Below are 288358 nucleotides of genomic sequence, written 5' to 3'. Positions count from 1 at the left end.
CAGCCTTCTGCTCTGACGGGATCCATTAATTTTAATGCAACTAACAACTGTTTTCATGATCAATGAATCTGTAAATGATTTTCTCAATTGATCAATTGTTGGGGTCATAAAATGTCAGATAATAATAATAAAAAGTTTCCCAGAGCCCGAGATGACATAAACAGATTGCTTCTTTCGTCTGACCAGCAATTCAAAATCCAGAGGTTTTTAGTTTAATGTCATAGAAGACAAAGAAAACCAGCAACTAGACAGCTACCAACCCGTCAACATCAGGTGTTTTTGCAAAAGAAAAGGCTCAAAATAGTGTAAATTTTCTGTTAATGGATTAATTGACTTATCGCTTGACCAATAAATCAGATTTTAACAGTTAATCACAGTGTTGGAATCAAAACTGTGCTTTCAAAACGGCCTACAGTCATCATCCAAAACTTTTAACTATTGTGTGCAGTAATATTTTTATGGATTCAATTCATGAGATGTTAAACATAACATCAATGCAAACTTACTAAGAAACAACAAGAATTTTAGAAAAACCTTCAACCATGAAGCTCAGGCACATATTGAATACACTACTGTTACTCTGTCTTTCATAACATCACCTGTGATTATAATTTGTATTTCTGTGTATTTATCATATGCAGCAATGTACAGAAAGAAGGCACGACGGTGCTTCACCATGAAAACATGAAATATAATATCACAGACTCTGTCTTCAACACCCGCATGATTTCATTCACATCGCTCGCGCTGCACTGGCTGATGGCGCCTTTAATCAGCGAACCACTTTGTCAATCACGTCCGTCACGGCGCTCGGGCCACGCCCCCTTTCTGAAGCCCGTACCACCTCGTTCAGGGTGACGTCATCCCGTTTATTAGCCAGCGCGAGAGGAGGAGAAATCCTTGATGGTTCTCCGTCCTGTAAGTGATGCTCTGGACCTCCCTCCCTCTCCTCCTCCTCCTCCTCCTCCTCCTCCTCCGATCAAAACACCCTCGTCCACATCTTCTTTGTTCCACCGAGAGCTGCCTGACGTCCAAGGTGCGCGTCCACCTGCGTGTGCTCGCGCTTTCTGTGCAGGAATGCGCGTTCACAGCTGACCATTGCAAAAATATTACTCCAATGTGACTGGATTCATGCTGTGTTTATGGTGCTTTTCATTGCTGATTTGACATCTCATTATTTTATTGTATCCTAGTGTGTATTCTTTGTTTTGGTAAGTACATTTCTTGCATTGTAGTTACTCCCTGCTAAAAACACACCTCTTAAACAGCGTGTCTTGCCTGCGCGCCTGCCTGTGCTCATCACAGTGTTCACCATCAGCAGGCTGACAGACGTGCTCTCTAAAAAGGTTGGACGTTACTGTTCAGCTGTGTTCACTGACACACATTCAAACAGGCAGATTGGTACGACACACACGCTCATTTACAGCAGCAGCAGTCTGGAGCCTGTACTGTACAGGATTACAGGAGATAGTGGGTCCACGCGTGCACGCATTGTGATGTGATGGGTTTTGTTCCCTTCACATCAAAGAGAATACCTGATGCAGCAGTTTGGCTCCTGCAGAGAACTATAGAGTTAACTGCTCACTGAACAGAGAGAGGTTAGGGTGTCTGAGTGTGTGTGTGTGTGTGTGTGTGTGTGTGTGTGTGTGTGTGTGTGTGTGTGTGTGTGCAGAAATACTGCATGTAGCCAACTGTGTCAAACAGAGATTTCATCTTTAATGACATCATGCTGAACCTTTGGAATAACTGAATTCAGTCAAGTCTTGGTACGTGTAAACGACAGAGGAGGATTTTTTAAGTATGATTTTGTGTGAATATTTGCTGTTTCTCTGATGGTGATCATCGACATTTGTTTCCTCTTTAACCCACTGTTAGAGGACCTGCAAAGGAAAGGAAACTGTTTCTTTAAATTACCTCATGACCATGAAACTAATAAGAGCTTTTTAAAGAAATACATTTCCAAATAGCTTCTGCCTGTGCACATTGTGCAGCCTGAAGTGTGTACTTTGGTTTCTCTCTGCACATTTCAACCCATTTTCTTCAAGAGCACCAGCATTTGCTTATTGAATGCATCCTAAGATTTACCCTTTTTTTGTTGTTGTTGTTGTTTAGGACTTTGGACGTTTCTATGTTTGTTTGTATGGACCACAACACTTACTCTCATTTGTTTTTTCATCTGGCTACAGATATGCATCTGCACAGCTGAAATAGTAGTATTGGTTTTTTTCCCCCCAATAGTCATAAAAAGGTTAATTAAACATGTTTTGATCTCTGTCAAGTGGAACAAAATGATGTCAGATGTGCCCCTGTGATACCCTGCAGCAGTATATCTGGAATTTGATCAATTTCTTCTTCACCAAGATAAACCAGCACTACCTTAAATGCCTCTTTGAGGCCCACAGTGTTGCTCAAAGGCCCTTTCATGCAGCTGTGCTCTCTCACAACTTGAGTTCACCCATGTTTACCAGACCCTCTCACATCAAATTCTCACAACCTTATGAATCTACATGCAGTTTCCATTTTTGTTCCTGCTTCAACTGAGAAAAAGACAAAAGGTGAACTGTTCTCCACCTTCCCTCCATCAGCATGGGGCATGAGGACTGTGGTGTAGAGAGGGTGGAGACTACGACCACCCTCTTAAGCCAGCGTGAATCATCCAATTAAGACAATCGCTAAGCAAGGCGACCATCTCTGTTTGTGTCTGATGTTTTCCCCCAAACAACACACTGCTCTGATTGGATTAGGGGCCTTGGCGTAGGGCATGATTGATTTTTCTTTAATTGAGAGTTATGGTGGGACACACTTGGGGCCCCGCGACCATCTCAAGCACTTTTTAATGGTACACGTCATGCACATGCATCCGTGCACACACCCACACAACTGCGCACACACACAGACCAGCCATCGAGGCATTAGTGTCGCCTGAATCTAACGTTTTCTGTGGTGTTTTTGTGTCGTGACACTGGCTGCTTGGACGCTGCATCTTACATAACGCTCTCAGTATGGATACTGTAGGTGCTGCTCACTGTTCTGACTGTAGTTGTCAGGGTGGGCTGGTCCAGCCTGGAGTGGTGCACCAGGATGACCTCATCCTTACATGGACGCAATAACAAACCTTGCTGCGATTGGTTGCCCTCTGCTGCCACCTACAGGCATTTAGGATGAAGTTCCAAAACACCACACAGTCACAAATCTGTCTGCTCCTTAATTGTATCTGACAAACATGAAGAGTGTTCATAGTATGTCTCCCAAAAATTTGAGTTTTCATTATCCTTTAAACTGTATTACAGCATTTTTTAAAGAGAAGTCTTTGGAGCGATGATCCTAAAAAATAGATAAAAGTGATACCTTAACAAATTTTGCCACATAAAACATTCTTGCATATTTTTTGTCCATTTCATAAAAAAAAACATTGACATGCATTGACAATAAAACAGAAGAAGCTCTTCAGGTGCAAAGGAATGAAGTCTGTGTGCAAAAAGTGACAAAAAGTGACAAAAACTGTCACTTTTTTCACATTTGAACATAAACTAAATTGATTCTTTTTGCACCTGAAGAACTTTATTCCAATTTTATAACGTTTTTTTTTGTTGTTGCAAGATTTGATCATGCATGTTCATGAAAAGTCCAGATTCAAGAGTGCAAACCCCCTTCACAATTATTCATCTCCATATTTTTATTATGTTGAATTTTTTATTACAGTTTCATAAAATACATGCATTAATGTCGCGCACTCAGACTGATGCTGTTTCATACAAGGAGGAACGTCTCAAGAATATTTTACCCATTTCACAACTGGCCACTAGAGGGCAGCAGCCAACTACTCTGAGGGACACTCGGCCCCCTTCATCTCTGTGAAGTGAGCCCCTGTTTGCCTTGTGGCTCACTCACGTTGGAGGGGTGTCCTTGTTCTTTAACATTAATAGCCCACAAGGGGGAGAGAGCACACCTCACAGAGGAGACAGTGAAACAAAGGTGACGGGAAGTCAGATCCAAATCCAACAGGTATCCAGTTTTGCAAACTTGTATATTTACTGTGGATATCAGGTCTTTCTTGGATATACTGACTGCAAACTGTGCTTTATTCCCAAAATAGACCAGATCTTTTCTATTTCTGCTAAGTAAGGACATATGCAGTGTCAGTGGTTAGTGAGGTATTGTGTTGTTTGGTATGTGCTTATCACACAGTCAGCAGTGGATGTTAAGTGTTCAGGTGCTTCTTGCTGTGACTGCGGTCTCCCTCCATCCAGTACGCCTCCGTCTGCATCTCCGTCAGTCTGGACACGGTCCTCTGGAAGGCAAAGATCTCCTCCTCGGCCGTGAACAGAGTCAGGTGCTCTGCTGCCTCCTGAAGAGAGGGGCCGACAGCAGGGTTAGCGGCTGATAGGAGGGGAAAGGCTCGAGAGACAGAAATAAAACCAGAGGGTTGTCTGTCTGATTCCTGGACTTGCCCCTTTGTAATTCACAAACTAATAACAACCCATTTGTTTTTAACCTGAGGGGGAACTGTCACTTTAAGAGAAATCAATGATGCGATTTTTACAAATTTTAGGATTTTGGGAACATTCGGCATCCGTTCATCACGGTCACATTCAGGTGTAGCAGATGTGTGTTTTCTACCCCGCTGAGGCCGAGGTCATCCAGCAGTTGTCGGTCCCTCTCATCTTCCCCTCCAGTGTGGACGAACAGCCGGTCTAAAGGAGCTTCTGCCAGCAGCACCACTCTCACCTGCGAGGGGGAAAAAAGAGGGGTCAGACACGGGAATGTCCGGTTTATTTATGGAAGTTACTTCCTATATCATTAATGATTAAGTGTGTGTTTCCTGTAATCAATACTAAATGAGAGCGGTTAACCATTCATTCAATTGCTTCCTAAAAACGATGGTCAATTTGAAGCATTTTAATGCATCTCTGAGAGGATTTAAGTGCATATTGACTTAAAAAAACAAAACAGAATCACATTTCCTCCTCAATACAATAAAGAACTGATAAATACAGCTCAAAGGAAGTGAGCTAGTATGAGGTTGGCACTCAGATATTGAATGCAGTGCAATGCAGTGGATATGCTATAGCGATATTACTCTTTGCAGTATCAAATATTGTATTTACAATTTCAGTTTCAGTGGTAATATTTCAGCCACCAATAGTCATCAAGCACTCTATTTTTTCTTATTTTCTGGGGGTATTTTAAACCTTTATTATATTCTCAACAGTAAAGAGATGGCAGGAAATGAGGGCAGAGCGAGATGGTGAGTGACGTGCAACAAAAGCCCCCAGCTGAATGCAGACCGGACACATTATGGTTAATGGCCAGCGCTTTTACCCCCTGACCACTGGGGCACATTGTGCGCTTTCCATAGTCCAACCGTGCTTCCAAAAAAGTTGGGGCGCTGTGTAAAACGTAAATAAAAACAGAATGCAATCATTTGCAAACAAACTGTGTTTAAAAACGGTTTTACGAAGTGTTCATGTAGTAATCTCCTTTATCCAATCATGTGTTCACACAGTGGTGAACCTCGCTCCATCCTCGCTTGTGAACGACTGAGCCTTTCCAGGATGCACCTTTCATACCCAATCATGATACGATCACCTGTTACCAATGAACCTGTTTACCTGTGGAATGTTCCAAACAGGTGTTTTTGGAGCCTGAACGTCATGCACATTAAATATCAGTGCATCCATCCCGACTAACACAGCACAGAGAGCTGCTGCTTCACTGCTGGTACAACAGCAAGCCCAACATTTGCTTGTCAAATACTGTGGATACCTTGTTGTCGTAGAAGTTGTCTATGAGGGTGGTGAAGCGCCTGGCCTGGTCCTTCAGGGTCAGCGTCAGCATGGGAACATGGCGGATGAACACGGTGTCAAAGAGCTGCGCCATTTCCAGGTAGTCGCTGGCACCCAGAGCCTGGAGAACAACCGAGCAGCTTTACATGCTGGAGGAAAGTCAGACTTGAGCTTCTAATCAACAGCAGGACGTCACAGAGCAGCACCTGTGCACAGCTTCCTGAGCACAGATAGATTTTGCTCTCTGAATGTCAAAGTCTGTATGTTCGACTCAGGCTGATGTCATTTCGATCCCCGTCCTTGGTTCTTTGCCATTCAGAGCGACTGCTCTCAAAATCAATGTGGACTTGCCAACATATGTCGGATGGGAGAAGAAGCCTTGAAGCTAGCATGCCTGCAAAAGCTCACCCCTGTCCATCAGGCTTCAGACTTTACACACACACACACACACACACTGCAGATTACTGTACCGCACTGCTTTATTTGAGGCACAACGGGCTCAACTATTCACAAAATTGTCAATAGACTTGCTTTTTGACATTGAGCAGAAAATAGGACTGAGATGGAGGAAAGAAACAGAATGCAGAGGCAATAAAGAGAAGTGCTTTGAATTTGAGCAGTTTTGATTAGTGGTGAGTGGATTTTGTGTGTGTGTGCATGTGTGTGTGTGTGTGTGTGTGTGTGAGTGAGTCAGAAAGAGATTGGGGTCGTTCTAGTGCTCAGGTGGTCTAAGATGCATACTAACTGGGAACTGTAACTGGATATCTGTCGTTTGAGTCAGGCCATAAGTCATAGCCGATGCTTCCTGCCTCTCTCCTTTATTAAACTGTCCAAATAAAAGCAAAATGCCCCAAAAATAACCTCAAAATGGGAGAGGCCGTGCTCCATTCCTGTGCTGTAACAATCAATGTGGAAGAAAAAACAGTTACCTTTTTGCTATAATGTCCTTTCATATACAACGAGTATCTTTGTCAAGAATTTGCCTTATTGTGCAACTCCTGAAACAACAAAACTGCTGTGAGAAAACACTCACTCGGCCACACAGCTCATCAAAAGTACAGTCAGCGATGGAGCCACAGGTCTTTTCCAGAGTCACGTCTCTGCCCAGCACCGTGAGCACCCGAGGGCCTGTAGCTATGGAAACACACATCCAACAATATCACTGACCTTCGCTTTTTACCGTCGTATTTACAGATGAATCGTTACGTTAAAAACAAATAATGAACGAATGAAAGTTTAAAAACATAGATTTCTATTCAGTGTGTCTAAACAAGAGTCAAGCTGGCAAAACCAGAAACCTCAGCGAAATTTTTAACACCTCCAAAACTGAATTTAAGATCAAGTTTTCCAAGCTTTGGGATGCCTTAGCTGTAGTTTAGCTCTGAAGCTAATTGATGCGTGACCTAGAATATGATACAACAGGGCTGCTGTAAGTACAGACAGAGCACAGACTCCCCAGTGAACGCATTGGGTGGGGCAGTCCGACAGCATTCAGAGATGGATTTGTTTAGGAAAATATTGCAGTTTGCCATTCTTGTCCTTTAATGTGTGGATCAAAACAATCTCAGCACAGTGGGTGAGCACGCTGTTGCACATCAGCTTTATTGCAAAGCTACTTATGTTCCACTTAAACATTAAAAAGGCTTTAACTTCCACTCTTACCACTCTTTTGTCTTAAGGCCAGCTCCTCAAACAGTGCATCCAAGAAGGCCTCTGCGCCAGGCTCCCCTGTGCTGAACAAGACACACACACACACACACACACACACACACACACACACACACACACACACACACACACACGCGCATGCACACGGGCAATGAAGCAGACAGGGGGAAAAAATAGCATATGAAATTAATAATGGTGAAGTGGCCACATCAAACGGTGGCAGCAAGGAGTGCACGGTGGGGGGTGGGGGCGGAGGGGTACTTAGCTTTTCACTCCATCGGTAAAAAACAGGATGTTAGGCTCTAAACACAAGCATTAGCCTGTGAATGCACGTCAAAATGAGATTGTAAAGTGTGTGCGCCTGTGTCTGTATGTGTGCTTGTGTTTTAACTCCAGGTAAAAGGGTGTGAGGCGCTCTATTTACATACAGTGAAAAGACGAAAGCACTTGAAAGCTCCAATAGAGTGATGAGCAGCAGCGGTGTCATTCATACCTTGTTTGTCCGCGTGTTTGTGTGTTCCCAACAGCGTATATGTAATGAGGAAAATAGAAAACTAGCTTTTAAAGCTCTACCATTTTCTCATTTTCTATTGATTCCTCTTTCACTCTTTTCATGGATCTCTCAAGGTAATGCAGGTCTTTATAAATCTCCAAGTCTGCTTCTCCCCATTTATCCATCTGTTTGCCTTCTCTTTCTGCCCGTTAAAAAAAAAAAAAAAAAATCTACCACCATGATTTGCACAAACATTTCCCGTGTGTATGTTGTGTATGTTGTGCATCTGAGCTGAGCTGAGCTGGACTGTAAATACAGGAGCAAATGTAAACAGTAGTGGTGTGTGTGTGTGTGTCTTACAGGTAGTAGAGCTTCCCTGCAGCAGCCTTGCTCAGCCTCCTGTAGTCAATCCCAGAGTCTAGGCAGATTGTGTGGCAGTACTCCTGCACACATATGCACACAAACACACACACACACACACACACACACAACAAACAGAGGGACAAATGAAAAGTCGCTCACAGGTCAAATATTAAAAGTTTGACTGTCTATGTCTCAAAGCAAAGATGGAAGAAAAAAATATTTAAGTTCTAATTTTCCTAATTAGATGTCTCGTCTGTGATACTCAGCCCTAAACCCACTGACTCCCACTAAAGAAAAAGGCTACATAATTTCCTAAAACAGCTGGGTGCTGTAGTTTTTAACCAAATGTTAGGGACTATTTTCAGCTGCGGATTTATTCCGCTAGTGAGTATTTACAGCAGCAAGGTGGTGCATGTGGGATTAAATCAGGTAAAGAGCAGTGTGTGTGTGTGTGTGTGTGTGTGTGTGTGCGCACTCACAGTAATGAAGGAAAATGTCACCCAGTAATAGGACACGTCACAGAAACAATACTCGTCAGTAGGTTCGATTCATTGTTTTGGCCTTTTCATGGAATCAGCTGATAATCGCGGAAAATAGCAGCAGACTTGTCCTTTAAGCAGTTCATGTTATTGATTTAACAGTGTGGCATCAAACGTGGCTGATCTGAGCGTCACACCAACGCTGCTTGTGGCACAAAGAAGCAATGAAAACATGAATATACTGAAAATGTGCATCATGTAAACGGAACAAACCCGTGGAAGCGATCAGACAGTAGATGCACGTTTCATGTGAATCTTTGACGTGAGGTTGCGCCGGGGAGTCTGCTTTTGTTGCTGTTGTGAATTAAATTCTACACAATGCATCGATTCCCAGCATGAAACGCTTTCGCACTTGCAAATAAGGAGCGGGCGAACAAACTGAGCGACGCAGAAGGCAGCAGACATCTTCCTCGTCTCTGACAGCGCTGGGATTTTGTGTCAGCACTTCATGGTTTATTGAGCTGATCTATTGTTCCCGCAGCTATTCAAGTGCGCTGCAGCAGGGGTGAACTTGTGATGCAGAGTTCAAACTTTTCCAGATAGTGTAAAACGTCAACAGGATTCATGTCAGGGAGTACGGCGCAAACTATAATCATCATCTCCACCATTCTATCAAAGAAAAGAAAGGAATTGCATATCATCCCATCCAAGCCATCGCCGGCTGACTGAGTATTCGACGACAGCTCCAGTAAATTATGAAATCAGTGAATTTCTGCCACTGGCCCCCTTAAGCTGCAGGATAATTAGTAATCATCACAAAGCAAGGGGACGGAAATACTCTATTCTTCTCCGCTGTCAACTTTTTATCTCCGAGTCCGCTCACACAAACGGGGTTCCCACTCTGAGCCAATTGGCTGAATCAGGCTTAATAACAACCTGACAAACTCGCCCTCCCCCACGCACAAAAGGGAGGTGTCATTTCATCAACCTACTGTGACCCCACCAACGGGTAAATAGTCCCTCCAAAACGGGAAAAAAAGGAAGAAAAAAAAAAACTTGTCACTATCGCAGCCACATCATTAGAACCTCAGTTTGTCTTTTCTCCTGCCATCTTCTGCTCCCTCCCTTTATGAAGCGTCTCCTGCAGCCGGCTGATGCGTTTCTTAACGGAGGAGCGAGGTACAAAGAAGGAGGAATGGAAACACAATCAGTGATGATGATTCCATTGGTTATTTATAATCAGATGAGGCTGAGGCCTTGCGGGTCATTACTTGATTATCCATCTTGAGAGGATTGTCAAGTTCTCACTCCTCCAAGATTTCATCCGCCTACACATTGTGGTCTTGTCCCCCTCCTCCTCCTCCTCCTCCTCCTCCTCCTCCTCCTCCACCACGCTGCTCACTCCAATCCTCGTCAGTGTTACTTTGCAACTTACAGTCTCATCTCAAACTGTCCCTTTAGCTTGTTCTGTGCATCTTTGCTCACAACAATCTGAATTATATACTCTTAGAATCAGTCGCTATGAGCAAAGGTGATAAAAGTTTGCCTCGTCCAGCTTCTCAGATGTGACAATTTGCTGCATTTCTCTCTTTTATGTCCTTGTAAACTGATAAAATTTTTGGGTTTTGCACCGTTTAGACAAAACAAGCGTCATTTTAGGCTTTGGGATTTAAAAAATATATTTTATAGGCTTATCATTGATCAATTAATCAAGAAATTACAGAAAAAATGAATTCATAACGAAAATAATCATTCCAGACACAATACTGGGAATTATATGAGGCATTAATTACTTAACATAAGTTTCTTTATAATATTAAATTATAATATTTAAATGCTCAAATTTCCAATTCCAGTTTCCTCAACCTGTGACAGCATCTCTGTCCTTCCTTTGCAGGTTTTTCTGTCTCCCTGATGGCTCAAAAGAAATAATTAGCAAATTGGACTGAAGTCCAACAATCTGAGTGTCGATTGGAGAATTAATTAATGAGCCAACGAGTCAACTAACCGTCATTTATCAAGCAGAAATGCAATGAAACGGCTCCTGGAATCATGGAAAAGTGTGGTGGAAGCTGGCTAATTACTGCTTTCAGCTGCTCAAACGTGAGGATTTGCTGCTTTTGTTTGTTTTATGTGAGTGTCAACTGAGTATATTTGGATTTTGAACTGCTGGTTGGACCAAACAAGACATCTGAAGGCGTCACTGTGGGAAAATCTGAGCGTTCATTATTGTCTGACATTTAAAAGGCTTAACTCTTAATCAGAAAAATAAGTGACTGAAAGTGTTGAGCCATTCGTCGCAGCCCTAGTTTTACCATCATCGCGAGCTTTTTGTGCTTGTAAAAACTAAATCCAGTGTGTGGCAGCAAATTAAGAGTTTCACCGGTTGCACGGCTGCATTCACAAACTCACAGACACAAGAGGGGAGGGGGAGGCCGAGGAGGGCTGACGGACATGAGAATCAGAGTCTCTTTAGAAGAAAGTCATCCAAACACATGTAGCTCCAATCATGTCATTGTCCAAGCTGTCCACTGCTCTCTCTGGACAGCCGTTTAGCATAAAAACAGAGTGGCTTTTTTTTTTTTTTTTAGCGGCTGCCTCTGCTCCCCTCTGCGCCCGCTCCCTCTACGCCATATCTTTCTCTATCCTTTACTCCTCAAAAAGTTGCTTTTGAGTTTTTCAAAGAGCGCGGTGCCATTGAGCTGCAACAAAAGCCAAGGATAGCTGACTATTGGGCCCTGATGAGGTCCACTCCCTCATTACCCAGCAGCAGAAAACATTTGATGCTTTTTTGTTTGGCCCGGAGAATTGACCAGGCCTCAAAGAAATGCGGGGTGGGAAGGCTGAAAAAGAGACGAAGGGGGGAGAGAGAGCGGGGGGGAGAGGGGGGGAGGGGAGGAGGGGAAAGGTTGTCGTTCATTCAACCATGTGTGTCTTACAGCCTTGTGTGGAGGGACAGAAGAAAAGAGGGAGGGAGGGATGGAGGGGTCGAGAGAGAGAGAGAGACGGGGGAGAAAAGAGAGAAAGCTTAAAACACTGCCTTTATGCTGGCAAGTTCTGGACGACTCTTCTGACATCAAAGTGTTTTCACTAACTGGGGAGCTGCTGTGTGTGTGTGTGAGTGTGTGAGTGTGTGTGTGTGTGTGTGTGTGTGTGTGTGCGTGAGTGAGTGAGTGGGGTGTGTATCTGGTGATTTTATTCATTCTTGGGAAGTCGGGGGGGTACATGACAATGTGAACACCCTAATTACACCTAATGATCTATTCCCTTAAAGTGTGACCGCCTTGGGCCAGCCATGGTTTGTTCTGAGAGGTCGTTCTCACAACCTCCCCCTGCCTCGGCTGCTCCTCTTGGGGAAACATCTTTTGAGCCGGAGGCCCCACCTTTCGTGATCCAGGACCCCACTGGACCCCCCACCCTCAACCCCTCTCGAGCTCTGCTGAGGCCCAAAACCGAACCGCTCCAAAACTCGGCGGAGTGTGTGCTGCCTGCACCTGGCCAACAGAGGCTCCACGCGTTGGTGGCGACACAGACTTAGAGACGGGCTGCATGCAGGCGAGCGCATCGTGTAGGTGCTGAAAGCTCTGCACTGGCTTCAACGCTATAAGAGGAGAGATTTTTAAAATACTACTTAATAAATCACAAATGATCTTCCGGGGGTAAAATCGACTCACGCCATCTTTAAAAGGACGCTTCTTTGTCGGAGTTACGACAGACATCTTTGAAAAAATAAAGGATAGAAATCGCTGCAGCAGACCCAGAGATGTCGTCTCCTTTATTATCTTATCAAAACCAGGTGCATACATTACCCACAATGCATCCTGACCGCTTTGGTCATTCAGGTGTGTCATGCTAGTAGCCACTAACGTAGCTTTGAGCTGCAAGCCTGACGCAGAGATGAGAAGCAGGCAGCAGGGGTCTGGTTAGCGCCCTCTTTTCTAACTCCACACCCCTTTTTTTTTTCTCATTTCCAAACTTCTCATCTTCAGGCGATCTGACTCGAGCGGCGTCACTCCAGGCAATTTATCAGATTTCATGCAGCTCCCTCTGAAGCCACATATAGCAACAGGCGCTAAGACTCAACACTGACACTGGTCTGAGTCCACATACGGGGAAGCTATAATTAGCTGCTGTATGTTGCAGGGCTGGGTTGAGCTGTATCTAAAGTATCGACACCATGGATTGTACTAATTCTTGTTTTGAGTATCGATACTTGTGTCAACAGGATCAATACTCTCTCATTAGATCACATTCTGGCCTCGTGAACACTCATTAGTGGTGCACTCTCAGTTTCTCTGCCGCTGCTGCTGCTGCTGCGGTTGTTGGCATCAATGCCGACGTTATTTCAAAGATTTCACACAATAAACCTTTTGTTATTCACCACTGAATCCTGTCTTGCGTTTTAACATATGTAATTAAGTAATTAACAGAGAATAGTAGAAAGAAACGCCTTATTCTTGGCAAATGGCTCTTTGATGATGTAAATTCACAAGCCTGTTAATGATGCATTAAACTCATAACACGTCAGTACATTAACTGCTTTTAATAATAAAACCGTGATTATGGCCTTTGTTTGGGACCTGAACCAAATTTGGCCTCCAGAGCTGCACTACGAACCTGATGCTAGTTTGTATTTTATCTCATTTTTGATTGAATGTGTTTCATTCTGGCATGTTAGTCATGATGTGAAGCACTTTCCCTGCATAGTCAAGTCCTGCCTTATGTGAACACTAACAGCATCAACAATCTATTACAGAGGTATAAAAACCTGTTTGTGCTCAGGTAAACAAGTTAGTAACCTCCATATCTTCATAAAGAGGCCGTCCGAGAATCTATTTCAATTCATACAACATCTAAAAACCGGCCGTCTATTCAGCGTCATGACGGTAGAAATGTGAAAAGAAGGCAGAACATCAAGAGGCGAGCGGGCTGATCAGAAGTGTAACAGAGGCAGAGAGCATGACGCGTGCAGAGAAAGGGTTTTAAACGCGCATGTAGGTGAAGTTAGAAGTGAGAAAGACATTTCTGAATTAAGTGTTGCCTTCAGGTTGCAGGTGGTCTGCTGAACAGATGAATACATACAGTAGAGTAGAAAGCACCTGTGTGTGTGTGTGTGTGTGTGTGTGCGTGTGTGTGTGTGCGTGCGCGTACGCTTGATCAAACACGCCTGACGCGAGCGCACACTCCGAATGAAACACTGGGAAACATCAGTTAGGCGGCAGGAAATAACAAGCCAAGGCGACTACATCAATTAAAAAGAAGGCGGTAAATACAGAGCCAGAATTCATTCCTTGTGTTCAAAAGGAGCAAAATCGATTCGTCCTTTATCAGTTGTTCAGTTTTGTGGAAGCGAGACACTGATATGAAAGAAGTGAGGTGCGCCCTCGAGGCACACAGCCAGTGGCACTGCCCTGCCATTAAAGGCTCTGGAAAGACAATGACAGTCATCAAACATCAACATCCATTTGATTTGAACTGGCAGAATGCCGCCTCTTCACAGGCAGTCCTTCTCACCAAGGTCTTCACTGGAGGACCACGTCCCTCTCATTCCTCATTTTTTTCTTTCTCTATCATCCTGTTTTTATTTATATATTTCTTTTTCCCTCATCACCAACTGCAGAGCACACAGCAAATTATTAACAATGACACACACACACACACAAAGAGAAGGAGAGCGGATCAAAAGAAGGGTTAAAAACAGCAGGGAACCCAGAGATACTCAAAGTTGCCTCAGGGTTGTCGTCATGTTTCCTCCCCTCGGCAGCATTGTGCGCAACCGCAATCAAACAAGCGGAGGGAAAATAAAGTCACTATTCTGCTACCAAAATACAGGGACCTGACCTTGGGTGAGTAAAGCCAGCGAGCAGAACAGGATAGCAAGAGAATAAAGAGCGGGGATAGAGGGGTAGAGAGAGGATGGGTGATGAAAAGTGGAGTGGAGAGGGAGGACAGTTTGTGAGAGAGAAAGAGTGTCTTAGTTACAATACTGGCAGTGTCCATTAAAAAAAAAAAAAAAAAAAAGCCCTTAAACCCTGTATTTTACAAAACCACGAGCTTTGCCATGGCTGCAAAGAAAAGGAAGCCTAAACAACTGAGTGGATTCTCTGATGGAGTCTACGGAGATGCTAAAAAGGACAAGAAATTAGAAATGACTGAGTGAATGAAAAAACTAGTAAACAAACCAAAAAGTGAAAAGCAGTCAGGGACTTTTCGGTTCGGTGAGAGTTGTACGCTTTCCCCGTCTTTCAAGCGTATCTGCTGTTTGTGCCGCTGCTGATTTCTTATTTTTACCATCAGGAAAGTGGATGATTTGGGGGGGTGCTGAGGAAAAAGGGGGTCCCAGCTAATCAGAAGTCAATGGTTAAATAAAGACGTCAACCCCGGGCGGGCAGAGGCGGTGGATTAACCTCTACCACTCCAGCTCAGGTGATAGGGAGGAGAGGTCAGGGGCTATTTTTTTTTTTTTTTTTTTTAACACCCTCATTCACTCCCTCACTCGCCATAGAAGCGCACTCCGTCACGCACATGCTGGAGCGAGCTCCATCAGGGAGGAGGACCCGCACCGCCGGTCCCCGCGAGCATTAATTCAATCTATTAAGGGTCAGCTAGTTAGCAGCGTGACCCCGTTAAAACACGCTTTAACTTTACAGAACAGGCCGCTATAGAGAAAGCCTCGCACCCCCCAAAAAAACCCCCGACCCCAAAAACCAGATGGCCTCACAAAGGGGAACATGGGACCCTGAAAGAGAGGAGGTAGTGCGGGGCAGAGAGGGACAACAGGCATTCAGGACCTTGATGAGGGTGGATTAGAGAGGGCAAGGGTGCTGCTGGGAGAGTGGGTGGGGAGCAGGGTGACTCCAAGGCCTCCCCGGTTGTAGTGCGTTAAAACCTGTGTGTTTGTGCCAGTGTTTGTGTGTGTTTGAAGATGCAGCGGGGCTCTGATGACCCTGAAACTGTCTGCAGCCTGAACGCTGCACATCAGCCACGATGCTCCTGTTGAAGCCCCAGCGGTTTATGATGCGGCAGGTAACAGGTGCACGTAATGGGATCATGATAACCTCAAAACAACACAGTGATTATCATAGATCAAGCGATCATATCTCAGTAATGGAGTTTAGAGGCCAACCAGGCAAACAGTGATATCAGCTCATGTTATTCAGAGCTGAAACATTATTCTTAACAGACGTACCTAAATCAGATGTGATCTTTCTGCTGAACATCTGTGTTAACATGATGCTTTCTAAATTCCCTTTGCACAGATGCATTGCTTATTTTTGTACAATTTTAGAGGGCAAAAAGCAAAGGAGCCCCAGACCAGACAAAAGTTTGGGCGCCTCGAGAGATGTGAGCTCTCAGTAACTTTTATCAAGGTCTCAGAGCTTAATTAGCTTGTTAGGGCTATGGCTTCACAATCACCGTTAGGAAAGGTCAACTGATGTGAATCTAAGAGCTTTATAAATGCTGGGACTCCTCAAACCTTGTCCCAACAATCAGCAGCCTTGGGCTCCTCTAAGCAGCTGCCTAGCATTCTGAAAATTAAAATAACTGACGCCCACAGAGCAGGAGAAGGCTGTAAGAAGAGCAAAACAAAGCGTTTTCAGGTCGCCGTTTGTAATGTCATGAAGAAATGAGCAGGACCAGTGGAGGTCAAGCTGAGGTCTGGAAGACCCAGATAAGAACTGATCGTAGGATTGCTAGAAAGACAAATCAACCCCCCCGTTTGACTGCGAAAGACTGTTATAGGGGTGGTGCCATGTTCTACTGAGCTTCATGGAAGAGTCGTCAGAAGAAAACCTTTCCTGTGTTCTCGTCACAACATCAGCATCAGACGTTTGCAAAGCAACATCTAGATATGTCTCATGCATTTTGGAGAAGTCCTGTGTGCACCTACTCATACGTTAATAGTAAAAATCCATTAAGTATATCACCTATTGGTTATTGTGCTTCATAGATGTTTCTGTTGGCTGCTGTTTGCCTCTACATCGTTTCTTATGAATATGGAAGCTTAAGCAGTACATTTGTGGCCGAATACACTGCGGTTACATGTTGCTTGCCTTTAATATTTGGACTAAATACCAATAAAAAGTGCAAGAATGCTGCCCTCGTCTGTTGCAAAATGCATGACAACAAATTATTATGCAATTATTTATGATCATGATCACTCCAAACACATCAATGATCATCTGAGAGGATGAGGCAGGATAATGGCGCTACCTGCTTAAATTGCAAAGTAGATGTTTCGCTGGAAATGCTAACCACTGCATTACTCCTCTCCCCCCCCCCACCACCACCACTCCCCCCTTACTTTTGAAATGCAAGCAGTCCGGGTCAGTCACTCAGCTCGTCCGCCCATCTCTCATCCACATTACCTGTACTCGCGCTCACGCTCTTTCCATCTCTCGCTACCTTTCTCTGCCAGTCTTTTAACTGTGGCCTGGTATGATCAAAGACAGCTTTGTGACACTGTGCGAGGCATCCAGGAAGCAGGAAACATCAAAACACTAAAGAGCAACTTGCAAAAAGACAGACACAGAGGGACAGAGGCGCACATGCAAGTGTGCGCATGTGTGTGTGTGTGTGTGTGTGTGTGTGTGTAAACAAATGAATAAATTAACAAGACAAGAGAGAGAGGTGACTTTGTCTCTACCTTCAGCACGTCGATGAAAGGTAGGAAGGTGTCCCTCTGAAGTCCGTTTTTGTACAGATCTGAAAGAGGAGGGGAGGGCCTGTATTAGAGCTGCTGTTTAGCCTTCCTAATAATGTCATTCCCTCGCCGCAGATTGGCAGATAAAGTGGCTATTGATGAACTGAAGGATGGGTGGGGAGGCACGACAAAAGGACTGGGACCAGGAGAGAAAAATGGATTTCTCTACCGGCAGCGGCAGCAATATAAAATTCATTACATTCCCAAACAATGGTGGCGGGAGAAAGGACTGTCGCCTTTTCAGCGCGGACAATGTCCACAGCAGCTCGCTGAATAGAGGTTTCAATTAGCTCGGCTGGAACAAATTACATCTGAAGTAGCATCCCTGATAGACAGATAAAACAGATAGGGATGCACACACAAACACGAACAAAGACGCACACGCACAGACACACATCGAGGCTTAAGCTCACTCCAGCTGCAAACAAGTGGTCGTTGTTGATGTTTGGGCTTAAGCTCGCTCCAGTAGGACCTGACACACAAATAACACTCGCTTGACAACTCCTATACTGTAATGGACTGTGCGGTGTATGGGACACGACTACTGCCGAGGTTAAAGGAATAGTTCAATATTTTGGGACATACGCTCGTTGGATTTCTTGCCGCTTTTTCGGGAGATCGACACCACTCTGATATCGGCACAGTAACTATGAAGCTGGGAACAGGAGGCAGTTAGCTTAGCTTAGCTTAGCTTAGCACAGAGACTGGAAAAACATGAACACAGCTAGCCTGAGCAGCCTGACTCTGTCCCACACTTACCAACACCTCTAAAGTTCTCTATTTAACAAATGATATCTGATTTAATCCATATCTAACATATTGCCTTTTGACAGACTATTTTCCAGACTATTTTTTGGCCAGGAGCCATAAAAAACCTGAAAATTCACCATATAAATCCACCATAAAACCACATTGTGTTGATTCTACATCTTGTTTTTTGTACAGATTAAATAAAGGTTTATTTTTAGGGCTGATTTGTCGCCTTTGGAGGAGCAATGCTAGCAGGTTCCCTGTTTCAAGTCTGTGTGCTAAACTAAGCTAACTTGCTGATAATGGTACCTTCATATTTCAGATTTGAGAGGATCAGCTATCAGCTCATCGAACTAACAGCAAAAAGCGAATGAGCATATTCCCAAAAATGTCAAAGTACTCCTTTCAGACAGCTAAGTGCCTACTTTTCATTTCGTAAGACCATTTCTCATGGCACTGCACTGTTGGCGGCTATCTGTAGCTGTAACAGATGCCTCATTCAAGGAAGCATCTCACTGGAACTTAATTAAGTCAATCAAAGCAAGACGTACATCCATTAATGTAAACTGCGTGTGAGATCCAGTGCAGCCGAGGGTGTTCCACTCCAAAAAGACACCATTTACACCCCTAACCCTCCTCAATATCATTAAACTCCATCAGCGTATTAAGACAACAAAACACTGCTTTAGCCGTTCTAACGAAAACCAATCTCTAAACTCCCCCTCCAAACACATCTAGGGCTTTTTGATAGCAGCATCTCCACATCAATAAAGATGGAAAATGTATGCCTTTCATGTCCAGTTGTCTCTTATGGCTTTCAGTGTTCCATTAACCATGTAATTAATACCAAGTAGGCTCTCTATCAAGTTTGCATGGTTTGGCGCTTTGTTCTTAATAGCTAGTACATATGAGAGACGCGCGTCTTTGTCTCCGAGAGCCATCTTGCTGCCATCCACTCCGTGCCCACTCAAGACTTTGAGACATCAACATCTTCCCCGAGAAAGAAAGACGTCACATAGCTCATCACGCATTATCTCCACCATGATCACCGCCTTGCTCATCCTTTCTCCAGCCTTGCTCCGCTGGCACTAAATGCAACATCAAAGCCTGTTTAAAGGTTGCATCATGTCCTGGTCCTCGTCATTTCCTCAGGTTAATCGCTGTAAAAGTGTGGTCTTGTAAGGCTCAGGTGAAGTGAGCCTGATGTTCCAGGAATGCTACTTGTCATTTTAGCTGCCGGTGGAGGGTGTTCTGTTTGCTCACAAGCTATATGGACCTCCAGAGCTTCAGGCATGTTGATATTTGTTTGGCATTTTACTGTTAGCCTTTAGCATCTCTCTGTCCTTCTGACCCAGGCTTTCCATATAAGCTAGACTTCCTTGCATTCTTACAAGCGCTAAAAGCTGACAATTCTTGACAGTCAGTAGTTCCTAATTTTGACTATGCGCTCACGTCAGGGTGCAGATCAGCACGAGCTTCAGTAACCATTCGTCAAACACGCTGTGAAACTCCTCTCCAACATAAGACCCCCCAATTACTATGACTTATTAATCACATTATTAACTGTAAATGAAGAAACTGGAGACGACTCAACGGCTAATCAATCGTCTCTCCTTCAGTGCTGGAGCTAAAAGTTTGTCGGCTTGATTTTCTGAGACGGATCATCCTGATGAAAAAACTCAAATCGTTAAAGGTTCCTTGTTGGTGGCACATTGGAGATCACCCAGGTGTGACTAGTCCCTGTCTTCATGTTCAGTCTGTCTTTTTTTAAGTGAAGCACTTGTTGCCTGAGATTTCTTTGTTGTAAAGCCCTTTGAGCTGCAGTTCTTGTATGAAAGGGGCTATACAAATAAAGTTTATCATTATTATTATTATAATTAATACTTGGTCTAACTTGAGAGCGTGCACACTAAGCACAGGGGAAAGTTTCCCACTGTTCCAACAAACCCTTTGTGTTCTTCCATTGTCTCTTTCTTATGAAGGATTTGTCGACATTACGAAAGCAAACAGCTTTTTGTGATGATCAATCGTGCTACAGTCCAAAAGTTATCAATAGAGTGAGTGTTCAGGTAGTTTTGAACTGCTTTCTACTTGTTTGTAACAGTAAGAAAGACAATTTTCAAATAGTATGTTGTGATGTAGCTATTCAAAATTCTGCACCATTATGTAAAATTATTGTATATTCCTGCAAAATCAGTAGCATATTTGTTGTTGCGTCTATTAATGCAGTGCAAGTTCTAATGTTATCAAAATGTTCCTTCATTATTTATAATGTCATTACCAGTTGACGTCATTAGTGTGTGGAGCGGGAAACGATACTAGATCTACAACTTTAGCATTAATAATAAACCTTTAAGATTAAGTTAATGAGCCTCAGACTCATTGTTTTACATTGACTTGGTGCATAGTGGTACTACAGACCTACAGCTGGCTGCAAATTCACACTAAACCATCCTGCCTATTTACTGAACTGTGTGTTTAGTAACAACAATATAATTAATAAAGAATGGTTAAAAAAACAGTATGTATGCGCTCAGACGCTGGTCATCGTACCATCAGGCGGTCTGTTGGAGGTGGCCACCACCACCACTCCGGTCTTGAACAGCGTCTCGAACAGCTGCTTCAGGATCACGGCATCAGCAATGTCGGTCACCTGACAGAGCAGAACCAGAGAAGAAGAGACATTTATTCATGCACTGTATAATTTACCTTTTCTCGCCGCGACGCGCGTGTGTGTGTGTGTGTGTGTGTGTGCGCCTGAGGTCAAACCATGCCGTCAACACTCCATGTTGATTAGTGTCATTCAGGTGTGCTCATTCAGTCCTTTGTGTCTGGTCATGGCCATTCACACTCCATGCGTGCACACACACACAAACACACACTCACACACCTAAACCACTTGAACTGACTGCAAATGGTCACGAAGCAGTTTTCTGCTGAGGACAAGTAGCTGAGGCAAGGCAGCGCTAATCAACGGAGCAGAGGCGACAATGACTGAACGCCGGCGAGAAAACAAGAAAAGAATAATGAAAACTTTACCCCCGACCAGGACCGACAGATGAAACTACTACCACCACCACGAGCCCCTTGGCTAATTCTGGCATATTCACAGTAATGTTTATCAATGCACACTCTCTCCAAGAAATAAACTGAATGAATCCAGACTGGGGTCACGACGGCAGACAAAGCTTCAATCCAAGATGGCCACGTAAAAGGCACATAAAGGTGCGCGCGTGTTGCATGATGTACACACAAGGCTTCGAGGTTATAATACACGGTAAATCCAGTCGAATTGTTTGCTGCCTTTTTCATCTCCATCATTTCCACGAGTCCACAATAAACAAAGGTCAATGACGACACTGAAGCAAGGACGTTTGAGAAGAGCTCTGACCTTTCTATTGGTAATCCAGTGCTCTCACTTTTGTTCTTATTCTCTCATCTCTCTCTCTCTCACCTCTGTTGTTCTTTTGAACAATCATGAAGGGAGACATCGTGGTACCCTGTGATGCACAGTCGTCAAAGCAGCATGTGTACAACACACCTGATGAAAGCATGACGACTGATGCGAGCAAAGACACTGAATTATTTCAGGCTTTCAGGCAAGTCAGCAGCCTCGTGCTAAATGTTATTTGCATTCACTAAATAAATTAAGTTTTCCTCCAATATGACAAAATATCCCAGTGCATCGGTCACATTTCAAATATTATAATATACATTTCAAGTTACTGACGATCATCCTAAAGAAAGAACATGAAACCTTTTTAAGAGCTAGGACGTCTTGAATGAAAGAAAGACCTCTGTCCCACCCTCTCCTCTTACTCTCTCTTACCTACTTTCCTGTCTATAACAGGCACTTCTGATGGCCATACCCACAGCATATGCCTCCTTTCATACTCTGGAGAGTCTTCTGCTTTTGCATATTAGCCCCACTGCCCTTGCCAATACTTGATTAACATTTGTGTTAAAGCCTTGATTTCGCTAAGGAGAGGTGGCTAGGGGCATCAAATTAGTGTGTGTGTGTGCGTGTGTGTGTGAGTGATTGTGTGTGCGCGTAATGAGAATCAACAGAAAGCCAAGGCTCTGTGTCTCTCTGAAGGGGCCCCCATTTCCTCCGACCGCAGGATTTTATTTTCATTTCAAAAGAATCATTTAAAAATGACCTTTTATACAACCTGGATTTGTTTATTCATGTGCCCTCAACATGGGCATAGTATGAGGGGCAATATTGATTGCTGAATGAGTCGGGGGAGAGGGAAAGAGAATGGGTACCCACAGAATGAGAAAGGTGGAGGGGGACTGATGTAGCACTTGTGGAACACAAAAATAATGGTGCAATCTCCGTCAGCCAATGCCGATATTTAAATGAGCATCCAATTACTCAAGCGGCTGTCAGTTTACAGCGAGGCACACGGGTGCCAAATTAAACCTCTTTTGATGTTACACCTCTTTATGTACACAACCTATGAGCAATTTCACAGAGGCTGCACAGTGACTGAGGCCCTGAGACAATGACGCTCAAGCGTTTTCTTCTCACTCTCCTTCTTCCTTTCTCGCTCTCTACCCATCTTTCCATCTCGGACCTCTCAATGGCGAGTATTCATTAGGGGAGCCGTGTGGGGGCCGTAAAAGGAGGGAGGGGGGCTACAAATTACTGATAATGGCACGGCGCTAATGAAGAGAATGGAGAAATGTCATTAGCATTTAAGAGGATAAGATCCATCTGACCCGCCGCCGCCAGTTGCTTTCTAGCTCCACTCACTTAAGGAAGCAGGAGAGTGCGACTGATACCCAGAGCCTCATTTGCATGGCTGAGTGGAGGAGGATGCTGATTGGTATAGACCCCCCCCCCCCCCCTTCTCCATCCCTCCATCCCCAACTCTCCCAACCTCGCAACCTCTTGTTTATGCATCACAAACAACGCGCACATGTCTGCTTGTTTCCCCTCCATTCACCGGTAGCAACAGTCGACAAGCAAAAACAGCAAAGCTGGCGACAGCAAACAAAACAAATCAATGAGAATGCACAAACAGCGCCGCAGTTTAAAATGTGAAAGACGGGCGGATGAAAGGAGCAGCTCTTGATCCTCGCAGATGCACAGAGAGTGATTAGAGGGAGCAAGCGCACCTTCTGTGACCTTTGACCCGCCGGCATTAACTGTAATGATATCAGTAAGAGGAGCAACATTGTGCTGCTAACAGATGTGTTTGGCTGGCTGATGGTAAAGACAAAGCACACGTCTTTCTCTCCTGCAGTGAATGACTAACTACCTTACAGAGAATACAGAGAGCTTCGCTAGTGGCTCTCTCCTTTGATAGCAGAGGGTAAAATAATGAGAAGTTCTGCAGCACTAATGGCTAAAGGTGCCTTTTAGTTGTGTAAATGCAGTGTGTAACAACTAAGCATGGTTGTAATGGTTTGGGAGCGAATTAACTGTGTGAGAGCATAAACAGGCATCAGGAGCAGATCGCTGCCTCCCTGCACCATCAAGGTAATGAAATGTTACGGCTTGATACACGGGAGATTACACATGTATTTACTTTTGCTGTGCCAGTACATTACTGCATACTAAGGAGAGAAAATGTTTCACTGCTACTGGAAGTCATTGTACAAGCATGCTATATTCAAAAAAGGCCACTAGGTGTCCCCAGTCCTGTTTTTGTGGGGATATCAAGATCAGAAGCATCCAGTTGTCCAGTCAGGAAAGACAGTGGCACTAACTGTGATCACAGATTGAACACTGAACTCAGAATACACAGAGCGCAACAGTTAACACCTTTTTAACCGTTCCTGCTTTTTCAAGAACGACGGCTAAACCATAAATCAATTCTTAATCTCCCAAAAGAAAAAAAAAGTGTTTGTTTCTGTTTACTTTTAAGATCTCTGAGTTACTGTGTTTGTCAAAGTCTTTTCACTGACTCTGTCTTTAACTTCTTAACATTTGCTGTCAGCTTGCTGTTTCTTTTTATTCTAGTTTTATTTACATCTCTTATTATTTATTTTTTATTTTCTCTATTTATCTGCATGTATCGCTGTCAACAACAAAAATTCCCTGCTGACGCTCAATCAAGGTTTATCTTAACTTTTCATCTTATCTTAATATGCCAGAAGCATACAACACATATAAGAAATGTGTGCAGCATGTGTCAGAATAATTCACAAATAATTAGTTCGAGATGATCGCCCTTTGTCAGACCTCTGCTGTTTGTTCATCGACTGTAGGTCAGATCGACTTTTGTCTAAGAATTAGTTTTATCTGGAGCAGTACTTCACATACTAGGTTTTAAACATGAGAGGTGTACAGCATCCTGTTTTTTCTCTTTGCAAACTTAGACATGATATTTATACTACGTACAAAATATGCCCTAAAAGACATATTTACTTAAAATCTTTGACATATTTTAAGGACTTTATGGGTATTTATATAATCCCCTCAACCATCGGGTTTATTTTTTACAATAACCCACCTAAGTATCAGTGTGCCATTATTATATAGAGTAGTACTAGCAGTATATGTATCTAGCAGTGTTAAAGTACCACTGTTTGAAGTAAATGTATGCAGTTGATATTTGGAGTATTAAAACAGTATTCACAGTTCTTATTGTCTACTTTTCTACATGTGGCAAATGTTCGAGCAGGTTTTAAGAACAGACAAACACACACACACCCCGCCTCTAACACACTCGCTCACCTGAAACTCGTCAAAACACAGGAGGCAGGTTTCATTGCTGATCTCCATGGCAACCGGTGATATTGGGTCATAGGTGAACATTTTCCCTAGCCTTCGTTTTGGCAGGCTTTGTTTCCTCCGATGGATCCCTGTAAGCAGTACACAAACGTCAGGCACATCTTAAAACGCACCTGCGTCGGCAAACCCGGACCCAACGACGGCGCTGAATAAAGCTGTAATTTCACCTGTATGCATAATGGTAGACAATTAGCAGGAGGGCTTCAGGACAAACAGGGAGATAAATATAGGATCTTCAGCGCATCAGGAGTCAGAAAACTTCTACGAAGTCGTGCAAGCCCACCCTCCAGCAGTTAGTGCCCTGGAGTGGAAGGATAATACTAACTTTTGTGGACGTCCAACATGAAGCCGTTGAAGTGGACTCTCTTTTTACGAGCGTTTTCCACACGGGAGTGAAACAGATCCATGAGCATGGTCTTCCCTGTGCCTGAAAGAGAGAGGGATTCCAGAAAAAGCTATTATTCTAACTCCTGTCCTGATCTCAGACATCTTGTAGAGATGCCACAGTGACACACATTGTCTATATATGAGCTTACCAACATCTCCATAGATATAGAAGCCTTTGGGTGGTGCTGGAGGGGATTCCTCCTATGGGAGGAAAAGGGGAAAAAAAATGAGGAAATGACTATAGTATGTTTATTTTTCATTAAGTCTTTTAACAGCCGCGTCTCTTCATAAACAATAACGCACGACAGTTGACCATAAATCAACAGGGTTATTCAAAATGAACGCATAGATGAATTCGTTATTAAAAATCGCAAAACGCTACGGCTGGTGACCTAAATAAACTTCGTTATATTCATTACCATATAAGACTGAATCATCGTTTAATAATAAAAAAAAAAAAAGTATGCTGAGGCATTAAGCCACCACTACAGTGTGAGGTTTCACATTCTCCAGACTAGCCCACTGCAGGGGAGGAAGACAAAGGGGATCTAATCAACAAGACAAGCCAGGGTTCCCACGAAAGAAAAGCATCATCAGAGGAACAATGGGGGGATTTGTCAGACAAAACGGAGAGGACTGGATGAGGCTCCATACGAGATGGAGTGGACTTGTCTGTGCAGCCTGTTTAGCGCTGCTAATTGTGATACGGTACTGTTGCATTGAGGTGCTGCTGGAAGTCATTGTGCTGCCTGCCTCCTATCATCAAAAGGTCCTTGCTTCAAAAAAACGTCTTCTGTGTGACCAAGCTGAGAATATCGAGTAAAGCCAAGTATCTGTGAAGAGAGACCGAGCCATGCAAACGCACGTCATCAGTTTCATTTTGACATGTGATGATGACTTGGAACATATTTATGTATACAGGGGGGCACGTGATAGACGTTTTATATGAAGTTTAAGAATACTGTGGTTGACGATTGTCCATCTCTGTAACCAGGCAACGGCAAACAGCTTTGTAATTAACTCAGGACTAAATAGGAAGGTTTGTCCTCTCAAAATTTAATTTAGCAACTATTTCATGAGACGGTACTCAGTGTCCGCTGCACTTGGTGCCCAGCACACAAGGAGCACTTGACTCTGGTAAATGCAGACAATGGCCAATTGAAAAGTAAATGAAAAAACAAACTTGTTACCCATCCTCTCTCCCGTCCCTCTCCCCGCTCCTCCCCTGTACCCCCTTCATCCCTCCATCGCTGCCTGCCCTGTGCTGGAGTGAAATACTGGGAAGAGCAACAAGCCTTTCCTGTCTGCTCTGGCATAACAGTGTGTGACTTCTCCCTGACTTCCCAAGCTGCCCTCTGGCATGGTGGGGTAATTGTCAGTGGTGGCTGGAAGCCATTCTGCCACGGCAGAGTGGAGATGGACAAGGCTGTCCCTCAGCCACTCTGTCTAGCTGAGCTTTGTGGCCTTGTCTCACCTCCTGGTTGAGGATATAGACTAGCACATGAGTGGAAAGTTCACATGCAGGACATGGCCACTTTGGCTTTGACTTCAGGAAAACCTGCTTTTGAACATATTTACCTACAGCCAGAGACATCATGTCTCTCACTGACAGGGCTAATGGATTGATTGCGGGGGACTCGGTTTTGTTTAACTGGTACAACTGTCCTGCTGGAGACCTACAATGTACAGGAGGTCTGACTTGAAGAGGGTGGCTCCCTTTAAACAATGGCCCATTGTTAGCCGACCATCCGCAAAACCACGCCACATTGGGTCAATATTAAGTCAAGTGTACTCTCCTCACAGACTTGGTCAGTTAGTGAGGACAATGGCGGCACTTTCACAGAGAGAACAGACACCGAAAGGACAGTGGTATGACCTGATTCAAACCAGAATAATTGCATAAGTACTCCAGTCAGTGTGTATGTGTGTGTGAGAGACAGGGCAAGAAATAAGGTGCAAAAGGAGAGGGGGGCGGCGGTGTTGATAGCCTAACACCAAAGTATTTGTCAGAGCCCCGAATCAAAAGCAAAAAGGACAAGAATGGCCCAGACAATGGGGATCCCCTCATTACTGCATGGGGATGGTGAGAGAGTGAGAGGGGTGCCGGGACGGGCCCAGCGGGAGGTCTGCCCTGCTGCCTTCCAAAATCTCTGCCTAACCCTATGTGTCTGTGCCAGCCAACCAACAAAAAAAAAATACTCCCACCACCAAATACTAGACAGTCAGCTCCCCTGACCTAAAAACAACAACAGCCCCCTACACTGCGCCGTTCCAAAACTCACATGCACAATACACTTCCCAGACCCCTACCCTCCCTTTGACCTGAGCCCCATGGCCACCATCAGTGATACAACTGGAGGACAGCGCAGCGGGCGCTGTGAAGTCCCTCCATATGTTAGACGTCAATGGGGCTTATGAACAGACTGAGCGTCCAGATGCTGCACTGTAAAAGGCTTTAAACAAACCCAACGCTGCCATTTAAACCACATCCAAATCACTATTTTCTACCTATTGATGCATTTTTAGTGAATTCTCTGAAGTGGATGCACATTTTTAGTCCTCAAAAAGTCCCCACAGAGGAAAGAAAAAGCTAGTGTCTGCAGCATTTACACCATAACCCTTTTCTGAAGGCCCAAACAATGCAACCCCTCCCCCAGTCAGTTTGAAATCTCCGCTGACTGCTCACTACTGATTGTTTATTAAGCAGGGAGCAGTGAACGAGGCAGTGATTTCACACCATTCGTCTTGAGCATGAAGGTTCTTGAACTGAAAGTTGCTGCTCGGTCTTCTTCGGGGGATGGACTTTGCTCAGTTGCAGTGCAGTAGCCCCTATGATATCATCCATAGGACTCCACACTGAGCAAACTCCACCCACCCAAGTAACAGTCTGGGCATGCATTCAGCGGAGCAGTCTACAAACTGAACATGCAAAAACTCCCTCTCCTGCATGAACTACTACCGAGCAATGAAAAGGGAGGGAGTTTATTGAGTCAACAGAGTTTACGCTTTGTGTTAGTGACGAGTCATGGAGAAATCGTACCGCTTTTGCTTAGGAAGAGCTTCTTGTTTATGAGCGCGCTTCATTCTGCTCCTTGAAGCCAATGAAATGTGGTTAAATCAGAGCAACGCATCAGGAAACTGGTTACTTTTGCTGCCACTGTGGTTAATGTGGTGTGGTCCTGTTGTCTTTAATTTCTATGCAGACTAGTTACAAGTCAAAGATCAATGGATAGGGAATCATTTAGATCACGACAATTGTAGACAGACTCAAAATCTTTGATAATGCACTGTTTAGTGAGAATCATGCATGACTTTCATAGCATATTTCTAAATAATGTTCATTGTATTTTTGGGATATCACTGGTTGGTATAAGTATTCTCTTGAAGAGTGTTTGGGTTTTGATTTTCAGACTGGCATTATTGTGTCATATCAATAAAATCAGACCTTTACCTCAGCAGCGGATCCACCACCTGATGGAACTTGGGGATCTTTATCATTTGGAAGCTGACTGTTGTCATCTGTTGAGTTCAGCCTCTGTGGAGGTGGGTTCAAGTACACGCTGTTAGTGTAGTTCTTCAGTGTGTGCTGCAGCTGAGACAGCCGCTGGAGGACTTCTCTCTGCTGAGCATCCTCCCTCAGGGAGCCACACTGAACGAGGCGGTCATAGTGTCCAGTAGATTCACTGGAGGCACAAATATCTGCCGCAGGAGACTCAGAGGAGCAGGATGGTGCAGATGTACTGCATGTCCTCCAACTCGTGTAACCTTGAAGCATTACAACAAAAGAAATCTGTGTTAACAGTTAACAAACGCTTGCAGAAATACGTGGATTCCAGTAAATGCAACGAAACCGGGATTAGAAAGAGAAGAAGCGACAGTCATGTGCGATGCAGCCAGCAAAGTTACTAGACGTGTTATTACCTAAGAGGACAGGTTTTACCACACTAAATCTCACACAAGCTGAATACCTTTAACTACAACACGACGGGAAGGCGCTTACCTTTTCCAGCGTAACTTCCTGACCGACAGAAAGTTTTCTTTGAGGTCAGAACAATGTCTTTGAGCAAAAATGTCACTGAGCATCTGACAGCAGCAGGAACCGTGTAAGCCGCCATGATGTTTCAAAACGCCAAAACTTTATTGCGATCTATTTGACACGTTTAAGCCGCATGGCAAATGCGTGGAAGGGAATTAATTGTGGCAAGTCCTGAAAAAAATCATCAGATAAAACAAATGTGTTGATTATTTCTTTACGTTTAATGTTTGTAAACAACGGAAACAAACTGCTGCAAATTTATAACCGATAGAAATCCCGGTTGTTTATATGACTGGATGATTTAACTGATTATTAATAAGATGATGTATTCCGCTTGTCCCTTTCTACGTTTTTTTTATAATTAATATTATTATTACCATTAAATTCTGAGCACTTCAAGAATGCTGAACGTTTAAATTTTAGCAGCAATTACTTTACACAGCCATGTGCCATTGGATTATACAAATACAATAATCAAAACCACGTATGTCGTTAAAAGACGTGATTACGGACAAGGTGGCCGCTGGCGTTGTTGTAAACAAATCGAGCAGCAGGTGGCCGAGCAGTGTCAGCTGAACCTCAGCTGATCGGAAGTGCAGCGCGCTGGCCTTTGAAGTTAGCGATAGTGGGAGACAGAGAAACGCCGGAACTTGGGTAGGTTACCTTCAACATAAAAGTTGCCATTACACTCTTTAGGTTTGTAAAGCAGAAAGTCTCGTGGAAAAGTATGACTATGAATATGTAGCATTAATAAATACTGACATACACCCAAAGCGGTAATCATTTTACTTGACTTGTATTACATGGACACAACATTCATTCGGCATTTTATTTTGAAGGTTATCAAAGCAACATACGTGTTTGTACTCTAGCTAACTTAACACTATCACTAGCTGCTAGAAGGACAGGAAAGAAATGGATGATACCATAGCTGACACAAGAAGGCTCTTCACTAAGCCTCAGAATTTAAATGACGCTTATGGACCCCCGAGTAATTTTCTAGAGATTGATGTGAGCAACCCCGAGACCATCGGGGTTGGCAGGGGCAGATACACTACGTATGAAGTCAAACTGAAGGTGAGCCTGCAGTAAGAAGTGCTAATGACGTTAGCTTTTAAGCTAGCTAGACCCAAGCTACGAAACGTCTTTCCTGTAGTTAAAGAAAGTTATGACTACTTGACATCACGATTGTCATTGTCAGAAAGACGCGTGTACAATCGCCGATTCGATATTTAAATGCGTGAATGATTATCTAAGAAGAGCAAGGCCTTGTTTGCGAAACGAGTTAGCTAGCCAACGCTAGCTAGCAGCCTAGTAACACTCGTCAAAGTGGCTAGCACTGGTTAGCTATGTGACATTAACGTTAGCGAGTTAGCGCTTGTTATCGGTGTTAGCAGTGAGCCGAAGTTATTTGACCACACAGTAGTTTCTAAGTAATCGAGAGATTTTGAGGACAATGCTAACAATGACAGTGAATGTGTAATTTTTGCATTAACGGTAAGTGTTAACGGCTAACTGTTGTTGCTTTGCTAGCGAGGGGAATTTGTTTACATTAGCCTCAAGTGTTTTTTTTCCACTGTTGCGTTTCCACTGCTGTTTTACCATTTCACACGAGTCATAGACTTGCAAATACATTTAGTCACATAGCCTCTGTAGTAAGCTGAATATCAAACAACGTTAACTCTTTCGAAAAGTTGAAGCTTTCCTGAACAGTTCAATGTTTATTTCCAGCCACACCCCATTTTTTGACTGCAAAGAGTAGATAACGGCATTGGTCACACTTAATGACCAAACCTAACATGACGGAAGCCCTGTATGACCAAATGCTCAGCTCACCCCTTCCATATACACATTATGTTACAATATTATATAATATTAGGGAGATATTGGTTGGTTTAAGAACACTTTAGTTTGTAGCTGTCCTGATTTGTGTGATTACTCATCAAAATCCATTCAAAGTAATCTACAACTACAAGGCCAAAGAGGCCAAAGAGGAACACAGCAAGTCAGCTTCTCTGGAACTGTAGACAGGATGCACCATGCTGCCTGATCCTCTCCAGTCTCGCCCACTACCCCCCCCCCCCCCCCCCAACACATTTCCTTCCTCCTACTGTATTGAAGAACTTGTAGAGGAGAAGAAATCCTATTCATGTTGGACAAGTTACTGAACTGAACTAGTTGGTGTAAATGCTTGTGTAAAGGAACTGATTGTTATCGAAATGCTTGCTAAATGTAACATCTTAGACTACTGGCCGAAAATTTGGCATTATTGAGCAATCCATTAGGAAAGTCACGGTTAGACAATCACAGTATTGCAAAACAGAGATTCTGTAAAATTTGCATTTTTCTCTGTCACAGACGCCCTCAAATTGAAAGTAATCCAGTTGAACCAGCTTAAAAATGACTTTAGACCACGTTTCAACAACACTAGTACTGGACTTCAATGAGTGAAAACATAGCAGATGATCATATTAGATTAGTGGTGAAATACTCCACAGTTCACTCAATGTTCAGTCACAATGTGATCAGGTATAATTCTTTATCCAGTATGAAACTAACACAAATGTGAGAGAAAGTTCTATTATTTTTCTTTACAATGGCATAACTTTTTTTTCCAAGGACATTTTTGTATTTCATTTTTTTTATCATATCATTATCACTTACAATTCTGCATAACTGGACTCTTTTCAATGTGCAGGCTATATTGAGAGAAATTGTCAGGCAGTCACTAGACTCATGTAATTGCCTCATCTCTTGTCTTTAAATTGTCATTTCATTTGACTGACACCCCTGTAGTTAGTGGCCTGGAGTATCTAGATTGGTGAGCAGTCTTAAAGTATTTATAGTTTCCTTTTACCTTAAAGAAATGGGTTGAGGCAAGAGAAGCCGTCTCCAGGCATTAGCCTTGAATATAAGGCTACTGTACTTGATTAGCGTGTAATAATTAGCATATGCGTGTAATCAGCATTATTGTGCACCTCATAGCCCTGTGTGACCCTGCTTTGCATAAGACCACAGAATAAGTGGCGCATCCCTCACTTCTCAACAAACGTGGTGTCAACTTTGCTTTGCTTCTCTCCTTCTCCTTTCTTCAGCTTTCTTTAGAAGCATTTTACTCCATCTCCAGCATGTTAAGAGCGTTAGCCTCAATGCCTCAGCCTGGAATGCATAGCCTATGCTTTGCTCTTTTTGTTTCTGCCATACTCATACTGTTTAGAACTATTTGAATTTTATCTAATTATGCTATACAGTTTCTGTTTTGAACTCATTCGCTTGTCTCCTGTTCTCACTGCTGTCCCACTATCCATCCGAAATCGAGAGAGCCCTTGTGGCCGCACTGAGAGAGTCTGCCTAATCCCCTCATTGAGAGTAGAGAAGAATGAAACAGGCCAGGGTGTGGGGGAGCTGGAGCGTTTATTCCCCATCCTTACCCCCCACACCACCCACTCATGGGAGGGCAGAAAGCCACCCCCTCACCAGCCTTCACACCATTGCCCACTTATCCCATTTCACTCCCAGCTGTGTGCAGTCAGTTGCCTGCTTCATAGCGTGGTTATTGAAGTACCTCTGATAACTCTATATGGTTCTCCATAAAGTGGAAACACCAGAGCGAGGGCTTATTCTTTTTGGCAAATTGACCCTTTATAAATGAATGCCAACATATGCGTTTGTCTTGTGACTCATTGGTAGTGTCTGAATGTTCGTGAAGTTCGTGAAACAAAAGATTAGATTATCATTTGAACAGCCAACCGGTCGTAGTGGCTGCAAGGCAGGTTACACAGTCACTTGTTCACGTCCAGGCATGCATTTTGTCTTTAAAATCAATGGGATCAATCTGCTTCTTTGAGTCAGGTTTTTAAGGAGGTGGAAGCTCAGTTCATACTGAAAGGAGACGGATCTCATTTTGCCTGAGCAGACTTGTAATGTCCAGGGTCGTGTTGAAACAATGGATTTTTGTTCTCACCTAAATCCCTTCATTTTAAGTGTAGTTTCTTTAATGGCTTATAGACCCCAGGAAGCTGATAGGTTTGGTGTTTTTCCTCTTCCTGCCTCTGTGCATGTTTTCCATGTTGCTAATGGATGGACTTATTCTACAAAGTCTTATCATATCACCTTAATGCTTTTTTTTTTTTTTTTTTTTTTTTGAGAGGACCCCCCTCAAGCACCATAGTGTATTTGTTTGGACCCTCAGCAAACATGGGGTGGAGTTGGTGTGTGTGTGAGTGAGAGAGAGAGAGAGAGAGAGAAGGGGGTGGGTGGGGGGGTGTATTATCAAAATTTCTTGTCTTTAGTTGGTTCCCATCTCATCCAGAAAGCACATTCAGAGGAGCGAACTTTGGGATCTCACTTTGTTTATGGATAGGAGTACATAAAAGGCCTCTTATAGCTCTGTTGCTCACTCTCACTCAGTCTTCTACCCCTCCTCTTCTCTACTCCCATAGCTTCTCCCTCTCTCTTTCTTTCTCTTTTCCATTTGGGCATTGGGGTGGGGGCCTTTGGTCATTAATAAAATGGGGAGAGATGGGGAGTGGGTGGGTGCGTGTGTGTGTGTGTGAAGGGGGGGGGTGGTTGGGGGGGGGGGGGCTTGTCAGGCACAGTCAAGTGTAATCCAAAGTCTACAGCATCCTCTTCGACAACTATTTTAATGGAAATAGGGAACATATTGTATCAAGGCTACCATATCCTACTTGAAATGACAGTATCAAAAGTGGGAGTTGATACTATGGCAACAAAGCAGCTTTTTGCCAGCTAGGCGAGTCGGAGAGAGGGTAGGCTGTCAGGCCGCAGGGGCCGGCAAGCGAGAGAACGAGTGTGAGAGTACATGGAGAGGCGAGAGCAAAAGACCTATAGCCCCACCGCTTTTGTTCCCCCTCTTTTTTCCCCCCATTTTGGAATATGATGCAATGAGATGGTATTATGTTGCCATTTTTTATGCTATTATTCTGAAAGGAGAGCATATGGGAGGGGTAAGAAGGGAGCACGGGGGAGGTTTAGGATGCGCACTCTCAAACTTGACTTAATCCATCCTGCTAAAAGCTAATGCATGGTGGCCTTGAACTATTCTCTCAGGAGATGAGTGAGCTTTGTCCCCTCTCTCTCTCGTTCTCTTTCTGGCTGTTTTTAAGGGTTCTGCCTCTTTTCAACCCATTTTCAATGAGCCTAAGGTATTGTGTCCCAGACATTATGAATCACATGCTCTTCCTATGGAGCGTAGATTGCACCTTGCACACTCATAATGGAAAGTGAAGCTAGGAGGTCCACTTTGAAGGAGGTACTACATGTAGCTTTTTGCTCCTTCTTTTTAAAGATACAGCGTTTTCTCTTTTGCACCAGCTTTTAATACCATTAATTCCTTATTCATGCATTTATTTGGCTTTCTCTAAGTTTGGAGATTTTATATTTGTCCTTTTTGCTAACTTTAGTTTCTTTCACTCTCCTGTCCCTCTGCTCTCATCTTTTATTCCATTCTTTAAAAGGTGAGAAAGGCAAAGTGTGCCTTTTTAGACAATTAATGAAATGCTAAGACCCGGCTGGGTTTGGGCTGGTCCCATGTCCCAATCACTGCAGGGGCCAGTAAGTTGAGACACCCCAGGTCCTAACCTCTAACCAGCCGTGAAGAGAACAGAGGCCAGGGAAACCTGATCTTTGACTTGTAGAGCTCTCACGCACCTCCTCTTTCTGTGTGTGTATGTGTTTGTGTGTGTGTGTGTGTGTGTGTGAGAGAGAGAGAAGTGAGTGAGACCTCTCATTTTTCAGTTCTGTCGTTTTCGTTCCTCCCCTTGTCCTGCAAGGCCAATCTCTTAATCACAGGGTTTGAGAGGGTGAGAGTATTGAAAGGCCAGGTGACTTTCTTTCCTTACACTCTCACTGCTAGCTTCATTGTGTGAAGATGAGTGGTCTTGGTTCGACTGTGTGTGTACAAACGGGCTTGAATGCTTTGGACTATTATATTTACATTGTCAACTGCGTGACCGGTCAGATCTGTGTACTTAACACCTGTGCATGCATGCTTCATGTACGTCAGTGTGTGCTTGCACGTGGTTAAGTGTTTTCTGTGTGCACATGATGGGATTAGAGTCACGGCGGTGGCAGATTACCTGTAACTGTGATCTGTTGTGGTGGGGGATTAACTTTGCGGCGCTCCATGCTGTGAGGTAACATGACGCAGCAGGGACAGACCACGGTGAGGGCAGATTGGAGTTAATGCTAGAGCACAGGGGTGATAAAGCTAAGATAATCCACTTCTCCTGTGACCTGAGAAAGAGGAGGAGTGAGGGTGTCACTGACAACTTCACCTGGAGAGAACTTGAGTGAGAAAAGGAAGTTTTCAGGGCTGGTGAGTCACATAGAAATGCAGTGGGAAAGAGGTAGTGCAGTGGGTTTACAGGCACCCATTTGATTAGAACTAGAGTGAGGAAATACTTCTGTTAGTGCAACTGTCATCTTTAACACGTTGTTGGTTAAGGCTTTAATCACAGGGAAGGTGACCTCATTAAAATGACCTGTGGTAGTCAGCAGTCTGATTTGTTCATTCTTTTTGCATGTCTACAGCGAAGTCTGCTTTCTGTTTGTGCTTTGATTCTGTGTGTACGCCACAAAGGTCACAGAAAGAACTGGACACAAAATGGTTTGTTTGTTTAGAAAAAGGCCAGCGAGGCTCATGGTGGTGAAAAAACAGAAGTTGAATCAGTGTGGTGAGAGTGAAACAGCTTTCAAGTCACAGCTAACGCCGAAGCTGGGGCCTAATTAAATAACACATTTTGACATCAGGTGGTATCACGCACAAGGATAGCATAATGATCAGCTGTTAAGTCACAAAGCACAAGAAAAGGTAATAAGAAAATAGATGTTAGATACAGGATAATGACATCTTTCTAGTGCAAACTGTGCTTCATTTACAGTATTGAATGTTTCCTTTACACACATCTCTCTCTTTGTGTGTCTCTGACACACAGACACTTGTATGAATGCACTTTGTACTTTCTGTCTCACCTTTAGGGTTTCTCTGTGTCTTTGTTTACTTAAGCAGTTAAATATATATTGCTGTCTAAGCAGTTGTGGTTGCAGTTTCAACCGCCTTTCTGCTGCAGATGTCATTCAAACTTGTGCGCCACTCCAGCCTCTTGGTGTCCATTTAGAGAAGTCCTCTCCGTGTCTCCTCATCGTACATTTTGTCAGTTGCACGTCCACTCTGTTCCTCCCATAAAGCAGTGATGTTAGATAAAGATAATCACGAGTATCAAACGGACTTTAGAGTTATTAGGATGTCCCTGGTCCTGTCTGGAAGCAGTTAACGTTATCTATAACCTAATTTCTACCTGCTTTCTCCTTGGCTCGTCACGTTTAAAACATAAACACAGCGATGAACACGACACATAATATAGTCTTACCTGTAAACCACTGACGTTACCAGATATTCTGTTTCAAACTTTGGCAGCGACCAAGGACAAATCAGACCCTCCACTCATTTTCAGGTTAATTGGCCCCAAAGGCTTGGAATCTGAGCCTAGCTTAATACTGCTTTATATTTCACCACGATCACCAAAAATCACCAAAAATGTCCCTCAGTTTTTCATATTATTTATCTACTAATGGACTGTAGGCTATCAAGTCAGTTAAAATAATTGTATGAAATAGTTGCCAGTTTATTAGGTACACCTAGCTAACACTAATGCAGTCTAATACAACGGTCCTGCAATAAATCCTTCGTGACTGTTACAATGTTCAGTTTTAGAGAGGTGATTCAACTGTATGAACATTTGGGGAGTGGGTGGATGTCGTTTGGGCAGAGAGGTGTTTGTGTTATTTAGCCTACCCTCACTGATCTAATGGGGTGGACAAAATGATAGAAACACCTGTCACAACACAATCCAGTTCAACAGCACCACGAATCCTCCAAAATAACCGTACTGTTAAAGCAGCACCTATGTTGTCTTCAGGATTCTCTTAATTAAGCAATAATTTCCCGAGGTGACATTTGTTTTATAGTGAAACATGAAAACAGTCATGTTTGGTTGACAGGCAGCAAGAATTTTATTTTATTTCATTTTTTTTTACATCAAATTAGTTCGCTCTTTCCCACCAAATCTGGGCAGGATCCATAATTTTGAAGACCGAGGAGAGCAGAGAGCAAAGAGAGAAGAAAAGAATGCCTGTGTTTTCCCCATTCAAACACCATAAGAGGAGTCTCAAGGGCAGAAAATCTGACTTATTATCGCAGAGCAAGGGAAATAAAGAGGAAAAAGACTGAAAGCGAGAGACCATGAGAGCGAAAAGACCACTCCTGCTCTCCCTCCTCCTCAATTAGTCCTGCACAGACCAGATGAAGCTCCCAACCTCTCCAGTTTTTCTGCTCTTCCTTTATGACCACATACACCCACTCCTTTCTCTTTTGTTCAGCCATTTACTCAGCCTTCTAGTTAACTCTGCATCCTCCCCGCCGCTGCACACAGTCACAGTCGTCTGCTCATCGATCAGTCTGCTGCTCACACCGTATTCATGCTGCATCTACTTGCTCAATTGCTTTGCTCTTGTGATTTCTTCTTCCATGAATTCTGACCTTCTGTGAATGTGGCCTGCCAATGAAATGCTCATTCACTCCCTCCTTGTCTGTACATTGTCATGGGATGGCCATGTGCTGTCAGGACTAGTGAAGAGGTTTGGCATTGTGCCGTAATGTGCTGTTTGCTCAATGTTCTCTGTCAATGTTGAAGCATCTCCCCTTTTTAATATGAAATTCACTCTCAAGTGCTTGTCAACAGCAACTTAGAAGTACACATTATGCATTGGCATACACAGACACACACAAAAATGGCAATAGATAAATGCGATAGACCTTGGTGAGCAAAACATAAGTGAACTTTTTTTTTTTTTTTTTTTGCCTGGAGGCCAGTTTCAATTTTTCTATTCAGTTTGGTTCATTTTGAAGGGGTCTTTGTTTTTTTGTTCTTTCTCCTCCTCTTTTCCTTCAATAAAGTCAGAGTAGATAACACAAGGCTATTCCCAAAACCACTGCGATAAAACCTTCCACTCTGTCTTTTTCTGAAGTTGGCACGGTCCCTCTCTGCTGCTTTCTAGTGATATTTTGCTATTTATACCACTCCCACAGGAAGCGCAACCCCTTACTGGCTGGTAATTAGCTGTTAAAAGTCTATATTTTGACATTTCAAAAGTGGTTTTCAATCAGTTTTCATCAGTGCATCGTTTTTTTTAATGAACTCTTTATATGTACAGAGGGACGTCTTCTATGGAGGCCACCATGTTGCACTGCCATGTTTCTACAGAAGCCCACAACAGACAAACCAAACCTTGGCACCTTTCATATTGGCCGCCGTGAGAGAGGGGCTTTCAGTTGGTTGTAATATGCAACCACACCACTAGATGCCACTAAATCCTACACACTGGACTTATTTGGGTTTTAGTCTGTCGGTGAGACAGAATAAGCAAATCAGGCACTGGTTAAGTGCGGGTTCACAGAAATGAAGACGATCTCAGTCATTTCATGATTTTTCTTCTTTCTCCTCAATTTGTGTAGCAACTGCAACGGTTTAAGGAAATTTCCTCAGTGAAACAAGGCAATATGTAAAAGTGACACCTGTAACAGCTTTGCTCATTGTGTATATATATGTGTGTGTGTGTGTGTGTGTGTGTCTCCTCAGACCAACCTGCCCATCTTCAAGCTGAAGGAGTCTTGCGTACGGAGGCGGTACAGTGACTTTGAGTGGCTCAGAGCGGAGCTGGAGAGGGAGAGCAAGGTGAGCCGTTGAGGTGAACTCAGTGAAAAGGCTCCTGAGCACTTGACTCCTCCAAACACATGTGCAGTGTTTTCTGTGTGAGAGACAGTCGTTACAAGAATTACCCCAACATTAAAATGCTTTGAGCGGATCAAACAGTTTAGTCACTACAGGATCATAGTTTTGTCTTTGTAAAAATGTTTTACTTTGTTAATTCTAAGCACTTAAGTGCTCATTAGTGACTCATTTATGTGTGTTCACCTGCTGCCGTGTGGTATCCTGTGGCTGCTCTTTTCTCAGGTGGTCGTCCCACCTCTCCCAGGAAAAGCTCTTATCCGGCAGTTTCCGTTTCGAGGGGACGATGGGATATTTGAGGACTCTTTCATCGAGGAGCGGAGACAGGGCCTGGAGCAGTTTCTCAACAAGTAAGTCTTTTCACTATCTTCCCCATCTTTCTTCCACTGCTCTGCCATGGGGTTAAAACAATTTATTCTTTACAATTTCTTCTTTGTATTCCCAGTCATTTGCAGCTTCTGCCTTGGCGTGCTATCATTTTAACTCTCAGGAACAATGAAACACTTTGTGGAATAAAGTAGATTCAACTTTTTCACTTCTCTTCATATTGTTAACAAAGTGAACCCACAGAGATAGACAGGTCTTTTTCTCACTATCCTTCTTAATCCTCAGTTGTAATTACCTCGCAAAGGACAAGAACAACCAAAGAGGACTCAAGTGCGCACTCCCACAACATAATTTTTCCCACATTTGTTTTATTGTTGATGTGTAATTTATGATAATTGCAGCTCAAATTACAGCGCGTGGTTCTGCGGGATGGTGTGTGCACCTCTGCTTATTTTTGATCCAGCGTGTCCCCGTTTTCAGCTGCCGAACAATAAAAGTTACAGTGTGATTGTAATTATTTGCTTTGATTGCAGACTTGGCCATTATCTTTGTTTCATGTGCAAATGCATCAATGTTTCCTGTTGGAATATTAAGTGCACAAAGACAGTCGAGCAAATTAAAATCCATAAATATGTTTTTTAAAGGAGATGAGAATGTGTTAGTAATTAAGACCCCCCCCCCCCCCCCCTCTTTTGCTTCCCATGAAGAAACACTGCTGTTGATCATATCATTGTTCAGACTTAACACTGGCCAATGTGGCTGGCAGCATTGTTTGATCTGTGATTGAGAGCATTGTGAAGAGGAAATGTTTCGGAGTGGTAAACATGATTGTCGCTGTGAAGCAAGTGAGAAGGAGGAGTGGAGATAAGCATCACTTTTTGATTAGGCTAGTCAAACATAATTCGTGCTTCAGGTGAAAAAGAAGGGCTTACGTCCCCACTTCACAAAACAAGCGAGGCCTTGAGATTTGAACATGGTTCCACTGCACCTTGTCCTCAATGTCAACATTTCCAAAAACCTATTAAAAAGAGTTCGTTGAGACAAGCTTGATCTCTCCAGAGACTGCCCTGATAGTTGACATGTGAATGTCTCTCTCTCGGGAGGCTTAATTTGTCCAAAATATTTCCCAGGAGAGGTTAAGATGCATGCATGCAGTATGTATGATGTCATCATGTCGGTCTGGTCTGAGAAGTGTATTGGATGTTTTAGGGCCTCAGGTGCGCTGGCTCATTCTCGTTAAGCTCCTTTGCGTCATCTGATAGGCGTTCGGGGAAGCCTGATGTCAAAGTGGCTTTCACAGAGGAAAACACAGTCCCAGATACACATTGATTTAAGCATCTCATGCCAGGATATCAGAATAATGTTAGGGGAAAAACACATCCATCCGAGCCCCGGAAGAATCTCATTCACCTTTATTAGTTTCCTTTTAACTTTGAACTTCCTCAACCTGCTCCCCCGAACGGTGCTGCTCTTGCATTGTCGCAGAGTTAGGCGAGACATGTCATCTTTAGCTAATTCACTGGCTGTTGAAGCTCTTCCAGAGGGTGCTTGTGTGTCTTTTATTCCGGGTTGATGAGCTTTAATTGACACTTCTACCTTTTTTTGGAAAGCTTGGAGGTGAGAGATAAAAATCGATCATTATGGCTGTAAAGTAATAAGAGCTTGTGGCCACTGCCGCACATCCACCTCCATAAACCAGTGTGTGTGAAAGGTCTATTAAATACACAGTCGTTATGTGGTTGGTGTACTGCTGGTCAATATATATGGTCAAAATGTCAGTGAGCCTCTTTATCAGTCAATGTGACTCAGACCATCATGCAGGCAGAGTTTCATCTTTATCACCATTAACTTATTTAATTGCAACATCTTCTGTCCACCTGGCGATCTAACCGGTTTTGAGACAATGTTTATAGTGTCTTCTTTTGATGATGATTCTGTTACATGATGGTACGATTCCTGAACGTATTTGCCCACGAATGCTAACTCTTTCCCAGATTTCTTCCCTTAAAGTCAGCCGGTCTGTGTCCGCTCGTCGTTCCAGTCGCCCAGCTTTCAAACCTGCCTTTGGCTCTTGTGTGTTTCAGAGTGGCCGGCCACCCTCTAGCTCAGAACGAACGATGCCTGCACATGTTTCTACAGGATGAGTCCGTGGACAAGAGCTACACCCCATCCAAAATCAGACAAGCCTGAAAGGAAAGGTGGCTCCGCTTGGCTCGGCCCAGCTCGGCCTGACATCCCAAAGCTCTCTTCACTGCTCCAGGTTTCTCTCAGACAATAAACATTTCAATGAAAACTTCCCTTCCCTGCCCCCCCCAAAGTAATATTGTTCACCACCTCTTTTAGTTTAATTAGTGACCCTGATCGGTGTTTGTTTTCACTTTCTAATTGGAGTCAAGAATGTTCGACACATAACTGTGGTTGACAGTAATTTATAGTAATTTCTCTTTATGTCTGGAAATGCCACTAACATGGATATATTATGTATTTATCATTTAGCTATGTCTTGAATATATTCATTTATATAGTAACATTGAATGAGCGTTCTATGTATGCAAAGCTCTCGTAAAGACCCACAGTGTTTCCCATCATATATATATATCCAATACTGGCATGTTGCTCACCATAACTAGCAACTAACACACACACGCACACACGCACATGTATTACACGGGCCTTGACTTTCAGATCTCACTCTCAAAAGGAAGCATGTGTGTGTGTATATCAACCAGCACCTGCCCAGTTATCACAATGATTTTCTAGCAAGAAAGAAGTAATTTACACAGAGGGAACTGCAGTATTTCTACTGGCTATATGCATTTTGAGATTTGTATACTGCTGTGCCATTTTTGTTTATTTTGAAGATTTTCCAATAAAATAGGTGAAATGTCTCCACGAATAATTACATTTGTTGATTTGGACTGTTCTCCACACTCCGAGCTGCTATCCTGTATATCCAATACTATTCCATTTATTATTCAATATTTACATAATGTATCATCTTCATGACAATAACCTTTAAGGCCTATTAGAGAGTTGATTAAATCGGCCCTGAGTTTTTATTTAGAACAGAGTGGGTTACTTCTAAAGGGACATCTGTAACGCTTTATTAATTAGGGTCCAAAACACATTAAGTAAAGCATAACTAACATGTGACTCGAGCGCAGTTAATGTGTGAAATGATACAGGAAGTGTCGTGATGATCAAGTCACTGTGAGTTAATGTGATCAGTTAATGCTTCATAGGTTATCAGTCAAGAATTGCTGATTCACACTTGGCTCCTGCATTAATTTACATGCCACCAAATGACCTCGAGTCCAGTTACATATAAATATCATTTCAGATCTATGCATTTGATTCGCCTCTCGGTGCGTCTTTGTGCTCATACTTTCAGCACGTTTACATTAACGAATGTACTTTACCTGAACGGACACGTGTCAACCAGGCAACATGTAAGAAATTTCTGTGTGAGGCGATGACAAACACTTAAAGTGTCGCTTTATTTGCGAGGCCTGCGGGCCTGTGCCTTCATATTTCTATGAATACAGGTGCTTTTAGAGAGGCTGATCAAATGAATCTGATTCCAGCTAATTTAGTGGCACATAAATTACCGTACTGGGTCATTTTAAATGAACAACCATTCACATTAACGCATATCGACTGTATGATCTGTTAATGGTGAGCAGCAGGAGTTCATGATCTATCCAATCATCATGAGTCTTACATCAGTTTTTAATTACTTAAGCCTTTGTTTTCTGCCCTTATTTTAAATGAAAATGAACTTTATACTCATAATAAACCATTATGTACAATGTGTTATAAACAAGTTGCGAAGCCACAGCTGGTAGTTTTGTATCTGGGTTATTTACAGACAAGTTAATTCAGCATCTTTTATTCTCTTGGTTACAACTCTAAATAGTTATAACTCCAAATATTTACAACAGAATAAAATCATCACAAGGCCACAAAAACATTTCCAAGTGCTGAATATTATTTTATCCAGTGTTAGTGTCTAACTTCACAAAGCCGACCTAAACATTTTTAATGCTGCGCCTCGAACAGGACACACCAACACAAACAGGACAGTAACCACTTAAATACAAACACCGTCTTCAGATGAATGTAGTTGTACAGTCAGGAGGCAATGCGAGCATATCCTTTAAAAGTCTTAGAAGTCCCCCCCCCCCCTCTGATTCCTCATGGAGTTGGCACCTCGTCTTCGTTGCCCCGTGCGTTTGGTTTCAGCACCGGATCGAGGGACAGCGATTCACATCCCCCATTACGCATGCGTCATCTTTTTTGGTTTCCTCCGTTGGGATTGAACACAGCAATAAAAGACTGAATTGGTCATCAAGCTCATTGGTCTCACTGACACTCGAAAAACTTCTTAATATATAACATTTCTTTGTCAGACAAACTTGGCGGGTGCTCTACAGAGTCTTCAGGCGATATTTAAACACTGGGCTACCTGTGCCCACACCAGAGATTGCAGTTTTTACAGGTAATTCTATAATGCAAGTTACAGGCTAATCCTCAACTAGAGCGACTGTTAACAGGCTACTTGGTGAATTCTGGCTGTGTTGCAGTCTTTGTTTCAATGGAGCCATAGGCCTAAACAGGCTATTTAAAGACGGCCTAAGAGATTTTGTGTTCAGCAAAAATTGAACCAATGGTTACACCTGCTATGATTTGACATTCTGTCGACTGCTGGGTGGATCTCTGGGCCTTCGGCTCAAGTCTTTTCCGTACACCTGGACGGATGGCGGGAATTCATATATCGCTGGACTTGTACATGTCGGAGAGGAGCCTGGTGATGGGCACGTTGCCGATGGTCTTCTTGAAGAACACCTCTTCTATGGTGGATGGGCCGACCGAGCGGAGCGCCGGAAGGAGCAGGAGCAGCTTCCCGAAGCGACAGGGCTGAGTCGGGTACCTGAAAGACATGACAGGGAGGTCAGAAACAGCCGCTCTCTCCGGCTACATGTGCAGATGATCCGACTCGGCCTATAATGCACACCTGTGACAAATAGCTGCAAATTAAAATTTAATTAAACTGTTGCACCTGTGCACAATTACAGGAGACTACAGGGGCTTATTGCCTCGTGAAGTTCATAATGAATCTGGCTGCTGATAGTTATGTACCTGCAGCAGATGGTGCAGCATGCAGCTGATAGACTGACCAATCGATCGACTGCTGAGTTGAATCTTACCTGGTGTGTATGTAACTGTTCAGAGTGAGCTGTGCCTCGTCTTGTAGTGCAGCGATGGCACTGGCATTGCGGAAACTTCTTAACTCAGTGCTGCCATGCGTAGGAACTGTAAGACAGGCAGGATTTTAACAGTTAAAAAAGACGTTAGCAAACATTAGCTGAGCTGATAAAATAACTTATTCCCCTTCCGTCTCCAAAATAGGGTTCAGGCTGCAAAGAAGCACATTTAAAGTAGAAACAATGGCTTCCGGGAAAGGACTTTGAACCTTGTTGGGTTAAATGAGAATACAGTAAAATACCCTGTGACATAAAAGCACTCACCAGCTTTGAATGTCACGATGCATTTCAAACAGGCGAACTCTGTGGCATCAAGGCGCATCTGTCTGAATCTGGTGACCACCTCCTGAAGTGCTTGTATCTCAGACATGATCTTATTCATCCGCTGAGACTCTGTGTTTTCAGTGTTCATTCCTGCGAAGGAAGAAAATGTCATTATGCAGGAAAGCGCTCCAGCCGTCCACAGGAGTCACTGGCTGTGCTGACACCTTGACATCTGCAGCTCCTGAGGCCTGTCAGTGGCCTGTTACATACCAGAAACAGCGAGGAGAGTGGTGGAGTCCACAGGAATGGCCCACTGCGCGATGCCCAGAACAAATAATTCCCTCCAAGCGTCCTCCAGCAGAATCAGCTGCAGAGAGACATTGTTTCAGTGTTAACCTGCACCAGTGAAGCAATGGTTTACTCTATTTAAGCCTTTCTGAATCCCATTAAATACCAGTACAATAATAGCTCCTGCAAACATGATGGCAGCTTCTAATACCATAATACCATTTCAATATTGCATGAAGTAAAATATCTTAGACTCATCAGTAATGAACCTGACAGCTGACAGACATGACTTTTCACATAAAAAAAAAAGGCCCTGCAGGATAATATCTGGACTCTGCTTGAAACTTCCCCCTCAGCCCATCGACGTGAAGCCTACCTGATCAGATAATGGCAGGGTGGAGAATGCGGGGACACTTTTCGCCCACTTGATGCTCATGAAAAGGAGGCGCGCCGCTGACTCGCACACAGACTCCGTCGCCACCTCGTACAGATACATGGGGGTGCCGCTGACCTCATGCGGATACTGGAGGACGTGAAAGAGGTCAAAACCGTCAGTGCATCAGTTTGTGTTGTGACGAAACACAGTTCAGAGAACGGTGAACAACAAAGGTCAAATTCCAAGCCTCGGCACCTGGTTTTATAATCATTAGCGTTGCTTGTGGTTGATTTACAGTGAGAAATCTAATAGGCGGATTTGTGGCTCTTACAGGCTGCTAAATCGGGACAAGAATGTCAACTTCTAACCCTTACGAAAAAAAAACTGTAATCCTATAATAACATTTGGGAAGGCTATAATACAAATATCCAGGGAATATCATGAACTATTAAAGGAATTGTTTGTTCTGATTATTCTAGATTTTTAAAATGACATTAAATGCTAGAAATGGTCAGAAAATGACTTATACACCAAGTAGAACCTACAGCTATTAGACTTAAATCCTTGGAGATAAAGAAATAATTTCAAAATTTGTTTAAAAAGACCCCCCCCAAAATGTACCTTCGGGGTGGGCTGTGCCAGACCCACGATGGCTTGTCTCTCCGGTGTGGTTGCCACTGCGCTCATCTCCAGGTTGTGAGGCTCCAGTTGCGTGACCGTGGTGAAGAAGGGAGGGCCGGGCAGAGAGGATCCCGGGAAATGGGTCGACGATCCGTTTACCTCTTTGTGGCCCCGGAAATATAGGGCGACCTGTTTGCGGATGGTGGACGTCCGGGGCCCCCTCTCGTGTTGAACGGCTGTGAAACGGGACAGCGGGGAGACAGAGTGAAGGAATGATCCCTGCAGGGGCGAGTGGCTTATTTATCTCGTCTGTTTATTGCTCTTTCCTCAGTGATTACAGTCACCAGTTTATTTTGTTGAACTGAACTGTAGCTGTTCCTAAAATTAAGGACTCAGAGTGCACATTTTGATTGCTTGAAAGAAAAAAAAATATTGGCTGTAACGAGCTGTAATCTATGAATGCTCCCACAGAGCGTGCTGCTGTTTTAAATAAGTGCAGAGTAGCTGCTATCAACTTGTTTCTTCTTTTGAGCCTCGACTAACAGTCTTAATACACGTTTCCATCCGAGTTGCCCACCTCGAACACAAACGCCACGGCGTGGCCTGTCTGTGGCCAAAGTGATAATTCAATTAAGCCCATTTACCGTCTTTATTCATGTTCACTTCCAGACACTTTTTCAAACGGCACGCTCTGCACTGGTTTCTGTGCGTTTTGTCGACGGGACAGCCGCCCTGCACAGAGAGACAGACAGGGAGGGAAAGACAGTTACAGCCTTCGGTTGAGTTTCTCTCAGCTTACACGTCAGGAGGCTTCTTGCTGTTATCGTCCTGGGCGGCCATTCTCCAGGTGAAAGATCGTGCTATTATAGTGTAGTTGTCGACCTGCTCCCCCGCGGCTCCAGTGCGGCCTCATCCCGGAGGATAAGTACTCTATCCCGCCCTCTGCTGCCTAAATCCTCGCCCAGGAGTCATCACATTAGATTGGATTACACCTGCTATATTATAGCAGCGCGGTGTTTAGCCCAGTACTTAATGGTAGAGGCATGGCACAATTAGGCTCATCATGGGAGACTTAACGCAGTGCCAGAAAAGAAAAGCAAGTAGAAGCTGCGCGTAAAATGCGCACTTTGTGCGTAAAGCTGGGAATGGTTTTTGGATGAGGACCAGGGACGTCCTGTCACTTCCAGTAAATACTGTTTCTAATATCACCTATAATGTTAATCTCCCTTGGGGCATCTTGAGTGACCGCAGTAGGTTACTAGGCGCAAATCACCTTGAATGGAAAATCCCCCCATTAAATTTCCTGTGATTGTTTGTGTCTCGAAAAACCATGCAAAACGACATGATTTTAAAGTGTATAAACTTGTACTGCTCCTTAGCCAGTTCAGGTATTTGTGAAAATTAGCATAAAAGGAGTCTATAAGATTTAAATGAAAATATGTACGGAAAAAGGAGGAGGCCTTCACCTGAGAGCCAGATTTACAGACGTAAGTCCTGTTTCTGCGGATGCTCCTCTTGAAGAATCCCGAGCAGCCGTCACAGGCGTAAACACCGTAGTGTTTCCCTGAGCTGCGGTCGCCGCACACTTTGCATGGGATGTCCAGAATCCGACCTGAGGAAGGCCCACACTTCGATTAGATACCAGTCACTGAAATATCAAGCAGCGGGAGGCACTCGGCTCAGTCCCAAAAGAATAAAATGCCATGGCAAGTTGTGCGAGTTATATTATCGTGGATATTGAAGATCTGGATATGCTGCAAGAACAATTTCCCAAGTTGATGCAAAACTTCAGAAAATCGTTGCTTCAGTGTTTTTTTCAGAGTTCTGCAGTTTAGTTCTGTAATTCAGTGAAGTGAGTTCCAGGTTAGCTGCTTGAGTTTGTACTGTGGACATACAGTAAACGCCAGAAATGAGCTCGTTTTGGACGTTTTACACCGTGGAACTATGGACAAATCGTCCTACAAATTACTTGTTTTTGTCCGACGACCCCACAACACACACACACACACACACACACACACACTGGACAGGGACAGCGCCCCGCTCATCGACCGACCATGGGAATTCGCGGCGCACATTTCGAGAATAAAGTCCGGTGGGAAGCGTCATATCTGAGCTCTCTAAAACAATGCCCCAAGGGCGCACAATGGAGACATTAGGGGAAAGTGTTAACTTAATGATTTTCCCCCATTGAACCTCGTCTGACTGCCTGGATCTCGACAAGCTGCCAACTCCCCTTCATAATGGGACTCGACAGCTGCTTTATCCCGCAGGTCTATAGGCCCCAGGATTAGGGAGTGACACTGCACCATGAGAATAATGCGCACCAACTCGTTTCACCAACTCAAATGAAGTGTATGTAAATCGACCCCGGTGTAGATAAAAAAAATTTGATTTTTTTTTTTATGTTAAGATTTTGTATTCAGATCTATAGAAGTATTTGTATGCATATGAGGGAGTCTTTTTTTTTATTCTGGAGGGAAAAGCCGTCTATGTAATTACACTGACGTTTTGCCACCTGCTCATTGATTCGCCAGTGACCCGTCAAAAAGGGTAGCATGGGAATAACCACTGAGCAGCAAAAACAATGACTTCAGGAGAGAGTTATAGGCCCTCAATTGCCAGATTATTAAGAATCAGAAGGCCATGGGGGCTATTTAACTGCTGGTCACAGCCGTGTAATTGCCACAAAATAGAGAGAACCACCTTTGTATGTAGCGTTTATGTCTGCTAAGAGTTTCTGTGAAGAAAGACTTGGCCTGTTGAAAGTCATCTTTTCATCACGGGAGAGATTTTAAAAAAATCATCCTGCTGTATAATAAATTACATCCCCATCCAAAGCTGCATAGGCCAGGTAGAATCTAGATTTTCTTTTCCTAATAATTAAAATGTTGACTGTGCTCCCTGGAGTCATTTACCAACTAACATATTTAATAAACCAAAGTTAGGCTAATAAAACGCATGTGCGCAATCCTAAAATAAAAGTTTAAAGCGTGCTTAAATTAAAGATGAACGAAAGTGCGCAAAATTTCAACAAGGCGAGCTCAAACAAAAAATAAAACAGTGGATTGCTGAGAGTCAATTAAATAAAATGACACACAATTTTTGTTGTGAAGGGGGGAAATGTATTTAACTTCCCGCTGTGGGGGTCCAATTCGTCTCCATTGTGTGCAGTAATTGCTTGAAGATATATGGCATATTCTATTAACGTAATCACCATCAAGGCGAAAACCTGCTAAAAGAACTGGAAATTAAGTTTTACCGAGCGCTGGAAACGTCTCCGCTGGCCACCCATAACGCGGGTATGAACATGAATGACAGTATAATGTTGTCGTGTGTCTTGTTTTATTCTAATTTAAAAGACACTGCTTGTCTGCAGCAATGTGAACACATTCGGGCACCTGATGATAAAACGTAAGCAACAGAATCACACACATTTGGAAATAGGTTAACGATAGTGAGAGAAACACGCCGGCGCATGTGAATTGATCAGAAATGGCTCTTCTTTTGAAACAGAACAATAACCTACTTTATGCTAATATTATAATCTAAGCGTGATTTCATGATGAATTCATTATGAGGCCTAACAGTGGGATAATTGCTCAAAGGTTCAGATGAAAAGACACCCATTCCGAATTAATCCAAAACCTTAAACCACGTCAAAAAAAATCAATACCACAAGAAAAATGCTCCAAAATGTAATTTAAAACCGCTGAACACGTTCATAATGAATTACATAAATGAATGTTTTTACAGTTACAGGCCTGTGGAAACGCGCGCACGCAGACACACAGAGGCAGATAAACGCTGTTTATGAATATGTCTGAAAGAGTAAACTAGCAGCACAGCCAGACAATAATCTCTTAAACAAGCCTTAAATCCTATTATCATAGATTGAATACGTATATAAATATGTATAATATTGTGTTATTTCTCCTGTAAAGATGCTGAAACTGACTCTGCAGGCAACAAGTGGCACCGAGTGGGACGCGAGAGGAATATTCGGGAGGTGGACCCAGATCATTGTTTCTTTACCTTTCAATTTAACAAAAATATGTTACTTGAGGTGTCTTTCCAATAAGGCTGAGGGCGCTTTGGTCACTAGCTGTGGACTCGAAGTTTACGCAGACAACTCTGCCTGTGTGTGTGTGTGTGTGTGTGTGTGTGTGTGTGTGTGTGTGTGTGTGTGTGTGTGTGTGTGTGCGTGTGCTCAGAAACAGACGCAGCTATTCCTCTCAGATCTCCACTCACATTTTTTGTAAGCCCATGAGGAACCAACTGACTTAATTGTGGTAGTGAACATGAAGTCATGTAAGTAGGCGTCCAACAGTTTATGTTTCACTCTCCGCGGCAGAGAAAGGCCTGTTGGAGACGAGCACTCCGGGCTACTCAATATTCCCCAGAAGAATCGGGCAAGAGAAAAGCGACACTTACTTGATTTGACATTCAGAATATCCAGACAGCCACTTGTTGAGCCGGCGGGTTTGCTCATCATGGATACTCGACTCGATAATAAAGTTCAGGATGAAAAAATGTCCTGTTTCGCCTCTTATTCTGCCTGACAAAAACAATAAAAAGCGTGAAGCCGCAGCACTTTCCTTGACGTCTTTACCAGCAGCGATGAGATCGGCAAGTCAGTGTCCCGAGTTGCCCAACTTGACAGATCTCCAGTCGGCGACCCCAAATTAAGACGCACGGCTGGACATTGCTTCAGGCAGTCTGCGCCTCCGAAACACACAGGGTCGGAGAACCAGACCGCAGCCTCCTAGAAGGCGACCGGTTAACGGCGACAGCAGCCCTCCAGCCGGCGCATAAAGTTGGAGTTGAAAAAACGTTGGCCGGAGCGCATCCGACGGTGCCAAACCGGTGGGAAAGAAGAAAAATCAATTTCGGCTTCTTCTGACAGGTGAAAGCTTGTTAAAACCGGGACACGATGTGACTTTGTGGTGCGCGTTCCTCAAATAAGCCTCGGTAATATTTATGAGAAGTGTCAGGGGGGAGGCTGGAGGGTGGAGATCTCCACTTCCTTCATCCACTTGGCTTTCTACTCCAAACTCCAGCCTGACGTCACTGGCGTGTGAGGGAGTGTGTGTGTGTGTGTGTGTGTGTGTGTGACTGCATGTGTGTGTGTGTGTGCAAGTGATGTGAAGTGCCTTGCTCATGGATCAAGAGGCATTGCAAACAGAAAAACACGTGTTGCATGCATGTTTTCTGCAACATTTCAGACGCAGACTTACAGGAGTCGCATGATAAACGTTATCTAAGAGCACGACTCCAAAATACAACGATAGAACATATTCGAAATTAATGTGCAACAATGCCATAATTTCTCCACTGGGCTGCAGAAAACGTGTGAACAATATCAGGAATGTTGAAGTATGTTGTTGGACCACTCAGAGGTTATATGCGTGGGGTCGGGGGTGGGACGGGGGGGAGGGTTAGAAGGGGGGTTCAGACATAAAACAGTGTCATGCTCCTCATTTTCCTACACACACAAGCACAAAAACAATTGTGTGTGGTTACACATGCAGTCCTTACGATTGAAGGAGAGGTGCTTGGGGCCACTGTGGACACTGATCAGTCAGTGGAGCAGCTGAGGGAGGCGTTGCATTGATTTTCTGATACACTGAAGATGCTCTGCGTCTTTGTTCTGTTATCTCAGACTGGAGATGCCAAAGACAAGCATTCAGACTCACTGTGATATTGTAGAAATATTGTTTGTTGCACCCAAGTTAGTTATTTTTCCTCATTTTAAAGTCATTTTGAGCCACATTGATCACAGCGTTTATCAGCCTGTTGCATGTATTGTATCTGTCCATTCAAAGGATTTTCCATGGATTGATTGATGCGGTCAGTCTGAAGCTGGAGCTCGTTAGCTGCTCAGGAATATCCAGACAGAGCCTTGGCATCAACTGTGAGGCCAAAGACAGCTAAAATAATAATAATAATAATAATAACAATAAAAATCTTGGCTAATTTTGATCAATGTTGTAAATAAAAATCAGTTTGTCAACAGAAAATGTGAAATCCCTTCTGCAATGTAAACTTTGTAGCTTATAATAAAGCGCGTTAGTCTGTAATATTTAAATACATTAAAATATCTAAGTGCCTTTAAAAGTGGCGATAACAACCATAATCACTTTTTACGTCGCTCTTACTGCAGCCTTCTTTTTTATTTCCTGTTTTGTCTCACACAGGTTCATACAAACATCAACTCTGCACTCTGATTTAAAATATTTTAATCTTAACTTTTCTAACAATTTTGTGCTTTTTTTCCCCTAAAGTTCAGCACTTCTTCTTCTTTCTTGACTTCAATCTTGCTTTTACTGTACTGTAAAAAAACAAACAAACAAACAAAAAACCTGTTGTTCCCCTCGTGCTCTTCACTCCTCTTTTCCACCGAACAGTTTATAAAACTGCACAATTGCATCACATCTTGTCCAGAAAACTCACTTTAATGATAAACAATAATAACAATAAAGTGATGCGATTTATATTTTACTCTCTTACGCCTTCAAATGAATGAATTAAGTTAATTTACTATGTTGAACTAGTGGGTAAACTGGTTTAAGGCTGGGTTTACCCTCCACACCTCCCATCAGCCCCCGCAGTGATCGCAGTTTGGACACCGGGGGCGCAAACCGTGCCCGGCTGTCCGGAGGGCCGGGGTCGGCCTGCGGGCCCCACTCACTGACACCCTGACCTTGACAGCTTGCTGCGCTTTCGCCTGGTAACTCCAGAAATCCATATTCTGTTTTTAATTGTGTTCATTCCCACGGTACACTGGAGGCCATATGGACTCACAAAGTGTCGATTTAAGCGGACAGGGGCGAGGCGGAGAGGCGTAGTTAATTGCAATCAGCCATTGTTGTGTCTTTCAACCTGCCCTTTAGCTGAACAGCCGAGGCTGGAGACTAACAAGCCCGAGGAGAAATCACCATAATATTCCTTTGATTTCCCTGCAGGGACACACAGAAAGCCTCTGCTCCTCAATAGGAAGTTTATATCCACATAGCTATTGTGTTTTTTTTATTTCATGTGAATGCTCCACCTAATAAAGGCCACAATACACCTTTATAATGTGGTCCATTTTCCGACTATTTTTTTTTAAAGGGTTACGAAGTCTTTGTCATAGGTGGCGACCACTTGTCCGGCTGGCGATTAATTTACCAAATGAAGCCTGTTAACGCCGAATTAAGGCGTCTGCTGGAAATCACTTTGCCTTTCTCACAGATCAATAACATTTTCACTTATTTCTAAGTGCGTGCGCGCGCGCGCGTGTGTGTGGTGCGTGTGTGCGCATGTGTGTGTGTGTGTGTGGGTGGGTGGCTGCCGGGGTGGGTGAATGGTGAATGTGTGACATAATCTCCTTAACTCGTCCTAATCCTCGTCATTCACTGATAGCCTTTACACAAATATAACCAACATCATGGTTGCCGGGGTTGCCTTCTTTCGCTTTTTTGTATGAGTGACTCTCTCCTCCAACAGTCAATGAAATGACGCTGACAAAGGGGCCAGTGGATTGTGTATCTGTTTTTGTGGGAGCTCAGCATCAGTATGCCCATACTTGACGTACTATAGGATCGACTTTAACAACGAGAAACGAGTGAGAGTCCAGCAGAAGTCACCGCAGAAACAATGCAGAGAGAGCGTCGGTGTGTGTGAGTGTCCTGACGTCCCCTGTGATCCTTTGTAACGAGAAAACGGTGAAAACAGAAGTCAGGTGTGTTTGGGGTTGTGGTCATACTCGGTGCACACACCTGTTGATTTTTTTTTTTTTTTTTTTTCCAGCTCAGGCTGACATTTTCGTAATATGAACATTAGAATAACAACAGCACTCACCCAACACAATATTTAAAGATGCAAAAAAAACAAAACAAAAAACAAAACAAAACAAAATAACTGCTTTTGCCATTTACAATTCATTTTTCTGATCGTTATTCCTACAGACAGTCGCCGGCTGGAGGCCACCGTTAAGCCATCTTTTTACGCACTGCTATCACTGTGCAGGCCCCTAACCGACCAGGCGTAAACCAATTGGCTTTAGGGAGAAGTCACAAAGCTCCAGAGAGCAAATAATGAGGAGAATTCAAGCCGACCAAAGACCCACGCAGCCGTGCATCTTCTAAAACTGACCGCGGAGATCATAGTCAGTCATCTTCGGTCCCACTGCTGGTGATTGTCTTAACGCCATTCTCTCAGCTGTGTTTTCACGACAGATGCAGTCATTAAAATGTGATTTAATGTCGTGAAACGTTTGTTCAACCAAGCTACGAAAACCAGCAGGAAGAGAGATCTTCGTTGTGTTAATACATGACAGCCTTAAATATGATTGAACTTTGCTAATAAGTGGAAAATATGCAGCTGGATTTCAGCACCACGGACAGTTCTACAACAGGAGTCACCAAACAGATGTAGGTTACCTGTCCGCGTGCCCATACTCCAAATATAAAAGGGTCTTGAACGTCCAGATTTATGGGTAATCAAAGATATTTCATGAAGATTCAGTTCAAGTTTTATCATTTTTTTAGGAGGTTAAAATGTTAGTGTAAATGTATTTTCATTAATCCATCTGTGCTCCGGAGTCAGAATTAAGTGGGTGTGATCGTGTCTGAGTCCCCTAATCCAGTAATTACTGTGATCCCGACAGATCAGCCAATCAGGATCCAGTATTGTGACTGTTCTCCCATGAGGACCACCAAGCATGTAACTCTATATAGAAACAGTCCAAACTTTAAGACACCAGCGTCTCACCCTCAGCCTTTGGGCCTTTATTTAGGGCCTTTTATTTTGAAATCTTAGTCATGTCAAGGTAAGGACTCAGACTAAATTACAGGCTTTTAATCTTTACACTCAGACTTAAGTGGATACAGTTACTTTATTTCACCCAGCAAACCCATTTAAAGACATTTGAATCTGAACATACTGGATACACAGTCACAGGACTAAACACTGCAGCTGTATCCAGGTTCATTGTTCAGGAGCAACAGTCTGACCTGCTGGTAACATACAGGAATTAGAGTACTTTACTCACTTAAGTATAGATTTGAGGTACTTGTATTTGTGTATTCCCATTTCATTCCACTTTCTGCTTCTACTTTACTCCACTCCAATTATTTGGCTGCTTTAGTTACTTTTCAATTTTTTTGCATAAAAATCATGTGAAGTCCTTATAAAACATGTTGTTTTGTAAACTGCTTCCCCTTTTAATGATTTTGATAATTAAAAGCAATAATAATTTTGAGATTTGTACTATTGGTTGGACAAAACAATGCTCTGTGAAGATCTCACTTTGGGCTCTGGGTGATTGTGATGACATTTCTCAATAGTTTCTGAATTTTTTTTGTTTTTTTTACAAAAAAAAAATAAAAAATCAAGAAGATAATCAGCAGGTTAAAACATAATTAAAATAATCATTAGCTGCAGTCCCATACAAAAGAGTTAAAAATGGGCTCCACCTCAACCAACCACAGCAGTAAAAGGCAGCTTTTCCATAAGTAATATAATAATAGTATAATAATAATATATAATAGTTGAACAGACATGGGACATTTTTCTGATAATTCTTAGATACCTTTACTTAAGTAAAGGACCTGAATACCTCCTCCATCACTGCTGGTGGCCCTGTGGGTGTTGGATGTGTCCCTCTGGCAGACCCGATGCCTTTCAAGAGTTTATTCATCAAGGAACACAAGAGTCAGAGTTTTCTGTCTGCAGTTACAGTGAAGCCACAACACTTTCCTGAGGTGAGATCCCTCAGGACTAAACCACACCAGTGACCCCATGCAGTCCCACCATCTCCTCCACCCCTGCATGCACGCATGCAAACTCGTGCACGCTTTACACATTTACGCACAATCCGAGGCCTCACCATGGAAGAGTCCCCTCAAAAAAAAAAAAAACCCAGACCCAGAACCCAAACCCAGAAACCCACAAAGTCGGTGCGGTGCAGTTGGACGCTCTGACAAATCTATTTGGGGCAAATTGTCAGTGAGAAACTTCCGCTCGAACTGCCTTGGACAAAACTGGCTGTTGGGGAGAGCAAATCCCGCTGCATGAGGGTGGGGGACAATGGGGGGCGAATGTGTTGATGTGCGGCCGGTGGCTGGGGAGGGACAATGGACGGATTAGTCAGTCCTCTGGCTGACTGATTTGAGATGGCTCCTCTCAGCCTCTCACCGTGGGGAGTCCCATTGTCCCGCTTCTGATTCCCACTTCTCACAAACTCCAAACAAAAGTCAATCTCTTTCTCAAGGGAGGGGGGGAAATATCGACCCGTGTTTCAGCTGGGGAAAGTGACTCAAAAACTTATTTGCAAGAGATGGCTGACTCTCTAACTCCCCTTCCACTCTTTTTATGTCTTTTTTCCCTCCTCTTTGCCTTCATCCTCCTCATTTGCAGTCTTTATTGCCCGGTGGTGGTGGCGGTGGATAGTGGGATGTTGAATGATCCCGGTTTTTCAGACTCGAGTGGGGCTGGGGCACCTGTTGGAGGCTTAGAGGCGGCTTTGCGGCCGGGGTCATTAATATTAAAATATACAGAGATGCCATCACGGGCTGGTCTGAAATCGGTCTGATGTCGCCCCTGGGTTCCCTCTCTGGATGGACCTCTGCTTTCAGTCACTCGTGAAGAGCCTTCTTTTCTTTATTTCTGTCTTCTCTTTTTCTTTTTTCCCTCCCTGAAAAGACTCGTTAACAAATTATGACAGCTGAGTAGAGGGGCTTAGTCTGTTCACACTGCAAAGACAAACATGTGAGAGCCAAGGAGCCCGCGATGTGATCAATGTATCTACAGTTCATTTGATATTCAGTCTGCTGCATGTGGTGTGTGTGTGTGTGTGTGTGTGTGTGTGTGTGTGTGTGTGTGTGTGTGTGTGTGTGTGTGTGTGAAAGTGCCAGGGTTTGACTATGTTGACCCGATCTGTGGGTGAAATGTGTGCTTTTATTTTATAACTTCCTGTAAAATCATGAAATATGAAGTTGACAAAAATAAGATTTGCTTGCAGGTTATGGATGAAGGTGACAGGTAATTCAAGACGTTTTTACTTCAGCTGTTCATCTGTTTTTGTTGTGTTCTGCCTATAAGGCCATTGTTTAATTTCATGCTGTATATTTTATATATTTCATGTTTTTTCACATTTTGTGACCATGTTGGAAATAATTCTTCTTCTTCGTAAAACATATTTTATAGTTGTTATGTTGCTTCAGTCAAAATTGTAATGATATTCTGTGTCGGCATGCACGTTATGATACACGATATATGATTTATACATGTTGAGTAGAAGATTTACACTCATTCATTTTAGTTTGCGCTGGAATAACTGCTAATCTCTAATCTGATATCAAACCATCTGATCTTACAGAAACAGGCCAGTTCGACAAAGATTAAGATCCTAAATAACCTACATTTATCCAATTTTATTTATCGTTTAAAGGGCTGCCAAGCAGTTTTAAGTCAATTTCTCTCCTCTATTTTGGCTTCCTCAGCTTGATGTGAAATTAGTTTGTTATATTTAATATATTTTTGTGTTGTTTATTATGTTTACATGTCAGAATGTTTGGTTTGTTGCTGATTAATGTGTCTGTGTAAATGATCAGACACATATATTCATTCATGTGTCCATAAAATTAATGCCTGCAAAATGAAACAACATCATTTAAAGACCCCTTCAGACGTGTATCAACACTGCTTTGCTTTGAATAATATTTTGTGTCTGATGCTGTTTTTTTCCACAAAAAAAGTTAATTCACTTTTTTTAAACGTTTGCTCCTCCCTCAGTAAAAATCCTGAATCTATGAACATACATTTTTTTTTATAATATCAATATCTGTCTGATCTTAAACTCTTCAACTTTCCCTCTTCAGTGGATGAAAGTGTCAAATTCTGCACATTCATCTTTCTGCACACTGAAGCTCAAACACACAAGAAGAGAAACAATAACCAAAACACAATAATCAAAACAGATCGCTGCATCAGTGCACTATCACAGCAAAAAGAGAGTTTCACACGCGCAGCCTTTAAATGAGTGTCTTCAAAAAGCAGAGGCAGCGTGAAGAGCGGTCGCGGCCGCCACACTGATTAACCGCAGAATGGCTGCCATCAGCTGCGGCTCACCTGGAGTCACTCTGACAGTCGTTCTGCCGCTGATCCCGCTCTGTTCGGCAGTCAGTCTTGCTTCTCCTGATGTTATCCTGCCGGCTCTCACGGGTCAGGTTCAACGGTCATGGTCTTGGGGTCACAGTTTCCACTCGTCATTAACCCTCAGGGACCCTGCGGCACAGGAGCTGTCATCAGGAGCCTCACACTCACCTCACAGGTCTTAATACACACCCAAACACACGGGGGGCTGGTGATTCGTTGATGGAATCAGGGCATGTGACCTTCCCTGTATTCAGGCTGGGGTGTAATCCATGTGATGATGAGCAGTTTATGAGTGTTTGTCAGGTGACTGAGAATATTGATTAGCATATGTGGCATTTTTGGGTAATTTTGTACCTACCTTATGTAGACCTGTAAGATATACGGTAATTTTAGTTAAACCTGAAAATCTAGGTCAAAATTGCTGTTACTTTGCGACATGATATTTTGTGTCAAGCAAACACAGACTAATACTATGACGCCTTCATTTATTATGAGAATAGGTCTGATAGGCAGGTGCTTGTGGTATCTGCTAGCAAAATCTGGTGGAAGCAACACTGATTTGTTAAAGTGCAAAAGCTAAACTAAGTGTTATCTAATGCACATGCAGACAACTGTGCCGTAAAATGCTGTTTAATTCCTGCACACTGTCTGCCCTGAGCTTATTAGTGGCGCCACATTTTGGTCAGACACAAAGGTTTAAAGGCCCGTATCATCATGGCTGCATGATGAACAATAAGACCGTTGCTTACCGGCTGTACCCGAGTCGTCCTCAGGGTCAAACAATCAGTCGCAAAGACAAGTGAAAGAGAGGAAGCTTCAGTCACACATGAGAAAGTTTTGGCTTCCTCATTACACCTGTAACCACTCCATGAACCTGTAACCACTTTTTTCTGTCACAGTTTCTTTATTTTTAGTCCATTTTAATCTTTTATCTTTTTTTCTGGTCCTTTATTTATTTGTCATATATTGGCACTACGTAACACACAGTATATATGCTTAAATTACTGTTCCCTCTCACTGAACGGCCATGCGAGTAATGAGTAAGCCAGACGTTGCTGCTAAAACTCTCACATGTGCTTCAAAGTTACACTTACACAGAATTTATTAGTGAATACTCTGAGGCTTTGCTGCAAAATGTCCTCATGCTTTAAAGACTACCATTTAACATGCGGAAGAGACCAGTGATCAGTTCTTTGCATCCTTCATGCACAGAAAAAGCGACCATCGCATCTCACATATCTATCATTTATTATCAAATCTGTAACAAACCAATCAGATTTAAGATAAAGTAGGTGTATGTTGTTCTCAGGATAAATATCTGCTGTACATTTTTGATTGCACCAGTAAAAATATTAACGTTGTGCTTAAAGCTGCAACAAATAAAATATTTAATTTATAGTCAAATATATTTAGAGTGAAATATAACAGCACCGGCTCTGTCTGCGTCCAGTTTAGAGTCGTGAAATGGACGTGGCAGTAACAGACTGCATGTTCTGTGGAGGCCTTTCATATGTAGTTTTATTTAACTTTGAAAAATGAAGATGAGGAGTGATGAAAGCAGCTGGGAGACATGGGGTCCTTTAGAAACACCCAAACAATGATGAGGGCAAAGAGGCACTTGTTTTTTTTTTTTGGTTTTTTTTTTTTCATATCCACCACATTTTCTCAATCATCCACCACACCACCCAGCAGCTCACTGCTTTCCCATCCTCAAATTCCCTCAAAGTTTCTGATGCTCACAATTCCACAATGCCCAGATGCTGTCCTTTGGCCCTTTACCCCCCTCAACCCAGAGCTATCATTCATAACCTTTCTGTGGAGCTGGGAGTGAAAGAGGTGGGATAAGGGAGAAAGAGGGGGAGCGGAGAGCAACATGGCAGCTTATTTAGAAGACTTCCTTTATTGGAACATGTGCAAGCAGTTCACTCACAAAGGACTTAAATAGGATATTTTCTGTTCCCTATAGTTGCTTTCCCCTTTTAAGTGCCGAGGCAAAAAAAGTAAGTTTACAACTCCCTCCTCAATGGGGGCTCTTCACTCTCAGGTTGCGGGGACCTGAGTGACCTAGGAAAGTTAATTAGGAGGCGAACAAAGAGCGAGCTGGAGCAGAATGCCTAGCCTCTCCTCCAGCCAAAGATGTCATCCATTAATTAGGAAAATCTTTAAGGTGGCCTTATTGAATTTACAGAAAGCCCTGTGGTTGGCGGGCAACAGTTTTTTGATCAAGCCCTGACTCAAACAATGCCTTTCTGGGGGTTAAAAAAGAAGAAGAAGGGAGGAGATTGGTGGTAGAAGAAGAGAGGGAAAAGGGGGGGAGAAAGAGAAACGTATGGGTTTGCGGCGCAGTACAGTTTAATGGGGGGTGGGGGGGTGGCTGCCGATTGTGACAGCTCAGATTCACATGGGTATGGGGGGCATAGTTTGGGGATGATGTCATGCAAAGGCAACCTGGGGGCTTGGGAAGTAAGAAGGAGGGGGTACTGAGCTTGAGCCACAGGGGCCACTCAAAGTTAACATCGCTGCCTGCATCTGGGCCAAATCCTTTTCTTCTGGCCCAGGAGAGGCTTTCCTGAACGCCGAGCCCTCCACCACTCCTCCCACTCCCTCGTTCACAAATCAGGGCTTGCTTTAAAGCTAACCCCTTGCTAACTGACTAGCTAACTGCCTTTTCTTTCCAGTCTAACTGCCTATTCATGCCTGGCCCACTATGAATAATATAGGTGGATAACACGGAGTTGTAGTGCAGCTCCTCTGCTTTTACAAATGTTGTCTAGTTAATCCGCTTTCACTTCGCGTCAACAATAGTTCACATTTAAAACTTTATTCACATCGCCTTATTTCTGGATAACCAAATTGTTTTCCACATTAAATCACACAGCCTGGTTCAAGCATTCCAGTGAGGAAAAGATTTATGCGACTTGAGCATTATTTTACATTATATAGGCCTAATTTTGGCAAGCGTGACCACAGCATTGAACTGCTCCACTTTTGCTTTTAAGTTTTTCCCTCAACTATTTTTTTTGCAAGAAACTGTAATTAAAAGAAGGTACATTTACATATAATTTAAATGGATTTGGCTGCCAATCACTGTTAAAGATTTTGTGCAGATTTTGCCCAGTGGTGGCGCTGCAGAGCAACGTTTTCGTGTCTTGTTTATCTCACATGTAAGCACATTCACGCCAAGAGCACAGAGGTGACATGATGCACATTTCTAGTGACCACAGATGGAGATGATGCACTTCAACAGGTGGTTAAGATGCATTAAAGGCAGCAGTGCATCCACGAAAGATGAGTCTCAAACCATAAAATAAATAATGAAATGTTTTATGGAGTAAAAAATGTTTGTTCAGTCTTGACACAAGCGATACAAGAGTATGTTGAGGAATATCATTAACAAATTAACTAAATAGAAAAGTAAATATTGCAGCCAATATTAAAGCCAATGCTTTAAAGTGAAATTGTCATCTTGGTGGCCTTGATGAGGTGGTTCAGCAAAAGTCTCAGCGAGTCATTTAGTCTCAAAAATACAGTTTTTAAAGGTCCATTTACTTTCAGAAAAAAAGGGAGAATGTGTTGCTGATTCTACTCTGACGTCTCAGATAATGTCACTTAACAGGAAAAGGTCAAACAAAAGTTAATTCCAGCAACGGGAGTCATTTAAGGTGGACCTTAATAAATCAGCTTGGCTTTGTTCGCAGAGGTTGTTGTTTCTCTATCAAATCACTGCAACCAGTAAAGAGCAACGAAAGGACCCCAGCAGGTCTGGATGAGCTGCTGACAGTCACGTGCACGTTCATGCTATATGCTGGCATGCCGTCCTGTCCGTGCGTCTCCTGGGACGTGAACCCCTCACCCCACCCCCTCCTGAGGGACTAATTTGAGGGGAGGGACGATGTGTTTTGTTGCTTGTCAGAAACAATCACTCCCGGCCCATTACATTTACAGCACGTCGTGCTCTCATTGCTGTAACATGCTGCTCTCTGAGAGGGGGGAAGGTGGCTCTGAGAAAAATCACAAATTTACTCATCAGGGACGTAAACAGTCGACAAACATCTGTGAAAGAGGGCCAAAACAGTCAAAATGCAAATGTTGCACAGATCCTCTTCTGGAACAGGGCAAATCAGGTTTCACCTAAAGTTGCTTTCATGTGCCCCCCCCCATGAAAGATGTAAGATTAAAGTGAATAACAACTTTATTTAGAGTGCCCTATGCCGCCCCCACCCCTCTCTTGTCCTCTGTCCCGGCCCACCCGTCCTCTCCCTGTTCTGTTTGGGCACTGGAGGTTGTCAGTCGGGGTTTATGTCCAGTTCACTGGAGCTGAAAGAAGTCAGTTTCATGTCTTGTTATGGAACAAGACGTCTCTGCCTCTCAGGAGTGATGAGAAGTGGTCTGGGTGAGCAGGGTGAGCAGGGAGCGGGACCATCCCCTGGAGGCGACCAGCAGTGAGGAAGTCAAAGCGGCTTTTGTGTCGCTGCTGTCGGCTGCGTGTTTGGTAATTATCCCCCCTCAATATGAGCACAGACCGGGCCTTCCAGGAGAGATCCCAACCCAACCGGCCCACGGAAGAGTGCACAACACACCGTCAACAAAGATTAACTTCTCACAGCGCCACAGAGATGCCTGATTGGGGGAGACACAGCACATACATGAAACCCTCTCTTGTGCGAAGTGCTTGTGATGAGCAGATCTGCACAATCAGACTGTTTCAAACTGTCGCAGTGATCGGACAGTGACACCTGTGGATCTGAGTTTTTACTCTTATCCAGCGGTGGAGGAAATACCAACACCATGATGTCAAATAAAAAGGTGCTGAATTAAAAAAAAAAAAAAGGAAGTAAAAGTACTTTATCTGCAGAAAATCATCTGTGTGTGTGATGTAGTATTTTATATATATGACATCATTAGATTTCTGATACTGAGGCATCATTGTGTAAGCAGCATTTTACAAACTGTTAGTTTAGTGTTTTAGTCCGGTGGGACGACCTACAGGTCAGGCCCCCTCTGAAGGGACACAAGCTAAATCTGAGGTGTTGTGAGGTGAATAATGGAGAAGGACAGAAACAAGGTTTTACAACACACATTTGTGTACATTGTTTTTTAGATTTATTCATTAAACATCAATACTAATGTACAAAATCTTCAAAATATACTGCATCCACTCTGTCTGTTTGATCTGATAAACCACATACTGCATGTGCATGAAGTAACTCACACGTTGCCACATTGCTGTTAATGTCTGTGTGTTTAACTTCAACATTATGTCTTAAAACTGTTTGTAAGCACATTGACATCTACTGGAAAACCAGAGTTAAACTCCTCCCATGTGTAAACATAGTATAGCATCATCTTCCTCATTGTTCATCATCATCATCATCATTATCAGCATTTTTCCCTTGTCATTCAGTTTTTTTTCCCTCATCCTCACCATCAGCATCACTCCTGCCATCACCATACATATCATTGTCATCATCATCTTCATCAACACCTTTATACTTACCCTCATCCTTGTCATCATCATCATCATCATCATCATCATCATCATCACTCTAATCATAAAAACAGATCATAGTCATCATCATGCCATCATTGTCCATTTATCACCCTTAACATCACCATCAGCAGCAGCTTCATCAGGTTGTCTCACCTCACTCTAACCATCCTCATCCTCACCCTCGTGCAGTCTGTAGGTCTGTGTCGCCTACAGTGGTCTGTATAAGATGGAAACAGCCGAACCTTTATTATCACCTCAAAGCTGTTAGAAAAGCACGCAGTTAATTTGTGGGAAGCAAACCGAGGAGCATCCGTTTCTTCCATCAAAACTCCCTCATTTTAACCCGACTCCTTTTCAAAGGCGCAGAATGGGCCTGCCTTGATCTGCATCAATTGTCATCCCGGGGCTCAGGGGCACTTCGGCGGCCAGCATATAGCGGGCGAAGTCAGGGCTAATCCCTGGAAAAGGGGAGAATCACGGGAGAGGAGAAAAGCAACAATAACCAAGTCAAGCGTACAAAATGAAAGCGAAATCTCTATTATCACTCCCCGCAATTCCCAGCAAAGTGGTGAAAATCAGGGTTAGTTTGTGATTCGAGTCAGACGCGGAGGGAAGAATATGGGGGTCCCTGCGGGTTGGGAGACTCACACGACGAAAAGGGCAATATTCTGGAGAAAAGGGGAAGAAGAAAGCCCCTCTCCCATCCCGACATAACCATTAAATGCAGTCTGACTTTATGTTGTATAGAGAGGGGGGAACAAGAAAGGAGGCACAGTTCTCCGATGAAAGAATGAGGTTTTTGGCGGATTAGGGACGGCCCGAAGGATGAAGAATAACTTCTGCATAACTTTACAGCTATTTTCTCTCCCCACGCCAAGAGCCAAGTTTACTGAACCGGTTTGAGTTAACCCCTTTTGTGATTGTCCAGTTAGAGACTTTCTCAAGGAGGGAGAGGACTCCTGTCACAGGCACATTTTCTTTAGGTGACATGACAGGTGCACAGCTAAGAAAGTCACGATTTATAGGTTTGAAAATGCTCTTTCATTTTCATGCAACGACCCTGTAAAATAAGTTAGAACATCTATGGAAGTGGTGTCCTTAAATACACAACAGAGCTCCCTTTAATGCTATGAAGATTTCCATTTTACGCAACTTTAACGTAACGTCCCCACTGCATTTCACAGGGAAATATAGTAGTTTTTACTGCATTGCATTCATGTAGAAGCCATAAAGATTTTCATTTAAAAAAAACACGTGCTCATAAAATCAGCTGGGGCCCTTTGGCATGTTTCGTTGTTAGCAGTTCCACCAAATAAACTTTACAAATGCTTTCTTTAAACAACCAAAAGAAAAGAAAAGTATATCAATTCAAAAATTCATTAAAATTAATGCACGTGCACCACTGATCATCGCACGACCCCTCAGATTTGTCTCGTGTCCCTTAAGAGGGGCTCCGACCCCTGTGTTGGAAACCACTGGACTAGACCTCCACCAGCTACAACGGACAGATTCTACACTGATGCATCACTATTTTATATATTATCACTCACAGGGAGCATTTTTCTGCAGAATTTTATTTTTTGTGAGCTGATCATACGTACCTGCATTTACTTATAGAATTCTGAATGCATGTATTAAAACTATTATTTTTACTATTATTTTTGGGGCTCAAAGGAGCCCTACAGCTTTGGTAAGTGGTCTCTCTTCCCATATTATCAATAGGTCAAGACCAGGCAGACCTGTACCTTCTTTGACCAGTTTCCTCATTACATGCTTATGCTCGTGCGCCAAATCACGAGGAGCTTCTTGGACCGAGCCTTGCCATCGGCCCCTGAAGGGCTCTCATCATCACCATCATCTAATTTATGGGCTTAATTAGTGATTTTTGTCCTCTTGGTTTCTCTTATCTATCACATGCTAATGAAGGCATTTTCTGCCATCTGACAATAACGGTCATCTGAAATAGTAATGATATGCCGATTGTACATGGTGCTCTGCTGATTAGCGGATTAGAGGAAAGACATCCAAAACTTAATGAATAATGTGATCAGTGCAGGCTGAGACCACATAAGCCCATACATTTTACTGATGCATTAGCGCCTAATAATAATAATAATAATAACAATAATAATAATAATGGTATATGAAAGACGTGCGTTTTTTTTGTCTCTATTTGTGAAACATTTTCAAAAGTTAAGGTGTAACCACGTGGACATCCTGCACAGAAACACACACACACACACAAAAAGCGGGATCATAAAGGGTTTCGGTTGTAATCACGTCTTCTTTCTGAGAGCCACACTAGAGAATAATAAAGGAATGGGGAACATCTGAACAATTAGGTGAACTCTGGTCAGGAGAAGAAGAGTTAATGAGCTGCCGGTGCCATGTGCAGTGAGAGGAGCATTAGAGGCCAGAATCCATATTTACCGCCGGGGTTGTGCGCGGCCATCAGAATAGGCCGCTAATGCTGCGCGCGTTCTCTCCCCCCTTATTTTCATTAGGCTCTGATGACTGCGGAATTGATGCGGCCTGCAAGTTATCAAGAGCCACTAATTTCACATTAACGACCATTGACTGCGGTTGCTTGATTCGAGGGGGTTTTTGACAATTATCACAATCAGGATTGGAGCCCAGATCGTTTACCTTGACTCCGTAATTATTTGCTCCGAGCCGAGCGCACATTGCAAAATTGTATGGTGTCAAAAACCCGTAAATAACGAGGAGACCAGGAGGACCGGCTATCTCTTTCCAACACGCACGCGCACGCACGCACGCTCACACCTCCCCCGTTACACAAACTGTAGGCAGTGACCTACATGACAGTGCAAATGGCACGAACTGTTCCTGGTCTTTTGTGACGAACTGGTGGATAGATAGGTAGATAGATAGATAGATAGATAGATAGATAGATAGATAGATAGATATTTCCTCTTTACATATCAATAATTGAATGGATCCTGATTTTTTTTTTTTTTTTTTTTTTTTTTACACCAGGAGGGACTTTATGTAGCCTATTGATCAAATTATTTATTTCCTCGATCTGATTTCAATATTAGGATTAATGTAGTTTCTGGTATAATTATTATTTTTATTCTTACATACCACTAGAAAGTGCATTTCCCCCAGTAAAAGTGGCAAAAGTACTGTAAATAGCAGCCTTTGTGAGGAAAAAAATGTACAGATATATTGTAAAAGCATACAAGTAGTCAGATGACTGTAAACCAATAAAGAGTAAGATAAGATAAGATAAAATAAGAACTCATCTGCTACTGTCATGTACTGTCTTTGGTGTTCTAAAATGGACAATAAAAATAAACTCAAAAAATTATACTTCAGTATACTAATAAAGTACACAATAAGTCCAAGCTTCAAAACTTAGATTGTGTACTTCAAATGTGCCAAAAGTTACGCTTTAATATGACATTAATACTCGGTGAGGGTGTGAAACGAGAAGTTACTGTGGTACTGAGCTGATACCGGACTCTCGCGAGAATCTCGCACAGGCGGTCACATGATCAGGCTGGGAGAGAACCAGGAAATCATGGGTTGTTTGGAGTGAGAGAAGACGAGCAGATGCATTCATCGACCATGTCTCTCTACAGAAACAGTTGGTTTTTGGTTTCCTTAGTATTTCATATTTATGCTCTCGTGTCTGGCGACGGATTAAACCTCAGCGTTTCAGATTCAGCCGACAAACTGAAAGAAATCCCGTCTTTGAGCCCTGCTGCTGCTGCTGCTGTGGTTAGCTCGCCTGTGTTTAAACCTGGTGTGGATTCCATCTTCTCCCTTAATCTGCTGTCTTCCTTCCCCGAAGACCTGGAGATCAGTGACTACTGCAGCGACCTGCTTCACATATTTGGACAGCGGTACGTCGCCTATGTGAACTGCCTGGTGCCCGCTGCCCGACCGGTTAAAGTTTGCCAGAAGTGTTTCTCAAGTTATGGCAGTCTCATAGACACCTATAAGAACATCTCCTCAGACCAGGTACGTGACGAATACGAAGTCATTTTCTGTGTTTCAGTTTGCATCAAACGGTCTGCTTTCCGAAAGAGGACGGGCCTCGTTGATGCGCAGTTGTCTCGTGATCACGAGTCTTGTGATGTGACTGACTGCTGTTGACAAATGTGAGGAAACACCGATTCATCTGCTTGACTTGCTATCAATAGCAAGACAAGGAGCACCACTTTTTAAAAGCTGATCTGACCTTTGACATCTGTATAGACAGAGGGTACGGAGGCCTTGAGGGTCCAAACACAACAACCTTTCCGAAAACATGTCAGAAAACACAACATCCCTTTTGTGTTCTCTGCAATGTTCTGTTTTGACCCTCAAGGCCACCGTAAGAAGGAAACTCTGCATAACTAAGTGCACCTGTGTGTCCTCAGATGGGTCCGGGTAATATAAGCTGCAAGGACAGCCTTCTGCGCAGCGATCGGCTGATGCTGGTTTATCTGCTGTACAGCAACCTGGAGGACATTTGGAGCAGATCAGACTGTGACAGTAAGTTCTCTGCAGGAATCTTGAATCCCTCAAAGCTTCCCGAACCAGACGTGTCTCAATTATTGGGATTGTTTCTGTGGGAATCTGCTTTTTTTCCACACACACGTTTGACCACAGAGGGCAGAGAGCAACGTTCAATGGAGGAGAGGTGGACACTGGATGTTGCAGAGGTCAAACATGTGACTTTTAGTTTTATTGGCTGGACTCTGCAGCCATCAGGGTCCCCACTATGACTCATAGCAGCTTGTAATTTAATTGCATGAGATTAGGTAGACCCCCACACTGTGTGGGAGAATGTGAGTATCTGGTTTGTGTGGAGCTGCAGCATTATCAGAGTGTAGTCTATGTCTGAAAAATGCCTGCAAATTTACTGAAAACCCAAGGTGATGTGACCAACACTCCAAAATGCAAAGATATTCAGTTTACTGTCACATAAGACACAGAAATGCAACAAATCCTCACAGCTGACAAGGTGGATTTCTGAAATCTTTGGCATTTTTTGCTGAAAAATGCCTTAAACCAATAATATTTTAATTTCCTGTCAATCAACTAAAGAGTCCACCTACCAGCTGTCCCAAAGCTTAAAGCATCTGCAAATGCTGATTTCATTTGTTTACGTTCATTGACGGGTATTTTAATTTCCTGCTGTGCAGAGTGTATCACTGAAGACTTCCAGAGTCTGACCAATGACACGCTGTACTTCATGGCCTCCCTCAACCAAACGCTCGCCTGCTTTGAGAAGTATCAACAGGTACGCCGTAAACGAGGTGATCACATCCGTCTGTCTGTCACGGGTTTATGTTGAGAAGACGACTCAGATGTCTGCTGTCCTTTCGTCCTCCTGTCCTCACAGGGGAACCACACAGAGCTGTGCAAGAACTGCAAGAGTACGTACAGGGACCTGAATGTGCTGTACGGCAGCATGGAGAAGAATCACACCATGTGTATCGACATAGAGGACGCGGTACGTATGTGAGGAGCAGAGATTAATCCAACTCCTCTGATGAGATGGGCAGAGAGAAAGCTGCACCCCCCCCCCCCCACAGTAATCTGTAGCCACTAAGGGACAATTACAGGTGTCTTCACCCACTTTCGGCTGGTGATGTTCAGGAAGTGCTTGTTTTGTGTGCTAAAGTGTTACCACAAATATTATTATTTATATTTTAGCCTTGATTATCTTGATTATCAGATTAGATGTTTTCTTTACATAATTTAGTTGTCGGTCTAAGTGGTTTCTGAAAAATGGAAATGGAAAATGGAAAATTGAGCTTTAATTCAGACATGTGAGAAACTAGAAAAAGCTCAAAATGAATTACAGATTAAAAATGAATGAAATATCCTCTTCTAGCTGTGTCTCTGCACCAAAATAGCCCTGAATACTCAGTTATTTAAGTTCAGAAACCTAACTGTTGAATTAACTGTAACGCTGTCCTGTGATTGCGGTCAGCTGAAGTTTTTCTTGCGTTTGGCGCTGTGGTTTCAGATGAATATGACCCGCGGGCTGTGGAGTAAGAAATTCAATTGTTCCGTCCCCCGTGAGGAGACGGTGCCTGTCATCGCTGTGTCCAGCTTCATGCTCTTTCTGCCCATCATCTTCTACTTGAGCAGCTTCCTTCACTCTGAACAAAAGAAACGCAAGCTCATACACCGTGAGTAACCAGCTTAATTCGCCCATTGTCACACAGAGAGATTTTTTGACGGGGTTTTGAGGGGTTTGGGGTCTTTGTGGGCAGGAGGGGGGCAGTGGGGGGCTTGACTGACTGTGATACTGGGGTTTGGCTGGGATGGAGGAAGGAGGGTGGGTGTTCGAGGTTGCTCTAAAGCATAGTGGGGTTCGCCTCCTGGAAACCTCTGGATCATAGATGAGGCTGGAGGTTTGTTTTCTGTGTGTGTGTTAGTGGATGATGGTGGCCTTAAAGGACCAGAGGGTGTTTCCCTGGACTGAGGAGGATAGGAACTTTCATTTTTGAGGGCCTGTGATGGTCAGGGACACGTTTAGCCTCGAACAAGAACCACTCGTACGGGGTGATTTGTGCTTTAGTGAGTGATATTTCCAGTCTGTTCAGACCCGTCGTATGAGTCACACACAGATCATCTGCCTTCTTATCTGACTTGACGCCTAATGTGAATGACTTTAGAAGCAAAGTGTGCTCCAGAAACAAGTGAAATAAAGATAAAAAAAACTCAAATAAAATATACGTTGTGTCTCATTTGCATTAGGCTGATGTAATATTAAATTAAGACTGGCCTACAGACCAAATCTGTCGAGTTGGACTCGTACGAGCTGATTCACAGTAAGAAGAGACTGACAGCGCTCTTGAATGAGGCCCATCGATGGTTATTAATGTACTTATTAAAACTATTTAGCCAACATCTTCTACTGTAATCCCCAGAGTAACTCAAAATGAGACAGCAGATTAACTCCTCAAACGGTACTTGATGAGACTAATATGGAATTCTGTGTGCTTACAGCCAAACGTGCGAAGTCATACACCAGCCTGATGAACATCCAGGACAAACTGAGCTGAAGAGGAGACAGGTGATGACTAACATGGACGACGGCGTTCTTTTATTTGACGTTACTGCCCGGGAGAAGGTTTGACTCCTCAGCACCGTCTCCCTTCTCTTGCACCTGAGGTTTGACTGAACTCTAGGACTCAAAAGCAATATTTTTTTTGTTTCTTCTGGGAGGCTGTGACACAAATCAGTATTCAGAGGACTTCAAGGATCTAGATAAATGAGAGTGAAAGTGCATTTAACGTTTACTTTCATGTCCCTGAAGCCTTCTTCTCGCAGTGTAAAAATACATAGAGTTTGCACACAGACTGAATCTTCCTCTCACTGCCATAAGATCGGATTGATTTGGTGACATCTGTTAAACGGGACCTCAGTACTTTAACTTTCTAAACTACTAATCAGAAGCTTCTTTGTGTTGTTGCACGGTACGCTCGTTCCTGGCCTCTCCCTCTGTCCAACTCGTTAACAATCTTCAGGTTGTTTGCTGTCACTAGACAGAGGCTTCACTGCTGTGTGTGTGTGTGTGTGTGTGTGTGTGTGTGTGTGTGTGTGTGCGCGCGCATGTGTGCAAGCCAGCTCGTGTGTGTATGTGCTCTATTTATGGGTTGAGAAATGGGTTTTCTGTCTCTAATGTATGTCCCAAAAAGAGCTGCAAAAAGGAAGCACTTGATGTCCATTAGTGGTGACATGTATCTGCTGTAAGAAGAGGGGGTGCACATCAGTGGGGTGGGGGGTGGGGGCGAGTAAATAAAGACATAACACGCATAATGCAAGAGTACTCCAAAGTACCACACTGTGATGTTACCTGTTTTCCAGTCAGTGTTTTTTTGTGGTTGCGTAAAGCTTTTAATGCGCTTTGTTGTCGTTTTCCACTGATGTTTAACTTAATTTGTTAAGGGTTTCTGACTGCTCACGACGGCCAAGTCTCCCTTATGAGCTGTTGAATTGATTAATTTTGATGATTAGAAATGCGTTTGCTGTGAAGTAATGTAAACTTTAATCAGGAAGGCGTAAGCCCAAATAAATATTTGTACGCCAGAAACAACCTGCAGGTGCGAGTGCTGTAATTTAACCAATCATTTAGTAGTATTTCTATCTTATGTTCTGTGTACTTTTACTGAGCTACATTTCAATGGGAGTACTGTGCTTTGTACTTACGGATGATCTTGTAAAATATGATGCAACCCTAATGATTAAACTGCCCAACAATATGTGAACTAGTTAAAATTGTCCCTAATCGACCAGCTTCAACTTTAACAGGCTGCTTACATGTTCAGGTTCCTGCAATGATGATAATAACAATAATGATGATAAGAAATATTCTGTAATAATACAACACTGTCAGAGGCTTATTTTGATACTTAAAGTACATTTAGAAAATAATACCTCTCTGCTTTGAAGGCATAAATTTAACTTGGAGTCTTTCATACCGTTGTATTGGTACTTAGCGGTGGGGGAATGTAACTAAGTAAATTTACTTTTGCTTTACTTTTGATGCTTTAAGTACATTTTGCAGATATAATGTAAATTTTTCAATGCACGCCTTTTACTTATAGTGGAGTATTTTCACAGTGTGCTAATTAGTACTTTTTCTGAAGCAAAGGGTCTGAATCCTCCATCCATCTCAGGGACCAAGTGTCCAAATCCACGAGCAGCAACACTGCGACTGCAGTTTCATGAAGCCTAATGAGTCCACGTTGAGTTTAAATCTGTTTCTTCACACAGGAATGGCTCCTTGTTCTCTCAGGTTACGTGGCCTTGAGTTTGAGGCTTTTCTCTCCGTCATTAGCGGCTAATCTAAATGTGGGATAAAGATACTTGGCCGAATAATCGCAGCAACACATCCGTTAAACTCCTTTGGCTTTTTGGTCTTGTGGAGCGCAGCCACTGCTGGCCATCAGCAGGTCTAAGAGCATTACGGATATGCCGAGTCATATGATCCGGTTGCGGCCGGCAGAGTCGCTAAAAACACGGGCTTTTGCCATCGGCGCTCCCGCACAGTGAGGTGTGCGGCGCGGCCCGGAGCTCAAGAATGACGGCTTTGATTCCCGCTAAGCCTGCGGCGCTTTTCTGAGGCGCACCGGGTCTCTAAGCGGGGCTGAAAGTCACGACAAACCCCCGGCAAGATGGACCGGAGGTCGCCACGTGAATGAGGGAACCGGTGGAAAAGCTGCGGTCGCCCCGTGATTCAGTGCTGGAAGAAGTATTCAGACCCGTTCCTTCAATAAACGTAGTAATACCACAACTTAGAAGTATTGTATTACAAGTCAAAGCATTCAGAAGTGAAAGTATTGGCAGCAAAATGAACTTAAAAGCCTCCAAAGTAGTCCTCGTTATGGAGAACATGCTCCATTCACTGCACATTATTAGTGTTATATTATTGGATTATTATAATGATTATAATAGAGGTGGAGCTCGTTTTGCATTCTCCTTCTCTTGGATGTTTGAGCTTCACTGTGCAGAATGATGTGTGTGCAGTTTGACACCAGAAGCCTCCTTTCACATCCATTTTTTATGCTGCTGCACTTACAAGAATGATTTTGTGACACTGCAACTGGTTTTGATGCCAGTATGAAAGTACAGAAGAGGGATGTGGGAAGTTGATATGAGGAAGCAGGAGACATTTTGTGCCCAGTAGTTACACTTTAAAATGAACAATTTTGGATGTGTCAATGAGAAGGAGTAGATTTAATTTTAAGATTATTGAACTTAGTAATTGAATGTTTTGTTGGATGCAAATATTACTGTGCTCATTTACTTCCTGCTCATCTTGTTCTGTATGAGCTGATTATCTTTTATGTGTTAGATATGAATCTTCAAAGTCACCAGTAACCACAGCTGTCAAATAAATAGCGGAGTAAAAAGTAAATTTCCCTCTGAAATGTGATGGAGCACAAGTTAAAAGTAGTATCAAACAGAGTTCAAGTACCCCCAAACTGTAGCTAAATACAATACTGGATAAATGTATTTAGTTACTTCTCATCACTGTTTGTTGTCAAACTCCTCATCTTAACCTTACATCACGTTGTGCTACATAATAACTTTGGATCATTATGTCGCTTGAACATGAGTTAATAAAGACATTTTTTAAGGTTTGGGTCCAGAACAGGAGCTCCAGTCGAGCAGTCTGTGGCTGCAAAGTACCAGGTGAGTAATCTGTGATGTTTAGTTTTTACCAGATGTATAAGTGACTTCTAATCTTTGTTCACCAGACTTCACCTGTAGAGTCAGAGGTGGCTTTGGTTATGGGCTTCATTGAGTCTTCATTGTTACTGTGTGAAAGAGAGAGAGTGCAGGTGGTGAGCTTTTAGTTCATTTTAACTGATTTCTACACATATGATCCACAAAACTACATTTACAGTTTCCTTCAGGCGAGGCTATGTGTGTTTTTTGAAATGTTTGTGATACAGTGCAGTGACGGAGGCAGCTGATTTACCTTCTCATTAACTGCAGTGCAACAAATGCAATCCACCAGTAATCATGGCCTAATGCCATGCATAATTATTGCACACCTAATCCCCTCACAAAGAGCTTTGATAAGAAAAAATGACTCTGAGAATAATTCTACTGTAAGTGTGATGGTTTATGTGGAAGAAACTAATATGATTTTCTAAACTGACTCGTATGCCGAGCTCGGCTGCTTGCTCTAGTTCTGTGCTGGATTAACGTGCTGTAGAAAAGTGAAAATCTCAGGTGATGTAGAATGACTTTGCACCAAAGACAGAATGGACAGTTTATACACACAAAAAAAATAAATGATTGCTGCAGATTAATTTACATTCAAAACGGTCCGAAATGTGTCCGTGCAGCACCTTGCACAGCTTCATTTTCATGCCACGTCCACTAATCCATTACCTTCAGTATATCAGCAGTGCTCAGGGACGCAACCAACCTATAATAACTGTAATCTTGTAGTAATTGCATGTTGATTTTTAACTAAAAGAAACGTGCAATAAAAGATCTCAACGCTAGATTCTAACAGTGTTCATAAATGTAACGTTTAATTAATTCACTGCTAGAAAAAAAAGAGTTAATGAGTCAGTCACCATCTAAAAACCTCTTCACATAGAGTAGTTGTTTGATGAAATCACTGTATGTACGGTCTTAAATAATCAGTTATGCGTAACATTTTTTTACCCAAATGAAAAAAGACACCTCCGCACGCTCACCGAACGTTAAATTGTGCGGCCGTTCTTTCCTTTCTCTTGAGCTCTCAGCTTTTGTAACGTGTGAGCTGTGCAGTTGACTTCTTTAAAGCTGCGGAGGGGCCGAGGCAGGGACGTTGGAGCATGACGGCTGAAGTTGAACTGACCATTGTCGATGTTTGAGCGGCTGAGTGATGACACAAACCTTTGACAACAAGAGACTGGCAAGTGCACCTCCGCTGCACAGACCTTGAGATCATTTTATTTTCCACAACAATTATCCAGACAACATGTGAATAGATTCTTACTTTTTTCCTCTGGAGTGACCTTTTTATCTCTCTGTATATCTGCATCTGTATGTCGTGCCCCTCACTCTCTCTTAATATTTAAAGGTTTTGAGGGAACAGGGTGATGTTGAGGGGGACTGTGTGCCTGTTTGCAATATGCTCAAACAGATGGCAAAAACATACTTCGCTTTGCACAAGTTACCTTGACACAAGGCCGTTTCATATTTGATAGAAGAGCAGGGGATGCTCTTCATGTTGTTTCTGAATTTGGCCTTCGGTTTCCGTTTATTAAATACAATTTTTGTTAAATGACGGTTTTGTTCTTTGACAAGGTCACAGCCTCCTCTAGACTAAATGCCTTTGAATTTTCTGCTGTCCCCTACAATCACCCTCCGCTCCTCTGTCGTCTGCACGGTGCATCCCGTGTTTCAAAGCAGCGAATTTCTCCTTCGTTATGGCAATATTAAGAAACTGTTAGTCAGGACTTAAGTCGTTATGCAACCCCCACCACCAACACTCTAAGCTGTCAGTTAGTTAACTGACTGAAGGTCAGTCTTAGATTATGCACCTCTCAACCCCTGAGCAATGAATATGATGCTTTGTTGAACAAGGAGTAAACATATGCCCCTGGGGGCAGGAATTAGCGGACGCACACACATGCACCCTCTCTCACAGTGCATATGCAGAGTGAATGGGGCTTATTATACACCTGTGAGTGGGGTCAAAGTCTGTCAATCCCAAGCTTATGGTATTATGATAGATTATAGAATCACTCTCTAATGGCAGTCATTCAGTTTGTAATCTCAGCAGCTTGATGCAAAAGCACTCAGCGTTCCAGCTAAGGGTCTGTTGAAAATAAGGCCTTCTCCTCATTCATCCCTTCCTTCCCCCCTTTCACAAAGGTCTTATGACAAGTCAGCTGTTGGTGACATCACAGATGCTGGATCATATGTCAGAAACCTTCGCTGGCTGACTTACATCCATTGTGGCTCAGCAGAAACTGAGGCCACTTGAGGCCAAAAGAGCGGCTAGGTGCCCCCGGGGGCGAGAGGGCAAGCTGCCAACAGGCAGGAAGCGTGGAGGGGGGCGCTCCTCAGGGCAGGAACATCTGACCCATGTGTGGGTTTGTTTGTGTGGACAACCAGAGAGTGCCCATCTTGCCATCAGCTTGAGAAGACATTAATCATTTGTGTGTAGAGTGTGTGGGTGAATTAGAAAGTCTGGGTTCTGTGCATGTGAGTCACTGGATTTTTTGTTTTTCAACAGCACACATGAGACAGAGAGCCGTGGCTGCTGTTTAAACCATGCCGCTCATCATTTCAAGGATATTACCTTTTGTAACCTGAGAGGGATTTCGATCACAAGACAGTAGCGCCACCTAAAGTCAGCTTCTGAACGTAACACTGAAAGTATTCACATTGCTTTGCCTGGAAAGTAAGTGACTGATTTGTTTTTTTTAATATTAAAGCCCTTATAGGCAGCTGTGTTTGCTGTTTAATGCAACCCTTTCAGTCTATATTGAGCCATTTTTACTGCATGCAAATGAACACAGTTTATTAACAAATTTGTCATGCATCTGTTTGAATGCTCTTTCTTTTTTATCTGTATTTGGGATAATTTCTCAAGATTTCTGCACACAGTAAGTTCCCCTTGAAACACTACATTTGCTTTGCATTATTTGACAGATGCATTTGTTTTTGTCAGAGGCTCTGTCATCTCACATTGATCAAAAATCTCACATGTTATCTTTAAAAGTAGCCTGGGAGACCTCATTTGTACCTGCCAACTGCAACTGATCTTCAGCCTAATATGAAACATTGAAACATAATGTGGTTTTGTAATTGTGATAAAATTGCTTTAAGTCGTTTCCCATTCATCTCGACAAATAACACTTACAGTATAACAACTACTCTGAAGTTTGGAAACAGGATGCTGCCACTAGATGGCAGCACCGAGCCATGCATGATTTTATCAACGACTCCAGAGTGTCCGCCTGTCCCTGTTTTACTGTCTCTGCTTCTAATGCACTGTCTCTCAACTGCAAATCCTGTGCGACAAATGCACTTTCGTATCAGCCCACATATTAAAGTTGAACCCATGTGCACGTGATGCAGGTCCCCAACAACAGTAGAAGAGTTTTGTAGGCATAAACTGCCTTTACACTGTATTAAAACGTAACATAAAAGGAACACAACATCTAATTATATATCGGTCCTTTTAGTCGTGTCATAAAAACATTTTTCATTTTTTTCATGTCTTGAAGTTTCGATCTTACGAGGGGCACTTGAAGGCAGCACTCGTCTCTCACGTGGTTCCGTCGCCATAACAACGTTCATTAAACAGACCACCGATAGTCAAGTCCTGCTGGATTTTGCTAATTTCACCTCTTCAGTATTTCACACTTTTTGTCAGTAACCTTTACACAGTATATCCTGGAGATGGAAGAAGTTGATAAGGAGCCAGAAGAGGCGTCTGAACCTTCTGTGTTGCCCGAAAGTCAGGAGGCTAAGAACGGGTAACTGGGCTAGCTAACGTTAGCTAACTTTAGCTTTACCATACTGTTGCTACATACTGTGGAAAAGTCTGTTAGCATGCCTACTACTAGTAACTAATAACTAAACGGCTAACTGGTAAATAGTTAACCCAATGTATTTTTCAACCTGCATTGACTGCGAGAACTTTGTGTTTTTTATGTAATAATAAAATTAACAATAATATTAATGTGCAAAGTTTTATCGTGATTAATTTAGTTTTCATTTGAATACAACTGCTTAACATAGTGTACTGCACCTTTAGGGTCTCGTCACAGGTCAGTGTGGAGGTCAATGAGGAGTTCAAGGAGAGACGCCCTCAAGAGGAGGAGGACATGGAGGACAGTGAAAAGGTTTGTTTAGTTTTTAAGGTCCAAAGTCCTTTTCCCATTTTTAATCAATGTGTGACTACAGATTCATAATGTTTCAGTAATTAATAATAACCAAATAATAATAATTAATCTGAAATCACTCATCTCAAGGATTCGTTTTAGTTCTGTTTATTTCATTTAACAATGAGGATGATCAAATCTGGGTGATGTTAAGCATTGCATCAGTCAATAATAGCACCTCAATTTCCTGACCTGTGTTCACACACAGATAAAATCTAATTTCACTTGCAATGCCATAACTTGAATAGAAAGTGTCCTCTTTTATGTTAGCTGATCACTTCTCAGAGGATAATCAACCTGCAGAGAGATTTGCAGACGTCAGTGACCAACATCCAAACTGCAGCTGACGCCAAAGAGTCGATGCGAAGGAGAGAGTTGGAGGAAGCTCGGAGCCTTCGGTGATCTTTTGCAATTATATCCTTTACCACTACCTCACTGTTGTACTAAACCAACCCCTACCACATAGGTTACATGCTTTTAAACAACCCTTGGGGACAGTTTTACTTGCCACATCCTCCACACATCGTTAACCTTTTCCTTCTACCTTCCTGTTTGCCACCATGTTTGTCCGTCTTGGTCCAGATTGGAGAGGCTGCAGAATGATGTTAAATCCAGCCAGGAAAAATTTGAGGAGATCACCAGAGGGTGGTCGATAGCTAAGCAGAAAGTGATCCCTCAGGAGCTGCAGGAGGCCCTGAACCACCAACAGCAGTTATGTGCAGCTCTAATAGAAGACAAGAAAAAACTCATAAATGACCTGCAGCAGGTAAAGAAATCAATTGATTGATTTGTATTTTATTTTTAATAACGTCACCAACTAAATCCACACATATAAAAATATGTTTTTTGCCATTCTCCATTCGTTTGATCACTTCCTGCGTGTTGTCTGAACAGGAGCTAAAAGTTGGAGATGACCGCTATGTGAAGGACTTGAGGAGACAGGCAGAGGAGCTGGACCTGATGATGGAGAGGATGGAGGACCAGATCAAAACCCTGACAAAGGCCTACAGGGAGGAGCTGGCCCAGATGGAGGTACAACTTGTAAACATTATGCGTGCTAAACATCAGCTAGCTAGGTACCTCAAAGCACTGCTGATTCTCGGGGTCCACCCCAAGCTTCTTAAAATACATCCATGTTCCTTGCATCTTGGTCCCTCCATGGGTGATGCATGAGGCACGTAAGGAAACCATCAGGGAGAGAAGAAACAAGGAAATTTGTTTTCAGAGAACTGAGATGTCAGTAGTGTCAGTAAAGCCATCAAATAAGAGACTTGGGATATATCCTGAGTTCAGCCTCACTTCAGTCTTGTTTATGCGATTATTGTCATTCTCACTAATTGTTGCACTTGTGTTGTTGGTAGAGAGTTTATCAGCAGGAAAGTGAAGTCCTACTTACAAGAGACATGACCGAATGGGAACAATACATGAAGGAACTTATGGACAGAGAGGTCAGGACACACGCACACACACAACCTCCTGTCTTCTCTTAAATCATGTTTTATACCTTACATACATCAACTCTGTATCTAATGATACCTAATGTGTGTCTAGCTGGAGTGGCTGACACAGAGGAAGAAGAAGGTGGAGGAGTATGAAGCGACAATTCACAATCTGATGTTGGAGACTATCGAGAAGTACAGCATCGACCAGAGAGAACACAATGCAAAGTTTCAGGTTTGCACAAATATCAAGATGCGTCCCTGTAGCTTTTGTTCTGTGAGCTCCATTTAATCAATCAGTGCTCCTGATGAGCTCAGCATCATCCTCTGATGTTAACTGAAAAGGGAATGTTAGAGAGCGGTCTCACTAATACAGTACATCATGGTAGTGATTGTGATTATGTTGCCCAGAATAAAATGAAAATTCTTGTCAATGAAACGAAAGTGCTGAAAGACCTGAAGTCCCATTCTCGCCTCTGCAGGCTCTGGAGAGAGAGACTCAACAGTTAAAAGGCACCAGGATAATCACGGCGCTAAGACGAATAAAACTAGAGGATGAGAGAGGATTTCACCGCTTCAGCCTGGCCCACATGAAGAGCAGGATCAGCAGGTGGTACAGACTCTCTCTCTCTCTCACACACACACACACACACACACACACACTGTTATATTTAATTCACTCTGTTTCTTGGGATGGCTTTGTGTTTCAGTCTACAGAGAGAGATGAAAAACCTGATGGTTAAGTACACCAGTCAGGAGAAAGAGTTTACGAAGAGGAGCCGGTATTTGTCTGAGGACTACAAACGCAACGTCCACCAATATGAACACATGCAGAAGAAAATCAAGTGAGTCATACTCATCCCATGAGTTTAAAGTGACACTGGCATACTGTACGGTTGCTAAGTTCTTATACCTGAATCTTTTCGTATCCTCTCTTCTTTACACCTCTGCCCCTCCTTCACTTCACGCAGGCACTTCGCAGCCGCTGACATCAGAAAGTTCGAGGAGATGTGGCTCATGCTTGAAGCAGAGGTGAAGCAGCTGGTGGAGAGGGCTTTGGTCATTGACTCGCTGATCTGCAAGCAGCACCTTGGTTTAGCCTGGGAGCGACCTCCTATGCCGTTCATGGAGCTCTCTGGTCCCATCCAGCCTAAGACACAGGCCGTCTCCCAGTCCTTTCAAAGTGGGCGGGCCTTACGGCGTAGTCCGACGATGGTGGATGCCTCAGCTGGGCCAAGGCTGGAGACTGACACCGAGAGCATGGATATGGAAATGTACAAAGATGGGACAGCGGTGCAGAGTGAGAGCGGCGCAGAGGTGGAGGAGGGGAAGCTGTCGACTGAGACACTGAAGAAAGTGATGGAGCTGCTGTGCGATGAGACGGTGAGAAACAAGTTCAAGATTCATGTTGATTACAGAAGGGGAGGATTTATCACAATTTTTTGACAGTCAAAAACATATAAATGGTAACTAGCATAGACAGATGGAGTCATAACACGAGGAAGTATATGTGTCAGTATGAATACAGCATATTAAAGGAATAGTTGTTTAGCTGTTTCCAGTCCTCATGCTACTGTAAGATAAGCTAACTGGCTGCTGGCTCCAGCTTCATATTAGAGTGTTGAAGCCTCATGTTAGCTTCAGATCAACATTGGAACATAATTTTTCCCCTCATACATTGGAAGCACCTCATGAGGATATCTTTTAATGGCCAGTATTACAGCAAGCATACCCTTTAAGTTGAACATGTTTGCCTTTATACACCAAATCTGGTTGTTTCTTTGCTGCGTGTGAGCTTCAGTTTTCCAGATAGCTTTTAATGCGCCCCAGACTGCTGCGGTGAGGCTTGTAGATGAGCCGTAGGTTAATTGAAAGACACACTCAGCAGGCTGGAAGTTGTTTGTGTGTGTTGTGGAAGTGTTACAGATGTGTGTGTGTGTGTGCAGAGTCAGTAAGTAAATGAGTTTTATCTGTGCAATGAAGCTTTCCTCATTGAACAGTCTAATGTTATGGTGTGAAGTTATTGGCTACTAGTCAGCAAGAAAACCCAATACTATGAAATTACGTGACAGGCACCTTCCCCTGCCCTCCTGTCGTCCTATCTCAGGGCTTCCTGATGGAGGATAAGCTCCTGAACCTGCTGGCTCCCCTGGAGAAAGAAGAACAGACCGTCGTGAAGCTGGGCTCTCTCCTCTCTGTGAGCTCATGTCATGTAATCCATCAGCGTATCGTTGGACCGTGTGGGACAAATCCTGAACAACTGGCCATGTTTCATTTCTCTTCCAGTCTTTAGGCATTGAAGAGGAGGACGTGCCCAAGTTGGCTCATTTCTTAATGAAGCACAAACATCAGCAGAGAGAGCAGAGTGAGGTGAGGAGGGACAGAGATGCAGTGGATGGACGGATGCTTCATCAAAGACATTTCCTCATGGACAAAACACAGCCTGGCATCTGAGACGAGGTGATTAGTATTTCTGCATCTTCAGTGTTTTGTCTGCTGGCAGGATGTTTGCTTTGAGTCGGCTGAATCCAGCGATAAGGCAGAGGACGTGGAGACCAACTCTGTGACTGATCTGACGTCTGAACTCATTGATCCGAACCACATTGTGCCCGCTCTAAAAAGTTTCCTCCAGCGGCTGACGAGGTCCAGGTAAGACCACGTTATCTTATGTTTGTGCATTGGATTACTCTCCATTATGCATCAAAGGCTGTCTGTACGATTTGAACATGAAATCATGTGATACGAGGGTGAAGGTATCTTTCTCTATTAATATGTGATGCTACTGTGTTCCTGGTGCTTTCCAAGGGAGAGCTCAGCCCGCCAACATCCCAGTCTTCAGCATATAGAAGCCCGGGACTCTTCAGAGGATGAAGCCTACTGGGAAAGCATGGGCAACATAATCCCTGAGGACAAACTGAAACTCTGGGATGCAGCGGAGAACACTCTGAAGCAGTACCAGTGAGTAGCAACCACACACACACACACACACACACACACACACACACACACACACACACAAAGCAAGAATTCCTCTGTATTCAGATGGGTTTTTTCTTTTCTCTGCGTTTGCAGTTTGATCTTGACAGAGATCTCTGAGCTCATCCCTGAGACTCAGAGTCTGGAGCAGCAGAACAGAGAGCTGAGGATGCTGCTGCAGCAGTCTCTCAACTCAAAGGTGTGAGTGTGTGTCTGTTATAGTTTTACTGTATGTGTCACACTGATTTCCAGATATTCAGTGAGGGTTGAGAAACTTTCCTGAGAGTAGTATAGAAAACAAATAAAAACAGTACGACACTGTAAAGCAATGTGCATGATTAAATATTTTTTAATTTTTCAAATGTATGCTAAAGTTTATTAGTTAGTTGACCGAAAATTAACTGTTTCAACAAACAATTCTGAACATTTTCGTAGCCCACAATGGACAAAACAAACACTGACTCTTGGGATTACCTGTCATGTTTTTAGCGGCCAGCGTAGGTGATGCGAAGAGTGAGGTGTGGGGTATTCTGCAACTTCACCACTAGATGTCACTAATTCCCACACACTGGACCTTTACGTTTTTTTGCTTTAACAAATCATTAGGAAGTACATTTTTGCCGGTCACTGGGTACGATCTCCCAGGAAAATCAAGGCAGGTTAAACTGTAATTAAAACAACTGTTAGCATATTCAAACAACCCTGTGAACTTAGAAAAGCTGATAAGTGAGAAATAAATGTGCTTCTTCTCTAACATCATCCATATTACATATTTGATTCTCTGATAGGTCAGCACAGATCTGGAGATACCCTTATAATCCACACTTGGAATCAGCAGAACTGGGACAATTCAGCAGTAGTTTTAAAAGGTTTATATTCACTGTAAAATAAAGCCTCTATTAAATCACAGTGGTTTGCAGGTTTTATTTTTACAGCCCCAGAAGAAACAAAATAGGCAACAATTTACTACATCGGTAAGCATGCAGCAGCTCCTGTGGGATAAAGAGTGTATGCACGGTGGCACAGAGACATACAGTGGTTTCATCCAGCCATGTTGAAGAGCTTGTGGCTGAGCTCTGAGGGCAGGGAGAAGAAGAGCAGAGCCAGGAAGATCAGACCCAGCACAGCAGCCAGCAGCACCACACAGTGCAGCTTGTAGTGCCTCCAGGCCAGGATGCACACCGTCCTCACCGGGCTCAGCAGCCACGACATGCTGCCACTGGGACGACTGCACACAGAGATCCAGAGATAAATCAGCGGAAGTTGTCGTACTGGGTGAGTTGTAGTAATTTAAACCTGCAACAATTTGTTTGGCCACCGGATGGCAGTGGAAACAATATTCACTTTCCTTTTGGCTCCATTTTGGTCTCCACTCTCTCCTGAGAGAAATACCAGGCTTTTTAGTAGCTCCATTTGGGACTGTCCTCCACACTGGTCCTTAAAAGACTAGTGGCTGTTGTTGGATCAGGCAGTCCCAGATGGAGCCGGCTCTTCAGCCGCTAAACGTTAAACTATGTCACACACAAGCTGCTAACTTTGTCTGCCGTCTGGTGCTGGGGAGGTAACAAACACTGGAGTCTGTTCGCTAGCTTGTGCGAGTGAAGCAAAACAGTCACGTAGAGAGCCAGAAAACCCAAACAATGAGCTGGAAAATGCTTTAAAGCCACAACAGATGATAAAACAATTGATCATAGCTGCTTTAACAATCTCAAACATGTCGTCCATGGAATTCAGTTTATTTCAAATTGCCAAAACAGACAGAAAATAAATATTGCACACATTTCAACAGATATATAAACACAAAATCATTGTAAAAACAGGCAAGTTTAGTGCAAACGATAACTGTAATCGGTGGAACACATAATCACAAACAAAGACTGCAACACAAATGAGGTCAAGCACAGGCAATCACAGGCAAATTAGAAATTCACCACGAGTTGTATTTTCACTGATTTTGCTTGCTGATTCGGTGTATTTGTGTTTTCCATGGTGCAATCTCAGCATCATAGTAAATGACGGCTGCCTTCAATGATTTCTCAGAGAAATCGAAATCTAGGTTGAATGAATGAAAGGGAGCAACAGACACAGCAAATAACTCTGTTTCGGGAATTAGCCCAGACCCCTTTCACCACTCCGCTCAAGTGCACTTTGATCATACTCCCACGTTAGCTGTAGTATTAAAGATATCAGGGTTGGTGATTTGGGTTGTGTTGAGCTGGAAAGACAAGTCATGCCAACACACATGACCTCTGTGGTCAGTTATCACGATGACGCATGCATATTGACACATAAGTCTACATTTTGGGAGAAAACAGTAATACCCTTGAATCTTAGTCAAATTATATTTGCAAATAATTAGTTTTTTTCTCCTGTGAGGGTTTTATTAGTCCGACAGTGAACTGAATTTACACACTTGCACAAAAAGATGAGAATATTGACGCTCAGGGCATTCTGAGAGAATCGGCTGAGCTGTGCACGTCCACATATTATTAATTAAAAAATGTGACGATTTTTTATCATAATTATTTGCAAATACTATTTGACCAAAGTCTGTCTGGGTTGCTTCGATCCATTTAGCATTGCAGTTTAGCTGAACCCTGTTGAGCGGCTGTTAGTTCATCAATTTTGAAGTCACCTGTCTCATTGAATTTCATTAGGAAAATAGACATCTTTTTTTTTGTTCATTATTCTCGAAGTGTGCAAAGACCGCAAGAGCTATCATAATTTAAAAAAAAAAGGGTAGCACTTTGCTTGAACCCCCCACCCCCCCAGCCACATTTATAAGCAGTATATATACACTGATTAAATGATAAGGTAGTTATAAGCAGATTTAAGTGTTTATTAATGTAACTGTCGACAAATGTAACTCCTCTTGTGGACACTCGGAAGTGGAAGCTGGTTGGTGTGTAAACAGATGAATGACAGAGTAAATCACAGATATAATAATAATAATAATATAAAATATGTCTTTACAGGAGAAGCTGCAATTGCTCACAAATACTTCAAATTAATGACCACTTAAAACTCTGCTTACAACCACATTACAGTGTGTCATACAGTAAACACACAGGGGTTTAAGCAAAGTGGTACCAAAAACATTGTTCGTTTGTTCCCTGCGTCCCTAAATCAACACTGTAGCAGTAACGGGAGATCTTACAGCATCACTTGAAATGAACGTCCATGCAATCGTCTGACCACTAACACGACACTCTGATTTAGCTTAACAAGCTGTAAAAACAGATAAAGAAACATTCATTGTCATGTAACATCGTCTGAAAAGAAGGAGGAGAAGAAGAAGGGAGGGTTACTTTGTGGCAAATGATTGCTTTGAGTCAGTTCAAGGATGGAGTCCAGATACTGAGCGTTAGATTTGTTAGGTTTGCTGCAGATCGGATAGAGGGGACAGCTAGCGGTGAAGGTGGCGGTACGACCATCAGATCCTCCCTCCGCCTCCCTTCCTGTGGATGAGACTGAGGGAGACTCCTCGTAGCCGCCTCCCCCACTCACCCATCCATCTCTCCGACTGGCCACCCCCCTCCCTGCCCTCTCAGGCCCCCAGCAGCTTCTTGACGAGGTAGCCCGGCATGCTGTAGAGGAAGAGGCCCAGCATGATGAGCAGCAGCAGGGCCAGCACGATCTTGATGATCAGCCACTTGTAGCGGTTGCACACCAGGTAGCGGATGGCTTTCAGCGGGCTCAGGAACCACAGGAAGGTGGTGTCCGGGCGACTGGAGGGAGGGATGGAGGTTTTAGAGGAGGAAGGCAGAGAATTTGGTGATGAGGGCGTGCAGGTGGATGGAGGAGTGAGTCAGTGAAGGGTGAGTGATGGATGGAGAGGGGGGAGATGGGATGAAATACGGGAGGAGTAAGAGGGAGAGAGAGAGAGCTGGCATTAGTGGTTAGTAGGCTGCATTTAAGAGATTTATTACTATTCACTACAGCATGCTCACAACCCACATTTCTATCAATAGAATGTTTCAGAGGAGCAAAAGATCACATCACAGAGTGAAAGCCGGACAATAAAAACATGTGCACAATGGACATGTTGAGAAAAATGGACGGATGGATGACTGACCAACAGCTCCAAACACTGATGTGCTTCCAGGGCCGTTTGTTTCTCACCGTTTCGGAGCCTTTAACTGAACATCCGCTGGCAATAATTTCATGATATTTTAACTGAATTCAGCTTCTGGTTTGTGTGCTGTCATCATCTACACACAGCACACCCAGTATCACACTCGTGATCTTTATCCTGGTTTTAATCACATTCAGGATATGATATGGAACACGAGAAACCCAGTTATTCATATTCCTGTGAGATTAGAACATTTTTCAGTTTTTTTACTGAGGTATCATCATGCCGCGTTCATGTCATATTGGAGTTATGATAACTACAAGTTTCCGACTTGAAATCAGTGTTCACATCAACAATCTCTGCCACCCATCCCATATGACATGAACTCAGCATTTCGCAGCCGCCTGGCTCTCCTGCCTTCAAACGGTCCTGCATGTTTCCATACTTAACAGCTGGTCGCTTAGAGGATGTGTAATGGCACTTGGTGGCAAAAGACACTGACACTAATCTATAGCTAAGGCGACAGAAGAGAGACAGAAGTGGAGGAAAAGACAGAGTTTGGCGGGACAGGACAGGAGAATCCAGGAAGCAAAGGGGTTAAATAGAGAAGCAGATACAGCGAGGAGGGGGCGGAGGCTACCAGCACGTCAGGCCCCCAGTATCTTCTTGACCAGGTAGCCAGGGATTGAGTAGAGGAAGAGGCCCAGCATGAGCAGCAGCAGAACCAGGCCCAGGACCTTGAGGATCAGCCAGCGGTAGTTGTGCCAGATGAAGTAACGAATGGACTTCAGAGGGCTCAGAAACCACATAAGACTGGTGTCCGGGCGACTTTTTGGAAGCAGGTAGAGAGGGAAGAAAGGAAGGAATGCAGATGGAGGCAAAAACAGGGAGAAAGGGTAAGGAGAAAGGGGGGAGTCACACACACAAAGGAGGGAAGGGACGAGGGGAGGGGGGAGACAGAGGGAGACAGTTGAAGAGATGGTAGGAGGAGAAACGAGTGCGAAAGTGTAACAGTGGGCTTTTGACAGTGCACAAAGCAGAGGTGGGGTCAAATAAGACCGAATCACATCTTCATTACATGCTGATTGGTCGGTGCTGATTAGTAATGCAGCATTCGGTCCGCTGCTCTCTGCACTGTGAGAATGATTTTCTTGAAGAGGAAATTTAAGGAACAGTCAGGTCTGCACCTTTTATTTGCTCCACACAACCATCCTCAAATTTTATTTGTGAAACGAGTGTGAGTGTGAGAGAGAGTTCAATTCTACGTATCGTGAATAAATCCAGTGTCTTACTTTGGTTTCTCCAGTGGATCGGGCTCGTTCCGTCCAAGACCTACAGGACTTTTCTCCGCCTCCTCTGCTGTCACCAGATGAAGCTCAGCCTCTACTTTACCCTGAAATGACAACATGCATTGAATTAACATACCAGAATTCAAGAATTGAATTAATAGAAATCAATCAGTTAGACACCTTGAGTTTAGACATCTATACTGTTTACTAATAATCAGGCTTGGCGAGTAACTGAATTCATGGAACTGTGTTAAGTCATGAGGATGCACAGCTGCTAACATTAGCTGCACAGGAGTCAGGTTAGCTAAAGTTAACGTCAGTCAGCCAGCCAACCTGTCAGCACTACTAGGCCTGCAACTGCTACTGAGAAATATTTTGGGACTGTAGCTGGTGATGCAGGGATGGTGTGTGGGTCAAAACATGACTTGGACTGGAATAACAGACTGAAATAACATACTCAACAAAAGACATTTAAATGTGCATAATTACAGGTATTAATGTAAGTGCACATGTGCACATAACATAACACATATAACAACATAATATATATTTTCCCTTATTTGCATATTTGTTATTGAGGTAAGCCACAAGTAACAAACTAATCAGGTTATTGACACTAATATTTGACCTTTACTCTTAACATTATTAACATGATTCTGTCTTTATAAATTAATGCTGCGCTTTCCAATCTTTGAATTCTGACTTCTTGCATTGAACTCATGTTGACTTGTGGCTCCCCATCACACGTTAAAGCCTCAGTGTGCACATAAATATTAGCATTTAAACCAAAGGAGATTTTTAATTTGAAGGATGTTTATAGGCCTGAAGAGGTGACAGTTCCCAGAGTAACTCATGAGCAAAATTAGAGAACAGTCCGACACAATCAGCATCATTCTGAGTACCAGAAATGCTTTTTTAAATCTGATTTTGATCCCTCCTGCTTGGAGGTTCCTGACTCAAGTCCTTTGAAGATGATAATTTCTCCTTTTCTCATGCTCAGTATGTCATGACTGTCTTACCGTGAGCTCCATCTCATCGTTCTCATCTCGGGCTACGAACGGCCACCAGCCCTTGACCCTCTTTTGTTTGAATATGGAAATGGTGGGCAGCTCCTGCTCATTCCGGATCATGTCAATGGAGCACTGCTTGGCCGTCTTGGCGCCACGAGGGAAGCGGTTCAGGTCCAACTCAATCGCACCTGAGAGTGGTGATAGTCAGAGCAGACAGACGCTGAGGATGGTGCTACGTTTTTTGCGGTAAATCTGGTGGAAAGTTCTGCTGAAAACAAGCAACAGAGGAGACAGTAGGTCCCAAATCATGTTTAAATTAAACCAGCAGCTGTTCCCATCAGCCCTCCTCACCCAGGAAGTCATCGGCGGAGAAGTGATCGGCGTCCCAGACCTGCAGCGTGAGGCGAGGAGGGATCTTATATTCGGTCTCATCCCAGGAGAACATGGACTCCTTCTTGGAGATGACGATCTTCTCCTCAGCCATGAGGTAATCGAAGGGGAAGACAAAGCGCCAGTTAAAGTTGCCCTCGCCAGTCAGGGAGTGATAGTGCACATCTGTGTCCTGCTTGTCCTCCTGCTGCCCTTTCAGCCATCTGTAGGAAGGGTCATAGAGAGCAGAGTTAGGTCGATCTGCAGGATCACGGTTCGGTGAGATGAGTGGTTAGATTTTGTTATTTGATTTAGTCAGTCATGCACTTCTAGGATTCAATGTGGGGAAATTGAAATTGCCTGCCAGTTACTGGGGATTAATTTGGTTGATTTAAACAAGAGCAAAGGATATGTTAGATGTACTGGGGTGCTAACAAGAGAGATGATGCTAATAGGTCAAAATCAGAGCATATAATGTGTCTCTCCAAAACCAAATCAGATTAATACATATGTGTGCGTGAGATGATGTCAATACAACAAAATCTGATTTCATGTTGGAGCTTCACACTATTTTCTAAAAGCCATGCATACACAGAGCTTGCAACAATGCCATTAGTGACAATTATCTGAAATATTCCTTAAAAATAAACTTTCATCTTGAGTGTCTGGATGCAGATAGCACAGCATCAAAGCCTAGCAGCTCTTTCACTAACAGTTGAGTGAGTCTGGCTTCATTAGTGAGGAGGAGCAGGAGGGCAGCTGCACTCTCAGTTCTCAAAAGGCAACACGATAATCCTGAGAAAGGAAGCTGACAACAAGGGGCTGTCAGCCTGAAACATCTTAGTGAAGAACGTGAGGGAATGTGCTGTGATTTGCTAACTGAGATGCACCGTCGTAAGGCAGGCTGGGAGTAAGGCGAGGAGGCATTTGGACAGTGTCACTAAAACGAAGCTGATGTCACCAAATGACTGAGTGAAAACCACTGTATCACAACACTGGATGCATCTGAAACAACCCCGGCCTCCCGTCTTTACTGTCAATGCCGATGGTCGGCTCAGCACTCAATAAAGGTCCTGATTTCTAAAATACTTTCTGGTTCTCTGAGTACTGAGGGTTGTTTGAGGCTGGCACCCTGTTTGCTGCAGGACAGTCCTGAGGTGACACATCCATGTCAGCGGAGGGGGAAAGTGAGTTTGGTTAAGAGATGCAGGAATGAGGAGGCTCCGCAAAACAGGAGTAAAATATCAAAAGAATTATAGACCCTTTCATTGTAGGCATTTTGCACATGCAATGGCCGGAAAAGCACAGGCACAATTAAAAATATTAATAGTGGCCGTATTCCATTAAGGTGTCAGTTACAAGAAGCTAGAAAGAGACATTATTAATGTTGTAGTTGCACCTGTGCTTTTTCTACCACAGGTATGGTCACATTACACCCTGTGAGTATTTGCTCTGACTTCCATTCACTTTATTTGAGTCCAAAGGACAAATGAATTCAGACATGCATTCCCTGTTTTGGTGCAACCTCCGAGTCAGTATTACACTAAAAGACTGCAAACAGCATCACTCTCAAACACTGTTCACAGTTCGTCATCAATTCAATCTTTACTTATTATCCGTATTGGAACTTCTTCACATTGAGGGATTGAAATTTAACTGCACCTCAGAACAAGTCAAAATGTCTTCTGTGAAGAAGGTCTGTTACCGGGACCAGGCAGCAACATGACAATGTTGTTAAAAACATTTTCGCTGTGTCGCACTGCCATGCATATTCTTTGCTCATGTACATGCAAGAGGCTCCAAACATCTTACAATTCGAAACACACTGAAAGACTTCATTGAAAAGTAAAATTGGCAATGCAGGACCAAACCACAAAGCTTGAACAAAACCTAGAGCAGAAAAAATCCCCCCAAACACATCTGTAATAAAATGTATGAGTCTGTAATATAAAGTTTGTTCTTGACATTGGAAATAATAGCTGTCAACAGTTGACAAAAAAATTAATTGCTTGTCTGACAAAAAAAAACAAAAAAACAACAATGCTGCATAAACAAAATGGTAGTTTGATAAAAAAAAAAATGAGAAAATAGTTTGACAAAAAATAAAATGTTGCTTTAAAAACAAGAAAAAAATCTTACTTCATTTCACTTTAGCTCACAGGAAGGCGGAACACAAACACGGACCAAAAAAGGATGATGAAAGCAGGTGGAGTGGCCCATTTGTGATGATAATGTAGATGTTAAAAATATCCTTTCCTCTGAGCACTTGAAGGACTTGGCGTCCGTGCTGGCCGAGAGGTTTCTTTCAGTCTCACTGGATTATTTTATCATATAAACGATGAGAATGAGACAAGTTGTTCATGTGGTTTGATCCTCACTGAACTCATTTTCAGCAATGGTTTTCAGCGTGCGATTTGGAGAGTTTAAGACAAGCGAGGTCACGTGCTGGATGAGACGGGGAGTGGCAGAGGGGGGAGAGAAGGGGCATGAGGGCTGCGGGGGGGGGGGAGAGGTATAGTTGTACGAGCCATGCGATGGAATCGTGTGTTTACCCCCTGACATAGATGTCAGACATCTTCTCTCCTGTCATGAAAGCATCGTCCTCTAGAATTACGTCATCAGTGTTCCAAATAACAACACGAAGCTCAAAGCTAGACACCAGCAGAGCATTGACCGGAGGAGAGAGAGAGGACGACAGACAGAAAGGAGACACACCACGAACACCAAGACAGACACAGATACGCACACAGAAAAAAATGGAAACAAAACAAAACAAAAAAGTGGTTAACTGCAAACGGAAAAAAAAAAAAAAAAAAAAATCCACACACGGCTCACACCCACGGGACGAGGCTCGGCCACCGCGTCCCTCTGTACCTACCCCCTGACAAATATGTCACTGGACTTTTCCCCAGTGAAGTAATCATCGTCCTCCAGTATTACTTCGTCTGTATTCCAAATAATCACCCTGAGCTCATATCTGGTAAGGGGAGGAGGAAGGAACACATACACACACACACAGTTGGACTTATATTTGACAGTAAATAGAGCTAACTGCTTAAACACACTCACCATTACTGGGGGCTAAAACTACATATTCTGTTGAAGAAATCTGGACACTTTGAATGAAATTAACAAATATCTTTCACAGTGAGTTTGCATTGGATTTAGTTCTTTCGTGATCGGAAAACATCACATTCTTAATCACTCCTACCTCTTTGGTTTTCGTGGTGATATGTCAATCGCAGGTCCAGGAGCGGGCATGTCCATCGGGAACATGTCCACCCACATCTCAATACGGCCCTTTGGACACACGCAGGAAACGACAGTTTAATTTCTGTTTCCTGACTGGCAGACAAAGGCAAAGCGCGGCCCCTTCCCACCTGTTCGATGCCGGGTTTGTCGGGGTTCAGCAGGGGTCTGGTCTCCACGTGTTCAGGGACCAGCTTGCAGCCCACCCTCGGGATCTCCTCCCAGTGGTTCAGCACCGTCAGAGCCAAATGCTCCTCGGTCTGCTTCTTCAGGCCTGAGATATCAACACAGGAAGATAAAGAGACTCTTTATTTGACTTTTATGGTCTAAATTTTGACGTAAACAATAATTTCTAAGATTATTGGCACCACCTGACGACCTTTACATCGTTTACAGGATCAACATACGACACCATACATCCTCAGTAGAAGACTTAATGTGCAGTTACACTTTGCTCTACTCCACCTTGGTTAAAGCAGAGTTGGATCTCATGGGAAATGAGATCAGAGAAGAAGAATTATGGGAAGATAAAAATCAATTAGTAACAAAAACCAACAAAAATGATGGTACGTGTCCTCGTGTCCCGAACAAACACTGTTACTACTTTGACACTTAAGTACTGATGTTTAATCCTATGAAGGACTTTATGTGATCTCATAAAAGTCAGCCATACCATTTTCATCCTCAATCTCTGTGGGTCCCGTAAAGATTCGGTTGGCCACCTTGACTTTGCCCCCCGGCCCATAATGAGGCCCATCGATCTTGCCGTCCTTGCAGAGCTTCCCCAGGATCTGACTGGGCTTCATGGGGTCCCGCCAAACATTGTACCCATGCCTGACATCAATAGATAACAAAGAGGTAATTAAATTTATGAAGCCTTTGGGTATGTGAGCATTCAGGAAGTTATAATTCATACAGTAAATGCCGTCAAATTGGTGAAAACATTTCTGTTATTACGATGATTCATAAAACCCGGTTTAAGACAGGTGTTGGGTTTTATATGGTGACATATAACTAAATCAATAACTCATAGGATAAAAACACATGGACGCTCACAGAGAGTAGGTGGTTGAAATGCCACAGGTGGCTCTGTATTTGCTGTAGAAACGGTTCTCCAAGTCGATCTTTGTCTCTCCAATCAGGTCATCAGTGCCGACCAGGTCCCAGTCGTACACGGACACCGTCAGCATGGACTCCATGGGGAACGTGGCCTCGATGTCGAATGATCTGAGCGCAGGCAAGTTGAGAAGGAGAATTAAGGGTTAAAAGCAAGGGCAGAAGATTCAAGATACTTTGATGCTTGTTGAGTACTATCAAGTTTGCTTTAAATGAAGAGCAGCTTTCTCTCAACGTACTTTCCAAATACAGGATTGAGCTGTTTGGAGATGTAGTTCTCTTTGTCCCTGACGTCTGACTTGCCCAGCTTGATGACGACGTACGGATCGGCCTTCCCGTTGATATCAGCAGGATGGAGGTCTGTAGCCTGAGGTGGAGGAAATCAGGGCAGAGCAAAATCAGAGAGGAGATTTATTTGACGCTGGGTTTTTCTGAACTGCAGTACAGATTTAAAAGGCCACTCACTCTGACCACATAGACACGGACAAGGACGTTGATTGGATCGTTATGCGGAATGCTCTGGAACATGCCCATATTTGGATCGAACCCTGCCTCTCTCGTGATCTCCTCAGACAGAGGTAGCTTGTACATGCATAAGGATCCCTGGGTCACAGAAAAAAATACTTAGCTTCTGCCAGCTAGCACAGGCTGGGACGTGCTTGTTTTCAGTCGGCGTTTTCCCACCTTAAATCTGCCAACAATCCTGTCGTCGTCCAGCGCGTGCTCGTCATCGTCCCCGGCCTTTCCTCTGTACAAGTTGAAAGTGTGGAGCCAGTCTTCAAAGTTGCCATACTCACTCTCCAGCTCCTTGTTGTACACCTGCATATGGACAAACACATGGTATGTTTGTCTATGTTTCACTTAGTCTCACGCTTAGATTACTTAGATTAGTTCCCTGCAATGTTACCGCTTCCATTCACAACACAGGCGTCCTGGCATGTTCCTGAACACCTCAGGGATAAACTGCATGTGTGAAAGGGGCTTCACTCACCAACAGCTCGTCCACTTTTGCTTTAAGCGGCCGTTTCTCAGAGCCGTCTGCAGCCTGACCCTTCTTCTTCTCCTTGGAGCTCTTCTTGTCTTTGCTCTTTTCCTTCGTCTTGGAGCCTTTCAGAAGAAGGTCATCGGGTTTGATATCTGATTGGAGGGGTGAGTGAAAGTGGACGTGGACAAAGGGTTGGAGTCATGAGGAGGGGTGGCAGGGTTGCACACGGCACTGCGCGTGTCATTCAACATGAAAGCTGACAGGTTTGTTCAATCTGTAATCTTGTTGTGAATGTAGTCAAATACCAAAAACACCACAAAATGTTACATAACACCACCTGAAAACCTTGTTTTTGGTGACTTCTCACTGACATCACTTAGTACTTCAGTACAGCACTGTGCAGATTCAGATAATCTGTATAAAATATAAATCAACTATTTAATTATTAAGCATTATTAGAAATTAAGATACCCAACAGTATATAAAATAATTAAATGAGGCCCTCCTTGACCATATGTGACATTAATTAGCAGCATAATCATCCAGTAATGTAATATACTGTTTATTATTCTGAAATGGACCAGTCTGCACTTTTAACCGTGGTATTGCTACTCGGCTGGTTTTACACCGTGTGGATGACAGCGTAAGAGTTAATAATTTATATTTCATGCATGTGAGCATGTTAATGCAGATGTAGGTTGATTCAGTGAGTCCGTATCAGCCAACTTTCATGTGTAGAGCAGAGCTGGGAGGTCATGCTGATGGAGGAAATGATTATGAACGTGATAATGTCCGACTCATGCTCTGAGCATGGATGAAGTATGAGGCCATGGGAGGAAGACGAAGAAGATGATACAGCCTGAAATCACTCCCTCATTTGCTCTCTCACTCTTGCCTTTATAACTACTAGTGTACTCTATGTGGTGTAGTAAAATTCAGACATTAATGAATAATTTTTAGTCATCACTGAGAGCTGTGATTCTTGCATCTATAAAATGTGATGCAATGCATTGTGGGATTATTATCAGCAAGTGTGCCATGTCTCAAAGCCAAGTTACATACTGAGTCTTAGCAGGTTTTTAGAAGTATCAAAAAATATGTGATGAAAGCCGACAACATGCACACTAAATACATGTAGGATTTTTGAGCGTGCCTTTGATGGAGACTATTCTCCCACAATGCAATGCACAAATGAAAGGGAGTAAAATTGCACAGCAAGAAAAAAAAACACTTGTGGGTGGTGGTGAAACAGCTCCAAAAATGTCTTGTAATAGGCAAAGCTGAATTCATACCTACTGTATCATTTCCTGTTTGTATAAAATGGTAAAGAGCTTGATATAGAGCATAAATGCAACACTCAGACACTCGAATAAAATGGAGGATGGCAAATATAGGGCACTATAGTAAATGGGGAGTGATTTCGGACTCTGATTTCATTCCCACAGAGCACATTCCTTTGACTGACATTAAGTATAGCTCATAGCAAATTCCTCTCTGTCATCTCAGCTGGTGCAGCTGACACAACAGAACAGAGAATTATTCTTTTAACAATCCTACAAAACCGAGTGAAAAGAGTCAGGAGTATGTCTACACTCGCAGAATCACAATTTTACATCCGACATCGTTGACGTATCCCTTTAAAAGACATCAAAGCAGCAGCTGGCAGGCAGCCCGGGCGATTCGGTGGAGTTCAATACCTGCTGCCTCTGCAGCTATCTCCAGGTCCTCTCTCTCCTCCGCCTCAGCCTGAGCCGCCTCCTGGGCTCGCAGGGTCTGGAAAACCAGGCAGGAAAGTGTTGTCAGTCTAATCGTACTTCAAGAGCGAGGGCAGCCCCGTGAGACCCACAGAAACAGGCGCAGATGTAAATAGAAGAGACAAACCTCTTTCAGTGTCTCTATTGAAGCGAAATATTTAGACCACCAGTCCAGCACTCTCTCATCCGTCTCATCCTCCTCCTCCACTCCTCCCTTCTTCTTCTTCTTCTTCTTCTTTTTCTCTTTGTCACTCTCCTCCTCAGTCTGTTAAAAGACACTTTAGTGATTCTCGGTAGCTTGTTTTTTTTATTTCATAACAAGGCAACTGTCTACAGGAACGATCACTTACCATGTCAACTTTTACAACAGCGTCAGACGTCTATGTTAGGGGGGCGTCACATGGAACAACACAAGGGTTAATACACACGATGGACGATGCAGGTAGGAGCGGCACATGAACAGAGGCAGGTAAAAAGGACTGGACATAAAGCAGTGCTACTATTCCCACCATATGTAAGCACACACATCATACAATAGAAATCAGCTCTACAGCCCATGAAGTCAAAGAAAAGCTTACAGCGTCTAACTTGACGACCGTGTCCATCTTTCGGACCAAAGGCTCTGTGTCCATGTTGACGATGATGTCACCTGCGGGGCGAGAGAGGGTGCGGGAGGAAATGCTGGGTGAGGAGCGAGGCTGGGAGCCGCCATTAGCGAGGACCATGTAGCCATTCATTAGTTTAGCTGGAGTGAGGCCAAGGGGGCGAAGACAGCAGGCGGCAGGAGAGGACAAGACAGCCAAGGACATGCGAGAGAGGGAAAAAGACGACAGATGGCGAGAGGAAACAGGCAGGATAAGAGGTCAGGGCAGAAAGCAAGCAGAGAAATCAGCAAAGTTAATAAAGAATGAATATTCATTCTTTAGCCACGAGAGAGCTGGATCAGAAGTGTTTAAATATCACTATTAAAGTTCGCTTTAACCTCCCTGGACGTATTTCAGGATTTCAAAAAGGTTAAAACGAGCTAAACACTGCTTCACCCGCTTCTGGTGAAGACCTACAGATCTTTTTTCAGCACATAAAGGAAAAACTGACAAAGAAGTGAAGAAGAGAAAGCCCTTTATATGTTTGAAATACATTTTGTATTCATTGCTGTTTATATTTGCAAATTTGGAAGATTAGAAAGTCTGTCTGAGTGTAAATGTACAAATGAAATGCCAATCAAAAGTAAGGGTTTCTTAATAGAAATGCTCTCTCATCAAACTAATTTTTCAGCTGCCAATAGAAACACAGAGCTACTACTCCTAACACACACTCACTAACAACAATCTATGACGATAATATGAATGTCGTCCGTCACCTGCTGTGGCCCAGTTGTTGGAGGTCTTGTCTGGGGTGCTGTAGATGAAACGTCTCAGGCTGGTGACAGCGTGGGACCCCACCAGGATGTAACGGCCGAACGCCCGACAGTCCACCACCCGGATGTTGAGAGGAGGGTGGAGAAGCTCATTCTCTGGAAGGTCCTGAGGACACAATGAAGTGATGTAAGTGACATAAAGTTCCATGTTTATTGCAAATAACTGGACACTAGATGTAAATACCAAAGGGACCGCTGCACTTACCACCTCAAACCATTTAACCAGGGTGCTGAAGTTGGGGTTTTTCTTGTAGTTCTGGATCACAACTGACTGCACACCTCTACCTGCACACTCTATGTCCACACGGGGCCGATCCACTTGAGCCAGGTTAATCCTCTTCAGGTCCCTTAAGCCCCAGAACAAAACCTGAACCAGAGGAAAACAGCAGTAGCAGAGGGGGATCTCTAGAGCACAAAACAACCCCTCCAGTGGTTAAAATCTCACCTCTATGCGGTAGCGACTCAGGACGGGTCGGATGCCCAGCGGCACAGGCAGAATGGGGCCACGCTCCGAGTCTGTCGGCCCTTCAAGGGGAGGAAGATCAGCCCTCCCTCCTTGACCAATCTAATTTAGGAGGAGAGGGGGGATGTAAACATGGGTAACAGGTTTCAAAGCTTCTGTGGTTTCTCTATTGTGATACAGCGTCAGCACCAAACCAGATTTCACTCCTACATTCCTAACATTTCTATTATTTATGTCTTTGCTTAGTGTGACAAATCTGAAGAAGTGCAGAGAAGGCAGAGGTTAATGTCATGTTGACTGGGACAAAGCGCAGTTATCAGAGTACAAACACTGACAACAGAGTAACCAAAGAGTAAGAGAACGTGGGATGAAAAGAGAGAATGAAAGAAAAGAGCACCTTTATTTGAGGGACAGCAAAGTTATGGACAGCGATCAGAGCCCGCCTAATCTCCTCCCCATCGAAAGGAATCTGTGGGCAGCAGGAGGAGGCACAGGAAGGAGAAAATGGATATTTCACAGGAGAAAGGAGAAAAGACAGTGGATGAAAGGGAAGTGCGGTGACATGGTGGTAGAGCAAACATTGGAGAAAATGGAAATATGAATACTTAAGATGAGGAAAGTGCAGTGATGATAAAAAATGAGTAAAGTCTGTGATGATGCAGGAGGGGTGAGAAAAGAATTAGGATTGTGCAAAGAGCAAGAGGTGAGTTTTACATGGAGAGCCGTGTACAGAAAGCTTGGCAGAGAGAAAGAAAAACCTCCCCCCCCCCCCCATGATGTTTTCTGCATGCTCCACATCATTAAAGGTGCTACCAGGGGGCCTTTAACGATTCCTCCTTTTCTGTTCCTCTTGTTATCCTTACTATAACTACAGCTGTCGAGCAGTGACATGCAATCTTTCAAGGAGATCCTGTAGAGTTGCATGTGTGTGCATGGATGCATGCGTGTGTAAAAGCTCATCTGTGTGTGTTCTTGCATATGTTACCTGCAGCAGCTCAAAGGCAGCCAGCAGTTCCCCAGCAGTGCAGTTCCCTCTGTAAACCTGGTAGTACTCCAGCTGTGGGGGGAACCTCGGGGGGCCGTAGTGCTCGTCACACATCTTTATGGTGGGCTTCGCAAACGTCCGACCTATGAACTCTGCCTTGCCCTGAACACCACAGTGTGACAACAGGCAGTCAAGACAGTCAGGGGACAAGGGATGGGGGTTAGACAAGGGTGCTGGAGGTGCAGTTTCCATGGGGGCCACTTGGTGTCAGTATTGGTCAAAGTGGTGAAGGTTACAAAAAAGTGGAATTTGAGAAGGTTGTAATCATGAAAACCCCCAGTCTTATATAACACAAACAAACACCCTGGCTAAAGATTACAGTGAGTGCAATAGAACAAAAGGAGGTGTGCTCATTAAATAGATATCTACATAAGCACTTTGTTTCATGAGCATTAGGAGGCAGATTTTCTACATTGCACCACTGCTACGAGTAAAACCATTAATGCTCCTGCAGCTACTGCTGTTACAAACTGTGAGAGGAAAAATGGACGGAGTACATGCAAGTATTTACATAACCTTTCCAGACCTCACCAACAGCTAGATGAACCAAACAATTCATGCCACATCAGCTATTAAAACTTCCAATTCAGCATAGTCTCTACAGCAATAATGCTTTCACACTCTATTTAGCCAGCGCAGCACGAGCAAGACCAGAGTTCATGTGAAGGAAAGGGTGGAGTGAGACAAGGGTGGACAGACCGTCAGAACATGAGGGAAGGAGAAGCAGAGCATGTCTATTAGCGCCAAGCAAAACAGGCACTGATGAATCTATCACTCAGTCGCTCTGTGATGCATCCATTCATTCACACAGAGTCAGACCCTACCACAGTGTCCTGGTCGTAGATTTCAACTACAATGATTGGTGGATCGTCTCTCAGCTCGCTGGCCTCCCCAAACAGCTCCACGTCATCGAACACCAGCAGCTGGTCCCACGTAGGACACAGAGTCTCTGTCAGGACCTGCAACACACACATCAACCCAGTTTACATCTAATCAGTGCAAACACACACCGTTTATAGATGCACATAGACTCATGGTCTTACCTCAGTAACCTGGCTGTGTGTGGAGAAGAAGACCCGAGCGAAAGGATCTGAAAGGCCACTGCTGTCAGCAGCAAACAGACTGCGGGCCTGGTACATGTGTGCTCTCAGCTGGAACACCTGCTTCACTGTTGGACACACACACACACACACACACACACACACACACACACACACACACACACACACATCACATTAGCTGACAATCAATCCCCTTTGTTAGCATTTTTATACTGTGAGTTAGAAAAGTGAGTCACAAACTGAAAGCAATCAATAGAAGTCAAATGTCTTTCTGACTTCTGAGTGACTTTGTTTTGTGTGTTTTGCTTCTAATTGATTTTATAGTTCAAACTTAATGCTAAGCAGAAACCTAATGCAAAGCTTGATAGCAAAGAGAGGAACAATAATGCAAAAACACTGCGGTGAATGAAAAGGAAAACTATGTTATAAAAGTAATGAATGCAACCTTCTCTAACAAAGAGCTGTAATGTAGATATGACACACAGGAGCCTTAAATAACTCCTCCCCTGCAGTGAAGCTTTAATAAGTGTTAATGTTTCTGTTACATTTACCACTTACAGAACTGATACATACGCGTGCTGCACTGTCACATTTCGTCATTTTTAGGGTGTACTTACTGTTGTAGACGAGGCTGACGGGGGGGACAGCGTGAAGACCGGGGCCCATTTTAGCAGCTTTGATCTCTTCAAAACCATTGGGCAGACCATTGAGGAAGTCCTTCCTTTGCTTGTTGAGGCCGAGCCACAGATACAGCTCCAGCTTAGCCTGAACCGTCCAGCCTGCAGGACCAAAGCCCTTCTTACCAGGCAGCTGTGGGCACATCACAAGAGCAGGGGACTGAATAATCATGAGGAGTCCATTCAAAAGTGAGGACCACAGGAAAGCAGTATTATATCCTCACTTGGTATTACAGCGAGGCAATCATTAAGCATCCTGCAGACAATGTTGCAACATGGCCCAAACCATAAATACTAAGGAGGCACCTCACTGATTTTCTTTCTAGGTAGCCATCATAGATTTACAACCCTATTCACCACAATACTTGTCAATACTATTGACCAGCACTGCTGATCATCTCACAGTGCAACTTTACACGGTTTGAGTTTTAACAGGTGCTGTGAATAACTGGAGGTCTTGGCTTTAAGATGGTTGAAAATCAGCAAAGTTTGTTTAAATGAGACAACAGTGGGAGGGGCAGGAAGAGATGAGCGTACCTTGAGGAAGACAGCTTTGACTTTGCCGCAGTCTTTTCCTGTTTCCTCATCCACTATGGAGTACAGGATGTCTTTGGAGGGAATCCGGGCATAGGCGATGCGCTTGTTGTTGCTCATCATCCAGATGAAAACATCTGGGATGCTGTGCTGAGGCTGGACAAGATGAATACACAGGAAGGATTGATATGTGATCTGCGCTCTTCTTCCTCCAGGTTTGCTCCCCAATTACTACCTAATCTGCCTTTACGTACTGTGAAATGTGAAATTCATCCTGCATTAACAGCTCTATGCACTCATTCTGTGTCACGTCTTCTGTCGAATTAAATCTGTACCTCGTCAGCGAGGAACCGGAGCTTCTGCAGGAAGTTCTGCACCAGCTTGAGTTTGTCTCTGACTGTGTTCTTCTTCACCTGAGTCCGGATCTGCTTGGCCTGTTGGCCCATGCTGTCCTGCAGCAGGAGAGATGATGATGAAGAATACTAGCAGACCTGCACCTTACACGCATACGTAGTGTATACACATGCACACATCATAGTCAGAGTTCAGTTTAACCAAATGCACGAGTGCATTTTTCTCAAAATATGAAAAATGTTTTAGTTCCAAGAGATTCTAATTAATGACACGGTCACTACTAAAGTTTCTAATTGCTTTTTGTATGGCGTCCCTACACATTCATGACACACGCAAGATTAATGGCAATCAAATACAAACATGCATCGGGGGAATATGAAACGCTCTGAGAATGAGATATTGCACATTGGAAAAAATTATTCAAGGGAGTGAAAATGTATTTAAAGAAATTAATTTCCTCATGTAGCCATTACAGTGGCTCCACACTATTTACTCACTAAAGCAGCTAAATTGATTAATCACAGCTTCATCTTCCCCTCTATCACTCATGCTGCTTTCATCCGTCTGAGGAACGTCAATCATACCATCTCTCTCATGCAGGACTTGAGCCGCTCTCGATCCAGTTTGGTTCGGCCTGCCTGGTTCACATCCTTGTTAGCCAGAGTCACAAACCGACTGGAAATGGCCAGAAAATACAGAGGATGAAACATGAGGGTGGCCTCACTATTAAATTCTCTATTCTCTCATCTATTATCATTCTGTGACCTTAAGCATGCAAGCTTTTAACAACTTTAATGGCTTTTACAAAACAGCTAAAAGAACATAAAGAGAAAGGCAGAACAATAAAGACGCTGCTGGTCTCTGACTGAGTTTTAGAGATGGTTCAGTGCAGAGAGCTGCTGTCTGTCTTCAGCAGCTTCTGGGGGGTTGATGAAGATGTCAGCCAGAAGCCTTTAATATGCATGTTTGAGAAGTTTTAAACAGCAGTATAGTTTAAGGCCCTACAGCAGTTTTCCAGCTGTCAGGAGAAACTCTCTGTATCTTTACTGACCACTGAGTCACAATGCCAGTTTTAATACAACACCATGACAAATGATTATTACTATATTTCTTGCCTGCAGCCGACGCTGAGCTCCTCCAGCACTCCCCTGAGTCTGCGCTCTGGAAAAGCCTTCTCCGTCTTAATGACCTCCTGAACATCATTCAAACCTTCTTCCTGTCGGGACACAAAAAATACTGGAGCTCAGGACAAAACAAGTTATTTAATTAGAGTTCTGCCAGTGCTATGGTCTAGATAACCTGTAAAACTGACCTGAACTGTACTTTGTGTTCAAAGCTGAGTGGCAAATATTAGTGTGCTAACATGCTTAACAAACACCAGCATGTTTGTACTGTCACTGAGAGCATGTTAGCAGTTTAGTTCAAAGCTCAGCTGTGCAGCCTCACAGAGCCGCTAGCATGGCTGCACTGTACTGACCAGCTTGTCAGCAATCTTGTCCATCATGTTGGAGTTGTAGAGTCGTCTTCTCTGGTCCTGCCACCAGCTTTTGATGTAGACACATGGCTTCTTTTCAAAGTAGGGAAGGTGGAAGTAGTTCCTGTGAAGTACAAACAAAACCACTTGTTCCACAGTGTAAAACCCTAAATTGTTTCATAGCAATCTAAATGCTCAGTTCATAACCTGAATGTGAAAAGCATCATTATACCATCTGAGAACAAACATTTCAAAAAGGGCTCATCTCGGTTTTTATTACACTGAAACTAAATCAGCTATAAATCAGATATTGCTCTCTAGCAGCCCTTGACCTTGCCCCCGTGACCCTTGACCCCTGACCTGTCAGTGATGACAGGCTTCATTGGAGGAGTGGAGGAGATAGAGACCAGGTCTGCTTCCTCGTCCGCCTCATCCTCACTGGAGTTCTGGATGAGCTCGCTCTCCTCTTCTTCACTCTCTCCATCTTTCTTCTTCTTCTTTGCTGATGAGGGCTTGCTTACACCATCTATCTGGTTGCCGTAGTTACCTGTTGGCAGGGAGAACATTACACATTGTTTCGTGCACATGTCTCTGTTATACTGTAAGCTTGTGGAGCGCAGGTCGATGTTAACAGGATGAAGAAAAGGTTGATTTACCGATCGTGATTTCAAAACTTATCGTTTTGTCACCAATCTTCCTGTCGATCATGGTGGCCTCCAGGAAGGAACCAAAGAGGAAGAACTCATCTATTTTCCCAGTGGCGCTCTGATGGAGTGAGGAGAAGCCCAATAAAGAAAAGGTGAAACATTTTATTGGAATAAAATTTATTCATTTTATTAGTCTGTGAAGGAAGAACAGATGCTCTTTACTGTAATTCACTCCACATATAAAACTACCTGCCTCCTCTCTGAATTACTGAGTGACTTCATCTATATATCACATTTGTAAATGCATTTCATCACATTCCACCATATTTTCTTCCCTATGCTGCTATTTATTCATTAATGCACTTGTAGCCAAAATATTAAAAATTAATCCTCAGTCATTAGTATTTTAAAATGTATTATTTCCAGCACTTCATCACAATACCCCCTAGCAGCCTATACAGCCTGGCCCATAGCGGCTTAAATCCAGAACAAATGGTTGCAAATGCCCACGCAGTCCGACACTGTCGGTAAATTGCCACAGTCTAGGGATGATCAATGAGTACAAGGGTAATTTGAATAAAGTCTACATTAAGCCACACTCAGGAGGGGCCTCTGAATGAACATACACTACTCAGTTGAAGCTGAGTCACTTTGCATGCTGATATAATCAGTAAAGGGACATCAAAAGTGAACAAATTTACAGCATGTGAGAGGTGAGGAGACCCCTCCAAATGAAGACAGGAAATCGTATCTTTAAGCCAGAAATTACAATGACAAATACTTTGATCCAAAACCACTGAGGAACACATTTTACTTTGCGTTATAGATGGCAAATGACGTGGAAAACTAATCTCAAGTTCAATATTTAGAGGGGAGATAAAAAGAGCCAATGTACAGCTTTTCTTTGATTGGTAATATTTCCTAAAATTAGCATCCATCTCTTCTTCAAAGCAAAGCACTTGACAACTGGCAGAGAGTCATGCTGGCAATGACTGAGGTTCCCAGGGGACTCGTTTACACCAACAGCCAAGAGGCTATATAGCTGGCAAGCTTGCCCCGAAGCAAAGCATCTAATGTCTCTGATTTCCCTGATGAGCAGTTAACTACACGTGTGCCGATACAGTGCTTGATTGTAGCATCACGCTGTTTATTGTGGGGTCAGGAGGTCAGAAGAGGTCAAACAGCGTGCTGTTCTCATGGATCACCGGTCAGGATAACGGCTTCTTTTACTGTTTTGTCAGATAATTCTGTTTTCAGTGAGGGGGAGTGAGCACATAAAAAAACATCTTCGAACAGATACAGAAAAAAATGATCCAGGCAGGTCGTCTCACCTCTGAGATGTTGGACACAGCCTCCACCTGCACCTCAGTGGAGCTCACGATGTCAGGGGAAGTGGTGTCCAGGATCTCCACAGCGATGGAGAGAAGGAGACGGGCTCTGAAGGAAACGCCTTCCCCAAGACCGTCATTCAGGTCCTGGTGCTCGTCCATCAGAGTGTACTGACGGGTGGACCCGTACATGTTGGCCCAAGCTGGACCCAGGGTGGGCAGAAACCCTGGAGAAGGTGAAGGGAAAAGAAATGTCTGCAGGAGCTGATGTAATAACCTACAAGAATATTTTTTTTATTGCAATGTTTGACGATTTCTTTGAGTATTCCCTTTGAGATCTTTTCCACTGCTGGAAAACTGCAACACTTGGGGTGTGTGAGGAGCTTTCTGAGGAAATTTGAATTAAATGGAACTTGTACTTTGGTTTAACATATGCTAATATATGCATTGATTTTCAGTCAATTTGAATGTCACCCACTAAATTCATATAGCCATTAGCAAAGGGTCAGGTGGGTCATGTGGTTCGATTGATCTACTGCAGCACAGCCAATGACTGCATACAGTAAAATATTAACTAGCCAAGTCAGACTGATTAATAAACCTGACAGCTAATCAATGCTAATAAGACAGTGTGTGTTTTGACATACCTTTGTCACCGTCATTTGATATCTTGCGTAGATCAATGAAGTGGGTTCCTATGGCCACGTCGTTGACCTTGTCCGAGTCTCGTATCTGGACCTTGACGCGTTTGCAGAGTGGAGGGAAGAGCTCAGTGAAGACGACCTGCTCGTTCCAGATTGGCTCGTAACTGCTCTTCTGGACTGAAGTCTTCCCCTGGAGGCACATGAAGACGTAACACTTAAGTTAAGGTGGTGAGTAAAAATGCATTTTGGAGTTCAGCGAAAGTTAATATGAGGCCTCAGTAGCCTTTCAAAGTTCAAAGATCAAGTCTTTATAGCACAAAATGTCCTCTTTGTGCTACTGTCCCTCTGCCAACAAGTAAACACTGCAGAAACACAAAAGACTAGTGGGTAACTTTGCAAATCATTAATTTGATTTGTCTAATTCAGACAGCAGAAACCTCATATTAGCTTCAACTAAACTTCAGAAGTCATTTTTACAGAAAATGAGGACGATGGATTTGGTCCTCCAATACTTTTATTGAAATCACTTTGATAAGGAACAAAGATAACAGGAGGAGCACTATAGCAACTAACGACCCTTTAAATGTACATATGGGCAGCGTATACTGTGTTAAGATAAGGTGTTTTTACAGTCCTTTCTTGTCCTGTCTGCTCCCCAGACCCAGAATCACCATCTCATAAATGCAGGCAGGAGGATGCGATGGCACAGAAAGTTTTTTAAGAGCTCTTTTCTCTTTTTCTTATCTGTCTACTCTTTTATTTTCCCTTGATATAAGAGGATATTGATATATTGGGCTGATGATGTGTTAATGTTTGTATGCTAAATAATTGGATCTGTGAGAGCAGTTTGTTTGCTGATGTCTATTCTGAAAACAAATATCTGAATGAAGGTAATTATTCTATTCTCTGGGTCCTTATGGCTGCAAAATATCTCACAGAAGAATAACCTCTTCATGGCTTTCACTCAAAATAAACTATGCATGCAGCTCCTCAATAATAAATATAGTTAGTAGTTAAGTCTTCAAAATCCACACTACAGATGTCTGCACTCGTATCCATTATCAGACCAACAGCACATTCTAGGGGAGCAGTAACAATCCCTTGGGGAGTAATAACCATTACTAAAATCTCGCATAGAAGCAGGATGTGCAGTGAGTTACTTTCTGCCCAGCAAACTGCACTTGAACGTAGGGGTCCACCAGGTCTCTGTTCTCTCCTATGAAGGCCTTCTTCACGTTAGCCATGATGCTGGTGTTCATTTTCGGAAGCCCCTCGGCGCGGTAGATCTTCACGTAAAACCTTGCCCACTGCCTCTCTGCTGGGATGCCCTCTGGGAGCAGGAGGTTCCTGGAAACAAACAGCAGCACGAAAACTCATTCAGAGACAAGACTGTGGAGGTATTGATTAAGTTTAACAAACGTGCAGCCTGTGGAGAAGCTTTCTAAAGATACTGGGTGATTCTCTTTAGACAAGTCGTTGCTGTGAGTAGAATACTTATGACTGTAACCCAGTTTTTTTTGTAGAAAATACGTATACCTCTCCACCACAAGTCATCACATAAGAATAGTAAAAACAGATATCTGACATGAGGAAAATGATGCAGAAACAACTAAACACTCTACAGTCTCACTGACCACAGTATTGAATATCAAGTCAAGCTGAAATTAGCACGAGTCACGGCTCATTACCCCTCGATGTCGTCTTCATCGGTCTCGTTAGCCTTGTGCGGGGTCTTGATGTTGTCGCCCTTCCCGACCACAGCGATGTCACACTTAATGTATCCTTTACACCCCGTTGTTATGTCATCAGGATCAGACAGGATGGCCCACTTGTGGTAAAACTGATGTTCTGGGAGAGATGCCTATCGATTAGGACTATGCATGCATGTTATGATCAGTTTAATATCAGAGCTACAGCGTGTAGTTTACCAGGCTGCGAGTAAACGGTCCCAACATCCATCTTGAACGTTCCCACCAAGGTCCCGCTCCGGAGGAGATTTTTCGAGTGAATAACCTACACAGAAAGAATTGAGACTGAAATATTAAAATAGAAAGCAAACTCTGACAAACTCAATATTGAACTGGAAGCAGCTATAAATAATTAAAAAGTGTGAGTGTTATGGGGAAACAGATGGCTGTAGACTTTATGTTTAACAAGGGGCTGCACAGCATCTTCAACATTTTACATTAAACATAACCAGTCGCCCTCTCAGATCATTAATTACCCCAATTATCGCAACAACCAACAATATCTTTTTATGTCTGGGCACCTATCGATACATACCAAAGGGTACCAAAGAGAGACAAAATGGGGTTGTAACAGTTTGCTGAGCAGCGCTGCAGTTTGTACTTACTGACAGCTTGATGATCTTGTCAAACATGACATCAGGAGGGACGTGGAAGTCAAAGACGAAATACTGCGGAGAGCAGAGAAAATGTTAGATCATGATCTTTTCATCGTGGGGTCTCAGTCTCGCAGGAGATCAGCTGGTATTGCAGCACCATCACAACTCTAGCCCCTCAAGCTTTCAGGCGAAGATGAATGGATGTGAAAAGAAATGGCTGATTTAAAGCCCTACATCAAAGCTTTGCCACGTCTTTGCTGTAGGTGTCTTCAGATGTCCTGGTACTGCATCTTATGTGTAGCTTAACAAGACAAGGGCAGAGTGCACAGACACCACAAGAACTCAGAGCTGTCTCATGAGATCACCTTATATTTCCTCTTTGAGTTTTTTTTTACATGGAGACAAAGAGGAACATGGGGCACTCAGAGGACATTAAGGACAGTCAGACTCTACAGAGCTGTAGATCGTTGACTTCATGATCAGACATTGGGCCCCTGGGTACAGACACAAAAAGCCTCCCTCTTAAGAGAAAGCCTTGTGTCACTCACCAGTGAGTGATCTCTTCTTCTGTGGTGTTCTGCAGGTCATTCATAACTCTAAATTTGTGCACTGAAAATAGATCCTGAACTTCCTGAATGTATTTTGTTTGTGCTGGAGATGAATCCTTCCTAAAGCCTCCTGCTGCAGCATCTGATCCACACAGACAATTCCCTCCACAAATATTACACAATATGTTATACTGTAATAAAAAATATCATAGGAAACCATCAAAGAAAACTGTTTACTTTAAGCAGAGTTATTGGGCAAATGAATTATGCATGAGAGAATGAACAAAAGTAAAACAAAAATAAACACTAGATCAGACTTTGTGTAGGAAGGTACTCAATATCAAAGGATTATGAGCAAAAAGAGAGGTCCCCTGAGTCTGTGGGCCCCTGGGCCTGTGCCCGGCAGGCACGTGCTACTGTAAACTATCTCAAAACAGAAGTATATGAGAAGCATATCAGGATAAGATCTGTATACTAACTGCAAAAAAGTTGGGACACTGTGTAAAACATTAATAACAACAGAACGCAATCATCTGCAAACAAACTGTGTTTACAGACAGCAGCTCATCAAGTGTTCCTGACATAACCTTAACAGGCTATGATGTAGGTAAAATGTATGTCAGTCACTTTTACAGAAACAAGCAAAATGTTGAGGGCACTGTATCTCTCTTGATGAAGTCTTATGGTGATACAGCCACTTTCAGATGCTGGTTCCTGAGCACTGTGAGGCCACCTGAAGCAGCACTGAGTCTGAACAAACTGGAGGGTCTGGACACAAGGTGAGAAAGCTGGGGGGTATATTATCTTGATCTCTCTGGTTTCCAGTTTGTCCATCCACAGGGGACTTTCAGACAAACAGGAAGGATCGATAGCAGACAAATTGTCACTTCCACTCCCTGCAGGACACAACCCGGAGGCTGAGCTCTGCATGACCCTCAACACTAGCAACACTGCCTGCTGCTCAGGAACATAAGAGCTGGCAAGAACTCTGTAGTTAAGAGAGTTATGAGAAGTATTTTAGAGTCAATAAATCATTACAACATTCAACCACCAAGGAGAGCACTGACAGCCTCTACGTAGCATTTTAGTTTCTATATTTTCCCAGAAATCTTTCCAGTTATAGGAGAACAGGACAAAGGGAAGTGAACAGAAACAGCTGCTCTGACTTAATAATCCATGAGCATGAGATACATTTACTGCACGACACCAATCATCCTACTGATCGTATTTACTTCAAGTATCACAACACATTCACATCATGCATTGTTCAGTATCAAATATAGCTGCTTTAAGTCAGTACCTAACTTTTACTCTACTTTATGAAATCCAGTAAACTGGGGCTGAACAATTTATCAAAATATTATCAAAATCACAATATGGCCGAATGCAATATCCAAAGTGCAGGAGCTGTAATTTTGTGATAAAGGTCAAATGTGTCTCCGCATACCATTGTAAATGAAGCACTGTGGTGCTACAGATGCCCTGTCACACAAATCATGTTCTGCAGACATAAGAGAGCAGGCTTGTTTGGTACAGACACCAGCAAATACAGAAAACTAAAGGCAAACATTACCCATTTGCTAAAATTGTGACTCATATCACGATTGCAGTTTCTGTTGAAATATTCACAATATGTTTAATTTTTTTTAGCATATTGTTGAGCCCCACAATAAACTATGCATTCATCACTGATACTGAGGATTGATATGATTTTTTTCATCTGACATGTACACTGCATGTGCATTGTAATTAATTCCATGCACAGCTGGTCGTGCCTCAGTGTTGGCCATAATGTGATATAGACAGTTTATGTCAACTTAAAAGCGTGACAAGAATACCGCTTAGGTTAGAAGAATGGAATCAGCCCTGGAAATACATTTGTTTTAATGGGAGAAACAATATATGAAGAATAGGTGGAGTAAAGTCGAGCAATTAGGAGTGATGAGAGTTTTACAGCTTCAGAGTTCTCACCTCATTGTAGTACGGGCAGTTGGTGGATTCTTTCATAGACGTGTACTTCTTGTCATCCCCGATCTCCACACACACCACAGGGTCCATGTTGAGGCCGATCAGCTGCCGGGCCTCGATCACTGTGATGCTGATCTGATGGGACGCATCCGGTATGAAAGTTAAAACAATGTGACTTACGCTCCAACAGTGAGGTAACCAGCAGCAATTCCAAGATCATAAATCATGCAACGACTGAGTAATAACCCGGAGGACAATTCAGAGACAAAGAACAAAAACAAATTGATCTTTCACAAACTCTAATGACCCTGATTCCGGGATGATTTCGCCGGATAATTTATCAGCCCTTGATTTTCCTCAGACATCTCCCCAGGCTAAACTAATGTAGCATTTGACAGACTGGATCCAAGGTAAAGGTTTCTACATCCAAGCAATCCCCCTGGTTTAATTAGTCATTGGATAATGAAGGGGAACAAAGAGAGACAAATAAAAAGAGAAAGCGAGGATGAGTCTGCAGCCTATGATTACACCAAGATTGCAGTCTGGTGTATAAATGAATTCATGTTTTTAGATAAAATAGGTCATGAAAATAGGCCATGGGATAGCATTGGAGGACAGTTACACTCTGTCCACAAGTATTCTGTTACTTGTTTTCTTCACACTTAAAAAGCAAGATACCACGTGTTTATTTTGTTAGCTTTGGACAGAGCCAGGCTAGCTGTTTCCCCCACGTTTTCAGTCTTTGTGCTAATCTAAGCTAACTGGCTGCAGGCTGTAGCCTTATATTACAGAAAAATATGAGTGCCGTATCAATTTTCTCATGTAACTCTTGGCACAAAAGTGATGTAAACATATTTCACAAAATGTCAAACAATTGTTGTAAGTATGGAGCTGGAGCCAGGGGACTATTAGCTTAGCTTAACATAAAAACTGGGAGCAGGGGGGAATAGGATAGCTCAAAAATCTGTCTCGCAGCACCTCTAAAGCATACTAATGAATACACCGTATCTCATTTGTATAAGTGTAAGAGCAAGAATGTGCAGTTTTATGGGAGTAATGTGCTGTATTTCTAAAAGATAATTATAGTGTGTTAATTCAAAAGACGAGATGTAAGATGAAAAAATGTTTAAACATTCAAAAAGAGCCAAGCTGGCTGATTCTACCTGTTTGTAGCCATTAAGATAAAGCTAATCAGCTCCAGACTCTGTACTTGACACACAAATATGAGAGAGATATCAACCTTCTCAAGTTGCAAGAAAGTGAAAAGTTGTATTTCTTTACTTTAAATACTTTAAAGGGTATTTTGATCTGCTCCCAAAACTTCACAATTAATAAAAGAAATCTGAAGAGAAGTAGATGAGGAAGTGCCGACCACATCAATGAACCTGCATACGCTTGCATGAGCAGAGCTGTGTTTCACACACACACACACACACACACACACACACACACACACACACCCACACACACACACACACACACACACACACACACACACACACACACACACACACACACACACACACACACCTGATAATCCACCGGTCGTCCAGAGCTTGGCTCCATCTTGATATCTGGCTTTGACCTAAAGGAATTCAACACAATCAGCGATTTTTCTACAGTGTATTGACAGAGTACAAACTCAGTCCTATGTTTTACTCTTAAATTGTGAAAGCTGTCATTTCCTATAAGGCCAGGTTGAATCCCTTTACTTTCAGAAATATATGCTATGAAATGGGGTCACTGGGCAACCAGCTTCCATTCCTCCTGCAGCATCAGCAGCTTGAGATGGTTCAGGACTGACCGAGTCCATTAAGGCTGTGCTTTGACTGACTGCGTGCTGATGTGCATATCAGAGAGTATTTCTCTATCGTGTGTGTAGACATGTCTCAATGTATGGACAAACAGGAGACCTCTTATTGGAGACGTTGGTTGTGACGGCGGTGACAGACGCCAGAGAGATGGTGTCGGGGTCCAGCGATCCAGCAAGACGCATCGCTTTCCTGTCCAGGTCCTCCATGTCCAGGACCGCCGGCTCATCTGGACAATTGAAATGAAGGAAATCAACAATTAAAGATTTTGTGGACACTTAAACTAGATTACAGCACATTTTTATATTCTATATACATAAATTCCATAACTTTAAGGGCAAATTAATGATAATTAAATAGTTCCTAACGGGGGGGGGGGGGGTTGTGTACCATCAATAACAACTGGATAAATGTGCTTCAACATGAATTTTCCCCCCAGCTAACTGAAAGGAAAACCAATTCAATGAAATGATGTTAATTTTGGGTGAGGCAGGCACGGTCCTGTGTGGTGTTTACCTCCTTTCTTGTGATCATCTTTAGAGATCTTGATCTTGCCGAGCTTCATGGCTGAGAAAACTCCCTTCCCTGCTCTGGTGGAGGAGAAAGGAGAGGGAACGTATGTCATGACACTGCTGATCCGTCCCCGGATCAATCAGTTCCACGTTTGACTCATTAAGTTCTCCATCAGTAGACTCAACACCGAGCGCTCAACTTGACATGAGCAGAAAGCCCCCGTGCCCACTTGTGGACATAAGCAAAGTGCAACCCAACACCGTAATGTCCATATATCACGGACATCTTTGTAACTCAGCAAGACATTTAATTCCAGTAGATTTAACCTCCCCTTCCATCACCAACACCACAACCACCAATTCTCCAGACCCTCAATCACAAAACAAGAGTATCCAGTGTCTCCACATTGATATTAACTGGATCACATATCACCGCAACAACAAAGAGCTTGTGATGTCATCAGCGGGACGACAAATGAGGGTCCTTAATAATTAAAAATGAGTGTGACCGTCCAATTTGCTGCGGATATGGATACATGTCAGGGAATTAATGAATAGGACGGTTTTCCTTTTGTTTCCTCCAGCATTCAGAGTCGAGTGTATCAGAGTTCAATTTCTACTTTGATCTCTCCCCCGTCATTCTAGAGGCAACCTTCAACCTCATTTTATAGAGTATGGAAAACTGGTTTTAAAGAAATAGAAGTATGTCAACATCTCATTTGATGCTTCCAAGGCTGAGTGCCGACAGGGATTTAAAAGTAAAAAGCCTGGAGCCAAGTAGATGGGATAAAAGTCGAATCAAGTCAAATCAAATCAAGGCTGTTCACACTCGAGGATACACTCCTCAGACTCTCAGTCTGAGTCATGCCTTTAAAGCAGTTTGGCCAGTACATTCCCAGCTGATCTGCAACTTTATCAGACTATCAGCGCATGCATGAAAGAGTTTGAAGAACGCATTGGAAAATACCTTTTGAATGTACCATAAAAAAAGGTGCAGCCCTGGTTAATCACAAATTCAGATGTTCCAGTGATCCATCCACCTTCTTGTCTCATTCAATCTATGATTCTTATTCAATAAGCTAGCAAAACGATTGACACACACACACATGCGCACACAATGTGTTTCATACATACCACATGAAAGAGACCACTGGTCCTACACAACCCCACAGAGAGGTCAGATCACCATAAATCCACCTTAACGCGATTCCTCCCCAAGCTTCCCTCTGTTTTGAACTATATTTCCATAATCTTCACCTGTCAGGTGCAGAGAGTCCAGACCAGCCCAGCTGATGAGTGGACGATGCAGGAGAGAGGAGGGGAGGGAGAGAGAAGGAGGTGGAGGTAGATGGCTGGAGATACACAGAGAGGAGGAGGGTGGAGTGGGTTGGGCTCTGTACACCACCAAAGAAGACTGGAGTTGAAGTGTGTCCAGACAGCCCCAGAGTTCATAAGAAATTGATTGAACATTTAACAATATGTAAATGAAGGTGTGTTACTTCCTCTGTAGGTAAAATTTCCACCAAATTCACCCTTAAATCAGGGAATTGGTCCTTGCAGGTCAAGGTTTCATGCCAGGAAAATGCAAACATTGTTGTTTTAAGATGACTGATGCTGTTATTGTGATGAGGAAAGTCAAGATGTCTATCAGCAGGTGCAGGCAGAAGGCCATGAAGTTACAGCAGGAGAAGATGCTGCAGATCTGCCAGCACTGAGGAGTGAATCTTCTGCACAAAAGCAGTGATTTTAAAGCCAAAAGGAGAAGAGAGTCACCCAGTATTTGACTTACTTGTCTTTCACTCCCTTCACTTTCCTTCCTTTGCTGTGCCGAGTTAAGAACAAATACAAGGACAAACATCAGACAAATGTTTTCAGCGGGAGGCCTTGTCTGAATTTAAAACGAGGTGAACCTTGAAAGTTTAACGAGCCATCCTTCTATGCTGACTTACTGACAACATGTAACCTTCAAAGATGCCAGCGAGAAAAGGCAAAGAAAGTTCACAAGTACGGTTTCCAATTAGAGTAATGGGACTATGCAAATTCACCCTTCATTTCAGAAGTCTGCAGGTAAAACTCACAAAATGTCAAACTTTAAAAGACAGTATGGAGAAAAGGCAGCTTGATGAGAAGCAGAGAATTCAAGAGGACGTTATACTTATTATTTTCTCTTTCCTTCTCTTCCTTTGATCTGAAATAAAGATGTTAAAATGCACCAGTGCCCATCATGTAAACTGTAAGCCCTGCACATAAACCAAAACCTTGAACGAGACGTGAGGCTTCTATAGACGTGGTTACTACGGTATGCAAATCCAGCTATTACAAAGCAGATAACTCAGGCAACATACATGCACATGTGTGTTTAAAGCTGACGATGGACTGCACTGCACTGCCGAGGGAGACTGTGTGTAGATCAATAAAACATGAGAGCATGAATAAACTGCCTCGTTACTCGTGTAAATTGCAGCAAAGATGAACGATCTAGCTGTGGTGGAATTATTCCCAAGGTTATTATCTGGTACCTTGCAGCATGACTTCCATCTCCTCTGCAAAAAAAACACAGGTTTCAAACTGTGCTTAAAATATTTTCCTCACAATTACGACTTCCTCTTTAATGTGCATTTCAAACAGTGGAAGCAGAGGATGGTTGTGTAAATTGTAGTTAACTCCTGTGATCTGGCTTTGAAAGCATGCAAGCAAATGGTCAAACAAGAACATGTCTGCAGTAAAAGCAGCAATATGACACCGTGAAAATACTTTATGTTTACTAGGTTAATTAAGATGTTGCACTTATGTTCTTTCACTGGTGATTGATTGATGCAACTAATTTTAACAATCAGTCTACAGACTTAGGAATCCAGTTGTCTAATTCCTTTTTAAAAACAGCTTTTTGTTTAACCTGTGTTCATGATGTATCATATTGCTCCAGTTTCTAATTACTATCATTGATGTTATTGTGTTTTATCCAATACTGTATTCACAACTGCTGCCAGTTAAAACTTCGATGGCCAACTCCTGTCCTCAAACTCTCTCTGTGTTCAGCTCGCTGCATAGCTGTGCGCCCTCACAGAGGATTTACTTTGAATTAAACAGTATGCTCAATGTTGTCAAACCGTTCCTTGTGTTTTATTTACACTCAGTATTTGCCTCTAAATGTCACATACACCGCCAGCTAAAGCGGTGAAATTCTTTTCTGCACACAACTCCCATGTAGATGAAAATGGAGGGTAAAAATTAAGCCGCCAGCGATCAATAATTCATTGACACATACTGTACGTTCTGCTCTGGGAACTCAGGTGAACGGAGCTCAGCGAGATACCTTATCTCACCTGTTCCTTCTCTCTCACGTACATAGATTGAATTCACGTATTCGGAGCTTCCAGAAGCCCCTGGACCCGAGCCAGACAAAGACCGGCTCCATCTGATAATATAGCTGGGGAATGAAAAGTTTCACTAAACCAGAACCAGAATCCTGAAACCTTATTGAACGCTCTGCAGTCCTCTCCCTCTCTCCTCTGCTGCTTCGGGCATCAAGAGTTGTTTTTCATACACTTTCAACTTTGACTGCAGTGAGAATTCTACTTTTACGTGACCACAACAGATGAAGTGGAACGTCGATATCCCCGTTCATCCCTGCGATATTGACATCTTTCCTCAGGTGTTTTTGTGTCACTGCTTCATTTGCCAATTGGACAGTTAATTGAGATTCGCTGCCTGTGATCTTCCAAGTGTTTGCTCACAACTTTCCCCTCATTAGCGTCACACACATAGATGCTTATGCAAATTTAATGCTCTCACACCCAAAAATAAAAGTGTGCTTTGAGCCTTCATGGCCTACATACAGGAAACAAAATATTTTTAAAAATCTGAGCCATTCTGTGTTTTCATTTGTGATTTTGTGTGTGTGTGTGTGTGCGCATTTATCTGTAGAATAAATACACTTACACAATATTTTCCTTTGTGTTCATGTGGACGTGTATCAGCTACTCTACATAACACAGACTGAGGAAGTAAGAAGAAGTAGGTGAGGAAAATGAAGACAAAGGCAGGAGTAGGAGAATGTACATTACACAACAACCAAACCACCCTCTATTAAATTTTTAACTTTCACTCCAAATAGCGCTCTTGCATTTTTTACGGCATCAACTGGACTGGAAATAAATGTCTGGACAATATACTTCGAGACTGCTTCAAGGTTTTCAGAGACCAATTGCCCCTTTTTTCATGACTTTCCCGATGATGTCTAAAGATACTTCCTTTTAAAAATCTTGCAAATAATCATCGAATGAGAAGACTAAATCCTCCAAATTATAGTAACGTACAACTCCTATCTGGGACAAACACACAGGTGATGTAGAAACTGGGATTTACCCTGAGAGGCATGTCTTCATGTCGCAACGTCTGCTCCCACATCAGGGCTTGGAACGGAGGAATAACAGAGACGAGCACTTACACACTCGCTCAGTGTTCAAATTTACACACTGGAACATCACACACAAGCTGAGAATAAGATCCACTGCAAACCACAGCAAAACACAACGGCAGAGCTGACAAACACAGAGCAGTCCCTCAAGAGAAAACAGCTACAAGACACAAGGAATGTCAAAGATTCAAAAGGCAGCTGCTTCAATCCACTTTCTATCTCTGCAGGGGGAAACAAGCCGGAGCTGAAGACACGAAACAATACATCCTTCAAATAATTTACAAGCCTGCATGAACAAGCATGATGGACTGATAATAGAAAACTCGTGTTTAGTTTTATTTGACTGTATAGAGAAAAATGTAACTCATCTCCAAGTCTTAAAATAGAGATGAAGTCTCGATCTGATGGATTGTGTAAAGCCTCCTCTGTGAGACCAGTGTGTCAGCATTGTCTCAACTCACTGAGCTGAAGATTGTTCATTTTCTGACAAGGGCTTATTGGCTTAGTTACTTTTTTTCAGCCTTTTCCAAAGCCAAAAACAAAGCACATGTTTTTAAGTATGGGGAAGGGATTTGTGGTATCTGGTCTGAATAGTGAAAACCTTAGTATGTCCTGCTAACTAGCATACACATCACTAGGTAGAGAGTAGGTTTATGGGTTCATTTAAAGCCGAGACTTGCTCATGATTAACACACAGCACAGCAATAAGAATGACACCATAGAATTTACCACGTGTAAACAAAATTGAAAGGGGAGTGAAGGTGATGTGAGATAAAAGACTGCACACCACCTGCACCCGAACGCTGTGTGATGAGACATCGTCAACATGTGACATCAGAGCTGTCTTTGAAGACACAGCGGTTTATACTGACGGACAAATGAATCACACACTTGACAAAAATCATGATAATTAGATCTGCACTTGTTTCAGTGAATTATCCTTCCCACAGAGGCTCTGCTCTGGTTGAATTGGCTCCTTCGAGTGCCGATTTGATGTTATGCAAATGAACCATGCATATTTAAATGGTTTGAATAAACACAATGACTATTTACAGCAATATGTTTCAGCGGGGCAATGACGATTCATTTATTAATTGTTTTTAGAATAAAAAAATCCTGTGACACCAGTGTTGTGTAACGACACTCCAGTGTGCAACCCTATGTCATCTCATTGTTTGCTTCTTTTTCCAGTGTTTGATGCCCGCAGATCAAATGACAACTGGGGCCTTAAATCCATTCTCTTCATGTTTGGCACATGTGCTTCTCTGCATGCACTATTCAGCGGATCTGCTTCACTGGCAGTAAAACCACGCAGTAGGTGATTTATTTATTAGGAATAACATAACCCCTGCAAAGTCGGCTCACGGTGTTGCCGCAGATAACACAAGATGCTTCACAGGTGCCACCATAAATCATCCTGCAGGCCTTGAGACGATGTGGAGGGAAGCAGAGGCTGCGGAAATGAGAAGCAATAAAAGTGGGATGGTGAACTTGGGTGCGATTTCACTCAATTAAGGGGATGAGGAGGAACCAATATGCCTTAACAAGCAACCTGCATTCTGCTGCAGTCATACTGTACAGTTATAACAAAGTACAAACTCTCCTGTAAGCATCATACATGACCTTTTAGGTGCAGGTGATATAACAGGAACAGACAGCAGTGGGTTGAGCTCTGTGTGCCATGCAGACACAGCTCTCCTGTTTGTTCTTCCACTCTGCACTGAGTAAACCCACAGCAGTTATGATACTGCATGGGAATAATCCATAATAGAGGAGTTTGTGTTTGCACGGATCTCAAGTGTTTTAGAAATACAATATAACTCCTGTTCTCACAAAGTTTCAAGCTCAAACTCTCAGAAAGGCTGATGACAATCCTTCAGAGGTTCGGAGATTATCATAGTGCCTGGGAGGGACACATAACTGCATGATGTTGCCAAATATATTTGACTTAAAGAAAACTATTACTAATGAGGTGACACTAATGTGAAACACTGCATGAAAGAGGAGGTAAAACAGACACATCAAACCACAAGAAAAGGTGGGAAAGTCAGACAGGCAGGAAGGTTGGAGGAAATATACCTTGAGGCTAAACTGCTTATGACATCCTCCTCTTTTTCTCCTCCTCCTCTTCCCTGGAGGAATAAGAGAGTCATCCCTGGTTACTATCTCCAGCACATTAACGCTTCATTACCACAACAAGAACAATTAAAACTGGCTGTCAGAATTACGGACACAATGACACATCTTTGGAAAGTTTTATTCTGAAAACCTCTCAACCAGAGATAGAGTGAACAGCTGGTAATTCAGGATATAAAGGGTTCGGATGAGAAGTGGCAAGGCTATTAAAATTTTCCCACAAGCCCATCAGTCTGGCCAGCAAGTGAGGTGGATTAGAGGTGGATTTGTTGGCTGGGGAGGAAGTTATTGGTATTTTCTCAGCAACTCATTCACCTACGGCAGCCCTTACAAAGTCTGACTGACGGCTCTCTGCAACCACAACAACTTGATGACAGGTGCAATTATCAGGCAGCAAGGACAGAGGGCTTTGTTCACCTGAAGAAAGGTGAGGAAATGTAAATACAAGTGCTTGACATACACACTGCATGCTGAATATAAGTTTAGCTCCATGGGTTTGGTGACTACGCTCATCTCCCGTTCATTGAATCCTTTTATAGTATTTTTCTGCAGCTCCTTTTCCTTTGTCGACCAAATCCAAATACTGTATCAGTTATATAACACCCGTGGGATGCTCTAAAACTTAGATTAGTCAACTTTTCTTGTTTTCCTCAGGCTGCTTGTAGTCTAACATCGGCAGACCCCGAACACTTTTTAATTTTAGGCTGTAAGACAGTGCGACTTGGGCATTCATTGTCAACAAACAAAAACAAAAAACATGCACACACGCATTCCGCGCCACACACACACACACACACACACACACACACACACAATTTTTCACGCGCCCATTCAACATGCAGTATAATGATGGAGTCAGAGGTCTGGCTGTGCAGATAGTTTCAGTGGAAATCGATACCACCCACAGATTATTTCACATATTATTCAGCAAAAACACGACAAGCAAACCGCCGAGGAAGTAACAATGCATAGAGGAAAAGAGAAGCAGTTTTTCATGCTCAATCTATATAACCTCTGACAGCCTGGGACTGAACCTGTCTATCATTATGAATACCATATGCATTGCATTCTACACTGTATAAACCGACCACGCAACTTTAGCCACAATGTTACAAGCAAGGTTCATCTCCTCACAGTGCCGACGAAATCCATTTTGAGATCTCACCAGACATCATCGGACAGCATGACATTAATCATGTTTATCATGAAAGCGACCGTGACAATGCTGATATCGACCAGGCTCAAACACATGCTCAAACAGCTCTCCATGGCTGTTTTCTACATAACTGAAAGCTGCCTTCCAACTACCTGTGCGTCATATACTAACATGTTTACAGAATATGCTCTACATTCTCCATATGAATGCATAGATTCCTTGAGCGGATCACAGACGGTTTTGCAGCAATCTGCTCTGGTTTTTGGGCATCGCTGTCTGGGCCCGACATGCTTATCAGCCCAGGATCCCTACATGTGCGCCTCCACAATAGTGTCAGATGTTACATCAGCTGGACAGCATGAAGCCTCATCAATGTGTGAATGCTGGATCCATCTGTCAACCTCAATGCATTCCAAGTTATTTTCTAACCCATTTGTGCCTCAGTAGTACTATCACTGTTCATGATCTCTTAAGTACATAATGAAAACAACACATCTTGTTTGCTGTTGTGGAATGTCATCAAATTCACGTTCAGAGGCAAATCAGCTGCATTCCACAGGCTGATGAACTGTAACGTGATGTCACTGCATCATCGCGGAGAGAGTTTATATGTCGGACTCACTTCCTGAAGGTTGGTATGGATCCCTGTAAGGAGCGCCCAGGAGATGTCCCCGACCCGTGGCTCTGTCCTGACAGCAAGCTGTCGGTTTCAAAGGCAAACATCCCGTCACGGTCATCAGGAACATCCAGGAACTCCCCGTCGCTCCACACTCCCACTGTGCCATCCATCGACTGGTATCTGATCTCTATGGTAACACTGGTCTATAAACAGAACAAAAGCAGACAAACAAGAGCTCACATTATCAGATAGTTAATAAGCCGCCACTTCCACAGAGGCGACAGAGCAGTTATTTAAAGTCAGAGGGTTTGGAGGAAAGATAAGTTTGTCTCAATGTACTGATGATAAAAGGTAAAATACTCAATTCCCCCTGTTGAGCAGGTCTCATTATTTCCTTTCTCAGCTGCTTCTGATGTGTGCGTATAATCTAGAAACCCCTACAATGCCAGTCACAAAAGTCATAAATTCTACTCCTTCAGCTGTCAAGATCATTTTAAATTGCTTTAATAACTGCCAAGGAGAAGGCATGACAAATGACATCAAAAATTTTCCTTCTAATTGTCTCTTTAAATTCAGTTTTATTAAATCTTTCTATTTTCCATCAATCATTTTGGCGTTTCTATCTTTTTAAGCCATGGGTGGGGAACCTCGGGCCTCCAGGCCATCAGCGAGGCAATTCATAAACACACAAAAGTAATTTCCTCACAGATAAAGACAATAACATAAAATAGTAGACAAACGTGTTCTTTCGAGTGGTCCCTGAATGCAACACACAGGTACTGTTGATATCACGTCAATGAATCACGGTGACTGTCAACAAAACTTAAGCAGGATGCACAATGTCATGCTTTGCCAGGGAAATGGACAAACGATTATTTTTTCGCGTACATAAAAGACAAGCAAGTGTGTCTAGTTAGTTTGTGAGGATGAATGAAAAAAGCTAATCTCAAGAGTCATCACAGCTCGAAGCACGCTAAGCTGGACGAGCTGCAAGGATAAGAGTGCTTGGATAAAGTTAACGCTCTTCAGTGGAGTTTGGAGGCCCAACAAGCAGCTTTCACCAGACCACATTCTCGCAGAGAGTGTTCTGCAGGCAAGTTTTGTGGTGAGCGAGCTAATAGCTAACAAGCTGAAACCTCATTCAGAAGGAGAATTGGTGAAGGAGCGCCTCGTTGCTGCAGTGGAGCTGCTAACGCAGGACAAAGTAAAACTGCTCCTAAGTGTCAGTTTGTCTGGAATAATTCATAGGGATGAAGGCATGAGAGACTAGTCAACTAATCCTCCATTTAATCATTAGGGAAATCAGGCATCAGAACATCCTTAGCTATTACTCATAGCTCTATTATTATTAATAGGCTACAACAGGACTTTGGCACATTAGAAAACTTAGTTCTTCCCTATCCTGCTTTCATGTGCAGTATATACCTACGCATTTATATCTGTATATGTGTTTTTCTTTCTTTGGATTGTAACTGAACACACATATAGTGTAACAGGACACTGCAGCCACTGTGGCGCATTGACAGGACATAAACCAGTTCAAACCTATAGTGGAAAAGTCCAGCTGAATTACAGAACAGACAGCACCTCAAGGCTCGGGCTTGACTATCACAGTCCATTTCATTTTGTTTAGAAAAAGCTCTCAGTAGCAGCACCAAACTTTAACAGGACTATAAATCATCTCTTCTTCCTGGTACTTGCTGGGGGAATTCAGGTCGACAGTAAATATTAGCTAAATCCAGGCCGGGAACAATAGTGACACTGTGGTTTGTCTTTGGTGTCTTCTGGGGACTCATGTTTGGACAAATATGATCCTCCTGACAATGACCTCATCTTTATTACGGAGTAGCCAATTTATTCTACTGACAAAGACAGATGAGGAGAAAATATACACTGGGCCCTCGTTCCACTTTCTACGCTCATCTCTCTCTCTCTACGACGGCCAGGAGTTAGACTTGTCACCATGGCAACCACACCAGTGCATTCGTAGGTACAAGTGTTGCTCTCAGGTGACGCCGGAGTCAGGGATGTACAGCGCTGAAACCCTCTGCTTTGTGTGTGTGTGTGTGTGTGTGCTTTGATGTGTGTTCACAAGAAGCTACTGTGCTGCTTTGTGTCATCATCCCAGAAACATCACATCAGCACTCCCAGCTCCCCTCACACAACCTCAGATGGTTAAATCCTCTCTCACACAAACTAGTCTTTATTACACATACATAATAATAATAAATTATACATTCACCAGCATCCGCACGCTCAGTCTTTCCACTGAGGCGTTCTCAGTTGAGCTGTTTTAAACACACTTTCCAATCAATAGAAAATATCTGCATTAATGTTAATGGCGAGCGCTGTAATAGGATGCTCGTTCAACACCGGTGCCTTTTACGAGGGATGATAGTTATTACATCTCCTCTTGCAACTGCTGCAAATGCATGGATTTCTCCATTTGATTCCCGTGAATGCATTTAGCTGGTTAACACGATTCGTTTTAATTCTACTGCTGTAACATAAGTCCCATTATTTTACTGTTTACTGTGTAATTTAAGCTTTTGTAAACTGCTTTTTGGACTCTAGTTTTCCCTTTAAACCTGCATTAATTGTTAACACAGTATTTACATGTTAGAAAACAGCTGCATATTTCCACATCCAGCAGATGCGTGACAACACAGTATTTATTTGGAGCTGCCATATATTCACTCTGCTTTAAGCTCTGTTTTGTTCTCCAAAAACCCAGAGAGAAATATCCACAGAATCCTGCCTTTACCTACAATTTTTTCCATTTCATTTGAGATGCTAAATGCAAATGCCTCCATACAGTTCGGTGTCATGATTATTCATTTAGCACAAGTAGCTAATTTTCTTAATTTTGCATTAGCTAAGAGAACAACAATAGCCTCTGCTGATGAGGATAGGGAAAGAGTCAGAAAGGGAATGAATATTACAAATGTTCCTTACTGAAGGGGGGTACAGCCTGTTACTCTGAGTCTTTGTGAATTTTTAATTCTGACAGATGATTATAAAGTTTGCTGGGGGACAGCGGTACCACACACACACACACGCTCAGCTAACCAGTAATTTGGTATATTGCTTGTTTGTGCAGAAACAGTAATTGCATTGCTCCAATGTTGCCAACAGCGCAGAGAAGGCTCTCCATAAATTCTAACCTTTTCAAAGCGTGACCCCTGTAGATTGTTGACGCTCCAGTGTGACAGCAGCGTTTACCTTTATTGATGTGTTGTTATCATCGATGAGTGTGTCGGTCAGCTCGAGGTGTCCCTCCTCAGCCACCTTCTGAAGTACCATACAGAAAGTCCCCACCAGCCTGCAGGAAAGCAGAGACAGAGATCCAGTCATTGTAAACAGAAATCAATGAAATCAATAAATGAGATTACAACATATGCACTGTTTTCGCCCTGTGTTTCTCCTCTGGTGACCATCTGTTCACCTTTGTATGAAGTCTCTTTGTCACATTGCTAGTTTATCTACTTTTTCATTTACACTAATAAACACTGACAAATAGTACTTTTTCATTCATCTGTTCTCCACTACTCTGCTAGGTGAGGAAGAGTCAGCTGACCAGCCATCACACAGCAGTCATGAGCAGACTGCTGTGTGACAGCTGGTGACGAACATGTGCTGTGACAGACATTGAAAAAGTGCCATACTGCCTCTGTCACCAGCTCATTACAGTATGTCAGCCCTCAAAGCAATTTGAGGGATGTAGATATCAGCTGAAAAGGACGGACACACACACACACACACACACACACACACACACACACACACACAGTCAGTAATTTTTCCTTTCACCTACAGCAGCATCACCACTTGGTTGTCCTTATTTTTTTACACAGCTGTGAGAAGTGTAAATCTTGTTAAATTGATCCTCGTCCATTCTTTTGCTCTTTGCAGTACAAGGAATTGATAGAAACAATATTCAAGCGTTAATATTTCAAAATAAGCTGTTTTGTTTTTGCCGAGTCAGAACGTACATAGCAGCAGCTGTTCGGTGTATTCAAGTTCATGTGACACAAACAGGAAATGATGTTGATGATGAAATGATGATGCTAGCAAGCTGATTAGGATGGTAACAATTTGGCAGTCCTGTAGTGCTTACCGTGTCATCACAGTAATAAAGCAAATGTAAAGCTACTCTGTGGAAAATCTGACCACTAAGCTCAACAGGCCAGTGTTTTACTTTCATGTTCTTGGTTTGGTTTGTGGCTCCAAGCGCAAGTAGCTCACGATATGAAACACCAAGCACCATTGATAGATTTGATCACTTTGGTGTGATAATTACTGAAATTGTTATTGTCTGCAGCACATCAAAGGAAATGCTACATAATATATTCCAAAGGCTTGTGCTGTACAATTCAAGTCTGCAAACATTTCAGAGAGCTAATTCTCCACAGCTTTCACGGCCACTTCTCTTCAGCTCTTATCAATACCCCCAAGGACAAGCAGCTAAATGGATTTAGACTCACAAAGCATTCATTCATCTAACACACTGAATGAAAAGGTTTATGTTTCGATGTTGGCTGTTACTTGGAGTTTGCAAGACAAAGAAAAGTTCTCTCAGTTTAATCTAAAAGTAAAGATGAAAGCTGCACAGACTCATTTTTCACACACATTTTTCCTTCTAAATTGACGAAAAAACTTTACAAACTAAGACTTTCAAATTTAAATGTAGAAGATATGGCCCCCTGTTGAAGGTCACTCCAAACATATAGGGGGCAGCATATCACCAGAGTAACCGCTAACTGCTGCTCATTGCTGTAGCTATCTTTGGCTGTAGATACTAGCTGCCGTTTGCTAGTTGGCTCAGTCAGTCAAATTTATTGGATACAGAGCTATGGCGTCAATTAATGTTATTTTTAAACCATCACGTATTCAACTGTGCAATCAAAACCCTAACAAACTGCTGTTAATAAATGATTAAAATTTGGTTAAGGCACAAAAATGACTTGGTTAGGTTAAGGGAAACATCATGGTTTGGGTCAAAATAGGCATTTTACGTCGTTGTCATGGTTGGAAACACAACAGATTGATTATTATTGATTGTTGTTGCTTCATATACAATCATTACGCACAGGGTTCATTTCTGTACTGCTTCATACAACATAGCAGTGGGAAGAAAACCAGCACAGTGGCCATTCAGCGAGCCAATTAAAGCTGGTGAATAATTTAAAGAGTTTCCCCCGTAACAATGTGTTGTTCACAGAGCAATCTGTCACACACAAAGAACATGCAGCATGGCCCACACTGAGCCACAGCCATATGCCATTTCTACAATAATGGTCACTACTCTGTTTACACACACACAAACACACACCCTGGTAACATGTGGATTGCACATACAGCTGTGTTTTTAATTTCAATGCAAACATGACATACAGGTTAATTTATATTACAAAGGAGCGACTAGACAATCATTAGGATGAGCAGGCAGACAATCACTTGGCTGGATATGAATCTGCAGGGAGAGATAATGTAAAACAAACACATACAATCAATAGCTTACCACTGGGCGCGCACACACACATACACACACACACAGGCAGAAGAAATTCGCAGGGATTGCAGCACACGTTGAGCTTCCCAGCAGAATAATAGAAACTGAGTTTGCTGATTTTGCATAACTTCCTGCTTTCTCAAGACTATATGACCCCCATAATCAATCAAATTAAAAAACTGAATTGAAATCATTTGAACGTCACTCACTGTTCATGTTTTGTGACTGTGCGACTTTGCGACGTGTATTTCCCCCCATTGTGGGATAAATAAAGTCTATCTTATCTTATCTTTGAGGCTGGTTTGCCCTCTCTTTTTGTTGTTGTTGTTGTTTTTACATTCATTTCTGTTTCAACCTGCTTAGTCTCCAGTAAATGCAGTTTCCTAGTCAGTCAGTATGTGTCCTTCAAGCAGCAGCCTCACATGCTCTTTCCCCACATTCTCTAGTCTCCTTCGTTACCTCGGTCCCCGCCCATACTTTTTCCTCTGCAGTCGAATGCGAGCCTACATTTGTCAGAAGAGCTTCAAAACTTAATAATGAGGTAAATTTGAACTTGACTTCACTTTGAATTTGAGGCATAAAGAAAAAAGTATACGCTTCCCCTCAGGCACTGGCAGATGCTTTCACTGTGAAGGTGCATATCTGCCAGGCTCCCCACTGAATTACTCCATGCTCAACTTTACAGGCTTGATGCTCCTCAAGACTGTCTGAGAGGATATCAGAGGTTCTGTGCAGTAAAAGTTTTCTTTGAAGATGAATAGAAACTTCTGCACCTCGGAGCAAAATCTCTGAAAATGCCAACCCGCTGTTTTATAATCCACTCTTTCCTTCCCTGGACAGTGGTGATCAATACTGTATGTCCAGGGCTACTTAGCGAAGCAAATGGTCTGTCATTTCCTTTCAGCCATTGTAACGTGTGTACAAGTGCTGAATAATTGAACTGTGCAGGGCCTATCATGTTCTGGCTCACTTTTTAGCACTTCAAAAGGTGGCATTCATTATTGATTGAAGTTCTGCAAACAATTTACTTTCATCTGCTTTATAATTTAAAGCTCCCTTCCCTTTCAATTTGTACTATTTTTCTTTGAGAGCCTCAAGTTTCTTATACAAATTGAGGCATGACTATGACGAAATTTCGGGCTCAGGTGAATTGGAGAGGAGGTGAGCGCAGCTTTGAAATGTAAAATATTTTTCCAGGTCTCGCACAGTTGTTCTCAGCGGCTGCACTGATACAGCACAGCTGCTGGAAACTCAGCTGAAGGACGGTGTGAAATGGAAATGTTACAGCTGTGCGATTTGGCCTTTGATGAGGTGAGGAGAAGCCACGCGCTGCCCCACACAGCACACTGACATTAAACACAAGGCGATTCACAGGTGTTGAAGGATAAATACCTACTGATTCACATGGCATAATCAATACTTGTTTCTCCTTTCCACATGCAAACAGACATGCATAATGGAGTATTTTCACCACAAAAAATAGAGAAAGCTATTAAGACTCATTTTTCGCTATCAGTATCCATCAGCATGTCATGCTGATCTGGGTGTGTGGTTAAAGGCAGCAACGTTGCTCCTGTTGCAGGACAACATCATCATAAACAATTCTATAAGAACACACACACTTGTCGGTCTATAGAGGGTGAGCGAGAAAGAAAGAGGGAATAATGGGGCTGTTATAACATCCAGCCAAAAATGGAAAATTTGGATCAGTGTAAATATCCATCAGTATGCTGCAGTACTTACAAGAACCTGTTGCTGGTGGTTTGTGGATAAAATCCTCTAGTTTGATATTACTGCCTTGATATACATTGCAATATAGTCAGGTTTATAGCAAGTTAATTGAGAAACATTTTAGAAATATACATACATACGGACAATCCAATATTTTCATAAAACACTTCTGCTCATTGATTTATATCTACAGTGGCACCCATGATACAATGCTGAAGATGCTGAAGCAGAGAGGATGAATGGGATGACGAACAGATTGACAGGAACAATGTATAAAGCACTGTGCTGCTCTATTTGTATATTGATCCGACAATGAGAAAACACTTAATCCTCAAGTCACCTGTCAGGGTAAGAAGACTAAGAGCGTGCAGCCACGCCAGCAGCCCTGTGAAGCTGTACTTACAGTAGGCTGATCCGAGCCAAAATACGCTGATGCTGAGCAGGTATAATGTTTGCAGTGTTCACCATCTTAGTTTAGTGTGCCAGCATGCTAACATTTGCTATAATAACAATAAACACAAAGTACATCTAAAGCTGAAGTGAATGCCATTAGTTTTACAGGCATTTGGTCATAAACCAAAATGTTGGACACACTGAAATTTCGATTTTGAGCTGGCCATAAATGTCTGAACAAAACTTTATGGCAAACCATGCATTATTCAAGCATGTAAATAATCACAAAATGTGTTTTTGCTTCTGGTGAAATACAAAATTAAAAAGGGCACAAATCCACAGGGTTCATTCTACAGCTTCAGGCACAAGAAAGCCGAGATAAAATTCAACAGAGTAACGGGTTTATGTTTGGAAGCTTGCATTTTAAGACCAAGCAATAAACTGCTGAGTCTCAATGTGTACAGCATGAAGGGATTACATATTGTGGAGCTAGAAAAGCACTGTTGCCAGGATACCATTCCATGCCCTGTGGCTAAGTGAAAACCATAAAGACAAACTCATGAAGGGAATAAAACAAACGTAATGGCATGATTTCATTTAGCGCTAAGATCATGAGAAGAGGAACACGGGGGACGGCTCATTTGAGCCAAGAGCATCCATGAGAATTGTAAACAGTCTTATCTCACCTCTGAGGAATTTGGCTGCCATAAAACTCAAAATCAATTTTAACTTAAACAAGGAAAAAAGCCAAAAAGTCTAACGTGCTGAAATTGTACACTCACTCTCATCACAACAGAGAACGTAGTTCAAAAGTGTTGCAGACTCTGAGATGTTTTTCAAAGGAGCTCAGAGCTTCTGTACCTCCAGGGTTTGAGGCAATCTGAATCACTAACAATCATCCATCCATCCATTCAGTTGTTATGAATGTCTTGTCTGGTAAAATAAAAGTTGCGGTAAACAAAATGAAAAAAATCCATTTCATATTGATTACAATGAGATTTTGTGATTGCTCAAAGACCTTGTTACGAAATGTTTGTCTTGACACAATGGGCTGTTTCTTTGGGGCTGTTCTGACGTGAAATGCACAGCATTACATAAATAAAACACATAATTACTGCAGTTATTACTGCAGTCAGTCTTGTACTTCTATTGTAAAGGCACAGGAGGAAATTTAATGGCTGCTGTGTGATCTAACTTTTGATTTATGAATTCTGCTATAAATGGTGCTACAACACCCGTGTTAATCAATGAAAGGCTTGTTCAAAAAGAACGATCTACAACAGGGAACTTCCAACTTTTCCACCTCCCCAGACGGAGACCGCCCACCATGTTTTAATAGCATGAAACAATACTTCATTAAATTCCTCCCATTATCCCCAGTCATTGTATGAGTTCTATGTAGCAGCACAGCTCGGCTTTTCTTTCGTTTCATTGTGCCTGGTCTTTGCACTGTTCTTTACCTTTCATAATCAAAAAGCTTTCTGGCTCCAGACTGAGAAACTCTGCAGTCATCTGTTCTTTTAACTTGAATTTAGAGATACTAAACCCCTATTTTAGCCTAACTGCACTGCACAGGGGCTATATCCACCTGTACCTTCTCCCTATACTAAGAGCACATGAGCTTTTACATCCATATGAGCCAAAGGTCTGTTTCTGTGGCAGGCGTTCAGACCGAAAACAACTCGGTGTTAAAACAAAGCAAGGAGCTGTGTTGGTGGGACAGGTTGCTTCAGGCACCCTTGAGACGTGACATTACATCTGGGTAGAGTAATTAGAGTAATAGATCTGCAAAACTACCACAGCAGCAACTATTTTATCTACCTGATGTAGATAGAAATGTTACAAAATAGGAATGTGGGCTTGTGTGCCTTCTGCATTGGCAACCTGCTGCACCAATGGACTGGTACCATTCATAAGAATTAGGGAGCTCGGTTTTTCATGCATTGTTAAAGGTGCTTTGAACGTGGCCTTAGCTTGTCCACATGTCTGAGCTGAAGACCAGAGATGACAGAGGCTTTGCAGTCAGAGATCTGAGGCTCTTGAGGAGAGCCAGCCAGGTGAGTCAGTGTCACCTCTTCAATGACAAAATACTTTACTTTTATCTGGAAACTACCCCAACCTTTATTCTAAGGGCCTTTTAATCTAGTCTATTTAGTCACAAGACTCTTGTTCACGGCTCTTGTATGCGTTTGGGCTCGACTTCAGAGGCTTCAGTCCTGAATTGGGAGAGAGTGACACTTCTATCAGCCCCTGAAATACCATTAATAATTTCAACTCTAATTCCACGGACCTGCTGATAATCCTCCACGGACCCCCTGGGAGTCACTGACCCCAGACTGAATCTTACAATCATATAACTTCCTCTTTGCGCTTTGTGCTCAGTAACTCACACACAAGTGTTCTCCACAGCGTGCAGAATATAAAGGCAGATCTGTCAGCCACAGGGGAAAACAGATAATAAAACATGGCCTATATCCTCCTGCAGCACAGAGACCATCATGCATCATTGCTTTCTCTTTTGTTGTGGTAATGTGATCACACTTGTGGCTGTAGGGTGTGACTCACTGGCCTTACAGTGTGTTGGTGCAGTGATGAAGCAGATCAGTTACCCTGGTAATGTGGACATATGGAGCAGGTGTGAGAACGCAACACAAGCTATAACTCCACTTGAATTATTTACCCACTTAAATGTGTGCCTGGTCGTGTTTGTGTGGGTGTGTCTCTTAACGCGCGTGGGTTAAGTGTCTCTGCATGCCAGAATATCTGTTTGTGTTTATTATGTATGTGCATTTGAGATTGTGGTGAGTGGATGAAAAAGTTTCTTAACTGCATCTGGTTTAAACATAGTAATACCATTTAGATTTTTCTTGCCTGTTTTCTCTCTAATTCCCTAATGGAAAACTGGAATTCACCACTTCTGTGCTCAAAGGTCCGTGTGTTTTAACCGGCTTGTCACTTGTCACACAAAGTACAGCTGAGGCTGATGGGAACACCACTAGCTTTGCAGGTGTTTGCAAGCACTGGACAAATCAAATTTTTTGACCTGGTGACGTTAATGGATCACCAAAGTTACTACAATTCTGAATGTGAGCACAGATGTGAACCTCATGGTGGCGCTAGAGGAGAAGACAGGGGATCACCAAATTCAGGATTCATCATCTGGGGATTAAGAATGTCTGTACGCAATTTTGGGCCAGATGTTGAGATATTTCACAGGTTAAGTGAAGTTTTGACCTGCTGGTGGTGCTAAATAGAAAGTAAGGATGCATCATCTGGGCACCCTGAATTTCTGCACCAAATCTCATGGAAATAACCTAAAACCAAAAATGTCAAAATCATGACATTACAGGAAAAGTCAGAAGATCACCAAATTCACTGGGTGCTCTCCTCTGGAGACCATGAATGTCTACAAGACTACATGATGGTGAATCCAATAGTTGTGGAGACATTTCAGTCTGAACCAAAGTGGTAGACAGACACTGCCATCTCGCTCTCTGACCCTCTGTGAATTGTCATGCGTGGCTGTGAAGTTCTTGTCCTGTGTCTGCTTTCCTCCTCAACACAGGGCATCAGAAAAATCACAATGACAGCTGAAAGCTGCCTTGATGTAGAACTGATGCAACATCTGTCTGCACACCTGTCATCGGCTGTTAGCCCTGGGTCGGCTTTGCAAGTGTGTCACTACCTGCAGTACACACATTCACAGCACAACTACATTCACGCATGGCAAACAAGACAAGGTCACACAGCTAATGACGGTGGCGCGCACACACACATACATTACCACCCACATACACACAGAGACAAGCAAACTAAGTTTTAATGACTGCGTGGGCGACATGATGTGTCCTCATTCTGGACACATCAATCCGTCGTCCAGTTAAATGCAGCCTCTGTAACAATCTGACTGGGTTTGTTGGGAGCGCGGGAGACGGCTAGACTTCCTGGCACAACCAGCAAGCATTTTCTTCAGATGTGGAGACAAAAAAACTTCAAGGGAAACTAAGATGAAGAAATACAAGGAAAAGAAGAAGATAAGGAGGAGGAGGAGAAAGAAATTAACCAGCTTCCACCACTGCCTCAAGTGATTTCTTCGAAGTAATTAGAGTGCTTTGCAGGACCCTTGAAGCAGGTTTTTAGTATCAGTGCATTGCTCAAGAACATTGGTCGTTAATGTAGGAACTGTAATTGTCTCATACTTGAAGTACATCTTTGTCAGCTTGAGATTTGTCAGTAAAAAAAAAAAACTACAAACCATGCTGGCAAAATTTGTTTTACTGAATAAATAAACTTGTCAAGCCAGTATTATATATAATGCACTCACACACTGCAGGTAAATACAGCATAAAGCACGATGCTGTGTGTTTTTCATGATCTAATTGTATGGCGAGTGCAAAGTGACAAATGTGGCCATTACTGAGAATCTAATGCAGTTTCATTACCTCCACCTCTGCAGTTTCAAGTCTGTTACACACACAATTGAGTCAATTTAGAGCAGGCTCTCAGGGAGCACGGCACCATCTGAGAAACATGCGCCGTGTGACAGCCTGAATTGGTCACAGGCTGTGACAGGAAAGCAGGCAGGGTACTGAAACCACAAACACTTTACACCGAAATGCTGTTTGGTGTGATGAACGTGGTTTAAGGACAGGCTGGGAGCAGTATTACACCTTACCTGTTGGAGAAGACTTTGCTGTAGTTGTACACTTGGATCTCCAGCATCTCGTTTCCATCCAGCCGGCTGGCAATGGGCCATCGAAACATCTGAAAAAACATAACAAATTACATATCGCATCGCATTTTCTTGGTAAATCCAAACAAATGTATCCTAATTTCTATCACTATTAAGTCAAACAGGAAACCTAGTCAAGTCATTGATTTTTATTTAAGGAATAGTTTGACATACTGGGAAATTCATTTACTTGCTTTCTTTCTGAGAGCTAGGCGTGAAGATCGATACCACTCTCATATCCGTTTGGTAAACATGAAGTGACAGACACAGGGCCTCAGACACTGAAAATCCCTGCCTTAAGTCAAAAAAGTCAGGAGCAGATTCGCAGTGTCATGTCAGCATATATATGTTCCTCTGAAGTGTCCTTGAGTGAAAATAAGTCTGTACCAGCTACAGATTCATTTATCACCATAAATATCTCCAGGTTCTATAGCTCAGACTAAGAATATTGATAAGCAGCAGTCAAGAAAAACACCGTGAAAATGAATCCTTGAAAACGGATATATACGTTTGCTCGTGTGTGCGGTTACTCAGGCATGCTACTTGACCGATCAATCTCATATTTTTTGCACATATTTATAACGGTGTGTTCAAGGACGTCTCATATTTGGGGTGATTGACAGCTGACTTGTGGCCCCACCACAAGTGATCAACAGCTGCCTCAGTTTGGGTTCTCGTTTCCGCTCGGGATGTCATCCAGCGGTCGCAAAGGTGATGGCAGACTCTTTGTTAGCATTTTTACTGAGAAACCGATATTTTACATCTGTTGTCTATTGCACACATACTGGACACACAGCCTGCTCTGCACTCCCTGTCCCCCACCCTCATGCCGCCTGGTGGAGATCTGGACTCTCTTGAGTCAATAATCTGTTTCTCCACATCCAGAAGGTCACACTTAGTCCACGTTCATACTGAGAAACTGTTTGGAGGAAAACAGCTGTCCTCCTGATGAATCTTGAGCTCCTTCAGAGCTGCCTTAAAAAATCTATTTCACAAGTTACAATGGTAATTTCCTCCGGAGAGTTTCCTCTGTCAAGCTTTTAATCACAGATGTTAGGTCTGCTGCTCCAGTGTCCCACGATATTTGCTACAGAGACATTAGCACGAACATTGAGACGTTTCAAAGTACTGAAAGCAGCCTCTCTAATCATTGAAGTGAATCACTGCAGAAAATCATTAATCACATTTATCAATAGAGCAGGCAATAAAGAAATCACCTGGAAAGCTTGCATTGCTCTGCAGAATCTTAAAAGCAATATAGCCTACAGGGACCAGCAGAGGTGCAGTGAAATATCCTTGTGGGTGAGGGTCTCTAATTTGGAGAAAATAATTTGCTTAGGTGGACGGAGGGTGGATGATTTATGCACGTGTGTGGATTTGGATGAGCTGGTCTGCACATCACTACAGCGTACATATGTTCCTCTGAAGTGTCCTTGAGTTAAAATAGTCCCTACCGGCTACAGATGTGCAGTTCTGGAGGGAATGAAAAATCAAAATGTTTTATTTACCAGAATAAACATCCCCACGGTGTACAGCACTGGTTAAAATTGCAATGATAAGCTTTCTTTGGTATAAAGTAAAAAAAGAAAAATGCAGGAGCCAAGCAAAAGTGTGTGGTAATGAATTCTTTCAAATGTCTTGGGTGTCCTTGAGAAAAAGCTGTAAGTGAGAAAACAGCTTTGAACGTTAACCCTCGTTTGGCATTTTCTCTTCAATTGGCTCTGAAATTCGTTTTTCAGGTAGCTCATTTCATGTAGCTTAGACATAATAAAGGAGGCAATAACCACGTCTTAGTTCTGAATCATTTTCATCACAAATCTCCTCAGTGATGTCTTCACTAATTAGCTCTGTTAGGCTGATCAGACAGTCAGTACAGCGATTTCCATGTTATTTTCACACCAACAAGCAAGCTCTCTTGAAGGGCTGTCATGTATAAATTATATAAACCCTCTGTTTATTAGCAGAGTCACATAGGGAATGAGCCTTTATCACTTCACATAAATCAAGTACAGTTAAGTTCAGTAATTTTTCTATGTGATACTATTACAGTAGAGTCACTGCCTTGCAGTTGTATATCTCTGCCGACCAACCAAGTCACAGTTCACCTCCATGTCTGTCCAGACTTATAGAAGTATGATATGTATATGTATGATATGGATTCCACTGAATAATTTCCAGTGAGAAACATGCTGTCTTCACTTTTTCCAGAGGAGCACAGAGGACTGATAGAGAGCTTCATCACGTGGTGCAACAACAATCACCTGAAGCTCAAAATCAGCAAAACCAATGAGCTAATGGTGGACTCCACTGCTTCAGATATGGATGTTGCCGCAAGGAAGCTACAGATTGTAAATTGTGGATGTTTCACACACATCTTCAACCCGGCAGCATTGAAGATCTGTACAATCACCACAGTTTCAAGGTGAAGATGCCAAAGATTAGTGTCACCAATTCAGTATCTGACCAAATCTGAAAAATGGTCACAATGAGTTATGGTGTTCAATAATGGCCAGAAAAGTGTTTTTACAGAACATCATGATGTCACAGTAAAGTTGAACTTTTGATTTTTAAGCCAAAGTGAACTTCTGAATTATTTGAAGTTGATGAAATTCAAGAAATTCTCTCAAGGCGTTCCTGAGATATATCGCATTTACAAGGAGAGGCTGTTTCAAAGTCTCTTCCTTTTTAATCTACATTTCTGAACGATCAACAGGGTCCAAGTTGAAGATCTGAGGCCATAAACTGGATCCTGTGGGATTCAATCGTCTGTGATGTGCCTGTCAAACATCATCCACGCCCTGAGAGTGATGATTAAAACATTCAAATGAACTATAGATCTAATTCAGCCCAACTGTTCCTGTAAGAATCCTTGGAAATGAGCATATTATTCAATTATGAAGTTAATGACTTTGTCTAAACCATCAGTCCATATAATGCACTTATTTATGGCGAAGAAGATTTTAAAATAGCACAACTCAGACATGCTTATGTGTATGTATGATCACTTTTGTTTTATCACAAAATATAATACATTTCACTTTCAATACTTCTGAAAATGTTCCACAGTTAAACTTCTAATTAAAACTCCATTTGCTGGGGGAACATTTCCAGATCTCCCTTCAGATTTGTTGCTACTGGCTTTACAGAAAGAACTATTCATTCACCATGAATCGGTTTAACGAAGATGGATACCTTAAGGGACTACCTTTGGCATTTTCTCATTTAGAAGCAGAAAATTCTGAAATATCAAGTGGGTAACATCAATGAGAAAGGTACGTTATGATGGATGATAAAGGTGCTAAAAGCTTCTAAGCAGTTCTTATTCACAAAACCCATTACAGCCCTTACAAACGCAAATCAGTAACGTCTGACAGAACATTGACGTATGACTCAGCTCTCCTGTGTTGATTAACTGTGAAAACGCTGGAAAATTATGTTGAGGACCAAAAAACATTGGTTAGAAAGGTTAGAAACATGATGAATTCATGTGTTGATTCATATTCAGTAAATCTCCTCTGAGCCGTCTGTCCTGCAGCAAAGCGTCTTGGGAAAGAGGCTGTATGAAGGCAGGTGATTTAAAATGCATTCACCCCCTGCTGATGTTGGCCTCTCATTCAGGAAAGCACTGTGGGCTGTCAGGCAAGCGATCCATCAGGACTGTCCCATTAACGAATCCTGGGGTTCCCACCTGCTTCTGGTAGACCTGCCTTCAAGGATCTTTGTGTGTGTGTGTGTGTGTGTGTGTGTGTGTGTGTGTGTGTGTTTGTACTGCATTGGACTATCACTCTGTGCTCTCTGCCCTGAGGCCCTGCAGTCTGTGGTTTGTCTTCCCAGACTTCAGTCAGGTGCAACCAGCACTGCTGCCTCTTTCTTAGCCTCTTTTTTGTTTTTTCTTTTTTTTAACTGGTGCAAAAACAAAATAGCAGTGATTTTACAATTAGAACAATGACCCAAACAGGGATAAAATATAAGGAGAGATGGAGGAAAAACAGGGTGACATGCAGAATTGTGAAAAATGAAAATAATACATCTACTGAAAATTTAATAATAAATGGGTAATAGTAAGGGAAAATGAGAAATAGATAAATAAATAAAGAGTTTGTTATTGAAGTGGGGGCACTGGGAGTCAAGGGAGGTTGCTACCTGGTCGAACACGCGTATTCTAGATTCGGAAATACAGCTGAATTCAATTGTGAAAATTAATATTCGATTGAACAAACGCAGCACGACCACAGCGGCTGATCTCGAGTGGGCCTGAGCGCCTGCACCGAATATACTGCATGACAGACAGGAGTCACACAACCATTCCTGTTTTTTAACAAGAAAAAAGTCTGACATTTTTAAGTCTCTGTGCTTAAAATGTTTGATGTGATAAATGATGATGGTGATGATGATAAAATGACTGTTTCTGTAAATGGAGTCTGGTGGCTTTGGCGAGAGCGACATTACGGCTGTTTCTGGTTAAATAAAACTAATCTTGCTCTTTAGCATAGTGTTCTCAGACGCTTAAAACAACAACACTTAGAATATCTGAGCCTGTCAATGGTAAAAACAAGCACTTTTAGTGGACATACATGGACCAAACGCCCAGAGGGATTCAATTGCAGCCTGTTTGCCAGCTGCAGCGCTCTCACTCAAAACTGGACCAATCTCAATAACTGCTGTCTCCATTAGTCATTTGGACCCAAAATCATGGAAAAATAGGGTCCATAAACAGATGACACTCGACTGGAATTTCTCCCACTGAAATCATCCAGGACACTCAACGTCAGCTTCATTGACCGAAAGCGCATAATTCAACAACAGGACGTTATTTGATTGATTTATTTAGTCATGTGTAGGTATGTAGACATGTTTTTTTAAATAATATACAAGCAGTTTGTCTCTCATGGTATTGGCTTGCCCTCTTATGGACATAATGCACAAAAATCGAATGCTTCAAACCTGTGCTGTGCTGTGTATTGATTTGGGTTGCATGGGTAAGCGAGTGACATCGATGAATAGAGCCCAACATCTGTGCAATGAGTCTATCTGATTGGAATTTTTTGTTATCTAAATTGGTTGGTTTTTGGTTAGCTGCATTTCTCTGGCTACATTCAGCTTGCAGTCTCCTTCAGAGTGATGGTCGTTGGCTGAGATTATGGCTAATACAGCTGCACCGCATCTCATTTCCAACAAAATCTCCTCCGCTGTGTTTGAAGAGCGGAGAGAGAGAGAGGAAGAGAAAGAGGCCCCAGCATGGTGTTAATGTTGCACGGATGACAGCGCACACGGCTAATGGAGGATATGACACCAAGTATACACATACTAGACCATGATACACACTGTAGCTCAGATGACACAATCACACCACTGCAAACATGATTATGTTTTCTTTATCCAACACCTGGGACACTGGGCAGCCACATTAATTTCCCCAGAGTGAGAAAACCAGTCATTTAATCTGTGCCTGCAATGGCAATACAAACACATGGTGCAGGTACACTGTGCCCTGTCTAAATTTCTCTTTTCTACACACAAACACATATTACTAATTTTAAGCTTCCACTCACAGCCATGTTGACTCCATTACATCTCAGTCTCAGTGCTTTGCATTTCTTCGCTCTATGCTATAAGGTCCAAGACTACTTATCTGTACAGTAACACACGCAGAAATCCACAACGTGAAGGCGTAAGCTGTTTTTGTTGCCTAAATGCCTTCAGAGCCACTGTGACACACGAAAGTGCTTACAGTGGTTTAAATACCTACACAGTGCAGACAAATAAAAGGAGAGCAGAGAATTCATTAAGGCGAAAAGGGTTCGGTGTGCTTCAGCTGTAGTTCTAAACAATCAAATGTTATTTGTCTTGCAAAAATGAGATGACACCCTCGCGACGTTGACTACTGCATTCTTAAGAAGCTGCTATTTTCCTCAGAAGAAAGCAATTTCAGATGCTATGCAACACTAAGCTGCATAATACTCGCATTTGTCAAGCCAAGCTGTTCTCCAATACACCTACAGCATATTTCTTATTTTCTGAAAAAGTGAAAAACTTTCAAAGCTCATACTTCTTTGTTTTTTTGTTCTTCAGAAGTAAGATGATTATTTTCAGTATCTCTGCTTCCCAGGCAGACACACACACACACACACACACACACACACACACTCACCTCAAGTTTCTGTTGCTCAACTATTTACTTTATTAGCTACAACAGACATGAATAAACAGCATGATTATGCCATTGAGTCAAATGTCTACGCTGTGCTGCATCAGTCTGCTGCACGGCTGCAGACACATGAAAGACATCAACGTTTTTTGGGGGGGGGTGGAAGAGAAAGAAGAGTAAATGTAACAACTGATACTTTTCAGGAGTCCTGTGGGTCAGTGAAAAAAGTGAAAACATTTTAACTCCGGATGGCAACGATGCCTCGCATTACTGTTGGCGGTATTTTACCGACCTGCTCTCGTCCACCAAAAGGATCGTCTGCCTGAATCCACTGAATGCAGCATAAAACAAACTAAACAAGAACGTGAAGCTACTGTGTTCTTGTTGTGTTTCGCATCGTTCGTGGCTCTGCACAGATCAGACTCGAACCTGTCAAGCAGTCACTGCGCCTCGAACACTGACTGACGTAAAGCTGCTGCAATGCGCCTACACTCAGTCTCACTCGCTGTATCGAAACACATCACAGATTGTGCGGATAAAGAATTCACCACTGGACCGATATAGAAAAACAACACTGGTCTTATTTTAGATCCTCCTCTATTTTCTGAACGCACATTATTATTCCCAGATCTCCCCCTCTAACCCTCTGCACTGCACACTAATTGGAGGGGTGAGGCCTCTCATTAAAAGTGACAGGTAGGATCTCGCTAACCGGAAGCCTTGAGGCCTCAGTGGCCTATAAGAGGGGCTAAATGCTCCACTGAAGAGCAGCTGTTACTGCAGTGATCCCACGCTGTAGCACTGTGGCGAGCGGACGCATGACCTGGCCGTCCTCAGTTTCCCCCGCTCACCATCCTTTGATGTCTCATGACGGTTGCCATGGACACAGAGGATGAAGACACTTCTGTGATTAATTATGAAGAATATGTTGTGTCTTTGACGCTCTCTAACTACAAGGATCAGGAGAAATATGGTATGTTTACAGCAAGAGCATTCTCTGAGCAGCATGTAGTCTTTTGTTTTGAGTTTAAAGGCTTGCTGTGATCGTATGATGATGCAGTCCTCTGCACTTTGCAGGCTTAGACGTGTTCTTAAAAGGATAAAAGAGATGCGGGTAGACTGCTGAAAGAGGCGGTATAAGCCACCCTCTCATTACAGCAGGCTTTACCGGCCGCTTCATATGCTATATAGTATTTAGGAATGTAAGATAAGGGTTTCTCTGTATTCTCTGGATTTGCGGTCATGTACAGCACAAGAGAGGATAATCCACCTCTGCAGCAGTAAATTATTAAATGCTGCAACCCTCGCCTACATGCAGGAACCTGACATTACCGCTCATTATTCTGCTTCTCATGATCACGTTTTCTTTGGTCTTTTTGTCCAATGTGAGTTTGGTCTTAATTATGTAACCCCTGAGGCACTCATTTTGGAGATATTCATCAACTGGGGGGGGGGGGGAAACATGCTTCAGCACATTTGACTGCCCTGAGTTCAGCTATTTAAAACAAAATATGTAATTTGAGGCGTTCAGTTTCATGCATTCCAGTAAACACATTTTTTCTCTCTTTGTAGTTGTTGTTTGTCTACTTGTGGTTGTTTTTTGTCAGTTTGTAGCTGTTTTTTTGTCTCTTTATAGGAAACAAGGCACAGCTTAGCAGGCCCATTCAGTAACCTTTTAGGAATAACTGAAAGGAGCAACGTCGCCACATAATGAGTCCTTTTGCTTATCATACCGCACTTTCACTTAAGTAGTGGGATTTTTTTAATAGTGTAGTATTGACATTTTTAATTGAGTAAAGGATCTGAACACTTCCACCACTGCAGCACATACGCTAAGTGTGTATGTGTGTCTGACAGTTTAGATGAAACAGCATCCTTGATAGCCAGTTTGGCTGAGAAACTCGATCTTGTCCAATTCACTGACATCGCTGCATGCCCACCCCATCCTCCCCACCGCCAGCCCAGCTCAGTCTCAATTTACTTTTTCCAATTGGGCTGTCTATCCCTGTTTTCATTTCCTTCCCCGCTCTGTTTCTCAGATGTCACTTTATCTGGATGCTCCAATGTCTGACGCAGTTTAATGTAGAATATGTGTCAAATAAAACAAACGTGGGTGGAGACATATTGACATTAATCCAGTCAGAATCTTTCATTCACCCAGAATGTAAATTTATCAACAACTGTCGCAGCTGCAAGCTCTGGTTACTGTCATTAAAAGTCACTGTATAACAATAGTTACTGAAAAAGTTTGGATATGTTTTTAACCCATCAAAAAACGAACCTTACTTTTATATAAAATCAGACTGTCAAACTAAACGGTGGATATCTCAGTATGGAATGAAACTCTTCCTCCTCTCTTGCAACTGAGTGTCAGTGCGGACAGGTATGAAAGTCTATAGCCGGTTAATTCAATGGAATCTCATTTTGTTTCAAGCTTTGCTCGACTAAAACTGCACTTAGCTCTCCAGTTTCTGCTGTGAAAGACCAGATGGTGCAGAGATAATGAACAACGCATTTGTCAAGTAAGCTGCTCCACAACTCCTTGAAAATAGACAGCGTTGTGCTGGGAGATAACACTCACTCCTCAATTAAAAACTTTTCTGCTGCGACTGATATTTTCTCTCTTAGTTTCAACAATAGGAGCTCTACCTCCTGTTCATCTGGTGCCTATTTATCCAAATGTTGTGTCACAAATGGCAAACAAAAGCCCAAGCTGGGAGCGTATTAACTGTTTTTATTGACTAAAAATACATTTTTATGGAGGAATAAAATCAGTTACTGTCAAAAGTGGAGCTGCTTCTATTGTTTACAGTAATATATTGTTTAGTAGTACTGCACTACCTTCTTATCATTGCTATACGGTACATTTCCCCACAATGCTTCCAGCTATACATCTGTAAATGCTGCATATCTAAATTGTTCCAGAGTGCAAAATCTCAGCTGCTATTGGATGGTTTGCCATGATATGCTAATGTGTCTGTTGACTCTCATGCTGCCACAAACTGAGCCGTGCTTGACATACAAGCCGCTAACTTAACAAGAAATGTACTGAGTTAATTAACATTTAAATTTGTTTGGTCCCAGTTTTCTGTTTTTGAGCATGTTTTCTTCTGACATTATCAGATAATGTTTGACAGTTAGGAGCTTTCCCGTGTGTTGCTTCAGTTTGTGTCATTGATTTTTTTTTTTGCCCGCTTGGTGTCGTGTCACTCTTGAGAGGGAGTCCTTAAAGCAGAGGAGTTACAAGCTGATGCACATGAACACACACAGAAGCAACAAAAGACAAGTGGGTGCTTCTATATTCTTCTTCTCCTGAGGGCTCGCACAACAAACTAAAAATACAGTATTCCCTACAGAAATTACATTTTTGTTATATATCTCTGTGTGTGTGCATCGGCACTCTGGTTTAATTCTCCTGTTTTGTCATTTTAAATCCACAACAATAATGTATAAACCAGACTAAAACCAAGAAGTAATAAAATTAGGCTCTATGCAAAGAGTATGCTAACTGATTGTACTGTGCTCATTTTGGATGCTCGAATTTCCGCTTTCAGCTCCCCTCCAACTCTAAGTGGGCAAAGAAAATATTCTGCACGGATCATCATTTATTCAGTATACTCAGAGATGGGAAAGCACCTCCCTGGAGCAGCCCTGAATCTTAAAAAGTGGTGAAATTCATACTATTTTTAGTGCCAGCAATATTCCAGCTCGTCTCAAGTTCAGAAGCAACTGCAACTCTGCTTCTCCTTACCAGTGGCCAGTAAAGCATCAGCTGAAATATGACCTCCAGCGGTGGATCTAATGCATAAAGTTATGTTTTAAGAGAGATTTATACTCCGGTGGCTCACTGAGCATGAACCGTGTACTATTAGGTGCAACTATATTAGTTTAAGAACCTCACCCTGATAGTGATATGTTCTCATATAACAGATATGCCTTACTCGAGCGCACTAACTTCCCAAACCTGATTACCACGGGAAGTTTTGTGGAAGTGACCTCACCGTGGTCTCTTCCATCTCTCTGTGGTTGGCTGCAGCAAACCCTCAGAGTCCTGATCAGGCTGATGGGTAGAACGACTACTAAAACAGCCACTTCTATGCTATTGATTTCTGTTGCACATTGGGTTTTATCAGGAATTGTACTTACTGGATTCATTGGCAACGCTTGCTAGTAAAGAAATTTTATGTTTTTGTACTGCAAGGAAGTTAAATGGGGCATGTTTGAGGCGGATAGTTGAGCACTTTGTTTACAGGTAGGGAAACATTTGTTAACATGTTAATGAAGTAATCACGCCTTGCCTCATGCTTCCACTTGGTGCTGATGTTAATATTAAATCAAGACCATGGTGTTCCCCTAACCTTAAAGGGCTGCCTTAACAAAAAGTTTGCATCTTAAGTCACGCTTTAGATGCTAAGTGTGGATATTGTAGGGAAACATTTCCGGTAGATGCTCATTAAAGGGGAACTCCTATGACTTTACATATCAAAGTGTGTTTACAGGTCTTGGGGAATATTACTGCATAAGTGAAAAAGTTCTATAAAGCCTTTTTTTTGGCTCCACAGGCAGCTGTGTGAAGTGTGAAAAATTGCCTCAAGTGATGTCAGACTTCAAGACTACAAGTTTGAAAATGAAAGAAATCTGGGGGTGTGGAGTTAGAAAGACGTGACCTTATCAGACCTCTGTAGCCCGCTCCTCATCTGTCCTTGAGGCTAACAGCTCGAGGCTAAATGAGCTGCTTCAAGCATAACACACCAGAATTGCAAACCCGAGTTGCATTGTGGCTGAAGCAGGAGCTGGGTTTTGACAAGGAAGAAAAGTGCACAATGCTTCTGCGTTATGGTGATAAAAACATAATCCATGTGGCACTTTAATAGTATACAAATGTAATTTGTAGGAGACAGGGTTGAAAACAGTATGTACACAATAACCTGAACCTAAAAAAAACAGACTAAAAGAAGCCATGAAAAAGTCATGGGATTCAGAATTTGGCACTGCACAATCGCAAGACTCTCATTAAAAAGTCAGACTGTGCACTTAGCACACTGTAGGCTGTAGCAGATGGAAGCTAGTGGAGAAGCAATGTTTATGCATTCATTATGTTTGCATAATAATTCCCCTTCCCCTTGTCTGCATAGTTCAAATCTCTTGACATCTTGTCTGTAAATTAAACAAACACATTCCTAGTCAATTTCTTGGATTTACCCTCTCTCTCTGTGACTTTTGCACATACACAGTAGCTATATCTACAGGGCCATACTCAGTGAACCCTGTGGTCGCGTACACTACTTGCAGGCTTTTCTGTTCCTTGCTCCAGTTATGTCCAACGAGTGAGGGGGAAGCCCTGGTGTACTGCAGCTAAAAGCCAAGTCTCACCATGGAATGAATAATGAATACAGATTCCCCATCCAGTCTATTCGCGTACTAGTTCAAAGGCGTCCTGCTAGTCCATGCATAAAGCAACAAGACACACAACGCTATGCTAATGGCCCTCAACTCTAGGGGCTGGACTGAGCTTACTGAGCCATGCAAAAGTTCCAGTGCTGAGGATGAAGATGTCAGATGAGGAGGATGTGATGAGGAATAGCTCAAGTGCTTGTAGGGAGGAGGGGTGGTTAGGGAAACAGTACATGTAAACTTGGGCACCAGCAGCATGCAACACCCACAAATATACACAGACTCAGGAACAACTGGAAGTGCAAGTCGTCCCATGGGAAGCCTGGACGTTTTATTGATGCTGAGTGATGCTAACGACCTCCCCAGCAATACAGGACTGAGACGAGAGCATCGGGTGACGCTGTCACAAGAGATCACATATCAGTGCAAGACACTCAGTTCTATACCAGTTACTGCTTTCGAGCCCAAGGCACAATATAATGCACAATTATAAATATTTCTGACATATTTCTCTGATTTATCTACTTTTCTTTCCAACATTTGACCCGTAACGTGACAAAAACAACAGCTTCTTTCAGCGAGGACTGCGCGCATATGTGTGTAAGTGTGCGAGTGTGCGTATGACTATTCATGGGGCAGAATGTGTACAGTCATTTAGCCATTTTCCTGATTAGACTGAAAACAAAAGCCCTGGTTATCAGCAAAGGAAGCAGCACTCTGGTTGTGAGCCCATCAAAGGGCAAATGTTTTTCTTTGTAAAAGCAAGCAGCTCGGAGAGGGAAAAAAAAAAAAAAAAACCTTTGGTAAAACCTCCCCTGGGAAGGTATTCGATGTGTTTGAGACTCCCTTTCTTTTGTTTTTCTTATTTCATTCCCCGACTTTATCCCCCTACCTTTGCTCTGTCTCTTTTGCTTCCACTCTGTGTGGATTTCCTCCAACACTTCTCGCTTGATCCCTCAACCCTCATCTCTTTCATATTCCCCCACTACCCTCCCCCCTTTTATATGACTCTTTGCATTTGAATCCAACATAACATCGGTTTCCTCGGTGTGACAGGAGCCTGCAGGAATCCTAGTGGGAACATTTCCAAGAGTCCCTCAGCACCTACATTCAAAAGAGGCTGACCAGCCAGGACTAGAGGGGCTCCAGTGAAATCCTTTAAGTCCTGAAGGCCTCATATTTTTTAGTAATTTCCTGGACCTCAAGTAAGTTCATATCCAGCAAACTTTCTTTTTCAGCTTAAAAGAACTTCTAGTTCTGGCAGAAGAGATATCCGGGGGACCAGCTCGTCCTCACTACCGCAGTGGAGTGTGGATTGTGCAGTTTAATTACAACAGAGCAAGTGTTCAATGTCATGCATGGGTGGACGCCACTACCTCTGCCTCGCCTCTCAGTCCCTGATAGGCCATCAGTGAGCAGGAGAGGGCCATTAGGAGACACTTGGCAGGACATCGACCATTTGCAAGGGAGGATCAGTAAGATTTTGGGTTTGAACATTAATTGGGTAATAAGACGCTTTACAGCATGAAGGACCTGGGTTTGTGTGGGTATGTGTCTCTGTGCAGCCCAGTTTCCCATTACATCTATATTGGATGATTTCGCACCTTGCAATGTTAAGTGCCAAAGCAGGCAATAGTGCACCCTATATGTACTGAGCCAGAGAGAAGGAATGTACTTTAAAGTGAGCTAAATTGCTCTCAGACGTGAATGTAAGGGCAAAATTGTTTGCCTGACTGGTGACCTGTCCAAGACATACGCTGCTTTTAACACAATGCATGCTGGGATAGGGTCAAAATGGATGCATGTGATTCTCAGCAGAGATGCAGAAAGAGATCTCTTTGAACATGAACAGCAGCTGGACAATACTCACACGTGTTACAGTTCATAAAGTGGAAAGTAAAGTGTCGTTAAGTGTGTTTTTGTACTTCACCCTTTCGCCACATGCTGCTGAAATTAAATGTATATATAATTCATAAAAGAAAAACCCTGCAGCAAATTTGTGAACACATTTTGCGGTCAAGAAGAATGTTCAGCGGCACATGGAGGTTATGTTTTCAGGTTGGTTTGCTGGTTTGTTTGTCTTGCAGCAATATTACAGAAAAAAATGATTCTCATGAAACTTGGGGAAGGGGTGTAGTATCGGCCAAGGAAGAGCCCATTGCTTTTGGAGGAGATCCAAATCAGAGGGCGGATGCGCAAATCATTTTTCAGTTTGTCAACATGGCAAGAGAGGGCATTTGGCTTAGGTACATTCAGACATAAACAGTGGTTGCGCTTGCAGATTTACATATCATAGAAGAGTGGACTCTTCATCTTAATGTTAATGTCACTTTACCATAAAGTGATTCCCATGAAGCTAATCTTATTCATTAAGTACTCAGAACTGACACAGGTGGGAAGCTGCTTTTGGAGGCGCCATTCAAGCGAATTTATTAACAGTAATCAAGTTTAGAGGTGCTTCCTTTACAGAGGTTACACTGATTGTGTAGGCGTAAGTGTGACATCTTCCTGTACTCACTTATGTCTAATACAGACTGTTAAGTTTGAGTTGCACTAATGTTGTCACTTAAATCGAAGAACAGGTACACATTAAAAGTAAAAATGACCCAATTACCTACTTAATGTCTACAGTTATTGACTCACTGACAGTTTCATTAACAAAACCTGCAGCCTTGTTATCTGCAGCGGAGACCGGAAGGTTGCGGTTTCTATTAAGCTAAGGGGTAATTGCTGATTGGTCATTATCTAGGTGGGTTAGTGTATGACAGAGGAAATAAAGACCCTCACCTCATTAAAGTGGGCCACCTCCTCACAGTTCTCTGCCACACGGCTGTAGAAGGGAAGACCTGGAAGGTGAGGAGGAAAAGATAAATTGTTAAATAGTGACAGTGCAATTATTGTACATGTACATTTAACAACAGTAAAATCCTCCCATTACTGACTCAAATCTGTTTGCGTGTGTCACATTAAAGACCAGTGAAAAGACAAATTATCACCTCAAGTGCCTGAAAAACACACAAATGACACAGCCTGTGTGGAGCCACAGGAGACGCACAATTGAATGGCAAGAACATGACTCACGACGCGATAGGATAAAAACAGAGGCGCAAACAGAGAGAAAAACACTTCAAGAGAACTGAAATGAAACAAAAGAAGTGAGATTAAAGAAGACAGAATTTCCACATGGTCCCCTTAAATGATTCTGAAAACAATGACGTCTTGGTGCAGTGTGTATTCAAGGCTAAACATGGGGCAGAGAGCCATTCACTGGACAGTAAGCAGACTCACTCATGCGTGTTACAGCCCGTGTTCACCTGGTAGCTTTGTGATGCTAATGAATGGTGCCGGACTGCTGTGTGAGCTGTGCATTGCTGCTGTAGTTTGCTTTGCGTATCTGAGGCTTTGTGTGGGCGCTGATGTTTGTTTGGGTGCGTGTGGACAGCTGATGTGTACTGACAAACATTCGCACAGTATGTATATATTTATACACGCGCACAGGGATCTACAAAGCTAATTACAGCCCCCGTCAGTTTGGTTGCAATAATAAGTTTGAACAGAAATAAATCAGTCTCACCTGGCTCAGATGTATTTTTATCTGCATCTGTGTTGAAGGTATCTTTTCCCACATTCACAGAGCAAACAATCTCAGAGTTTAGAAAGGAAAAAAGACATAAAACTTCTCAAAATATGTTGTGCGTAATACAACTTCGTCAGTATGCTTTTACCAATGCGATTAGAACATTTTAACTTCATAATCTCTTAACAAGTGCTCCCATCTCTCTTTCCTATCACTCCCCAGTCTCTACAACCGCATCCTTTGAAGTCAATTTTAGAAAATAAACACCACTAAAATGTCAGAGAGGGAGAGAGACAGAATTCCCTCTACATTATTCAAAACCGAGGCAATGAAAACACTGTCATACCGGTGTTATCATCGAGGGACGTGGGTTTAGAAAAGCAGATCACGTGAAACTTATGTAAGGTGCTCCACACCAAACTGAAACAACATTCTGCTAATCACGTTGCCTTTTGGCCTTGGGTGGAAACAGTGAGAAATAAAGCCACTGAGAGCAGAACGTGGAGAAATAATCGACCTGTGGTGGAGGAAAGAAAAGGGATGGAGAGTACATTTTTGTTTTGAGCAGGGAAGGAACAATGAACATCATGAAAGACTCATACTAACACAAGTGAAGGGGGTACAGAGGTGCTTGTTTAGCTATTCCTCACTTTTACCTGGACCTACAGAGCATAAAATTTGACTAGAATACAAAAGCAGAAAGAATTTTGTGATCCCGCCTTAATGTTCAGGGTGTAATCAGAGTCTGTGTGCATGCATCTGAGGATCTCATCTTTGCTGTTCCACGCTGTGATTTAATTTAGTCTTATTTCCTGAACAATTTATGAGACCAACAAGAGATGGTGTACATCCTAAATAGGTACCACAGCTGAAAACAGTAAATGCCTGCTCCAGCAGAGGATGTAAACAGCAGAGTTTCAGTGTGCCACGGGGATGAAAAGGAAATTAAATGATGTATGTAGGACAGAGTAGACTGCACAAAGCTCTGTTTCAGTCCATTGAATATTGAAGATTTCGAGTTAAAAAGGTGGCAAACTACACAAGCAGCAGCGTGGATGTTGAGGGGTTTGATAAATGGTAGACGACAGAAGAGGAGAGCTGGGCTGAAAGTGGCAAGCTCTAGTGCAGGGGTCATCAAATCGATTTGTCCAAGGGACAGAATTTTTCTAAACACAACTGTCATCTCAACAAAAATGCCTCTTCAGGGTCCCAGGCAGCAAGCAAAAATACTCAGTTTGAGACTCAATACAGCCACAGGCCAATGAAAATGAACCCAAGTGATGCGTCTTGCACCTAATAGGCAAGCTTAGTGATTCTGAACTCTGGAGTTACCTCCCGTATCTGGCCAGCACGCTGCTGTTGGTTTCAGGAAATGTCTATGCTGGGAGCCCTTGGTGGATGGTGGATCCACGGAGCAGAAAGGATGGAGATGAACAATAATTTGATTCTGTAGAACTGGTGAAATATGAATTACAGACTTTGTGGGTCATTGCTGGGGTTGGCAAGTTAATCTACAATCACTGTCAGGACAGGCTGGGCCTCTTTCACTGGTGAGTAATGTTAGATGCGTGCATTTTCTTAATTTATTCAATTCTGTGGGCCGGACTGGAAGCTTTGGCTGGCCGGATGTGGCCCGCAAGCCACCAGTTGACAGTCAGCGCTCCAGCAGAATATCTTCAAAGTGGAAATCATGTTTTAATTTCTAATTCAACTCTACAGTGTGCATGTGATCCTGCAGTGCCCCAGCCTATATACAACAAGAGCTGGAGTGTCCCTCTTTGATAAAGCCAAGAGCTACAGATAACAGCGAGGATTCATCAAAGACTTGTCATGAAATCAATTAAGTTTTGATGCTGCGCGTTTGAAGAAGATTTTATTCATTGTCCACAGTGCCAGATGATAATGAGCCAGTCTAAGTCTGACTGGATGGCGAACTCTACAGTCTTCTTTATTGCTTTTTTATATGACGCCTTGAACACAAGCAATTCACTGATTTACGGTTTTTATTTTCTCATACTGAGGATGTTTGATTCTGGATTGTGTGTGTTCTTACACACTACATTAGGTTTATTTCCTGGTCGGGTAGAGCATATATAGTCAGGCTTCCACACATCTTCCCACCAGCTTCTCTAGGCATCATACATGGTTTGACATGCTCATGGTGGGCTGGGACTTCCTGGCAGAGCCTTTCCTCTCCAGACAGGAAGATGTTTGAGCTGAAAGCACTCAGGAAGCTCCACTGACAGGGAAAAGCACAACTCAAAAATGCACAGCAATTTAAGAGACTGGGGGGGGGCGAGACTGACGCAAATACCGTGAGTAGAAGAAGAATTGCAACACAACATGCAACTTTTCATTTCAACTTTGAAATTAGGAAGTAAAAAAAAAACTGATTATTATGTCTTTAGATGCAATTGACAGAAGAAAGAGATGAAAAGATGGAGGGTGAAGACAGGGATAAACAGTTTAATTTCAGGATGTGAAGAGGGTCATAAAATTTCCCATTTAAAATGATTGCACCATCTGTGGTAAAGTAATCGACAATGAAGCCTCCTTTAACCGTTTAACTTGAAAATTATGCATTTTCCTGGTGTTTGTAAAACTGAACTATTCACCATCTGAAAATAGTATTCTTTTAAATTGAGCTAGTCATACGGTGGGAGCTGTGCTGCTTCAGTGTACGATGGGTTTGATCCCAGCTCATATCTGATGCTGCACTGCTCTCTCTCTCGCCCACTTTTCCTATGCTCTCTGTTATCTAATGACCCATAAATATCAAAATGCATAACACACACTTTACAGCTGACCACTCAGATGAAGAGATATCTTTCTTTCTAACAAAACCTCATGCCTTCCACAACAGGATCTGGCTTACAATCTCCTGCTACATAAAAACTTCCAAAAGTGCTATAGATATTACAGTGAGGCTAACATTAGACAGAGACTTGGCAGACATATGGTTTGGCCAGAGAGAGGACAATACCTGAAGATAACAATACAACAGAGCAATTCAATGATGTTATGGAACAATATTTATCAAGCCATATAAGATTCATTGCTTTCAGAGTGTTGCTTTCAGCAAACAAGCTCAAAAAACTTACACAACACAACACACACAACAGCTCAGCACTGGTCCCAGATAGTGCCTCTCATGGTTGAGCATACATTCAGGTAACAGAGGTAACACTTTCTCTAATGAGACACTGTTTATAGTTTCTGGGAGACTCTTGTTAACATCTGGATGAAACAATTATTCCATCCGCAGAACAACAGAAAAAACAGCTTTCACCCATTATTCAACTTGCAACTCAGAAAACCGTTTCCCAAAACAAAGATGGCGGCCCACAGGTCAATGAAACATACTGGAAAACGGCTTAAAAATCGTAATCTTTGAATACACTGATATTTCAGTCTAACTAGTAGCAAGTGGTTTGAAAGTACCTTCTGGAATAACGTGTGAATATTGAATCAATGCGTCCCAACTTTAAACCTTGCCGCGCAAATTACGCCGAGCCAAGCACCAAACAGCAGACACGGTTAGCGACTGACGTTAGCTAGCTGGTGAGCTAGCTAGTGGAGCATTTAGCAGACACAGACAAAGAGCCCTCGGGAGTTGAAACCAAACCAAAAACGGAGCTAAAAGACAGTGACGTGACTTACGTTCACCAGGTGTCCGGAAACACAACTCTGAAAGATGGAAAGTGAAAGATAATGTTGCTCATTAACTGCTGGATATGTAAATAGGCAGCTGTTTGCTAACAAGGTCGCCATGTCAATATAAAGCAAACTTGTTTCCGCCGCCCCCAAGTGGCCAAAACCGTCAATTACACCGTATTATGTGACCTGATGGGAGCTGTAGATTTTTCTTCATTTATATCACATTTTATTTTTATGGCTGATGCCAAACAACAATGCCACCAGAGCATTTAGATGTAGTCACACATTTTGATAGCTGTGATTTCAGTGTACAGAGATTTCTGACCCATCAGATTCTGTGGTATCAGAGCAACATGAGCTATATTACCTTGACACTGTGGAGTTTGTGCTATCACAGTTATTAAAATTTATGATTCTCTCTGTGACTGATATCTGAATACACTGTATAGCTATGCTGGCATGCATGTGGCTTGAAACACTGTAATATACCAATGTTAATATAATTCTAGTAATATAAGGGGATCTTTTTTTTTTTTTTTGGATAACAGCTGTCAACATTTGTGATCCTGTTTAAATACTATGGGGGAACAATTTTTGATATTACCTATTAAAATAAAGAATGAGATTAAGTATGATTTTTGACAAAAACCCTTCACAGCAACAATGCAGCAAAAACTTTAATCCAGGTCACAGAATCTGACGGGTGACAGAGCATGGTGCAACAACTACTGTTTACAAATGCTGAAAACCTTTTACTTTTTTTTTTATTGTTGCATGTGTCACCTGTTTTGCAAGAAAAAAGACTGAATGTGCACCTCATAAAGAACCATATACAGAATTTGACATCAGGAAAAAACAGTGAAAGTCACTTGTGCCTTGAACTGGCCAGGATACAAAATAGCACTGACTGAATCAGAGGCTGTGGGGCAGACACACACACACACACACACACGTCTTTGCTTCAGCTATTTGAAATTACAAGCAGCTCCTGTGCTGACAGTTGGACAATGGGGGAGGAAGAGTAGACGATAATCGTTGACTTGGATGACACGGTTCATGTAATATCAAGACCCTGGTGAATTCACTGCGGCACAGAGCACAACACTGACACCCATCCTCTCTCTCTAGCGCGCACACACACACACACACACACACACTGACACACAGAGCAGTGGAGAGAGGAAGAAGGCGTGGTGGTCTTGTAACATCCTGCACAATCCTAATCCTGACAGCCAGAGTGGAACCAAAGATCAGCTGGGATTTAACACCTGATCTGTCAGAGAGGACTGATCACTGTCCAAGGTGCTGAAACACACACGCCTCTCTTCCTCTCTCTGCCTTTATTTCTCTCTCTCTCACACACACAGACAAAGATACATATGATGTCAATGAATGGATGCAATGAACTCCTTCCAAACGTCCCCCCAGTGAGCAGTGGGAGAGACAGGTCAGGTGTTAGAATAATGACCCTGCAGGAGCTTTGACACGCCAGAGAACTGGAGGATTGGCAATTACCCAGGAGCTGCAATAAAGAAGACCCTCACACCATCATCTTAAACACCATCTTCTGCAATAAACGCCATCGGCTCAGTCAATTGTAACCTATACTGACCTTTTACCTTTATTGCTATATGAGTAAAATGAGCCATGGAAACATCAAGTAACAACAGTAATGAGAATTCACTGTAATGTCACTACCTTGGAGGGATGGCCAGAGAGTTATACCTATTCTTTTCGTGTCTGTTTTAAGTGGTTATTATGCTTAACATCCATACTCAAGTTCTAAGAGAAGCCCATGCCCTGACAGCTGGGTGTGTGTGATGTTAACAACCTATTTCAAGGCTGTTTCTATTAAAGCACTTAACATGAATATGAGGTTGTATCACAAATAATTACATAACAAGCGCAAAATGATGAAATAAACTCCCATAAAGGGTCGGATTTTTGTGTGGCAGGTTAATCTTTTACATCTTACAAGCTGATGATTGAGTTTTAAGTTTCTCTCTTTCATGTGAAGATTGTCTGGTTTCTCTCCGTGGATAAAAAGGCGCATCAGAGCGCAGCGCGTCTCCGCTGACCTGATCCAGGAGGGGTTTCCCCAACTTTTTACGCAACCAGGACCGCTGATTGTCCGCCACCACGTCGTGTGACAGAAATCAGATCCGATACGGCCAAACAGGGTGATTCAGTTTCAACACACTGTAACACAGAAACGTTGCGGTTAAAGATGCCCTACCTCTGAATGTAACTTTGGCGATCCTGTCACCTCTTCCCCGAAGGTGAGCGACCGTCTTCAGGTGAACCATTAAAGACATCATTAGTCCACACTGGTCAGGGGAGTGTTTTCACTCCACGCAGATAAAACTTGAACCGGTTTGGTGCAATCTGTGTTTAGTGATCTTTAGGTGAGCTTCTCCTTGCGTCCGGACACAACAATCCTTTTTTTTCCATACGGGCAGCATGTGGAGGAGTTTGCGTTTTATTTTCTCATCTAACAGAAACACAAATGGTGAATTAATCACAGGCTCCAGTTAACATTCTGTCTCGCTCCGCGCTGCGTGGCTGCTGGGTCTGTCGCGCATCTCCGGGCTGGCACTTGGTTTTACTCTGCCAGTCGTGCAGGAAGGGCGGGGGGTGGGCTTCAGCTTCAGCGAGGGGATGGTGGATGCTCTAATTGTATATCAGATCAGTCCAGTCCTGGGATTTGAGAGAAATCTGCTTCCTCCTTTTCTCCATTAAGTAGAAATCCTCCTGGATGATTTAACAGATTTATATTCTTTACCTTCACTGCAGACTTAAAGAGGAATTTTAAATATATTCATCTATTTCACAGTAAATTCTTAAAGGATATGGATTGTACAACCTATGTAGCTTAATTACTAATGTCCTTTTAATGCTTGTCATATCCCATGATAAGACGATGATCTTCTAAAACTTAATGTATTTTAGGATTAAATCTTATTCTTTACAACAGATGCTGAATAAAAAACAGTTTCCAGGCATCTCCTTGTCCCCTTACAATGGGGTGAGGGTGAGGGCAAATTAGTGTTGCCAGTTGCTCCCTGTCTGATGCTGGGCAGTGGCTCTCCTCTCTGAGAACAGAAATCACATCTTACTGGAGGCTAAGGCGCTGTAAGCCATGTATCTGTTACAAGGAAAGACCAGCAGGGAGGCAGCTGTGCCGAGAGCCCTCAAAACTCCAGTCCAAGTACCTGTCAAGGTCCTGAGGGGGACCTCTAGGAGGAAAATGAAGGATAACTCACTGGTTCACCAGATGTTTCTACAATGACAAAAAGGTGAGGTCGAATTTCCTCCCCATGCAACATTTTTAATGATTTCATAACATATAAAAAGTCAAAAACTAAAGATGCCATCAGTTTCTTCAGGCGTGCTGCTATTTCCAGGAGCAGCACAGTTGCACTGATGGCAGCAGGGATCCTCTCCTCTGACAGCGCCGTGATGTTTCTGGTCCTCAACATCCTGGCAGCCACAGGAGCACACTCAGCACAGCTTACTGGTCCTGCCAAGATATGGAAGTGACTGTCAGACAGGACAGAAAATGGCCTCATGTGTTAATATATGCTGTGTGACAGCGCAGTGTGACACTTTGACATGTATACTGTCACTGTAGTTGAGTCCAAATGAGTTCAACAGCACCGCAGACTACATCCTGTTGTATTAGACTGCATTAGTTTTAGCAAGGTGTACCGAATAAACTGGCAACTGAGTGTATCTCTAAAGAGAGTCCAGGACCAATTTTCCCTGTACGCCTGGTGCTTCCATTTACTGAAACTGATAATTCAAGGTTTTTTCCTTCTCTAAACGAGAATTAGGGAAAGCTACAAAGACAATGAAAGAGCTGGTTCAGCAATTCATCATCTCTGTTTATGAGGGAGGAGAAGCACCAGCAGACATTAAAGACTGCATGTGTGTTTAAGAAAAATAGTTGCATCTTCAAACCTGGTTAGATGTTTACCACAAACAGCCTAAAGTGACACCTTTGGTTTACACAGATGACAAAGAAATGACATAAGAATCAAAGTAAAACTGCTGATGGAAGTGGAACTCAACACTCATTCTGCGTTAACACCATTCATCTAAACTCAGCCGGACAGTCACTCTGACTTGATACAGTTTATCAGCAGAGATGGCCTATTTCATCACAAGCATCCTGTCACCTCGCTTGGGGGAATTGTAGCAGAAGCTGACATAAATAACCTCAGGCATGTGTATAACAAGACAAGACACTGTGTACTTACTGTACTGAGCTGGCTGAAGTATCACCTCTCCCTCCCCTTCTGTGTGTGTGTGTGTATGTGTGTGTGTGTGTATGACAGTGTCTGTGCACATTTTGTGGGAGTAAGAGAAGCGAGACAACAATCTGCTTCGATAAGATTTTTTTTTTTAGGTTAGTTATAAAATGTATAACGTTTTGTGCTGACTCATGCACTATTGCAGGCTGCTGCAGTAGTGTGTGTGCGTGTGTGAGTGTATGTTTGTGTGAGTGAGAGAGAGAGAGAGAGAGAGAGAGAGAGAGAGAGAGAGAGAGAGAGAGAGAGAGAGTACCACAGACTCAATCACCACCAGTAATGAGTTTATGAAGCTAAGGCTTTCAGCGCAGGGACAATATAAAAAAGACAAACTGCAATTACTTTATTGACCCCTGGGGGCCCTGAAGATGATCACTGACACATCTATTGATCCTGTGGCAAATCTGGCCCCTTTTTTCAGTAATACATACCGAAAAACAGTCTGAGGAGCTTAGGTTGTTCTTCTTACAGAGCAGCCACTGTGTGGTGAAAACCCAGTTCAAATCCCAAATTTCCCATCTGACCTCCTCAGACTCTGACACTTTACAGTCATTCATGAATTCATTCATGAACAAGTGATGATTGAAATCTTTTCCCAGTGTAGATGAAGATCCTGGCCAACAGAGGGAGATGTTGGTCCAGATTAAAACTACCTACAGACAAGCGCACAAAGCCGTGTTTTGTCACTTGATGCTGCTTGAAGAGCCCATACAGACACATAGATCATTTATTAAGAACTCATTCACAGATCTAAGTCAAAACTCCCCATTCTTTCAGTGTGAATGAGAATATCACTGAGAGATTCACCTCTGAGCCGTGAAAGGAGAATGGATTCAGTAATTGCCCATCTGTCAGATTGCTGCTGGTCTTGTGGGACGTTTGCTGTTACAAGAAAAAGGTCAAGAGGTTTTAGAGCAGAGCCCACGAGAAAACCTGGAGAGCTCTCACATGCAGAAAGTCTGACTTCAGCGTGACTGTAGCCATGGGAAAAGAAACAAAGATTATTGGATGTTCAGTTTAAATGTCTACAGTATTTAATGCTGAAAGTTTACAGAACTTGTAATGGGTATAAATCAATGTGCCATCACAAGCGTGCATCATTAGCAGGAGCAGATCCTCAGATTCATTATCTTCACTATATGCTTTTTTTTTTAGCCTCACTGGAACACACAATCATATTAAAACAAACAAGTAATAACAAATCAAATATATTAGGCACATATTATTAAAAAGTCTTCCTAACAACATTTTACTACACACAGAATTTGAGATGAAACTTAATCTTTCCTGCTGCTGCTTTCTTGCGCACAGCTTTTAAAAACGTGGCTCGTTGCTCCATCTAGTGGTGAAATGACTTCTTTGGAAAATGGACGTAATTGTGCACTCTGTCTCCACAAATTAGCCCATTAGTTGGAGTCTTGGACGACAGCAGAGCTGTCTCACACCTGGTGAAGTGGTAGTGTCGTAGAAATCCACCTAAAGTGGACCAGTTCTGCAAAAAGAAGAGTGGAGCAGAAGAGGGCAGGTGGAGCTGGACTGCTTTAAAAAAACAGGCTTTAGATAAGAAACTATACTAACAGTAGAATTAAGATTCCAGTGCTCTTCAGAAGAAGAACACAGAGCCTGCATACATTCTTAAACCGTTAACAGATCCAAGAAGAGCTGATGTGGTTTTGAGCACGGGCAGCATGTTTTTCTGGTCCTCATCAGTTGCTTACACCCTGCAGTCTTGTTTCTCCCTCCACCTGCTACCAGACCTTCAGTTTTGGATGAAATCAGTGCCGCTCCCTGAAGAGGGAGACATTTTGTCAATTTTATTCGATCATTCTTTCCAAAAATCAATGACACCCTGCAGCCTCCCCGTGGGCCCGTTTAAAGATCTGAGCAGCATCAAGAAGGCGCCTTTGTAATGCGATGGAAAAATAGCATCTGAATAAAAGACATTGATGAGAGTCCGTAAGTCTTCATGCGTTTTCACAGCATTCTGATTCAATGTCCGTTTAAGACCACTTCAGAGGCTGTAATCACTTCTTTCAAATCGAGAAATCGACTGGAGGAGTTTATGGATCTGATTTGTTACTGTTTTTGAAACTTCATAAGTCCGACATTAAGAAGCCGCACGTTCACATTCACGGTGAAAAGCAGCAGCCCCATCGGAAGTGAGGAGGGGAGGGCTGGTGCGTCCCAGCCCTCTGCATCCATCGGGTGCGTCGCTCCGCAGCAGTAGCGCGCCACACTCACTATGGCTTTAGCCGCAAGCAGGACGCTCTTGGCGCTATTCGTTACGTTTTGCGCACCAGGATACGGATGGACAGGTAAAAAAAAAAAAGAAAAAAGATTCGTTTACTCTCTCCTGAGCAGGTGCACCGTTTGCATTAATGTGTTGTTGAGTTTGGTGGTTGTTGCTTTCTTCTCTTTGACCCAGTTTCAGTGATGAGGGACAGTTGGTGCAGCGTCTAACTTTGTGACGTGTGTCGCATCTTTAATGTAAATGTAATAATTTGTTCTCTGAGAGTTGATATCGTGATTTCTTTAAAGAAAAAAACCCTAGAGTGTGTGTACGTGCGTGCATGCCCGCGTGTGCGCGCGAGCCTTGAACGTTTCCACATCCCCAGTTGCAGATGTCATTTTTCATGAAAACGAAATAGCTTAATTGCAGCTACAACACGTTAAAATATCGAATTTCGAGTGTAAAGTTTGATTTATCATTTGTGAGAGAATGACTTAAAGTGAGCAATTAGAGCAAATAGAGAGTAACAGTGAAAGTACTGTCGCTGTTACTTTATGGGGGGAAAATGTGATGCCGGCCACTTAGCAGCAGTCATGGAACAAGTCCTTACCTCATACAGTAGGCACATCCTGGAGGAACCGTGATCAACAAGTGGAAGATGATGGCACATATCAGGCTGCATCATGAGAAAACAGTGCTGTGCTTTCTCACGAGGGCTATCATGACAAATTGGTGACTGATCTGGCTGATGGTGGAGATAAATGACCTGAAATTAAGTTTCATGGGAGAATAGAAGTGGTTTCTGTCACGCTCCCTCTGGATAGAGTGGCTTTGCTGCATGCTTTGAATGTTATATCAATCATCAGCTGTTAGGGATGGGTGAAATACTCCTGATAGCAAAATGCTTTTTATCCACTAGAAAGTTTATTTTTCAATTTTGAATTTATTTTGCAAATTTACATCAGATGGGCGCAGGCTTTCTGACAGGCAGAGACCGCAGCAGTTGTAAAATCATTTTTCAGGGAACGAAGCCCACATTCTCCAGACAGTGTAAATATCCAAAATATCAAAAGTGCCATAAAGCCAGAGGAGTTTTGGAGGACAGTAAGTGAACCCTTTTGACTGAGTTTAAAGGCCAGATTACAGCCAGCCTTTCTTTTTTTCTCCTCTTTACTCCAACATAGTCAGTGCACTTATATTGTCAGTTGATCTGTAAGCACTTAGCGCATGAGGTCATTGCTTTCTCTGCATATAGGCAGCTGCTATTTGTTGTGGTCTTTTCCTCTGAGTCGTTTTCTTTTCCGTCTTTTAGGAAGCATTTTCAGCGCCGCGCTTTTTCTGCAACACCCTGCTCCACATTCATTCACTTATACACATTCACACCTGGGAGCTACTTAATGCAGCTACAGTTCACTGCTGTGGGCCACTGAGCGGCTCCGCTGGAGCAGTCTGGAGGTAAATGCCTTCCCCTCGGGCATTTTGACAGTAGTTGCTAAGGGAGAGGAGGGTGTTACTCATTAACTTTCTCCACTCACATGTCATCAGCTTGGCAGTCCAAACTTCTTCACGATTCAATTCAGCGGTGGCTGAAACTGGGCCCGTGGGAATATCTGGACACCTAGGCGGGAGCAGTGCAAATAGAGAGGACTGAAACATTGTGTATTTGGATAATAAATAATGTCAACTTCTTCCATGCAGCCATAGTCCATCAACTCCTGGAGAGTGTAGAGAGTAATTGGGACAGAAAGCGAGGGGAAAGAGGGAATCATGTCCTTGCAGGCCAGTGGAATTTAATTTGTCTGCCCCACTTAACATGCTGCAATCCTGCAGCAGCACCTCATGACAGACATCACAGAAAGCCCTCAGAATCAGGAATTTCATAACTTGAACTTTTTTTGCATTGCTAACATGACAGTTACAGAGGTTTAGATGCAGCAATATTTGGAATATATTCTCAACACTAGGTGCATTTGATCGCCAGTCAAAGCTTGACCCAGCACCCTCACCCACCTGCAGCTTGGCTGCCCGTCAAACTCGGCAGCGATGACATGTCTCGTGTCATGATGTCATCTCTAACCACCGTTCGATTTGTTTAAACAAGCACCACCTGGGCCATGATCACACCTGTCACAGCTCAGGAGACGTCAGCATACTAAGTGTGTTGCAGGAAGATATGGCATAAACTAACAGTGTGAGACATCAATCCTCATCAGTGAGGTGATATTTGAAACATTTGGGAAGTCTTTAGGGTCAAGGAGTGAGCTTGTGACCACCAACTTTGAAATGCAGAAATATGTTTTTAGACTCTACTTGTACTGGCCGGCTTCTGTGTGTAGGTGTCATATGTCATAAATGTCATGTTTGTGAGTAGTCCCAAGCTAAACAATTACTCACCCTTGGTTGTCGCTTTAAATAAAAATGCATTCTTAGTCAGTTAAGCTGGTTAAATGAGGCTTAACCTCCATCAATAAAATGACTGCATCTCGGCTGACAGTCTGGTGATTGATGTGACGTTGTGACTGACTGAAGTCAGAGGTCAACAACCATCTATGATCTCAGTCCGGTGTGTCGGCTTTATGACAATACTGTTTACTGGAGCGAGTTTACTGACGGTCAGAGGTGAGGAGGTAAAGACTGACAGAGGTGCTACAAGGTGCTCGTATCCCCTGGCAAGATTTGACACCAACCCCCCACTTACGGCGTAGGGTCCGCGTAGGGGTCTGCGTCGACGGCGTAGGTACGGCGTCGCCGCGACGCAGAAGCCTAAACCAAGCTTTAGATGAATCTGTGTTCTGAAGAGCGAACCCAGAATCTGATCGCTTGGAAGGGATATTTTGACATTTTTGGAAATGTCATTCACTTTTTTGCTGAGACCACTCCTAATCCTAACCAAAGGAAATATAATGTGAATTAGTGAGCCAGGCTGTTAGTTCAGTCTTTATGTTAATCTAAGATGACCATCTGATGACTGTAGCTTCAGATTTAGCGCACAGACACGAAGGTGATATCTGTTTTTTTTGCCTCCACCTTAATAAAATTACAGTGAATTGAATTTTGTTTGTGGGACTTCAAACATAAAAACATCTCTTTCCATAATGTCCTGGTTACTCGTGATAATCCACAGAACATGCTGTCAACAGCGTTCGTAGGACTGTTTCTTTGAGAGAACATATTTGCAATCAAAGCTGTTGAAAGCGACGTCTGTGAATTGTCCAGATTAACATTGTTAACATTGAGCTCCAAGTGAGATTGTATTGAATTTAATTTTGTTTGGAATTTTTGTTTGAAATCTCAGAGATGGTCTCAGGTGGTTGAAATGTGATTCACATCCCAAAGCTGACGATGCAGCTCAATCTGACCAGTGAGACAGAGTTTTAAGTTTGTTCCTCCTACAATAATACAGGTAAGTTAAGAAAAATAGACAGATAAGATAAAACTTTGTTAATCCCGCACATGTTGTCTTCACATATCCTCAATAGTAACAAAAAGCATAAGGAAGGCTCAGCACAGTAACACTGCACAGACATCTTTGAGGTTTGGTCTCTCGAATGCTTGTTGTGCTGCAGTGATCAAAAAAAGATCAAGATCAACAACAGGAAAGTGGAAATTTCTACATCATTTGCCTCCAGCACAGAAAAGACACCTCAGTCATTGTGTGCATGCCTTTGTTGTAGCCATGACAGCAAATTATTTTATTATCTAAGCACCTACAGACAGATGTGACTTCAGTCTTACGGAGTGAACAGTCCGTAAGCCTCCTCTACCTTGCTAGCCCCTCTACTCACATACACATTCACTGGTGATGGTGGTTATTGATGGGAGTTTGTGGAAGAGGACAGTTATTAGGGGTTAATGGGGTGAGCGGGGGGTCAGCGTCTGTGATTTTGGGGCGAGGTGAGAAGGTGCTCTTGTTAAAGTGGAGCACATTGCAGTTGCATGAGCGCAAGTATTTTCTAGAAGAGTTTTACAGGACTAGTCCTTTGACCTCAGGGCTTACCTGCATATGCTTCTTGTACAACCAACACATGCACGTACACGTGTGTCTGTCTGTCCGTCCGTCTAACACAGGCCATCACTCTCTCTGTCACACACACACACACACACACACACACACACACACACACACACACACACACACACTCTTTTTTATCAAAAAAGACACTGACATAATGACCCTCAGGCACTGCCCTCATTCTTCGCATACTTAATACTTTCCACTGTCTAACTCAGTCCTGCTCAGTCTGCCTGTCTTTCCATTTCACATTCGCAAACACAGCATAGAAAATGTTATATTATTGCTGTGGTTTCCCATGGCAATGCCCTGAAACAAAGCCTCCCTCCGAAGGATTATGATGTTACAATCACTCAGCTGCTTCACAAACTGTTTATTCTCAAGCAGCAATCATGCATCTGCGGCGTTCGAAGGAGTCTTGATTTAATCAGAAATATCTGGTTTGCCCTTGGATCGTAAATTTCCTAAGAGGCGGAATTGCAAGATGATGTCTGGACAGAGGAGCAGATCCCTTCCTACGTAATACACGGTCTTAATGGAAACAAGGTGGAAGTGATTGAAGTGTGTCCAGACTTGTGTCAGTGGAGTCTGCCGCAAACAGCTGACTGTTGACTGACTGACTCCTGACTCCATTAATGAGAAAGACCCTCACAGTCCTTAATGCACGATATGATGAGACCCCGCCACCAGCACGGCGCTATCTAGAATTCACAGAAACATCAATGAGACGATCTTTCAACACGTAATAAAAGTTAAGCAGAGGCAACATTGTAGGCCTCCGAAGACCTCTGACCATCTGTAAACTGCAGCGCACAAGACCAGAGTGGTAATTATTCCTAAATGTGAAAAGTGAGAGTGCAGATCCAGCTGGGTGCACACCTGCAGATAACAAGAATTCAGAGTAATGAAGTGATTTTGTGACGATGCTAAACTGAAACTGCTGCTGTAAACCTTTGGGGAGCACAGGCAGTCATAAGAACCAGCTGTTTCTGAGATGCACAGACAATGCCGACAATTATATATGTCAGCGATGAACGACCAGCATGCTAATAAACCTCACACTAGTGTTGTCGAAGTACTGCATATTCTCTCCATTTAGTCAATATTTGAATACTTTCTATTTGGATTGCAATTCAAAGCTGCTGTCATCAATATGTTTGTGCTAACAATGGATTAAATGACACATCATCACCAGACTCAGTTCCCCTCAGCTCTTTGGAGTATTTTAGCATCTTTCAACGGAGCTAAAACGAGAGTAAATAACTTGTCACGTAATCACTGTTACTGTTATGCCGACACTGCTTTTTGGTGTTGTTGATCGAACTAAGATTCAATATTCATGCATGTTTTTAAGTAAAAGCTGTATAACCACTTGATAAAAGTGGTTGATTGTTTGACTTTGAAGAGAGCAAAACAATTAAATCCACAGACACTGATCAAGCTATTTATGTCAGGGTTATGAACAAGGATTAAGCCCTTTTCTTTGGAGTCAGCCGAGGGTTTAGCATCCATTCAAGCCTCTCAAGTGAGCTATTTGGGATCTCTCGAGTGGTTGTTTGTTATTTTTCATCTATGAATTCTTCTCTGGGGCTTTTTAGAGATTAAAGATTTCTTTCTTTAAAACAAGCTGAATTCACAATTTTATGTCGCATTAAAGTCACACTCAATGCATTACTTCATTACTGGGGTGTAATGTTGGCCTGTTGGATAATTGTGCCGTCACCCCTACATTGCATTAATCTAGCATGCAGACCAAAAGAATAGCAAAGAGGCAGTGGTGGTTGCTGTTTTCTGTGTTTTGTTTTGAGTGAATCTAGCCAAGAGGGAGACTCAGGATTGCTTATTGTCCTGAGCCTTTAGCATCCAAGCAAACCCTCATTTATTTATTTAACCACCAAACTAGTTGGTGTTTTTCAGGGCTGCCTTACACATAAGTTTATGCTTCATGAGAATCAGAGTTTCTTTAAATGCCAAGTATAATAAATACGAAAGAAGTTGCACTGGTGGCACTGAAGAGGAACAGCTTACATACGTAGCTTGACAGTCGACCTGCCACATTGTGCCGGAGCGACAGACCTTTACAATAAGGGACAAAGACTGTTAAAATAAACTTTACATGCATGAAATTTAACCTGACGTCACTTGTTTTGCAGCAGAGAAGCCCCTGCGGCCACACAATGGGAAACAGACATCTGTGGACAAGGGCCTGAGGGAGAGCTGGGAGCCTTCTATCCATCTGGATGGAAGACCTGTGGACCGCTTCGTCATCAGCTCCAGCAAACCCACGAGGTCTCACCGCTTCACTAAAGTGGGAAAGGACAGTCGCTCTCATCTACTGGAGGATGTAGGTAAGGCAGAAGCAGAGAGACAGTTAAAAAGAGGGTGAGAGCAAAACGAGGATGGGAGATGTTTGAGATTGAGTGAGGCGAACGAATCGAGTGGGAGCTAATGAGTGTCTTTCTGAGGGATCTGGACAAGAACATAATTCAGAGGAAAATAAATAGACAGAAAGCAAGAGAAAGAGGTTTGGCTTAAACTGTGGAGAGAGCTTTCAGATCATGGAGTTCTGCACTTTCTCAAGGCAAGGGCCAAGAATGAGGAGAGGATGAGCAAAGCTGTCTACAAAGCAGAGGCGCCAGGAGCTGAGGTGTACGCACACACATGTGAGTGTGTGTGTGTGTATGAGTGATTTTTATCAGTGGATTAGTTCATCATTGGCTGTCATATGCGCTGTCATCCAAGTTTGCCAGAAAGAGAGAAAGAGCATGACTGGTGATCGTCATCCCAGCTCAGCAGACTTTGGTTATTTTGGGTTTTAGATTATTTTTAGGTCTTAACAGCGTCTCTGGTAATTCCTAATTCCGCCTTGTAAAACATAAGACAGGTCTTTATGTTTCTATACACATACAGTTAGCAGTGTTGACACAGTCTAGCCTGCTTTTGTCATTATTCCATTTTCCTCTGTCCTTGGCTTCTTAGAGCCATACTTCATCAGCGGCTCAAAGTCTGCAGCCAACCCTTCTTTTCCACATCCAAACCCAGCCCAGCTCCTATAACCCAGTCCCCTGTGTTGTGGTCACTTTTGTGTGTGTGCAACATGTGAGTGTTTGGTGGTGATTGTGGTGGAGGATAGGGTGGTGCCAAGTGTTGAAGTCATACATTGTCTTGTATGTCAGTGTGTTCAAACATGCATCTATAGATGCTTTCATGTGTGTTCATGTGTGTGTCTGTGTCGCCCAGTGTGCGCTGTGGCGGCGGCCTTGTGGTCTCTGCAGCTCCGGTGCAGTTTGCCATAAATCTCTGGCAACCAAGCAGCGTCTCAGTGTTGCCTTTCCAGAAATTTCTTGGAGATCATATGTTGTTCCCTCAGCAGCATGAGAGCAGCATCAGTTGTCATAAATAACACTATGCTGTTTGCCTGCACATCATTAATGTGTCTGGCCAGACGCTGTTAAAACAACAAAGATGGAGAGAGGACTGTATTAGGAGCTACAGGAAGCAAGATGGAGAGCAAAGGAAAAGGGGATAAGCAAATCATTCATATGTAAAAGATTACCTGCTTCACAAAAAAATGAAATAAAATAACATTTCCACTTGAGCATGTCCCCGGCAGGTGGAAATGATTTGGTAAATCTGAGTTTCTTTTAAAATTCCCCAAATTTACTGCTTGCTTACCAGTTTCTACTGGAAACATAATGTCACCAGATATCCTGTGTTTTTGTTTCTTTTCCCTTTTTTAGACCCTGAATGGGTTAACCTGGATGGCTTTGCTGTGCTGGGCGGTGCACCTGTCAGCAACTCATCATCAGGTAAACCTGATCTCAAGGCAGCTTTACCAACTACGCACCGGAGTGGTGTGTCTCAGTTAAGAGCCGCACATGTAAAACTATCTGGTTAAGTCCATTAAAAGCGGTTTGCTTAAATTATCTGCTGTCATCATGAGAATAAAAGGAACCAGCGAAGCTAATGTGAAGATGATTCACTGGGCTATGTCTCGGGGCGACAGTCTCATTTTCCCTCATTCCTTCACATGTTCTGTCCCTATGGGATCAGTGGGGAAAAACACTTAGTTGTCTCTGACTCATAGAGCCCCACATATTTAGCAAGATATGTTTTTCTTGTAGGTGATCCAAATTTAACATCTATTTTAGTTTTGTGGCTTTTAATGGTGGACACCGCGTTAATTAGCACACATTTGCCCGTCACTGCTTTCAACAGACAGTGAAATGAAGGGAAATTTCAGGGAAAAAGTGATTTAAGTGAACTCTGTGGATATATTTATGAGCGAGCAAACACCCGATAGGTCAAGAAATAGAAAATTAACTGCTAATTATGCAATTATGACATTTTTGATTGATAATTAAAAGTCATTTATCAAGCAGCATTTCTACACATCTGCTGCTTTTAAATTCTCAATTGTGGAGATTTAAAAAAAATTCTTCTGTTTTATGGTATTGTTAATTTAATACCGTTCATTTAATAGAGTTAAAAATACTGTTAACACAGCTCTAATATTTATCTAAACTTTATGTAAGCTCTTTAAATGAAATTAGATGGTCCTCTTGTATGTTTCCAATCAAGCACACTTAAGAAGCCTATGAGCTTCACACTAAACTTTAAGTAAATTAAGTTTTCATTATGTGTTTATTCCTGTGCAGTGTCATGAGGCATTTGGACATTTCAGCATATGCCATGTAAACACACCAGACTACCACAGGGCTAACGAAATAGACACGGGTAGACTCGTGATCATACCGCGCCCTCTCCAAACCGCTTGACTTGGCATGTCATTGTACTATGGCAGGGAACACGGAGCATTGAAAATCCATTCAAATTCCATACTGAAAGAATCAGGACCAGCAATTGAACCCAGGACCTTCTTGCTGTGAGGCGACAGTGCTAACCACTGAACCACCATGCTGCTCTGGAGTTTCAGTTGTATTTGTTTGAGACAGAGCTGCTCTGGAGACACAGCTAATCATATTTGTTGAGTGAAACCTCAGTGAAGGGAGCCAAACAACCACTGTGTTTCTGGCAAAATAATGCTAGAATGAAAACCAGTGAAAAGGAAGGGGCAAAAGGACATATGTAGCATGTTATGAAGCACACTTGCTCCCAACCATAAAAATGCTTATGTTAGAATTACAGTAGCTGAAGTTATCTAGCTAGCTACTAAGCTATTTTAATGATGCCAGTTAACATTCCAAGTCATGACACTAGCTGGTAGCCCTGTCGGCTAATTGATTGACAGCAATGAATACATGTTGTGTGTGTTTTCATATTTTTCACTGTTAGGGACAAATTTATTATATCTGCCATTGTTTGTATAATAAACAATACACAACCACACAGAACAGTTTTGACCATTAGCTGTTAATGGCCAGCAGCCAAGCAAACGTTAGCAACTGTTTTAACTTAACAATTAGGTTATGTTGTGTTTTAGGTTAGCTAAATAGCTCACTTAACAAATCAAGTTATGTATACTATCAAAACAGAATTATTGTTATTATTGTCAGTTGAAGTTAGCTCACTAACTTTGCCAATTTAGGCTAAATTAAGTATCTGTGTCCAGAAGCTCTGCCACTGAGATTTGTTTGTATAATAGACAACAACACAGATTAACATGACAATTTTTTTACAGTCAGCTGATTATACTGTCTATCAAACAAAAATGCCAAACAATAGCACTACTATAAAGCAAGCGCAATTGCAGCAATTAGCTTAATTAGCTCAGTAAACATTTGTTATTTACTAATGCTATGCAAGCTAATAACCTATGACTAATTGAAGAATTAAGGCAAACAAATGAAGACATTGGCATTATTCATACGGAGCAACTATAAATGCTGACAACTGACAATGCCCGTCTAATCTTACTTTATCATTTAAGTTAACGACAGCTAATTTAGCCGGTTTACTACTGTGTTAATTTATAGCCTGGCAAGATAATGAATAAAGGCCTTGGTGCTGTACTTTTGTATTTGGACTGAGGTTGTGTCTACGCTATATGGGTTTGTCAGTTTGCTGACTTTGTCTCTGACAGTTGAGGCTAAATTGATATTTTCTGCCTCCAGTAAAGCTCTACCACTGAGTATGTTTGTATAAATTAAACTGTGGCTAAACTGAGAAATGTACTCCACCGTGAGACCCAGACTTAAGCAGTTTATGTTTGCAAAGTTTAGATTTGTGTTTGAGGGTGGATAAAAGCCTTGCTCTCCTCAGCTAGTTTTTGAAGAGGGAGTAAGCACACAACATTCTTCATCATCGGCCCGAAAACGCTGAGGTGGGTCTCCATCATGTCCACCCAAAGTGGGGCCTGCGGTCAAAAGTTGGCCCTCCATAAGGTCCGATTTGGCCCAAAAGATGTTTCTAGTGAGAAAAAAAAAAAAAAAACCTAATTAAAAAAATTCCAATAGAAATTGACACTTGTGCTGTTTTATATTTGTGGGTTAGAAATGCTCTTTAAATATGAAGGGTCCCTAATTACCAAAATCAGTGCATGTTGGGCAGAGTGACTCTTTTGGCTCGAAGTCAGTGAATATAGGGAAGTCTGTATCATGCTATCATTTTGCATCAACATTAAAATACAATCGGTGTTTGCTTTTGGCCCGTGGCCGACCATGAAGCTTCAGTTTTGGCCCTCCAAGGGAAAAGGTTTGGGCACCCCTGGTCTGCCCTGTAAGGGTGGTATGTTTGTCTGTCTGGATGCCAGACTCTTAGCACCTTGGACCATCGAACTTCCAGGAAAAGACAGAAAGGATCTGGCAGTGAGAGCATAGTGGAGTCAATGGTTTTGTGGTCCGCGGCATGGTGACTTGGGCCAAACTATGCACTATGAAAGTTTTCCAGAGAGAAAAAAAGGAGGAAGAAAGAAAATGAGGAAAAGAAGAAGTCGGCTGATTAAAACCAAATGTGATTTTTAAAAGTCATCTAGCACGAGGAGAGACAATCAAACAGGTACAGTGGATATGAGACAGCAGATTGGCCCGTGTTAGTGTTATTCTTGAAAGCGATATCACAGTGGGAGTCGAAAATGGCTGAAATATGTACAAAGTGCAGACAAAATATAACATACTGTATCATATATATGTTATTGCTGGGTAGTAATTCAATTCTTTCACCTGAAGACTGCCCCTACTCTACTTCTGATTGGCTCTGGCTATGATATTTTTTTTTTTTTAACATTTCCAAAGAACTATATAACTCTAACCCTAACTAAGCAATGAAAACTAGCCAATCAGAGGCAGAGTAGAGTGGGTAATTGTGAAATGTGGTTGGGGGAAAAAAAAAAATCAGACCTTTCAATTTTAATCTGTGTTTTCAGATAATTTTACCACATAGTGGTAGTATACTGTAACTTTGACATAATCATGTCGGCTCAATGTTGGCAAGTTTCTGCCAATATATTTCAGGGAATTTTAAATCAGTGGATATCAATGACAGTCACATTTGAATTTTAAGAAGCTGTTTCAGAAGCAAGCATGTGTGCAAAACTCACTTCATACTATGTACTAACAACGGAACAACTAAAGCAAGTGTGGATCAGAACTATGTTATCTGATGTAAATTAAATAAAACAAGCAGCAACACTGGTGGTGAGTTCAATTTTGATGCTTTCATTTGTTATTATGATGGCACGTTTAATTAAAGTTAAATACAATTGCTACCAATTACATCTTTAACAGTCACACAAATGTTACAGACGGTTTACTGTCATGTTTCCAGACAGACCAGAGGAACATACACACCAGATTATCCAAGAAAATTGCACAGGTGCAGAAGAGTCTTGGAGAGAAAGATTTGACATGCTGAGAGGAAAAGCAACAACAGTTGCTGCATTACCAGACAGCCAATTGTGCAGATCCAAAGGGGAGAAATCTACTCAGCTGTGCTGGCAGGATAGAGGGAAGGATGGAGACAGAAAGCGGGAGACTTAAGACCCAAATGAAGAGCTCCAAGTCTTGCTGACACAAACTTCCTGCCTCTTCCTGGGAGCTTTTCTGGTGTGCATTAATACTGCTCTTCATATCCTCTTTGCCTAATCTTCGTTTTCCACCGCACACATAGTGTCATGGTGGAAGACCCTTTTTCACTAAAACTCTCCCCTTTTAAGTCTTACCAGAGAAAACTGCTTGGGTGTGGTGGCCTTTCTTGGAAGACTGTTCTCATTTGGCCCACCCTACCTTTTCGTTGGACAGGGAAACCCTACATCGCAGTATTTTTTTTGTTAATACAACCTCTTTGAATTTTGTCAAATCTTACTTTGTTACATCAGCTGACATGTCAGTACTCACCCAGCTGTGCATGTAGCTATCCTAATGGGAAACAGGGCAGATTCTTCTCATCTGACTGTGATTATGAGAAACGGATAAATGAGGGATAGAGGGAAGAGAGGAAAGAAAGAAGACAGAAGAGCAGGAGAGACAGAGGATTTTTTGTGATATTGCCAATGTTATCGCTCAGCACTGCAACCAGATGAGGGGATTGTCTGGCTGTCTGAGTGAATGTCTGAGTCATTGTCCAAGATGGAGCCACTGCTGAGCTGGGATTAAAGCAGGAAACAGGACACCAGAAGTTGGAGCAGATGATGGTGGACATGGTGGGATTCCACAACATATCCCTTTTGTGACAACTGGGCATGTTTGCTTATTTACTGTCACTGCCAGATGAAAGTGGCATCTACTTTTGTGTTAAATGCTGACTGATGAGTGGAGCAATTATGTTCAATGATTTTCCATGGCAGTTGCCCCAAAGGCAAATCCAGCACACAGCACAGATTATGAATGAACTACGGGGTCATAGAGGTAAGATGAACTCTAGTGCACTCTGACTTTTCTCCTCTGTCCACCAACAGGTCCAGCCAGGTCTCCGCAAACTGCTGCCAGAAATCAGCCCTCTGTACAGCGAGCCACCAGGGTGGACAGAACAGCTCACCCATTGGGCACGTCTAATACCAGGACACACAGGAGGGCCCCTCAGTCTTCCTCAGGTCCCAGACAGCCTGAGAGAGCTTTGGCTGGAGCCCCCCCACTGGAAAGGAGACGCCAACACTACACCAAGCCTCAATCTGACCAGAGAAACCGAAACGCACACAAACTAAGTAAGAGGACCCACATTTTACACTCTTACCCATTAGATTAAAGAGCCAAAGCTCTTATAAAATATGATGCTGAAAAAAGACTGGCAGCCTCCAAACTATGTGATTTTCTTTTATTTCCTTAAATGAAAATTAGCTAAATGTATACATTTTGTGTGTACTATCTTTAGTGTCCATAGTGTAAACCCTGGCCGTGCCTGGTATCCCTTTCTATTCATAGCATCTGAGTCCGTTCATGTGGTGTCACTGCAGGCACAGAAAACCCCGGGCCAGAGCGTATCTGTCAACAGACCAGTCGCAACCAAAACAACCACACCAGGTATCTGCAAGTTCATAGAGAATCACTGCATTCCTCTACACATGTATCTGTCTTTTTTTTTTTTACATTGGTTGTCAGGTCAGTCAGATCAGACATTTTTGTCTCCATGTCTTTGTGTGTGTATGTGTGTGCTGTCCAGAGCCTCCAGAGTATGAGGCCCAGGACATCAGTGTCAGAGTCATGTCTCCTCAGTCAGTCCTTGTCTCCTGGGTTGACCCCGCTGTTGAGATGGAAAAAGTCACCCCCGGGGTATCCAGGTGGGATCTGTTAAAGTGTTTGTGTCTGTTAATATGAAATAAAGGGAAAGGAAGTGAATTATAAACAGAGACTGAGTAACAGAGAATGCTAACCCTCTCCAAAGGAATAAAACAACCTCATTTTCTCTCAACCCAGATCCTACACAATTAGGTACAGAGAAAAGGGTGAGTCAGCACGCTGGGAGTACAAGGACAGCACCCAGAGGAGAATGATGATAGACACTCTGTCTGCTGACAGCATGTATGAGTTCTCTGTCAGAATCTCCCAGGAAGAAAACCATGGGAAGTGGAGCGTCTCCGTCTTTCAGAGGACTCCTGAGTCAGGTATGCAGAGGCACTGCCGGGTGAGAATTGCTTATACAGGAAATAACTTGGAAAAGTATATGAATGTTATTTGTGATTTTCAGGGGAATAGCATAAGAAGCCAAAGCCCTGCATTTTACTTAGAATATGAAAAGAGAATTTATTCTTGCTGAAAAGAACTCAGTCTGTGAGCTCTTTCCTTCTTATTTCCTCCCACCACACTTGATCACATTCACTGCCTCATACTCCCATTTGATATTTGATTCGAGCTTTGGCTGCAGCTCTGTCATGATTGCAGCTTTTATACCATGTCATAGCAGCTCCTGAGCTGCGGTTCATTGGAATGTCAGCATTTACTGCCTGGCTCACAGCTCAAAATACCATCTGCAGTTACATACATGATCTCAAGGGCAAGTTCCTGACATTGTATGGCAGCAGTACTTTCCTCAGTTGAAACCTCCTGGCACAAACTGTTTTTACACGCTTTAAGTAGCAATTTCCTCACCCTGTTCCGTCATTGCTGCTTCTGGTTTTTGTCCTGCTGCTCCTCCTTTCATTACTGTCTTTCCACTGACTTGTGTTCTTCTCACTTGCTAGCACCATCTGGGCCACCAGAGAACTTTGAGGTCAAGCCATTACGAGGGAAAGGAACTGCTGTCATAGCAACTTGGGATCCACCCGAAGAACCTAATGGCAGGATACGAGGTTCGGTCGTCCGGAGCATTAAAGCAAAACTGAAAATTAATACAATCTTGTGAAGAAAATTAGTATGTATATACTTAGGGTTTGACTTGTAGGCTTATTTTGTCAAAATTGGAAGTACCAAAAAAGAGGATTTATTTATTTTTCTGCCACAATAGCACAGAAAATCTGTGTGGACAGGCACTGAAAATACATCAGGGAAATATATAGAGAGGGTGTCAGTATGTGCTAGAATCACACCACAAACAAACAAAAAAGGCTAATGGCAATCAGTGCTCATGTTAGCAAGCTTTGCATGCACTTCTGAATTCAGATTTTCAAAGGCTATTTGTTAGGAGATTTTCTGTTGAATGGCCTAACAAACTCTCTTCACAACAGTTCTTCCTCTACCTCCATACAGAGTACATCCTGTCTTATGCTCCTGCTATGAAGCCATTTGGAATGAAAAGTGTGACGCACCGTGGCAGCACCACCACAGCCACCGTAGATGGCCTCACACCAGGGGAACGGTACATCTTCAAGATTAGAGCCACCAACAGGAGGGGACAGGGGCCACAGAGCAAAGTCTTCAGTGTTGTCATGCCAGGATGTAAGCAAAATTGACTGTATACAGTACGTGTGTGCATGAATGCTTAAAACTTTGATTAATCCTAAACTCATGGCAATTTTTGTCTACTGCCAGCCAGCAGTGCTGCCTCATCGCTCTCAAAAACCAAAGACAGCCACAGGACTAGCCATTCTCCTTCCAAACAGAACATCGAGCACGATGAATCTGACCTCCAGTCGACAGAGATGCCAGATGAACCACCCACTCCACCCCAGCCACGTCCTTCCGCACCTGTCAGCAGGCGTGTACGCCCACTTTCCCAGACACGCTCCTATCACAGCATCTTCTCGTCTGTAAGGGGCTCAGTCAGAAACACAGTGAACAGAGGGTTGTCCAGAGGAAGAGCTCAAGATAGAGAAGATGAGGAAGATGAAGAAGAGAAAATACCTACACCGTCACCTCCAGTGGAAGAAACAACAACCATGGAGGTTGAACTGGAGCCGAAAGAACCAGACAACAATGTTTCCCCTGAATCTGAGGATGAAGTGGGATATGATGAAGAGCCCCTGACTACTGAGACCCCCAGCCTCAAAGTTCTGACACCCTCCCCAACTAAACCATCAACTCGTCCCAATCCACCAGCCAGAAGGCCCATTAAGATCAGGGTCCATCAAAAACCAGGATCATCATCCACCTCTTCATCTTCTGCTTCATCCTCCTCATCTTCTGCCACATCCTCTTCTTCTGATTCCTCCTCATCATCCTCACCTTCTACAACCTCATTATCCTCCTCACATATTCAAGAGTCAGCAGCCAGTAGAAAGGATTCTGTAGCTCCCGCATACCCAGACAGCAAAATCACATATGACAAGCCCAGCATAACACATGCAAAACCCTCCACTACTGTTGTAAAAGAGACCAATTCACAGCAAACAGAGGCTACATCTGTAGGTAGAGGTTCGGCTTCAGCAGGACGCACCAATGGGTTTGGTTCTAGATATGGTTACAGTCGAAGATATCCAGGAATTATGTTTAGAGGCAATTCAACTCGAATTCTAAATGGTTACAAACCTGCCATCACCTCACAGTCAAATTTACCAAGTAGAACTCCAAACCAAGCAACATCAAACACACGTAATTCAGTGACATCACAGTCCACTTTACCAGACAGGATTCAAAACCACAAAACACCACATACTTCCAATACAGCAACATCCAGGTCCCCTTCACAAGGTGGAACCCAAAGTCATGCAACATCAGATCCACATAATCTTGACAAATTGCAGTCCACATCAGAGTCTGGGTCTCAAGGCTCTACAACTTCGCAGAACTCAGGCACCAATCCATCCACCTCACAGAGTAGATCTGCAACGTCACACAATACACAGAGTTCACACACATCACCTGAGCAAGACACAACAATCAGAGAAGGAAATTCTGACAATGTTTACAAAAACACAGATGGAGAAGTAACCAGAGTTGAAGAGCCTACTTCAAGCTCTAAACCACAACCAACAGAAGAGGGAGGGGAGGAAGAGGGACGGCAGGAGAACATTAATGTAAAACCTGTGATTCCTCGTACCAGAATTAGTCCCTCATTTGCTGAAAGATTTCCTTGGCTAGCGAGTCGTTACCCAGGTAGGTTTGGCTCAGGGACAAGGACATCATCTTCCAGGCAGGATGGTAGGAGCCCATTGACCCGGACTTCATCCTCTATGGGGGCTAGCACACCTGTCTTGAGGGGGACACCCACGAGGGTTTCAGGGGCCACAGGTGCTGCAGGAGTGTCCAGGATACAGGAGACTAGTGAAGACCTCAGGAATCCTTCCACTCAGAACTCACTAAAGAATGGGGTCGGGGTGGGTACAATTAAGCCTTCTTTGACCAATCAAAATACAGCATCTAGTTACCCTAGAAACCCAACTACCTCATCCTCTTCATCATCTTCCTCTTCAGCAGCCACTTCTTCAAACTCTGATTCCCATCATTCCTCAAGTGGACACGGACACTCAAGTGAGCCCATCCAAAGCGGAACCACTAATGACAATAATGATCATAATAAGGATTATCTTGATGAGAGGAGTACAGAAATCAGTGGAAAAAATGATAAAGTCACAGCCTCCACAGCAGGCCAAAATAATCCTGTTTTAACTTCAGCTGATCATCACAGAAAAGTAGAGGAAAATCAGAGTGTGGATACTTCCTCTCGCACAAGACCTGGCTCACCGTCTGGAGTCATTCCAACTCATCGTCGTCCTGGTGTAGGTTTGAATGGGAGGATACGCTCTCCTCTGCTGGGTAACAGGCAGTTTGGTGGATCGAGACTCCCCATCAGACCACAGCCAGTACAGAACTCAAGGCTGGGTTCTTCAACATCTGATTCTTCCTCATCAGCAACTGATTCCTCTTCTTCCTCAAATGTGCCAGTTTTGACCTCAGATCGTGATGTTGGTGGTGGCACAACTGTGACAAAGACAGGGGGATTGTCTGGGGGCAACTCACAGTCCACATCATCATCATCATCAGCATCTTCATCCGCATCTAGAGACAGTTTTAGAGGCCAGGGGAGCAGGCCTCGTTATCCCATCGTACGAGGGAAACCAACCAATGGAGGACAACTGAAGCCTGCCAATGGAAATGGTAAAGTCCATTGCTAAGGTGCATGTAATTTAAAGTAGCTGCCAAAACCAGCTACTGTATTACTTACTAATCAAAAGATGCAGTGATTTCCTTGAGGAAAATGCTAATTGATAGACAATGTCTAGATGTATGAAACTAATCAGTGAAACATTCCGTAACAAAATGACTTTGCTTTAATTGTATAATTGCTTAGGTAAAAATGGACGACCCAACCTGACGGCAACAAATGACAAAGAGTCCCCTTTCTCTCGTGGAACCAGCAAAGCCGTTGGTCAAAGGTTTATCACTGGACCTGATGGAACCAAATGGGTAATTATAAGTGATAGTGACCATAATTGAAATATAGTATTAAATTCTGAAGACAAATGTGTATTATGAAGTAATATATAGTACCTTGAGATAGATAAGATATTTAAATACTTTCTTTTATTACTGGCATGCTGTAGCATGAAATACTGTAGACTGTGCTGTAATGTAGGGCTGCCCCCAACAAAAGATTTGTTAACCCTAACCCTATATTTACAAGAAACAATATATAGTGTATGTATAGAGTATGACTTCACTAAGTCTTGAGTCAGGATGAGGCAATAGTTCATATGTCATGTATACATATTGCTGTATAGATTTGGAAAATCATTTGTGTTTTCAGGTGGTAGACTTGGAGCAGGGGGTTCTTATGAACCAGGATGGGCAAGTTCTTCAGGACTCCCAGGGCAAACCCAAGAGAGTGGTGCTTGGAGAGGATGGACGCACGATTTTTGGTGATACGCTTCTGTCAATATTACATGACATTTAAACACACAGTATACGGCTTGAACATGTGTATGAAAAAAGTACTATAATCTTTCTCAGTATTAGCTTATTGTTCAGAACAATCATGAAGTCATGAATGTTTTGTTTCCCCTCCTCCTTGCCCCACCACTCCACTGACCACTAGACCTCATGGGCAGTCCCCTGGTAAACCAGGATGGTATGGCTCTGTTTGGCCATGGTCGAGATAGCCAGCCTGTGGTCAACCCCAAAGACAAAGTCCTCATGGTTGGAGGGAAACCTGTGCTTGGCTTGGACCTTCCTCACCTCAGGACCACCACCACCACCACCACCACCACCACCACCATGGCTCCTACCACCACACCCGAACCCACTACGACTGACTGGTTCATAGAGGAGTCCACCACTGCACAGCCCTACCCAACCTGTCCACCTGGGACCTTCTCCAAAACAGATGAATACGGGTATCCAGTACTGGACCCAGAAGGAATATTGGACTGCTATCCAGAAGGTGAGTCTTTGAGAAAGATTCAGTCATCATAAAATGCTGCAGACAGCATTTTAAAAGCTTGATCTAAGAACAGATTGTTGTTACAGGAATGAAACAGAACACTGCAGCACCCCAACTTGTAGTACTGCTTCATAAAGTCAAGTTCAATAAAGCATTTTAGAGCCAGAATAGTGAACATAAACATGCATGAATGCACTAAATCTCTCAGTTGTATTGTTTGTCATATCCGCCAAGGCCATGAGTGTTTCCTGCCTGTGCCCACAGAGTCCTATAACTCTATAACTGTGTGTGTCTTAACTGTATGATCTGGTCAGTATGTGTGTGTGTAGATGTGTGTGTCTATGTGAGACCACAGGAACCACATGTGAGTTTCCACATCTGGGGCCTGGCTGTGGTCAGAGTAGTGCTGGTTTAAGTGCACTACGAGCTGTCGGTTGCATACTGCCATTGGCTTTATCACACAATGACACATATTAACACACACACATGAACACACAAAGCATGGTAATTATGGTTGTTACAGCACAAATGGTGGGGCATTTGAAAATAAGATCAGATTTGTAGATTTCCAATGTAATTTAAGTGATATTTATTTTATGAAAGTACACACAAAAGCAAATCTGACTATGAAAACACAGAACTGCCTGATATCTGCTCAGGGTTACAAAGGGTGTCTCAATATATATTAGTGCTTCTATGTACGTTTTCAAGTAGGTTTGTCCATATGGATGCATGGGTATTCATGTCTATGTGTGTATGCCAGCTCATAAATGTGACCATGGTGATGTGAGATTGATGCTACAGCTTGTTCTACTTCTCTGACAGAGGAATCCTCAGGAATGGAAATGGACCACATGGTTACAGTGACCATGGCTGATGCTTTAGCTCTTAAGAAAGGTATTGGCTGAGTTTGGCTTCGGACCAACCTACTGCCACAGGGCTGGGATGGACTCAACTGCACTATATTCTCACTGTTTGTTGACTGCGTAGTGCACTGTTTGTTTATTGTTTATCTATTGGTGGATCTGTTTGCTCGCTCTTCCTGTCGTTGCCTTGCCTGTGGTCTTCACTCTGTTTCTCTTTTTTTTAAGTTTGTTTGTCTTGGTTGTGGTTCATTGCTGTGTGTTTGGATATTTTCCATTATGGGCTGTTTCCAATCACTTTTATTCCAAAAACTGGACCCATAGTGCATGTGAACTGCATTACTAAGCTGAAGAGAATGCCCTGGCTTATGATTTAATGCCGTGTATTTTCTGTTCTTATCGTTGCTTTGTAATATAATAGACAAATCTCGGCTTCAGCCAAACACTAGCTGAATGGAAAACTGTGTTTGGTTGGTGTGAGCCTTTGCACTATGTAATTTCACTACAGGTGTTTGGATATCTCAAGGAATCTGTTGCATGTGAGCAGCATTTGATATTTTCTTTCTTCTTTGGGTTTTGCGAAAAAAGACACATTGAGCATTACAGTATTTTCTTAGCATTTCCCTGCCATGGCTCAAAGCTGCTTGCATGTGTGTGGACCATTATGTAATGCCAAGGTCCACTGATTCTGCACAGGAAAAAAAAGGTGATGAAAGAGGAGAGAGCTAATTGAATTTCACCCACTGAATCCCTTCACATTTGTCCGCCTTGGAGACTTGTGAAATAGCAATTTTCCTTAAAGCCCCCCACACATGGAAAATATGGGTAGCAAAACATTACATAAGAATGCTGCTTTGAGTGTTCAGGGAAAAGGGGTTAGTTTAAAGTGAGCTCACACATCTGCCTACAGTTGATTAAATCAGTTTGACAATCTTATTACACGGATCATGGTGCCAATTAAGGAATTAATTAAAAGATTAATGAAACACAGCAGCTTGTTATTGAGTTAGGATGTAAATTATTTCAATCTATTTAAATCAAAAGCTCACTGACACATGTTTTTCCCAGATGAGCTTATTGTCCAGACCACCCAGCAACCCACAACCACCACTACAACAACCACCACCACCACCACCGAGATCGTGATGCTGATGCCAGACACCAAACCTCTCAACAAAGGCCCTTCATCCGAGTTTGACCTCAGTGGGAAGAAGAGATTCACAGGTACTCACAGACTGAAGTGTGCATCTATAAAGACGTGTATGCTCATGTACTATGTTTACTCTTGCACAGATACCCTCCTCTCTTCCTCTGTTTGGTGTATAACTTTATGTAATCTCTTCCAGAGTCTAGCCTTGAGTTTGCTGTGTAGCTCTAAACTTAGATTTCAGGTTTAATATCACGTTTCCTTCATGCATGATAGGCCCCTTTTAAAAACAACTTTAACCCCTAACCCCTTAACCCCTATACTTTACTGTTGGTGTCTCTTCTAGAGTTAAGCTTTGAGTTTGATGTGTAGCTCTAAACTCATATTTTACATCCATTCCCATTATGCATGATGGATCACGTAACCTCTCAGATGTAAAATTTTATACATGTACAAAAGCCTAATGACCTAATACTTATCCCAAGAAGCAGTAGATTTACATTTTTATTGGTTTCTGTTAGTTTAGTTTATTGCACATGCCACAGAAAGACGCATATTATCTTTACCTGACATGCATAATAAATACATCTCTTGCTAAGAAAGCCAAACAGCATGATTTACCATCTGAGTATTACATGTTTTCGTGTCCCTTATCGTGAGTGTGTGTGCACATGTGCAGTGAAGGTTGCTCTGTGCTGTAAATAATGACTGGCTGATGGGAGCTCTGTTTTGCGTCGTGGAGGGGTTATACATTTGGACATTTATCTTGGCTTTCTCAGCAATACCTCATAAATATATGACCCTTTCAGACTCGAGAGTAACCTGCCAAAAAAAGGGGGGAAATCTACAAACACTTTTACTGTATTATAATACATGTGCCATTGCAGGGTCTCATGCAAAATGTTTAAATGCAGAACAGCAAAGCACTCAACTGCTGATTTGTGAAATCCATATATATGAATATATGACTTATCACTGTGTGGAGAAAAGAGAATAAGTGCATGTCTTGTAATTGGTTCAAATTGGTTCCATCCAACCATAATTGGGTCATAATAACAAAGTTCACTGAGGACACACTGTTCAGGGTCTCCAGACTTGATCCCAGTAATCCTCGGCCCCCTGCTTTCTTTTTACTGTTCCTATGTGCTTACTTTGGCCTCTCATACCCTCTCACCTCATCTGGTTGCACAAACACACCACAATATTCTCTTGACAGAAATAAATACAGCACCAACTTGAATCCAGCTTTTCTTAAAACTACACAGTGTCGGAGGTCCTGTTAATATTGCTTTGTTTACTGGCTGTTGTGAAGATATGGTAACGATAGGCTGAAATAATAGCAGCATTTACTATACAGAGGAGTAATGGTAAGTATTTACTGTATACTTCTGGAGGTTCTTATAACTCATGGTTATCAAAATATAACCCACAGCATGGAGGCAAAGAACCTCCACATACTACTGTGCTGAGTTATCTTTCATAACCACACAAGTCACAGCAGATTATTCCACTTATACCATGGTCAATTACCCAAAACCAAGATGTAAAAATGTTTTTATTTTCTTTTAAGGCTGTCTTTGCAAAACTAGGAATAAACCTTACTTTTACTGTTTTGATAAGATAGAAACCATAGCCTGGTAATAGCTGAAATGACCAGTTCAATCAGTGTGTATTAACACCGCAGTGATTTAATATTGCTCTTTCATAAAGTTGAGGGTCTTTCAAGAGACACATTATATAAACAATACTCAAAAGCGGTGAAGTAGAAGCTGAAATGGTGAGATTTTATTCCTTAGATGGGTCAAGTTCCAAGAAACACTACACTTCCCATGATGCAACTCAAGCCAAGATACACAACAGCATGACACTTGAGTAATTCTTGACAAGGCTCTTTCCAGAGCTCCAGAAAATTTACTTTGACATGTAAAATTGGTGGAGTGTTGTAAAACAATGGACAGATTCTGGCCAATCAGATTCAAGGCTATCATTGTGGATGTGAATGAGCCCAGAGTGACATTATAGGTTCAACGTGTGCCTGCTGTTAGTCTAATGATGTGGATAAAACCTTGAGGAATGGCTTCACGATCATTTATTGACAGCTTAAATGCAACGTGTCACTGTTATTTATATCAACTTTGTAAGAAACCTTTTCAAAGGCAGGATTTATGGCTGTGTCTTTATCAGTGCACTGTCAGAACTATCAGTGTCATCTGCTCCAGAAGCAACAGCGGAACTTGACTTACTCTGGACACCATCTATCTTGGTAAACAATGACTATCTTGTGATCGCACACCTCTCGTAGAGCCATCTGAAAGCTATTACTCTCCCTGAGATAAAAAACAGGCAAGAGGAGAAAAGCAGTGGAAATCATAAAAGTTAAGGTTGCTGACATCAGCACAACAGAGAGGGCTATGCTGGCTCGATGCAGAGACATCCTCTTTGCTATTTTTTAGTTTAACATATTTTAGGTCCACTTCAGAGGCCTGCCAGTTTACTGACATGCTTTGCATGAACTGTCTGACAGAGACTTCCCCTTTGTCTCTTTATCTGTCCAGGCATGGTTTTGTTTGAATGAATCTGCCCAAGGCAGACATGGGACTAATAGTATTAACTAATAATTCTTAGCAGTTGTGTGAATCTGCTTTACTGTAAGACCCAGATGGATGGTGTTTGCCACATTGGACTAGAAAATGAGAACCAGGATGTTCTTGACTTTTAGAATGCCAATTCATGCTGTACTAGACAGATATTAGAGCTGACATTATGTGGACTGTCCTGATGCTGTTTGCCAGTGACATTTGATCCCTGTCAGGCTTGCACATGCCAGTTTGCGAGTGTTTTTGGATTCAGTTTTTCAACAAGCAGAAGAAGACAACGTTTCTCTGTGTAGAAAAGAACATGAGTAGAGCAAAACATCTGGATCTTCCGTGTGCATGAGCCTGTACAGATCCTGCACATGTGGATGCTGTGTCTTACAAGCACCATGTGTATACACGGACACATACTGTAAATCTGCTCACCTTGACGACAGATCAAGGATTTCATTGTATGAATGCATGATACATAAGCCATATGACTGTGTATACGCATACAGTAGGAGCTTGTAACAGCCTAAACCCACACAGCCTCGCACACTGTGTTGATGTGTCGATACTGACACGTGTAAGGCTCTTGGCCTGCGCAGAGGGCCAGTCATCTGGGGTGGTGGGAGCGACTCCAGACTCCAGCGGTTCCCTCCAAATCCCAGTCAGAATAGGAATTGTGGGATATCTGAAGTATTCACAGCTGTAGGTCCAGCTGGAATTTCCAGAGTAATTGAAAACCAACAAAAAAGACGGAGGTGGAGAAGAAGAGACAAAGGAAAGATAGGGAACTGTCACATGAGCAACCAAGCTAACTTCAGATTCCCCCTTTAAATGACGACCAACAAACCTCAAATGAGTTAAAAATGACTGAAGATTGTCCTGTTAAACTCAATGACTTATCAGAAATAAAACAAGATAAATATTTGAATTCATTCTAAACTGCCTACAAGAGGAAATGATGAATAATCTGATTCTTTTCCATCACTTTTTCCTGCCTTCAGCTCCCTATGTGAACTACATCCGAAAGGACCCGGCTGCTCCTTGCTCCCTGACGGAGGCTTTGGAGTATCTTCAGGTCGACGTCCTAGAAGACCTGATGGAGAAGGAAAGCCAGAGACAGCCTCCCAGAAACAAGCCACATAACTTCACCATCGTCGCCATGGAGGGCTGCCACTCATTTATCATCCTGGACTGGGCCCGCCCACTGAAGGATGACATGGTGTCAGGTAAGAAATGCTTCTCCAAAAGTTTTTTCGCTAAGAGATTAGTAGTGGTCAGTGGTTCATGCAAATCATGATTTATTCACCAAGTCTGTTCCCATTGCACTGTCGCATTTTGTTCTTATCAATAACTCAACTTTTCCACAGCCAAACATGCTATATTTCAACTTTTTTTCAACAGTTTCCACCTCTGGTTTTTTTGTGTGTGTGCAAATGGAAAATGTGCATAAAAGCAGGTGGATGGAGATGTGCTTAACATCTGTGCTGGTATTTGATTGGTGCAATATCTTTGTGAGAGGGCACTAAAACAGTTTGTGATAATACTTAAATTTCAAAGGCCACATAGCAGATAACCAGCTGGGGCTGATGTTGCTGGCTGTTGTTTAGTCTCATCTGTTATTTCAACACTCTCTCTGTGACTTTGTTGCAGTAACCCCTACATTTCACTCTGCAGTCTGAAACTACACTAAAGATATATTGTGACACAGTTTCATCAACCTTTCATCTGTTGTGGTTTAGGATATGCCTTTAATATCTTACCAGCATGCCTTGTGACTCAAGTTTTAAGAACTTGCTCCCACAGTTTATTGTGAATAAATCATGAAAAAACAGGCTGTATTCATCACATAGAATAGGGCCCCTGAGCTCTGACCGAGTTTGTCAGCGAAATCCAAAATTCCTATGACCCATGAAAGTGACACATGGAAAAAAACAGGGACAGAGAAGAGCCTGAAGATAACAGCCTCGCGCATGAGACATGGTGGACTATCAGAGGTAGCAGTCTGGCCAGCTAGTGAGGGAGTGTGTTGTCTTTGGCAGGAAAGCACAAGCTCTCGGTCATGCTGTGGGTTGGTCCATCCTCTGATGTGTAAAACAGATAGATGGTCTGTACTGTTACTGGTGTTTTCTTCCCTTTTTTTTTCCACCTGTGCTCCTCGGTGTTTCCTCTGCTCACACACTATGTTGTCTGTATTACTTTAGTGAATTTTTTTTCTTAATTTGCCAGGACATTTTTGCATGTAATCACAATTTTCTCGCATTTCAAATACCTTCTCTGTGAGTTTTATCTTACATACCACATTGCATTCCAGCAACTAATGCATTTTAAGTGTTGTGGCGCTGGTGTGGTGTTTCCATGCTGTTATGTTTGATATCAAAGATAAATCAGCCAAAAGTCTGCGAACACTAACTTTTTAGGTGAATTCCCTTATAAACTGTGGTCTTGCAAAGACATGTGCTGTAAATACAGCAGACAGTTGATCCACGCACACATGCAGGCACAGTTCACACATGTAGATACTATCACAGGGCGCTGTTTTAGTTATTAGGGCGTGTTTGCACAACCATGTCTTACGAGTTATGGGTCACGGCTTTCCAAACAAGTGGATGGAAACAGCTGTAGGCAAGGGGACTCGACAGATGAAGGACATTGGTAGGAGTTTTTACCTGAACCCAACTCCTGTTTCCATTCACTGTGATTCATTGAGGACCTTTTGCTTAAAGCTTTTGGGCAAAACATACACATTATTCATTGAGTATTATGAGTGTTTGGCTCAAAGGCCCGACTCCTTGGGAAACATTTAATGCATTTATGCCTCGAGTAGGAAAAGAGTACAGAGGCAGATGCAAGAGGCAAGAGTCTAATTCAGTCGACCCATCGGTTTAACAATGTAGAATGGAGAAGGCATAAAAACCCAAAAGATGAAAAAAACAAAGTAGCTAGTATTTCCCCTCTCTCCTGTCAGCAGCCAGCTGTGTTGGTGTGGCTCCAGTAAAAATAGAAAGTCAAACTCAAAAGTCCAATAGAAATAGTTGGTAGTTTGTCGGAGCTGGTCTCCATAGTTTTAAAATGAGTGATGAAGAGCCGCGTGACCTGAGGTTGCTTACCGGATTCTAAGGATTAGCCTGCGTGACTGGGAAGGAGAAGAAAACAGACAGCGAGACAGACAGGTTGGAGGACAGTCAGCACGAATTACAGAAAATGCCAGGACTGCTGTTTGTATTCAGAGTTAAATGCACATGGAAGACCACCTACGCAAAAATAACTGAAAGTTGATACTTTATAAATAGTCGTGAGTCAAGATTGATAAAGCAAAAAAGCTGCACAGCCGTAGAGGTGCTGTAGGTTTCCCCCCGTTTCTCGTTCTTTTAAACTACCTGGTGGTGGCAGCTTCATACCTACCTTAGAGATATGAGAATGGCATTGATACAAACATATCTGCTACTGTGGATCTGACTTTAGCCCTTTGTTTTGCATTGTTCCCTGCAGGCTACATGGTCCACAGTGCTTCATATGACGATGTCCTCAACAACAGATGGTCCACTAGAGCCTCCAGTGGGACACACCTGCCTGTGGAGAATCTCAAACCCAACTCGAGGTAACACATAACCACCTGGTGTGTGTTTATATCATTTTATGTGCATACCTACCACACACATGCATAGAGACTTTCAGTGATTGACAGAATCATCTCACGCATGAGAGTCATAGAAAACAAGAACCTGAACCTTCAAACAGGATGCCTCACTCTGACCTGCATGTAATGTTTAAGGGCAGGTTGAGGCTTCGGATGCAGGCGCATGGCTGGGAGTGTTTATGTCATTATCCCGTCATCACATATGGCACAGAATATGCGTCTCGTCTGGATGTTTGTGTGTGAGTTCATGTACGTGTCTCTTGGTCTTATCCCATGTTTATGTGGGAATATGCTGCCAGCTGTGATAGCCAGCCAGGCTGACACTGATCAGAGCAAAGTGAGTTGGATACTGATACTGTAATGTTTGTGTAAAGCCGGGTTTTCACCAAACACTTTCTGTACTGAAATCTGTATCTAACCCACACCTACATGTACCTAAACCCTGGATCTGTTTTACATTTCCACTGCAGAGAGTGATCTTAAATGTAAATTGGTTGTTACCGGGGCTTCAGGGCTGACCCCCCCTTCCATTTTCCAGCAGTTGGGAAACAGCAGATGAGACTTTTCTTGGTCTTGAGAAGCTGCAGCATTTATTAACTGACACACTGTCACCTTTACTGCACATTTACTGCCAGACTGACAGCTTACTGCTAACCTTTTCCTTGGCTCCGCTCGCATTCACTTTTTTGCAGCTCACTCTCGCTCAACTACACACACACGCACATTAAGCACTGAGCTACGCTGTTCTTCAAACAGCAAGAATGCAGTGGAAGACATCGAATGTTTCGAGTCCTTTCTCTTTGGTATGTCGTTTATTACAACAAAGAGACAAGCTTTGTTTGAGAAAAGGCTGCAGGCAGCAAGACAAAAGCCTGCTGAAAAAACATGAGGAGCACAGGCGACAAGATGACTCAACAGACTGCAGTCAAGGGCCACCTTAAAAACAGGATCAGTGTGCTAGGTACCTCAACAGAGGGGCAACCCTCTATTGGTGCCATCCAAACCTTTTGACAGTAGAAATGAGCACATAACAATTCTAATTTGCAATGAACTGAACTGAACCCAACCGGACTGCTTGATAAAAACAAGGCTTAAATCAGAAAATCCTCAAAGTAAATCAATTTGGCTAAATGGACGCAGGTTAACAAAGACATCTGAATCTGCACCAAGATGTGACATGTTGTAAAATTCAGTGGAACGTAAATACAGCGTTCATTATCTGACACAGGCGCACATGGTCACCCCACTCTGCTTCAGTTAGTAGAGCTTGTTTCCACAGCCCTGTCTTACGAGACACGGGTCACGGCTTTCAAAATAAACGCATGGAAACAGCTCTTAGCATGCAGAGCAAGAGAGGAGGGGATGTGTTCTTACCTAAAACCTGATTCTTGTTCCATTTCCCACTGTGCATTAAGCAGGAATGATGCAGATAAACGTTACCTTTAAGATGGGCTGCAATCTACACAAACTCTATATTTCAACACCCCATAGATCTGCTGAGATGAAGTACTTCTGTGAGATATAATATGTACATATTTACCAGATACTGTGCAAAAAGTTCTGATGTGGCCGTTCCCCATCTGGTCCCTCATAAAAATGTATTTATGCATTCTTCTAGCAAGTAATCTAACCATTATCTAGTGGAAAAACAGTTTCAGATGTGTGAGTTCATCAGGAACTGGAATATCCTCTTCCCTGATAAAAGCATGAATCTATTGTTTTGATAGGCGTCTCATCTCGGGCCGTAGGAAACCAAACACCTGCTGCTGAACACAAACAGCAGAGCTGTGAGCATGGGTACATTTTCCAAGAGTTTTCAAAGAGGCTTTCCCTCTCTGGCAACCAGTTTGTATCTACGATAGTGCATCTCCAGTGGTTACAGTTGATCCTGGAGTGCTTTATAGGTCACTGTTGGCATTTCCCATGCTGGAGGCTCCTTCTGGTTGCCAGAAATACTGAGCTAAGATAGTCCGAAACACACACATAGGTATGTACAATCGCATGTGGACAAATTTCCTTGGATCCACAAGTTTTCCTGCTTATAAGACTGATAAATGGAAAGAATTACAAGGGACTTTAAAACATGAGCATCTCATCTCAGTGGTTGATTTTAAACTTTTAACTTTGGACCTTTAGCCTGTCATTGTTTCATGCAGTGAAAACACAGAATGTCTTATAGTTCCAGCTTGTGTCAGAATGTGAGAATTTGCTGCTTTTCTTTGTCTTAAATTATAGTTAATTGATTCTTTTTATTGGCTGGACAAAACCAGAAGTTTGATGATGTCACCATGGGCTCTGGGATGTACATGATGGGCAAAATAATCATCTGATCTGATTTATCTAGGGTGATCCTGTCTCTGCACTTATCAAAAGGAATCTCGATGTCTGATTAGTTCATCTCTTGCGGCTGAACTATCATGTGCACTGAGGAGCATGTTATATGGCCAGGCTAGATTCGGGCATGTGCAGTTGCCACATGAATCTTCATCTGCAGAGAAGAAAAAAGAGCGATGCACTGAATGAAGTTTCAAATGGCTAGCTTGGCTTTAAGTAGCATCTTGTAATCTATTTTCTGTTTTTATATTCTGGCTCACATTTTCTTTTTTTTTTTTCTAGCTTCTCCAGTTCCTTCTTTCATTACGTCATCTCTCTGCAGCTCCCTCCCTCTCCCTCTCTGTCTGATGATATATATTCTGGTCATTGTTGTCACGTGGCTGTGGTGATTGGATCCAGGCCTCATGGCTGTACGTGGTGAAAGTTTTTGGCTGGGAATCGACAGACCATGAACTTACTGTATGCGACCTTGCAGGCTGAAGGAAAGCACGCACTCTCGCACAGCGCTGCATGAATGAGCACGTGCGCAAACACATCAGCCATCGGCAGTGGAAAAGTTTGCACGCTCTCGGTTGTCGCTGGCTGGTGTTGCCTTTAATCTGATAGGATTTAATAACTCCTACACCACCCGTAGACAATATGAGCTCACTGCACTGCTTTGTTCTGCTCTTTGTTGAGAAAGCTTATGGATGTCATAAAGTAAAGCTCTCGGTGAGAAATTCCTTTGGAGGACTCCATTTATCCATTCCCTCTCAGCATACATGTATCCCTGTGCTTTATTTTTCCACGTCCCTCCCCTTTTCTGTCTTTCACTCTTATCCTCTCGTCCTATCTGTTAATCTCCACTTGTCTAGATGCCCCGCTTTCCCCTCACCACCCTGCCCTCCCCTCTGCTTCCCTCCTTCTCCCTTCAACATGAGCCAAATAGCCATTTTATTGTGCTGCACTCACTCTGGATTCATACCAATAGAAAACAGACTACTCTTAAATCAGCCTGACTAAACCATGCCCAGTCATCTGCTTTGGTCATTAACATTTTCCTCACCTTCACCAAGTCACAACAAAACTGGCAGAAGGAGACTTTAACTACTTTATCTCGCGTTAAATCCTTATGCTGTGGTTTGTTTTCATTCAGGTACTACTTCAAAGTGCAGGCCAAGAATGTGTTCGGTTTGGGACCAATCAGCGAGACGCTCACCTATGTCACTGAATCAGGTGCGTATCCTGTCAACGCCTGCAAAGGCAAACTTTGAGACGTCCCATTGACTGCAGCTCAGCCCTCAGTCAGGATTTCCTGCTGTGCTGCAGCGTGCGAGCACTTAAAGGAAATGTCACGGCAATTTTATTTCAGTGCGAGATAGTCTAATGTGAAACCGTCTTCGCAGCAGAAGCAGACTAACAGATGCACACTGCGTTATGGGTCACTTTCATGCTCAAAATCAGGTGAACACATTAAACTGTGCAGGGCTGTCTGTGTGCTTTTTTCCTCCCTTGTGAAATGATCGCATTCTTTCTTTCAGACGATCCTCTGCTCATTGAAAGACCACCTGGTAAGTCCATACACCGAGCGCACATCTCTAATTCAACAAGCCATGTCCTGCCGAAGCCGCACTGAGGGTTTTAAAGAGAGACATCATTCTGTGGAGCAACACGGCCGGATATAATTCTGCATGGATTTTCACTCCTCCTTTGATTGCTTCTGCAACGTCACCCTGAATAACTTAGATAGCGAAGCCGATGCATCAGCCAGTATTAGCTTATTGCAGAAACATCATACAGTGTCTATATTATTAAGAAATCGCAGTACAGCAATCCTAAAGATATGTTTTAGCTAATTTAGAAACAGTGCATCTGTTGCATCACAGGAGAGCAGACTTAAGTTTATCTTCCACCTGTAAAATGTCCCATTTAGCAGGCGTCTTGCTCACTTCCTTCATGTAAAACAAAGAAGCTGTGTGTGTACATGACGTGTCTAAACATAGGATGCATATTTTGCAAAAACAACATGATGCATCTCCTCCTCTGGTCCTTCCTCCCCACCAGGTGGAGAACCAATCTGGGTTCCCTTTACCTTCAAGTATAACTCAGCCCACAGCAGCTGTAAGGGCAGCCAGTACGTCAAGCGGACGTGGTACAGGAAGTTCGTGGGCGTGGTTTTGTGTAACTCTCTGCGATACAAAATCTTCATGGGAGATGGTCTTAGAGGTAACAGCTTTAACTGTTTTATCAGCCAAGATCTGTTTCTCTTGGTCCCTCCATGCAAATATTGATTTTTTTGGAGATAATCAACCTTATATAGTTGAAAATGTCCTCATCGTGACACCCACTTCCACCTTTTCCTCCACAGAGCCCTTTTACAGTATAGGAGACACATTTGGCCAGGGAGAGGACCACTGCCAGTTTGTGGACTCCTACAGGGACGGGAGGACAGGCCCGGCCTACCTCTCAAATAATCTGCCGTCAGCACAAGGTAAACAAGAACAGATTGTACACACACTGCACATTTGTGGCCGTGACATTTAGAGCGATCCTATTATCATTTTTTCCATGTGATCCTTCTCTCTGGCTCCTTTGTGGACCAGCTGTGTTGATCTTATCTATGCTGAATACACATGCAGAATAACTTTTAAAAGGAATACTTGTTGAAGGTCCTACCAGGGTTTTAGCCCAAATCTCACATGCTTTGCATTTACTGGAGACCGTTTTCCTGATTATAACATAACGTCTTAGATTAATGCCATGACTTACTTGCAATTGCTGGTTTCTGGTCAGATCAGTACATAATGAGAATACTTGCTTGAGATAAGTAATCCACCGCAGTCAACATTATTTACCAGTAGCTGGCTTTATTTTATTCTATCAAAATATTGAGTGATTCTGAGGGATGTGCTTGCTTGAGCAGCTGATCTTGATGTGTCGCCTATCGAGGTGGATGACGCTTTGCAGTATAATCTTCTGTGCAGCTCAAAGATGCCGGGACACTTTGTCTCCCAAGACTTTTCCTTTTTTGTTTTCATTCAGTTTCATCTGGTTCTTTGTCGGTTCAATCAATCTATTTGTGATGTTGACGGGTTCGCCGAACTTTTCACCCCAAAGTCAAACAACGTGATTTGCCTCTCCATTGTCTCTAAAACAGATGCCTGTGTGCACGCATGTCAGTGGTTCCTCTTCTGACTGTAACGGCAATGTTTAGGCATCACTAAGGCAACAAATATTAAAAGTACACTTACTTGCTGTACATGCTAAAAAGCGGTTGACACTGCTGGCAACCAAAGGCCAAGCATTTGCCAAGTTCTCTAAATTGGAACTGTTGAGATGCATCTGTTTAACAGGGACGTTTAATGTAAGAAACTGAATTCATGACTTCCAACCTTTGTTAACTGTTTGTGTTCTGGGTTTGATTTCTCAGTAACACATCTTGTGAATATATTCCTTTTTGGAAATTGACTTGTTTTAGATGTTGTAGAAATACTGTGTGTTGGCTTGTATATAGAAGTTAAGGCTGGCCGAATCGGTAATCTCCTAAAACAGCTGCAGTTTTTAGCAAACATTATTCAAATAGTACTAAAAAGAGGATTTATTGGGGACTATTTTTAGCTGTGGATCAATACAAATTTGAGCAGCTTATTTGCAGCAGTAGGCCAGTGCACTCAAAATAAACTATTTTCCCAGTGTTCATCATCAGTAACAGTGTGGGTCATTGAATCGTTTTTAATCATTTTTTGACAACAATGGAGGTCTATGGCACAGAGGAATAAGAGATATCAGGGTTTGGCCACGCAGGCAAGACTTGTTAGTAGGATAAAGTTTTTTCATGGGACCTGTTGCATAAGAAAAATACAGAACATCACTTTAACCTCATAATTTAAGATTTAAGAGCCTCATGAAGACTGTAGAATTGTCAAAAAGTCAGGCAGAGTAAAATAACTAAATGATGGCTAACAGCAATAAATGATGATTAAATCCAGACATGCTCATTCTTTGGTGCACCAAGTCTCCTGGTGCATTTGAGTAAATGGCTATGAACAGCATTATCTTTCTTTTTGCAGGATTTTATCGCGCCTACAGACAGGAGCCAGTGTCGTTTGGAGTTATTGGCCGACGTACAGCCCATCCATTTGTCGGCTGGTATGAATGCGGGGTACCGATCCCTGGGAAGTGGTAACACAGGAGCTGTAGGAGACATTGTTACTGAGGGCAGCCCTTCTGCATCCTGCTGCAGGCTCTAACCGTCACTGGTCCTGCCCTTAAAAACAGACTTTTGCCTGCCACAATGAAAAGACACCACTACGAATTTATTACAGCTTCACAGAAAGAGAATATAGTACTTGTAAACAACTCAATGTATATCATTACCATGCACTTTTTATATAAAGCAGTCTGTATATGAGGGGAAAAAGAAGCATGTGTGCTCTTGCTTAGTTTAACTCTTGTCTGAAAAGTGTCCTTGTACTATCACCAACTATCCCAGAGACAGGTCCTCTCCCAGTGTTATTTATCAGTAATGTACACACACGGTCAAACCAGTGACATTGGACCAAAGCACAAGCTGCAAAGCAAACTGTAAGAATGGGCACTTAAGGTGTGTATAGGTCTGTTAATTTTCAATCATGGGATTTGTATTTCATAATGTAACGGCTTCTGACAGCTACCTTTTGTTTGTTTATTTGTGTTCTTAAACCATCATACTGTTGTTTTTTGTTTTTTTTTTGTATTGACCAGAATTCATTAAAAGTTACTGTGTAAGTTTTTTTTATGTACACAGACAAAGAATAAAAGACCAAATATTTGCTCAGGAACTGTGGGAGATTGAATAAAGGTGCTATGGAAACCACAGCAATCCAAAAACATGAATCATATCGTATTCTCCCGCTGCCACATTCTTTTCGAGCAAAAGCTTCCACACGTGATCCAGATCTACTTAATCAACCTAATGGAAGGTCTGAGTAACTGAGGGCGTTCGGTCGAGCCAGTTGGAAAAGAAACTGTCAAAAACAACATATTGAAGACAGAAGCAGGTGAGGGAGAGACTGAAGGAGAGAAAAACACCAGTTCACGAGTCAGTGTGGACAGAAGCATCAGCCGTGTGTCGAGTATTAACATGCTGCCCCATAAATATCCAAACTGGAGCTGGAGTATACTTTATAATTAGATTTGGCTTCATGTCAGTGGTGCAAAGTAATGAAGTACATTTACTCAGGTTTTATTCATAAGAGCAGAAAAGCATTTATTTCAATGCTTTGGTATCTAAAGTATGTAAACCTCAATAAGGCATGTTATGCTACTTCATACTCAAGCTTAAATACTTTACTCTCTGCTCCAGTACAGTTAGCTGGTAATTGTAGTCACCATTTACTTCACAAATTAGCATTTTACAATAAATTCCAATCTAATCTTGTATGGGTAATAATATGTGATGAGTACTCTGGGGTGGAGGAAGTAATCAGTTCCTTTGCTTAAATAAAAGGAAAATACCAGACTGAAAAAATACTCAATTACAAGCCCAGCACTGAGAATATTACTTCAGTAAAAGTATGTAATCAGTGAACTGTACTTAAAAAAGTAAAAGTACTTGAAAAGATGGATTGGATTATTGGATTATCAGTATACTATTGATGCATTCATGTGTAAATAGCATTTTACTGTTTAATGGTTGTATTATTAGGAAATATAACATCTAACAATTTACCATATTTTATACAATCATCGTGTTTTGTGGACAAAATCTGAAATGTAACCAGCAAACATTGTTGTAAAATAAATGCAGTGGAGTCAGAAGTACAGTATTGCTCTCTGAACTGGAGTAGAAATATAAAGGTGCATGAAATATGTGTACTTCAATACAGTACTTCAGTAAATCTGCTAAGTTACATCCTGCCACTGTTCTTTTGATACTTTAAGTGTGTTTTGCTGGTAATACTTCTGCAGCTTAAGCGGGACTTTGAATGCAGGATGTTTACTTGTAGTGGAGTATTTTTACATGGTCATATTGGTACTTTCACTCGAGTAAAGGTCCAGAATACTTCCTCCACCACTTTTTGAAATAGGACCCACACCTGCTGTTAGATTTGGAAAGGCCTTCTGTACACATTAGTAGAACCAATTATCAGTTGGATCATGTGAAACTGAATATTAATGCAATTACCTGCTGCACTTGTTAGGACTTGCCTGTAATGTTGCTAAACTGAGATAAAATCTTTCACAAGGAATAGAATTTCATTTTCGTGCCCGAAGCCAGTTATGGAGTTCAGACTTTACTGAGCTGTTTGAACACGAATTATAGTCCATCTGTGTAAAATAACTGATGAAAAAAGAAAAAGTACGATCAGAAGTGGGTCAGCGCTACTATAACCCAGGTGGAAAATATTTCCCAGATGAGACTTAATGAACGGAGAAGTCTATTTTGCATTTGCTGCCAATTAATCATTACTCCAGATTTTTAGATTCATTTTCAACCACGGGATCGATCGCTCTTTCCCTAAAGCCCAACAGCCGAACTCGCGCTGCCCTTTTCTGCGCTTGCCTGAAACTGATTACGACTGTCAGTTTTGACTCGGTGAGTGAAATTGATGGTATCCAGTAGCAGCCAGGCTACTCGTTTTCAACACATACTGTGCAAATGTGCCTCATAGCGAAACCTATCACTCCTGTTAATCCCCATCATTCCTGCAGGGAAGGGAACGGGATCTTTACGACCCACAAGAAGAGCTGAGAGACCTTCTGGTCGGGCTGTACATCGATCACGGCGACACTGCTAATACGACACTGATATTTAAGCCAAGCACGGGATTCAAATTTCAGTCAGGTTAGCGCAAGAAATATAGAAGTGAAGAATCCCCGACAACCACAAGAAAAAATCCATTGCATTAAGCAGCTGATGCAGCTCTTTCTTCCCCTTTAACTATGCAAAGGACCAAAGGTCGAACCCGCAATCCCTTATCTGAGGAGCACACGTTGTAGTTTGTTGAGGTTGGCTCCGAAGTGCTGTGGTTGTCAGGTTTAAAAGACGTTAAATGCAGAGGGAGTTCTCAGAGGGCATAAAGTATTTCCGCTGGGCAGTGATGGAGAGATAATGATTGTTTTTGGAGTGATAGCTGACCAATTTGTCAACACTTTGGTGGATTGTTGTCAGGTTTGACACATATTTTCCAGGCGTGCTCTGTCTAGGATGAAAGCTCTGCTAGCATGTGTTGTCAGTGAGTGATGAGCCTCTCTTTGCCCCAAAATATTTTCATTGGCTGCAGGTTGCAGTGACATTTGACCTGAGCACAGACTGGTGATGTTTAATGCAAAGCACTACACATCCTGCTGAAGATCTAAGATGGACATACAAAACAATGAAACCTAATCTATGCAAGTGTTTTCGCTTGAGAGGAGCAGAGGAAATGGAGAAATAAGAAAACAGAAAAATGGGAAAAGAAGAAACAGGAGGATAAACACGCTCGATAAACACGTGTACACATCTGCTACAGATGTTAGAGAGGATAAAGTCATTGGCCCTTTCCTACTTAGACTTGCATGTGTGCGTGTGTGTGTCCTGGTCAGAAATGATGACTGCTGTCAGGGGGATGAAGAAAAATAGATAAACCATAACCAATACAATGGGGCGACGCAGAGCTACGAGCAGGAAAACAGGACCGCGGTCCAGGATTTAAACACTGCCCCACCGGTTCCCCCGAGGCATTGCTTCCTGGAAAGACCTAAAACACTGCAGCATTTAGAGCATGTGATGCTGAAACTCCTAATTGAGGCATTTTGACAGCCTTTTCATCATAATAACATAACAACCAGTGTTTCAAACAAGCATCTTGACCTTGTGAAGCTGAAACCAATCCTCACGATAAAGAGATTTTATAGATCTGTCATGCAAGTCTGGTAAAAGAGCACATTGCTTTCAGTACTAAATAGGAAAAAATTGAAGTTAAATGCGATCAACAGTGTACAAAGCCAACTGTGAAAAGTGAAGAAACTAACTTACGGATGGAAAAGCACGGTATTCACTACAGTTGGAGGAGACGGAGGTAAACAGATGTGCAGTTTGATTATACATCACAATACTTCATGCAAGCAGAGAGTGGCCTGTGTGGTTCAATACTAGCCGTGTTTCCATTATTGTCAAGCGAATTTTCAATAAATTGTTTGAAATGTCACAAAAAATAAAAAAACATAAACTGGTTTGGAGCGAATAATCGAGCGTAAGCAAAGCGTAGTTTCGTCAGAAGTTGGTGGTATAAGCTACGTTACACATGGCTACACTAAACAGAGCAGAAGAAGAAGAATGTTGAAGACCGGAAACAACACCAGTAGCCTCGGCCACCTGAGAGAAAAATGGAGAGAGGTCTGCAGAAATTTGTTCGTTTGGGCAAGTTGTAATTGTTCTTTCATGTCAGCTTGTGTCAGCCATGTTTCATGCTGGCCGGAGGCAAAGATTATGAAGATGAAGAGCGTTATGGGAATATCTGGGAAGACTACGACAGTGGAAACAGCTTCCTTTCAAGCTGTCCACAAAAATCTTTTTTTCAAAATTGAGGCTGTTTCCATCAAACTTTTCAAATTCATCTTTCAAAATGTGACTGAAAAAACCTTGATGGACACACGGCCAACGAGAAGTGTGCTACGGGTAACCACTGATTTCAGACCACATGTACATCATGAATGCGATCTTTTAGGTGGAGTCAGTGTTCGTCCAGGCTGGGGGATCTCAGTCGGCCATGTGGGGGAAAAAAAAAAAGTGCTTTGCATTCCAATGGAAATGACAGTTTGGCTGCAAAATCACTGATGTTGTTGTCATTTTCTCTTCTCATTAAGAATTTACTTGGTCATTCTTCAGCATCAAACATTGGATCAAGAACTGGCGTCGTGATTGGCTGCATCTGCTCTAATGAATGAAGGAGCGCAGCCAGGAGTTGACATCAGAAGGTTCAAATCGTGTCCGCCATCAACATCAACCCCATGAAGGCATACACAAAGACACACACGCACGCAAACGATGCCTTTCAAATGTGTCCAAAGATGTTGAAATTTCACATATTTTCAGCCAAGCTAACGCTATGACATCCATCCATAATGACACGGCACTAAAATATCACATGTCAGCTGTTTTCCAGCGTGTGTCAGATCCTCTGCAATAATTTTCAGTCAAGGTCTGTGCACAGAGCAAACTGCAGATCCTTTATAGGAAGAAGAGAAAAGACCACGCATGCTTGATTGAGTCCAGGCCCAGCTGACTTTCCAACACGTGGATCCTACATCATGAATTCAGCTACTTCTCAAATGCCAGTCAGCTACTCCTGGAATTATACTGATTTAGAAAAGGCTAATTTCCATACATTTGAATTTAGCACAAAACTGCTTAATTACAGGAACATTAAAATCTCTTCAGTGAAAATTTGTGGCTGTGAAAAAATGCAGGTCTTCTAACAGTTTTCCACATGCTGCTTTTTTGTTTCTTTCTGATAGAAGTGGGTCACGGTATTTGGGCTGGAAAAAGTTAGACTTCATTCTAGAGAGCTGAAATCATCGCAAGAAGAATCATTTGAAGGTTGCGGAGAGAAAAGCACGAGGGAGGGGACGAGAGTGAGAAGCATAATCAAAATCAAGAATCTTACAAGCACTGTCAGGTTTTGTTTCTGTTATTTCTGCAGAGAAATATTTAGGTAAGTGATACTTGATAGACAGTGAGGGTGTTGTCTTTTTGTTGGATCCATTCTCCTTTCTTGTGCCTCATCGATTTCTCCCCACTTCCCACAATGATTTCCTACAAAAGGGGTCTTTGTGTGCTGCATGCACTGCATGTAGGAGGACAGAGTGAAAATGCAAAATGTGTTCCTCTAAGTGAGAACAAGTAACAGTATCTGTAAAAAAAAGTGAATGCTGTAATTCACACTGCTGATTAAGGCTGTGGCTGCATTGCTTTGTGGAGCAGTTGGCATCTGCCTGTTCTATGATGCTATTGCTCCTTTTATGGTGGCCGCACATCACTGCAAAGTGGTGAGAAGCGCTCTGTCTTTCATTTTACAAGTTCGACACCAAAATCTTCAGTTTGCCACTGATGTTTTGTGCAACCCAAGACAACTGTGATTGGTTTAAAGACAATTGTGACTGTTTACATGACCTGCTAACTACAAGCCACCATGCTGCCTTCTCATATCTAGAAGGTCCGGGGTTTGATTCCCAGCAGGGGCATTTTCTCCCTGTGCTCCTGTGGGTTTCCTCCAAGGACTCCAGTTTCCCCCATCATCATCCCATTTTTCCCTTTTCCTCCTTGATGGGAGACATAACTGCATGTTTGATGTGTTGATGTGCATTCCCCTCTGATACAGTAGGTGGCAGAATGTACACCTATGCTGAAGGATTCATTCACTCAAACGCCGCCAATAAAACAAGAAGAAGATGATGGATGAACACGAGAGGGATGGAGTACCTGCCAAAAAGGCAAGAAGCTTGAGCAACTACCTCAACAAATGGGAGATGGCTTACCCGTATGTCGGTCAGTCATGCCTTTTTTTAAAATAAACCTCAAAGAGTTTAGTGTATTACAAAGAAGGGAAGGCGACGTGAGCCAGCACGACCAGTCTGCCAAGCACAAGCGCCCAAGAAACCACCAATGACTGCATTTAAACTATCTCTCCCATCAATTTTCGCAATCACCCTCTCTTACAAATTGTCCCTCTTGCCAGTAGCCTCTCTTGAAGTCAAAACTGAAGTACAATGTGTAAGCGATGTGTGAATACATCCTTCAAGTAATACGTAAATAAACTAAATGTATGGGGTAAGTGGGCAGTGGTACAGATCACAGTGTTGACAGGTATGAAGTCAGGTATGGTTCTTTGTGGGTTTGTCTCTATGGGCAACTTCTCTCATACGTTATATGTTGTTGTTTCGTTTTTTGTTAACATAAAAATATTGATTAGATCAGTTTTAATATCCTGATTTTTATGAAAGTCATTTAAAGCTGCACTGGAAACGTTGCAGGACATTACACTCCTTGCATTTGGATAGTTTCCTGTGGGATTAAGAGCAAACACAGCAGAACTGAAATATTTTAGGGTTGAGGTTTCCCTTTTTGTGAATTAAAAAAAGCTTTTATTTGTCCAAGATATCTGATTTAACTGCACTATTTACTGTTTAGTCATTAAGTTTGATCACAGGACCAATTCCTGCACTGGCCAACTGGAGACACTCCAGTTCAAAAGAGTGGACTCAGCAAATATATTTTAAGTAAAGCCATGAGAGCAACAGTCCTTCTCTCTGAACAAAAACAGCAGCAGCAGAAAAATCATCCAGGGACTGTTTTATTAATTCTAACTGTAATATGTGGTAAGCAGATCTCTGCTATGTACTCAAGCCTTTCCTTCCTCTTTATGCTCTATTTTTCTTTAACAGTCTGGATAAAGCATAGCAGCCATTTTCTGTTAAAGAGTTCAATTTCTGGGAGGATATTTATGTGTCCAGTTGTGTTCATGCCAGTTGGCTGAAAAGGGGTGTGGCAATGGGAGTGGCCTATTGCAAAGAGGCACCTGACTTCCAAATGAATTCACATAGCATGACCCTATTTTGTTGGACAGACACAGATAGACAGACATACACTTGCACGCACCGCACACACCATCTTTCATAACTATTGAACCAGTTGTTGCACACTCTGATAAAAGGCATCATTGAACTCAGCGGATAAGCCCCGCCCCAACACTCTAGCCACACCCCTTCCGTAACCAATAAACTGTTGTCACACCGCTTTGCAGGAGGCGTCACTGAGCCCAGTAAGTCCACAAAAATCTATCGTTCATTGGTCCACAAAGCTGTGACAACCCTATAGCAACTGCAACTTTTTATCCACAAGGCTGCATGGAGGTCAGGTGTTTGTGTGAATGCGTGATGGCGTGGATGCATGCGTGTACGTAGTCGCAGCTATTGCGACGTCCCACAGTGAGTTAAAATGTGACGGGGCAAAAAGAAAAAAAAAACGCAGAAACTGCTCTGGGTTCAGAGGGTTAATACCACTGAGGGAAGTTGTAAGGTCCTTATAAAAATACAGATCTAAGGTTTCAGCTCTGTAAGGATGTATAAAAAAATGTTACATGTATTGGAAGAAGAGGCCATACTGGAAGGAGAGCGGATGTGCGGAAAATCCAGGGGAGTATCGTGTATCCTCAGCAGCCTCGGTTGGAACGGCACGACCGACCGGATTCACAAACAGGAGCCATAAACAACAGAGGGACAAAGAAAATGTCCCGTCCCGCTGAACAAGCTTTTCATGGCAAAAAAAAAAAAAAAGTCTCCTGAAAATAAAAGATCTGGGAATTCTCAATTGCTCAGAGACATAATATTTACCAAACTCCAAGATGACATAACAGACAGGCTGCAGTGACAGAGACTCGGTTGTTTTGCTCTCAGCTCACTGTTCTTTTAATGGGATTTGGCTGGGCCTCTTTTTTTTTTTTTTTTTTTGTTCACTACTCTGAGCTCATTGTAAAAGTCAGTTATGAACTCAGCCTGCTGAGCCTCGCAATTATATCACTCTTTTGGCACACGGAAAGGTCGCGCTTAAACCTAAGAAAGCGTGGAGGGAATTGAGAGGTCAGCGTAAAGGAGTCCAAAATCATCATTATCTTTTCATATGATCAGTGATTAGACTTCTGTTATCTTTACTTAAAAGTTAAGGTTACGCAGAAGAAGTGGAAGTGTGACATAGGAACCTCGGCGTCTCATTTCCCATTGCGAGAGATGCAGGCTGAAAAAAGGCAGACACAGGATGGTGACAGGGAGCTAAGGAATTATAGACATACTATTCATGTAATGAAATACCATGGAAGTCTTTAAACTCAGCTCCTGTTGCCCAAGAAATGCTGCCAACATTCATTCAACTTGCCTTTAAAAAGTAAAAACACTCTATTATGAAAGACCTGTTTTCAGGCACACACACACACACACACACACACACACACACACACACACACACACACACACGTACACACAAAGCATACCAAGGCAGTAAATTAAGGCAAACGAATTTCCAGGTAATCAGGTCAGGCTGAGAGAAAGTGCACATCCCAGTTCTGTCAACAGCTAAACTCATTTAATGACACGGGTGTCTAAAATTACTTTATGTGATGGAAACGAATCTGGAAAAACAGAAGATTTTAGCCATCGTTAACTCGGGGTGAGCGGGGCATTTTCTTACACTTAAGCACTGCTGTTGATCACTCCTGACCTTCCTCTGTGACTGTGTGTGAGGTCTGAGGTGGATTTAACGTCTCCCACGAGCCGTTACGTGCACGGGCAACGACACATGGGCCTACTGACACACGCACGCCGCTCATAAACAACCGCACTTGTGTCAATACCCTGCACTCTCATCCTTATGTGAGTAAATCCTCCCTAATCCAATAGCTCCTAGATAATATTCTCTTTTACTGGCCCATAAACCACAAAGATGGGGTTTAGGATTATGAGTAACTGTTCCCATGGCTTTGGCTCGTTGGCTAGCTAAACCACTATGTCATCCTATCTTACATGGCTGGCTTGTATAGATCTGATAAAGAGGCAGTGAAAGAGTTTGACTGAGTTGTGGTGTCTTTACAGTCCTTGTTAAACCCCTAATGAAGTCCGCGTTAGACACGCTGATCGATTAATGAGGCCAAACCTCCTGACTGCCAGGACGGAGAGGCGCTTCAGGTACTGTAGTTTATTTGAGCGTCCTTCTGTCTTGAAATCCAGTTCTATCACAGCTAAAGAAGAATGATGCACTTTATCCACAGGGCTTTTTTTTTTCTGTGAGTGGATGATGAGAGAGTGAACGTCTTGTAAATAAATGAGTGGTGTGAGGTGACGTATTGAGAAACAGACTGCACTAACAGGGAGGCATTGTTTGGTCTTCAGGACTGAGGAGGAGTGTAATTAAAAGAAGGGGAGAAAGGAAACAGAGCTCAGGCTGTAAGTGAGGGAACTTAAGGTAACAATATGCCAGCTCTTAGAGAGAGGGAAGTTTAATTCATGCTTGATGTCACATCTGAACCTTTCATTTATACCTGAGTGACACGAACAATAAAGAAAAATCTTATTTTTGGCCTCCTGTCTATCCCTTAACCTCACCGCCTTTATTTGCTGGGATCTGGGAGCGTGGCACCATCATCAGAAGTCTGACGTGGCAAGAAACACGAGACAGTTTGAAACAAACTTTCAGCAAAACTTATGTGGACGAGAAAACAAACTTATCCAAACTGTCAGTTGAAAACATCCATCACAGTTTACAGAAAAGGGTTTATTGTGCAATAAGTGATTATTACCTACTTTCTGAGTGTGTTTTCTTCCAGTTTCTGCTTTTAAATCCTAAACGGAGGCACTTAAAGTAAAGTGCTACCCCAATAGGTAAACATGTATTTGTTCTGCATCCTTTAGTGAGTGACAGCTGAGCTAACGTCAGAATATACCTGATATATCTGATGCTGAACTTAGCTGACACTGTGTTCCAGACCTTGGGCACAGCTACAAACCTTTGGATTAAAGCTCATTAAATCACCTCCACTGCTCTTGTCAAATGCCAAGTTGCTCAAATTTTCTATTACTTCATTATTACCCTCCACGTCTGCAGCAGATACAACTACGTCATCGGAAAAGTCCGTGCCAATGGAAGCCGAGGCCAAGAGCGGCTTTTCTTGATAATCAAAACACAGCGTTGGCAGGGGTATCTACGTTTGACAAGTTTATTGTTTTGGAAGTCATTCTTCTCCATGTTAGCTTTCCAACACGGTGGCCCCCATTGTTGAGTTCAAAGACATGATATCAGTCAGTAAGGGTAGTTAAATATTTACACTGCCCGAACATGACTTGATCCCTCCAAAACACTTCAACATCCCATTATGACTGTGTGCAAAAAGTGCCACAGCGGCGAGAGAAAATGTGCCAGCGAGGTCGACTGTAGCTGAATTTAACCTCAGTGTTTTTCTCAACCTCTCAGCAATGGCTCACATTCACACTGGGAAGGTGCTCAGCACTAAAGGAATAGTTCAGCATTTTGGGAAACGTGCTCATTTCCTGTCTTGCCAAGAGTTAAAAGAGATGATGGATACCAAGTATGATGCTCGAGCCAGGAGACGGTTAGCTTAATTTATCTTAATATAAAGTCTGGAAGCGTAGGAGCTAGCCCAGTTCTGTCATGGGTGAACTGTCAACACACATGTAAACTTCTGTTTTACTCACTTAAACAAGTGAGATATAACCACTGAAATCGTGCTGAAGCAACAAGCTAAGCTAAGTTAATGACCGTCTAGCTCTGGCTCCATACTCAACACACAGATGTGAGAGTGGTATTGATCTTCTCATCTAACAAAACAAATGAGCATATTTCCCAAAATGTCAAACTATTCCTTTTGTAAAATATTAGATTTTTGGCTCCAGGCATCAAAAGCATTCAGGGGATAATTATTTAAGTCTGGGGAACATATTGGTCAACACTGGGCTGAACCAAGCGCTCATCTGTCTCAATGTTAATTTCCTGTTATGTAAAATAAATCTGAGGTCACCGCTTCCAACAGTCTGTAATTATTTGGTTTCATCGCTGCTCAGATGAAGGACATGAGAGACAATCACGAGGCGCTCTCCCCTTTCTCTGCTGTTCCTATTGTTCAGAAAACCTCACTGTCTCCGTAGAGGCCAACACATCATTCTGAAAATAACAACGCATCAGAAAACACACGGGGCTGTTTTGGTGTGTTGCTGCAGGTGCCGATGAGAAGATAAAATACGAACCAGGAAATTTAGTTTGAAGGCTGACCGGATGCCAAGACACTGCACAGCGGTCTATGCGCCTTTGAAGCAGGATTTTGCTCTTCTGGAAAGTTATCAGGGCAGTTATCATTTTCTCCTCCGCCCGGAGACGGTAGAATTAAGGCAGTGGTCTCCTTATCAGATGGTTGATGCGCATGTGATAGAACCTCCACCCACACCATGACACAATCAGACTTGGACGATATTTTCCAAGCAATCTGTGTTGGCTGAACAGCCTGCTCTTTCACGTCTCTGGTACACTCCATCGCACCGCAGGTTGCCTTTTCTGATGCAGAAATAATGACTCACGTCTAAGCTAAAGACTATACTTCACTGTTAAATTGGTGCTAAAACTTTTATCGCATTAGGCAACATGATGGGTTGTTCCATCAAATATCGTGTGTACAGTAATAGACCGTGAAGTCAACAGAGTAGCTTAAACTGTAAACACGCAATAAAATAGGCATATCTATCATTTGCATTACATAAAGCAGATGTGTCTCTGCACGCGAGCATGGTATGGAAACTGTATTGGTTTATTATGTCTCTCTCTCTCCCTCAGCTCATTTACTGACCTGAGAAAATCTGACAAGTTGACTTATTCCTCTTTGCCATGTGTTAGATGAAGGTGGAATATGTGCGTTACACTTTAGGAATTTATCCCCATATGTCTCTGGGCTATTGAATGGTGCTACTCAGCTGCTGTGATCCCTCAAAGTCAATCAGCCTTGGCCCGACATCGGGAGGAAAGCAGTTGTTGCAAATCATGGATGTAACCATGCATTCTTTGGGGGGGGGGGGAGTTTGTGTCCCCCAGTACTGAGAAAATACCAATCTGCTCCCCTCAATATACAGCAGAGATTATGTTAAATGTGTACTGAACCCTGCCAACGAATCTGCTTCTTGTTATTTCCTATTGATTTTCAATGTATTTCTGGCTGTTAAGGAAACCAAAAGCATGTGACCAACCTTCCCCCAGTTCTACATTTGGTTGGACCCATGTTGCGTGTTGATGAGCTAGCACACCTTCTGGACATGAGAGACAAGAGCGGCAAAAGAGGAGCGCAGACATGTCACGTTTTAGTCAAGTTCATTAATTCAGAGTTTGTACAACTTGGCCATATCGCCAAGGTCTTAATCTCTGTTTGGGCGAATTGCTTCACTAAATCTAACAGATGATCCTGGATCGGCGTCCTGAAGCTGGTTATCACCTGTCTCTGGTAACACTTGCGTTTCCAGCTATGAGCGGAGGAGGTTGATGGTTGACAGTTATGATAAAAACCACATAATCAGAACCATAAATAAAGTATTGCGAGGAGATAAAATGGTCTCGGAATAGGACCCACGGGAAAGATCGGTGACAGCAACAACTAATGTGAATAGAACAATATAATCAGATAAGCAGAACATAATAAGAAGCTTCAGATAATAATTAACAATAGACTTTGCTGCCAAAAGGCAAACAAGCCGACTTACTCATGGCACATTGTATTGTCCCACAATGCAAAAACTGTGGTGCTTCACACAATTTAAAACAAGTGTGAAGAATTGAGCCCTGAGCGGTGTGAATTTTACTTTTTGCTCTCCTTCATCTCTGACACTCGCCTCCATTTCCAGAGTCTTTTACACTCACTCCCACCCTGTCTGTCTTTTCGGGGTTGTAAATGTTACACCCTCCTGCCAGTGGCTGAGGAAACAGACAGACAGCGAGCACAACAACACATAAAAACAATCTGGATTTACATGCAGCAGTTTCTGAGCAAAGACGTAATCAGTCTGGTCCGTGTGCTCATGATAGACGTTGTTACTTATCATTTAACTGCCATTGGAAAGCACTTCAGGGGCAGGATTTATTTACACGCAGAAGGACACTAACAGATGTGGAATAAACAGAAACACAAGTACTCCCGTGTGTGTTGGCATACGTTGCTCATTTGCCTGCGAACAGATGAAACACAAACACTATAGACATAGAAACAATGCACACGCACTAAACTCGACTCAGTGAACGGAAGTGATGCTTGATCCAAACATCATAGTCGTCCAGTGTTTTATGAATCTGAAACTTGGGCTTGAGGATCTCTCCCCTGCCTTCTTGGCAAATGCATCACACCACTAAATCAGGACTTTCTTTAAAAAAGAAAAACATCCCATCTTGAAAAGCCATCTCAAACAGAAGGGAAGTCATACATGGAAAATTTAGGATGCCATCTCCCATAGAGGCTTCCCAGGCCATATTTTACTTAATGTATTATTAATCACTCCGCATTAAAAAAACATCCTCCATTGGGGAGCCAGGAGATGTTGTGAAAGAGCAGGCCACGCTCTTCTCTGGCTGATGGCTCAGTCCCACAGCTCTGGATGGAAAAGTCACATCACAACAGGAGCTGTCTGTGTGAGCCGGCCGGCTGAGGCCAGACGACTGCCCGCAGACGGAAGCACATGGGAGAGACAAAAGGAGCACAACGTGGGATGTTTGTGTCGGTTGTGTGCGACGTTACACTGTCCGATCTCCTGTTGTCAGTGCAGATGGGCGACAAATTAAAGGAAAGAAACAACAAGAAGTGTCTCAGTAAGGACAGGGGCGGTGAGTGTTGCCTAACACTGCGAAATCTCCCACAGAGATATAGCATATGCCATCACTCTCACAGTGTATAGAGGCATCTGGATTCATTGTGTTTTTCCACTCATTTGTTTAGGTTTTCCTTTCATTTGTCATCCACCTGTATGTTTGTATGCATGGATTAGCAGTGGGGAAAGTGGCTGCTACTTGATTAAAAGCTGAACAAATCAGTGTTTTTATTGGAACAACTGATCAAATACGAACAGGGTGAGGAACCAAGAGAGAATTACCGCTCGACTCTGCAATTCTTCTAAGCCCGACAGAGCATTTTAGTACCTGTCAGCTCATTGTTTTGGTTTTATAGCCGACGGTTTCATTGTTTTGGATCACTCTCAACACTTTCAACCTTGTTGCAGGCAGCTGTTTTCAGCCAAAAAAAGCTTGAGAAACCCATTGTACTCCACCTGTCCAGCACCAAACAGCTCACAGACCATGTTAGAGACGGACTGATGAACTAGACCCAGTGGTGAAGCCAAAACAGGGCTAAAAGGAGAGTGAATATTGGGCCTAAAATTATTAGTATTAGGAAGCCACAAACTACAAATGAGTGTAAATGTTTCCTCATGTCTGCTGGATGTGTAAAAAGGCAACTGCTGTATCAACAATCAACGTATTCGCTGGTTCCACTGCCACTGATGTGGCTATATGCACTGAAATGCTGACCTTTCGGTGCAAATCAAAATATCTCAACAACTGCAAAACGGATTGCCATGAAAGCTTTCACAGAAACAGTTGTTTCCCAGAGGATAAAGCCTACTGACTTTGGTCATTCCATGACTTGTCTATCAGTGCCACCAGCAGATCAGATTTTTGCATAAATACACATTATATCCACAATACAAATATATCAGAGACAATGCAGCCACAGATGAAAGGGACCTGCCAACATGCTAACAGCTGTATTTTCAAACACACTGCACAGGAGGCAGCGCGAGCGCAGATGAGACTGCGTTGACATCACATAGCATCACGTCTGCTCCTTTGCCAATGAAAGCTCACAGTGAGCTGTAGTATCCTGTTGAGCCTCCTTCAAAGATCCATCATCACCAGCAGCCTAAGTACAGTTTCACATGTCTGAAAACTGAATTGATGCTCAACTAACCGCCTCAGCAACACAATGACTAGGCTGTAGCCAAATCTCCTCCAGTACTGATGTGCAACAGAAGGCCGTGTGCATGCGTACCTGCTGCAGTGAGCTGATTTCATCCAGCAACTTTTGGAAGAAACCGATACCATAGGGAAAGGGTGTGTGAGACTTTTGAGGAATGCATGATCAGGAAAATACATCGAACTCATAACATAAGTTGCATCATAACTGCATCTTATAAAAAATAATAGTAATACAATAACATCCAGATATCGAAAGCTGGTGGATCACGTGGATAATCGCAGCCTAGATCTGAGTAAATTGTCTCGACATCTTTCGGTTGGAGTACCGTGCAGTTTGGTGCTCACATTCATCGTGTTTGTGAACACCCTGACGCTTTACTTTGGCTTATCTGTCCAACAGCCCGTACAAAAAGCATTACAGCCTCACAGGGAGGGTAGCCTGGCTCTTAGGCCTGTTTATCTATAGTGCTGAAATTAAGCCAAGTTAACAGGCTCAGTACCACACACATGCATGCACCATTGTGGGGACTTGTGTTTTGTCCACATAAGGAAGGCGAGTCCCCACAGTGTGACTGCATAAACAGATGTATGTCCCAACAACATGAGTAACGCACATCTACACACACACTCTCTCTCTCACACACACACGCAGAGTTGACTGTTTGAAGTCGAGTCCTGTCCATAACATGTCTGTCTTATGCTGCTAATTAGGCATTAAAAAGCTGTTATAATGTTGACGGTTCTTCCACAGTCTGGGTGTTACTATCGTGTGGGTGTTTATAAGGAACTTCCTTCAAAATCCGATGCAAATCTGAAAGTAATTACTCGCATGTGGATGTGTGTGTGTCTGCATTCAAATGTGTAGTCTGAAGGGATGTGTGCACTGTATTAATTTAGTAATCAAGCATGTGTTTGTGCATGTGTTGACCATAACCCCTGCAGAGTGCTGAGGCCCTGCGTGGAGCCTTCGTTTGTAAAGCACTGCTGCAGATGTGTGAGGATGAGGTCACTCACGTGCGGCCTTAAAGACTTACACTGATGCTGAATCACCTCACATGGACGGAGGAGCAGCAGAGGGAGGAGGGAGAGGAGCAGGGAGAGAGACAGACAGCACATACTGTAGCTCAGGCCAGAGATTAAATTACTTCATAGTTATATCTGTTCCGCCTTAATGAAAGATTGTCATCGAAGTGGAAGATTTCAGCTCGCAGGGAATTAACGATGTGCAGGAAAACTGTCTCTCATACACTGACATTAATCAGCACGCTCGCTTTGAAACGAGCGACTGCTGTGACGCCGTCGCTTAATCCGGAGTCATTAAGGAAAAAGTGAAAGAATGAGAAGAGAAACAGGCCCAGACTTGGAGTAAAACAGCGCGGCGGGAGTAAAATGAACAAGCGGAATCAGTGCAGTCGGAGAGGCTGTATTAAAAGAAGGAATGGCAGTGAGAAAGTGGGTGAGTGTGAAATTAGCTGGGACGGCGGGAAGAATGCTTTGAGGGCTTATTTTTCTAAGACGTTCTACCCGACTACTGGTCCGACTGCCAATATTGCATCTGTTTCTGAACACAGCAGTGACTATGGAAAATCCCCTGGCAGGGAGAATCTCCATCACACACACACGTTGACACACACATACATGCACACAAACATAGACATTAAACCTGTGGCTCTATCCTCACTATCATATCGATCTCTTATATAATTGGCTCTAACTTTGACCTCTGCCCCCCCCCCCCCCAGGCTTGTTGATTTTACCCAGACCTCATCTCCCACCACATCCTCTGGCCTCGCTTGCTTTTCTTCTTCCTTCCCCACCAACAAACCAACACTTCATGCCACATTGGAGAGTTTTAAATTGATCGACAATCACAGGCTGGTTCTTGTTACAGAGCTGCAGTCTAGACTTATTAACAAATGCTGGCCTCTTTGCTCTGTTATGTAGTCACCATTTCAAACTGGATTCAGACTTGTGAGGGCCCGTGGCAGGTGAAACAAGACCAGAAGAGGAAATGAGTTAAAAAGCCTCCAAAGCCTCCCCTTAGACTGAAAACTCCTGTCGATGGCTTTATGGGAAACTTATCTTTTCTACCGTTTTTTCCAGTTCTGGGGACAGCAGGTGAAAAATCTACCGTTGCGACGTTGGAAGCCGCTTTTGACCTCACGTCTTTTTTTCTCCTTCTCCTTTCAAAATACCTTCTGTTGTGACCCAGTCATTTTTTCCATGCTGCTTTCTGCTCCTAGTTTTCCATGTGGAGATGTGTTTAGATAGACAGTGACATATAACAGACCAGAATGATGAATGGACTCTGATGGATTCAGGCAAAAATACAGACAGCCGTCTCTTCTGTCCGGCATGATCTCATTATCTATGACATATGAAGTCAGCTGAGAGCCGTTTGCAGATTAAAATAGCTTGCTATGATTATTAAATCTCACCATATATCAGATGACGACTTGATATTTTCTATGAAGATTCTCCTCATTTTCAGTGCAAACTTTTCGATTCACACCTTAAAGGTCTATACTTAAAACAAATTAGTTTGTACGACATGTTTGCGTCCATACAAGCGATCTTAAAGCTGCAGATAACAGCGTGTACTGTTGGACAGTCTTGAAGACATTCATGGAGTTGCAGTGAATGGCAGTTCCAGTGTGGGGAAGGTGTGAGAGGAGGGATTCAGACGCTGTTTGAAGATCCAACAACCTCTTCATTTGAAGCATGCTGAGGCCCGTCGCAGCCCTGTTGGTGGGGTCATTTCAGCTATGAATGTGTTTTAGGAAAGCTCACCAGCGTCCGTGTGGAAAACATACTGGATTTAGCAGTTTTAAGAGGAAACGACGACTTATTCTAAGAACAATCACACACGCATCATAAGCACAAAAGCCTGGGTGATTAAAATTTTCACTGACATACAGTAACTGCTTACTTACAGTAGACACTTTATATTCTTAATTCTCCAGCATGCACATCTGTCAAAGGCCCTGTTTTCCCAGCCAGTGTGTTATAAGAAGATTCTCCTTCATTCCACCTCCCCAGGAAAAATAAAATCTGCTGCTGCTGCTGCTGCTGCTGCTGCTGCTGCTGCTCACACGGCCAGCTTTCCACAGTGCATTGGTAAAGGTTAAGAGGGAAAAACTGCAGACACAGCTCAATGTGTTGGCATATACTGAAGTGCTAATAGAATTTATGTCTTGTTCATACTCGTATGCGCTCACGAACATGCAACTTTGATCTGGATACCGATGGTCGGCTTCAAAGCTGAAACCACCATACCATCAGAAATGTTACCCCCCCCCCCTTTTTTTTTTCACAGCTCTGCCAGACTGTTGATTTGTTGTGTTGTTAAACTTTGATAGCTATGGGATATAATTTCATAGATCTGGAAGCGATCAAAACAGCATGTGCATATTTTCACATCATATGTTCCAAAATTTAACATAAATGTCACATTTAATACAATTTTTAGATTTATATTTTCCGAACGTCTTAGTTTTATATTTGTTATTATCAATAACGTCACATACATAAGAGATTGAGGCGATATGTTGGCTGATATTACGTTATTGCATACAGTGCATATGATACTGTCATATATATGTCAAGAAATTGCAGGACAGAGAGGTCAAAGATGTTTTTTAAGGTAGAAACGGTGTCTTCATTACATCCACCGGAGAGCTTTAGAGCTTTATTTTTCCATTTCTTTCCAGCTCAGTACACATTTTGATTACAAATCTAAGGGATCCTCATCAAAAAGTTGATGTCTGCCTTTATCGGCTGATTTTTTAAAAACTCTCAAATATCAAAATTCGGTGTTGGCATCAAGAATCCAGTATCTGCCAGGTTTTTATGAATAAAGAATGTGAGCAGAACTAGACTCTGACTTCGTCAACCCTGGCAAGCACACACTATAGCATAGAATCATAGCAGCATAGCAGAGACTGGGGAGTGATGATAGCACTTTGGCAGCTGGTTTGCAGGCTTCAGTCCACTTAAATGAAGTTAGATTATTATCCTCTGCGTCTGTGACACAAAGTGTTTTCTCTGATCTAACTTTAGCACTGACGCCCAGTGCAAGAATTTAAGCCATTGTTTTAAAATCTGATATATCGCCTCGTTTATCTGCACTCCAAACATTCAGCCAAGTCATTCTTTTGATGCAGAGCGCTGTCTTGTCCTTACATTGTCAAATCAGTTGCTCTCCGTGTCTCACCTTGTAAAGACAGTGAGACTGATTCGATAAGTCCTTTTGTTATTTGATATTTCTCAGCTTGCAGCTCTCTTTCTCCTCACGCGTCAGTCTTTGCTGGACTCGTACCATAGATTCCATAAACATCAGGTCATTTCTTAGAGGTCAACATGTGCATCTAAGTGATATCAACACAGCTCGAGCCAAAGCTAAACAGGACTGCTCGATACAGAGTCACGCTGAAACAGATGTACTGTAAACACACAGTGCACAGCGCCAAAGAAGAGGAGGAAGAAAAAATAAACTAAATTCTGTCTTAAATTCGCTTTATTCCACGGCTACTACCTATTCAACAGTAATCTCTGGTGTAAATTGTGTTTATATTTCAGTAAATCAGCAGGAAATCCTTCAGGCACATGCTGATTAACGGCAATTTTAGCTCTCTCCGGCTTTCCCAAGGAGAGAAACCAAGGAGGCGTCCTGTCTTGCTACTGTCTGTCACCGTGAGCCACTTTTGTGGATACCTGGGCATGACGCAGGAAGGATGTTTACATGTGTTTAATGAAGTTCTCTGCTGTACAAGGCCACATGCAGAGAGGGATACGATTTTAAATATGACAACTTGTTTTTTAAGTTGGAACCAATGGGAGCAGCGCAGAGCAGGCACGATCCCAGACAGGAAGTCACGTCTGCTGCACATGAAGGCACCTTATTGCATTATACCAGTAATACTTGCTCTTTGGGTATTCTCCAGATACTCTTTATTTCATTTTAGTCTCTTCCCCTCTGACATCCTGAGTGCATGTCAGAAGAGGACCTGCTGAGTGCTGACTCTCAGCAAAGGATGAGAGAAGACGGCCAATTTTTGACAGGAAAAACTTATCCACTCTCTTGATTAAATCCAGTGGGATTATTGAGTCAAAATCCAACAGGCTTAATTGCCAAGATGAGTGATACAGAAATGGAAATGGCAGCATCAGAAATGATGGATATGGAAAGAAAAAATACAGGCGAAGGAAATAATTTCCAGACTACTTTAAAACAAGGTGTCAGGGTTATAAAGCCCCTCACTTGTATGCTTCAAAGGCTGCTACAGCATCAGATTTGTGGGCCTGTAAAATGATCCATGGAACAATGCAGAGGTGACTTTACGAGAACAAATTTGTGCAATTCTTATTCATTTTATGGATACGAGGATCGTAGGTCTACAGTCCTGGGCCTTGTATGAGCTACATTTGGCAGCGTGGGGAGAACTTCATTTTTTAAAGAAGAAAAGCCAGTGATATCCATGTGGATTTGTCAAGCTTGGATCAATCCCACATAAACCTAAATGACCCCAGGCCTGCAGTGATTTATCACACTGTGCTGCTGAAACGATGTCCACAACCCTTTAGCCTCACTGCTGCAAGCGACGGTTACATAACGCAGAGGAATTAAGCAGACACGGTCACGCCCTCTCGCTAAAACAATCCTTTCCTCTCTTTTCTTTAAAGCGTTCTCAGAGACTGATTTTCCAGGTGAAGAAATGTTAATGCTCGGATGAAACGCTAACAGAGGCGGGAGAGAGCGAGTCGTGGCGAGCTGATGAAATGTACTATACGCGCCTGTGCCTCATTCGGGCTCTTGAGGATGCTTTTCTCTCCGTTAGGTCTTTTGAGCAGCCATTATGAATCAATCACCCTGTCAGGCTGAGGTATCGAAGCTTACCACAAAACCCTGCTGCCTCAGACCCACTGAAGTGTCGGGTTCCTGGCTCCAGCACCAGGTGGAGAGCTCCTTCTCCAAAAGCACTCAGACTCGGGCTCAGACCCAGACGGGCACCCTAAATTCAGCTACATCGCCCTCCCTTGCCAGGAACAATGTACGGCAAATGCTGGAAAGTTTTACCTCCGTAATGTTGACACTTGACTTTTTCTAATGGCTTTCCAGTCCAAATGGGACAATGACAGCTTGTGTAGGGCACACAGCGCAGGCGATCCACATCAGGGAACAATGTGGGACAGCTTTGCATGACAGAGGCCCAGAAATGTGATGACAAAGCTGCGAGGGCTGTGGAGACAGAGGAGATTGAGGATGTTGACCTCCCTTCAGGGAAGAGTCATATGTCAAGTGTGCATAACTTGGATATCAGATCTGCTTGGAGGTAGTACTGATCTTTCGGTGCAGGTGTGAACTCTGCAGAGCATGTGGCTCCCCACCTCTGCCCTGTCAGACACCTCACCCATCATGTCCCAGATGTGTTCACTTTAAATGATTTTACACTGGATGATATTTCAAACTATTGATTACACAAGTGTAACTTTCCCTTCCACTGAATATTTCTTACTAAGCAGCAGAGGGCAGTTGTTTCAACCATTGCTCCATTAGCTATTTCACCTTATTCAATACTACAAACTGATTTAACGGTTTACTTTAGCTATGTTTCAACCATTTATCCATCACTTTTAGGCATTTCACCTGATTTTCCACTGCTTACAGCTATCGGTTTCATGCATCCATTACACTTGGCGAGTTCAATCTTTTACCCATTACTTTGGCACTGGAGGTTATCGCTTGGCTGCACACTGCACATTTCCCTGCTGTGGGATTAATAAAGGACTATTTAAGTTTATATTATTACATATACCTATTTTTTGACCTGTTTATGCATTACTTTAAGATATCTGTGCGAATAAGTTATCCATTACTTTTAGCTTTTCAGACTTCTCTGCTCGCTGGCTAACGAAGCTGCAAGCACTGTGTTCACATGCTGACATATTTCTCAATTAAACTGTGATTTCAGTTTTTTGACATTTTTTCAACTATTCCACAATCCATGTAGGGGGAAAAACACCCCTGGCTGGTAATCAGCTGTAGAGCTACTGCAACCATCCAACCATCTATTCATCTGTCTGTGTTTTTACACTGTTTGTGTTCAAAACCCAACAAAAGCCATAAAAAGGACATAAAAAGTGGTAACAAGTCTGAATAAGCAACATATTACTTTTGAAGGATTCAGTGGTTTTCTCTTTCTTGGCCACCAACTTTTTATCTTTGAAATGTGGGACAACATTAACGGTGCTACGCAAAAAAAATAAAACCTGTGTGTGGCAATGCCAGCTATAATGTGAATCAATAAAGAATACAGCATGTGATGGGCATGCACTACGCAGCCACTTACACACCAACGATGAAACTTAGGATGTGAAACAAAGCCACATGCGAGTCTCATTGCATGCTTGGCTGCGCCCACTGAGAAACTGCACCAACAGCCGAGCTCATGCTTCCAAAAGTCTGTGTATTTGAAGAAGTCCAAACAAATCTGTCTTCTTTGCTGCAATTGAAAGTTCTCTGTAACACTGATCAACATGTGTCAAAGTATCAAGTTATCTGCGTCGTGGATGTCCCAAAGCTACTATTGGATGCCTGGTGGAGGCTGAAATAAGTGAGAGTTCCATGTGTGTGTATGTTTCACTTTCAGATGTTTGCGTGAAAAGAGGTTTTAGTGGCAGTCTTCAGGAAAGAACAGGGAGAGAAAAGAAAGGCGGATTTCAGAGGAGCTAAACTCAGTGACTGAGACATTTCCCCAATATTTTCCTCTCTTCACTTCCAGAGGTTAAAGAAACTCTATCCTGAGTGAATTCCATCTTTTTTACGAGTTGTGGAAGAGGGAAATAATTTTTGGCACACCCAAACTTTTACGGAGCAAAAGTAGGCCACATTGAGACGAACCATCATCTTATAAATGAGGAGACTTCTGTTTTTAAACGCTGGCAGCGCTCAAGTTTGTGTGCCTGTATTTATGGCTCTGATAAATTGAAGCAGCTCTTTGTCATTCATTCCAAAAGCAGTCTGAAGTCAGTTGTCATGAGTCTGTCTGTTCCCACTGGCTTTCGGCTGCAGCTGGTTCCTGCCACATCAGTAGTATTTTTATATGTATAAGTCCCAAAAGGCCTGTAGGTCAGATTTAACAATCATTATCCGTGTAACAATGGAGCCACACAGCGCCAATATGTAATAATTCCCCGATGCATTTGCAAAATGTTTAAATCAAGAGTTTGAATGACATGTTTTCATTTTTATTGATTCATTCACTAACTTCATTCAGTTATCAGATCCTGACCAAAATGATACATAATCTAATACAAGCAAAAAGGAGCTGATTCCAGTCTCATGACTGGAGTCTGGTCAACATGTGCTTGAACTCACCATGCCCACTGAAAACCAGTGCACCGCTACACCATGGCACCACCTCCAGGAAAAGGGCGAGATCTCTGGAATGTTGATATTCCCACTGGCAAATCAGTCAGTCCTAATCACTGACAGGAAGAGCGGAGCCACTTGGATGACAGGAGATTAGCCACCTGGAAGTCATTTGTACAGCTGAAGTAAACTTGTCCTGGATACTATTTAGAAGGAAACCACCTTTTTCTTAACATAAAATAAACCAAAGTCACACACAATGTACTGTTAAAGCTCTTTGAAATCTCCAGTGGGCTGTAGGGATGAAGAGGTTAATTAACTGTAACCTTTGAAAGCCTGTCTGAGCAAGTTTACATGAATATAAACTCCACACACCCCTAAATTAAATGCACTTGGTATTGTGTTCTGAGAAGTCATTGATCCAAAAGCAGCTACAGCAGGAAAACTTGGGAAACACTGCCCTCTTTTGGTAATACAGTGAAGAAGCAGATCACACCAAACTATATGGTTTACTTTATGTCCACTAAATAAAGTCAGATTTTCAGCTCAGACTTCTAGTTTACAGCACTGGACACACAGTATATGCCTTAGATAGTACCAAACAGTGTTAGGACCTCTCGTTGACTTTATCAGCAGGGCTGTGGCTTCTCAGCAAGCTCTGTTTTTCAACTAAATCTTTTGATTGGGATGAAGCCAACTTGGCCGCGCTTTAGAAAAGAAAATCTTCAAAAAAGTTGAAGAAACCCAAATGTTGATAGGCATCACGTAGTGCAATATAAGATGAAAGCTGAGAATTACAGCCAAGGAGAGCTCTTTGAGGTGGACTGTTTGCTTGAAAATGCCTCACCAAATTTGGTCAACTTTGCTTAACTTGAACATGCCTCCACAAAAATGCACTTTTTTATTATTTAGAAATTCCATGACCCGTGTTAAACACCCAATAGGAGCAGTCTTCATTGTCCCCTGGTGGGAGTATAAAGACCTGAACCAAAGTGAACTAGAGAAGTCTCGACTGCAGCCTCTGTGCTGGTCACCACTGTGACTACAAATGACCATGCGTTTATTTTCTCTGACATGAATAACCCTCGAACAATAGCTGTTAAAAGCATCTTGCACAATATCCATCACAGCACACAGAAACAGAAAAATGAAGCACCAACCATCAAGCCTGTACAATTGAAATCCTATAATTTCATTATAATACATCAGAAACACGGACTGCAATAACATTGTCTGACTGTGGTGCTATTCTGACAAAGACAAAACTCACTGAATATGCACTCTGATACCTAGTACTCATGTATGGCAGCCAATATTCGGGTGTGATTAACAAAAGCCAGCCTTAATGAGAAAGGGGGCCAATTTGTGCGCTTGAAAAAAGTCTGGAGGGTTGGGAACAGACCTGACATGAAAAAGCATTTGCAAATAATTTTAAGTTTGCTTGAACTGCATGAATGCAGGGTGGTATCTTTGCCATAAAGACAATGTAACGTGCACCAATATAGAAAGTATTTTAAATATAATCAGCTTTGATGTCGATGATCATCTATGCAAGACATAACTGAAAATTATTTGCAACTACTACACAGGTCAGGGTGAAAAGGGTTATGGGGGATATCTGAGGATTAGATTCTACTTTTTGGCAGTCTGGAGACGCTCGCTCACATTCTCCCAGTTGATGACATTCCAGATAGCCTTAACATAGTCCGGCCGCACATTTTTGTACTGAAGGTAGTAGGCATGTTCCCATACATCGATACCGAGGAGAGGGATGAGGCCTAAGGGTCAGAGACAGGAAACAATCACCCTGATGGCTCTGTTTCACTCGTGACATTTGGCAAAGGAGAGTATGAGGGGAAAATAAAAGTGATATTCTGTCGACAGAAAGTTTTACCTCGACTTCAAAGCTGTTACCGACTGACCTGTACATCCCTGCAGGGGGTCCTGGTTAGCACAAGCAGCGATGCGAAGTCTTCCACTCTCCTTCTCGTAGCCCAGCCAGCCCCAGCCCGAGCCCTGCACTGCCACTGTCGCAGCAGACATCTTCTCCTTCATCTTCTGGAAGGAGCCAAAGTCCCGCTTAATGGCCTCCATCAGCTCCCCTACAGGAAGTGACACAGACGGGTGCTACTTCAGGGCAACACTATGCATGAGACTAAATCAGAAAGCATTTTCAGTAAACTGTATCTGCATATTTACATTGTTTTATTTGACATATTATCTGAAAGAGAGATGTGCTGTGAGCCTCATGGTAACAGAAAATCAGTTCCTCTAATTCTCATTTTAGGAGCGCCAAATAGTACTAGTTATGGTAAATGACATCCCAGTATAACCTACTGAGGCAGCATCTTTGACCATTAGGGGGCATAATGACAAAAGAAAACAACATTAGCACAATACATTGTTGAGATCTACTCCCACCAGCTTATCAGGGACTGACTGCCCACCTGATGAATGGAAGTCCAATATTAACTCCTTTTTAACTGGTTTGGTAACTCAGACAGTATAACAAGTGAACAAAGCCTCTGGGAGTGGGCCAAAGCTGAGTGCCTTAACCCTGCAGTATTTCCAATGGCCTGCACGGGGATTCCACTAGCTGCTAAGAGAAATCTGTATTTAGAAAATGACCCCACTTTTCACTTGACTTATTACCTCAGTAAACAGTTTCTGAATGAGTTCATGGACACAATTACTAGTTTCAAGTCTTCTTCAATACAGCACAATGTTCATTTTGTAAATTATGGGCCCATAATAAATAGACAATAAAGCTTCAGGACATGGCTACCTTGTGATTGACAAGTTATTACCACAGCATGTCCTTGGGTTCTCAGTCAGATCTGATCAGGATAGAGGTGTAGCAATGCGTATTCTCCACAGCTCCGACAACTCTGACATCATCTTATCAAATGCTCCAACAACTTTGACATCATCTTATCAAATGCTTTACAAGATATTCATTTACTTTGCTCTCTGTTGTTTTATTCTGGGGAGGTCAGCTTGTCTGAGCTCATTCACTGGGAATGGCTGGCTAAATTTTAGATTGGGCTAAAAGCTGCACAGAGCTGTTCACTCACCGCAGGTGCAGCACTACCAGCTTAATATTACATGACAAAGTCACGTGTTGCTTAATGCAGGTTTAAGTTAACTACAAAACAAAGCTGGGAGGGAAAATAGTGTATAGAAAGACAAGCTTTTGCATTTTCGCCTTACCCTGTGGCTCGCCTCCACCATTAGGTGAGAGGTTTGTCCAGAAGATGGTGTGGTTAATGTGGCCTCCTCCATTAAACCTCAGAGCAGGCTGGAGGGCAACCTGTGCTGTCACATCTCCTAAAATACAAGCCAAATACAGGCAGGTTAATACAAAGACATCATCTCTGTTAAAAATATGTGACTGTTGATGTGAGACACACGCCAATGCAGTTATAAGTTTAGGATATAGTGACATGTTACGAAACATACAAATATTTTGCTGATATAAATGTTAAAATATATTAGTTCTTGTTAGTTTGTGTTTGTACCCTTTGCTAGTGCCTCCTGATATTTCTCTTCTGTGACGTTGAGGTTGTTGACATATGTGGCATGGTGCTTGCTGTGGTGCAGTTGCATTATCTCTGCACTGATGTGGGGCTCCAGGGCACCATAGTCGTAGGTGAGGTCAGGGAGCGTGTGCTTCTGCCTTGATGCAGAGACCTGGCTTACAGCTTGGCTCAGGCTGGCTGCACACCTGAAGCAAAGCAGGGGAAAAATTAACCAACCATGCCGTTAGACACTGGCTTTTAGCCAGTCAGCTTCAGATTAGCTAATAAGAAAGAGTAACTTGCACGTCAGAGCATTTCACCAGTTCACAAAGACTGGTTTCCAGACATACGGAGAGACTAAATAACTTGGCTACCAGTGATGCCTTGTGTGTTCAAATTTCACAATATTAGCCCAAGATAGCCTGGCACAGGCAGGTTTATCAGTTCAAGTTACAACAGTCTGATAAGGATTGAGCAGCTGGCTTTAAGTTAGCTAACTTACATTTCTGGCATTGTTTGTGTTTTATCATACAGTCTTATGTATGTCTTACTAGAATAGGCTGGAGGCTCCACGTTAGCTTGGTATGGACAACTGTGTCCGAATATAAAAATATCCATTATCTGGTACGCCACAAGCTAACCTTGCTGAGCTGCTAAACTAAGTTAGCATCCTGGCTAGCTAACTGTTAGCTCTGAATAAACTGTCTCAAGTTCATGAGCAGTCGCCGCTAGCAGCAGTCAACAGGCCTAATTCCTTGTGCACTTTGAACAGTGCAATGACAACAAATGGTAAGTTGATATGAGGTTTACCTGCGTATTTGATCAACTCTGCAAAGCATGTTCATGATAGCGCTCACTTCTTTAACAAAACTGAATTCATACACTGGTAACTGCCCTTGAAATGTGCGATTTCAACCTGACAGAGGAAGGACCGTACCATTATCGTTCTGTGGGGGTGCTGGCAAGAGTGTGCAATAATTATAAAACTCAAGGGCGACAATTCATACAACGCCTTTCATGAATATTGATAGATAATATATAATAGCATGTGTGATAACAACGTGACGTACTGAAATATCTTTAGGCACATCAGATTATATATTTTACCCCGCCCCCTTCACAACATTTTTCAATTCACCCTCCTGGTTGGTTTCTCGCGGCCTTACCAAAAGTCAAAGCCCAACTGTCATTGGATATTTTGTTACAGAAATAATGTGCTCTGTGTCTATACATTATATTATATCATATTTCCGATTTAAAAAAAATACGATGTAAGGATAAATAGACAATAGATATTTCACTGTAAAATAACCCTAAATATTGTACATCATATGTACAGGTTACACAATTTAGCGTAATTATCAAAACTAACAGCAAAGTAAAGAATCACGTGAGCATCTCAACCAAATCGGAGGTAATACCAGAGATCGTCTATTATAAAGCAAATGAATCACTCAAGAATAGAACCAACAAGATCTCAGTATTTGTGATTGGAAACACATTTTCTTGGCTGGTCTCATCTGGACTACATATTTTAATATTATGGATAGATAAAGGAATGCTATCACTTAGTAATTTTCTGCAACAAACAAATTTGCCTAAATAAATCAGAGTGGCAAGACCCTCCTGTCATCTCATTGAAGGAAAGTCTCACACAAACAAAATAAAAACAAACTTCCATCATGCATAAATCAGTCAACACTAGGAAATGAGAAGCCTTGACACACAATTGATGAAAATTATGTATTGAGGTATTGTATGATATGAATACAGTGAAAAAAATCAATTCATTATGATGGGTTACTAGGAGAACGAGCAAATATTTACAACTGAGAGGCTGGAACCAGGCAGTTTTTGGCAATGATCAATGTAATCAACTTACAATTGCCTATCAAAATCGATAATGAGCAGTTAAACCGTTTGAATCAACCAATTTATTGATCAGCTAATTGTTTCATCTCTAAACTGCACAGCTTTCTAATATGTCCATACATGAAGGGCACCAAGCTATTTTCCTATGCACACTGTTGCATTCTAAGCTTTAATAAAATAACATTAAAAAAACATGAATAAATACCATGTTTCATATCTTTCTTCGAAATAAACAACTATTACCTGTTAATGTTCTAGCTGGCAGCATTTTTTTCCCTGCAACTCGTGTGCGTCTCAGCCTCGTTTCAGGATCCGGAAATTGCGGCGGAGTGAGAGGTTTGTTTTGTCTTTCCCATCTCTGGCTGTGCTCTGCAGCAACGCGAGTGCAGCAGCTCGACTAGAGCCATTCTGCTCTGTCTTCACTGACGAAAATGATGGTGGTCACGCCGAGGCGAGCCAGCTACATATAAATTCACAGCAGATTTTCAACGTAGTTGCCCTTTTGCGCCTTACAAAGAGTCGGTGAAGCAAAGAGGTTCCAGAACAATCGAAGGACGCGGGACTGGTAAGTGTTTTCGAAGGCTGAAGGCCCGATATCTGCAGCCAAGAGCCCGCTAGTTTCAGGAAAAGCGCAAGGGAGGGAGTCATTTCCTTCACCGCCATTTTGTGATAACAAGGAGCCGAAAACAGAGCCAAGAATTTCACGCTGCCAGGCGGAACATAAAGAAAAAAATGTAGCTCAACGCTCTACTTTCTCGTCCCCTACACATTTTGCTAGCGGTTGCTAAATGTTACCAGCGCCGAGGGTTCACCTTGGTTAGCTTAAATCCCTTCCTCGCTATCCATCGTTGCTGCCTGCCACACCAGCTAACATTAAGCTCGACAGCTCTTATCAACCGGTAATGTTAACTTTCATTTGGTCGGTCAGGCCGTTACCAGTCGTCGCACACATGGCTTCATTTGTCAGTGGGAAACCGCAGTGTTAGCAGCAAGTTAGCAAAGTTGTCATACATGTCATATTTCACTGCGTGTGGACGCGTTAAAGCTAAAGACGACGCAGCCGCTTCAACACACGAACACCAAGGTGTGATTAATGGTGACTTTTCTTTTATGTGCACTTCTAGAGTTCACAATGACCAACGAGGAGCCTCTGCCCAAGAAGGTGAGCGTGTTTTGCCACGAGCTTCGTGTAAACATGATCTTAATTCAATGATAGGCTTCTTAATCTAACCAGTCCTTGTTTTTCTTCTCCACAGGTTCGCCTCAGTGAATCTGACATGAAGACCCTCACTCGAGAGGAGCTGTGCACAAGGTAAATAACAGCTCTACAATGGGAGATTAATTATGTTGTGGTGAAACTTAATATATTTTAATGTTTACGCACGCTCTGCTCGTCCCAGGTGGAAGCAGCATGAAGCATATGTTCAGGTCCTGGAGGCCAAATATGCAGATCTATGCTGTAAGTACATCTGCTGTTACATAAATGTAATCCAATACAACATGTACACCACTTGTCCTGCCAGCATCTCTGCCAGTGATAATCACTATGTATTGCACACTATATTTGGCTGCTTGTGGAAGTGATATTTCCTCTGATGCCCCCTTTTTTTCCCCTCTTCTCCTCCTCGCCGTCTTAGCCAATGATGTAACAGGGCTGAAGGAGTCAGAGGAGAAGCTCAAGCAGCAGCAGCAGGAGTCTGCACGCAGGGAGAACATCTTGGTCATGCGACTTGCCACCAAGGAGCAGGAAATGCAAGAGTGCACAGTACGTGTCTGTTCCTCCACTGTCTTAATGCTTTTGTTGTGATGTTGGGAAATTAATTTTTATTGATTGTCTGTTATCAGTATGAGTAATAACGCCGTGCCATAATTTCTTACACTGTGGCTGCAGCTAACCATTACTTTAGTTATTGATTAAATATTAGATGTTTTAAATTAGTTTGTTGTCACAAGTTAGCCAGTCTAAAACTTGCTTGCATAGTCCAGTCAGTGGCAAGAAAGCCCACAAAGTACACTGTATGTAATTATTTTAGAGTGCTGAAAGCAAGCAGCATTTCTGCAAATACTCTTGTAAGTTTTACTTGAAAAACTTCAACGAGCAATTATTTATCAAAACTGCAATTTTTATTTTTCTCTCTGTCTACTAATTTACTACATTTCTGCATTACACTACACCTCGATTCATTCACTACTGTGACATCTAGGCTGTAGGTAAACTGTGTCAGGGAAGGCGTTCTTATGCTCTTATCAGATTGACAGCTCAGTGGATCACCCAGTGGCTTTATGGCAGCACATGCCATTCCTATAGGACAGCTGAGGTAAACACTACACACACTGGAGGTGGAGGTTAGACAGGTTTTAAACTGGGAGCCATGTGGTCACTTTCCCTTTAACCACGAGCTGTAAAAAGGAGTCGACCATTTTTGACTGAAATGCCTTAATTCTTAGCTGGTTGTTGTGAATGGAAGCATATTAGCCGCCTCTCATTTAAATATATTAGAATTAGGTTTGTGGAAATTTGAAGTCATCCTAACTGACTTTAACAGGTGAGTCTTTGTTTGTTTTGAACTTGCTGGGCGTGTCTTGGAAAGCAGCTCCTGTAGCTTACTGTAGAATTTAAATGGCTGGGATATAATTTAAGATGAATCTTAACACATATGATTACAATCCAACAAAGTATTCTTATTTTGCAGCAGTGTGAATTTAATCTAGATACTGTTCAAAGCTGATGGATCGTACCATCTGAAAAGGCAACATGATGAAATTGCCTCACATGGCCTCATCTGTAGTGATCTCTTGTGACCTAGTTTATTCTCCAAGGCTCATGATTGAATGAATTCTTTTGATTTTGGGGGAAATGCTAATGTGATTTCACAAAATGGAATTGGTCAAGCTTAAGATCTGGTAGTCATAACAATCAAAAGCTCCTCACTAGTAGAGATATACTACACTTTACCAGTGAGTGACACCTGTTTGTTTTATCCTGCAGACCCAGATCCAGTACCTCAAGCAAGTCCAGCAGCCGAGTGCGGCCCAACTGCGGTCATCCATGGTGGACCCGGCCATCAACTTGTTTTTCCTCAAAATGAAGGCTGAACTAGAACAGACTAAAGACAAACTGGAGCAGGCCCAAAATGAACTGAGTGCCTGGAAATTTACACCTGATAGGTAAAGACAATCAAAATAACCCCCCCTCCCCCCCAAAAAGGCAAGACTTCCTCATGCCCCCCACCCTCACTCTCACTGCAGGCATGCAGGAACAATGGTGGGGGGGAAGGCTGACAAATGCTGTACTCACCACGAGACTCAGACTTTACAGAAAGCCAGTCACTGCAAAACAAAACTTTTTGTACTCTTGCACTGTGCCAGCTACATATCACATAACCTAAAGTGAAAAAGACAGTATGGTCAGGTGACACTTGTGTTTCAGCTCTCTCCCCTCGTATCCCCTCACCGTCCAAGGGCCTGAAGGAGTCCGGACTGTTCCTGAAGAGGTGGTCACTCACTTCCCAACACGGATAAATGCCCTCCCTGCACCCTCAAACCAGACAGCTCACATATTTAATAGGGGGGTTATGGTGGAGGGTGAGTCAGGCAGGGAGCATCCCTAGCCTAAAACAGCAATTGAACATTTTACAGACAATTCCCATACTTGGTTTATAAAGACATTTAACTGTGGATTACGCCACACACATACCCCTCTAGTCTGCCTGAGAAACGTAAAGACTTTTTGGACAGTCTAGATACATTGCAGTAACATGAGGAAAGTTTCTAGGATTTAAAAGTAAGACTTTGGGGGGAAGAGCCAGTAGAAGTGATGAGACTGTGAGCGGAGCCAGATCCTGGTCCACAGAGGACTGTGGTTCAGGCATGAGGGTCCAGCCGCCTGTGTCTTTAAACATGGGCCCACTCACGGTAGAGTGTATTTACATGTTTTATTTGTGACTTGTTTCTTTTTATTGGCATTTCATTTGATCTTTCTCTTGTTTCTCTGAAACAAACACTTACTGCAGTGTGTGTGAACCAAGAAGCACAATCGGCTTTGATTGTTTACACTTGTATGAACATTCGCACTTTATGATGGATTAAGCTTCGCTTAGTTCTTCACATGCATACTGAACACACTGCTGTAGGTGCACTGAGTCCTGTTTTCAAGTTGTGAATGCAAATGTCTTTAACAAGTCATGTTATGAGTTGATGAGAATGTATTGTATTTCTGTGTATTTTTGTTATTGACCTCATAATCTCTCCCTCAGCCATTTACGCTAATAGCTGGTTAGACATTTCTTCCTCACCTGTGTGGCACAGATCTGTAGCCACTGTGTAAAGAATGAAATGCACGTGGAATCTGTTTGTCTTTTCCTGTCTTTAAAAACAAATTTATGCTCAGGTGAGATTTGAGCTGGCAGTGTATACACAGCCCTTTGACAGCTAAATGCATATGTCTTCCCAGTCCCTACAAGAAAGTAATGGTTTTGATAACGACTTCAGTTACTGAGAAGATGTGCAGTACATGCAATTAACTAAATAATGTGCAGTGCTTCATTTTTTTATGACAAGTAAGAAATATACATGTGGTTTTCTGAGCTGTTACCACTTTAATGCTTTCATAGGGTACAGTTGCTGAGATGATTTGCTATTACTGTTAATGTTAAACTTACCTGGCAAGATGACATCTGTAGGCTTTTATAGACTAAATAGATGTCAGTTACTTATGGTTTTAATAATGTGTATGCCTGTCATATGTCTGCAAAGTTGGCTTCTTGATTAGGGCTTTTGTAAAGCATAACCACAAATAACTGCTACTGTAACTATAACAGGTGTGCTCGACTGTTGGGTTGTTCCTTAACCTGTTGTGAAGTTGAGAAAGCAGCACCTCAAGCTGTTTGGTTTTACTGTTGAAACACTTGCTCCTGTGTATTTAAAGTGATGACTACACAAAAGCAGTGCCTGGTTCTGCGGTGCACATTTCCTTTTTTTGCTACTAATAGTTAAGGGTTGGTATTTACATGTAGTTTTTCTTGTAGCGTGTCATTCTAATATTACTCTGTCACATTTTTTTCTGCTTTTTCTTCACACTGAGTCAGGTAGCGAGTGCGTTTGAATGTCAGAGTTTGGTAGCGGCAGAATTGCCACTGTTATTTTTAAATTGCTCACTTCAATGTGCAACATGGTGAATTACGTTACAGTGTAAGAACGGATGATTCGCTCCATAGAAATGTGGTCTAGGTAGCTTGTTTTAGGTTTTCACTACAGTGAGGACCGTAGACTTTTTGACACATATTCATAATTTAGCTTTTAGTTCTTTAGAGGAAAAGAAAATCAGTTTGTACTTTGGATCTTTTACAAGAAAATACTTTACATTTATTTGTACAAACCAGGTATGAGTTTAGTGGGTTCCTGATAATTTTATGTGACAGTGGAATCTAACAGATGTAATCAAAGTCCTGTTGGTACCAGAGAGGCATTTAGGGATGGCCTGATTGAAGAGTTAATGTTGTGGATCAGGCAGCTGGAACAGATCAACGGCATCTTTTTGCCTGTCGTGTTTGTCTCCTGGTTCACTGTGTGATGTGAGACTTGTTTCCCTTACAGCCAAACGGGGAAGAAACTGATGGCCAAGTGTCGAATGCTGATTCAGGAAAACCAGGAGTTGGGCAGGCAGCTGTCCCAGGGACGCATCGCCCAGCTGGAGGCTGAGTTGGCTCTGCAGAAGAAGTACAGCGAAGAGCTCAAGAGCAGCCAAGATGGTGAGAGTGCAACCGTTTTAACTTTACTGAGGCTGACTGCTTCTCATATTTACATCATTTAACATCATCCTGTTGATTTGATCCTTGACTTTGCTCTTTCTTTGTTCCTGATCTCTTGTCTCGACCAGAGTTGAATGACTTTATCATCCAGCTAGATGAGGAGGTAGAGGGGATGCAGAGCACCATCCTCGTCCTGCAGCAACAGTTGAAAGAGTCTCGTCAGCAGCTGTCTCAAACTCAGGGGTCATTGGCCGGAGCAGGACCCAGCAGGACTTCACCCACTGCTTCCAGCTCGTCTGCTGAACCGTCCACCCAGCCTGAGCAGGCCGGCGCTCCCTCTGAACCAATGGGGAAAGACTACGGGAGGGTCTCCAATGGACCAAGCAATGGCAACTCATCCCAGAGGAGCGAGACCACTACGCCCAGCCTGTACCGGGAGGTCAGCAGCACAGAGGAAGACTTTCCCATGTCCCCCATGGTCTCCAGCCCCGGTGAAGCTGAGACCAAACTTTCCAACCACTCAGAGGAGGCGTCGGGGAGTCAGACTGCAGCTGGGAGAGTTGGAGGACCCGTGGGTTTCGGGAGCCAGCTGAGCGCAGGGTACGAGAGCGTGGACTCTCCGACAGGCAGCGAGACGTCATTGACTCAGCACTCGAATGACACGGACTCCACCACCGACCCCCACGAGGACAAGGCTGCCCTGGTGACCAAGGGCACGAGGACTGCAGGTTCACGGCACACTCAGAACGGCCTGGACTCCAGCGCGAGCGACAGTGTGGTTTTGTAATGTACTTTCACATGTACTGTCTTTTCTTTTTTTATACAATATACAAACAAGGCAACAAACGCATAGTCTGTAACACAGCACTGCTGTCCAAGAAGTTTTGTTTTCACCCTGCTCCCCTTGCCTATTGTGATGCCTCTGTCACATTTGTGTTGCTAAACAGGGATATAACAGGTCTGGGTTAATGTTAGATTTGAATTGAGTGGATGTATGACTTAAAACTAGTGCGTTTCATTCTGCTGTTTATTTGAGCACGTCTATGCTGTTCTTGTTTGAGCTCTTGACACTGAAATCAGGCATCTGGTGTTGTAACTCATCGTCAAAAAGTCAGTAAAATCACTGAATTACAGTAGCTTCGCAATATTAAAGGTCATTTTTAGATGTTGGCCTGTGTTTTTTGGTTTTTTTTTAAATGCAATTTTAATTTCTCATTGAGGAAAAAAATTCAGTTCAAAAGATTCTGTTGAATTGTGAGTAGTTTATATGCGATGTTCATATTATTCTGACTTCAGTCCTTTTCATGTACTGACCAAATACCAATAAAGATTTTTAATACTACAGAGTGAAACCCATTATTACTAGCTATCAATACGTTGGTATGGAAACTCATTACTTAAATAACCTAATGGTTCAGCTGAAACATAAATTCAACAGGCCTCATCATATAATCTATAATAATCTATTCTATAAAAGACAAGTGTGGTTTTACAAAGTAAATGTATTCAAAGTTACTATAATGAGAGGATGAACGTATAAAAGATGAGGGTATTTCCTTGTCTGATGACAAAAAGTGCATATGCCATAAATCTCAGATTAATGTGATTTGGGTGACATTAAATAAATCAATTTTTATGCCAGGAGGAAAATGAAGCATCACAGTCGCCTATGAAGAAGACCGGAGAGGTAGAAAGGAACAATACAGATAAGTAGAAAACATATATTTAGAGATAAAAGTAACAAGCTATGTTGTGATATTAAAGTATGTTTTGGAAAAAAAATAATAAGTGGATAATATATATAGTGGGAGTTAAAATTCAAACTGAAATTAACCTGAATGGAAATAGGCGTTACAACGAATGACCTACCGCTGCTGTTATCCTCCAGCCCACACGGCGGCGCTGCGGTGCATCGTCCCAGCAGTGACTCGCACAGATCCTGTTCAGTGCAGGTCTGTCATTCGGGTCCTCAGTAGTATGAGCAGAGCTCACTACAGTGTGGACAAACAGCTACAGGAACAGTCTGAGGCAAAGACTCCAACCAGCCGTCCATCACAATGAACCCCGAGCCTGTTGTCATCGTCTCTGCTGCGCGGACACCGATCGGTAAGATTTAATAAGCACAACAATCCACATTCATTTAAAACAGTTTGTAACGTCGCTACTTTCCTGTTGCTACACTGCGGCTCGTTAGCGCGGTGGTTCAGTTAATTATCGTGGAGTTTCATTATTACTGTAGCTCTCGTGTTTTGTTGTGCATACTTACATATGCATTTTACTTCTTGTTTAATTTGGCTAGGTGGTTAATGTCCGTCAATTCAATCAAACACGCAAAGTCTCGCAGCGTTCTGATTGGTGTCGGAAGTATTCTGAGAACAGTGATTGGCTGGCTGGTTATAGAGCCATAGAGCACGAGCTTTCTACCATTGGCACAACACGTCTTCCGTGTCAGAAGTAGGCGTGGCTCCTCAAACCAAGATGTGACACATTTATCTGGACAACAAGGCCACTGTGCGTTCAGACACGCCTGAAGTGTAACTATAGGACATGACAAACCGTATGTTAAGTAACTAAATACAGTTTATTGACATGGCAGCCCTCTAGATCAGAGGTCCAAAGTGCTGCACAAAAAATAAATAAAACGAAGCAAATACAAGTGGAAACAGGTCACAGACAGTTAAGTCTGCTTAGTTTGGAGAGTAAAGTGAAGAACAGCCACTAAGCTCTGGTCAGAGGACCTTTGAGACTGTTCAGATCTGCAGCAGATCTCTAATGCAGATGTCTGAAAGTGATCTCAAGAATCTTGAAGTGGATTCTGAATTTGAGGGGGAGCCAGTGTAAATGTGAAGAGATTAAGACCCCTTTGAGGGCCTGGTAAGAAGCTTTGCCACGGCAGGTGACAATGGAGTTACGATAATCTAGACGGGATTCAATTACAGTATTTATAACCATCTCCATCCTAGTTCGAGAAACAGTAGAGATCAGTGGAGCAAATTCATCAGCTGGAAAAACATGCTGGTTATCAGACAGTGCCTGGTCAAAAGAGAGGAAATCCTAAATGATCAAACAGTTGATTATGTAAATGAATTCAAGTGTAACGTGCTTATCTGCCCTTGTTTGCATGGCGACAGATGAAAATGCACCATGGTGTACTAGTGCTACAATACCTCCTCTCTGTTTTCACACAGGGTCCTTGAACGGTGCTCTGTCCACGGTGTCTCTGCATGACCTGTGCTCAGTGGTGATCAAGGACGTCCTGAAGCGGGCTGCAGTGAAGCCAGAGGAGGTCTCTGAGGTTATCATGGGACACGTCTTAACAGCAGGTGAAAGCTCAGGAAATTGCTGAGATGAAAGCGTGACAGAGGTCCCATATCCATGGCTCATGTTAGCAGTAATATCAGTCTCACCTCCGTTGTATCTTTCCCTTCCTCTCCTCCAGGTCAGGGGCAGAACCCGGCACGCCGGGCCAGTGTTGGGGCAGGTATCCCCTACCCTGTCCCGGCCTGGAGCTGCCAGATGGTGTGTGGCTCGGGGCTGAAGGCTGTGTGTCTGGGAGCTCTGTCCATCCAGGCTGGAGAGTCCACTGTGGTGGTGGCAGGGGGCATGGAGAGCATGAGCAGGGTAGGAGCGGCAGCCTTATATGACAGTTCTTTGGGCGTTGATTATACTAATGATCACATCTTATGAGGCTTGAAGTTGAAACAAGGGATTTGCGAAAAGGCGTTAAACAGAAATTTTAGGATACGAATACAAAATGTTCTTGCATGGGGCTCAGTGGTCTCCAGCAGTCAAGGAGGGAAAGCAGTTTTATTTCTCCGATGCTAAGATGTCCTGTTTATCTTCTGGTTCCACCGAAAGGCTCCTCACACCCTGCACATGAGAGCGGGTGTGAAGATGGGCGATGCCTCCCTGCAGGACTCCATGGTGGCTGACGGCCTGACGGACGCCTTCCACGGCTACCACATGGGCATCACAGGTGCGCACAGCTGAGAACACACATAGGAAAATGCCTCGACACGAGTACTCATCGTTGAGATAAATCTTGTGAATGTATTTTATCAGCTGAGAATGTGGCGAAGCAGTGGGACGTCAGCCGAGAGCAGCAGGACCTGTTTGCTGTCCAGTCCCAGAACAAAACAGAGGCCGCACAGAAAGCAGGACACTTTGATCAAGAGATTGTTCCAGTCACCGTATCAACCAGACAAGGTGAGGCGTTGTTCAGTCATTGATTATCTAATTCACCCTCAGAGGAATGGTCACATCTGTCCTTTGTGTACATGCTCTGTATCATCTGTCTTTCATCTTCAGGTCCAGTGGAGGTGAAGGTGGATGAGTTCCCTCGCCACGGCAGCAACATGGACAGCATGACCAAACTCAAACCCTGCTTCATTAAGAACAGTGGCACCGTCACCGCAGGAAACGCGTCAGGTTCGAGAGCTGCTTCTCCATCTTTCTCTGACACATCAAGACAATGTCTGCCACTGCTGGACTTTTCCTGCTTTTTGTCTAAATTCATGCATAAAGCTTTTTTCTTTCTTTTTTCTACTTAAGGTATTAATGATGGAGCAGCAGCAACTGTCCTAATGAGCCAATCAGAGGCTGCGAGGCGTGGCGTGAAACCCATGGCTAGAATCGTATCATCGGCTCAAGTTGGCCTTGATCCGTCTGTCATGGGAACTGGACCAATACCGGCCATCAGAAAAGCGGTGAGAAATCCAAACTAAATGTGTAGATTATTGAGAAAATGCTTCTTTGAGTTCGTTGTTCTGTCGCTCATCTTGCTTCTCCTCTGGTAGGTTGAGAAAGCAGGCTGGCAGCTGGACCAGGTCGACTTATTCGAGATCAATGAAGCGTTCGCTGCCCAGTCTATCGCGGTGGTTAAGGAGCTCGGCCTGAATGTAGACAAGGTACGGATGAAGTTTATATGTGTGCCTGCAGTCATCCAGCAGGCTCACATGTCCCTCCAGGATCCAGCTATGAACAGCATGGTGACACTGAGGTGCTGTCCTTTCTGTCCTCTCAGGTAAATGTGAGTGGTGGTGCCATTTCTCTGGGCCATCCCATCGGCATGTCCGGCTGCAGAGTGCTGGTGACCTTGCTGCACGCGCTTCAGAGGACTGGAGGCCATAAGGGCGTGGCATCTCTCTGCATTGGAGGCGGGATGGGCATCGCCATGTGCGTGGAGAGAGTTTGAGATGAAAACCTAACGCAGCTTCACAGACTGCACTCGATCTCATCTTCTTAATGGATAAGGGATACTTTAACTGTGTTTACACTGCAGGGCATGAGAAACATTGTTTACCTGGGCACTCCAAATCACGGTACTTCAGGTAAAAGTAATAAGTGTGTGTTGTCTTATCCAACCATAGCCTGCCAGTCTCACTGTGAACTTAACTTAAATTCACCCTTCCTCAGGTTTTGAGCTGTGTAGCATGTGGCTCAATGCTCCGAGGATTTAAGATGTTTAGATTATGTAAATCTAGTGAATGCTGACAGCAGTAAGCAGTAGTTGGCAGTAAATGAAGATTGTCAGTTTTTCCCTTTAAAATGTGCTGCTTCAGTTACTTTTTTCAGTCTTACAGTTAACACTAAAACTCCAAAAGCAATTCATGATTGGTGCCCAGTAAGCTTTGGAAGACATGCTGTATGTAATTTATATGATAGCTGTTTCAAGCACTTAAAAGATTTTGGTTGTTCTGAAAGCAGATACTGATCAACATTCCATGTTCTCTAAACACCTTGAAACACAGCTAAGTGCCATATGGTTAAGTGCTTACGTTGCTAGCCGTGTGAAAACTTGTGCTTCCTGTAAATAACCAGATGTTCGTGAAAATGTTCTCTGTAATCTAGCGGATCTACATATCAATAAAGAAGCCATAGAGTCTAAAACTTCTGTGGAGCTCATTTATCAAAGCCTGCACAATAACCACAGCTAGCCAATGTGAATTAACAAATCAACGGTCATGTACAACCATTGGAGCTTTATTAAGTGTCCAAAAACAAAAACAAATCACTTACAGTTCCTCTGGAAGCGAGAGCCTCGAGGGCAGCGGGGGTGGGAGAACAGTAAACAGGCAAAGTGCACGGCCTACTCTAGAGCAACAGCCATGAAGAGCTCCTTATGTATAAATACAGACAATGAACAAATCTGGACCAATCAGAGCCTTTTAACCCTCCAGAGAGCCCGACTGCACGGCGTCCTGGTACGACTGCCCGCCCTCCTTCGGCTCTGGGAACAGTTTGATGAGGTCGTCGATACGGAGGATGGTGATGGCGGCCTCTGTGGCAAACTTGAGGCTCTTTGTTTTGACCATGGTGGGCTCGTACACGCCAGCCTGACGGTTGTCTCTCGGCTTGCCGTTCACCAGGTCCAGACCGATCCTAGACAAAAGACCGAAAAGCTTTCAAATACTGTTTAACACAGTAAGTTCACCCTTCTTTTGTCCAGCTACCCACCCAAAACCCAAAGTTTTCATCTAACTATAATTGAGATAGCAAGGCTTAAAAAAGCGAGCATCAACTCAAGTTTGAAAACAGATGTGAGACTCACCACTTGAGATTCTTGCGTTCTGGATTAACCTGAGCCTCGTTGTGGAAGGCCCGAAGCTTGGCCACCAGATCAGTGGAGTCCTGTGCTGCGTTCACAGCCAGCGTCTTGGGGATGATGAGGAGGGACCGAGCAAACTCAGCAATAGCCAGCTGCTCTCGAGAACCCTGAAAAAGTAAGAGATATTTCAGCGTTGGGAAAACTGAACTCATGGCAAAAAAAAACAAAAAAAAACAAAAACACAGATACCCGAAAGCTGCGTGTTTTTTTTTCATGGGATATGTCTCACCATGCTGGTAGCATAATTCTCAAGGTAGATTGACAGAGCTGCCTCCACAGCGCCTCCTCCCGGCACTACAGACTTTGACTCCAGCACCCTCTTGACCACACAGAGGGCATCATGCAGCGAGCGCTCCATCTCGTCACACATGAAGTCATTGGCCCCGCGCAAAATGATGGATGCTGACGTGCGTGCTTTGGTGCTGAAGGGATTAAAAGTTCAAAGCAGTGCAGTTAACGAGTGACAGACTGTAGAACATTTACATGTAGACAGACAGATGACACAAATCCTTCTCATGATCTCAGTTTATCACAACTCCTCTCAGAACTACAGATGAGGCTCATTTACATACACTGAAATATTCTCAACCAAGTGTACTCACATATCTTTGATGGCTTCACAGTATGAAGTGTAAAACAATGCTATATGTAGATGCAGTTCTTACTTCTTGACAAGGATGAGCTCGTCATCACAGACGCGTTCCTGCACAACCTCCTCAGCCTGACCAAGCATAGTGGCCTCAAACGTCTCCTCTCCCTCCAGATTGGTCAGAGAAGGACAGATGGTGGCTGAAAATGGACAGACGCAACTAACTCCACCATCTTATTCATAAGTTTAAACCACTGACTTTAAGAGCTTTAAGGACAAAGATATTAAAACATATGCACAGACATGAACAACCAGTAACACAAACGGCAAGAAGCACAAACTTCAGCATACTTGCAACCTACCTCCTGTTGCCTTTGCGATGCGTTTGAGGTCCTTCTTGAGAACCCTTCTCACTGCCATGGCTCCAACATCCACAAAGTACTTAAGACACATGTCATCGATGCCGCCGGTGGTCAGGACGACGTTGGCACCTGATGCCAAAATCTTCTGGATCCTCTCCTTGGTGATATCAGATTCTCTGGAGCAAAAAATTCAACATTCAGATTCAGTTTCTCCAGTAAGATTTCGATAAAATACTAATAGAGTTCAAAACTGTCCAGCCCACAGTGCTCGTGCAACAGCTAAGAGAGAAGCTGCTGCCTTGACTCCAGCTGCTGATGCTTTCTCCCACGCGTATCACTGTGTAAGCTATTGATTCAGCATCACAGTAAATTAAATGGGATAATTCTTAAGGATGATAAAAGAAAAAATAGTTTCTACCTTTGTCTGATTTGGTCAAGCTTCTCTGGGTCATTGATGATGACTTGGACCCCCATCTTCATCTTGGTCTTCTGCAGGCTGAAGTCCAGGCATGCAATCTTTGCGTTGGCAATACGCTTAACCATGCCTTTGGAAAAAGACAAAACACCAAGTTCAGCGGGGGAAATGTCAGATTAAAGCTGACTATCTTACAAAATCACAAAGACATTGAAATGTGTCATTTCTCTTTGAGCCAATACTCCATTGTCTGGCTAGAAAAGAGGTGCCACAGTTTACAAACTACTGTGCCTGCTTTCTTTGCAAAGCCAGTGTACTGTCTCCCACGCGTATCACTGCTAACGCCATCAGGTGAGACATAGCAGCAAATTTAAATGGGAGTTTAATAAGTCAATCCTCAGGTCTACATTTGAAATTGGGGGAATTTCTCCCTGACAAACATACCTTGTGAGCCAACTGTGCAGTTCAGTGCATATCCATTAACCAAGAAGCTCTCTTTCTGGCTGCGGCCGTGGGCTTTCAGCACATTGACAGAATTGATGGGGTATTTGGCCACCCCCTTGCTGTCCACAAACTTCACAGCCATTGCAGCATCCACCACCATGTTAGCAAAGAAGTCTGCATCACTAAGGGATCAAGGTTAAGGCAGATGAACAACTACAAATTGTGCTCAAGGTCTGCTAACTCCAGCCACAGGAACATTTTCATGCACTGTACAGCAAAAAGGATACACCCCAATGATTTTAGATGACATGGAAGTCTTGGCTGCATTGATTAAGCACTCTCTGCCAAGGTCATCTGTCCCGATAGTGAGGTTCTCATTGATGTAGCGAACCGCTTCCCTGGAAGATGAAAAAGCAAGTTAGCATATCTAAAAAAAAAAAAAAAAACCCAAAAACCGAGTCTGCAAAATCTGAAGCACCAAGAGATAATCAGTGTGTTTAGAACAAGCACCAATTCTCAATGTGAGCATCTTACTTGCAAGCCAGACGATATCCACTGATGACTGACGTGGGGTGAATCTTCTGCTTCACCAGCTCATCTGCACTCTTTAGCAATTCTGCTGCAAGAATGACCTAAAAAGGATGTCACATGAGATTCATTATAAGTAAAACCTGAGACTGATTTCATGTTCCTGCTGAGAATACTTGGAGTTTCATATATAAAGTTTCATATTGTACCATCGTTTCATTAGGGGTGGCAGAAATGAGGCCGCTCGACCCCTTCAGACACTGACGGACAGTTTCTCTCTCCTGTTAGCATAGCCACACATCCGTGATAAAAGGCAGATGCGTGGTACTAAAACAGGACATATGTGTACACCTAGGTGAGAGTGCATGTAGCTGGTAGCACTAAAAGGAGCAACTGTTGACCCTACTCACCACAGACGTGGTCCCATCTCCGACCTCCTTGTCCTGCAGGTCAGCCAGTTCACACAGGACCTTGGCAGCTGGGTGCTCCACTTCCAGCAGCTTCAGGATGGTTGCTCCATCGTTGGTGATGGTCACGTCCTGTCAATAGGTCCATGAGACAGATGAGCAACTCAGGCCACAATGTTAGGTATCCAGTAAAGTGATTGATAAAGGAATAGTTAATGTTGAACGTGATACAGACCCCAATGTCGTCCACCAACATCTTGTCGAGGCCGACGGGTCCGAGGGAGCTCTTGACGATGTTGGCGATGGATGCTGCGGCCATGACTGCAAAGACAAGGACGTTGCTACTAGCTAACAAGCACTAACGGAACTTTCATTTTAAAATAGCCGTTTTAACACGTTTGACGCAATTATAATAATTCCAATCATGTCATTGACATATTCTGTCATTTTATATAGCGAGGTACACAGTAAGTTAGCCCCACCCTCAAACCATGACAGTGTTACTCTATCCCATTAGCATAGCCGTCCATTCATGGTTATACAAGTGGAAGGTACTTAAATGGGACTGTTTACGGTACTAAATATTGTTGGCGTAAAGTGCACATTATATTACAGTAGCAGACTTCTCTGTGTTTTGCAGAATTTCAGTAGATACGCAACAGAAGTTGCTACAAGTTACCATAAAAGTTAGCTAGCATTAGCATTAGCCACACGTGTGTTAACAGTAGTACATGAAATCCGCTCTCCCATCGATCATTCCCGACGCACAGAAAATACACGAAGAGTATATAAAACAACACATAAGGCAGCACCATAACTCACCATTTTGAGTACGAACAGATTCGCCAGTTGTTCTCTGGCCGAGCACATTTAACGGACCCTCTAACATCGACATTTTGGACCACCACACAACCAAGAAGAAAGGAAGCGGCGCAGTGCACTATGGGTAAACCGGCATTGAGCAGAAGGTTCGAGAAGAAAAACATTCCCAATAAAATCTGTCATATCAGTATGAGGCTTTTAATTATGTGAGGGATCTCAACTTTAAGTTTGTGATGAAGTTTCACGCCAACCAGCTCCTTTATCAAATTAGAAAATAACGTTGTGTCACGCCTTTTCTAATAAACCTCATTGCCCAGCATGCCATTTCCCCAGCATTTTTCTTCTTGGTTCCTGCGTTGATTTCTAGTTACAATGCCTGCTAACGCGCCCTCTGCTGTTGAAAATGACGACACTGAAATTTACGATGCCAAAATGTATCTTTCATATTGCGCCTGCTGGGTGAAAATATCCAGAAGTACAGAACTTTTTTTTTCTTTTCATTTGTTTCCAATGTACACATATGTTTTGTCTCTTCCTTTGTTACGATCTCATCTATTTTCCCTCTCTTTTATTTCTTTTCTCCGTTGTGCTTAGTTAAGTGACGCTTATGAAAAATAATCGTGTTTTACATTTGGATAATGAACATTTTAAACTCTCAAATTTTTGGTTTTGACCTCAAGAATCAATTATGGTCAGGCTATACTCCTTATCAGTGAGGATACTTCTGATTTGGCTGCTTTGGAAAATAATTTTGCTTGTGTGGGCATAGTTTCTTAACGTATCTACCAAAACGTCAAACCAACTGGTCAACAAGGGAGAGTGATGCCATCCATATTATCTTCTGTATGAGAATATAAACTGATATCTCTGTTATATGGTAAGAACAAAGACATCTACATGCTATAAAATAAGTGGGAAATTCATTATTTTAATCCTTTACTGAACATATTACTATCTAAAATGAATATCTAAGAAAATGCTGGTTGTCATCGTGAATTTTCCTTTAGAGGAAAAGCAATGAATGCTTCATAACCTCTTTATGGTAATCAGCTTCTGCTCTGTACCGCATTCAGTGTGGTGGCATATTTATTCAGTAATAACAACAAAAATGCAGACATGAGTTTAATCTGAATTTATTACCTCCAATACATTGTTTTGTTGAGCAATGACAACTAGGCAGTTAAAAAAATACAGTACACTTAACTTAAACATTAAAGCATTATAAAGCATACCTATGGCATACAAGAATAACTTTCCTAAAATGTACATCTTTACAAAGAGTTTACAAATAAAACGTAAAAAAGACAGAAAAGTGCAAAACAGAGTCAACGAAGACTGACGATCCCCACCAGTGAAACAGAGGACAAAAAAAAATGTACATTAAAAAAAAAAAAACATACTTCATATTCCTAACTTGCTTTTGATGCACATTTCCTGAACAGTCGGCCGTGATATTGTGCTTTTCAACTTTTCACGTGTTGTTGTGATTTGGAACTTGAGCAGTGCGTGATAGAAAACCCACTTCTGAAAATATTCACAGTATTTGATTCAAATTTTTGTTCACGCCCGTAAATCTGAATAAAACCCATCTTTAAATAAATACATTTTACTCTATTTTACAACTTGTGTGTGGCTTGAAGTGACGAGGGCCAAAATACCAGGGACAAAATAAATAGGACACCTGTAACGATGTTTTTTTTAAGACAGTTTGAGTGTGTGTGGAAACAACTGGTGATGCTTCAAGGGGAGAGGAAACACTTGTGTTGCATGAACCTTATTGAAGTAACTACCCGACTGTGACTGTGGATGCGATATCAGTAGTGTGACAGTGTCCCAGAACGTAAACAAAGTAAACAAACAGTCATCTATCCATCTGAAAAAAAGAATATATACACCAAGTACAGTACTGTAGACTTTTGACTATCCCTCTTTGATACTCTCCTTCGTGGTCCCGCTTCATAACAAAGGTTAAAATTAGTCAGGATTAAAAAAAAAAAAAAAAAAATCATCCACTTGTTGAGATGCACATTTCCCTCTTCATGATGGATGTCCCCAGAATATAACATGTAAAAACATTTGATTTGCTCACAGATTCAAAATAAATACCAAGTTCTACGGTTCCTTATAGATTATCTATCAGCATCTTCTCTTGAGTTTAAAGCGTGATACCCTATGGATGACAAAGGTGGCCGGTAGAGTGAAATACTTCACACAGACTTACAGGTCTAAGTCCACTTACACTTAACTTATTGGATCTTGTAATAACCAACATGTTTTCTTTACAGCTGCGTCCATTTTTGTTACACTTACTGCTAAAAAGCTGTTAAAAGTGAAAATCTAGCCTGAGTAGCAAATCTGGAGACTGCAAACTAGAGCTGCTGCTTGTTCAGTTTGAAAGTGTAAGCACAATTAAAAACACCAGCTGCCACCGTGGTTCACCGCTGCTATACAGGTTAAGATTAACTAGTGCTGAAGATGCAGTTAAAACAACCTTAACGGCAAATTAAAAGAAAGAGCTCGTAGGATTTTTGATGCTTGTACTTCGGTTTGAGGTGTTGGGGCACAGAAGAGATTCTATTTCTTGCGATCGGTAACAGATATCCTGAAGTACTGAATATGTACAACAGTTTATTGGCACAAGTCCTCCAGCAGAATCAGTCCCTCGGACTGCGGTCGTCTCCACGAGGCTCTGCTGCAGCAACAGAAGAAGAATTCCTTCGATCGTTAAAAGCCACTCAGTCACGCTGAACGCTGTCGGAAACGACTGCCGCTGTTGCTAACTTTGATCTCTTTGAAACACACACGAGAAGACGGTTTGAACCTGGAAGTGCTAAGGCAGCTCACATGCAGGCTTTGATGTGGCGTTTTGACTATTTATAATAACCTATTGTGCATTTTACATTGAAGCCCTGTAACGGAGAGTTTTAGGTGTTCACGTAAGTTGTTACAGATACGTCTGCAGTCGGAGAAAAAATCGTTTCTCATCTATATATTTCATTGTTTGTAGACTATGATGTTGAATGATGTAGGGCATTCAAGGCAAAGCAGCAGAGTCCCTTGTGTTGCTGTATGTTTATATATATTTGGCTTTTAGTTGTCATACAATCTCAGGCAAAGCTGCTGGAGCTCAGACACTGAAACTTCTCCCTCAGCGACTGGACGATTTTGGGTTGGCTCTGCTGCGGCTCGCTCCACAGGTACTTCTCCAGCTGCTCGCGGTCCAGAGACCTCAGCGGGTCGCAGGAGCGCACCGGTGTGCAGGGCAGACTCTGGGAGTGGACCAGGCCCCGGTTCTGATTGGATAGGACCGCCGAGCTGCCGTTCCGCCGCGCCAACCTGTCCTGCTCTTGCTCGCTCTCATCCTCTGAGCGGATCTCTACATAGTCATCATCGTCTTCCTCATTGTCCTTAAAATTTGCCAGGTAGTTCTGGGTGGCGTTGAGTATGGTCAGTGCAGAGGCCCGGTTCAGGACCACCACCTGTTGACCGTCGTGTAAAGTGAGGTCTGACTGTCCCTGGGTGGAGCGCTCTGGGAGGCTACTCTGCCGACCAGCACGACCCAGACTGGGCCCGTGGAGTCTGTCTGTAGATCGAGCCACAGCGGGTCCGTTACACTTCTTCTCCTGCTGCTGGCTGGCCAGAGAGCTGACTGACTGACAGTGACTGGAAGGGGAAGGCTTCGAGGACGGCGAAGACGGAGAGTTAAAGGAAGGATGTCTCTTAATGGAACTGTACACGTGCTCCTCTTTTTCGCTCGGCGTCGACATGCTCCATCTCTGGGACGGTGGGCTGGTCGGAGACGGAGGGAAGGTCTGGAGGGAGGGGATGGAGCAGGAGGAGGTGAGTCTGCGATGCGGGGTAGAGGACGCCCGAGCGTCCTCCACCTCGCTGGATGAGGAGATGAAGCTGGCCAGCTCTCCGTTGCTGTAAGTAGAGTGGAGCCAGTCCTCTTCCAGGGAGGTCTCAGGCATGGACGGAGAGTATGGCAGCCCAGGGTGGGTGTGATGTGGGGCAGCGGAGGTCTGACCAGCTGGATCCTTAAACGTTACCTGGTCGTAGAGTTGGGCGTACTCTGCTATCCTTGCACCTGAAGAGGGGACACAGAGGACGTAAAGGAGGTGTGAGTCGGGCATGTTTGTATCAGTGTTACTCTTAAATCAGCAGCAGAAAAGAGCTGTGAACGCAGCTTTGACATACTATCACATTTTTAGTTGATATGTTGAACTTTCTAGCATTATGTTGCAACATTAGCACGTTCACTCTTTTTTTTAGCTTTGGTTTTGGTCTCTGAAAACTCCTGAGAGTTGCTCACCAGCTAATTTCTAACTTTGTCTGCTGGACAGACAGCATAGAGTTTATCAGCTTTTTGCTGAAAAAGAGTTAGAAACTCTTTCTGAGAGCTCGATGTTTTGTGTTACCTATGGCGGCGCCTCCTTGCTTCTTCTCTTCCAAGATGGCTGCCAGATCTTTCTGCTTCTTCTCAGCTCTGGCCCGACTACAGGAGTCTCCGGGGTCCATGCTCCTCATGCGCAGCAGCTGATTGGCTTTCTTTATCTTCTGGCTGTACTGCCGTGCCATCAGGAACACCCGGCTCTTCGATTTATCCATCAGTTCCAGGGGGAAGTCCACAGATTCACTCAGCAGCAGGGAAGAGGAGGCCAGGGGTGAGTCCAGACCTGCCAGCTCCCCTGGAAACAAGCTATGAAGGTCCTTGAGGGGAATATCCCTCTGAGGCGTGTTTCTTTGAGGAAGCTCCACCAGGTCTTCGTCCTCCAGGCGAAAGCTGCCACTGCTGAGGCGAGCCAGTCTTTTCCGCATGTACTTAACTGTGCCTGGGAGGGGCTCTGGGGTGACAGGAAGCGGGCGTGATGCAGGGTTATGGTTTTCTTCTGCAGCGGTGCCTTCACTTGGAAGGTCAGGGAGGTTGATGACTGGGATGGTGAATGACGGTGTGGAGGTGACAGGTGGGGGTTTAGGCTGATGTGCAGGGGGACTCTTGGTCGGAGGGCTGGCTGCTTGAGGACTAATTACAACAGGGCTCTTTGTGGGACTGTTTTTGACTGACGACGCCTTTTTAGGCGACTCACTGGCACTAACAGGGAAGGCAGCAGGGAGCCTATCAGCTTTCTTCTCATTGGTCTTGATGTAGTTCTCCAGGTCGTTCCAGATCTCGTCAACCTGCTCTGACATCTTATCCCCTTTCTGTGAGCGCTGAGAGAAAGTCTCAGAGGCAGATGAGGAGGAATAATCCGGCTCAGGGGAACATGGGGCTGCGTGGGAGGTGTCCGGTCCTTCATCCTCTCCAAAGTGGAGGCTCTCCTCGGACACAAAGCCTCTGAGGCTTTCAGTCAGGTCTTGTTCAGAGGCCATCAGACTTTCCCTTTCTTGTTTGAGTTTGTTGCCTTCATTCGTTCCTTTAAGCTCTGTTGATGGGGGCTCCCTGAAACAGATGGTGTCGTAGATGTTCTCTTCTACTATCTTGAGGTCACATGGCCTCCCCTCCTGTGTGGATGACCTGTTGCTGTCCGAGGATGTCTCTGGTTCGATCATAGGCTCTGTGACCCCCGGAGCCTCTGGACCACTTAGTACCCTTGCTGCTTGGCCCGGGGAAGCCTGTGCAGCTGCAGATGTTTCTTTGCGTGCCTGGCTTTCCTCTGGGTCTCTTCTGACGAGGCCCATGCTCTTTAAGTCCTCATAGCTGATGTTGTCATACACATTTTCAATATCATCAATGGTCAGCTGCTCGGCTGAGGATGATCCAGATATGTCATTGCTGGATGATTCGGTGTTGATCACCTCCAAGTTACCATGACTGGGCTGGTCATCGTCAGGACTCTGCCGAGCCTCCGTAGCCTTTTCGCCTGCGCTGCTTGCCCTCCGCAGGACTCTGCCCCCATTGACTGGAGGGTCAATCTGCACAGTGGGAACCTGTTCGACGTGCCAGCTGCAGGGCCGAGCTGTCTTGGGTGACGAGGTGGCCTCTGACCTCTCCGAGGGTGCCTCTGGTTCTGGTCCACTTGGCTCTGTTGGCACAAACATCTGATAGATGTCCTCGTCCTCGTCGTCAGGCTGCATGGTTCTCTGGCGGGTGGGGAACATGGCCCTGCGAGCACGGTGGTCTGCCCAGATATTCCTCACAGAATGGTCACTTTCTGTGACTATTACAGAGGGAATGGGTAACTCTGGAGGTTCCTCCATCACGTGAGGTGTCCTGAGAAGCGGCGGATGGTGACTTCCTTCCCTCACGAGGGACTCTCTGGCTCTCTGCAGAAGAAGAAAGCAGAAGTTTTACATGTAAAGGAAATCTAAAACCATCAAGATGGAAGCAGATTAAGCTGCTATTTGTGATCAATACCTGTAGGTCTGAAGGACTCATGTTGAAGGTTTTCCACTGTTCTATACTGTCCACAGATGCCTGAGGGTTCAGCCTCTTCCTGCTGCTTTTGCCAGGGACTCGCAGCTGCTTTCCGCCTCCCTGAATGCAGAGCTTTCAGCATTAGAGATAAATGGTGCAATTGTACAAATTCAGGTGAATATGTAATGGACATCACCCACAGAGCAGCTTTAAACTCACCAAGCCGCTGTCATCTTCATCATCAGCATCTTGCTGATGCGGCTCCTCTTCTCTGTCACTGTGGTCATAGTGATCGCCGGGGTCCAGGGACTCCTGTGATTGGTTGATGAGGCTGCGGCTGCGACCGATCGTGCCCAAAGCCAGCTGGGACACTGGAGAGAGCAGGGTGGCACCCAGGCTTGTTCGCTGGAGAGGAGCAAGTTTTCAAGAGTCTGGTTAAATGACTTCTGCGTGAGTGTACGTAGTCATGCTTCTCAACTTAAATCATGTCTTCCATCATCTCTGGTTATCGCTCACCTTTTCACCGTCTGCGTTGGCAGCATTTTGCTTGGCATTCTTCAGTAATTTGGATAGAGGTTCTGGGAAGTCAAACAAATGAATTATTGATGAATTCCTAAAGGGCAGCCTTGTATGTTGTGCAATTTTTTTTAATATGAAATTTCTCTAATTTCTTACCTTTCCTGCGTCCTCTACGAGGGGTAGGACCCTCCTTGGTCTGAGGGGAATCCTTCTTATCCCCATCAGGGCTGTAGTGAAACCCAGGATGATCTGGAGAAATGACAGAAAGGATGTCACACAATAAATACATCATGATTGTGATGCATTACATGTGATTAAACATGTGGCAAAAGAACATAACATTGCAAATATATAGTGGAATATGATTTTAATGATTGTATTTTCCAATACAATGTTATGAAAATTGATACTTACGCATTGCGTCCATCTCCAGAATTGCTTGCTTAGCCTAGAAGTCAAGTAATAAGAGCATGAGGGTGAGTTCCAGAGGTTAGATATGGATGAACATTGCTTTGCCACTAGGTGGCGCCACATTACAGGCCTGGCTCAACAACTTTGACACTTAACAAGCAGCCTCTTCATGTAACCATGTGAACTTTCTCAGTGACCTTCACCCCTGAGAGAACTCCTCAGTTTCCACTTGTACACGGCCAAAGGCAGAAGGAGAGACAGAAAAGTGATTGTGGCTGAATGAAAATAAATGAATGGTAGAACACATGGAAGGAAAAAAAAAAAAGCAGGGGGGAAGAAAGATGAAGATGAGGGAGAAAGGAAGTGGGCGAGAGGGAGTGACATTTCCAATACGTCCCACTCTAAGTCTGTGTTTACGCCATCAGTGAACAGAAGGAGCTGTCACGAGATGAACTGCTCTTACCTTGGCGGGGATTTTGGCAGGATGGTTTTCAAGTATGAGTCTCTTGAGGTGTAAGATCCACATGCGCTTGTCTTGCTGTGATTTGGCCTGAGGGCAGAGCGGGAAACATCACAGGGAAGATAACATCAGACATGCATTTTAAACGGGGGCTGAGAGGGTTGGGATAAACCCTTCAACATTTGGACCATGGCTTTCTTACGTCACCCAGATTATCTTTATTATCTATTTTTCAGCGCTTGTCCAAAACACAGTGGTTAGGGAACAACAATGGCCACATTAGCCTCTAAGCACTGAACATGTCTGAGCAACTCACTGAGGTGAGCCTCCACAAAACAATCAGACACCTGCAAATAATCGTCACACTTTCTGATCGCACTCTTGCTCAATGCTGCAGGTAGCTGCAAAGTTAAACCAAAACATGTAATTACATTCACAAAGACTTCTGTTACAATATGTGCTCTCTTATGCAATGTTGCTATACCTGGACCGTGTGCTGAAGTTTGGGATTCTTGTAGTGAAACACGCTGAAACTCAGTGGTTCTTTAGGAATAACTTCCACCAGCATCAGGTTGCAGCACTGCAAAAGACACGTAGGAAGTAGAGTTAAAAGCGCTTCCACTGAGCACAAGCGTTTGTATGTTTAATGTCTCTTTGGGACGTGGCGTGCCTCCAGTAGCATGACTGACCAGTATGTGAGCCTTGTATGTGTAGGTTTCTTCTCGCTTCTTGGTAATGAGCAGAAGCTTGTCAAACAGGAAGAGAGTTCTCTCGTTTTTGGCTCTCTGCAGACGAAACGTTCCTTCAAGAACCAACTCTCCGTAGCCAATCAGATCCGGGCCCTTCCAGTTGGTCAGCAGGCTCTGAATTTCCTGCAGAAACCCAGAGAGAGAGAGAGGGGAGTCAAAAACCTTTGCTTATTTTAACAGAGAGCAGGAAAAACAATTGCAATAAAAAGGAGGACAGAGGATGTCTGTTGTGCTACTGGATGGAGGGAGAAACCGGCTAAAAGCATGAAGGTTGAGGATAAACACAAAAAGAAAGGCCTATAGGGGTAAACAAAACAAATCATAACGAAGAGGACAAAACAATCAAAAATTCTCCCAAGCCAATCCTTCCTCCAAACACGGAGAGTCGACGCTTCCACACACATTCCTGCATTCATCTGACCCTTCTGGCTCCCAGCTGATAAAAGAAACAAGCTTCCCTTTTATGTGTCCTCCTTATGCAAGGCCATCATTAGCCCAGTGGAAAACGCTGTGACTTGTGGGGAGGATCAGAGCCTTGGCTACATCAAACCTAGAGTTCACATAGCTGTTCTGCAGAACAATAAAAGAACGGGTTCCTTGAAAGGCTCAAAACTACCGTGTCCGTTTTAGTTATAGGAATAATGAGAGGCAAGTGTGCAGGATGCATCACGGAGGAGATCACACACAGCTAATGGATTCAGAGGGGTTTTTTTTTTGCAGGTATCTTTCTTATTTTGTGTTTTTGTGCTTTCTCGTACCTGCAACCTAACGGCATGCTCGTGTTTCCTCTTCATGTCGTTGATGTGCCAGGCCACCCTCTGCATGGTGTCTATGGCTTCCTGCACCACCTCGTAAGTCTCGGTGTCCTTCTCCATGTGGTTGGCTATCTCCTGCACAGACGACACACACACACACACACACACAACACTGGCAGTGAGCGCTTGCACATACAGTATGCATGTACCGTATGCTCCCACAGGCATGTTCATGAAGTCAAGCATGAGGCACGCTCATAATACAGGCACCCGTGTGTGTTTCTGCACATACACACACACTCACGCATTCACTCTAATGCAAGCACATGTACATACACAGGAACATACATACTGAGCACCATATGGCGTAACATTTGGCCTCTCCAGTGGAGATTTTTATCGGGAGCTGAGTCAGAAAATCTGCTGCTTAACCATACAAATACATAAAAACAATAGTGTCCTCTGCACTCTATTGCATGTGCCTGTGCTTGCATTTATGGGTAAAAATTGTTTGTAAGTGCGTGTAGAGGTGGATTGCAGACTGACGCACGTGCAGCAGGAGGTGGTACTTGAGGATCCTCTGCACTGGCTTGAGCAGGTAGGAGCCCAGGGGCAAGGAGTGCTTCAGAGATTCCTGGCGCTCGCGGAAAAACTTGGCCAACGCCTTGTTCCTCATGCACTCTGTTAGCACCGCCACCGACCTGTGGAGAGAAAACACAGCAAATAAGATATCAGGGATGCGTAGTAAAACGTAATTTGACAGTAATGACAAGTGAGAGTCATAATGCATGTCCTGACAGACAACACTTAAAAAAAGGAACACTTTCATAACTGTGACTATTGTTATCACCAGTACTGATATTTATGTTACCATATGAGTATTTGTATGATATCTGTATGACACATATGTTCTAAATACTTCATATTCCATAAAGAAGCCACAGTGTGCAGACTTTCCAGTTAACTATATGCACCAGCTGTGATGCCAAGATCTCTTCCTGAACACGCTTTCATGTAAGTGATAAATCGTTCTGTGCCAACATAAAGTTTATGTGAAGTTAATATGAGTTAAACAAATGAAGCGGGTATGTTTAATATCTGGATGCCTCTAATTAACTTCATATAAACTTTGGAATATCATTTTTCATTTATTATCATCAGTTCCATTCAGCTTCACATCACAGTTACGAGCTTGTAAGACCTGAATTTTCTGTTCACTAAAGCTCGTCTGCTGTGTGACCTACTGGGGAAGAAAGAGCCTTTTTCACGAACTAATGTAGGCTGCGAGTGTGTGTGTGCATAGACAAGCACAGTGGAAAAAGACAGAGAAAGACAGTTGTGAATTGCCCCAAGCTTGCCTTTCTTCTGTGTTTTTGTATGCATGTGTGTGTCTGCATGTGTGCGCGCGCATGCATGTGCATGTCTGCATGCCTAAATTCCACTGAAGCTCCACACAGGCCTCACATTGTTCTGGAGGAAACCCGACCTTAGAGCTCAGCAGGACCACGATACATCTGCAGCCTCTGAGTGTGCACGTGTGTGTGTGTGTGTGTGTGTGTGTGTGTGTGTGTGTGTGTGTGTCTGTCTGTCGTGTGTGACCTTGGTTGGGGTCACCAGCTGTGGTGTGGATGTGGGAGAGGGTCTATCTCAAACAGCTGACAATAGTCCCTTCTCTCACACACTCACTCACTCACACACGCACACACACACTGTCACACACAAACAATCACCATTCAATTAGTCATAATTAGCTTGTAAATAGCTGCCTGCCCTCATGCCTTTCTTATCATGATGCTGTGAAAGAAAAATGGTCGCCGCAGGAGTGGGTGTGTTTGGTAGGTGCAGTGTGTCTTGGCATGAAGAATAGCCTCACGTTTCAGCCCATTTAATCACACACAGCATACACACTGGCACACAAAAAAACTGCGCATGATTCCTCCCAAGCGATGCACACAGGTGTCCCACGGGACCACACTCACACAAAGCTTAATAAAACATTAACAGCGTACGGTACGATAAGGTGACAACCATAATACCCCATCTGTCAGTGCGTCAGCTGTAACTCTGTCAATAGGCAGCGAATAAAAGAATGGAAGGAAAAAAAAGGGAGCACGGAGGAGGGAGGGGAGGGGAGGGGAGGGAGGGAGGAGACCCTGAGGCACAACTGAAGGTAGACACTTTGACTCCTGCTGAGGTGGCTTCTATGGAGCGCGTCAGCTTGTCAGAGAGGGAAAAAAGGTAATGCATTGATCCATGTGCACAATGGAGCCATGCGAGACGCTGGGAAGACAGTATGTGGAGGTGAGATCAAGATAGGATGACGCTGACGAGAAGAAGATGGGTTTTGTGCACCCTAACACACACACACACACACACACACACACACACACACACACACACACACACACACACACACACACTGAGCGGTTGGTGTCTTACCGTGGGTAGTTGGTGCAGTACTGAGTGTAAATGTGGAACTCTTCGCTCTGCAAAACACAACAAACACAAATTAGTTTTAGATGCATTTAAGTGACAGGAAGCAGGACGAAGAGTGAAGGAAAGGTGAGAAGGAGTGATGGTACATGCAGGTGTGTGGTGAGCGGTGAACATCCTCTGTTTGTCTGTTTCATACCTGCTACAACAGGTACGTATGTTTGCCATGTTCACCATCATAAGGAGCCATTTGTGACAGCAGTTGGTTTTGGACTTTTGGTGTTTTTGGCTCTGCATAATTACACTAAAGGCAAATAAATGTCCTTTATGCGTCTTTATGAATACACTTTATTATTGCTAATCATATTTTTTCTGATCATGCACCTTAAAATGTTGTGATTTTTCTTACTTTTCCAAACTGCCATTGGTTTCCATTCACTTCAGCGCGGGGAGAAAATCTACGAGCAGAGTCCCGCCTGATCACAGTGAACATCAGGCCTACATTAGTTTTGTCAGAGTTACTAACGTCGCTGTGTTGTTTGATTGATTAGAAAAGTCGACAACAATGATCCTCAGACAAAGTTTAACGCTGACTTATTGTTCACAAAGCTGGATCACACAATCAAAGCAAGTTTCATGAGTCTCCTCGTAAATTTTGACATCATATGAAAATGATTTGAAGACAGTGGACGCCCAGAAAACAGAGAAAAATAGGCGGCAGCACCGTTTGCAGAATGATTATTTGAAATGGACTAAAAACATACAAAACTGTTGTTACTGTACAACCCTGTAAAGGTCAAGGTGTTTTTGCCTCCTCATCTCTGGTTGCACCGTGTCTGCAGTTTTGATGACCTTTTGCTTATTTCATGTTTACGGCTCTGCACACTCCGAGCCCACAGACAAGGCATCCTCTCTCCTGCGCTCACCGCTACTAATTGAAAGTCAGGCCTGTAGCTTGTGATTAGCCTTTCGTCCTGGCCTTTAAGTCTCTGTTGATCCCAACAGCCCTGAGCGCTCGGATTAAATATCCCCTCGTACTTCATCGCCGCCCCTTTAATTGAGACTTTTCCCACCTTGCATGCCTCCCTGAACATCAAAGACATCCGAGACGGCATGACTTATCAAAGCTAGACCTCTTTCTCTCTCAGAGACGCCCTGTGCTCTCCTTTCCCCCTGATTTCTATTACTCAAACACATTTTCCACTTCACCTCAACATCGATCTTTTACTGATATTCCTCCTGATTTTCTTCCCTTCTTGCATTCCTCCTCTTCTCTTTAAGCTTTTCTGTTCTGGAGGCCTGCGGATGAACCTCTTACCGTTGCATAACTGCATCTAATTGAACTCTATTTGTGTCCATAAACACTTGGGGGTCGCAGGATGTGGACAGCTTGCAGGAAGCGACATCATAAACACACGGGGCCGATGACAGAAGTTTGTCCTGGTTCACACACACACACACACACACACACACACACACACACACATACATACAGAGCTTCACACACACATTTTCCAGCATGTGACTCATGGTAAACTTACAGCATGCAGACTGAATGTATGCGAATGTCTCTTGCTGTAGGTAAATATATATTACTATTCAAGCCACAGCAAACAATTCAACCTACACAAACAGTGCATCCCACCAAGATGTACTACACACACACACACACGCGCATACACACACACACACACACAACCGTGGGAACCATCCTAAATTGAAGAGCAGGGCTCTCCTCCTTGTCTCCAGCAGTCTGCCGCCACAGACCAGGCCTAAACACAACCAGATGTGCCACCATCGATTTCTGACGACACACACACACCAACCCGCACTCCTAATACACACTCCTAATATCCTTCTGGACCTTGAGCACGAGACCGCAAGATACATAAATGCTATGGAATACAAATTTGTGCAGAGCATGCATGTCTGCACGCGCTCTTTGAACCCAACCATGGAACCAGCAGACCCTGAAATAGCTCACATTTATGATACGCTTCCCCTTAAGAAATATACACAAACTACATCTAAATCATATAATCAGCATATCCAAATGCTGCATGTGAGCGTTTTGAACTAAGAGCTGGCTCCGGTGCATGGTGGAAATCAAACGTATCCCTTCCCAGAGTATCAAGATACAAATGATAGAGGAGGATTTTGACTTTTCTGAGCTGTGGCTTCTGATGACGACACAGTGAAGCTAAATAAAAAAAAAAAAAAAAAGTAACGGCCAAGTCATAAATCAGCAGTTTCTGTTGGGATTTTGTCGAGACTGGAGCGGTCACAGTGAGTCATCAGGAGAGCACTGAACACGACAGCTAGGGGCAAAAGAAAAAAGAAAAAAAAAAAAAAGCTTAAGATCTTGTTGTAATTGTGCCCTCTGTGCTTCAGTCAGCATGTAGCAACCCATAAAAAGCTTTAAAGGCTTACTCAACACATAGCGCACAGAGGAACATGAGGATAGATAGCCAATTATCTGAGAGAGAGGAGGAGATTTACAGCGAGAGCTCTTCTCTTCTTCAAACACTGTGTTGGGTTGTGATTTTTGGCTGCTCAGACGAGAAATGTATTAGCTGTGAGAGTGTGTGTGTGTGTGTGTGTGTGTGTGTGTGTGTGAGAGTGTGTGCATTTCACAGCAGATAGTGAAAGAGAGGTTTTGTGGTTTTTCTGGGTCTTAGCAACCGTGACTAACCTTCAGCGATACAAAAGAACTCTGCTTACTATTCTGGTTACAACACTTTTACCAGAAGTCAGCCTGTGTAATGATGAAGCCACACACACACGCACACACACACACACATGGACGGGGATGTTCATCCTTGTAAAGGGGACACGGTGGTCAGCGGTGACTGAATATGTCCAGGCGGTGGTCTGGCTGCAGACTGAGCCCTCATGCTCATTGATAAATCAATAGAAGCTAAAGACACTGGCACACAGGACCAGCTACTGTACGTTCATCTCGACTGCTTCTAACATGAATGTGATTATATATCAGAGGAATTTAATGAATTATCTTGGCTATCTAAGCTCGGAAACATCTGCTTTTAGATGGTATCTTCCTCAGCGGATGGATTTCGCCCTGCTCATGTGTAGATTTCCTTTTTTTCTGAGCATATAAAGGACTTCTTGTGCTCTTTCCAAGCTGAAAAGCGCATTTTCAATCTCATCTTTGAAGCCAACATGGACGAGGAGTCTTTACAGTGCTCTAAAGTCTCATGAGAGCTGGGCAAGCTTCATCTGCTGATATGACTTACAGCTCCTGAACAACAAACTGCTCTTTCCAAAGTCAAGAATTAACTTTCAGTCTAAGTGGAAACATGTTTTTCGTAAAGTGAACTTCAGGTGGTGTAATGCCGGTTTGGTTGGATCTGTATGGACCATAATAAATGCCTGTTTTGGGCTAAAATGAGGAAACTTTTAATGGCTTTAATGGGTAGTACGAGCTGCATGAGAGAGAAGTTATGAGGCAGTAGGCTCCAGGCAGGGTGTGATTTGGACTTCCAGAGGTGTAGCCCTGCTTTAAGCTGACTTTGACCCAATTTAACTGCAGGATAAAAGACACAATAAAGACCATAAAGATGGAACACCGTGTTTATATAGAACAGAAATCAACAATAGGCTGCCTGTGTTTCAGGTTAGGGGATTATCCGAGATCAGTTTCTTTTCTCGTTGAGGCTTTTTTTGTAACTAACATGAATCAGCCGGTTGCAAGATGTCATCACGCTGGTTTGTTTATGGATCTCAGTTAATTATGCAGAGTGCTGCTGTGGGCTGCAGTAAAACGGGTTTGTCCCAACAACAGCTGCTGTATTTAGGGAGTCTGTGACTTGATGGTCAGACAGTTGCTCTGTGGTATTGGGTGTAATTGCAGTAGGGCAGGGAGGGAATGTCAAGTGTTTCAGAGGAAGTGCAGGAATGCAGCACATTATCATGGGACATAATCACGCAATCATTTCGTTTTAGGGGACAGACGGGCGAGGAGCGTATAAACGCTGAAACAGACCAGTGATACCAGTGCTGCTGAGTCCAGCTTTTCTTGATGAAGCCCTGCTATTATCCCCCTCCTGTAAAAAGGTGATTATACATTTGGACGGTCCTTAAAATTCCTCTGGAGTTGTCCTACCTCCCCTGTCCTCCTGCTGCACTTCATCTGACATTCCAACCACCAAAAGCCTCAATAATACTAATAACAGTAGCGCCAATAAAGTGTCTGACGTCACGCAGCATCTTCACCTGATTTTTGGGAATTTATCTCCTATAACAGCCTGTTTCTCATTTCCTGTCTTGCATTAGTCTGTATATGTGTGTGTGTGTGTGTGTGTGTGTGTGTGTGTGTGTGTGTGTGTGTGTGTGTGTGTGTGTGTGTGTATGTTGGAACCAGCTGTTTGGACGAGTTTCAACAAGCAGAGAAGGAGTGTGTATGTGGGCAGAGAGACAGACAGCGGTGGAGGAAGCACTCAGAACCTTGACTTTAGTAAAATACTCCCAAAATACTCAATTATAAGTGCAAGTACTGCATTTAAAATCCTACTTAAGTAATAGTACAGCAGTGAAAGTCATCACTAGGCAGAAAACGGCTGCTGTGACTGATATATTATTGTGATATATGATCAGATTTTTAACATTAATGCTAAAGGTAAAACATTGAATTATAGTTTTATACAATAAATGTGAGTGAATGTACTTTGCTTCTTCCCAACACTACAGACAGAGAGGGGGATGATGGAGAGATGGTGGAGAAAAGAGGGCACGGGGGGGGGGCGACCGTCTTTACCTTGGACACGAAGCACTCTGCGATGGCCACGGGGTCAGCGTTACACTTCTCCAGATCATGAAGAAGGTCCCTGAAACAAACAGCGCTCAAAGAAATCAGTATTTGATGTGAAAATGTTCACCCTTAACTCCCTGCGCCTGTTCTCCTTCCCTTGACACATGAATACAAACTACTCTCCCACGATTCATGGCTTCAAACGGCGAATTTCAGGAGCAAGAGTCACCCTGGCTACAGAAATTAGGTCTAAGGGCACCGGGCTGCGAACAAATGAGAAACTTCCACGAATTCAAACAGGCATCTCCCGTGTGAACGTGTGTGTGAGTGCACGCTGTGGAAAAAAAAAAGGGCCACTGTTGGGAGTTATTGTTTCATGGCTGAAGCATGAGGTCACCGTGATCGCTTTAAACTGCTTTTATGTTTCCTTTTACAGGCCAGTTTGTCTGCGCGCCACAGCTTAGAAATGAATAGGTGGGAGCGTGCACGTTTCTCCAGACCACCGTGGCTGATGCTCGGCCAGCCATCTCGTCTGAACGCACACGGTTTGGAGCGGTGCCGGAGGACACAAATATGCAGACGGGGGCTTCTGGACACTCACCTGACTACCAGTCAACACCCTTCCCAGAAGTCAACAGGTGGCTCAGCCCAGTTTCGCTATTTGCAGCACACGGCGGTGTATTTATGTGTTTTTAGGGCAAGTCAAAGCCGAGTCTCCAGCCCTCATTGGTAAAATAACAGACAAGAGCCAAGGTCTGAGTTTATCCCTTTACTGACATCACTTGTGGAGCCTTTTCTTTCAAAGCGAGTGGACAAATGAAGCCTTTTAAATCAAGTCATAGACATGGGGATCCTTCCTATCTCTACTATCCATCAATCAAACCTGACACGTCTCACTTCTGTGTGTGTGTGTGTGTGTGTGTGTTGTACCTGTTAAAGTGATAGATGTCCTGGATGTTGCCAAACAGCGAGCCTTTATCCTCAGAGCTCAAGGCCAGTCGAGACTGGTTACTGATGCACTCTAAGTAGTCCTGCAGAGAGAAAGAGTCATGTTAGAGCTACACGGCCACCATTTTGATTGACACCCCTCTTGGCGCATACACGCATACACACACTTGAGTGTGACAGACCACTCACACTGTGACCCCCGGTAGCTTTCAAAGCCCGCTCCTGTCTCGGGGCTGTATGTTAATGTGTGAACAGTCACATTTTCAGAGCTGCTTATGTGACATTTCCTTTGTTTAAGACTCACAGAAATAAAGCATTAGCGGCATAATTTGGGGCTTTTTGTGAAGATTTCTGTCCAGCAAGCAAATTATATTACAGAGAAGCAGAATGAATCGCAGTCCCACTAAGCAACAGTTTGAAGCTCGGTCCTCCAGCTGTAAGATATCATATAGGTTACTAAAGGAGGAAAAGTCCTCATCGTGCACAGAGAATATGTGCTTTCACTCATCATTTGTTAGAGTCTTTATGCCTTTATGCCAAAAACTAACCCTGTTCAAGCAAAAACCTAAAACACTGTTGTTGTATATGTTTTCAGCTTTGATTAGATTTTAAGCCTAAAACTCAAAGTATGCTTTGGAAAACAGTGCAGCAGTGTAACTGTCAAAGCCGGGTGTAATGTAAGTAACAACAGCCAATTTGTGTAATGCGCTGCCTGATCCCTGTATTGTTTTGTGTAAACAGCGTGATAAGGAAATAACAGGTAATCAGGTTTAGACGAGTGCTGGGAAGCACAGGTTGAAAAACAGGTATGAGTCTGTGCAGGAGGATTTTGTCCTCTTGGTTCTTATCGGTGCCTCCATCACTGTCGTTAGTGAGGACTCTGGGTGTTTAAACAGCAGCCTCAGGTCTCAGTGTGGCCTGCAGGAGGAAAGTGAGAGGCGGAGAGAGAACGATGATTGTTTTAATTCTGTTCCTGTGCACGCTGCTCAGCTCAGCTCAGCTCAGCGTTCTGCAGCTGCCCTGATCGTCTTTGTGAGATCAGCAAGGCTGTAAAACTAAACCACCGGTGCACCTACTGCTGCAGGCCGCCAGTAATTTCACAGGAACGTCTCTGTGTCTGTCTCGCCTTCCTACAAAGCGTCTTAAGCTCTGATAGCTGCCAACCTGACTCCCAAAACACAGCTACACAGGAAACACCTCGAAACACCTGCACGCACACACGTCCTCAAACACAAGCTCCATCATCAATGCAGCTGTATTTAAACTTGAACCCAGGAGCCAGTCTGGATAGGGGTTGAGGAGGCGGAAGCATCCTGGTGGCAGTTTTCAAATCAGACCACAACCTGCAACTGGGCAGGACAGACATTACAACACTGAGAAAAGTACCAGGCTGCCCTGAACATGCACAAACACACACCCACTGATCATTTCAGCACACAAGAGACCAAAGAGGAGAGGGAGACAGAGAGACTCCGTTTGCTTAATTTCCAGTCTGCTGCCGTGGTTTCAGTTCCTGGTAATGTTTTATGCATTCAGCCATTATTATCATTATTATTATAATAGCCGAGCTGAACAATTCATTAAACCGTGCTTGCTTTGGTGAGAGGAGGGATGTAAAAAAAGAGGCTAAATGATCTCATTTAAAACAAAGACTTGAGAGCTCATTCAAACTATGCAGTGAATGATTTTGGATGTTTAGATTAAGGCCCAGATTTTGGTTTTGAGGATTTGAGTTGAGCAGGCACGTTAGTGGTTACATCGGGGGTCATGTCAAAGGGTCGCATTTAGATTCTGTTGACCATCAGAGGTAATGTGATACTGTATTAGCCACAGGGTCATGGAGCTGACCCGGCCTGACCCATTCACTCATCGCACTCAGCCCAAGCCTGGCTGAGCTCAACAACGGGCAGCGTTCAGATGCACACACACCTTAAGGTACACTCCCTGCTGAGCATCAGACATAACATGTACAAACCTGATACTTTCTCTCGTTAACCATTAACCTCCTCGAGTACACACTCTTTTCTACGCGCCAAACACATCCCTCACTCCGCGCCGCAGTCGGAAGTCATTCCTCCACATAATGCCGAGCGCAAACATCCAAATCTCACTGCTTTCAATGTTTCTGCAGGTTGAGTGACGTTCCCAGTTTATTTCCAAACCCCTGGTCAACTTCAAATGGGGCTGCACTCCAGGTCTCAGAGCGGAAAAAGAAGAGGAGGAGGAGGGAGGGAAAGAAAGATGAGAGCTTTGTCTTTGAGGTTGTTTGTGGATAATGGATTGGCCTCATTAAGCACACTGATCGAGCCACGGAAGGGCGATCACACAGAGCTAACAAACGCCAAGCAAGACATGTGCGACGGCGCTCAGACCTCAACACACTGCAGCTTACGAAAACATCTTTTACTATTTTCATGCACAGCTTTTCGGAGGAAATGCTGCAAAGGGGAGGAAACACAACCAAATTGAGAAATGCCACAAACTGCACAGAACACAATGGGAATTTGTTACAAAACAGCAGTTTCCAGGGACAGTAAACATGGCAGGGGCTGTCATCGCTTTTTATTGTTCCCTGGAAACTTCTGGTGCCAATTACGCGTTTTCTGTGCTTGGTTGTGTTTTCTGTATTGGCTGCATATTTCTGTATTGGATGTTTGCATACGTTGAGCTTTCACGGCTGCCCTAAAAACATGTCAATTCTCGCACCAACTGACGGACGCTGTGATGGTTAAAAATGCACTGTAAGTACTCTCACACACAGCTCACACACGGGCGGGGAGAGCGTGAGTGCGCGTGTGACCGCAACACCGCCGCTGACAGATGAAACACAGGTGAGCCCAGGGGAGTCTGGGTAAATATTTGTGTTAAGGCTGTCACACCCTCCTCTCCCGCAGGAAGCACCACGGGCAAAGGGATTACTGAAACGGGGGTTGCAGGACCAGCTCACGCAGGACAGTGCTGATAATAGATGGCTGGATGCTGTGCTGTCCAGCAGCTGTCCTCCGTGTAGGTAAACTGTCATGTTAAAAGCTCTGTTCATACAGATACAATCAGTGCAATCCATCCAGTGTGCACTCACTGGAACTGCCACTGAAGGGGCGAAGAAAGGCGAAATGCATGCGTCTTTTTCCAAGTACTGGTGAAGAATTAGCTGTCCTGCCGTGTAAGTGTGGTCTTCCAGGACTGGGTGGTCTGCTTCTCTAATGGGAATAGGTGGTCTGCAGTGTAGAGGCAGTCGAGGGTTATTAAGCACAGCTCCTGAGCTCTGTTCACTGTTTTCCTAACCTACTTTGGACACTGTTATCTCAGAGCTAAATCCCTCTACCTACGTTCCTTTCTCTCTCCCCCTTTTCCTCACCTCTGCGTCCTGAAGAGGGGAGAAAGGGAAGGAGGACTAGTAGAGGGTGGGACATCGATCAGGGGTGACAGGCCAAAACCACAAAACCTAAACCTCACTCCCCCTGCTCACCCCGTCTCTTGGGAATATGAGTTTCCTGCTCTCTTTTGACAACAGCTATTCCCCGAATGAACCTTCTGAACCCCAAATAACAGAGACATATGTACACACACATACACTGACCCACAAACCCACAGCCTGGAGTGGAGGAGGAAGCCCTGTTAAGATGGAGATTACCGGAAAAGGTGGGCAACGCTCCAACACATGCATGCTCGTATGCACATGCAAAATACAACAATTTCCTTATAAACATTTTATCATTTTACACAATCAATTCAAAGTACGCTGCAGAATGCAAATGAAAAACACACATCACATGTGTGCGCCACATTGGAGCACAGACGACATGAATTTTAGGTCTCATGGAGAAGCGAGAAGAGCTGAACAGAGAAACAAAGAGGAGGGAAAGAGAAAGGAGAGCAACCTTTGACACAAACCACTACACCCAATCCTCAACAAAGCCACTAAAGCATTGACTGGAGGCTCTGTGTATCCATGCAGTTCAAAGCAAACCTCACAAAAAGAGTGTATTTATCTGTGTGTGCATACAGCATTGTGTATGTGTGTGCTTAAAAAAAACGTCTAAAGTTTTGAATGTGGGCCTGTGCCTGCAGCACAAAGGCACCGGTGTCGTGTAACCCGGCCAAACTCCGCCTGCCAGCGCAGGTGACCTTATTGTACTGGAGGCTCCCAGCAGGCAACGAGCAGCGTGCGTCACGTGTGTGAGGAAAACCACAGAGACCTAAAGGATGTGTGTTATCTGGTGATTTAAAGCCCCGTATTCCTCCTGAGAAGACCGAGGTCGAGCAGGCGCTGGGCTGAAGCGCATTTATGACGCCGCACTGCTGCTCGGGTTTGAGTCGGGTCAGAGACATTTCAGTTCAACCTTTTCGTTTTTCACTTGAGAAAGACTGGATCCTCGAAAAGTTTAAAAACATATGCTCCAATTTCAGTTTCTGCCTCTATTCACTGAATTAGAACAGCAGCGCCCAGCTGTGAGATAAGCCTTTGGGATTGATGGACAGTTAACAGAAAAGGAGAGCAGAAAAAGTTACACAGAATTAAATCTATTCAACAAATTCACCTTTGGACTGCTTTGTTTCAAGAGGTTAAGAACCACTAACTGAAAAAACTTTACACCCAAAATGATTTCCTGGTTTAAAGTCACTGGTGGTGAGTATTTACTCAAGCGCTGTATTTAAGCACAATTTTGAGGTACTTGTACTTTGAGTGTTTCTATTTTATGCACCTTTATAATTCTAATCCACAACATTTCTCTTATAGTTTATTTTCAGATCAAAATTTTCCATAAAAACAATATAAGATTGTAAACATTAAACTAAGCGTCAAGACCAAAGAAAGGCAAAATCATCAAATATTTCATTAAAGATTACAGAGGAGTCCAAAAAATGATCAATCAATCAATCGTCTCAGGACCCCTCAGGTTTAGCTTGTGACCCTTTAAGGAGGTCTAACCCCACGTTGGGAACCAGTGAACTAAACAGTGTATAAAGCAGTTGAATTTAGCTCCACTTCAAGCAGTGATGCATCAATATTAACACTCTAGTAATGTCATATATAAAAGCTGCCATTTCACTGTTTACAATAAGCAAAACTGATTACTCAGGGAAAACCTATCAGCATTGTTTCTGATTAAACATTTTAGCTTCACGCTCATGTCCTGGGTGAAAACTGAAAAGTGACATTTGGAGCTGATACAATCTGTGAAAGCAAATTAGTTCAAAGCCTCACTGAACGTTTGATGTTCTGCCAGATGTCTTAAATACCTCTGAAGTCCTGCCAACCTGGAGGATCCCTCTGCTTCTAATTTCCTACACAGGTTGTGTTTCATTAACATATTATTGTGGTTGAGCGGTCCGTACCTCTACAATGCTTCGCAGGTCCCGGACGTAGGTCCTCTCCGTGTCCAGTATCTCCTGCACCACCCGGTCCACGTACGTCCTGGGTCCCTGCACCTGACCTGTCCGCTCTCCTGGATCTGGTCCCAGCTCAGGCTCTGAATGTTCTGTCAGTGTCTGCACACTGCTCTGTCTTCCTTGTCCCCTCCCTGTGTCCATCCCTCCATCATTTCTGTCATCGTCCTCCCGGCATCCCAGCTGCCGGGCCGGGACCAGCTCCAACCGAATCGCCCCGGAGTCCCTGTCTGAGGTCGCCGGGTTACAGTGAGGGGCAGTGACAAGGGTGGAGCGGCTGCCCAGCGAGCAGTGACTGTCCCGGGAGGAAGCGGAGGAAGAGGTGGAGCTGTAGCTGATCGGCCTTTCGGCGCTGTCGGGTGAGGAGTCCATGCTGAGGGCAGAGCAGTAGCGCAAGGAGGCGTGGCGGAAGGCCGGGTTGCGGAGGCAGCGGGCCGGTATGTCAACGGAGCTCAGGACTGAGCCGGAGTCCGGGACTTCAGGAAGAGGAGGCAGCGCATCAGGCAGGTAGTTATAATCATCTAAGAGAGGAAATTGAGAGAAAGGAAGAGATTCTCATTAATCCATTTTAACACATACTCAAGCTTCCTCATTTAATTCAATGAAAGCACCGGCTTGTGAGGCTCCTGCAAAAGACTGAGTTTAGCATCAAGCATCAAGCGTGAAATGTTGTGCAAATGGTGGAATGCCTTGCAGCAATTACCGTGCACCATTGGTCTAATTTACTTTGCAAGCATTGAGATGATGGAGACATTTATTGCTTGTTGCCAAGAGAACCTGCACAGTCTGGTCTCAAAGTTGCCTAAACAGCTGTCTCTGTGTTTATATATATATTTTAAAACTGGACTTCTTGGTTTGCACATCCTCCTCGAGCTGTAACAACCTGTAGCAACCCGTCCACACCAATGCAGCCCCTTGCATTGTTGTGCTGTAGTGCTATTGTTGGTCTGAATGTCCCCTAAACAATGGCTCTGCATTTTTAAATACATGGTTGTCATATAAATCACAATGCCTGGGTATAATTACGGCAAACAAAAAAGACCACGGTCTAGACAATTGGTATCTCTAATACATGCCAACATTGGAACTGCTGTCCTCATGTTGCTAAATAAATGGTTTCAGTTCATGTTGTTGCTGCCTCTCAGTGATGTTGTTACTTGTTTTGGGCTTTTCACATCTGCCTTTGGAAGAAACTTTCAAAGTTTTAGTTTTGTTAAAGCCGGAACAGTGCAGTTGTTTGTCATTTTAAGAAAAACATTAGCATATAAGCTGAAATATGAATGAAACAGTACGTGTCCTAATGATTTACTGGTGCTGGAAAGTCACTCGGAGCCGTTAAAACTCAAATGAAATGCAAACGCTGGACAGGCACGGACTGTAGTTCCCTCTCTCAAACTAAGTGCTAAATAGACTCACTGTATGTAACTTCTGACACTTACAATACCACTTTCATATGGTCTTAACAGTCTATCTGTTTAGCATCCCAATTCCCGACATTCCAGCTGACCACAGCCTGACTGACCACCCGCCATACGAGGACCACTGGCCCTCCCAGATTTGAAACGTTTCATGTAGAAGGAGCTGAAGAGTGAGAGAAAACACACACAAAGACGAGGAAACAGAAACCTTTCATTCCTTATTTGTGCCAGTCTTAAATGCATGTGTGTGTGTGTGAGCGAGACAGAGAAAGAGATTGAGATTAATGACGAGATTAACGGTGTAATGCTGAGAACACTCCACACTGAGGCAATGAATGAAAGCCCTATTTCAAGGGACAAGCTTGTGTGTTTGTGTGTGTGCAACTGCAGGAGTCTATCTGGCATCACACCGGTGCCAAACTGGCTCACAACCTTGTGTCTGTGGAGAGATCCGTTAAGATATGATTACCAGCTCCCAAGGCCCCGCTGCCAGGCCAGCTGAAGCGAAACCACACATGCAGCGTATCAAACAGAAGCCTTCCAAGTTTCCCTCCTCGTTTTCCAAGGTCCCGCTTCACAGAAAGGCCAGATTTGGAGCAAAGAACCACAGCGAACAAGGAAAGGGAAGGACAACATGGGAGCGCCTCATACCAGCTCAGCGGGAGTTTGACACCAGTCTCTACCATCAAAGCTCGATACACCAGTGACCCGGCGGCTCCGGTGTTGTGGCAACACTGGGATTCTATGCCCTGTAGGACGGTGTCGCTCTTGTACCAGCAGCACCGGTTCAGCTAAAACCCGTCTCACTTCAAAGCTCTGAAGATCACACACTCCCGTTCAAAAACATGAAACGCGAAACTGAGAACAAGCACAAAGAATCCCGGTACATACCCACTCTCTCACCTTTCAAACAGGTACCTTGGAGGTCTTTTTGCCACGGTGACACCTCTTTTGAGAGCGCTTTAGCAGCAGCTGTGCTTGTTAGACTGGTCTGTGATGGAAAGATCACAGGTTTGATTCTGGCGACCACAACTGTACTGACACCAGGTTAAGAAACTGAAGCTGTGCTACCAAACTGGAGCGTGAGGAGGAGGAACGAGTTTAAACACCACGTCTGACATATTATCACCCTATAAATCTGGAACTTGTTAGCATATATTGCCTATTTACACGAGCAGCAGACATCGACAATTATTAGCAATCACTTGGATTGTGTTTCTGATCACCTGATGAATGCTAAAGGACAGTTTGACAGGAGGCGTTTGAGACCACAGTCTCGGGTATGGAGCTTGTCCCAGGTGGTGTTTACCCGAGCTTAGCATGAAGATGGAAACAGAGGGGGAAAGCTAACATGATTCTGTCCAAAAATATGTCTACTAATACCTGTTAAGCTCACTAATTAACATGTTGTGTCTTGTTTGTTTAATCCGCATGCAAACAGAACTTTCACAACAACAAGCTGTGGTCGTATAGAGAGTTATGTGCTGGAAGCTTAACTGGGCTTTAGAGGTGCAGGTAGGTGTATTTTTGAACTTTGGTCAGGCCTATGCTAAGACAGGTTTATTAAGCGGGCAGTGAAGTCATCACAGATCTTTCTTCTCCTCTAACTCTCAGTGAGAAAGCCAATAAGCACATTTTCCATTTTCCAAAGTACAATATCCATTCTTTTAGCTCTGATTTGTTCTCCACCAACTCCTGAGGGAAATATCTGGATTTTTAGCTCCTAAATGATCCACTTTCTTTACTAGCTGGTTGCAAATCTGCCATTTGATGCTGGGAAAGTAGCATGTGGTTGGTTCATCAGGACCGTTTTGCTGAGAACAGCTGCAGGCAGTATGCGAGCCAACCAAAACAATGAGACACATGAGCTAAAAGATTTGCTGAGGATTCTCCGCAGAATTTGTCACCTTTCGTAAATATTGATTAGTGCTGCTTCCAGTCGTAGCAGTTATATATAATAGAAAGAAGACAGTTCTTGGTTGCATTGTCCCTTCGAAGGAACCTGAAATATTTTGAAATCCACCTCTCAAAAACAACTATGAAGGGAGAGTCTGGTGCGCTGAATCACAGCTTTCACAAGTTTTAATTTCGCTCCGCTGCCTTGCCAAGAAAAGCAGGAAGGAACTGGAGCGTCCAAAAACCGGAGTGGCATGAAAACCGTATTTTCCTCAGACAAGTTTGGAGCCGATTCACCGTGCGAGCGTGCGTGTGTCCATCCAAATGTTTGCGCTCCCAAGCCTGACCCACTTTTTAACAATTACAGATCAGACAGGAGAAGGAATCTGCCGGGCGAAAACAACACACACACAAACGAACAGCCTTGGCTTTTCGATAAGCAACACACTGCTTTCAAGTTACCGCACAAAGGGTTATATCACCTGACATACCATGACACGAACAGGCAGCTGACCCTTGGACAAATCTATGATAAATGCTTCCTTATCACAGTGGGTGATGTATGTAAATCTATGCTCTGTGTGTACATTTCACACAAAATGCATTACGTTTATCACTGCAAAGATAACACCGACTGAGCGAGTAACTTAATGGTCCTCATGTCAGCTATTGTGGCTAGATATGCAGTGTGCGCACATGTGCGACCTGCACACACACACACACACACACCCACACACAAACAAACATACAAGGATAGCAAATACAGAGAAGCCATGTGTTTCCGTTCGCAGTGAAACCCAAACATTTTAGAGAGAGATTGCTCCATCTTGTGTTTGCCCAGCCCCTCCTTCCCACCTTCCAGCTTCATGTTTGGGGCACACCCTGGTCGTTTCCTGGGTGAACTGGCTCTTATGCGCACACACACACACACACACACACACACACACACACACACACACACACACACACAGAGGGAGAGAGGGAGAGAGAGAGAGAGAGAGAGAGAGAGAGAGAGAGAGGATGGCCAAGCTTTAGTTACCTCCTGTCCAGATTATGTTCAACCTGATCCTTGTAAATGATCTCTAATTATGGTCCTAAGCATGCAGGTTGGGACTGTTTCTCCTCTGTGTGTGTGTGTTTGTTGTGTGTGTGTGTGTCTGTGCATGCGAGGATTAGGATAGTGTGTGAGGGCTGAGTTTCCTGCCAGACTAAAGAGAGAGTGAATCAGCGAGTGCCTGAACAACCTGGCTTCAATCTCTGGCCTTCGTTTAACTTGAAAAAGACAAAGAGACGGAGCATTTTAGCAGGCAGCCAAGTTTAAGATGTTGAACGTCGCGCCTGTCTGGAAGGCAGACAGCGAGAGCCGGGAGGAACCAGACTGAAAACTGAGCTGACAATGTACACAGAGGGTACAAAACACTGGCAAAATGCTCACAGAGGCATGTGGTGATTTACTCATTATGAGAGTGTAGCTCTTTTTAAAAGCTTCCCACAAGTAAACAACTCTTGTGACGCATTTTTATACTTCTAAGTTTATGTGTATTCATTTTGATTTCAAAAAACAAGAATCTGGGCAGAAATTAGATCTTTAAAAGACAATCCAACGTACAAACACTTACATCCTCAAATACTTTCACAGACTCTGGTACATTTTCAGCAGCTCATCTGGATTATATCTACATTCTGGTCTTCACTTTTGATTATCGGAAGCATTTTTCAGGGCGGAAGACAACCTCATTTATGGTAAAGTGCAGTGATGATCTCGCAACAGGAAGCCCATGTTGTAGCTCTTTTGGAGTTTTTGATCATATCACATCTTCTGTGATGCAATCAGGCACTTCACAGCTTTTGCCAAATGGGGGAAATGTCCTATTAACTAACATTAATGCTAATGAAGATGCAAATATAGCTAACAATTAATTAGCAAACACTTGCCAATGTCAATCGGGATCAAATGAACCCTCAAACACTCTATTCAGGGTCATGGTCATTCACACAAGCTGCTACAGCTCAGACCTGACAACCTCCACTGATGCCGTCAGTCTCGAGCCTCTCTACCTGTCCAGCCAGGTTTAATGACTCATGCTACACTTAACCCATGCACTTCAGCCGCACTCTTTATGGTCACCTGAAGTGCTCTTCATTCTGGAGTGGTCAGCAAACAGCTGTGAGCCCCCTCGTCTCTTTACGGCCCCGATGAGCCTCACAAGTGGCTCAAACGGCACGAATCGCTCGCGGCATGTGAACAGCCTTTGTCGACATTTAAAGCAAAATATTTCCAAGTATTATGTCATATGCAGATTTTGGATACGGAGCAGCTGCAAAAAACATTCCCTCTGTGTATTTTAAGTTGCGCGGCATCCCTAATCATTGGGTTTAAAGCACGTGTAATAAACTGACAATGTGCAGTATGCCGGTTCCAGCAACAAAGGCTACACGCAACTGCCAGGGAGTATCCCTCAGCAATAAAAGACAGCCCCAGCAAAATCAAAGGGGGGACATCGTCCTGAAAAGACTGGAAAATACCCACTTGGTTTGGCTCGCTCTAAAGGCTCACATTAGATTTGGCTGAACTTTGAAGGCATTCTTGCACGGAGTGAGGGCTGTGTCATGCAAGAGAGGGAACAGCTGAGGGTCAGTCTGGAGAGGAGGAACGATTACAGTGAGCGGTGAAGGTGTAAACGGATGACAGTATGTACTGTACGTCATCAGTAAGCTGCACCAGAATTTATTCGAACACATAGTCTGACCAAAATCAGTTCATTTCAAGGCACCATTCAACGTTGATGATCTTCGACACTTGAATTTGCCCCTTTGACCAACTGCTATTTGTCTTGACACTGCTGACATTGAGGCCATAAAAAGAACCAGAGGGGCTAAAATGAAGGAAGCTGTTTTACACCATCCAATTTTATACAACTCTACTGTGGCCAATCAGAAGCAATCCTTCCAAGAAAACTAACCGCTGTATAATCCACTACATTACCAAGCCTCCAAACCACCTATTTTGTGAGGATGTACAAATGAAATACACTGTGACCCTTCCTGGTGTGAGTGGGCATTAAGGAGGAGACGGGGGTAAACGCAGAAATAGAGACATGATCATTTCCAGCATGACATCAGTGAGGAGAAACCAGGCCATGAACGTCCGTCCCCTTTCAGCCATCTTTGTTCCTTGCATCTCTTTCTTGCTTCCACTCACGCTCTCATTCCTTTTCCATTAATGTCGCACCACATTCCAGCTTTGATTCCTGCCATTTTCTTTCTCCCTTCCTGCCATTCTTTTGCTGCCTCCTCCGATCATACATTCAAACTCAGTATATGTGTGGCGGGTCGTAAAGTAACTCCGCGGGACATTCCTACGGGCTCAGACCATCCCTCTCCAAGCATATACTTTACTATGTAAAAATACTCATTGGCCGGCCTGTGTATATGGCTACAGACCACCAGGACTCATATTTGCAATCAGAGCACATGTGTTCATCATAGCACTCCTTATTCACACTCAAATTACTGAGTCTCATCTGAAGGGAACATCAAAGACGACATCACAGCGGCGTTGTGTCTCCTTACTTTTCGATGGTATACACAGTACTTGGGAGGGTTCAAACCTCTTAAATAACCTTAATTGTTACCTGAAAATAAGATTTTGTGGACATGTTTTAATTAAATTTTCAAAGTAGACTCAGGATGCTTGCTGTAATGCCAGCTGCTCAGACGTCTCCGAGCAGAAAGCTGAAATAAAACACCGAAAAATGAGCACATTTAAGACACAGAATAAGAAACAGTGGCAGGAATTTATGTTCTAAAATGTTTCTTAAAGTGTCTGTAAAGCAAATGAGGCATAAAAACATGACTTGCGCCACAGAAAAGACAAGCAGGACTTTGTCTCTTCAAGCGCAATGATTGAAGTTTCGCAGGTACCATGATGTGTTTTATGACAAATTAGGTAATGACAGATACAGATCTGGTCTCACGCGGGCAGGAAGAAGACTCGCTGAACAGCCAGACGGAGACTGAAACATCACAAGCACAGCTACTTATAATAAATAAAACAGCTGTAATATTTCTCTGGAAAGGACCCAAATTTTTAGGAAAAAGAAGCCGTTGTCCTGACATGACCTGACCACACACTTCGCACGACTCACGGATCCTTTCATCAACCTTGTTTGTCCGTGTGTGTTCTTGTTTATGTTCCAACAGGCGTACCAGATGGCATCCGAGTTCAATGCCATGCAGCCTGTTGCTGACTTCACAGTCCCGGTGCATTTAAAATGTAACCGAACCCAGAGGTTGTTTTGAAGGCGAGGACGAGACTTGGAATGTTTTAATGCAGTTGGAAGTCAAAGCATTTGGAGCTTTCAGCGGCAGCGTTTTGGAAACACAGCGAGAAGACACGACGGGGAAACATGGTGAGGATCTGTGTGGCTGTGAGAGCGAGTGAGAAATGAGGAGGAGAGGACCTAAAGGAATGAAAGTAGGAAGAAGAGATGAGAGGGAAGGCCAAAGGTCAAACACCACCCACTCCCTTTGCTTTTTCTCTTTTCCATTTCCCACTCGCCCGGCCTCATTTTCAAACCCGCCTTTTGTGGCACTTAAAACCCTTAAAAGTTCTCTCTACCTCAAACCAATCTGCCAAGTTCTCCCAGCACCTTCATCTCTCAAAGCTTGTTAGTTCCCTGCAGGCTGAAGCGGAGAACCAGCGGCACAATGAGGCATCCGAGCCCACGCTGTCTGTTTAGTTACGGCCTCACATCCTCCGCCGCGTCCACTTAAGGTCAGCCTCTCCGTTTGTGATAGAGACGCAGGCTTGATCTCAACTGACGCTAAGGACCTTAAAGTGTCACTCAGGATTTCACAGCGCAGCCCAACGACTGCAGAGGACGGAGGCGGAAGAAGAGAGAGGGCAGAGGTGGTGGAGACAGAGACAGGCCGAGGATTCGAGACAGGAGGAGGGGTCTCCGAGAGCAACTCATCACCGCACCGACAAAGAGCTGCGCAGGCCAGGACACACACGCTGTAATGCAGATGTGTCTGAGGCTGGACAGAGAAAGTAAAGAAGAACATAAGCATTCCTTCTTCACTGTGTTGGCGCCGAACACGCTCAAGACAGTATTTCAAACATCTCAGCGCACATCAGACCTGGTAAAAGACAGGCGTTTAAACTTGACGTGCGACTTAATAGACTCCTGTGGCTTTCATTGCCCCACAAAACACGGTTAAAGCAAACACACGCACAGCTGGGAGGCTAATTGGAGACAAATGGGTTTTTTCTCGCGATGAAGTAAAACCCTCAAACTATTCCACCGTGCACGAGCGCAGCCACACATGTATATACGCAGATTAACACCCTCTTATCTCCAGGTTGTGTTTATGGGATGTGAGTTCAAGCCTCTGGTCGAGATTCTGTTTGTCGTCGACACTGCGGACAAGTTTTCAGCCAACAGCGGCGGCGTGCAGCCTGCGTGGGAAGAAATGCCCACTCGCAAACTTACACCTCTCTATTTTCAGACACGCACACTCTCACATTCACCCTTGGGACGCCCGCGCGACCCCTTCCTGCACACGCCCTCGCCCTCCCTCCGAGTGTGACACACTAGCCTCATTCTCTGGATTTCAGCCCTGAGAAATCGCTCGCCACTGGATTCTGCATCGGTTACTCCCTGCAAAGTCCTACAGCGCCACACATACACACACACAGTTGGGTGAACAAATTGGAAACCTATTGATTTGTTTGCTATATTAGGCAGATTACTCCAAAGGGACCCTGCTCTGCCCTCCACAGGGCTGCAGCTCCTCGCACGTGAGCGTTCAGGATGGGGGGCAGATGTCCTCCACCTCCCCAGAGGACTGGCCTAGCGGGGTGGGAGGAGGAGGAGGACGGAGGGGTCCATTGTCTCCAGCACCTCTAAACCAAAGAGTTTGCTCTAAACAGTAATTATTCCCCCCCTCCTCTCCACTGCTCTCCTCTATCCCCATTTGTAGCCTCCCCCCAACTGCTGCCCTCAAGGCTCTAATTTGGGTCACCGGCTGCAGAATGGCATCTGAACACTCCTCAAACCTACACCCAAGCAAGAGGACGCTGACACATGTGCTGGCCCTCAGAGATGCGGGATCGAAAACAAAAGCAGAGTAGAGATAAAAGTCTGTTTTGCCTGTTGTTTTATTGGATTTATTTGTGATCTCCTGTTGCAATCCCTGAGCAGATAAACACAGAAAAGTTTCTTAGTTTTCTGCAGCGCCCGCATTTAAATTCCATCTCCAACTATGGATGAAATAAAACTTAAAAACCACCAGGACTGTGAAAGAACAGAAGAAAACCGCGTCCGCCGTCATCTCAGCATCATTAAGAATTTAACCCGCAATGTCTGCGAGAAAGCAAACACGGTGCGCTCGACACCGAGGGTGAGAAAACAAGCAGAGGACGCTGTTCATACAACTGTGCTGCTGCGAGAGGGACGCTGCAGAGGCACTTCACACAGCGCTGTCAGCTGAGGAAAAAATATCACACTCACCACACAAAAGAGCCACCAAGACAAACAGCCAAACCATCAATGACGGGTAAACAGACCTGGTATTTAAAAGTTGCTTTTGGAAGTTTGACCAGATGCCACTTGAAAAGAGCCACTTTTTATGTGATGCCTCACATGATGTCTTATTCTGATCGTTCAGACGGATATGCAGCGCAGGGTTAAACGGCCTCTTCGTTTCACCACGCAGACTTCTAAAAGCAGGAAATTACTCTACAGGAATATGATTTAAGACCGTTTGATGGTGTTTGTAGACATGCAACACCTTTGACAGCAGAATCTAGTCCCACCACATCACAGGATCCCCCTGGAAAAACCTGTGCCTTTAATTTGAACATGCTGGGAAAGTGAATATATTTAAAAAAGAGAAACAGCTCCTGCTTACCAGTAGGCATCTTGGCTTGGCTTGTCTTCAACAGAAATCAGAGTAAATGAAGCTTGGTTTTTTTTTTAAATTGAGTAGGTTTAAAGGAAAACAGGACTTCCCCGAGCAGGTCACATATCCAGAGTATTCCAAACAGTATTCCCAGCAAAGCCTGGAACAAAAAAAATCCCTTAGAGTTCCCAGATTCTCCCAGTCATTGTGAATCCGTTCTCCTGGGAGCAAACATGCAAGCCCACACCTCCAAAACACACATGGGAGCACACACTCTGAGGCTGTGTTTTCTCCTCAACACACTCCTCTGGCTGTTCTCTCACTTCAGTTTGGGCTCTCCTCTGCCTGCCTCTCCTTCTGAACGCCTCTCTCCCTCCCTCTCTCCTGTGGCAACACATCCACTGCCTGCATGTGTGTGTCTAAAAGTGTTCATGTGTGTGTTTGCATGTGTGTGTGTGTGTGTGTGTGTGTGTGTGTGTGTGTCAGAGTGAATGGCCTCTGCTCTCTACTGCTCCCTCCCTGCTGGGTATTCCCCTCCCCCTGACTCCTCCTCCCTCTCTCCTGCAACAAATTACAAGGAGCTGGGAGCTCCACATTAAGTGCCTCCTCTCCTCTTTCCTCCTTCTTTTATCTCCCCTCACTCTTTCATTTCTGCCTCTTCTTCTTCTCGCTCCGAAATCAAACTTTTCGCTCGGTCCCGTCGCGCTCGTAGGGCTGGCGACACCTTTTGTGTGCGTTGGTCTGCTGCACACTCAGCGGGCAGCTGAACTGCTGCTCCACAGCGCACAGCTCCAGAGATCACACACGTACACACACTTTACAAGGAAGACAGAGGGGGGGAAAGGGGGGGGGGGGGTTACGGCTGATCAATAGGCCGGGAGCCAGCTCAAACAAAAGCCCCTCGTCCACTGCGAGACACTGCACCGCTCATTGTGTCCGGATCAGAGGAAGGCTGTGCAGAATGAGCGCACGAAATGCCAAAAGTGGGATTGAAGATGCGTAAGATGTCGTTCCCAACCCTCATTTCTTGTGATCCTTTAAATGAAGGCTGTCGGTCCCCTGACTTTGGGGAGTGAACATGTTTTTTTATGCCTCTCATTTAACAAAACTTCTCAGTGCGTCTGTGTTTAAAGACCACTGCTTTTAAATTAAGTTCGGTTTACTCGTCAGTCAGCAGTTATACAGCTGATGCTCTCCTTGTCTCTGGGGAACTTTCTGAAGTTTTAGATAAATAACAATGCAGAGAGGAGGTGTGGGGCATTTAGGAGCTGGAGGAGGGTTTAATTAGACACCGGAGCTGCTTTGTGTAAGGATGGTGTTTGGAGGTTGACTCATGGCAGGCAGTTAAAGTCCGGACATCTCGACCTCTGCTGCTTCGAACGTGACGTGAATTCTAATGTCGCCTCTAAATCCCCCAACTTCATGGAAGCGGCACACTAAATCCCTGGAGGACCCCTCTAATGTTGTCTTAACACAAACAGCCTAAGAAGAACTTAGCCTAAATAAACAATGATGATCTACAGCAGGAAATATTTGAGCAAAGACTAAAGATGAGAGGAGAGGTTCCTAAATTCGTAATTTTATCCTTATCTTCAGACTCCTCGGGTTCATCTTGTGACCCCTCATGGGTGTCTCGATCCTCAGGTTGGACACCGCTGCTCTAAGGTGAATGATGTCAGGACGCAGTTATAGTTCAGGACAGGCCGTGTGTCCCATAAGGAAGACAGCCGAGAGACAATGGGCCCTCAGTCTCACGCACTAAAGCAAATCTGTCGACTATTAGTCGTCCCTCTTTAAAGACAGGGACAGGTCCCAGCAGCATGGGGTCCTGCGAACACCGCCCCCTCCTCCTCACCAATACAATACCAGAGACCCCCTGGACTATCCTCACACACACACACACACACACACATACAGGGCAGACCCCAAGAAGCACGACCCCTCTCTCTAATGGTCTGAGGGTCTGTTGACCCACGAAGCCCCTAAACCTCCACTCTGAATCTAAATACTGTCCCCCTGCCAGCTCCACCCCTCACACACACACACATGCACCGTCCATAACGAGCACCTCTAGCTTGGCAAACACACAGAGGGAGCGTCTAAACTCCTCGGTTCAGCCAAGCGCGACCTGTTGATGACAGAAACCTACAGCAGCAGTCCGGCTTATCTGATGCCCCCGTTTGATCGGACGGCCTCCGCAGCCCTCACCGCAGGACACCGACCAGAGGGGCAATATTGTTCCTCTTTTACTGGATACGACAATGGCTAGAAGAGCTGCAGCACGTGTAGACGCAGAGCTTTAAAGAGGGGATGAAAGGGGAGACGGTCAGACTGAGCATATCGATAACATCAGAGATTAGCTCAGTGTTTTGGCTGCAGATTTGATGCAGTAAGAGAAAACTGTCTTTAGCAGACTGTCTGAAACGTGGTGGTTCGTGTTCCTGTGATGATTATTTTCATTCCTGATTAATCTGTTGATTAAAAATAGCAGAAAATCTTTAAAAAAAAAAGACACAATTTCCCAGAGCCCAAGGTGACGCGTTCCTGTGTTTTGGCTGGAACTATAAAAAAAAACACCGTGACATACACTTATTTACTTTCTTGGCAAGAGTTAGATCAGAAGATTGACACACTCACGTCTGCACGCTAATCATGACACTGGAGGCAGGTCTAACAAAAGATGCTGCTGCATTATGGGAAATGTATCTGATGCTTTTGGAGTTTGATGCATATTAGGGACTAAGATTCAGGATATCTCTGCCTCTGTTTTTTAAATCTGACCCTCAAAAGTTCCCAGACATCAAAATGTCAATCAACTTTATAGTTTTAATAGTTTCTGCACACTTGTGTTCAAGCCAATAATGTGATTTCTCCATCTGCATTGCAGCCAAGTCTCCACACGTAACTCCTTCTCAGCACCGCCGCCCTCTCTAAGCTCTGCTCCCGTGTCACTTCCCCCTCGCATGTCATCCCTCTCCACTCACATTTCCCCACAGACCTCCCCCCTTTTCAAGGCTAACAACAAGCTACAACAAGGCCGTAAGACTTTAAAACACACTCTGAAACTCCCTTCACGCCCCCCCCCAGAAACAGAACTGAGGGTTCGAGAGTTTGCCGGGTTGCCAAGATGATCTGGCCCACAGCGCCGCGGTGGTCACTATGACGACGGCGAGGCATTCATCTCCAAGGCGAAGTGGCATGTGGAAGGACAGCAAGAGAGAGAGAGGGGGAAGAAAATGCTTATTGTCAATAAACCACTCCATTCCTCATAACACTCGGGAGTGCAAACAGTGAGGAAGGGCACAGGGTTCATACACACTCCATTCAACTTTTACTGGTGCGCACACACACACACCCACACACACACGCTTGTTTCCCAACAGCATCGTAAACTTGAAAGACAACAGCCTCTTGACGATGTTTTCCTGCGCGAGCGTCTGTGTGTAATCAGGAACGAGAACTGTCCGCATCCACTTGAGCGAGTCCTGGAGGGAGGAGGGCTGCAGGCGGAGAGAGGCGGAGAACTTATTTGATGGTTGTTATTGCAGTGGGTGTGTGTGTGTGTGTGTGTCTGTGTGTGTGTGTGTGTGTGTGTGTGTGTGTGTGTGTGTGTGTGTGTGAAATCGGGTCCAATCTCTGGCTCCCGACAGCCTCTTCATTTTCTCAGCTGTCCGCAGCTCCGAGTGAAGACGTTTCTGTGGAAACGTATCCAGCACAGGCAGGAGACGACGGAGAGAAACAGACCGGGAGAGACTGTGACTAATGACGGGAGTTTGTGGGTGGAGGGGTCATTCATATACAGTTTCCCCCTCCCTCTGTGACCCTGTCTGTCTTTGTCGTTGGCGAGATGGATCATCCGCAGACACGCTCTCCTTTCTTTCTTTCTCTCTCTGTCTGTCACACACAGATTCTTTAAATGTCACAACTCTTAAAGCCTGAGCTCTTCATCACCCCTCAACACACTTTTCTTTTAAGTGGCTTTAAAGTTGGAGAAATCATTCCTCACTCTCTGACAGCGACGTATCCGGCATCCACAAGTCCTCCACATTGTTTGTGGACGCCCTCCAGAACAACACAGGTGTTCTCTGGTCTGATGCCGCTATCATGGGTGGATGCAACAAATGACTTGGTTAGCTTTAGAGGAGGGTTCTGGTTTGGGTTTAAAGAGGACTTGGTTAAGGTTTGGGTGAAACACCACCGTTTGGATTACAGGTTAGGAGACCTTTATTGTTACAGTTCAAGTGACAACCATATGGTTAAGACATAAAAAACACTGACTTTCGCTGGAAACGGGAAACAAACAGCCTCCTGTGTTTAAGACTATTGTGTTGTTGACCTGCCCTTCCACCCCGACGTCCTCCCAGCGCACACTGTCGCTGTATGACAACACCACCTTTGCTCCAGTCTTAATGACTGCAGTCGGGACAGAGCCTTGTCACTCGTACACATATGCTGAAATGACTAAGACTGACATTCTTGTTGGGAGGACGGTCTGTCTGCACCAGAGTCTTTCCCTGTCTGATGCCAATTTCTTGTTTGGGACGGGGGATATTCTGCTTTGTTTCGCCATGACCAGTGAGTCGCAAATGACGCATCTGTCCCACCTACGTGATTTTCATTTGACACAGAAGCTGCAGAAGTGATTGACAGAAGCAGGTCATAAACATAAAGCTGCGGCCAGCAGTTGGTTAGCTTAGCATAGCACCAAGCCTGGAAACAAGGGGAAACAGCTAGCCCGGCTCCATCTGCAGGGAATCAAATCTGCCTACCAGCAACTTTAAGCCTCAATAATTAATATGCAAAAAAAAAAAAAAAACTGATGCATACACATGACAATTTGCTGTTTTTTGGAGTCAACTTGAACATCTGCACCGATCTGATCCAAGTTTGTCACTGTTTTTCATGGATGCAGCCGGGTAGCTAACTGGCTATTTCGGTGGATGTTCCCCATTCTTAATCCTTCCTTTTAAGATCTAATTGGTCAGTGTTTCTCTACTGTGGCAAGTGGAAACACAGGTGTCCCCACTGATGCTCCTGTTGATGGCAACACTGTTTGGTGTTTGGCTTTTGAAGAGCAATGGAAGCATTTTACAGTAATGCAGTGTAGCACCTTTGCCTGTCTGATTAGATCATCATAGTCCATAAATCACAAGCGAATCTCTCGCCATTAACAACCATAAGGAAAACAGCACCTGTGCCGAGGCTAATTTCATCTGTGCGAAAGCTACAATCCTGATTAACTCTGTAATATTCTGTATTGATTTTCCCTTTCCCAGATTGATGAGATTTCCAGATTCTCGGACGGTGTTCCCTCGGGCCGCAGCAGCCTGCTCGCAGTGCCAGGACAAGTCCAGGAATTTCTGACTGTCGCCGGCCAGAAATCTGACTGGAGCACCGGTTTCAGCTTATATAAGAGCAGGAATCCCTCAAAATTGGCCAAAGGAGCTGGAGGGAGCATCCAGGAAAACAAGGAGCGTCTTCGCCATTCCAGCAGACTAAACAACAGAGCGACACAGAAATAACTACAGCTGCTACGTCAACAACAACAAGGTCAACAGCCGCAGCTAATGATAGAGCAGGGCGGCACCACGGCCATGGCAGAACCCAGGGAAAGTATTTACGATGGGAGATAATGTCAGTATTCAGGGTTAGGGTGCAGAGAGTTGGTATTCACATTAACAGATGCAGATAAATGATGAGAAGCCAATCATCCGGAGGAGGAGAGAGGGGGCGAAAGAGCAGAAAAACAGGTGGTTTACAGGAATTCTAACTTTCATCTCCTGTAATGAATAATATCTGGCTGTAGGGATATTTCTTTATACATCAACGACGCATCAAACTATACATAGCTAACGCCTTATTTCTACATTTATTAAGTCAAAAAATGCCCAATTTTCAAGCACTATAGTTTGCAAAGTGACACATCTGAGTTCAGTTTACGACTGAAAACGAAGTATTGTGCTTTGTTTTTTTATGCTCACGCATTTGTGTGTGTGTGTGTGTGTGTGTGTGTGTGCGTGCGTGCGTGTATGCAGAGTTACTGTGTGTTGAGGGAGTCGGTGAGCATGTGTGGCGGATACACGGAGGAAGCTGTGTTTGGCCTCAGATTAAAATGCAGGACGAGGGTCCCGCTCCAGGAAAGGAGACCAGCAGAGCAGAGGCAGGGGGACTTTTCTCCCATTAGGGAAACACATGACACGTACTAAAATAACATATGCAGAGTACTCAGAATATGAGAAAAGACAAGAATCTGTTTCTTACATGCACAGTGATGTGTTTGATGTGCAAGCTTATGTAATGTTCCTCCTGAGGTGAAAATAATAGACTTATAGGAGATTTAGGAATATGTTTAAAATATTATGCACACCTTTTCGTAAAATCTGCATATTTCTAATGTGTTTAAGTAGCAAAACACTGCACAATGATGGAAATAAATATAGAGAAAGTTTCCCAGGAGCTCAAGAGCAGGAATAATAAGACCTCAGACCAAAAACATATAAAATCTCACCTAACATACAAGCAGCATGCAAGATACCCGTCAAACAACAATAAAGTGGCAAAAACCATCACGCCATGAATCTTAATGATTAAATTCACACATGACAACAAATGAGTCCATCCCATCCTGTCCAAAAGTCTCTGTCCCCGAGAAGCTGGGTGCTCCAGTTAGAGCTCCCAGAATGAGGACAGACCACAAAGGAGAACACACGTGTATGAGTGTGCGTGCACACACACGCGCACACATACACAAACACGCACACACACTTGAGTAAGAGTGTGAGGTTGTTGTATTGGAATTAGATTATAAAATAAAGTAGAATTTCTCAGGTAATAACTGACAAACTTGCTGTCAGTTGTGTCCAATCATCCATCATCGAACTTCTAAACTACACTGAAAACTAAAGCAGGTCATCAGCGTCCCTTCAGCTTGGACAAGACAGGACAAACACACCTAAAAATGGCACGTTGATCATCCTCTCATCCACAAAAATGTGAAAGCATTATCACTGTCATGTACACCAGTGACTCCCGAGCTTAACCCCAAACTGGCACTTGTGCTTCCTAATTAGCCAAGTGGGCAAAGGTGCCATTAGAGTTAATTGAAACTTTGGACCAAGTGATTGGAGGTCAGACTGGGTTTGGTGGGAGCGACCTCTGCAATTATGATTCAATAAAGAGCTTTTAGGGAGGACTAAACTCTGTGCTGTGACGTCTGAGCATGCTGTGAGAGCAGATTTATGGTAAATGAAAGCAGTTTGCACATCAAAAACTGAAGCCAACGCTCTGGTACAGCGCCACACAAAGACAACGACAACCTGTCACTCACCTCAGAGAGACCATTCCCACGATTAGCCTTTCCTCACCCGCTGGTATCCCAGTATCCTGTCACAGGTTAGATCCATGTCCAGGCATCGGAAAGGTCTCACACTACATGTGCAGTCTTAGAAACGCTGACTGACTTAGAGATGTAGGTAGGGCTCGTGTCAAGGCGGCCCGGTCCGCGGTCCACCCCTCTATGAGGTCAGTTCAGAGGGAAAGAGAGACACTGAGAGGAAAAAGGGAGAGAGAGACGGAGAGGGGGGAACAGATGGAAGCAAAACGCAACTGAACTGACTGCCCACTGGGAGGGGAGGGGGAGAGAGGGGAGGGAAGAGCTCGCACATCCAAGCAGCCCACTTCCTGACCAATTACTGCTGCAAGACTAGTCTCTCTTTCCAAACGCTCTCTCTCTCTCTCTGTCTCTCTCCCTCTCTCTCCTCTCTGCGTTGAGGGATCGGCGCAACTACTGGACAGCCGCCAACAGTGCAGGCAACACGAGTGACAGAAATGACACCGGGAAAAAAAAAAAGCGAGAGCTGTCACCGAGTGACGAGGAGAGTGGAGGGGAAGGGAGAGACAGCGATGGAGAATTAATGCGAGTTAATAGTGATTAACGGGAGAGGGGTGTGGGTGGGTGAGACAGGAAGAGACCAGCTGATGCAGAAGAGGGAAGAAAAAGGAGGGCAGCGCAAGGACGGGCCGTCTCGTCTAACCCCATAAAAACACGACAAGTGGGTCACACTGCACACAGCGTCAGCCTCTTTTTTCTGCCACTTTCTCTCTCCTGACTCCCCGGTGTCACCTTCAACATCAGTGCTTCAGGTCGGGTCAGAGCGAAAGGTTAGACTCCCCCCAAAACAGCCAGAGAGCAGAGATCACAGAGCTCAACCTGCTGTGAGCCAGTCTGTATGAGCACACACAGAAAACATCCAAGCCGGCGGTCGTTGTATGTGTGTGTGTGTGTGAGTAATTTGGTCATTGTTCTGCGTCCTAACAGAGCAGGATGGAGGAAAGTCCCCTTTCTGGGAGCCAGTGGCTGTTGTTCCTGCCTCCTGGTAGCAAGGCTTCCTGGGATTGATAAAGCAGCTCCTGGCCCTGTCAGCGCACACACTTTCTCACTTCCATGTTTTCACCGCTCTTAAGTTTTTCCAGGGAAAACAAAACCGCGCTGCACCACGTGCCGTCGCAGACTGGTGGCAAACATTGACCTTTGATAAGAAGCCAATTAAGATGCACTTAACTGTAAAACAACATGACCTAAATCCTTCTCACCAACATATATGATTCGTGCACACACAATGGAGCATGCGGCTACTTTTAGTAAATGTCAATCAAACCCTGCTGCCTGTGACCTACTGTAGTGGGAACCAGTGAGCACACAAACAGAGACTGATGTGGGTCAGTGATTTGCTGCTATTATCCTAACCTGGTTAAATCCCCCAAACACCGTGCCGGGCCTTTGTAACTGAAAGCCACACCTTGCACTTTAAAACACGCACAGACAATGAGAGGCCAGAGCACCGTGTCTGAGGAAAAACAAGCTGATAGCCTCCTGCCAACTGGCCGCTCTTATCATTGCTTTCATTCTGCTTGGAGGTCAAGATGGATGGAATTTACTGGAAGTGTCAGGTAGCTTCCTGCGACTGCTTGATATCTGACAGCACTTTGTGGCTGCAGTACTCTTTAATACCTTATTTATTCTGTGACTGAATAATCCACACACACACAGTGAGGCCGTAAACAAACAGCAAACAGACAGATTTAACAGAGGCAATATGAAAACCATCTAATGGCAATTTAAGCTCAGTTTGTTTTCTGTATTTCTGAGAGAGAGAGACCTTTGACATTCAAAAGAACAATAAAAACAACAACTAATTATCGCTAAATATTTTTAAAATAAAGCTAAAAACTTATCTCTTCACATTAGCCTTTAACTAGCCACGACTTCCTGATACAGGCATGAAACCTTTGGGCAAGCTATTTAAATAGGTTGGACTCTAATAAACTGGCCATTTTGCACTATTTTATCAGCATACTATTAATCAACTGAGCATATAATCCGAAGATTGATCACTAATGATTTTGTTAGTTGCAACCTTATACAACGCTGAGAGAAAATTCAGGTGAAGTCCAGCCTTCACTGATGTCATGAGCTACATTCAGCTGCACTCAGAGGAAACCAGTCCCTTTCCAGTCTGTGGAAAGGCAACTCCTGTTTGAAGCCTGAAATTCAGAGTAAAGCTGCTGTTTGTCACGGAAAAAAGAAAGAGGTCAATATATTTTTGTCTGTAGCCGCTGGTGGATACCACGGGATCATTAAAGTGTTGACAGACGCTGATGTCTCTCCAACAGGAAAACAGCATAAAAGTGGAAATGTGAATAGGATGGCGGCTTAGGGCCTCCCCAGCCAACAGGAAACGCCCCCCTTCCCCGATTATCATTTCCTGCCTGTCCTCTCTTGCTTGTTTACAGATGAAGGAATCAAACAGGATGTGACATCAGCAGGCAGGTGAATCACACTCATGTGACGGCTTTGTCATTCCAGCGTCACCGACAGCTCAGGAAACGTTAATGAGTGCTACTTCTGCTCATTTATGGTCTTTAAGTGATCTTTGTTTGTATGATGTCACAGGGGCTCAACGTGGCATGACGAATACAGAGAGGTTTGACTGCAAAGGACCGTTTTCTCCCCCCTTACCCTCTGGGGTTAGATGAGGAGGAAGAGGCAGAAATGAATAAATTAAACTGCTTCTTCCAATCTGACGTCCAAACACACATGTCCGACCGATGATACTGCCCCGCTAGCTACTACAAATCAAAGCCAAAGATCAAACAGTGGTGGGTGAAGTATTCAGATGCTTTACTTCAGGTAACCCCCCCGAGTTCAACAGAAGTTTTGAAAATAGCTTTACAGAATACCTTTAACAAGTTATTTAATATGTTTTGTCCTAAGAGGTAACTGAACAATTCACACATGGACACAGTCTCTGCACCGAGCTGAGGCCTCCTCAAAGAAGAAACCGACATAAACCCTCCATCAAGCTCCTGGTGAGACAGCAAACAAGTCAAAGCCTCCACTTAGGTTAATGACTGCAGTGTAATTACTGGATCTCAAACTGTAACCCCCCGGAGGCCGCATGCAACCAACATTTGTGGCAAAATGAAAAAGAAATGTAATATCAAGCTTTTCCAGGAGAACCACAATCTAACAGCAGTATCACAGGTGGCAGACAATTACTGACATGTGACCTATGACAGGTCCTCAGTGTAGACAAGCCTGGACATGATCAGCAGTAAAGAGACCTCTTGAATGAGTCATCACTACTTCCTGGTTGGCAGCGGTGGAACACACACACACACACACTTAGATTAAAATAATATTTCTTGGTGTGTAACTGATACTACGCCCGCTGCTATAAATATGAATGGGGCATCTTAGTGAGTGCGTGTGTTTGGCATTAAGATTAAAAGCTTTACATTATAAGTGGAAACAGACAGGAGGCCGCAGCTCAACCGCTGGGCTGCTCTCGACAGAAGTGGGAGCCAACATGCATTAATGCTCAGACTAAGATAAAGCAGGGGTGAAGTGCTGATGCGTGCGCAGGCGCCACGCTCGGAGCGGAGCTATGTGTGTGTGCGCGCGTACGCCTGCGTGTCTGCTTCTGCGGGTTTGAGTGGGATAAAGAGCCAGGAGTGCGTGTTGGCAGGTTCCCTTTGACCTGTGGAGGCTTTATTTTCCCTCATATTCATATTGGGCTAATACTCTGCCTTTCCCATGCTGGTGAAAACCCTGGAAGCCGAGCCCTCTCCGGCCCTCTCCTCTCTTTAGGGAACCTAAGATGTCACTGCACACAAAAGGAGCCGTGAAAGCCGTCCAACTCAAGCAGGGGCTATTATTTACAGTACCAAAAGAAAATCGCTCTTCTCCTGAACAGTACCCCCCCCCCCCCCTCCGTCTGTCTCCGTGTAATGCTTCCCCTATTTTGCCCTTTTCCGATTCTTTCCTTTCATTTTTCGAACTCTTTTCTATAGCTTCCCTTTCCTCCAGTCACGTCTCTCTCTCTTTCCAACCCTCTCAGTCCCACCATAATAAGGTAAATAGTGGGTTTTGTAACCAGTAAGCCCAAAATTAGGAGTAAGCCCTAAACCGTGGCTTCGCCGATCTTCGTGAGCCATTCAAAACAGGCAGAAATATCCACGCTGATCATATAAGTCCCCCTGAGAGGAGAAACTCCACTTCAAAAACAAAAGCTTTACACAACAGCCTCAACCTCCTTACTGCAGGGGAATTAATACTCGCACACAAAAGCATGTATTTAACCATGCGCACACTAAAGATGCAGACATGATGTATCACAAGCCAAAATCTGTTCTGTTTGACTGAATACCAGGAGGAGATTATGAACTTCAAAAAGTAATCTGGTCTTTCTGAAAGTTTCCATGTTGTCACAGCGCAGGTGTTGCATGCATTAGACTGGCACTCTTTGAAGTCTTTAGTGATGAATACGTTTTATTAATTAATCAAAATTACAAAGGAAATTAGTGCTGTGAGACAACAATTGCTAACATGTGTTTAAGCCCTGACATTAGAGCATCTGCAGTTTCTATTAACTCGAATGTTTTACAGATGAAGTGTGAGTCTGGCTCGTGCAAGGACAGATGAACCTGCAAAGCGGTTTTCATTTCAGGTGTTAGCATAACAGGTTTTTTAATAGTTGCTTAGCAACATGATTCGTGGCCAGGGTTTTTTCAAGAATCTGTTGTTTGATGGACGCAGCGGCCGAGCGGCTGCAGCGAGCTACTGTACAAACAGTCCAAACTGTGGTCCTGCTGACGGCTCGAAGTCACAGTCGCATGTCGCTGTGATAACAACTAGACACCAAGACAAGAAATATGTATGCAAATAAAGCTGTTAGAAGGTTGTGGAACTAGAAAGAAATTCCTCCTCTGGTGTTTACAGTAAATACAGATGTTAGTGACAGGTCTTAACTCAGCCCAGATGTGAGCAGGAGGAAGACGGGCCCCATAAACACTTCAACAGCCACAGACACCCTGACACAGCACTTTCTACACCCCACAGAGAGGAGGAAGATAACACGCAATGCATCCACATGTCAAGCTAAACTACTCTGAAATATAAGAGCATTTCAACTGTGGGAAGCACTCGTGTGTGTGTATATATATATATATTAGGCTATTATTATAATATCTATATTATTTGAGGTTTTCTGCACTTGAATGGCACGACTGAACACATGTCAGCAGTTTCCAAATAATATCTGCTACCGTGTAATCATATTATTACCGACCTTAAAAATTCAGGTCTGAGGGCTGAAACATTATAAACAAAGACAGAACTGGTGACTGACAGTATTATTGAGTATTGAAGAATTTTATAAAACGTGTACCTGAGCAGTGATTCTATGTTTGTGGAGCTAGAACTGAATAGATTCTCTAATGGTCATAAAATGGAGATAAAACCAGTCCACTTCCTGTTGCTTTATCAGCGTTCAAGGTGTATGTAGTAGCATTACAGTACGTGGGAACATGGAGACGTTATCATGAGGTCAAAATCAGCAGCTGAAACTGATATAAACATCTGTTCTCTATGTGCTCACGCAGTTGAAACTGATACGTTTGTGCTACATCTAAAGCTAAAGCTTATCGGCATCATTACTCAAGATGCGAGATCCTTGAAAAGATCACACGGCCCCAATTATAAATTAAGCCGGAGAGGCTGACATCTTTTTCATTCCGCTTTGCCTCCACTGTAACTCTACCTCTCTTTATCTCCCTCCCTCTCTCTCTTTCTCTGTTGTTATCTGCCTTTAGGTTCACTGCAGTGTTCACCACCTGTATTAGGTTTCAGCTGAAGTGTGCTGCTGCTAATACAGACCATCAGTGACTTCAGTGACGACACCCAGCCGTCGGAGACCCCCAACCGGCCACACACACACACACACACACACACACACACACACACACACACACACACACACACACACACACACACACACACACACACACACACGTCTGTGCAGCTATCCTTGTTAGGACACTGCATTGACTTCCACTGTAACCTTCACCAGGACCTCAGAGATGATGTTATTGCCTTGTTCCAATCGGGCTTTGGTAAGGACAAGTGGTCCCGACAAGATTGGTGTTAATACCACAAAAGGTCCCAAATACACACACGCACCCGCGCACGCACGCACGCATCCCCATGGAGCTGTAACAGAACTCAGGATCTGGGATGAGAGAGAAAGTGAGGGGGAGAGTAAAATCCCCCACACGCTGTTAGCAGTCAGCAATGGGAGTTCACTGTAAAGTACACAGTGGACCTTCATAAGGAAATGATGCGAAAGTTAACAAAAACACTGCAAGCAGAAGTGACTGAGCAAGATAACAGCGGCTGTACAGTATGAACACGCGTGAGATGACGCACAGTAGTGTGATGTGCACTGGTGAGAATGTATGGCCCTGGTCTATATGTGGCCTGGATACCGGAGGGCCAAGGAGAGAGCTGGATGGAGGAGGGAGCAGGCTCCTTTATTTTTAGCATTGTTCCCCTGCGCACTTATCACCAGGATGTGATTTAGAGACGAGTCTCTAACTGAGCTCCACCGCTCATAAAGACCTGCCCCGGTGCTGATGAAGGACTGTAAAATGCTTACATGGCCTTGATGATGGACGGACATGAAAAATCTGAAAGCTGAGCTTCGGAAAACTGACGTTCTCGACTGAGAATAATTCGCGACAAAAGAAAAAAAGTCTTGGAAAATGAGACACGAGTTACTAAAACAAAGCTGTACGAAAAATTGCTGTGCTGGGAATTTACAACTGTTTGATAGTTTAGCAAACTGCACCTGCAGAGCGCTCAATGCAGTGGAACTTCCTAAAATACAATTCCTTCACATCAAACAGGATCTCTCACACACACACACACACACACACACACACACACACACACAGAGCACAAGAACTCCACTCATGCAGACGTAAGAGGCTATTTATACACCACTTCCTTTTATTTACCCAGCTCATTGTTCAGACCACATCTGCTGAGGGCCATGAGCACAATGGTCAGTCCATATAGCTGACCACACACACACACACACACACAGGTCTACATGCACACATACACACACACACACACACACAAACAGTGTAACCCTGCAGCACTAAAGCAGCAGCCAGACACAAACCTGCATTCTGAAATATCCACAGCTTTTGTTCTGGGTCTGAGTGACAAACTCCAAAGGCTGAAACCACCTGTTACACAGGCTGACATTCCTGCACTCACATTCATGCGTGCACATACACACCCCCACACACACACACAGGAGCTCACACCCACATCCAAACATGCATTAATTCACACACGCCTGCACACAAACCTGCACAGATGCCATATGTTTGTTCTATTGGCACAAGTTGGACATTTGGCTGAGTGCTGCAGATGACAGCTCATTACAGCCTGTCTGTTTCATGTCAACTTTAATACAACAGGAAGTCAGTCAGAGGCCTTAAAAAGCCACTGGACAGCTCATAACCTTCATGGCCCCGAGGCTGTCGCCTCACAAAAGGGGCTAAAGAGTCAGGCCCAGCGGACCACATGCACAGTCACACTTATGCAAAACACCAAATCTGTTCAGTGCACAGACCTTGCAGTATTAACTCAGCTACTCATCAAAAAACACACACGTGCAACGATCTTCAATTCCCATAATTCTTCAAACACCGCCGTCCCTTTTAGCCACTTACTCTGTTATTTCCTATGCAGACAGGGGCTGCCCAAAATGGCCCCTACGGGGTAAACAGCTTAGATCATTATCTTCTCAACTCTCCACCAGCAAACCACAGGGGTACACTGGTGGGGCAGACTAGGGGTACAGGAAACCAGTATGGTTTCATTTTCAAACCACAAGCCCAATTGTCCCACCACAGATATCCAGAAAATGAGATTCAGGTACACAGTAACATGTTGTAAGAGCCCGCAATTTCAGGCACAGTAGTTTACACCTTCTGCAAGTTTCATTAATTAAAATACGAGCAAATTTGACTTCACCTAGGGGCTTTACTAGCTAAAAGTTAGCCTAAAAGGTGGAATAAGTGCAACAATGTCAAGAAAAATCCTGTAAAATCCAGTAATCTCAGCAAAAGGCCCATTGAAATGTGCATTTTATCTAAGAAATAACCTAGAAATGACAACTGTATGAGTTGAAATCAACAACAACATGAGCAATAGCACATCTTAGGAGGCAATAATCTGCACTTCAGTGAGGACAGCATTTCCTCAATAAAACACACTTGCGCACAAATACACCCCGAGGCGCTTCCTATCTCTGTTAGGACTATACTCATGCTGACTGGTGGTTAGAGGATAAAACACACATCCTTCGTATTTTCTCGAGGCTGCTGTGCTTCTTGGCTGGTGCTGCAGGAACAGAGGCTGCTGCTGATTTTTTGCTCCCACTACATATTTTCTCCTCTGTACCGGAAACAGTCGTTTGTCAACACCGCAAATAAATGCTGTTTGTTTCCTGTCCTTGACTGGGGTTTTTTCAGGCCATTTGGAAGCAACATGACAGAGTTTGGACTCGACTGACGTGATATGTGCTTTTCTTTTCCAAGCCGAGCAAACCATAAAAATATGGGTTGGAGCTGATATTTACAGAAAATGTAAACAACACCTACAGTATCACTTCTGCGAGTCAGCTGCAATGGTTTTAAGCTTTCCATTAAGACAGGAACAAACTGGTCTGGGTGAAAAAAGAGGTGGGAAAAGCAAAAACAAATGAGCTGGACTAGAATTTTAAGACAAGCAGAGAATTGTTTAAAATGTTTCATATCTGCCATCTTGGCACAGAAATTCATCTGAAACAGGTGTCAAAAATGGGTCAAGCCTTTAAAAACATCATAAAGCTCATTTAGTGTCCAACCGCCTCCCCTAATCTTCAGCTTACGCGGGCATCCGCGCTGCTACACCCCAGCGTTCAGAGGGAGTCGGACCCCTGCCCAACTCCAGACGGGGGTTTCCCTGCCAAACGCTGCACAACAATAAAACAAAGCCATCACACTGGGGCCGGTGGGGGAGGTGGGTGAGCATGCAGGGGTGCCGAGGGGGAGGGAGGGCGGAAAGCGAGAGGAACAGCTGCTGAGTGGGAGAGCTGGATGGAGGGGGGTCATGGCACAGGAGAAAAAGAAAGCTGGAGGAAGGAGGGGGGGGGGGGGTTCTCTCTTTTCTCTGTCAGTGAAATAAATTACTTTTATGTTTGCGGCCAGTTCAGGCTATGCTATCGTTAGGGCCAGCGCCCCCCCTGTGGTCTCTTTAGGCGCACACAAATTGACAGGTGCACAATGACGCAGCTTATAGCTATACAGTTCTCTCCACAATATGTCTCAGTGTGGAAACGTTCAGAATAAATGTCTCAAAAAGCTTCACCACGCAGACCTGTTGGCATCCTAAAGTGCGCGCACGCACGCACGCACACACACACACACGCACACACACACACACACGCACACAGACAGAATAATCAGTCACAGTCTGAATTGCTGCTGCACACATTCTGCTGCTCCTCTGTCTCTGAGGAATTCTCCTCGTTAGAATCAGTGTTCAGTGTCGCTCCGTGGCCGAACTTGCC

The 288358-nt window shown here is 43.3% G+C and overlaps 12 protein-coding genes and 1 non-coding gene across 27 annotated transcripts; 6 read left to right on the top strand and 7 right to left on the bottom strand.

Annotated features, from left to right (window-relative positions):
• Nucleotides 1-3653: 3653 nt before the first annotated feature.
• Nucleotides 3654-30008, bottom strand: afg1lb (AFG1 like ATPase b). Its single transcript, XM_076755904.1, has 13 exons — nucleotides 29376-30008; nucleotides 28827-29140; nucleotides 25525-25576; nucleotides 25314-25415; nucleotides 24932-25059; nucleotides 20797-20896; nucleotides 17437-17495; nucleotides 8308-8390; nucleotides 7449-7519; nucleotides 6820-6920; nucleotides 5767-5907; nucleotides 4621-4728; nucleotides 3654-4348 (listed from the first exon to the last, which is right to left on the bottom strand). Exons 1-13 carry the CDS (start codon nucleotides 29488-29490, stop codon nucleotides 4202-4204), a joined length of 1521 nt encoding a protein of 506 aa, XP_076612019.1. The 5' UTR covers nucleotides 29491-30008; the 3' UTR covers nucleotides 3654-4201.
• Nucleotides 30009-30274: 266 nt separating this feature from the next.
• Nucleotides 30275-42435, top strand: snx3 (sorting nexin 3). Its single transcript, XM_076755903.1, has 4 exons — nucleotides 30275-30488; nucleotides 39071-39166; nucleotides 39446-39570; nucleotides 41632-42435. The coding sequence occupies exons 1-4, from the start codon at nucleotides 30327-30329 to the stop codon at nucleotides 41735-41737; spliced, it is 489 nt and encodes a 162-aa protein (XP_076612018.1). The 5' UTR covers nucleotides 30275-30326; the 3' UTR covers nucleotides 41738-42435.
• A 961-nt stretch (nucleotides 42436-43396) lies between these two features.
• Nucleotides 43397-51387, bottom strand: nr2e1 (nuclear receptor subfamily 2, group E, member 1). Its single transcript, XM_076755902.1, has 9 exons — nucleotides 50795-51387; nucleotides 47827-47972; nucleotides 47005-47092; nucleotides 46361-46596; nucleotides 45740-45886; nucleotides 45346-45442; nucleotides 45076-45225; nucleotides 44755-44860; nucleotides 43397-44477 (listed from the first exon to the last, which is right to left on the bottom strand). The coding sequence occupies exons 1-9, from the start codon at nucleotides 50853-50855 to the stop codon at nucleotides 44315-44317; spliced, it is 1194 nt and encodes a 397-aa protein (XP_076612017.1). The 5' UTR covers nucleotides 50856-51387; the 3' UTR covers nucleotides 43397-44314.
• A 16131-nt stretch (nucleotides 51388-67518) lies between these two features.
• On the top strand, nucleotides 67519-72057 carry ostm1 (osteoclastogenesis associated transmembrane protein 1). Its single transcript, XM_076757135.1, has 6 exons — nucleotides 67519-67979; nucleotides 68381-68495; nucleotides 69149-69246; nucleotides 69349-69459; nucleotides 69979-70144; nucleotides 70968-72057. The coding sequence occupies exons 1-6, from the start codon at nucleotides 67569-67571 to the stop codon at nucleotides 71021-71023; spliced, it is 957 nt and encodes a 318-aa protein (XP_076613250.1). The 5' UTR covers nucleotides 67519-67568; the 3' UTR covers nucleotides 71024-72057.
• Nucleotides 72058-77656: 5599 nt separating this feature from the next.
• drc1 (dynein regulatory complex subunit 1 homolog (Chlamydomonas)) lies at nucleotides 77657-85195 on the top strand. The gene is made up of 16 exons (XM_076756822.1): nucleotides 77657-77959; nucleotides 78241-78328; nucleotides 78638-78765; nucleotides 78950-79133; nucleotides 79262-79399; nucleotides 79729-79815; nucleotides 79919-80041; nucleotides 80289-80416; nucleotides 80517-80651; nucleotides 80778-81189; nucleotides 81914-82003; nucleotides 82093-82176; nucleotides 82310-82455; nucleotides 82612-82764; nucleotides 82879-82981; nucleotides 83571-85195. Exons 1-16 carry the CDS (start codon nucleotides 77883-77885, stop codon nucleotides 83598-83600), a joined length of 2106 nt encoding a protein of 701 aa, XP_076612937.1. The 5' UTR covers nucleotides 77657-77882; the 3' UTR covers nucleotides 83601-85195.
• On the bottom strand, nucleotides 84503-155560 carry otofa (otoferlin a). Of its 13 annotated transcripts, none has more exons than XM_076756808.1 (49): nucleotides 155168-155560; nucleotides 148485-148543; nucleotides 134099-134187; nucleotides 125010-125109; nucleotides 121791-121990; nucleotides 113461-113534; nucleotides 113047-113173; nucleotides 112664-112718; nucleotides 111137-111268; nucleotides 108627-108689; nucleotides 108202-108286; nucleotides 107962-108121; nucleotides 107434-107620; nucleotides 106277-106463; nucleotides 105633-105856; nucleotides 104311-104419; nucleotides 104015-104201; nucleotides 103658-103778; nucleotides 103296-103396; nucleotides 102765-102855; nucleotides 102162-102278; nucleotides 101830-101982; nucleotides 101233-101425; nucleotides 100598-100722; nucleotides 100379-100513; nucleotides 99495-99656; nucleotides 98907-98978; nucleotides 98492-98611; nucleotides 98252-98413; nucleotides 97990-98152; nucleotides 97208-97374; nucleotides 96980-97009; nucleotides 96757-96894; nucleotides 96573-96648; nucleotides 94882-95027; nucleotides 94575-94709; nucleotides 94356-94493; nucleotides 94130-94257; nucleotides 93831-94001; nucleotides 93448-93608; nucleotides 92906-93048; nucleotides 92737-92825; nucleotides 92404-92502; nucleotides 92078-92176; nucleotides 89508-89749; nucleotides 89166-89344; nucleotides 88150-88250; nucleotides 87498-87685; nucleotides 84503-86510 (listed from the first exon to the last, which is right to left on the bottom strand). In XM_076756808.1, the coding sequence occupies exons 1-48, from the start codon at nucleotides 155247-155249 to the stop codon at nucleotides 87505-87507; spliced, it is 6258 nt and encodes a 2085-aa protein (XP_076612923.1). In that variant the 5' UTR covers nucleotides 155250-155560; the 3' UTR covers nucleotides 84503-86510; nucleotides 87498-87504. The 13 variants fall into 13 exon arrangements, with proteins under 13 accessions (XP_076612923.1, XP_076612926.1, XP_076612925.1 ...); XM_076756811.1 differs by having other exon boundaries at nucleotides 94882-94997; XM_076756810.1 differs by having other exon boundaries at nucleotides 100382-100513.
• Nucleotides 155561-159483: 3923 nt separating this feature from the next.
• fndc1 (fibronectin type III domain containing 1) lies at nucleotides 159484-193983 on the top strand. Its single transcript, XM_076755559.1, has 22 exons — nucleotides 159484-159556; nucleotides 165637-165831; nucleotides 167224-167292; nucleotides 172338-172583; nucleotides 172801-172899; nucleotides 173039-173156; nucleotides 173293-173480; nucleotides 174057-174164; nucleotides 174562-174750; nucleotides 174844-177348; nucleotides 177542-177657; nucleotides 177998-178109; nucleotides 178286-178630; nucleotides 179456-179527; nucleotides 180562-180717; nucleotides 184227-184451; nucleotides 186715-186823; nucleotides 190332-190411; nucleotides 190717-190746; nucleotides 191240-191401; nucleotides 191544-191666; nucleotides 193246-193983. The coding sequence occupies exons 1-22, from the start codon at nucleotides 159484-159486 to the stop codon at nucleotides 193359-193361; spliced, it is 5436 nt and encodes a 1811-aa protein (XP_076611674.1). The 3' UTR covers nucleotides 193362-193983.
• A 24256-nt stretch (nucleotides 193984-218239) lies between these two features.
• On the bottom strand, nucleotides 218240-221524 carry sod2 (superoxide dismutase 2, mitochondrial). The gene is made up of 5 exons (XM_076756766.1): nucleotides 221397-221524; nucleotides 220587-220792; nucleotides 220279-220395; nucleotides 218991-219170; nucleotides 218240-218846 (listed from the first exon to the last, which is right to left on the bottom strand). The coding sequence occupies exons 1-5, from the start codon at nucleotides 221429-221431 to the stop codon at nucleotides 218701-218703; spliced, it is 684 nt and encodes a 227-aa protein (XP_076612881.1). The 5' UTR covers nucleotides 221432-221524; the 3' UTR covers nucleotides 218240-218700.
• A 1307-nt stretch (nucleotides 221525-222831) lies between these two features.
• Nucleotides 222832-229550, top strand: wtap (WT1 associated protein). 2 transcript variants are annotated; one of them, XR_013078510.1, is made up of 8 exons: nucleotides 222832-223023; nucleotides 223583-223620; nucleotides 223715-223770; nucleotides 223859-223917; nucleotides 224096-224223; nucleotides 225448-226373; nucleotides 228054-228208; nucleotides 228337-229550. XR_013078510.1 is itself a non-coding variant. In XM_076756187.1 (8 exons), exons 2-8 carry the CDS (start codon nucleotides 223591-223593, stop codon nucleotides 228993-228995), a joined length of 1266 nt encoding a protein of 421 aa, XP_076612302.1. In that variant the 5' UTR covers nucleotides 222832-223023; nucleotides 223583-223590; the 3' UTR covers nucleotides 228996-229550. The 2 variants fall into 2 exon arrangements, 1 of the variants encoding a protein (XP_076612302.1); XM_076756187.1 differs by having other exon boundaries at nucleotides 225448-225626.
• Nucleotides 229551-230133: 583 nt separating this feature from the next.
• Nucleotides 230134-234094, top strand: acat2 (acetyl-CoA acetyltransferase 2). Its single transcript, XM_076756335.1, has 9 exons — nucleotides 230134-230314; nucleotides 231397-231531; nucleotides 231648-231829; nucleotides 232067-232184; nucleotides 232271-232414; nucleotides 232517-232636; nucleotides 232760-232914; nucleotides 233005-233115; nucleotides 233232-234094. Exons 1-9 carry the CDS (start codon nucleotides 230266-230268, stop codon nucleotides 233400-233402), a joined length of 1185 nt encoding a protein of 394 aa, XP_076612450.1. The 5' UTR covers nucleotides 230134-230265; the 3' UTR covers nucleotides 233403-234094.
• Nucleotides 234095-234174: 80 nt separating this feature from the next.
• Nucleotides 234175-238498, bottom strand: tcp1 (t-complex 1). The gene is made up of 12 exons (XM_076756334.1): nucleotides 238383-238498; nucleotides 237796-237881; nucleotides 237564-237692; nucleotides 237160-237257; nucleotides 236913-237023; nucleotides 236626-236807; nucleotides 236185-236311; nucleotides 235767-235942; nucleotides 235481-235604; nucleotides 235045-235237; nucleotides 234759-234922; nucleotides 234175-234589 (listed from the first exon to the last, which is right to left on the bottom strand). Exons 1-12 carry the CDS (start codon nucleotides 238453-238455, stop codon nucleotides 234376-234378), a joined length of 1677 nt encoding a protein of 558 aa, XP_076612449.1. The 5' UTR covers nucleotides 238456-238498; the 3' UTR covers nucleotides 234175-234375.
• Nucleotides 237990-238127, bottom strand: LOC143337046 (small nucleolar RNA SNORA29). Its single transcript, XR_013078700.1, has one exon. It is a non-coding gene; the product is annotated as a small nucleolar RNA SNORA29 (small nucleolar RNA).
• A 1001-nt stretch (nucleotides 238499-239499) lies between the features above and the next one.
• Nucleotides 239500-279095, bottom strand: LOC143336070 (pleckstrin homology domain-containing family G member 1). Of its 2 annotated transcripts, none has more exons than XM_076755929.1 (17): nucleotides 278719-279095; nucleotides 261121-261692; nucleotides 255763-255863; nucleotides 254839-254908; nucleotides 250071-250117; nucleotides 248182-248332; nucleotides 247635-247766; nucleotides 246817-246999; nucleotides 246612-246707; nucleotides 246131-246217; nucleotides 245671-245704; nucleotides 245413-245505; nucleotides 245254-245315; nucleotides 244957-245142; nucleotides 244738-244857; nucleotides 242801-244646; nucleotides 239500-242469 (listed from the first exon to the last, which is right to left on the bottom strand). In XM_076755929.1, the coding sequence occupies exons 2-17, from the start codon at nucleotides 261541-261543 to the stop codon at nucleotides 241490-241492; spliced, it is 4611 nt and encodes a 1536-aa protein (XP_076612044.1). In that variant the 5' UTR covers nucleotides 261544-261692; nucleotides 278719-279095; the 3' UTR covers nucleotides 239500-241489. The 2 variants fall into 2 exon arrangements, with proteins under 2 accessions (XP_076612044.1, XP_076612043.1); XM_076755928.1 differs by lacking the exon at nucleotides 278719-279095 and adding an exon at nucleotides 271401-271523.
• Between the last annotated feature and the right edge of the window lie 9263 nt (nucleotides 279096-288358).

The sequence above is a fragment of the Chaetodon auriga genome, chromosome 18 (assembly GCF_051107435.1).
Source record: "Chaetodon auriga isolate fChaAug3 chromosome 18, fChaAug3.hap1, whole genome shotgun sequence".
NCBI classification, from domain to species: Eukaryota; Metazoa; Chordata; class Actinopteri; order Chaetodontiformes; family Chaetodontidae; genus Chaetodon; species Chaetodon auriga.
This window is presented reverse-complemented; position numbering and strand designations above follow the sequence as displayed.

Excerpts from the sequence above, each read along its gene's own strand:
- afg1lb (XM_076755904.1), bottom strand. The coding sequence starts at position 29,490 with ATGGCGGCTTACACGGTTCCTGCTGCTGTCAGATGCTCAGTGACATTT. Across the intron at positions 17,496-20,796 it reads CTCCAACAGACCGCCTGATG|ATCTGTACAAAAACGGACTT; the intron begins GTACGATGACCA and ends CTCCTCTTTCAG. Across the intron at positions 4,729-5,766 it reads ACAACTTCTACGACAACAAG|GTGAGAGTGGTGCTGCTGGC; the intron begins GTATCCACAGTA and ends TCCCCCTCGCAG.
- snx3 (XM_076755903.1), top strand. The coding sequence starts at position 30,327 with ATGGATGATACCATAGCTGACACAAGAAGGCTCTTCACTAAGCCTCAG. Across the intron at positions 30,489-39,070 it reads CGTATGAAGTCAAACTGAAG|ACCAACCTGCCCATCTTCAA; the intron begins GTGAGCCTGCAG and ends GTGTCTCCTCAG. Across the intron at positions 39,167-39,445 it reads AGCTGGAGAGGGAGAGCAAG|GTGGTCGTCCCACCTCTCCC; the intron begins GTGAGCCGTTGA and ends CTCTTTTCTCAG.
- nr2e1 (XM_076755902.1), bottom strand. The coding sequence starts at position 50,855 with ATGATGAGCAAACCCGCCGGCTCAACAAGTGGCTGTCTGGATATTCTG. Across the intron at positions 47,973-50,794 it reads TATTCTGAATGTCAAATCAA|GTCGGATTCTGGACATCCCA; the intron begins GTAAGTGTCGCT and ends GGCCTTCCTCAG. Across the intron at positions 47,093-47,826 it reads TCTGTAAATCTGGCTCTCAG|GGCGGCTGTCCCGTCGACAA; the intron begins GTGAAGGCCTCC and ends CTCTCTGTGCAG.
- ostm1 (XM_076757135.1), top strand. The coding sequence starts at position 67,569 with ATGCATTCATCGACCATGTCTCTCTACAGAAACAGTTGGTTTTTGGTT. Across the intron at positions 69,460-69,978 it reads GTATCGACATAGAGGACGCG|ATGAATATGACCCGCGGGCT; the intron begins GTACGTATGTGA and ends CTGTGGTTTCAG. Across the intron at positions 70,145-70,967 it reads GAAACGCAAGCTCATACACC|CCAAACGTGCGAAGTCATAC; the intron begins GTGAGTAACCAG and ends GTGTGCTTACAG.
- drc1 (XM_076756822.1), top strand. The coding sequence starts at position 77,883 with ATGGAAGAAGTTGATAAGGAGCCAGAAGAGGCGTCTGAACCTTCTGTG. Across the intron at positions 81,190-81,913 it reads AGCTGCTGTGCGATGAGACG|GGCTTCCTGATGGAGGATAA; the intron begins GTGAGAAACAAG and ends GTCCTATCTCAG. Across the intron at positions 82,982-83,570 it reads AGCAGTCTCTCAACTCAAAG|GTCAGCACAGATCTGGAGAT; the intron begins GTGTGAGTGTGT and ends ATTCTCTGATAG.
- otofa (XM_076756808.1), bottom strand. The coding sequence starts at position 155,249 with ATGATGTCTTTAATGGTTCACCTGAAGACGGTCGCTCACCTTCGGGGA. Across the intron at positions 104,202-104,310 it reads AAGTTTTGAAATCACGATCG|GTAACTACGGCAACCAGATA; the intron begins GTAAATCAACCT and ends CCCTGCCAACAG. Across the intron at positions 97,010-97,207 it reads CGGTCGTCAAGTTAGACGCT|ACGTCTGACGCTGTTGTAAA; the intron begins GTAAGCTTTTCT and ends CCCCTAACATAG.
- fndc1 (XM_076755559.1), top strand. The coding sequence starts at position 159,484 with ATGGCTTTAGCCGCAAGCAGGACGCTCTTGGCGCTATTCGTTACGTTT. Across the intron at positions 165,832-167,223 it reads TCATCTACTGGAGGATGTAG|ACCCTGAATGGGTTAACCTG; the intron begins GTAAGGCAGAAG and ends TCCCTTTTTTAG. Across the intron at positions 178,631-179,455 it reads ATTGGACTGCTATCCAGAAG|AGGAATCCTCAGGAATGGAA; the intron begins GTGAGTCTTTGA and ends CTTCTCTGACAG.
- sod2 (XM_076756766.1), bottom strand. The coding sequence starts at position 221,431 with ATGAACATGCTTTGCAGAGTTGATCAAATACGCAG. Across the intron at positions 220,793-221,396 it reads AGAGTTGATCAAATACGCAG|GTGTGCAGCCAGCCTGAGCC; the intron begins GTAAACCTCATA and ends GCTTTGCTTCAG. Across the intron at positions 220,396-220,586 it reads TCAGGAGGCACTAGCAAAGG|GAGATGTGACAGCACAGGTT; the intron begins GTACAAACACAA and ends CTTGTATTTTAG.
- wtap (XM_076756187.1), top strand. The coding sequence starts at position 223,591 with ATGACCAACGAGGAGCCTCTGCCCAAGAAG. Across the intron at positions 223,918-224,095 it reads CAAATATGCAGATCTATGCT|CCAATGATGTAACAGGGCTG; the intron begins GTAAGTACATCT and ends TCGCCGTCTTAG. Across the intron at positions 224,224-225,447 it reads AGGAAATGCAAGAGTGCACA|ACCCAGATCCAGTACCTCAA; the intron begins GTACGTGTCTGT and ends TTTATCCTGCAG.
- acat2 (XM_076756335.1), top strand. The coding sequence starts at position 230,266 with ATGAACCCCGAGCCTGTTGTCATCGTCTCTGCTGCGCGGACACCGATC. Across the intron at positions 231,532-231,647 it reads GGGACACGTCTTAACAGCAG|GTCAGGGGCAGAACCCGGCA; the intron begins GTGAAAGCTCAG and ends CCTCTCCTCCAG. Across the intron at positions 233,116-233,231 it reads TCGGCCTGAATGTAGACAAG|GTAAATGTGAGTGGTGGTGC; the intron begins GTACGGATGAAG and ends CTGTCCTCTCAG.
- tcp1 (XM_076756334.1), bottom strand. The coding sequence starts at position 238,455 with ATGTCGATGTTAGAGGGTCCGTTAAATGTGCTCGGCCAGAGAACAACT. Across the intron at positions 236,808-236,912 it reads TCATCTAAAATCATTGGGGT|TGATGCAGACTTCTTTGCTA; the intron begins GTATCCTTTTTG and ends TTGATCCCTTAG. Across the intron at positions 235,943-236,184 it reads CTTGACCAAATCAGACAAAG|AGAATCTGATATCACCAAGG; the intron begins GTAGAAACTATT and ends TTTTTGCTCCAG.
- LOC143336070 (XM_076755928.1), bottom strand. Across the intron at positions 255,864-261,120 it reads ACCTGCGAAGCATTGTAGAG|GACTACTTAGAGTGCATCAG; the intron begins GTACGGACCGCT and ends TTCTCTCTGCAG. Across the intron at positions 247,000-247,634 it reads AGCATGCCGTTAGGTTGCAG|GAAATTCAGAGCCTGCTGAC; the intron begins GTACGAGAAAGC and ends GGGTTTCTGCAG.